This window comes from Diadema setosum, chromosome 6, assembly GCF_964275005.1.
Source record: "Diadema setosum chromosome 6, eeDiaSeto1, whole genome shotgun sequence".
In the NCBI taxonomy this organism is placed as follows: Eukaryota; Metazoa; Echinodermata; class Echinoidea; order Diadematoida; family Diadematidae; genus Diadema; species Diadema setosum.
In genome coordinates, this window is record NC_092690.1 from 1,584,520 (window position 1) to 1,872,877 (window position 288,358).

Genomic DNA, 288,358 nt, shown 5'->3' on the forward strand with positions numbered 1-288,358 from the left:
GCGGTCGGACTGAGTGGCTTCCTCGCCTCGTTTCTATGGCAACCAGATAGTCATTGTCATAATTGCGCGCGCTTCGTTGGCGCTGTGCGACAGCGGGAGGCGAGCGAGTAGGAGCGAAGGGTGTAGTGAAAATACATCGCGCCAGTACACCTTGTGTCGTAGGCGACACAGCGTATCAAGCGATGTGATGAAAAATCTCAACCTCGGGCCTTTAGCAGAAAAAAAAAATGAACACATCGCAGCTACGATGAAGCTGTTCCTCGCTCCAGCCGTATTCGTTTACGCGCGATTTATTCTTTAACTCGCTTTCATGCTACAGCAACCAGCACAGCATTGAGGGCTTGGAGAAAATCGCGTTAATCACATAAAACAAACCCTGCGACAAGACGGTAAATTACTTGCTTTCAATAAGTGAGGAAAATAGGGGGAGAAAAAGAACTGGTGAATTTACGATCGCGACAGTTTCAAAATTTATTGACTATTTGGTGTACCCATCTGCGGCAATCTTAGGAGTCGCAATGGGAAACGGGGCATCTTACAGCAAAGCTCGCACCATCTACCTCGACATAGACGGCAATATCGAGAAGGTAAGAAGGGGGAAGATATATTGACTCTGAGACTATTTATATGATTTGTATTTAGCAGCAGTCACACTGCTCACTCACTTGATTGTAGACAAATAAATTATATGATATTTTCATTAACACGCATCTGACAGGAAAGATCTACACCACGAAAACATTAAAATATTGTATTCTGTGTGAGTACACAATGATTGTAAAGTTTAGCAACACAACATTTAACTTACGTTTTTGACAATTGTGTATGAGAAAGTTCTAATCGCTTATTGATTGCAAGTGATGGTTCATGTCGTTACCGATATAAATGCCTTATAAGCATTAATTACTATAGCATTGATCGGCTCTGTCACGATTTTGCCTCAGAAGTGAATAACTTTTGCGCATTTCTAATGAGATATTGAGCAATGTTGAGTTTGGATAAATTCGATATTTCTACATTCAGTGTGTGGTGGAAGCATTGCAGTAAGATATTTTGAGAATTTGCAAGATTATATTTTCTATGTCCTCTTTCTGTTCCTTAGATGTTAAAAATATGCAAATAATAATGCATAATCTTTCACATGAGATAAAAGGGGATGGTATGTGAGAGAAATAAAGTTAGTTAAAGAAGTGGAGTACAATTTCCACGGCAGGATAAACGTCCTCTACCTCGTTAAGCCCACGTACTTTCATAAGTTCTTTGTCTACAAACGGGTATATGCGGCTTCTTCTACTGCTCCAAACATCAACTAAAAAACATAAAAACACTATTTACTGTACAGAACTAAGGTTCTCTGGACATCGGCAGTATATATGCACAAGACAATGCACCAAAATAAGATGATAATATTATTTCACGCCTTTAGTTATAAACATTTTTCGTTGCATTTTGTTAACTAAAACGTGAACACTGTATGTAACGTTGAAGTGGGATCAACTTTGGGTTACATTACAATGCATGAATCCGTAATTTTAACAGTGAATGTTATTGATTGAAAATGTCAATGTAATGTTATGTAGAATATCATGTAGATTTTTAAGTGAAAATTTGTACTGAAATGTACTTATTCTATATTGTTTTCCCCTCAGGATTTTTTCTAATACTAGATAGTTATGTTAACATTAATATCTATGTTTATGTCACTGTATATTCTGAGCTCTAAGAATGCTGCACTACATAAGGTTTCTGTTTGAAAAAAAAAAATCAAGTGCGGAGTTCTGTTTAGTTACACTTTTTTTTGATACTAAGCGTCTTTGCAGCAGTTAGTCCATTACAATCATCGGATCGCAAATATAAACACCATGATAATCACAATTATTTCTAATGCCCCTCGTACTATCTTTCCAGTTGTCGCTATTGATGGTACTATATAACATCAAACCATCCCATTACAACGCCTTTTTAAAGAAATTTTGTTTGGTATTGTCTGAATATTTTTTTTTTTCAATTTATTCATTATATTATTTTGAGTAATATCGATAGATTCAGTCAAAAATCAGCAAAAGACTCAAAGTGTCTAGAATTGACAAGGCATCGCAATAGGAAGTGAAGAAGATGAAGCCGCTTATTGTTTGATTTGTCCATTATATTCTACAGAATATTATCGACAAAACCCTTACATTCATTTCTTTTCATTTCATTTATTTCCAAATTCAAGAAATAACATAGTTAGAATAATAACATTATACATCTAGAAGCAAAAAAGAAAAACAACACAATAAAGAGAAAGAGGAAGTAAAATTGAAAAAGGAAATTGTAAGACAGGAAATGGAAGAGCCAGCAGAGGCCATTGGTCTTTCTACGGCTTGACTCCCACTTGAGATTTCATTTACATTTATAAGATATGCTTAAAAAGGGAATAAAAAAAGAAAAAAAATGACAAAGATAACCAAGCCATCCAATTAGGAGGTCTTGTATACAAACCTGATCTTGTACTTTTAGGATACTGTTTAATCTAGTTATACATTCATGTGCCACAAGATGTTGATGCTTGCATGCACTCTCTTATAGTGTCCTCTACTTCTTTTTCCTCCTCCTCCTCCTCCTCCTCCTTCTTCTTCTTCTCCTTCTCCTTCTTCTCCTTCTCCTTCTTCTCCTTTTTCTTCTTCTTCTTCTCCATCATTCATTAGACGTTTAGAAGATTCTAAAGTGTTTTAGTTTTTATCTTTGTTGTGTGTTTCTTAAGACCTGCGATGCAGTTTGCCTCAAAGCGATATTTGATCACAAAACATCAAAACTACTGAAAAAAAAAGAAAACCAGCTTCAAATTTCACATCGCCTCAACCTCTGTTATCTTCATGGGCTGCGCGCTGTTTTTTTTTTTTTTTTTTCTAGCTGTTTTAAGCCCCCGTCACACTAGAGCGTATCTAGCCAACGAATGCCCAGCGGATTCGAAAATTTGGAGATACGCTCACATCCGCTGCTCATCGTTCGTGACCCGCTTGGCGTTCGCTGTATCCGCTAGCTGTTCGCAGAGATTCGCAGAGATCGCCGGAGACAAATTTTGATTTTGGACATGTCCAAAATCTTGAGCGGATGACGAACGGAATGACAATACGCTTTGTGGTCGCTTAGCGCCCGCTGATCGAAAGTTGTGGTCGCTCTGCGTTCGCTTCTCATTCGTTCGCCGTTCGTCCAAATTCGCACAGCAAATCTGGACAGCACAGGTAGCATTTATCAGTTCAAGGGTCCATGATCAGTTGGTCATCAGAAATGGAGGACGCTCAGAGATTTCAGATGCAATATCTTCTAGCTGTTCATCAACATGAGTATGACCTAAACCAGCTGGCAATCGCCAAATACATCCAAGACAAGAGAAAACGGAGGAGAGGAAAACATCGAAGAACGATGTGGACCAGGGCCTGGATCCGAAGACGAGGGCAGTTCGGGTTGTATAATCAGCTTCTCATCGAACTTCCGGGATATTAAAGTCCCGGCGTTTGCCTCTGGCTTTTTTTTTTTTTTTTTCGCTGAAGGTCCAGGCTAGGAACAGTTGGAGGCACCAGACGTAATGGAGGATGTTGGACTCCCCACATCATCTTCAACGTGATCATCAGAAGGAACACAGGAATCTTGAGGACTGTCGAGGGTAATGACATCAGCAGCACTTGGTGGTGGCTTCTCCTTCCTTCTTTTGGGGGCCATTCTCACAATCACAACGTTACTCGACACTGTCACTACTCAAAATGATTTGGGAAAATGTGCGTCAGTCGAGATCCGTCACGTGACTGCCGCAGTATCGCTCTGCATATGTTGGCCATTCGCTCCTCATTCGCTTTGTCCGCTCAGCATCCGCTGGACGGACTGTATGCATTCGCTGTCATTCGCTACTTAATCCGCTCGTAACACGGTTAGCATATGCTCATCATTCGTTAGGCGAACGTTCGAAAACGACGTTTTGCTTGCGGATTCGAGCGGATTCGAGCGTATCTGGACTTTGCCAAATTTTGCCCATCCGCTAGGCATTCGCTGATTTATACGCTGTAGTGTGACGGGGGCTTTACAGTTGAACAAGTCTACGTGAGTAGATAAGGTTGCATAGCCACCATGAATTGAGTGGCATGATGTTTACCCCATGGGCATCCTTCGGACTGGTAATCAAGACATATCTGCTCCCACAATCCCTCTTTCTCTGAAAAAAAAAAAGAAATACAAGAACAATAGCAAAACACATACACAAAACACACACACACAACACACACCACATGCACTATTGGAACATGCATGCATTTAAACAAGGGCAACTGTAGCAGAAACTAATTAAGCAACGGTAGAAATGGGAGGAAAATAATGACTGTTTTTTTTCTCCTTCTCGTAACTCATTAACTAAGAGGCAGACAAACAACAAGACGTCAATACGATTTCCCCTTGCCTCTACCTGTGATTGCAGAGCTCGATTCACGATTTTGCTTTAAAAGAAATTAGGACAAAAAAAAAACTGAAAAATATCAGCTGTGTGAAAGAAAAGAAATCATAATCTAAACCAAAATGGATAGCATAATCATTTTATGTCTTTTCTTCTCATAGTTTTTTTTTTTTTTTTTTCATGACAGAGAAAACAGTATAAATATTGCAAAAGGGCATTCGTCAAAAAAGTAGGTTTTTTAAAGGGAGGGGGTTAGTGGTAAATATATACGAACACGAACGAAACCAAACAACACAGCTATGACCACACGAACATCATGTGAAGACACACTGAAGTCTTGATACTCTTTTTCTCTTCCGTTCAAAGCCACCAGAGGATTCCGAATGGCGGATGTCTTTTTATAGCTTCATTGCCTAGGGGAGGGTATCTTCTTATTTTCAAAGGATGGTGCATTCTCAAAGGGACGTTCGTATAAATAGTCAAATATAGAGTGGATATTCAGTACCACAACTGTGCCTTTGTACAGTTCAGCATGGCGTTTTCCAGTGCTTCGTTTCGTTGTCGTTTCCAATATTGCAAATGCAGGTTCTCTGTTTACAAGTCGATAGAGGAGTTTCACATCTTGATAAGATTAAATTGTTTGGTGTGTGAGACTGTTATACATGTTAGCATGACGTTTATTTTACGAGAGGCGTATCGGTGCCCTGTCCTTCAGAATGAATCTATTCTATTAAGATTTTGATGAAAGCAGATGATGATAAACTTGATATCTTATATCGATGTATTTTTGTAGTAACACGAGCGTAAAAGGCGTAGGATGATAAACGGCGAGTAAACATACATCGCCAGAATGCGCGTCAAAGAAAATAACTTTCCGTTTACAGAATAAATGATAAAATAAAATGTATAAATCATGTTTTACTAGCACCTATCTATATGTGTCAAAAATATTAGATAAAGTGCAAAAATGTAAGCATCACATAATGGCATATTACTGGAATGGGGGGGGGGGGGACATTTACTGGACGACAGTATGTCCAGTAAGGTATAGGGGAACAGAGATGTCTGAAATCACCAAATGCCCTTTCCGAAGGAAGAAGGTTAATAATAAGATAAACGTGTTTTACAAAATAATGACAGCACCATACATAACAATAAATTGTCTAGAGTTAAATGGTTGCAATATTTAGTTGTTTTCAACTAGTAGCGTTTCACTACGGTTTATGTGATTGGCAGGCATTCATTTTGTAATTCTTTAATTTCCACAGTCAGTAAAATAACCGGATAATACTGCACTTTCAATAAAAATTGGTCTTTCAAGACACCGAGTTTACCATTTTTTTTTTTTTTGGTCAATATCATCAACGTAAGTTTTTCCACAATCTTGCAAACAAAGGGAAAAAAAAAACCACTGTGTGTGTGTGTGTGTCTGTGTGTGGTTGTCTGTTGGAGGGTTTGTCCGTTTGTGTGTTTGTATGTTTGTAACGTGTACATGATGGTTTTTCAGCAAAGTTTTATGATATCAGAACACGCAATTTCATTTCACAAATTGCTATAAAAATATTAAATTTCGAACCCTTTACTTTTTCATTATTATGATCGTATACTTTGCCTTCCCATATCAGGACTGGGTATAATTCTCAAAATGAATGATTATCATTACCAAGAGCTAAATGATTATTATTTAAATCACTATTTATTATGATAATCTAAATGAAATTCACATACCTCTTCGACCACAAGATGAAATTCAAAACCTACTATCCATGAATAAAACATGCCGATGACAATTCAAGTTGTATAGGAACACACCCTCAACGTGATATCACTGGACTCTATATCTAATATAATTTGGTATGGATAATAAACATATCTCAAACAGGAACACTTCTGTATGGGACATATAACTTCCGCTGCTTTGATTAGAAATTAAAAGCGATGTAGACACTTATTAAGACATTATGAACGTAAAAAAAAAAAACACGCCCTCCAACACTCACACACGCTGAAATGTAAGAAGTTTTGCCGTGTGTCTCTCTGTGTGTGCGTGTTTTTTTTTTTTTTTATGATTAGTAAACATTACGGAAACTGCAATGTGGCTATAATAGCGAGTAATTATAATCTGTAACGATCGGTATTGTTATTGTGCTTTAAGCTTGATTGGTAGCGGTGTGGAATCTGCTTTTTCCCCCCTTATTCTGGTATATAAAGCACAGATATTGCAAACCTCAATGTCTGAAATGCATACATAATCCAATAATGAACTATATGCCTCATATCGCCTGTTTTCCCTGCAATAAAAGAAAAGAAAAAAATCCCGAATTTTTTTTTTTACTGTTCTCTTGTGCTTGGTGTACTTTGTTTTCGCTTTTAATTCTTTTTTCGTTTGATCTTGACAGGAAACAACCTTTCTGAAATGGTGATATCTGGCATTCATCAGCTGCAATATGGTTGTTCTCTTGTGTAATGTACGTTGCTTCTTCAAAACAATTTGGTATATAACAAGTAGGAAGGCGAAAACTGTTTCTGGAAAACGTGAATTGGGCATTTGTTTTGATGTTTTCATTAACTGCATGTACATCGTTCACAGTCAAGCCTTTGGCGCGGTTCCAATACCCTGGGTTGCTCTTATCATTATCAAAAGGTCAATGAAACTTTGAGTAGATAAAATGTGTGTATGTGTGTAAGTGTGTCCGTTATGTATGTTGGTAATTGTGTCCGTGTCCTTGTGTGTAGGCGTGCGTGTTAGGGTTTATAATTGTGTGCGTGTGTGGAGGAATGGACAAAATGGGTATAGTATTCATTGTCATTTTTTTTTCCATACCATAACCGCAATCCAAGTGGGGCAGTTGATGTGAGAGGGCGAATGGCCGTCATTATCATGTTAAAAAGGTGCTGCTGACCATTGTTTGATATAATGGAGAAGGATTAGAAGACTGTGACGACATAATGTGACGCTTCGACGTCATTAATGAAGTTAATAATATTACGCAATTTATCGTGTTTGTGTGTGTGCTGTTGTGCTCTTTTTTCTTTCATAAGGATAGGCGTAACAAGAACGTCATTCAAGAATATTGGTAAACATCTTTGCGTAACTAATTACTGTCTCGACGTGCACAATGCACCATGTGATTCGGCGCAGAGTCGTAAAGACAAAACGGCTGGCTATAAATCTAAGTCATGTGATTCATCTATGATGATAGTGGTGGTAACAATTACAATAACGATGAAAAAATCATTACAATGTACTTCGGGTGATTGTAAGGACATTATGGTCTCCATGCCGAAGCCTCTCGTCATGTACTAATATCAAAGTTCGGGCGTCCCTTTTGCAACCCTGAAAATTCTAATTATTCATTTAATAAGCTGATAAATTGTTAAGGTCGGTACATAGGGCCTTTCATGAGAATGATAAAATCAGAAACATGTCAATGAGGGTAAAACAGTGCATCAGATTTGCAGTGAATGATATATTCAGATCCGGGAAAAAAAAAAAAAAAAAACATGGGGGAAAAATCCACCCGTAACTCTTGGTACAAAAGAGAAGCGTATAATCAAGTGGCATGAGATTAGTTCTGCATTCCCTTTTCAAAATGTCTTTTGGGGTATTACCGTAATATATGACATATGACGGTAGGAGAACCCATGCTTCAATCATGCAAAATTTCGTGACGTTTACAAAAGGGATATATGACCTTTAAAGGCCTATTCTTCCGGATTGCGTGGCCATCATCGCCCATTCCAATAACACGACCAGATCAACTGGGACATGCCCGAGGAAAACAAAATTCTGATGTGCGCTCTCTATAGGAGTAGAGCCTGGGATAAACTCTCAGAATCCAGATCACTGTCCATCTTACCACGGTACTAGCCACTTCGATGTTTCAGTCGCAGTTAAAAAGAAGAATTTTGGCCTCGTTTAGACGGTGATCTGTACGAAAGTAAGATTTGGATCGCGATTTGGATTGCAATCCAAATCTTACTTCTACGGTCGGAACGCGCCGACTTTGTGTACATATTGTACTCTCGACTTCTACTGGATTCTTCATGAACATAACATCCGCAGAATGCCCTTCCTTCAAAAAAGGAAATGAAGAACAAAAATCTACGTTCTTATATCAAACGCCATATTGGTTGTATAATCAACTGTGGACTACTTCTGAGAGAACCTATTTGTTATGTGAAAATATAAATACATCATTTTCTATGAAATTTTAATGATGGCATGAATATTGTACGAAAAAAGAAATTATGTTTTGCTTCAGTTTTTTTTAAGCTTTCTCTGGTTTATCATCACACAAGTTGCTTCCTTCTGCAGTTGCTGTGAACATAATGATATAATTTTGGGCACGCGCGTTTTGCATGTGTGTTTGTTTGTGTTTTTCTCCCTTAGTTCAACCATATTCGTCAATTTAATGATGATTATGACAACGGCTATTTGAAGTCTGATTCCCTGCCGCCACTGCTCATCCGTCCTTCACATTAATCAATCATCGCTCAATCGGATGTTCAAGGTTGATGGGATGCGCCCCTCTCATGCAGGGAAGAACTCGATAAAACAAAGTACCTGGCAACAGTCTTGTGTTTCAACTCTTTTAGCACCGTTAGCAGATGTGTACAATATTAAAAGCTTTCGGAGGTTTTTTACTCGAAAGAATTTGTTAAAGTTAAAGCAATCCAAGATTCCACAAATCGTTGGTTTGCTTTCGGTTTTGCTTATTGTATTTTTTTTTTCTGGAACATTTCTCTTGATTTCTGAGTTGTTTTGTTTCGCTTTGCATTCTTTTTGGTGGTTCTTGTTATAGGCTCGAAATTTGCGACCAGTTTTTATTTGTTTTTCCTTTTAATAGCTTAACTGCATTCTGTGCCCATCTTCTACAAAGAATCATTTCGGATGTAGTAAAGAGACTCGAGGTCATTTGATTTAGAAAACAACAAAAGAAAAAAAAACAAACAAACAAACACGAAACATGAGCTAGGCTAAGAGGAAAATTAGCCGAAACCAGGAGACATCTCTCGAGTCTCTCTACTGATGAAAGTGTGCTAAGAGCCTAGAGGAAGAGCTTTCAAGCATCTGAATAAAGTATATCCAACACAACCAAGTGGGAAATACGAGTCATTGGCAGTGGCCATGCTGATGTCTCTGAAGTATACCAGAGACTACGGATTGTCTTTTTTCTTTGTCCTTTTGGTGTTCCTTTCTCCCATGTCGTACAAGTCCCTCGAATGGTAACACCAGGGGAATTCTCTCCGATGAAATAGCTTACTCGCTCACCTGGCGAAAAAGACGATTTTTGAATTGATAGCATCAAAAGACGTCACGCAGGTAAAAAAGCCTCCGGCTTGCGTGGAATTTCCGGCGTTGCTATACCTTCACATTTTGCTTTGAACACAAGGGGTATTTTATGCGAAGGTAAAGCTCGCCTGGCAGCGCATGGATCACGTATGGACGTGTAAAAGCTTCTCATTTCAACGTCTATTCCAAAGAATAGAAAAAAAAGAGGAAAAAGCGCAGGTAAAAGAGTAACAAGTATGAGCTATAACCACGAACGGAGTTAAATGAGTTGTATTTCCTGCATTTTTCTTTCTAGGTCTGTCGACTGTGAACACGTCTTTATTCAGTTAGATGAAAATTTTCTCTTGTTGTGTGCGGTTGGGTTTTTTTTTATCATCGAAGGTCTACGCAGAATGTGGCGCGTGGCCTTTCATAAAAGTGCAAAATTTGTATAAGCTGACTTTCTTTCGGCGTGTTCTACAACAGCATGTTCTTTCCTTCCCCCCCCCCCTCCCCCTCTCTCTCTCCCTCCCTCTCTTTTTTGAATATGTGCATCAGTATGTTCCAAGCTGCATGTAATTGTTATCCGTCAATTACCGCTAGCGCAAATCCAATTTCCAAATATTGATGGATGATAATCGCTCCGAACCGCATTCTGGCACGCAGAAACGATTGCAACAAAGCACAGAAAGAATAAAAACGACTATTAGCAGAATGACAAAGCAGGTAATAATCATTGGCATTGGAATGATGCGGTGACAAGGTGAAAGGGTTATATGTTACCATGGTAACACAATTATTGGTTTATCTCTTTTTCCCTCACAGCACTGGATGGTTGCAGTCCCCATCCGCCCCCTCTTTCCCTCTCCACCCCCCCCTTTTTTTTCTGGTTTTCTTTTTCTCGACCTCTTGATGAAACACGCGTTTTTCTGATAGCACACTTGTAAATGAGGAAAGCATTACAAAAGACCGTTGCTATGGCAACCGATCCCTTATCTACTTATATCAGCTGCGCTCTTATTTTTTTTTTCATTATTTTTTTTTCCTGAATATCTTGATATTCGAACTGTATATTACATATTAAACATATAGGATGAGTGATCTCCATTAATCTAGCTTTTTGCCAAGGCCCTCTTGCTGTAACGAGCGAACAAAGCACCATACAGTGAGAGGGCCTTGACAAAAGGCTACCATTAATCCTGCACCAAATCCGCAATGTCAGTATAACATAAACGTTATTTCATACGATAAGTCAGAAATGGACTATCGGCGTTTTCCCTGTCATTCCTTCTTCATCAGTACGCTTACAAAGGCTACTTGTTTTCTGATTGTCCGCATTATTAGGTGATCCGAGTATCCTCTCTGTTCACCTTCTGTTTTTGTACGGATTCTTTCTTCTTCTTCTTTAATTGTGAGTTTTATCGTAATTTGAACTGTAACTTCAACTCTAACTTTTCTAGTCTCCTGACGGTTCTTCCTGTGTGTACACGGAAATGATTTCTCATTATCCTTTTTTTCTTGTTTCTTTGCAGATTGTATTCAGTCCACACTGTGGGTCACGTGATATACACGATCTCTTGACGTCAGCAACCGGTAAAAGCAGGTGGGAAATTTGAACTATCAGCATACCTGTTCGCGTTTAATATGCAGTAAGATGTAATCGTTCAGTGATATCCATTTTACTAATGGCCTCGACCGCAGTCTGCTTACTTCATTCATTATTCTTTAATATACTTTCCATTTAGACGATGTATCCACATACAGGTCTCCATTGGATATCTAGCTGAGAGCTCAGTCGTGATCGTGACGTCACGCCTGTCAAAATATGAAAACAAAAAGGACCTTAATTCCACGACTGCTGGATTTCCCTCTATTATTTTGGAGATAATGAATAATGTCCCCACCTGCATACTACCTTAAAAAAAAAAAGGAAATCACCCAGTTTATTCTTACGGGTATGTGGAGTGCAAATACCATTTGTGAAGTGCAGTAAGAGAAACATAATCAATGCTTACATTAAACTTCCTGCTTTGCGTTTTCGAAGAGTATTATCATTATTATTATTATTTTTTTTTTTTTTTTTTTGGGGGGGGGGGCCATACCAAAAAGAAAAAATGCGATATACAGTAGAATGTCATGTAACATACATACAAGGGTATACATGCATAAAATATAACGGAGTTACACATAGACAGGGCTTACAAAAGTAAAATTCTTTACTTTTACCAGGGGGCATATGAGCCCTCATGTGCCACTCCTTATCTAATCACATAATAAAGATCAATATAATATCAAATTTGATTCGTTGTAATTATCAATAAAACAAAAAAAAATAAAGATAAGGCATCGTTTAAGTATATGAATCCTGTTATGATAATTACTATAAACATGATAACTATTAAAAAAAATCAATGAAAACTAAATGAGCAAAAGTTCAAATAAGGTGACAAGAATCTGATCATGTATGGCGAATACGACACGGAGCCCCCGATATATTATAACAGTTGCGACGACTTCAAAAAGACTACGTCTGTCTTGAATAAATTCATATTGAGAGTCAGAAGCAAGGACGAATGGTTCGCTGCGGATGAAAAACACCGTGCCAAAAATTTAATTGGTAATATGTACAATTCTCTCTATCCACTTAATCACGTGTTCTGCTTATGAAATAAACACGTGATCTCTGCTGCTATTGGCAGTTGATGGGATAGCAGAAGAAAATTAGGGATCTGTTTTAGGAAATATCAAAATTCCTACTCATGGTTTGGTCTTAAGGGGTCTTTTCTTTTTGTTCTTGTTCCCATCGATATTGTGCGTGTGACAGCTGTGCAGCTGGTTATTGTCATCTTCTTTTTTTTTTCTTTTCCTCTTTGAAGTTTAGAGTCTTGTTGCGGCTATGAAGCCATGTTGAGCTACATTACCCTTAGGGTATGTGATACGTAGCGAGGTAGTGGTTTCCAAAGTCTCTTCTAAAGAAAACCTCAGCTGATTGGTTACGGATGATGTTTGTTTCCCGCCTTCAAGCCAAAGAAACCTGATACCGTCTACGCCTCTCTTTTACATGTAATCACTTTACCAGTAGACAATATCGGCGCTTACATCATTTCCTTAGATTTTGCAGCAATTGATGTTGGATATTTCGTTGTCGTTCTTCTGGGGAATCAGATTTGTTTTCTTTATCTGCAAGGACACGCTAGATTCAGGGGTGTTATGTTGTGTTTTTTTTTTAAGCATTTTGTTCTTGGACTTCTCAAGTCGCACCTCCTTTTGAACATCACCCAAAGGGCTTTCGAATATAGGTCGCTGGGTGAAAGACAGTCCGTGTCTCTTTTTTACCCCCTAATGTTCAAACAAGAAAGATGAGTGATTGGGCCCCCAGAATTGACTCAAAGGATATCAAAAGGATGTTGTTATGCCTGTTCATCCTATCTTTCCACTCCATCCCTTCTTGTCCTCATCATCATACCTGCCCTCTCTTCCTCTCCTTCACCTAGTATCTCTCCGTGACAAAATACTACCAAGATAAACGGTCTTTGCTAAGACGGGTTATTTGTTTTATACTTCCTTGAAACCTTCCTTGAAATACCTCCTTGAAACAGGAAGCTGAACGTGGCAAAATAATACAATAAATGAATCTTAGACTATCTAAAGCTTCCAATAATGTGAAAGTATAAGCTTTAAAAAATGCTGGAACCATGCAAATTATTTCTTGGCATTATAGACACTACACATTTCTGGAATACAAAGGGATGTGTAATACTTCGTTATGTTCCATTAACAAATTGGCTCTTCAACAGTAAACCGAGCTTGGGCACTCATGCGGAAGTACGTCACCATAAATACAGACATTGTCACATTTAAGCAAAAACCGGAGGGGGGGGGGGGCAACTGAAGGCTATCACATTACGGATTACGTTAACCATAATGTGCCTATCTATTTTTATTACTTCCAGACAGTTTTTTTAAAGCTTCGTTCACCATTATCGGACATACTTTTTTTTTCTTCTTTTGAATATCTCGGAAATAGAGGAAATTCTATTTGTTTGCACACAGTATAACTGATTTAGGTATGTCTTTTAAAATGATTAGACAATAAAAAACTGGTTATCACGCGCTGTGTAAGTTAAAATCAAGTTGTTTAATTGTCATTTGTAAATGTTATCACTAATGTCATTATTATTTTTATTATTTTCACACAAACGCACACACACACACACACACAGACACACACACAGGCATACACACGCAGACACACATACATACACACAAACACTGTTTGATTGATAAGGTACCGGTTAATGTCCCAAATCTGAGACACCAACGTGACAGATGGTGAGAATAAGGTTTTCGCTCGTCCGAGCCATGAAAAGCCACCAAACTGGTTTACTTTGTGTTTATCTGGTTTTCATTGATTGTGGCCGTAATAATATCCTTGGTGATCTTGTATCCTTTTCTCTCTCTTTCCCTCTCTCTCTCTGTATTTTGGCAGATGGTCGACCATAAATCTAAAGGATCAGGAAGGTGCCTTGGTATCGATCGCCCCTACAATGCCGATCAATACAGTCAGGTAAGTACAACACATATCTTTCCTTTCTATTACCCTTAGGAGCGAAAGAACTATCTTATAGATTGCGTTAAAGGCGGTAAACCTCTTTACTACGCCTGTCGGTCTCCATGGAAACCACGCTTTCTTCAACTAGTCACTAATCATTTTCTGGGCTTTGTGAAAGGTGAGCCGCTTTACATTGTAATGTATTATGTGGATGTGTGATGGAACATGGTTAAGTACGTCACAATCTTTACAATGATTCTTTTTTTTTTTAAGCTGATGGCTTTAGGATAAAGTACCATGAAATAAAGCCCACTGAAAGCCCATGATGTGTGTTGGTTGGAATAAGCCTATTTATGTATGTATATGTATATGTATAAAAATCATATATATATATATATATATATATATATATATATATATATATATACAATTATATACACAATCCTTTTTATGGTAACACAATGAGGAGTAGACACCACGACTATGTATGGGAAGTTGATTTTAACAGTGTAAGATGATACAACTATTACAATAATAGATACTGTTCAACAAAAGCATTCATTTATCTTTAGAATGTGTGTGTGTGTGTGTGTGTGTGTGTGTGTGTGAGTGGGGAATAGGAAGAAGGGGGTGAGGGTGGAGGAATCGATATAACACAATGTTATACACTTGAATTTACTCGGACAAGACGTTATACTGGCAGTTTGTCGGGCAAATCAGGGATTTTTTTTTTTTTTTTCATCTCAGCTCCGTGGGAAAATTGAATCTACTTAATATGTTGTAGATATATCTGGAAAGGTTTCCATTTTTTGGAGAGGAAAAGATATCGAACATGAGTGAAACGGCATGCCATTGTCCAGGATATTTTGACGGGTGGGATAAGGCTAAATTTGCCTGAATATGATAAAAAGCAAAAACAAAAACGAAGCAGCATGATCCATGTCGAGTGCTTTGTAAAACGCGGTGCCTGTCACTGTCTTTCAATATTGATTGCGTAAAATGAGACAGCAAGGCTATGCATGACATCGAAGGCCACATTATGTGGATTATATTTACCTCCCTTGGCGATTGTTGCTGGTAATTACAATTCTCTTTCGTGTTACTTTGTTGCACCTCCCTGGTTGTAGCAGCTATACGATGATCGGTGGAGCGTGTTTGAAACAAACAAGTCTGCGCTATGGGTCACTTCACTGACGCACAACGAACGCTTTCACGCAACACTCATTACCTCAATAATCAGCTCCAGTGAAACCCATGGCTTTTCTTCTTTTTCTTTTTTTTTAAATCATGCAGTCTCTTGATGAAATACATGAAACCAAGGAAACAGGACATGTCGCCATATATGCAATAGCTAGAACCCTAAGCCACGAGAGTAATAATGAAACATAATGACAAAATGAAAAGTACGATATAATATATTCTCTTTTGCTGATGAAATTGCATTCTCTCGCCACAGGAGAAGTTCCCATGTCAGTGTGACTTTCTGCTGAAAAAGGTCGGCCTCGGCTCTCAGGAAAAGGAAAAGATACTTAGAAAAATGAAAAAAAAAGCATTACAAAAAAAAAAGAAGACACGTACAGTTGACATGAAACCAGCGAATATTTTACTTTTTATCAGAAATATTTTGTTTTTATTTTGTATTGTTTTTGAGTGGGTGATGAAGAGAACCTCTTGTTTCAGTTTCAGCGAGAAAACGTTAGGGAATCGTTAGCTAGCATAAATAGACAGTAATAGACAGTTTGATTCCTGAAGTGTTCGTATATAAAAGATGATGTTCGTAATGTTGGAGTGAAAGGCGGAAAATGGAAGGCTATATTAAACCCATCAACTGACATATTGTAATTCGTGTTTTATGATGTCGAATTACTGTCTTAGCTAGGGATCAAATTCGACATTTTAGCGAAGCGCTCGGTTCTGGGGCAGTCTTCTCCACGCTATTGACACAAGTAACCTAATACGTACGTATAGGTATTATACACACACCTACGGGCACCAACCATAAATGTAGGAAGAGAGAGAGAGAGAGAAGGAGAGAGAGAGAGAGAGAGAGGGATAGAGAGAGAGAGTCAAACAGAAAAAAATAGAGGTTAAAATCCGTTGAGGACGAGTCCCTAGTAAACTCCGGCAGGTTTCCATTGGAAATCTGTGTTGTAACAAAATCAGTCCGACCTCAGCGAGTTAACCTTAAGGGAGAGAGGAGGAGAAGGAAGAGGTTCTTGATGATGGATAAACAAAGAAAATTTAAGACTCTATGAAAAGCCGACACGTTACTTATGACGATACTCTCTCTTCTTTCTGCATTCTCTACAGAACACCTTATAAGGTCATCGTAGCACAGAGTTCTTCGGGAGACGGTAAGTCAATAATTAGTGGAAGGAAATCGTATTTTCTTCTCTCTTTCTTCTTTTTTTTTCCCCTCCTCTGAGATTGCTTTACCTGTTGCAGTTGTCATAAATTATTCGATATTGCCTTTAAAGCACCTTAATGCTACGGATATTTGTGTGTTGTTGTCTTCAAAAAACAAAAACAAAACAAAACAAGATAACAAAAAAAAAAGGTCGTAGGTTCGAATCCTGCTCGAGTATGTACGCCCATGATTTTTTATCATGGCTACTACCAAAAAACACTGATCAATTCAGTGCTTATTTACGTCGATGTAGGGCAATTTGTCAATCAGTTGCAACAAAAAAAAAAAAAAAAAAACACGTATTTTTATTTTTCGTCTTCTTCTTCAGTGCTCGGATTGTTACATGTGGTCGTGTTTGTTTATTGTTGAATCAGATTGTCTGTTTCGTGTCCATTTTGTTGTTTGCTGAATTCCTGTTCCCTTCAACTGATAACAATTACTGAGGATTAAAACGCGTGTCGTTTAACAGCGAGGTATAGCGAAATGATATTGACAGAAAATGACGGTGGGTGTTGGGGGCCTTTCTTGATGAAACACCTGAACGCTTCGTTTGAATGTTGAATGAAGTCTGTACATCGGTGGCCGGCTATGTGTTTTTATTGTAACTGTATTGTACATTATTTTCATTGTTGTAGTTTTTGTTGTTGGTATTCGTGTTCAGTGTTTCATAACAGATGGTACAAAATTATTATATATTTCATTCCAGATTTACATTTCTTCACGTCATACAGTATATGTGCAGATTTCAATGGACTGTCTCTAGTATTACACTTATAGTGTGATTCAAGGCAGTAAATTTCTTGATGAAAGTTAACTCACGTGCCAAAATTCCTGTCATACAAAACATACACAAAATGAATCATAAATTCATATCGAATTATCGGTGACAAGAATCACGCGAAAAAAAAAAAGAATGACATATTAAAGACGCACTTTGCCTCTTCTAGTCCAGTCTCCTGAGAAACTAATAATCTTTCAAATACATTCCAATCTCTTCGCACCATCCACATTATTATTTTCAGAATTTTTTTACTGCTTAAAAACACGTTCCAATGAATCATCTTTACAATCCGCCTGCCGATTTCTTATCTTAAAACGCTCGATCGTTCAAAGTAGTCTGAATATTTTTTTCTCAACATTTCCTCACGTTCTTTTCCTATAAATTAATATCCATTCACTTCTTCTCTTCACTCTAGGATATAATTTGTTTTCTTACATTCTCTCTAATCTAATTAACAGCAATATTGTTTGTTCGTGTCTTCTTGCTGTTTTTGATTTTTGTGTCGCCATAAAATTTGCGTCAACCAAAATTGACAATCGTGGTAGCAGAACAACAGACCTTTTTTTCAGTCACGGGATGGGCAAAAAAAAAAAAAAAAAAAAAATCCTTACACAAAATCTATATGAGTGTTTTTGATTGTGTTTATTATCATTTCAAGCCTAACAAAGTGGAAGCGAGAGAGAAAAAAAAAATGGTTACCATGGCAAAGAAATGCATTATTTCTTCCGACCATTCACGGTAATCAACTTAGGCGCTGCACGCCTTTCTGTCTATTCTCGATATGGACGAATCAAATCTTTATTCGTCACGCACTGCAGAAAAGTGCTATATCAAATCATCACTTTCGATGGGCATTCTGGATTGTCTAAAAGACTTCTTTTTTTTTTTTTTTTTTTTTGTTCAACTGCGTTGCGGTTGATGGACTGCTATTAAAGGGAAGAGTACAATCAAGTGTGAAAATGTAGTGCGTGGAAGGGCGGGAATATGGTGGCCTTGATAGTCCCGCATTTTCTAGTGATTTCGTGTTTATGTCTCTACCTACTCAACTACACACACGCACAAACAAACACACACACATATATATGGACCATTCTTTTTAAGTTGAGACATTTGGGATTAAAGCTGCTAAAAACAAAGAAAATAATAAGAAGATATAGGATATTTTCATCACAACTTCTGGCATATTCATTCCTATGTTTTCAACGAGGTATTACTGGAGGGGTTTTATTTTGATCTATCTGTTGATGGACTTACTTTGATATGTTTAGAAGGGCACTCAGCTTATTTTGCAATAAAACTCTTCAAATTACGCCAATACGTATCAAATGTTTTATCGCGAAACAGGTTTCGCGCGATTTTAAACATTTCAGGATATTATAAGTCTACCATCCCAGCATTATAAAGACTCTGCAATGATATGTCACTCTTTCTATACTAAACAAAAATGTATCATTAAAAATAATAAAAAGTTTTGGTACCTCAAAAGTTTCCCTGAATTTCCGTGTTTCAGGTTAAAGTACCTTTCATATAACTAACACTGTGAGACTTACTCGCCCCTAAGTGCTCTCATTTCTTAGTAATCATGCAATTAACTGCGACCAGCAGGCCCATACGCATAGCGACCAGCAGCCCCATACGCATAACGTTATGGGGCTTCGCATTGTAACATTCAGGATCGTGACAAATTTAGTATCGCGGGTAAATATCAACTTAAAATCCATAAAAATTCTTCAATTTGAAGACTTACCCATTAAGGTGAAGTCTTGAAAACAGGCTTCGGGCAACGTTTGGTTCTGCCAATAGTTCCTTTCTGTTCGAATTGATGATTGAATGTGACTCTGTCGAGAGGACCTTGGGGGAGCTACATACACCGATTCCTACGGCCACATGCGAACAAATTTCAAATCCATGAACGGATAAAATGTTTGTGTGCGCATGCGCTGGCCGTCATTCAGTGTAGCTCTCCCAAGGTCCTCTCGACCGAGTCACATTCAGTCATCAATTCGAACAAAAAGGGACTATTGGCAAAACCAAACGTTGTCCGAAGCCTGTTTTCAATACTTCAACTTAAGTGGCAAGTCTTCAAATTGAAGAAATTTTTGAATTTTAAGTTGATATTTACCCGCGATATTAAATCTGTCATGATCCTGTAAGCTACAATGCGAAGCCCCATTTAGCTATGCGTATGGGGCTGCTGGTCGCAGTTAGCTACTCAGTATGCGTATGGGGCTGCACGCTGCTGGTCGCAGTTATCATACAATAATGGTTTCGTACAATACGTGTACTACCTCGCCGCCGTACGGCGGCGGCTCTGGTGCGAAACCATTATTGCATGATTACTAAGACATGAGAGCACTTTGGGGCGAGTAAGTCTCACAGTGTTAGTTATATGAAAGGTACTTTAACCTGAAACACAAACTAAGACAAGGAAATTCAGGGAAACTTTTGAGGTAATACCAAAACTTTATACTATCTTTAAAGTTATGATCAGAAATATCCCATATGTCATCATTTCCACAGCCTTTTATTTTTCTTTAATCTCAAATGCATCAAATTGGAACGGGTAGAGTCAACTCAATTGTGTCATATCATAATCATATGCATCATTCACGCATACAGGCAGATAGGGAAACACGATGCAGAACAAACACCTGTCCACAAAATTGTTGATCTTCGATGCGCTAAAAATCCCTGGGGTAGAACAGCAGAACAGCCGCTGACAATAATATGCATAGCGCAAAGTAAACAATAGTATATCCAGCTAGGCCTTTACCTTATATACATCACTACATCTAAACCCATCGAACAAAACATGATGAAGCAAAATACAATTGAATCTGTCATCGTTAGAGTAGAGCAACATGGGTACATGCCTGGGTACAGCCTCATGATCTTCTACAGGGGTGTGGGGCCACATAAAATCCCTATAAAATTCAAGGCATCTGACTGTCCCTGATCATTTTTTTTTCAATGTCATTATTGGTAACAGTATAGATATGTGCCTGGAAGTGGTGAAGTGCATGCTCCCATAATTTCCACGCTCATATATTTTACATTTATTACACCCATCAAAAATATAAGATATGGCTCGACGAAGGTCGGTACACGTCATTCTAACAGTCTCCTTGATATCCACTGAACGCCCGGCGTTGCCCTTGAATAAGAAATTCATCCAACTGCAAAAGTACAGGTTGGGTTTTATTTTCTGATTCTATGAATTCTAAATCAGGTGGTACAGAGGAGACGAGAGCTTGGGTACTTGCCATGGTAATACGAAAAACAGAAAGCGAAACAAACAAACAAACAAACAAACAGACGAACAAAAAACCGTGAGACATAACAAATAGATGACGTAAACATTCTGCAAGTAAATCTAATACCCGAAAAAAAAAAGGAAAGAAACAAAAGTACGCAAACAAACCTGCATGATGAGACAAAGTATAGAAAATATTTTTTTTTTCGTTGATCGATTTTGAAATGTATCAATGACCCCAAAAACCAAACGTTCTCTGACTGACGGAACGGTGCTTCTGCTCCCATAGCCATAACCTAGGCGTGGCAAAGTGCAATAGATTTGCATGTAGTCAAATCCTGGCACTTCTCGGATAATGCAACAGCGTATACAGGTGTACTAAATAGCAACATTCAGTGATAACTGACATGAGGAGGCTTTCATGGTCAGTAATTATCAATGTGCATTGTCATTCTGGTTAAACGACGCCATCATACCGTGTAAACATCTATCTTTCAAATTGATATTGAATGGGACATAGTCACTGTCTCCGCCGTAACAGATGATATGATTTGCAGGAATATACTCAATATTATCAATCAGCTTTACTTCTTATGAAAAACACACACCCATTCCATTTTGATTTTCACTGACCAACTGATGCCCTTGAGTAATATATATATATATATATGAAGAGTTTGTTTGCAAAAACCGATAAGTCTATATTTGTCAAATGGAGATATTTGCGATTAAAGGTCAAGAAAAATAGAGAGAATAATAAGAAAATTTTTGCTTCTTTTGATCATAACTTCAAAAATGTACCTTTATATGTAGTGACCAATATATCATTTAAAAGGTATTATTTTGTACTTTATTATATATATATATATCAGTCACCAAGTTTATTTCGACATTGTTCTTGTTATCTCAATATGTCATCACAAGAAGTTTTCTTTATACAACAATACTCAATTTTCATGTTATATAATATATGACTATTAGTAATCATTACCATCATTCATTATCATGTTAACATTTATCAGTAACATTAATTAATTAATCGATCAAGACTATTGAGCTTTCATTACTAGATTGCAGCTTTGTCAAAAAAGGGTTGTTTTTTTTTTTCCCGCAAAGTCAATGATGAGATATACTGATGATAAGAAATTAAAGTTATATATTTGTGTTATCTTTTTCTTGTTTTTTTTTTTTAATAAAAATCTTGCTATTACGTTGGGGGCATCATGTCCCTGCATATGTGTGTGACACATGTTTTACACTGTTTGATAAGGAATTGTTACTTACATAATAAAGAAAAAAAAAGTTTGATTCTGCCCATAGGGTTTATACACAGTCATTTGTTTAAAAAAAAAGAAAAAAAAAAGGTTTCAGCGAAATATGCGAAATGTACTTGTGGGAAGTAGCACAGAAAAAAAAAAAACAGTTGTGGAATTTTGTTTCGATTAATAGGCGTTTAGGAAAAACCGAGGAAACTTCAAGGATGTAAAGAATAGAAACAACTCTACTTTTCAGCCCTTTTTCCTGACACAAACGCTGAATATATTTATTTTCAAGTATACAAAATGTATATCGAAAGAGTTTCCACAGTGCTAATCACTCATTTTACAAAAATCAAGAAAAATAATAGTACTTAAAATTTCATATACACCTGAATTGAACAGCGCTTCACCACAGTGATGGCGTGCATTAGTTAGGTTACTGGTCAAATTAGTTAATTTTCATTAAATGGATTCTCTTCTTTTTAACATTTCACCACCACCATAGCTCGGGATGAGGTCCTGCATGGAGTTCTCAGTCACGTGTCGGAGCAGGTCACAAAGTGAGTTGAAAATATTGGTGTCTTTTGTCTCTACGGTTTCCATGTATGCGTGTTTATGACCGTGTGTTAAATGTTTTATATAATATAAATGAAGAGTTTTATTGCAAAATGAGCTAAGAGTAATTTTTAAACATTTCAAAGTAAGTGCATCATCAGATAGAGCACAATTATACTTTTTCAGTAATATCTCACTAGTGACATAGCAAGGAATATCATAGAAGTTATGATTAAAAATATCCTGTATTTTCTTATTATCTTCTGTGTGTGTGTGTGTGTGTGTGTTTTTTCTTTTAGCAGCCGTTCAATTACAAATATCTCACTTTAACAGAAATTAAGTTAGTTATTTATATTCATATTAACATTTCCACATGCAAGGTCTTGTCTTTGTGTTTTCATGATTATGTAAATAATGTATGTTTAGTTTATTTTTAGACCAGCCAATTTTCTGACGGCACATAGGAGACGCATAATACCAATCATTCACAATGAATTGCATGAATTTGATAGAAAGTGAACAGACGAGTTTTCATACTTTAATAGCCGGGACTGGAGAGGGGGGGGGGGGGAGGGGGGAGTTGAAATGTTCCTGTCAACCTCAGGCATCTCAGCTATCCCCGCATGATTGCGTCAACTATCGTCTGTTTGGCATGCTGTCTCTCCCCATCTAAGCTGATTATTGGCCAATTAACAGTGCAGTCTTTTTACGAATTTGAGGCTATTAACGCTATGTTAATAGCCTTACTCTTTGTAGTCACATGCCTGTTACTGATAGAGAAAATTCCACGACTTGAAATGCAGTTGCGCAATATCAGCCACAAACTTTTGCTTTTTAGTAGGTTCCATCGTATTTCTCTCTGCATTCTTTACTTTGATTGAAAATGATACATCGACCGCTATGTACTCTGCTTGTATTCCTATTTCTTTTTGTATATATCCAAGCTGGACATTCTGTATTATTATATTTATATTTTGTTATATTTTATGTATTTTCCATCGAGAAATACGAAAAAAAAAATTGAAATTGAAATTGAAATTGAAACTCGGGGAGCGTCCAGGGTAATGTTGCATTAAAAACATGCATTAATCAAACATGTAAGGCTCTATAATCGGGTATCAGTTAGGTATAAACATTGGGTAATCAGAGACTTTATGTTTGGCTTTCTGTTGTGTATGTTTGTTATCAGTTCTGAAATGCAGCAGGGCAGAGATTATCTCGTTTTGACGATTAGGACAAGAATACAACTGTTTTCAAAAATGTCACCATTTCTCCTTAACTGATAAGCAAGAAGTATTTTTTTAACACAATTGCAAATAGATGGTCCATGACTAGAAATCATTTAAGTGAATGATAGGCGTATTCATACACAGAGATAGCCGCAGCCTGGTGCATATGTGTTTCTCTCTCTCTCTCTCTCTCTCTGTATCTCTCTCTCTCTCTCTCCCTCTCTCTCTCTCGGGGGAGAGATGGAGAGAGAGAGGCCCTTCCGGGAGGGAGGGCCCGACCGTCGGCAAATTAAATTGCTCGAGGGCTAATTATTAGTGTGGCTGTAGTGATATGAATAAGTGAAGGTTTTATGTGTTGTATTGCACAGAGTGTATTATTTCTGTAGCATCGATGCTTTCCGTACACAGGCAGTCATTGATGTTGTAAAGCAGAGTGTTAAACGTTAGCTGCATTCATATCAAACAATGAATTCGCAGGGTACCAATGCAACAAATTGAAAAAAAAAAAAAATCGGCTGGAAAGATGCCATTACTTTAAAACAGAAAGGTTTTACTTCGTTCAGATGGCTCGACATGTTATACTCGCGTTTCGAATACGATTGCAACTGTACATAATAGTTGTATTAAGATCCTACAGCAATATCCTATTTCCTGACAAGAACACAACGAATGAACACTCAGCTTATTGCCATGGCAACTGCAGCGATGGGAGACCTCTCGAAACAGCTCCAAAGAGCGCATCATCTTCTGTCCATTATTAGACAGGATGCCGTACTATTAATGGGAATACACGATATTACCTCGGTGGGGCTATATGTTGGCCTTAGTTATAACTTTGTTTTATAATATTGTGCATATTTTTTAATTTATTTTAATTCAATTTCTGTCATTTTTTCGATATCACATAGGTTCTTGCAAATGAATAATTACCATGACACTGTGTAACACAAAATATATCAATAAAGCAAATGCGAACTGAACAATATCACTGTTGGACGACAGAGAAGCGTGTGTATAATTGTGTAGTGGACTACTCAATTACAGGTAAAGTGAAAAGATGTAATGGACCAAGCAGGTACTAATACAAAACATGCACACATTACTATGCAAGCCATAACAATAGGATCTACATTAAAATGATAATTGTGCGATAGTGATGTGACCGAGCTATGCGGCGGCGCATCTGCTATGCGGCCGCGGGGGCGAATTTGATTTCTGCTGATGCCCCCCCCCCCCCCTCTTTGCAAATCTAACAATCCCATCTCCTCGTAACTATGATACGCATCTATAATCATTTTTTTTTTTTTCGCTGTTGTTTTCTTCTTTTTCCCCCTCAGGGCATGTCGGATTAATGAGATGAAGGAAGAAATGCTGAATCGACTGAATGCCATGCAGAAACGAATTGATAGTAAGTGACACGGTACCTGTACCAAACATCGTATTATCCGGCATTACACAACCAGACATAAATGTGCATAGATCTGATTCTGCTCATACATTTGATATCTTATCATACCCTTTCATCCACATGTTTGCCATTTTTTGTTCTTTTTGGTTCCTTCATTGTTTCTGAATTATTCATATTTCAGAGTGGGACGTACTTTTTGGGTTGTCAACAGTTTCTCTATTAATACTCTTGTCTAATATAAAACAAGAAATAGTAACAAAACATAATATATGCCGCGTTGGAATATCAAGTAATTAAACAATGGCAAAAATAACATAATTATTTTTAGACTCGTCGATTTGGTTCCCTCTCCCACTCGCAGTAGTAATCAACGATTGAATGTGACTTTCTTTTACATGTTTGTTCAATAAGGTGCAGAACGTAAGAAGGCTCCCGAACAACGTAAGAGCTATTGTACGCTATTGTCATTTACTCTGGTTTGGCTTACTCTAGACCCCACTTTCCTTTTGCTGTACTCTCTTTCCTTGAGACATGACGTAATGCTACACTTTACTAAATTCCACTTTTCAAGTGTCGAATGTTTTTGTTCTTTTTTTTTTTTTACTTTTAGTAGTTTTCAATGTTAATACATTCCATGAATATACATTGTAACGTATACATTGCTATAGTTTAAAAAAAAAATAAATAGTTCACTTATTTCACAACAGGAAAATAAATAGGACACGCATTTAATCACAATTTTCTTTTTCCCTCGCATTCATGTTTTACAAAAGAATTGTTATTACACATAGCGCCAGAATATGTTCTGACAAGATAATTTTGAATTTCCAGACAGTTTTAAACCAGTCACGGTTACACGAATTGAAATACAGGAAATGATCGCAGGAGAGAAAGTGATTCCATTTTTATTGTGTAATTAGTTAATCATTAAAGGAGGAACATGGAAGGAAGGCGTATTAGATTATCAAGCTTTGGAAAAGAAAGCATTTGGCGAATACAAAAAGGAAGACGAGCTCTTCATTGCTTCATTTACTTACTATTCACCGAGAAAGTGATTACTGAGCACATTTTTCAGTTTGTGTGTGTGTGTGTGTGTGTTTTGATTTCCTGATTTAATTTTACCGTCAAGCTGTTCTCACTACTTGTTGTAGCAACTAGATTAGCATTTCAAAGTATACATACTCCCACAATGGCTGGCCATTAGATATATTGCCACTTAATTGACATGAACTGTACACTAAGGCATTTGTTTTTTGTTTGTTTGTTTGTTTGTTTTTGCTATTGGCCATACGAATGCAACATTAGCATCCGATGCCAAATAAAGATCATGTCTTCGATGAATGTTCTACTTCCTGTGTTAATTTTCTTTTGAATTCTCTCTATACTTGCATTGTGTAGATGCGTTTACCACTCTTACCCCGCTTCTTGTTACATGTATAACGTATTTGTAATTTTTACTACACCCTTTGTAGAACTTAGTTCTTGTAATTAGTTGCATTAATAGAATATAAGATCCACACGAACCTATAATAAAGCTTCAATTCGCCTGATTGTCTTAAGTTGCCTTTGATGAAAAGAGTAAATTCACACATACCAGATGTCACAGTGAAATATTATACTATGAGACAGGTTTACCTTCATATAGATGTGAATTAAGATAACGGATCTATAAGAACACATCAGTAAAAGTTTGAGGAAAATCGGACAATCCGTTCAAAAATCATGCATTTTTGCAGTTTCCATGCCGCCATCTGCATGAGAAACTACTCCAACTTGTGACATCACACGTGTATAGATCAAGATTGATAATTCATCATATTTTCATTTTTCTTACATAATAAAAGAGCACTTGACTTGCCTCTTTCAGAAGGCAGGGGGATAATTTTAATCCTTAACGTCAGTGACAAGTCGAGTGAATGTGTACTTATAAAAATGAAATCTGTGAAATTCTCTTTACATTTTCCTTGAATTGCTCTACGCTTGAGACATCATAAACTGTATAGTAGCTTGAAATCTCATCCAGCAGTGACTGTGCAGAAACGTTAGAAAATTCTTAACTTTTGAACAGATTGTCAGATTAACCTCAAAATTTTTACTGATGTGCTCTACTGATATTTCTCCATTTACTCAATCCACTTGAACATATAAAGGTGAGATTGTCCTTTAATTAGGCTAAAATTAGTATATAACAAAAACGTTTTAAAGCTCACCGTTTCACATCTTGCGATGGCATCATGTTAAGCCCACCGCACACTATACGACTCACGACTATACGTCCTTATTAGTCCATGAGACCAGGGCCCTGTTGCATAAAACCCTTACCGCTGGACTTACCGCTCCTTTCTAGCGGTAAGTCTTCAAATCAGCGGTAAATTTTATAATCCTTGATGCTGATTGGCTGTGATGCCTAATGTTGACGGTAGTTACCATTGAAATTCAATGGTAAGTTTTATGCAACGGGCCCCCGGTCGTACGACCTGGCAACGCACATTATACGATCGGGGGGCTGTTTCATAAAGCTGTTAGGAAGTTAGGAACGACTTAAGAACAACTGGTGATCAGTTCTTGTGCTGAATTATTGAAATTTTGATAAGTATAGAACATCAGAACTGATGTCGTTCTTAAGTCGTTCGTAACAGCTTTATGACCCCCCCCCCCCCTCCCCGCTCAGACCACACATTCAACTAGGCTTACGACCATTCTGGCTTCAGTGCTTTTACAAAATAATGAGTGTAGAAACACGCAGTGTGCATTGCGTGTACACATTACGCTCTGCATAACATCATATCGTGATTGGCTGAAAGCCCACGATCGGTCGTGGAAATTCAGCATGCCAAATTTCTACGACTGGCCCAACCGCACGACTGGAAAATGGCAAGGCTGGTGACGTCACACTTCCGGTCTTTAATAAGGTCGTACGACCGGTCGGATCGTATAGACAAGTGTGCGGCGGGCATTATGCGGCCTTCAGCTGAGAATCTCGATTCAACAGGTGCTTCTTGGGATGCCAAGATCCTTATCCTCGCCCACTATTATGATGATGGTCGCAGTGATTTTTAGCACAATGATAATAGATTAAAGGAGGCTATAGTATGATGCTGTCCCTTCTCTTTTCATCAAAGTCAACTTTAATCAGTTCGTGATTTTATTTCCTTTCAACGCATGCTCTGTTTATTGTTTTCATAATCTCTGTCGAACATAGTGTTTCTAAGCAATTACACTGTTTGGATTTATGTCCCCCCCCCCCCCCCGCCGCTATTAGCATTTAGAATATTACGTCACGTTGTGGCAAACTGCTCTGTGTTTCCCTCTGTCCTATTTGAATGCCAGTGTATTTCCATTCATGTGTGAACCACCGTCGTACTATCCTTCACTAAGGAGGTTTTTTGCCGGCGTTGGTTTGTTTATCAATTTTGTTTATTTGATTTCTTGATCCTTTGCTTCTTTGTCTGCAAAACAACTGCAATAGTTTTGAACGGATTTGGATGACATTTTTTAGGAGAAACGTTAATGATAACACGAATAACACATGATTAAATTTTGGTAGTGATCGAAATCACCGTTACAGAGACATACATTCTTCCCTTCTGGGTGGGACACAATATAAATTTTAGTAAATAATTCATTATGACATTGTTGCCATGTTTTCATTGACTTCACAGAGCCACACATTAATATCAGTATTTTACTGTCGATGCGAGATTTTAAGATTAGTAGTATGTGTTTTTAATGCCCTCGTCGTACTGTTATTGTGCTAATTTAGTTGCATAATACTAGTCACGAATATTAAACGGATGTGCACATATCCTTCGAAGAAAGTATCCCTTGTTGAAAAGAAGTGCACTTTTCCAGCATGATACTTACGTTCGAAAAGTAAAAGAAAAATAATATGAAAACACCATCAAGATTACATCTTGGCTTTATTTTAGAAATGTCCTCATCCCCAATACAATAAAAAGAACAACAAAATCAACCCGAAGTTTGGGCAAAAAACAAACAAACCACAAATTAGATGAAACTTGTAACCAATGTCCGCAAAGTTTTTCTTGTCCTAACATTCTTTTTTATTCTTCTTTCTCGAACTACAATTAATGCAAACAATATTTTTTTAAAGACGCCAGATATGGTGTTATTTTAAGTCCACTTCAATTGCTGATTCAACACGTGAAAGGTGGCAAAAGGGGAAACATGAATAAAGAAAGTGAAAAAAATAAAATTTCCTTTCATAAAGATGGAATGTAGGCGTTAAGCAATGCAATCACCTTTCAGCAGTTTTGTTGTTTTAATTTGTTTTCGTTTACTACTTGATTACAGAACATCAAATTAAATTGTGTAACATTTTCGCGTTTTCAAGAGTCGAGACATGCGTCGAATGAAAGTAGAAATCCCTGTGAAGTATTCATGCATGTTTCTTTTACTGCATACAGTCGAGGGAAACAAGGCCATTGAAATTGAGAAGAACAAGATGGAGATCCGGGCGATCAAGGATGAGCTCCTGGCAGCAAAAACGTACGTTTCAAGCCAAGTGCTTAAATCCTCTGAAATATTATTCAGAGGAATACTTCCTTGGATTAATTCATTGGAAACATGTGTGCAAAGAATCGAATCTCATGGGTAACATTCATTTCTTGCATGACACGATTGGATCTATCGCATTATAACTGCCAGGCTGTTGGTTATTTTCAATTTCTGGCCTGATTTATTATCTCAGCAACGCAAAAACCTGTTAGCCAGTAAATTGGCACTTGAACTTCGGAAGACATTAATACTCTGTTCATCATTTTCTTTTCCACCATTCTTTGTCTCTTTTTTTTTATCACTTCGAGTTTTTTTTTTTTAATTTCCTTTCTATCTTTTTAGCAAGTCTTGTGGCTTTAAAAAAAAAATCTCGCACTGATAAACAAATTGACTCTCAAAGAACGATTGTGGAAGGAGTCTGATTTATCACTGTTCTTAACATTTACATAGCTGTTAACGTTGCTTATTGAGATATTGTCGCTTTACTGAGATATGCACATTCGCGTATAGAAATTTGGTTTCGGAGACAAGAAGTTGCATGTTAAATTATACAGTGAGAAAGAAAAAATGACTAGAAAATAAAATACAAGGGGAGTTTATACCAAAAACTTCATTATTCGGTCGTCGCAGGATAAAATTAATTTATTTTCCGTTGTTGTAATTGTTTATATATTCATTGTAAGAATTATTGTAACAGGTGATGTTATAATATTACTACTACTACTTCTACTACTAATAATAATGGTAATGATAATGGTAATGATAATGATGATAAAATCAATAATAATGATAATAATAATAGTACTATCGATTATTATCATCATTATCATCATCATTATGACGGCTACTATTACAATTAATATCGTCATAATTATTATAATGATTACTTTCAATATTAACATTGTTAAGCATTGTTGATATCATGATCAACAACAATAACAATTAGCATTGTTTCCGTAATATCTCTGGCAGCCGACACGCCAACTTTTGCAAGTGCACTATTCCATCGGCCAACAGCAGTGATACGCGGATAGTTGCAAAGCGAGACGTCCCAAAATACCCGAAGGTTGGTTACTGAATGTTCCCCTATAGCCACCTGTGTATGAGGAAGGGTGGAAAGATCGGGGCCCCATTTCATTAAAGAAAAAGTTGATGTGATAGCAACTCTTGCTGAAATGGCAATTGTCATAGTAACGACAAGAATCCAGCTCCCTAATTGGCTGTTCCCATTGGAAGTTGCCATTCCAGCAAGAGTTGCCATTCTAACATTTTTTTATGAAATGGGGCCCAGGTGTCTATTGTCTGTTTGTTTGTTTACTTTGTATTTGAAAATCACGCTCGCTGTTAAAATCGGCATCCTTTTTGTTGTTTGTGGTGGTGGTTACTTTTTTCTTTCATGTATTAATTTCTTAAATGTGGAAACTTAAAACATGATTTGAATGTGTACGAATCCGACTGCTTAATTCCTCCCTTCGTTTGTCTGTCTACTTCTTATCAACTTTTCCCTTATTATCATTAAAGTTTTAACTTCTGTCAAGCATAATCTATATCTTCACTAGTAATGCTGTTATCAATATTTTTGTACTATCATCGTCATTACTCCAGTCGTGTTATGAGTGATATTATTGTCCCCGCCGAACGAGTTCGAGCAGGGGACTATGAAACGGGCTCCGTACGTGTGTGTGTCTGTGCGTCCGTGCGTCCGTCCGTCCGTCCGTCCGTGCGTCCGTCCGTGTGTGCGTCCGTGTGTGATCAAAATGTTCAATTTGCTACTTCTCTGTCATTTATGAGCCAATTTTGATTCTGTTTGCTTTATATGATAGCACTACATGGGAGCTTTAAAACTTCTACACAGAATTTCAGTTGTGACCTTTGACCTTGACCTTTGACCTATATTGTACATTTTGCTACAAAATGCTACTCCTTCGCCATTTCTAACCCGATTTCGATTCCGTTTGCTTTATGTGATGGCACTAGGTGAGGGCTTCAAAACTTCTACACAGAATTTTGACCTTTGACTTCTTTGACCTTTGACCTTGATTTTTGACCTATATTGTACATTTTGCTACAAAATGCTACTCCTTCGCCATTTCTAACCCGATTTCGATTCCGTTTGCTTTATATGATGGCACTAGTTGAGGGCTTCAAAACTTCTACACAGAATTTTGACCTTTGACTTCTTTGACCTTTGACCTTGATTTTTGACCTATATTGTACATTTTGCTACAAAATGCTACTCCTTCGCCATTTCTAACCCGATTTCGATTCCGTTTGCTTTATGTGATAGCACTAGGTGGGGGCTTCAAAACTTCTACACAGAATTTTGACCTTTGTCTTCTTTGACCTTTGACCTTGATTTTTGACCTATATTGTACATTGGCTACAAAATGCTACTCCTTCGCCATTTCTAACCCAATTTCGATTCCCTTTGCTTTATGTGATGGCACTAGGTGAGGGCTTCAAAACTTCTACACAGAATTTTGACCTTTGACTTCTTTGACCTTTGACCTTGATTTTTTACCTATATTGCACATTTTGTTACAAAATGCTACTTCCGGCGGGGACATATATTACGCACCGCGTAATTTCTACTTTTCCTTGTTATGTTTATTCCAGTACACACTATCACGTGAGACGAAAGAGTACCTGAGAAAGCCGACTTTTGACATCTGGCACTGGGAGTCGAACGAGGTAATGTCAAACTAGTCTTGAAGACCGAATAATGTTGGGAAAACAAACATAAGATAATCACAGTTTCATAGCAGAGTAGTTTAAGCGCCATTTCTGTGCATTCGAAAGTAAGCATATCACTTGTTATGACAAATTGTTTTTCTGTCAAATTGTCTTATTATGTTCATTTTTTCTACCAGTTATGATCTCAATGGAGTTAGCTCATTTACGATAAAACTCATCAATTTGTTCAGCAATGATCTACTTAAGAGGATTGCTTTGTGTGCGACATCAAATCTATATCCGTCGACATCACGCTTTCAGTTACAGGAAATCGCATGGTTCCATGATATTTGATCCTGCTATATCTATTACACTCCCATTTCGTATCTGCACGCCAAGCCAAGTATACATTCTATCCACAAATATTACTTTAGCCTTAATCCTATTCTTACATCAAAGTAAACTGCAAACTCTGGGTCCTGGGAGAAAAATAAAATTGGAGCAATTGTCGCAAGAGCAAATGTGTCATCGCATTGTATAGCTTAAACGTGCTACAAAACGGTCATACGATGACTACTACATAAGTGCATGTTTGTTACTCAAATTAATTAATGTCTCTTCCAATTTATCCATGACGACATCGTTGTGGGTACCTCGGATTATGGCTTAGCTCTTTCTGTGCCAAAGAATCAAAATGTACACAAATTCCATATACGAATCTATGGACAGGAAATTATTGTGGCTTACAAAGGGTTAATGAATGCACAGTTTAGAGAAAGTTGCAAATATAACACTACTTGGATATGACCGCTTGACACCTATTTTGTGATGAAAATATATTTATATTTAAGGCCGGCGGGGAACTTTGTGCATGTTGCAGTGAAGGGGTGGTAATTGTCTATTTAAAAGAACACTGCGTCCTGTGATTTCTGCTTTTGTTTTGCTTTGTTTTGTTTTGTTTTTTTAGTGTGCGTGAGTGCTTATGTTTTTTTTTTTTTTGTTTGTTTTTTTTTTTGTTTTTTTTTTTTTAGATCTTCATGATTTAAAATCTTTACAGTTAATACTGCAGCTGCCCATGCCTTGATTCGAATTACTGCTAGGGAAAATAACCCCACCATAACGTCAATAATGTACCATACTATGGGAGAGGCCGTGCATGCGTCTATTTTCCCTTAATTAGATTGGTGGAGGTGTTGCTCTTGTTGAGTTGTTTTCTGTATTTCTTATTCAATCCTTGCAGATGCTCTGTCTCCTTGAACACATGTACCACGATCTTGGCCTTGTTGAAGAGTTTCACATGAATCCTATTGTATTGCGTCGGTTCCTGGTGAGTTCATGACTGCATGCTTTCTTGAGCACTTCATACGAAGGGCAGCTGGAATTCAGTACCAAACTCTGTCGTATTGTAGACATTGATTGTCCACCCGGGTGAAGGTTCTGAGGTTATTGATATACTATTGTAGCTTCTTTATTTTTTGCAACTTGTATTGCGTGTTTTCTTTTTGTTAATCTTTTCCATCTGAAACTATACATCTAGGTTTTAGTACCGTCATATCTGGATAGGAAGTCTCTAACATTGCGCGATATCACAGATAGACAGAAAAAGATTGCATAAAGCAAATTTACATATCCAGTATTTTCATGTTTCTAGAAATGAAAGAGCATAAACTTATTACGACGTAGTTTTTTTCAGGTCGGGGATTTACTCTCAACATGTGTCTTTGATGTTGGGAGGAGTGTGCACTTTCCCTTAAATTATGTCGTACAATTTGGTAATTGGGGAGAAATGATAAATAGCTACATTGTACATGACCAATTATTTAGATAATCAGATAGTCACATACTCAAATCAGAGCGGTCATTAATATTGCAAAACATCCAAGAAGTATGTTCCCGTGTCTTGCTTCTATTCAGTGCTGTGTCCAGGAGAACTACCGGAACAACCCGTTCCACAACTTCCGGCATTGTTTCTGCGTGACCCAGATGATGTACGGTATGATCTACCTTTGTGACCTCAAGTCAAAGTTCAATCTTACAGACCTGGGTATTCTCCTCACCGCGGCAGTGTGTCACGACTTGGACCATCCAGGCTTCAACAACACGTATGTATTCTCTCTTTCGAAACACCACAAAGCTGTTTCCTCTTATAAAAGGGTTTATTACATGTAAAGGATGCTGCTCGTTGTTTGGGAGGTTTGTTACTCCAAAAATAAAATACTACTACTACTACTACTACTGCTAATAATAATAATAATAATAATAATAATAATAATAATAATAAGTATCATGCATAAAGCGCTAATCACTCAAGTTTCTAAGCGCTAAGCGTCGCGTTATGGAAAAGAATGTTATTACAAAGGAGAAATTCTTAAAGTAAATAGTCAGATGAAACAAATACATAGTACATGTTACACAAGTTGTGCATTTTATTTTAACTTAGGGAACTATAACATGACACATCTATAATAAATCAATACAAATTACAGGTCACAACTGAGCAGATGGGCTTTGGGTAACTTTTTTGAAAAAGTCTACAGTAGGAGCTTCACGGAGTTTGAAAATAAGGATCGTTTTTCCGAAGGTTCGTTTTTTTTTTTTTCCGAAACACACATTATTTCCTATACAGTAACAACATGTTGATTGATCGGAATATATGGAATAGGGTTCGTTAATCCGAACATTCGTGGCAACGCACGGTAATACGAGAATATAATGTGGTGCATTAATCCAAGGCTTCGCGAATCGAAATTGAAATAAAATAAGATTAGTTAATCTGGAAATGACAAGAGGATGAATACAAACAAACCTGACAAACAAACGGAATTACGTACCTTATTTCAGTCTCGGCATATAACTACGAACCTCCGGAATAGCAAGCTGTATCCCTATTCCACCGTCTTCAGGTATGTTAAAACACAGGGTATAAGTTCAGTGACAATCGAATTAATGTTTCAGATTATTATAGTAATGTATTCTCATCTAAAACTCAACCATCACATGAGTTGAAGGAACATATTATTGTGGCTTACAGGAGGACTTTACAACATGATATCTAATTGGTTGAATCGGCAGGACGTGACATAATTATTGCATTGTTTTCGTTATACTGCACGGTCCTTCACTATAAATAACCTTCACTCAAAATAATTTTCCTTGCAGTAAGAGTCTACCGATTTCATGTATGCTTCCACGTAGGTTGTCCTTGCATGATAGCATCAGTTACCATGGCCTTCAGGATGGTGTCTATTGAATTTGATTTGGATAAGATTGCTGTACTGGTTCCCGTATCAGTTTCATACCTAAGCGTGAATCAAAACAAAACTTATCACGACAGGATATTTTGTTTCAGATACGAGAACGCAGGGAATTCAAGTTTCTTGTGAATCCTGACATCATTCAGACAGAAAACTCACGATTACAGCTCCATTGTTGCATTTCCAAAAGTCCTTTATACCGTCTATGATATGCAAGGCAATTAGATCCAAAACAAAATAAAATACTCTTTCGAAACACCACAAAGCTGTTTCCTCTTATAAAAGGGTTTATTACATGTAAAGGATGCTGCTCGTTGTTTCGGAGGTTTGTTACTCCAAAAATAAAATACTACTACTACTACTACTAATTATAATAATAATAATAATAATAATAATAATAATAAGTATCATGCATAAAGCGCTAATTACTCAAGTTTCTAAGCGCTAAGCGTCGCGTTATGGAAAAGAATGTTATTACAAAGGAGAAATTCTTAAAGTAAATAGTCAGATGAAACAAATACATAGTACATGTTACACAAGTTGTGCATCTTATTTTAACTTAGGGAACTATAACATGACACATCTATAACAAATCAATACAAATTACAGGTCACAACTGAGCAGATGGGCTTTGGGTAACTTTTTTGAAAAAGTCTACAGTAGGAGCTTCACGGAGTTTGAAAATAAGGATCGTTTTTCCGAAGGTTCGTGGGTTTTTTTTCCGAAATACACATTATTTCCTATACAGTAACAACATGTTGATTGATCGGAATATATGGAATAGGGTTCGTTAATCCGAACATTCGTGGCAACGCACGGTAATACGAGAATATAATGTGGTGCATTAATCCAAGGCTTCGCGAATCGAAATTGAAATAAGATTAGTTAATCTGAAAATGACAAGAGGATGAATACAAACAAACCTGACAAACAAACGGAATTACGTACCTTATTTCAGTCTCGGCATATAACTACGAACCTCCGGAATAGCAAGCTGTATCCCTATTCCACCGTCTTCAGGTATGTTAAAACACAGGGTATAAGTTCAGTGACAGTCGAATTAATGATTTCAGATTATTATAGTAATGTATTCTCATCTAAAACTCAACCATTACATGAGTTGAAGGAACATAATATTGTGGTTTACAGGAGGACTTTACAACATGATATCTAATTGGTTGAATCGGCAGGACGTGACATAATTATTGCATTGTTTTCGTTATACTGCACGGTTCTTCACTATAAATAACCTTCACTCAAAATAATTTTCCTTGCAGTAAGAGTCTACCGATTTCATGTATGCTTCCACGTTGTCCTTGCATGATAGCATCAGTTACCATGGCCTTCAGGCTGGTGTCTATTGAATTTGATATGGATAAGATTGCTGTACTGGTTCCCGTATCAGTTTCATACCTAAGCGTGAATCAAAACAAAACTTATCACGACAGGATATTTTGTTTCAGATACGAGAACGCAGGGAATTCAAGTTTCTTGTGAATCCTGACATCATTCAGACAGAAAACTCACGATTACAGCTCCATTGTTGCATTTCCAAAAGTCCATTATACCGTCTATGATATGCAAGGCAATTAGATCCAAAACAAAATAAAATGCTTCATACCTTCCAAACGCAAAAACCCCTCTCGGTCACACAAATTGACCGTTAAGGGAGCTATAAATGCAAATGCGTGTTCAATTAACTTACAATGATTCATACAAACATCGCCTATGTGGCCAAATGATAATGTAAGTATTGTTATTAATGTTGTATATGTTATGATAATTTACTATAATATTTCTAACGTTATTTGAATACGCCGCCACACACACACACACACTTAAACATTTTCAAATAAACATTCTGGCTTTCACTTTGTTTTCAAATTATTGCTAGAGAACTTATTTGATTAACTAAATACGTTGCAGTGCACCTTTCCCGAGAATGATCATAATTAGCATGTTTCAATGTTTTATGATTAGTGCACGTTATGCTCGGTCTGAGGAAAAGTGAATTCCGATGGCTTGTCTTGAACACATTGGTAATCTCACAATTATTATTGACAGATGATGCTATTGCCATACGTGAAAGAAAACAGTACTCCACTGTGTATTCACATAGTTATGTTTTGTTTAACACTATAAACTGATGATTCACAATGTGTTCGCACTGTTGGAACGCTTAGATTTAACAGTGCCAAGACATTCCATACTGTGTTTCACATTATATTTCACATTGTGGGACATTGTGGTCCTTCCAGCAGGGTGGCAGAATCTTGGTTTTGACAATTAGGGGACAGACTTTTTAAAATGAAATTTCTACCATTCTGTTGCTTTGATTTAATACTGCTACTATTCCTAATGATATTAGTAACAATGATAATGATAACAATACTAACAATATTATCATTGATAAAAGTAATAATAATGATGATAATAATAATGACAATAATAATAATAATAATAATACTAATAATAATAATGACAATAATAGTAGTAGTAATAATAATAATAATAATAATAATAATAATAATAATAATTGTACGGCGCTTCCAATTACATATCCAATAGATACCAGATCAACGCCCGGACGGACCTGGCCATTCGCTACAATGACATCTCACCCCTTGAGAACCATCACTGTGCCGTGGCCTTTAAGATCCTCAGCAATCCGGAGTGTAATATCTTCAGGAGTCTGCCAGAGGACGAGTTCAAAGCCGTCAGACAGGTAGACGCGGATGACCACTTGTCTAGATTTATGCTGTATGACCCCTTGTCTAGATTTATGATATATGACCCCTTGTCTAGATTTATGCTGTATGACCCCTTGTCTAGATTTATGCTGTATGACCCCTTGTATAGATTTATGCTGTATGACCCCTTGTCTAGATTTATGCTGTACTAGGTGACCCCTTGTCTAGATTTATGTTGTATGACACCTTGTCTAGATTTATGCTGTACTAGGTGACCCCTTGTCTAGATTTATGTTGTATGACACCTTGTCTAGATTTATGCTGTACTAGGTGACCCCTTGTCTAGATTTATGCTGTATGACCCCTTGTCTAGATTTATGATATATGACCCCTTGTCTAGATTTATGCTGTATGACCCCTTGTCTAGATTTATGCTGTATGACCCCTTGTTTAGATTTATGCTGTATGACCCCTTGTCTAGATTTATGCTGTATGACCCCTTGTCTAGATTTATGCTGTATGACCCCTTGTCTAGATTTATGCTGTATGACCCCTTGTCTAGATTTATGCTGTATGACCCCTTGTCTAGATTTATGCTGTATGACCCCTTGTCTAGATTTATGTTGTATGACCCCTTGTCTAGATTTATGTTGTATGACACCTTGTCTAGATTTATGCTGTATGACCCCTTGTCTAGATTTATGATATATGACCCCTTGTCTAGATTTATGCTGTACTAGGTGACCCCTTGTCTAGATTTATGTTGTATGACACCTTGTCTAGATTTATGCTGTATGACACCTTGTCTAGATTTATGCTGTATGACCCCTTGTCTAGATTTATGCTGTACTAGGTGACCCCTTGTCTAGATTTATGTTGTATGACCCCTTGTCTAGATTTATGCTGTATGACCCCTTGTCTAGATTTATGCTAATCTTCCACAAAGATACACTTAATTTAAAGAGTGTCACGTGCTTTTCAGAAGGGCTCAAGATTCATCTTCCACAATGAAATTATGAGGTTTCTTGCATCAGTATTATGGTATAGAAAGAAAATTGCCTGGTTGACGCGACTTGCCGCGACAACGCGTTGCTTTGACTACTCCGAGATCACTTTTTTTTTTTTTGTATCAGACAAGGTTGCAATAAGTGTGTTTTTCTTTCGATGTCAACGGCAAGCTTTATTGATACATTCAAATACATTATACTGAACAATATTAAATCCTTGAAATTCACTGTACATGTTTCAGCCGTTGGTTATCAGGCAATTAGTCTCGTAGACGAATTTACTGTTTGCTATTCGAGTCGATTCAGTTCCATTTAATTCACTACAACGTTGATAACTATATATTATTCATTTCAAATAAGCTAAAAGCGTATAAGGAGTAACAAACCCGCAGAAGAACTCGCACGCACACATACACACACACACACACACGCACACACACACACACACACACAACTAGAAACATCGGAAAGTGGCAGTTGGAAAGAGAAAGAGAAGAAAAGTCCCCGTCTACGTTTGCAGCTCCAAACTATGCACATGATTTGAATACATTACCAAACTGGCCAATCATATCTCTCTCTCCATTTATTTTCTCTCCAAGGGCATCATTATGTTGATCATGGCAACAGACATGGCTCGCCATTCGGACATCTTGGATCAATTCAAGACGCAAGTTGAAGAGGGATTCGACTTCAACAACATGGATCACATCAATTACGTATGTTTGACCCCGACTTTCCCAAGATACATATCTCCCTTTAAGTGCGCCACTGTGTGTGTTTTTGTTGTTGTTCTTGTTGCTGCTAATGCCGTTGTTTCAATAAAACATCCAATATCTGGGATATGTGGTGGAGATGCTTTCCTCTGGATTGGGGCAGGTTGCCATGACGACTGCTCAATGTCTTCCAGATCGGCGAAGATAAGCAGGCTTGTTTATTCCGCCTGATTGACGTAGTGTGCTTTTGCAATCGAGTAAATTTTCTTTGTGAGAGTCTTTAAATACTCTTTGCTGTTGGAAAGCTGTTACCGGTTAGAATATCAGGGACTTAATTGTAGACAGACATGTAAAGAGTCCTTTCGGGTATTTGGCTTCCTTTGTACATAAGTATGTAGGGCCTACTTACTTTTACGTAAGTAATATCCCTGTTCAGGCAAAATGTTTTGAAACAGCATCATGAAGAGCTTCGTAAAATGAAACAGTTTGACACATGTACTTTCATGTATGCATAATACATGCATTAAAACAGAGCAAAATCTCAGTAAAATTTAAAATAGTGATCTTTATTTTTTATAGTGAATTTCCCACTTTCAAGCTTCTGCTGCTTTTATGAATTTTTAAGTTGCCGTTTTGTCTTTATGTTTATTTCAACTTTTCGGTTCAAACTACATGTATAATGTGTGTCCCTGTTTTGAATTAAACGTCCTTAATCACTGGACTTTGGCATGAATTATTTTCATTAGAGTCTTTGTTGATTATTTCCTTGTGATCGTCAAGATACAATATTTGTCATTGTATTTTTTAACCGAGGAATATAGTGTTGGATTTATTTTGTTTCTTTAAGTTTCCGTACAGTTCACAGCATCTATACAACCTAAAGAGCTTTAATAGTTAATGTCTTTTTGATAAAAATTGATTTCAATTGGCCTATCATAGTTCTCTACTTTGTTTCTTTTGTTCTATCGGAAGTATACATTTTATTTCATGGGTATTCAATGTTTTCTTCCAACTTCCAACGTTATGCCTTGGAGCGGCTCAGACGGGATTTACAAGTCAGAAAGTGTCTTGTTGTACCTTCAATTAAAAAAAAAACTGTGCACATGTCAGTAGGCCATCTGGAGATTTTGATTGAAATCGAGTGAACTAAAATCTTGTCAATTTCAGGCCTTTGTGATTAAACCTGCAAAAAAAACAAAGAATTAATAAGTTAATTAAGAATTAATAAGAATTAATAAATTAACAGTGATATATTTGTATGATATTGTTATGCAATTAGTGAGGTATATTTTGAGAAGACTTATTTTGCGGTATCTGATGATGGACTTATTCTAAAGTAAAGATTAAGAATGTTTTCCAATCAAACTCTCTTCTCTGTTTTAGCTCCGCATGGTTCTCATCAAATGTTGTGATATCTCGAACGAGGTGCGGCCATCTGATGTGTCAGAACCATGGGTGGACTGTCTCCTAGAGGAATACTTCATTCAGGTAATAAATAAACGTCATTTGTTAAGAAAAGTGAAAATGCAAACGCTTGAATAACAGGATATAGAAAAATGATTGCACATAAAAAGCCTAAAATGTCATTACTCTTTTTATCACATATATATTACATTATATATAAATTAATATTTATACATATATGAATATATATATATATATATATATATATATATATATATATATACAATCATTACTTACTATCATTTTTCTTCAATCATTTATTATATATATATATATATATATATATCATATGTGTATATATCATATCATATATGATATCATATATGTAAGGTCCAAACATGTTGACATTTCACGTACTGGATCCACGAAGAAAATAATGAAGAAACAAACTGGTAATGCATTTTTTGTCCAGTAAAGCATGAGTTTATTCAACTGAAATTTTCGGCGTCCTACGCCTTCTTCAGGAGTCAAGACTCCTCAAGAAGTTAAACTATCATTTCAACAAAATGATAGCTTTGTCAGTTGTAATTATCTTCAACATTAAGCACAGAATAACGTTAATTTGGTTATTATAGCTATTTCCCATATTCCTCGGAGAATCATGTTAAATATGGATTCGATGTAATAACTGTTGACATTAAGATCACAAATAATTTCAACAATATGCGTCCTTTTATGTGCGTGTGTGTGTGTGTGTGTGTTTGTGTGTTGATATTCATATCTAGCCCCCACCAGCCCTGTTTGTTATGTCCCAAGATCTAGGACTTTTTTTTTTCATTTGTGCTTTATTACTGTGTTATGGCTTATTCTGCTTTTTTTTTTTGTCAAATAAACTCAAGTTTTTTGTGTTTGTCTATAGAGAGACGTCTGAAGTGACGAACAACTAAATAAACAAATAAAAAGATAAATCAGTACAATAGTATAGTAGTAGTAATAATAATAATAATGATGACAATTATATCAAAATGCATATCGAAGAAATTTTGGGTCATTCGTTTTCTACCCATAAGTCAGACCAAATTTTTGACTCCTGCGACGTTTTCATTTGACTTTTATGACTTAACATACTTAATTTTTATTATACCTGATACAATTTATGTTGAGGTTCTTTAGTTATCATCTTGTTATTCTGACTGATACGTCTCCAATTCAATAGGCAGTGTCTTGCTGTACACTATTAATGAAATAGATTGCATAAGTTTACAAAATTACTATTTGTCACTGCTTGTGTTTCGTATGAAACAGAGTGATCGAGAAAAGATGGAAGGTCTGCCCGTGGCAGCCTTCATGGATCGAGACAAGGTGACCAAGCCCACGGCCCAAGTAGGCTTCATCAAGTATGTCCTCATCCCAATGTTCGAGGTGGTCTCCAAGGTGAGAGGAAAGAAAAGATCTCATTAATATACACGATAGTCTTCCCGCGCCTAAGAACACTTTACATATTATAGGTCTTCGCAGATTTAAGAATAGAACAGTGGGGAATATACGCCTCACATGCATCCATACGCAAATGTTATACCATAATTATAAGCATCTATCATAAAGCTCAGTCAGACTAAATTTGAATGTGAATGCGGATGTGAAGGTTTGTTCTGTTTTGTTATGTGTATGTGTTGTTTTTGTTCTTGTTTTTTGGAAGTTCATCCTTTGCTATAAATTGCTACTTTATTAATGACCGGCGGCTCATCCGAGATTTCAGTAAGCTGCATCAGCAGCAATCAATAGAACATAGGAATAAACTATCACAGCCGCGACTACAGATTGTAATAATAAAGATAAAAAGGCAAAATGTTTCACAGCTGCAAGACTTATACGGTAATCGGTGTTTCGTGCTGTGATACCAGTACCAAAATGTCCGTCAAGTGAGAGGCACACCTGTCCAAGTCATGCCTCCGAATCGCGTCATAAGCACTAACATTAGTAAGATTTCAATAATTGCAAAGAGACTTTAAGTTCTGGTTTATTCCCTTCGAACCTCTCTGAAATCCGTCAGATACATCGGACCCGATGTTTGGAACTCTCTTCCTTCTGACATTCGAAGTTTAAAGTCAACGAACTCTTTTAGGAAAGCTGTAATGTTGCAATGTTGCTCTTTAGATATCAGTAATTTCGTTGTCATTGTTAGTGCATAATAAAATATCTCCGCATTTCATCTATTACGTAATCCTGTAACCAACCATGAACTGTAGCTGTTCACCTGGACCTCGATGGAAAAATATTTTGTCATGCCTTACTGATCAGTGATCCAGGTGATCTATCTTTGTATAAACCTTTAGTGAAAGTAGACAGACCTCTCCTTTCCCTTTCTCATTTCTGCTATTATATCTCTACAGAAGTCATCCTTCCCTCCTAGTTTTTATTTTTTGTGTATTATGTACGAGGGCTGCACGCAAATTAAGCCACACTTAATTAAGCTGTAGCCCTATTGTATTACTCATGATTGTATTGCTGATAGGTTTCTGCTGTACACTGTGTAAAGGCAATGAAGAAAAAAAAAACACGTTTTGTTAACTGATATTTATGTAAACATGTATAGCACCAACAGTGTATGTATATGTACATGTTTGTTCATGTACAAGGATAATACAGGAAGTAATAAATCAAATAAAAAAAGAATCACTAATATACGTATACATTATTTTTTGCATCTATTGGGTTACATTTCTTTAATAAATCAAATCAAATCAAACATGAAAATTGGTAATTCTTATTTGTAATTTTCCTGTTTACAAGTATTTTTACTTTGTGTGAAAAAAAAAATATGAACGAGTTGTGTTTTTAATCAAAATGTGTTCATTATGTGCCATAATCATTAGTGAAAATTTAAATAGATATAATGTGAGTGTTGAATGTCAAAATTATGCGGTCATATTGTCATTCCGACAGCTTTTCCCTCAACTGGACGATTCCATGGTTGAACCTCTAAGGAACGCCCTCTATCGCTATGAAGAACAGAAGCTGAAAGAAGACCAAATGAAAGAGAAAATGCGAGAGGTGAGGTCTAAGTCGCTGGAAAACATTTTTGAAATCAATTCTAGTTCAACTTATTTCCGTACTCTTCTACAAAACATGCAACATGATAGCATTGCAGATGATGAATTAACTATATTAGGATGTTTGAGATATCAGATTCTTTTTGTGAGTCATATTTATGTATAAAATAAAGTATAACATGTATATAAATAGTAAAACCTTTAATGGAAATATCAATAAGCCTAAAAATTACTATGAATGAAATTGTTTCTTTGTGCTTTGATTCCCTTCCTCATGATACAGAATCAGTTTTTGTTTTTGTTTTTTTGGTCATAATTTCATTTGCTAACCAATTTTGTTGCTTTATTTGGACCTACAATTTAGAAAAAAAAAATATCCCGTTGAAAAAGATGTTAGTTATTTCGAAGGTTAGTTAATGCAAATCGAATATTTTTTTTTTTTTTTAAGGAAACGAAGCTTTCTGTTTTGTTTTTTTTTTTCGAATTAACAAACCGTTGCGATCATAAGCTTCTTTTCTTTCATTTTTAGATTAATGAACCTTCAAAGTACCAAACCTGGTTTCATATTGGGAATTGGAAACCCTCGGAATAATGAACTTTTGAAATAAACAGTTGAAAATAGGTCCCAAAGAGTACAACATCACTGGCTTTTGTTTGCATGCTTTATTTTGTTTCCAATGCAGAGTGCAAGAATCATGGCAGAGGAAGAAGGCGTGTGAGATACGAGAAGCGGTCATTGTGTTTGTTCTTGGTTTGGTTTTCCCGGCAAGACTTCTTTTGTTGTCCTCACTTTTACATTCTGAGTGATTGTATGGTATATCCATCACCGCAACACTCTGATAAATTAATTATTATACAAGAAAGCAGCAAGAACAAAAAGAATGTCAACTAGAATGACCTCGCAGAAACACTCATGTAAAAAATGATCATGTAAGGAAAGAAAAAATGCTTCTTATTTTTTTTTCAAGGGGATTATATTTTACTGTGGTATCTTAAAATGGTTAATCATGTTCAATTTTCTGATTCCTCATTTAGGGCCTTAGAATTTCATTTTTAAACAGGCATAATATGGTGCCAGGCAATGCTGCTTATCATAATCCTTATCTCACGCAGGCGTGAAGAGATCAAAGAATCACAAGCGACTACTCCAAGATAATTTGTTCCAGTGCCAGTTTTCGATTTTGTTTTACTAAATAGGGTAAGGTAACTTTTTTTTTTCTCAACTATTCTCAATAATTACATTTTTTTTTGAAGAGGAAAGACCTAATACGCCTGTACAATCATCATATACGAAAGACAAGCACATATTTTCTAGAGTGTAAATTCTTAGTAAATCGTAGTGGTTCATACAGACATGCCTCTCAAACGTTGTGCCTAAAATGAACTATGGGATTGCTTATTGCTATTCATCAGAACAAAATATTCAAGAACAAAATATATTGTGCTTTATTCAAAGATGCAGGGTCGCAAGAGCGTATTCTTAATTCGGTATACAATACGATGATTTTTATTGATAGTTTCGGCAGCGAGAAATGCCGCTCTCTGTAGTAATTCACGTTTTGAAGCTGTCGATTCATGTCGATTATTGTCGATGTCTATCGGTTACTGTCGATAATTTATGATGTCTGTCGATTGCGGTCGATTACTTTCGATTATTGTCTATTGCTGTCGATTACTGCTGATTCCTGCCGATTTCTGTTGATTACTGTGGATAGAGGACAGGGACAAAGAAAAACATGTCCTTTTGTACAGACTGCCTCTGCGGGAACTCATCAACCACTTGTGTATGATTTAAAAAGTATAACAGCACTGCCAGAAGGTCAAATTTGCTCCGCGTTGCACTGTTTGAAACGGAAGTGAAAAAGATTATATTGGTTGTAATATATAAAGTAGTATTACGTATCATCATTTCTTCTTTTTTTTTAACTGTGTGTCACATAAATATTTTTTTGTTTCTTAACTGATAAATAACTTACTGCGTGTGTGGCATATCTACGAAACATTATTGTATTATTGTGTAAGCTATGTAGGACACATGAAAGCAATGGTGTGGCCTGATCAAGTCGGCATGGCAAGCGATCGAAAAGCATGAATACGCAGATTTAATTCAGATTTCAGCAGAATGTAAAGCGTGCTACATACAAGGATGTAAATTTATTGAATTTGCTTGAGAGAGAGAAAAAGAGTTTAATTGTATATTTTTGTTACACGATTCCACATTTTGTGGCTTTGGCAGCACGCTTTTTTTTTATCTCGTAATTATATGTCACTGTTTAACGTCAAGCCGTGTACTCATATTCGATAAACATACATTGATGTTGTTTTTGTTTGGATTGTCATCATGTTCAAGTAACCAGTATGTTACAAATTTTTCAAAGTATTCGGGTTTTTTTTCGCTATACATAGCAGGAAGGGACAAAAAGAAGTGTTTTGTATAGCTTGTTACAATGATTCCAATAAAGTTCCTGATAATTCGCGAAATACATTTGATATTGGCTATTTTCCTTTTTTTTTCAATTTATTTCCACTAACGCACTTAACGAACACTGCACGTCAACAGACAGCATCGGCTCTATCATTCTAACAATAAGTTTGTGAAATCAGGTATATGCAGGATGCTAATTACTTGACGGCGAAGGTTGCCAATAGTTAACATCATTTACTTGGTAGAGTCGTTGATATTGTTTATAATATCAATGAATGGTATTTAAAAACTCAGTAGGGCTTTTGATTTATCAAGGTGAAATTTATTCTGTCTTGACATAAATCCTGCGAGGCTTTCCCCTTTATTTTCCTTATGTTCTTTATGTTCTTATTTTCATTTTTCATTTATGATTTTTGTGATTCATCACATTTGCCACAAGGTAAAAAAAAAAAAAAAATCCATTTACACGTCTATCACAGCATTCGCAAAAAAGTGAAAACTGAATCAAACAGAAATGTTTTGATTATCTTGTTAGATAGAATGTTGTCATGCGGTGATTGGCAAGTAACCGGTGTTTCCTACTGGATGTGCGAGTAAATTCTAGTTTCTGTTTTCTGTGCAAAAAATTGTCATGCCTCTTCAATAATAGGTACTGGTCATTTAAAAGAAACGCAATCATACATTTGTTCAACAACTTCCATCAGAGCAAAGCTGACGTTTTCTCCACAAATTTGCTCATTACATGTCCAGTGTAAAATGCATACATATAGGTTTGAATATGCATTAATTTGAAAAACAAAAACAGAATGTTTTCCCAAAGCATGGCTACGTTACTCTGTCAGAATAATGTGTCACACAGGGTGTTTACGCTGCGGCACATAAACTAACAGTGAAAAATACTGGTGAATTGAAAAGAGGAAAAGTATATAAAGATCAAAGAAGGCACAAAAACAAGATCAAAAAGCCCCAAGATAAGGAAACAAAACAAAAGATGTCTGTGACAATGCAGTATTAAAGTTTGAGCTTGGGGAATACCCGCATAAGGTTCTTGGAACTGGTAAATTGGTGTTTGATAACAGAAATTACTACTAGGATTAGTTCGTGAGTTAAACAGCCCTCTGCTGCCTTTAATTCACAATCTATTCTTGAGCGATCTGTCATCATCCCTGTGAACTTAACTTTTATTTTCCAATTTTCTATTCCAAAGGCATGTTCTGCATTGGTTTTCCCTTTATATCTTGACTATCTTTGCATGTTTTTACACGAAATATGTAACGAAGATATATATAAATGTTATATTTAAACTCAATTCTTTTTACAAGTCTTGTTTAACTGAAGAACGTGCTAGTCTTAATGGAATGTTAATCTCTATTCTCAAATCCGAATCATTTGTTGCATAGAATCAAACTAAGTGCTTTGTTTGGTGCTGTTACAAAATTCCTGTAATATGTATACGGGCAGACTGGAGGTTCTAGTAGTTGTGTTTTATTGTATAACATTAAGTGAATTTTGATTATTTGCACGCGTGACTCGAATTACGGAGTAATAAAGTTTGAGTAACAAAATGTCTGTCTTGCTTGTGCATTGTGCATGCGTTGGTTAATATGAATTGGACTTTGATTTGCTATGGCAGACTGATCGTTTTTATTGATCTGTGTTATTTGTATCATGACAATGGACTCGAAACGCTGATCCCAGTCGTCGCAAGTTCGTGGCCCTATCCAATTAACCATATCAGCCCCTCTAATTGTGACGCATTGACTATAAGTAGTACTTTACATCTTGCCCTTGCTGAGCTCGTTATGCACTCTGAAGCACTATTATGAACGACAGTTATCAAGACAGAATATTTTACTTTTTTCTTTAACTTCTACAACTTGTTTTTAAGGATGTTCGCGCAATTGGAAGACGAATGTGTATAACATGGGAATAGGTTTTTAAAGTTTATTTTTATAGTTTTAATGAGACTGTTTTGGTTGTTTTCATTGCAGTTTTTCTTTAGGGGTTATAATTTTACAGCCCTCTTCTGTTAAAAATAAGAACAAGTGTAACATCACAGATGTTTTAAAGGATGATAATCTTAATAAAAGTTAATAATCTTTCCGACTCTCAAGGACGAGCGGTTATCCCCTTACCGCCATCATGTTCATCAGAAGTCTTTTCCTCACACTACACTTCGAATACCACCAGACTTCAGGAAAAATTGATTCCGACAAACCGGTGTCCATTTGTTAGATACCGATAAAGTAAGAGTTCTGAATTAAATTTCAACTATAAACAGTATAATCGGAAAGCAGGATGAAAATAAACATTATAAGGATTTTTATTATTTATTATGGGGAATACAAATGATGGAGTACAACTTATTTCTTTTCACAGTAAATCATTGTTTCCATAAATGCATTTCCCATCCCCCACATAACGATGCGAAAGAGAAAATGAGATTCCCTGTGTGTTTTGTATGTTTGTAGAGTTAGCAAGCAGAAACTTTTGCATGCATGCTGACTTTTACGATATGACCGGAAAAGACGTTCGAGTGCATTTTGTTTGTCTGTTGGCTTTGGTATGTGTGCGTGTGGCAGTGTTTATGTGTGCTAATGGCATATCAGTCCAAGAACGTGGATACAAAAAAGTTAATACTCGTAAATAATTTAAAACAATAGAATATATAACGTGGTTTGTTCGCAAAAACCGATAAGTCCACATTTGCCAAAAGGAGATATTTGCGATCAAAGGTCAAGAAAAGTAAAGAGAATAATAAGAAAATTTTTGCTTCTTTTGACCATAACTTCAAAAGTGAACCTTTATATGTAGTGACCAATATATCATTTAAAAGGTTTTATTTTGTACTTTATGACAGAGACCGTACTTCAAAATCTTCAAAAACTGACTTATCGGTTTTTGCAAACAAACTCTTCATATATACATATATATATATATATATATATATATATAGAGAGAGAGAGAGAGAGAGAGAGAGAGAGAGAGGGCCTATTTAGAATAGTGTTGATGAAAAAGCCGGATTTGTCCGTTGAAGCCAAATTAGCAGATAAGATCAAGTTCTGTATGCAGTGTCATTTTGAAGTCATTTTTTTTTCACAACAATTAGAAGAGGAAAAGAAAAGATGCTTCTTTACATTGCCTAAACTATACAGTTTGTGATAACAGTTTTCAGCAGAATATTGCAAAATCGGACCATATTATACAATGCTTATATAGTCCAAGAGCATTAGGTCAAAATACAAAAAGTAAATATCTATCGAATAAAATATATGTTTTTAAGGATGAAGAACTCAATAATACACATAAGACATGTTGACCCACGCAAGTACAGTAATCCAAGATGGAGTCCAAAATGGCAGCCATTTCCTGAAATTCTGATAACCTTTCAACTAGGCAACCCAATACAAATGTAAGTGTCTATGTTTTGAAACATGAAGAACTCAATAAAATACATATTTAGAAAAGTTGACGCATGCAAGTACCGATCAAACCACACGAACTCTTCATAAAATTCAAAATGGCGTGCAAAATGGCCGGCAGTAACAATTTTATCTCACAATTATGTAAATTAATGTCAGTATAGTTTATAAGAAACTTTTTTTATTATTTTCTTGTGTGTAAAGTATACAAATAAAAACATTTGGATGTTGAAATTAAGGAGTGTGTCCTAGTTGCTAAACAGAGAGCCTACTAGAATATACAATATTTTTTTTTTTTTACCACATGGTCCATTTTCGTCATCTCAAGCACAAGGGATAAAAAATTAGTGCTAGCCTTCTTTATTATCAACACATTTGATGTCTACCATGAGGTGAATTCCATTTGAAACTGTCAGTTATCACTTAGGAAGTAAAAACAATTCTTTTTGGCGTCTGTGCTACATACATGTTCAAACTTAGTGTCTACATGTGCCACTAAATAATGTCTAATTTATCCCATGACAGTGAACTTCTTTGGTGCAGTATATTGCTCCACCTAAAATCACAGTGTCTTAATTATCTTTTAAATTCATTCCATGTAGATTCGGTAAAATTATATAATTATAGTCTCAGTATCCCCAACCCCTCCAACACGAGGGAGTTTTTATGCTTGAATTGAAATGAAAATAATCATACCCTTTACACATATTTCATGGAATATTTGGGAATTGTTAAACAAAGGGGTATTTAATTTAAGTCGGGGAAGTGAGCGGTGGAATGGTTGGGAATGGCAAATCACCCTCCAATATGAGGAAACTAACTTTTGCATTTTGTATGTGAAAGATCTGGTACAAAATTTTTAATGACATATTCGGAAATTTGTCAATCTCAAAAGTGTACAAAGTCTATGGAAAGGGGCAGAGCGAGGGACGTTTAGCATTTTTATGATTGCAATTCAATGACAAAGTTCATACACTTAAGGTTGAATATTTGGAATATAATGATTGTACAGGCCATCCCCCCCCCCCCGTACAACCCAACCTATACCCATGTTTTGCACATTTTAAGGGAAAGATTCCCCTGGACCTTCTTAGTTGTTGAATCTTGAACATTACGTTGAATTTCTTTGTCCCTTGAAACAGGCTAAAAACAGCAATAATAGAATGGCGGCCATTTTGGATAACCACTGGTTTTCGCGAAGAACTCGAGTGTTTTTTGTTGTTGTTTTTTGTACTTACGTGCTTCATGATCTCTGAATAAGTATTTCATTGGATTTCTTATGTCTCAAAATATATAAACTGTATTTGTGACCCTGCACCTCAAAACAAACAAAAAGTCGCCAGACATGATTTTTTTAGTTAAGACCATATTCTGAAAGAGCAGACTTTAAGCTTTAAAATGATGTATAACTCAAATCAAATGGACTCTCCTAACCTATCTAAATATTGGAAAGAAAGCACAAACTCAGGAAAAGTGTGAACTGAGAAAAGAGTCTCTGAAGTAGTGTCTATTCAAGTGCTTACTCTTTACCAAACCGTGCTGGCTGTGCGATGAATGGGACAAAAAACAGGAAGTAAACCACCAAAGTAACAACAATGAAGGGATTATCAGATTAAACTGAAATTAAGCATGCCTCATTAACACTTTCTGTTGATAATTAATGCCAACTTTCAAAGCAATAGCACTATCCTTTCAAAAGTTATTAGAGTTGAAAGTGAAGAGTGTGGACAAGGTTTTTCAGAAATGAAAAAGGGATTCTAAAGACACACCTAATCACACTATTCTACTAAAAATGTTCGAGATAAACTGCGAAAAAAACACACTTTCCTGCCTCTTTTATGATACCAAATTTTAGCATAATGTAAAAGAAGACCCGCTCTTTCAGAAAATATGAAAAAGTCAAGTTCGGCTAGGTTGACCCATTTCACTTATTTGCAGTCCTCACGCAAAATCAGTGTGTGCGACTTTATGTTCGTTTTGAGGTGCACGGTCACATTTAGACTTTTAAGCGCGTATCGCGGTTACGTATTAGCAGGGTTATGAGAAAAACAGGAACTGGCAGCCATTTTGGACACAATTGGGGATTTCTGAAAGTGCCTATAAGTGCTTTATATGTATTTCAAAATCTCTGAATAAGTATTATAATTATTATTTGGTTCCGTGTAACCCAAAGGAATATTTCGACATTCCAAGTGTGTACAGGTGAAATTACATTTTGGACGCCATCTTGGATTATGACACTTGCGTGCATCAACAATTCTGAATATGTATTTCATTGAGTTCTTCATGCTTCAAAAAAATATATTTAGACATTTAAATTTTGTTTTGGGGTTATCTTGTTGAAAAGTTATAAGAATTTCAAAAAAAAATGGCCGCACTGTTCGGTAGACCTACCGTGTGTGAGAGTAACGCGACATGCTCATTAGTAAACATACTTTGCCGTGTGGTATCATGAAGTTGTTTTCAGAAAGTGGCTTCGCTGAAAATCTTCCATGGCTTCCATGACGCAGATGTTTCCATGGCAACTCGCATCTGACGGTGATAAGAGGTCCAGTAAACAACCAGCACCAGTATTTTCCAGCTACACGGCTGAAAACAACTAGCTCTGGAATTTTGAATCAGAGTCAGTTTTTGAGAATAAAACATCGCGCTCATAGAACAAGTTTGCTTTTAAAAGGCATCCAGATCAGTTGCGGAGATAAACCGGAAAGGCTGATCAGGCTGATAAACCGGAAAGGAGTCTCATTTTGCTTTGTTAACTCTCCACGCAAGATGGGAAATGGTGCTCTTAAAAGATCTCGGACCGTCTATCTTGAAGTCGATGGATCAGTCGTAAAGGTAAATAATATGTCTGCAATTCTCTCAGAGCAAAACATTGTACTAAAAAAACTTTTTTTTTAAAGTATTGCATTGTCATATCCTTGCATGTCAGCATTGTCCCCGGTTTCTCAACGCTGCAGTGAGACGAAACACTCTTGAATTTGTGACACTGCACCTCAAAACAAACAAAAAGTCGCCAGACATGAATTTTCAGTTAAGACCATATTCTGAAAGAGCAGACTTTAAGCTTTAAAATGATGTATAATTCAAATCAAATGGACTCTCCTAACCTATCTAAATATTGGAAACAGAGCACAAACTCAGGAAAAGTGTGAACTGAGAAAAGATGCTCTGAAGTACAGTGTCTATTCAAGCGCTTAATCTTTACCAAACCGTGCTGGCTGTGCGATGAATGGGACAAAAAACAGGAAGTAAACCACCAGAGTAACAACAATGAAGGGATTATTAGATTAAACTGAAATTAAGCATGCCTCATCAACACAACCTGTCCATAATCAATGCCAACTTTCAAAGCAGTAGCACTATCCTTTCAAAAGTTATTAGAGTTGAAAATGAAGAGTGTGGCAAGGTTTTTCAGAAATGAAAAAGGGATTCTAAAGACACACCTAATCACACTATTCTACCAAAAATGTTCGAGATAAACTGCTAAAAAAAACCACACTTTCCTGCCCGTTTTATGATACCAAATTTTAGCATAATGTAAAAGAAGACCCGCTCTTTCAGAAAATATGAAAAAGTTAAGTTCGGCTAGGTTGACCCATTTCACTTATTTTCAGTCCTCACACAAAATCAGTGTGTGCGACTTTATGTTCGTTTTGAGGTGCACGGTCACAATTATGTTTCGTAAAGTCTAGTGTGTTGCTGAAAGTTCATTGTAGCTCCATCAATTTTGAGTTTTCCTGTAGTATATTCTAATTTATCTCAATAATATTACTCAAAGGTTAATTCATATTTATTGTCTTTTGGGAGATCATTGAAATACCAAAAGAAAAAAAAAATGCCTGAGAGAAGTTTACATTCTACAAAAACTCGTGAAACGTTTCCACATAAGCTGCGATGATCAAGTTTTAACAGGGGACCTTGAAATTGATTGACGAGTAATTGAGAAATACTTGTGAATTGGAAATGATAGCGCAGATCCGTTAAAGTTACTGAAGTCTTAACATAATACTTGTCATGAGATGTTATACATAAAGTTCACCGTAATAATAAATATCAAATATCAAATGAAATATCAAATAATGTCAGTTCAGAGTTATTCTTTTTTTCGAATTTCCATGTTAAGTACTTTGTCAACGATATAATCATCAGATATGTTTCATGATGTCAATATGTTCAATCCCTCATAATTAGCTTCCTGCTTATTTTCTCTTAAGCAGTATATTTTGTAATGTTCCTGTTGCCTGTGTATAAACTTTGTTCATGGTAACAGAGAAAGGAAACAAACAGCTTGCTTAAGCAAATACAAAGTAATGGAATGCATCAAACACGGGAAAAAATGATAGTAAGGGTTTCGAACAATAAAGGACATTGAAAGGTGTAAGCATGGAGCTACTAACAGTAGCTCCATGGTGTAAGCTTACAAGAGAATATCACGAATGATTTTATACGTGTGTTATAATATCCTGAACGAGATTTATTCCTGTTCTTTTTTTCTCATGAATTTACAGCGAACGTTATTGTAGTTATTGAACTACAATACCATGCTCTACCAACAAACGCTAGAGAGTGATACAAGATGTCGAGTGACACTATGAAACCATAGACTGTCTTTCAAACTGCATAATGGAAAACCTTTGTTTTATTTTTCTCCTTTTCAACTTGAACTTTTTCGCTGCCTTTTCCCCTCCTATGCTATATCACATCTCCTTTGTTCATTCTTTTGATCAGGTGGTGTTCAGTCCACACTGTGGGTCACGTGATATCCATGACCTCTTGACCGCAGCAGTTGGTGTCAGCAGGTAAAATGAATCCCATATTAAATGTTTCAGACATGAATGAGCTAAATAGTATTATGGATACGAAACCTATGACACGCCACTACACGCACTCGTCAATCAACTGTGACTTAATAACTCTCCAGCCGTGCGTACATATGTTTTTTTCTTCTCTTGTTTAATCATTTCGGTAATTGTAGTGAACTATAAGCATGACCTTGGCGACAATATTAGAAGTTATTAGAGTTATATGGATTCTTTTTGTCTCAGATGGTCTGATATCGTCCTCAAGAATCAACAGGGTGCCCTCGTATCCATCGCGCCAACTATGCCAAGCAATACACGAAGGTATGTTTCACGAAATAATTGAGAAATGCAGGACATTATTTATGCACACTTTACTTCATGCATATGAAATTGATGAATTCATGACACTTGACATTTGTATTTACCGACACCGTATTTCCTGCCACAGCCATGAGCGTTGCATTCCATATTCATTAGATGCTTCGTTCCTTATCGTTTTATTCAGTGAAAGTCGATAGAACATGACGATGAAATTCAATCATGGAATGTGCTGCAAATGTAAAATTCAAGATTCAGGCGGAAAAAGTAACAGAGCACCCTCCTTCAATTCTTTACTGAATTCATTTCATTATCTACAAAGCACAGTAGAAACAGAATTTACCCCCCCCCCCAAACAAAAAAAAAAAAAACGATTGAGACACTTTTTTCAAATAATTTGATAACCTACGGAGTCTTGGTTTTCTTTAGCACCTTGATATTGATGTGTGCAACAGGGAAGATCAGATCACAGCATGTTTATAAAGAACTTTTTGGTTTCCTGTACATCATTTCCCATTTCAGGACGCCTTACAAGGTTGTCGTCACTCAAGTTAGATCAGGAGAAGGTAAGACAGATAGAATTATTATCAAATGCATTCCTGGAAAAGTGATTCAATATAGAGAAACATAATTATTGGACATTTTGCAGTTTTGTATTTTGCTCACTAGATAGACAAACTTTTCAAAGAAAGAGTGTACATTTGGTGTAAATACTTTGTTTGAAGTGAGTTCAGTTGTAAATGTCTTACCTCAGATGATAAGCGGTTCTCCAGCCGCTAATAATGTATACTTTTAGAATTATTGGGCAGGTATAAATATTATACTGACTGATTTTGATTGATTCATTAATATCAATATTATGTCCAAATGTTTGTTTGTTTTTTTCAACAAGATGGGCTAAATCAGTTTTTTTTTTTCTTTTTGTATTTCAGAATTGTTAGGTTCGTAATGGTGACGTCCCTGGTACATGCTGTTAATTTTATATCTACGTTTAAGCAGAGTATGAGTAGATTTAGTAAATTTTGGATGGTATTCAGTTACTTATTTCATTTTTCAATGATCCACGTTTTACAAGCCCCGGTTTTCAGTGGACCAAAGTTTACCATATTTACTTTTCTATTATCCTTGCAAACTTTTCATAGATGTTGATATAATCAACGATCCACACATTATTATGTTTGGGGTTGAAAAATTAGTAAAAGTAAAAACCGATTTGTGTAAGGTACGTTATATATTTTGCGTCACTTTTGTGTTAGATGGAAAAAATTGAAAACGAATTGAAATTTACGAAGCATTTTGAGCTTTGAACTCATCTCTCAAATGCAAAATACCTCCTGCTTGCCTTGAAGCGAAGCGAAGTTGATAAAATCATGCTACACTAAATGTGTTTGTTATTTGTATAAAGAATCCGTGATAACATTCAATTACCCTAATCAATGCCCAGTATTCGAAAATCAGTCTGACAAAATGACCAAATTACCACTGTTAGAATTATAGTACTGCGATGTTCCTGTCACGTTTGTAGAAAATGCAATGAACCCCATTTGGTAGCTTGTGTTTTTAAAGAGTTGCTTAGTTTTTGTAATCTCTCGATCTGTGTTTTATACATGTACATAGTGCGAGATGAGGTGCTTCAAGGAGTACTGAGCCATGTGTCCGAAAAAGTTACCAGGTTAGTAAGTCCGAAAACATCCGTCGTAATTCTTTTACTCATGTACAAGCGTGAATCATTCAAAATAAGAACAAAATAATAATATCATAGATTCCTTCTCTTTCTTTCTTTTTTTGAAAACAAGCATATATGTTCCACAAAAAAAAAATGCTTTACCATACGATTTTTTAGTGTCTAAGAAGTTACGTCACAGCATGTAAACAATGATTATGCCATTAGCCACGTAATTTTGGCTGAATAAATGAATTAATGAATTGGCTAGTAAGCGCATATTTACAACAGTGCACAATGGTATTGCACCCTGCGGACTGATTATGTTTTACCTCAGTCCATTTGAAATAACAGCTCGTAGGTTTTCACCGAAAAAAAAAATCACCCCGTGTCATTATAAAATCTATTGCATCTTTTAATATTCACATGGACTGATGTGATTCTGACTTAAGAGGAAATAAGTTTTCTTTTTTTTTTCTCTCTCTCTCTCTTCATTCCCAGGGCCTTCCGCATTTTCGAGATGAAAGACGAAATGCTTAGTCGGTTGACCGCAATGCAGAAGAAAATCGAAAGTAGGAATATAATAATGTGCTTTTTGCTAATGCCAATGTTTGCGTGTATGTATATGTCTTTGTGCTGTGTTGCTGTTTTTATATTCTTTATATGAATTTCATTCAATATCAGGTCGATGTGAACAACGAAATTAATGGAATGATGAAAGAAATGTTTCCTTTAATGAAAGCTATTTGATGTTAATCCTTTCAAAAGTTGTGAAAAAAGAGCCTTCAGACCAGAGTTGTGAAAAAGATAAGCTATACTTCTACAATTAACCCAAGAAAGCATACCATGTTTAATGATATCATCTTTAAGATAATCATAAGATCTGGGAAATTTGTTAATGTATCTTGACAATTTGACAATAAGAAACAAAAAGGTCTTTGTGCATGGTGTGTGATGACAGGAAGAAAGATGGCATGCAGAAAGACTCTTTCTTCTCGATTTACTAAACTACCACAGGACTTGCTTCTTTTGAATAGAATCATGGCAGTTGGAATAAGATACTACAATATTTGCTTGATATCTATCGCTGCGTTATGTGTGCCTCCACAGTTGGAATAGAATACGTTTACTTGATATTTGTTCCTACGTCTCTATCTGCAGGTAGGTAATTATTTGACTGTATGTAAGGCGTTTACTTTGTATTGTATCTAGTGTTAGAATACCGATTTTTGTTCGAATCATAAGATCTAATTTTATCTTATATATTTTCTAACTTCCGTTTTAGTGGACCGGAAGAAGGCGATTGAAATAGAAAAATGCAAGATGGATATCAGAGAAATCAAGGATGAACTCATAGCAGCCAAAAAGTAAGTAATAAGAACATGATTTTGCCATCTTTTTTCAAAGATACCATTGTCAGTACATGATAATCGTGTACCGACATAACGAGACGGATACAATGCGGAGTCTTATTTTCTGTTATTTCAAATACGTGTCAGCCATGTTTAAATGTTTTTAACGTGAATTTTCGATTTTCCTGTCATTTGCCTTGGAACAGTTACTGTTGTGTTGGTATGCGTAACGAAGGGGGAAAAAAAATCTAACTTCAGGTGTAATCGAATTTACTGAACTTCGTATGAAGATGTTGACTTGTTCGGACCAACTCCAGCACTTGTCTTTATGGAATGGCTGTGAATTGTGCAATAATCACGGAGTTAACAGTGTAATAGCCTGAAGAAAGTACAAAGTTCACAAAGCAGTTGAGGATGAAGTACTGCCATATCTTTGCGTCACAAAGTGTCTTTTAATAACATATATTCAAATAATACAACATTATATATTTGTCTTTACATATCTTCGTTTCATCATCTATCATATAGACATCACGCCAACTTCTGCAAATGCACCATTCCACCTGCGATGGGAACCGAGACACGTATTGTTCCGAAGCGGGACTTCCCCAAATATCCCAAGGTAAGACTACATGGAACCATAAAAATAATAATAAGCTGAGGGAAACACAAAATAGACAGTTTACTGAATGGTGATTTCGATTTGAATGCATGCAGTCACGCATAGATTTGAGGAAGACAAACAAAGTAAGAAATAAATTCTCCAGGTTTTCAACAAATATTTACGGATGACACTTACATAAGAAAAAAGAAATAGGAAACGCAAAGACATAGAACGTTCGTATGCTCAAATCGACGAATATAGCTATGTCTATTGTCATAACATCCAGCTATATATTTAGGTATGGAAGAAGAAGAGCTGTTAATGAGCAATACGTACTTTTTGAAGTTATAAGTGAAATCAGAATAGTAGACGAACATCTATATAATAGCTCTAATAATACATATTCATTTACTTTCAGTAACTCACTATTTCTGCGTTGTTACAGTTGTTGCTGTTTGTTTGTTGTTGTTTTTGTGCAGTATATTCTGTCCTACGAGACAAAGGAATACCTAAAGAAACCAACCTTCGACATCTGGCACTGGGAGTCGAATGAGGTATGAATGGTCAATATACTTGGTCTAACAATACACCGAAACGAAATTTGATACTCTCAAAACAATGTTTATGCCATTGTTGCTTTTTTTTTCCTCATCCTCATTTTTTTATTATTGGCTTTCTGTACATACCTTTCAATCCTGTAACCCTCCAGTGCACTATCGTTAATGATTTTCCGAATTTCTTTCTTGGTCAATCGTTATCCTATGTTAGGTGATAGACCCCTCTGCGTATTCTTGATTCTAAGAATACAAAGCTTGGATGTTCGAAGTGAATGTAAATTCACCGTCTGCTTATTTTACAAAATATATAAATCCCTGACATCCCTTATAAGCAATGTTAACCAGATAAGACATGAGTTAAAATCATTGGATACCTATATCACAAAAAAGAAAAAAAATAATAATAAATAAATATCCCTAGTCATCGTAGACTTTGTTAAAGTTGCTGCAGAAAATTAATTCTAATTCGCGCATGGTACACTTCTTTTTTCATGCAATTCAAATCCTGCCATAATTCACTTTCCTTATTTTCTTCTGTACCCAATTTGAACATTTACGACATTCATCTGACAACCACTTTCAAATGTCAATGCATCCACAGAAATGGTGAAAATTGTCATATTCGTGATGAGCCACTTTTTTTCGTTTTTTTTTTTTTCAGCATAGGAGTGCAAATCTATACCGTCTTGGTTGTCTTTATAAAGTGGCGGATACAAAGGGGCGCATCGGGCGCGTGCGCCCTCTCTATCTGTTGTTAAAACAAAAGAAATAACAAAGAAAAAGATGAGATGAAAATTGGAAGGAGCACCAGAAATATTGTTAGCGCCTCCCCTCCGCCTTTTACGGAATTCCTGGATCCGCTCCTGTTATAAGTGTTTTTTCTTTGTTTCTTTTCTTCGTTCTTACTCTTTTTAGGGTAGTCAAAAACACTGCACTAGGGAGTGTCACAGTAATTATACATATGATCTATATCATATGCCCTATGGGCTTATTTCTCTCCCATGCATTGGCTACGCCATGTACGATGTAATACGCATTTCTCACATACTTGTACTTGTACTTGCACTTTTTTTCTATCCAATGATTTATTGTATGTACTTATTTTAATGTTGGTAATGCTACGAACTATTGTTGGCGTTGTTCTTGTTGTGTAGATGTTGTGCCTCCTGGAACACATGTATCATGAGCTGGGTCTCGTCTCAGAATTCAACATGAATCCAATCGTACTCCGCCGCTTTCTGGTTTGTCACGTTTAACTCTGAATGCATGTCACTTTTAAATTTCCGCGACATCACTGCCATGACTACTCTCTTTGCGATATGTAACTGTACGCATAAGTGTGTTCCCTTATATATGTATAGGATGCATATATACATTTGTTTGTTTTTTCTTATATCCCACAACTTCATTGTGGTACGGTAATAGAAGTCACATTATGTAACTGTTTTTACGTACATAGAATATTCTTTTTTTTTTTTCAATTTGCCACTGACGTTGCATAATCATGCATAACGTACTGTATTAAATGTTGTACTGTCGTACCTTTTAATATTTTATTGGAAATGAATTCAATGAAATTATCTGGGCATATAACTCCTGATGCCATTGGTGTGGTTTTAAACCCCAAAGAGATTTTTTTCTTCTATTCAGGATAGCTAAAACGAAGAAAGAACGGATTGCTACAGCAACAGTTAAATCATCTCTGCTATCTAGCTTGTTGATAAAACTTCTTTGATTTTAACTTATCATTTTGTTGACATCGCGATCTCGAATGTTCTGTTTTGACATCAGTGCTGTGTTCAGGAGAACTACCGGAACAACCCGTTCCACAACTTCCGACATTGTTTCTGCGTGACCCAGATGATGTACGGCATGATCTACCTGTGTGACCTCAAGTCAAAGTTCAGCCTGGCTGACCTTGGCATCTTACTCACGGCAGCCGTTTGTCATGACCTAGACCATCCAGGCTTCAACAATGCGTACGTTGATGTGGAATATAATATATATGAATATATGAATATGTGGATATATGTCTCTGTGTGTAAATGTGTGTCTATACGTGTCTGTCTGCCTGCTATTTTTTTTACTGATATGTATCTCTCTCTGTGTATATTACCATTATGTTTACGTGTGTGTGTGTGTGTGTGTGTGTGTGTGTTTGTGTGACCCAAAAATGTGTACGCAAGCTTTTCACATGTATTCTTTTTTGCCAGTGTGTGTATAATTATGCATAATGATCATCTACATTAATTGTCTTCTATATCTTCCAGAAAAGATCATTTCACATATATCTTTGTTTGATATTTGTTTGAAATCAGAGGATTTTTCTTCATTATATGGCACATGCACATGCCAACATAGTTATATGCTACTATATTAATCTTACTCTGTATTTAGTTTGAATTAGAATGATTACATTAAGTTTTACAGCAATCATTCTGCCATGTAACAGAACAGGTTTAATATTGATCAAAAATAAACTCAAGATAAAATTGCAAACAAATCTTGACTGAAAATGAAACTGTGTCAAAAGAGAAGAAAAAAAAAAGAACCAACCACCGTTTGTTCAATGTCAGTAAAGACGCGTGCAAGTCATGAATTCGACACACACGAATCATACAGCCCACGAGTCAAATAGTCCATGATTCATACAGCCCACGTCGAGTAAGACAGCCCATGAGTTCGACACTAAGCAAACATGGCCCACGAGACCGACACATTAAGCCCCGTGTTGTATCTGCTAAACTCGTGGGTTGCTTTTACCTATAGCGTCGAACTCATGGGCCTTATTTTCCTCCTTTTTCTTTCAACGAACCAACTCCACCGAATTTTCCCACTTGGTCTCATTATCCACAGGTATCAAATCAACGCCCGCACGGACTTGGCCATTCGATACAACGACATCCTCCCCCTGGAAAATCACCACTGTGCAGTGGCTTTCAAGATCCTCAGCATCCCGGAGTGTAATATCTTCAGGAATGTGTCGGAAGAGCAATTCAAGTCAATCCGGCAGGTAAAACCTCAGACCATCATAGATAACCAGCCATTGAGGAACCATGCAATGCAGATTTGAATTGTCTGCTCGTCAGTCACTGTAGAGTAGAAGATTAGGTCTTTCGGCACTGGTGTAGAGAGATTAAACAGTGAAAGAAGATGGCCGTAAGATCAAAGAGGTAGACCACTTGAAAACCAGTTTAAAAAACACGTACAATTTTTGAAGTGCAAAATAAGAAATTAATAAAAAAAAAAGAAAAAAAAAAGGATACTCTTATTCCAGCCAAATTTAGTCAAATATTTTGAGATTTCAGCCTGGAGCATAATTTCGACTGAACAATAGATAAATAAATAGATAATGAATAAAGAAAGAAAGAAAGAAAGAAAGAAAGAAAAAAGAAAGAAAAACGAGATATGAAACTCGTCACACTAAGGACGAGTTAGGTGATACGCTTGGGGTCATCAGATGTCGGTCATCCGTGATCGACAAAGAAAAGAATGTGATATAGGCACCTTGAAATTATTCAGCGTGCATGCAAATCCGTTTCTCTAACCACTCGGCCACGGGACATCCACGGAAATGGTTAGGCAAAAAAAAAAATGTATAGATATTACAGGGGGAAAAAGTCAATGCCCACTCAACAAACGGGGCCGCGTGAACATGTATTGCATTGCTAGACGGAAATGCGGCCTTGTAACGACTGATGTCGCTATGCCATTTCTGGCGACTTGGGAAAAATACGTGCCGTAGACATAAAACCTATAATCGGCTGGTTTTGATACCTTGCCTTTAATCACAATTTTCAGTGTGATGACGTCATCAAAGTACGAAACAATAAGCCAGTTCGGGGTTCCACTTTGAGCATGAGCAGAAAAAGGTCATCTGTACCAGCAGAGCATGGTGGTTTTTAAATTCACTGAGATAAGCATCTGTAATGTAATGATTATTCAACTGATCCCTATAAGTGGTGCTTGCCAGCACATCCACATGACAGCAAAAGCGGTGTCTGACAATATCAATAGAAAGAGATTGTTAATACATTCAATGCAAAATAATGAAATGGATGCTTTCCAAAATGTCAATGGAAGGATCATTCTGGTCACCTGGTCTATGCAAGTTCATCCTTTGTTTGAACATGACTGATGAATTCCATAAATTGTTACGTTGGGCAAGCTCATGCCTTCTGTCGCTTGAAACTAGTGGAGTGCCTAATCAACTGAGAAAGAAGAAAGGTCATTTGTACCCATGTGCCCATGAGCTAACCCCGAACTGGCTTATTGACATGGTCTTGAAAGACAATTTTTCAAAGTACAACACCTCCGTCGTCGTCATTACATACTATGATCGGTTTGACAAAGTCAGCCTGCAAAAGTTTGCAGCAGTCGAAGCAATGTGGTCTCCAACACAAAAAAGAGGGATATTGTGTGTGTGTGTGTGTGTGTGTGTGTGTGTGTGTGTGTGTATAGGTGCGTTTATATACGAACTTGACTTCTACATGGACGAATATGTAATACACCATTGAAGGAAAAAAAGTAAAATAGCAAAGTATTTTGTTTCGTGATCTTGTGGGGTTCGAACCCGCACGTATGCAACCTCACTTCTCTGAGACGTCGCCTTTAATCACTCGGCCATACGTCTCGACGAGAAAATATGACGAACGTAAACTTATGTGTGTGAAAGATGAATCAGGAATCGTTTCGTCCACATTCCATTCTCATTTTCAGTTTTAAACTGCAAAATTGTCAACCTGATGAGGAGATTTCAAAGAATAAAATGCATGATTACTGCAGCTTATTGTCTCAGCTACAACATACTTTAGTTTCAGAGGAAACGAAGCAAAATCAGCTGAGATAAAGGTGCTTAAACGTTGTCAAGTCAATGCATGGTTTAAAAGAAAAATCACCTCCCATAGACATAACACGTAAACTTGTCCGATTTTGCGTCTTTACCTCTAATCACAATTTTCAGTGTGATGACGTCATCAAAGTACAAAACAATGACATGGTCTTGAAAGACAATTGTTCAAAGTACAACACCTCCGTAGTCGTCATTACTTATACTATAATCGGTTTGATAAAGTCAGCCTGCAAAATTTTGCAGCAATCGAAGCAATGTGGTCTCCAACACAAGAAAGAGGGATATTGTGTGTGTGTGTGTATAGGTGCGTTTCTATACGAACGTGATTTCTACATGGACGAATATGTAATACACCACTGAAGAAAAAAAAAAGTAAAATGGCTAAGTATTTTGTTTCGTGATCTTGTGGGGTTCGAACCCGCATGTGTCATGGTATACCCTACTGTAAAGTCATGTAATGTCGTTGTGTTTCTACTGTCTTGTTCTCTCCTGTCTTTGTAAAAAAAAAAAAAAAAAAAAAAAGTTTAATGTATTCACAAGAATCCTTTTGAGTGGTTCACAATTTACAAGCATGCTTTTCAGTGAACCTCTCAGTTCTTTCTTTTTTTTTATCCTCCAAACATAACTTTGTATTTTGCCGGTATGCATGTATAATTTCGTATTTGTTAACCATTATCTACCATGTAAAGTCGAATACATGCCTATGTTATATCTTCTGATACATTTCGTGTTATGTTTGACGAAAAAGAAAGAAGGAATGAAATAAATGAAATGAAAATGAAAATGAATGAATGAATGAATGTGTGCAACCTCACGTCTCTGAGACGTCGCCTTTAACCACTCGGCCATACGTCTCGACGAGAAAATATGAGGAACGTAAACTTATGTATGTGAAAGATGAATCAGGAATCGTTTCGTCCACCTTCCATTCTCATTTTCAGTTTTAAGCTGCAAAATTGTCAACCTGATGAGAAGATTTGAAAAAAAATAAAATGTATGATTACTGCAGCTTATTGTCTCAGCTACAACATACTTAAGTTTCAGAGGAAATGAAGCAAAATCAAGTGAGGTAAAAGTGCTTGAGCGTTATCGTCTATGCATGGTTAAAAAAAAAAAAATCCCCCCATAGACATAACACATAATCTTCGCTGATTTTGATATCTTGCCTTTAATCACAACTTCTAGTATGATGACGTCATCAAATTAGAAAACATCGACATGGACTTGATAGACAATTGTTCAAAGTATAACATATTCAACGTATGTCGTCAGTTTGGTATTGACTGGACGATCAAACACAGGAACATGAGGCAGCGATTAGTAATCTTCGCTGATTTTGATATCTTGCCTTTAATCACAACTTCTAGTATGATGACGTCATCAAATTAGAAAACATCGACATGAACTTGATAGACAATTGAAGGGGTCGATGCAATATAGTGCTAACCCACACAATGTTAATTTTGAGATAATCGCTGTTGAATGTTTGGAAAGTCCATACATTGTATATTGATAAAACATGAATGCATGCATTTTTTACCATCTTATTGGTTGAATTCAAATATGATATTTTCACGGAGGTTAGAGTGAAGGATAAGGATTATGAAAATGCTTAATCGTGTCATTAATTCCCAATCAATGACATCCCTACTATAGGCATATCATAATTTCTCATCTAAAATCAATGGTCTATAGGATTCATGCACCATTACTTGTATAGTGCATAAACTTTGCTTTTTAAGCTTTGAGTGAAACGTGTCATAGCATAATTCTGTAATTCCATCAGCAGTGATTGACATAATGAAGAAGAAATATATATCACATTGAACGCTTAGAACCTAACGGGGGGGGAGGGGGTATTATAGCATGATACTCGGTTTTTTACTGCCCAGCTAGTAGTCTAGCGGGCGACGTATTTTTAGCCTAAATCAGTGATTGGCAGTCAATAGAGGGCGCGACGATGTGGAAGTCAAGTTGACTAAAAATACGTCTAGTAAGAAACCTCCGAATAGAGGCGTGGAACCGGGTGTGGCAAGGCAGATGTCAGTCGTCAACTCTCGAAGTTTTATTGGCTGAGCATCGGATGTCAATCAAAACACGTCGCAGAGCCCGAAGAAATGCTAGTCTACTCTCCTAGGTATACCACAGATAATCTTTCAATAAAAATACAGTTTGCCTCTCTCTTTCAGCTTACTACAGTATTTTTTCACTCTTCTCCATTCTTTTTGAGGTGTATTACATCTTACCTTACTTCAAATAGAAAAGAATGATGGCAATCAGTGCAACTGACTTCAGTTGTAAATCTATGAGGGTTTTGCACGTGGAAACTACGCCCAAATTACTGCCGAGTGCAAACCTTCAATTATTGGAGTAAAGTCTACGTGATATTTACTTCAATTGTACGTTTCGGAAATGTATTTGATATCGACACTCCCCTTTGTATTATTAAACCTTGAGTTACCATATATTTTGTATCAAACTTTGTATGATATGTGTTTAGCATGAATAAAGCTACCGTCAAGACGTCAATCTCTATATCGGAGCACCGTAGACTTTAAACAGGCATTTTCTGTGGTGTTCACGTGTGATCACACTGTCACGGAAGAACTCGTCCGCGGTAACATGGGCGTCCAAGGGGAAAACAAAGAGGAGCTGTGACACAAAAAGATTCCTGCACTGAAGCCAAAAGCCCAGGGGATATTATGGTGCATTCTTTGCAATCATGAAATTACGAGATGCCATCTATGTGGTCCTGGCAACAAGTAATGATAAACCGATTCAATCTGATTCACATTTCATTACAAATGCATATATGAGGACATCTTTGTGACCATTCTGTTTGCATGTACAATTTAGTCCATGGGCCAGGCCAGATAATGGTACCACCTGAGGTGGCAATACCTTTTTGGTGTCATTTTGTTTATCAAGCTATGATAGCATTTCCAAATGAGTAGCTTAGTCATAATAAATGAATTTTAAACCAATTTGGTCTCGTTGTTATATCCATACTTCTGAATCGAGACCAACCGCTATACAAAGAAGAGCACTGTCTTCTGTATGTTCACAGGTGTTTTGTTGTAAACGCGGTGCGCTTAGTCTTTATCCAAGGCAGCGAAGGGAATATCCAAGGGTTATGATGTCCACAGCTAATATTCAAGACGGCGAAGGGAATATCCAAAGCTTATAATACAATGCATATCCCTTTATCTAAAAACAACAACAACAGAGCAATTCCTCGTGAATTTTATCGTATTTTCCAATTATTTATCATTTTCCGGTGAAAACGCTACAGCTGGTGAAAACGCTACAGTGAAAACGCTAATACCACGCCAATGTCGCTTTATTTCCATCCAACAATGAAAGATAATGCAAAAACAATGTACCGGTACACTACGATACATTATAATAAATAATGTTGTAAATGAACAGAGTGATTTTTGTTTAAAACTGATGTATTTGTTGAGAGGGTGGTATAAAAACAATATAGATAATCCCTTTTATTAGGAAGTTTAGATATGATAACGGTACATTGGTCTAGATAAAGACTAAGCGCACCGCGTGACAGCTGTGGACATCATAACCATTTGGATATTCCCTTCGCTGCCTTGAATAAAGACTAAGCGCACCGCGTTTACAACAGAACACCTGTGGACATACAGAAGGCAGTGCTCTTCTTTGTATAGCGGTTTAGTTTCGATTCAGAAGTACAGGGATATAAAAACGAGACCAAATTGGTTAAAAATTCATTTATTATGACTAAGCTACTCATTTGGAAATGCTATCATAGCTTGATAAGCACATCTATGTCCGACAAACAAAATGACACCAAAAAGGTCTTGCCACCTCAGGTGGTACCAAAAACCTATCTTTCGGGTCTTGGCCCATGAACTAATATGGCTAAATTGAGTATCATCAACAAGCGAACAACTGTGGTAAAATACACGTACAAACACGCACGCACACACACACACACACCAACACACACACACACACACACACACACACAAGACGTATTACGCAACTGAGGCACAACCACTGATCTCCCCTCTAAGGGGAGATCAGTGGGCACAACACGCAAGAGTTGTGTCCATGTCCAAATCGCTAGAAGTTACACGTGTACTTGGCTCTGCTAAATAGTCTTGTGCCATTTTCGCCTGGAACATCTCATTTAGAGGTTAGGCGTGGTTGTTGAAATAACATTCACTTGATTCGACCTTTCAGAAGAAATGATTATACTCGTATTTTCTGACAAGATTTCAGAAATGATTGATATGTTCCTTCATGTCCTTTCTGGGATTCATCATTCCAAGGATCGTTAATCTGATAATGAAATCAGGTTCGTTATTCCGAAAACGAAATATTCTTCTTTTAGTTACAAAATACGTTGATGTGACAGCAATAATAAAAAGGTTAAATATTATGCAGTAAAAGTTGAATGAAAACACGCACACGTATTCATGCCTACACACGTGCACACACACGCATTGACACACACAAGGACAAGTATAATGACAAACATACACAAACTAAAAACGTCAAAAATAAAGCATTCGTGTATGTGCTGATAATCCCCTTTGAAATACGGCCCAAATCATAGATCAGCCCCTTCCAACTCTCATAACTCAAATGCATCAGACAGGCAGTTGTAAACCATGGATGACAGCATGTTTTACAGTAGGGCCTACTAGTAGTCGTTGAAATAATGGTTTAGTTTTCGGCCTATTTGCACACATATAGAACGCAAGGTTTCACTTCATATCCTATTATTCGATATTATTCGATAAGTTATTACTCTATTGAGGCACTTCCATCATGACTGGCGATGTATGTGTCGCTGGACAGAATCTATAGCTTTATAGAGGATCACATTTCGATGTTTCGCCATTCGAACAAAGTCACTTTCTTTGTCAGCTGAATTGGACATTGTGAAAAGTGTCTTTTTATCAGGCAAACGTCTATCAAAGCAATGAAAATTCTGGCTTTCGTGCGCTAGCCACTAACGCAAGTTATTTATACAGATATTTGGTTGAATAGATGCAGAAAATCATGATGGATAAAGCTTGATAAGAAAAGTATTACAGTGTGCTGATAAAAGAGAACAGGGTCTTTCGCGAAGCGTAAAAGCGGTATCGTGTTTAACATCTTCTATGGAGTGAGAATGGTGAATCTCCACATGCAAGCGAAGCTTCTATCTGAAATCGTTCGTCACTGCATTCAGAGCAACAATTGAAAATTTCAATTCAGATGTCCTCATGCTCACTTGAGGTGCATCCATATTTAAAGAGTATGTTTTACCTATTTACGCCTATGCTTCCTAGTCATATTTGCACTTTCAACAAAAATATAAAAGAAAATACTGCTGGCGCTCGCGCATTTCCAAACATTTACCTAATGTCTATACTTTGTGATGCCACGTTGACCTGCTGTGCACCTGGGCCCTGTTTTATGAAGAGTTGAAATTGATTATATAGTTGATTTCAACTGTAAGTCTATGGCAGTCTGTGTGGTAAGGAAATTTAAAATCGATTCTATCTTTTGATAAAACGGGGCCCTGGAAATATAACTTTAACTTTTCAACCAATGTATAACGTCCCTCGAAGCACTTTCTGAGATATGAAAACCAGGAAAATAATATATAGGAATTACCATGAGCTACCAACTATATAAGCATGTACAAAAATTATTCGTGGATGTTTGATTTGACAACAGTGAAATTGGATAAAAAATGATCATCACTTGTCTTTTCCGGCGCTTTGGCCATGGTCACATATTGTGCGTGTTATGCTTCAGTTTCGTAAGTAGGTCGTGCTTTTTTTTTTCTTCCTTTGCGTGTGTGTGTATGCATAAGCCTCATTGGTTAGCTTAATTTTCTGCATTGGCATGCATTCGGAATGGTGAGAAAGGTGTCCTCATTTGCATTTGTAAAGAAATGTGAATCAGATTGAATCGGTTTATCATTACTTGTTGCCAGGATCACATAGATGGCATCTCGTAATTTCATGATTGCAAAGAATGCACCATATTTCACCGGTGCCTTTGGCTTTGCGGAATCTTTTTGTGTCGCCTCTCCTCTTTGTTTTCCCCTTGGACGCCCATGTTACTGCGGACGGGTTCTTCCGTGACAGTGTGATCACGCGGAACACGACAGAAAATGCCTGTTTAAAGTCTACGGTGCTCCGATATAGAGATTGATGTCTTGACGGCAGCTTGATTGATGTTAAGCAAATATCATGCAAAGTTTAACACAAAATATATAGTAACTCATGGTTAAAAATGATAAAGGGGAGTAATGATATCAAATACATTTCCGAAACGTACAATTAAAGTAAATATCAAATAGACTTTACTCCAATAATTGAACGTTTGCATTCGGCAGTAATTTGGGCGTAGTTTCCAGGTGCAAAACCCTCATAGATTTACAACTGAAGTCAGTTGCACTGATTGCCATCATTCTTTTCTATTTGAAGTAAGGTAAGATGTAATACACCTCAAAAAGAATGGAGAAGAGTGAAAAAATACTGTAGTAAGCTGAAAGAGACAGGCAAACTGTGTATTTATTGAAAGATTATCTGTAGTATACCTAGGAGAGTAGACTAGCATTTCTTCGGGCTCTGCGACATGTTTTGATTGACATCCGATGCTCAGCCAATAAAACTTCGAGAGTTGGCGACTGACAACTGTCTTGCCACACCCGGTTCCACGCCTCTATTCGGAGGTTTCTTACTAGACGTATTTTTAGTCAACTTGACTTCCACATCGTCGCGCCCTCTATTGACTGCCAATCACTGATTTAGGCTAAAAATACGTCGCCCGCTAGACTACCCAGCTAGATGCCAACAACATCCATCACTCACGGCTACGCATAGAGAAACAGCCATGGCGAAAATAAAACTTTGCTTTCTCATAGGCACAATGACACAGAACCCCGTCAAACACACTTTTCTTGGCAGGGATGGACATGAAAAAGTTCATTACTAATACTAAACAGCGTATGCATTCCATTCATGTGAAGCTAGATACCTCTATAGCAACATAAAGCCTGTCTTCAACTCCGTTGATAGAACAATGACAACCTGAAATTTCAAAGAGATGAGCGAGACGCTATATACACCTGGCCTAGAGTTAATTTATTCAGTTCTCATTCCTACTTCAAGTTGGGTTATGTTATTGTAATCATTCCCATCTGCAGTATAACAAAACCAAAGTGAGGGAAAAGGGGAGAGAAAAACGAGAGGTGGCAAAAGGAAAACTGCATGCACAACTGCAATCCATAGCATTGCGTGTGACAAGTGAAACAAATGTTTTAGTTGTTATAGCAGTGTTTTATGAGCATAAACAGACAAATAGACAGACAATGTCAAATTTAAAAACCATCAATTTAATGTCAGAGAAGATGGTAAACAAGATGCATTGAAACCGTAACTAAATCGAACATATTCAGATATAACATTCTTGAATTAAAAACAAGATAAAGAAAAATAATGTCCACGTCAGGATTAAAAAAAAAACCGCCGCACGAACATGCATTATATTCTTGATGCAAAGTTCCAAGGATTGTCTCATTAATTTAAAAGCAATGATTCCCTTACCACCACCAGCACCACACCACAATGACGTCTCTAAAATCAATGGTAGCACATATCATTGTATCTTGCATTGAATTAGCTCCCTTTTCCTAAACTACCAGTGAAACGTGCCATATTATATGGTGTAATTCGATCAGTAGTGATTGACTTTAAAGAAGAAAGATAATGCAACAAATTGAATGCTTACCACATTGCTTATAGGGCTATTCCAGTTTGGTACTGATCTGTTCTATTCTCCCAGATGCCAACAACACATATCACCTATGGCTAAACTATAGTGAAACAGCCATGACGAAAATAAACGACAGAGAACCCTGTCAAAATCACTACACTAATTGGAAAGGTATTGCCCGAAATTCCTCATATAATATGAAGCAATATCAAGTCACTTCCTTCCCTGCCTGTCTTTAACTCCGTTTTTGTCAAACAATAACAACCTGGAATTCTATAAACAGATAAGCGAGACGCCATACACCTGGACTAGAGTTAATTAATTCAGTTCCCATTCCTGTTAGTTATGTAAACGTACACGTTCCTAAATATCCTGCTACAGTATAACAAGAACAAAATCTAAATGAAGAGAAAAGGAAAGAGAAAAAGAATGGTAGCAAGCGTGGCACTGTTTCAAGGGGCAATTTACAACATTACGCGTGACAAAATTAATGAAGCAAACCCAACCTCCAAACTCCAATACAAAACAAGGGAAATAGAGTAGCTGTGTTCATGACATCAGAGTGAAGCTGAACTGCTGAAAAAAAGAAAAGAAAAAAGAAATAAAAGGAAAAAGTCCTGCGGGACTCGATTAACTTCTCTCCTTCCGGTCGGGCATTATAAACACGCAGCGTGCTAAGCGATTCTGCCACACGGAAGATCCGAAGATCCTGTGCGAAACTTAAATCTATCTATGTATGCTATACACAACACAAATTTACATTGATATTCAGTTTTTTGGCGATATACGTCAAGTGACTGATAGCGCTGTTCAACTTCCCACGAGTGGCCGCGTGGATTCGATCAATATACAGTTACAAAGATAAATCGGGAATCGTTTCGACCAGATTCCATTCTCATTTTCAGTGATCGACAACGAAAATAATGTTAAGTAGCGACTTGAAGTATAATATAATATTGAGAAATATTCGTGAAGTCCAATTCTTTATGCAGTCCTACATAATTCAGATGAAATTGTTTCTGTCATGCAACCAATTGAAAATTTCGTGTGGTGTCGGCGTGTCCAAGTAAGTTGATTGGAAAGGATATGTGAATGAATATTTACCAATAGGTCTTTATATTGTAAAAAAAAAAAATCAAACATGGCCATGCGGTCTTCTAAGAGCCATCTTCACTTTAACATTTGTAATTTCAAGTCCAAGTTGCCAGTCAAAGCAATGTGGTCTCCAACACAAAACAAAGGGATATTGTGTGTGTGTGTGTGTGTGTGTGTGTGTGTGTGTACGTTTACATGAAAACGTGATTTCTACATGGACGAAGGTGAATACTCCATAAAAGAAAAAAAGCAAAAGATGTAAGTATTTTGTTTCGTGTTCTTATGGGGTTCGAACCCGTACGTGTGCAACATCACGTATCTTGTGACGTCGCCTTTATCCTCTCGGCCATACGTCTCGACGAGAAAATATGAGGAATGTAAAGTTATGTATGTGAAAGATGAATCAGGAATCGTTTCGTCCACATTCCATTCGCATTTTCAGTTTTTAGCTGCAAAATTATCAACCTGATGAGGAGATTTGAAAAAATAAAATGCATGATTACTGCAGCTTATTGTCTGAGCTACCACATACTTAAGTTTCAGAGGAAATGGAGCAAAATCAGCTGAAATAAAGGTGGTGAAACGTTGTCAAGTCAATGCATGGTTTAAAAAAAAAATCACCTCCCTTAGACATAACACGTCAACTTGTCTGATTTTGAGTCTTTACCTTTAATCACAATTTGAAGTATGATGGTAAGTCTTCTCGAACTAAGAGTGTGGAACGGAAGCTTCTACGTGAAAGATGAATCATGACGATCACCCGTGACCGACACATCTTTAAAGGGATCAGTTATTAGAGGTGGAAGACCTCGTGCCAAGATATTGTTTCAGCAATTCCAAAGCAATGATACCCTTACATTTAGGTATACCATAATTTCCCTCTGAAATCATTGGTATTATTCATGTACAATTGCTTGCCTTGTCCATAAACTTTGCTTTATAAACTTTCAGTGAAAGGTGTTATAACATAATTCTGTAACGCCATTAGCAGTGATTGACTACATAAATAAAGATATATCAAATTGAACGCTTAGCGCGTATAAAAGGGGGATTTTAGCCTGATGTTGTGTTATTCACTGCTCAGATACCAACAACACTCATCACCTACGGTTACGTATAGAGAAATAGCCATGGCGAAAATAAGGTTTTCCTTTTCTTTGGCAGATAGACACACAACCCCTTTGAACACACTATAATTGACATGGAGGGACATGAAAAAGTTCATTACTACTACTAAACAGTGATGCCTTCTACTCATGTGGCACAAGATACCTCTATAGCAGCATAAAACCTGTCTACAATTGCGTTATTTGGTCAAACAATAGCAACCTGGAATTTCAAAGAGACGAGCGAGACGCCATACACCTGTCCTAGAGTTAATTTATTCAGTTGCCATTCCTGCTCCAGTTGAGTTATGTAAATTATTTTCCGACCTGTCTTGTGCAGTGTAACAGGAACAAACGTAGAGAAAAGGAAAGAGAAAACGAAAGGTGGCAAGCGGGGCACTGTATATCAAGGGCAATTTACAACATTACGTACTAGGTGTTTCAAAAAACATTTCCCACTTTTGATCATTAATAGTTCAAAAACTATTCATCCGATAGAACTATCATCGATATGAGTAATAGCTAGATAGTGTACAATTTGGTTGGAGGTAATTTGCACGTGAAAGCATAAATCAGTTTCAATAAATCTAAGATTGATTTTGAAGTAAGGTTTCAGATTTTGGTCAATTTTAACCCTCTGTACAAAAATTGAACTTCGCACAGGAACCAATGATGTGTATGTGAGTGTGTGCTGACAATGGCCCTGAACAATGGACATGCCTGAACCACCTGTTGACTAGACGTCAGTCTCTCGCTCCCAGGCTTATGAATGCTTAATCAATAATTCATGTGGATTGCCCTGGGCACTGCTAGTCTGAATTCATGCACGGTAAAGCTTGCAAACACCACATTTCATTCCAGCTGGCAATCATTTTCAAATTTTGCTTCGCATATCACTGAATTTGGGATATAAATAAGCATATATGATCTAAAGTACCCCATTTTAATACAACTGTCTACTAATTAAATAGTCTGACAAACTTTTCGCTTTTTCGATAAAAAGAGATGATTTTTGGTAAAGAGTTCAACAGCATTTATCATTGGGGCGATTTGTTTCACAGTAGATTTATTTAAGGCTCCATATACACAAGTGTATATATACTCTAATTGATTTTCTTTACTTCCTGTCACCACGTTTACGATAAAACAGAAGGTATTCATTGTAATTTTGTTTTTCAGAAGTAGGGAGAGCACTGTCGCGACTCAACGAGTATTGACAGGCGTTTGACTTTACACATATACTGCCAGAGGCTGAATAAAGACTAGTTGTGATAGTGGAATTTCTCATGAATAAATAATGAAGCATTCAAACCCTGGCCATTGTTCAGGACCATTGTCAGGGTGTTAACCACACACTCCCATACACACCCATTGACCCCTGTGCAAAGTGAAATTTTGTACAGAGGGTTGAAAATAGAGCAAAGTCTGGAACCTAACTGTGAAATTAATCATGGATTTCATGAAACTTATTAATGCTTTCATGTTTAAACCACCTTCAACCAAATTGTACACTATTCAGCTATCACTCATATCAATGACAGTGTTATCTGATATATAGTTTTTGAATTATTAAGAATCAAAAGTGGGAAATGTTTTTTGAAACACCTAGTATGATAAATGAAGCAAATCCAACCTCCAGCCTCCGACAAAAAAAAAAAAGGGAACTTGAGTGACTGTGTGTCGTGGGGTAATGACATCGGAATGAGGCTGAACTGCCAAAAGAAAAACAAAGAAAGAGAGAGAGAGAAAAAAAAAATAATAGCGTCCTGCAGGTCCCGAACATCTCGTCCTAAGGTAGTGCATAATGACCATGCAGCGCGCTAAGCGACTATAAAGCCACACGGCTGTCCCGAAGATTGGATGTGAAATTCATATCTTTATATCATTTACAACATGAAAAAGTTCATTACTACTACTAAACAGTGATGCCTTCCATTCATGTGGCACAAGATACCTCTATAGCAACATAAAACCTGTCTACAACTCCGTTATTGGGTCAAACAATAACAACCTGGAATTTCAAAGAGATGAGCGAGACGCCATACACCTGGACTAGAGTTAATCAATTCAGCTCCCATTCCTGCCAGTTATCTAAACGTACATGTTCCTACCTATCCTGTTACAATATTACAAGAACCAATGAAGAGAAAAGGAAAGAGCAAACGAAAGGTGGCAAGCGGGACACTGTAACAAGGGGCAATTTACAACATTAAGTGTGACAAAATTAATGAAGCAAACCCAATCTCCAAACTCCAATACAAAACGAGGGAAATAGAGCAGCCGTGTTCACGGGTTACGTATACTTGGTAAAATAATACGATAAATGACATCGGAGTAAAGCTGAATTGCCGGAAAAAAAAAAAAAAAGAAAGAGAAAACTTCCGTGGGAGTCGAACTTCTCGCCTTCCGGAATGGCGTTATGAACACCCAGCGCGTTAAGCGATTACGCCATATGGCTGTCCTGGATATTCTATGCGAAACTTAAATGTATGATTATACTGTCGTGACAGTGCTGACTGAGATGGCGCTATTCAACTTCCCACAAGTGGCCGCGTGGATTCGACCAATATACAGTTGCAAAGAACAATCGGGAATCATTCCGTACAGATTGCATTCTCATTTTCAGTTTTTAACTACAAAATTGTCGACCTGATGAGGAGATTTGAAAATATAAAATGCATGATGACTGCAGCTTATTGTCTCAGCTACAACATATTTATGTTTCAGAGGAAATGGAGCAAAATCAGATGAGGTAAAGGTGCTTAAACGTTGTCAAGTCAATGCATGGTTTGAAAAAAAATCACCTCCCATAGACATAACACGTAAACTTGTCTGATTTTGAGTCTTTACCTTTAATCACAATTTCTAGTATGATGACGTCATCATATATCAAAACCATCACATGGACTTGAGAGGCAAATGTTCAAAGTACAACATATCTGAATTTGGGATAATATTGAGCTTAAACAACAGAGATACGAGCAAATGAATGTCAGAAACAGTACCTCAAAAAAATCAATTCCACTTTTTTTATATAAAATGACGATTTGATGACGTCATCGCGTTTCTCTGGCAATATTGATACTTGGAATGTTATTTACAATTCATATGCTTTTGTAATATGCAATAGAAATATTGGGTCAACGGACGATTTAAAGAGCTATGACGAAATAAACAAAGACATGTTTTTTCACTATATTTGCAGAAAGACGCGCGTGCGGAATTTCAACTTTGACGCCTGTGCATTCCTTTGTTATGGGTCGAAATCGATCGGAAATCAATGGATACTGTTACTCAAAGTATCAGGAATCCAAATCAGTCAAAAAAATTGCATTTCCATGTTTCTTAAGCGCTCTGCGCGCGAAATTGCGCGGACGGACGCGCACGCGAGAAAATGTTTGAAACGCTTATAATTGTCTGAAACTTCGAGATTTCCCATTGGGAAGTCGTTTTGAGCCTTTTAAAATTTTGACGCGCGCTTACGCGCGCCTAATGATGACCTGGGTAACTAGCGTTAGAAAGTAAGATAGAGCGTGACCTGAACTTTATGTCCAGCGAAAATGATACAGAAATGACATCTAGTTATGAAGTTATGATTGATCATGTGACAAGGTCCGAAAATCACAAAATGGCGCCTAGATGACGTCATAGATATGTTACTGTCATGAAAACCTTATTGTGGCTAGATATTGTTATGAGACATGTTGACTGAAAATGTCATGTCATTCCGGAATGTCATTGTTGAGATATTGACGACACAAAATGTGGCAGAAAGAAAGAAGAATAAAAAACGAGACATGAAAACTCGTCACATTGAGGACGAGTTAGGTGATACGCTTGTGGTCATCAGATGACAGTCATCTGTGATCGACAAAGAAAAGAATGTGATATAGGCACCTTGAAGTTATATTGAGCGTGCATGCGAAACCGTTTCTGTAACCACTCGGCCACGGGTCATCCACGGAAATGGTAAGACAAAAAAACAACAACAATGTATAGATATAACAGGGGGAAAGTCAATGCCCACTCAACTAACGTGGCCGTGTGAACATCTATTGCATTGCTAGACGGAAAAGCGGCCTTGTAACGACTGAGGTCGCTATGCCATTTCTGGCAACTTGGGAAAAATACGTCCCGCAGACATAAAACCTATAATCGGGTGGTTTTGATACCTTGCCTTTAATCACAATTTTCAATGTAATGACGTCATCAAATTACAAAACAATGACATCGTCTTGAAAGACAATTGTTCAAAGTACAACACCTCAGTTGTCGTCATTACATACTATGATCGCTTTGACAAAGTCAACCTGCAAAATTTGCTGCAGTCGAAGCAATGTGGTCTCCAACACACAAAAAAGAGGGATATGGCGTGTGTGTGTGTCTCTGTGTGTGTATAGGTGCGTTTATATACGAACGTGATTTCTACATGGACGAATATGTAATACAAAATTGAAGAAAAAAAAAACAGTAAAGTATCTAAGTATTTTGTTTCGTGATCTTGTGGGGTTCGAACCCGCAACCTCACGTCTCTGAGAAGTCGCCTTTAACCACTCGGCCACACGTCTCGACGGGAAAATATGGGGAACGTTATGGACTTGAAAGACAGTTGTTCAATGTATAACACATTCATCGTACGTTGTCAGTTTGCTACTGACACGACAATCTACCACATGAAGATGAGGCAGGTATTAGTACCTGTATGAAATTATTATAGGCATGGTTATCAAATTGCCCTAAAATTTCCTTATAATTGCCTTATTTTTACACACAGTTATGCTATCCCTTTAAACTCGTCACAGTTTAATTAGAATCATTAACATCATACATTAGTACCTTATTCAGTTCCATAGCTGATCACGTTTGCTAATCAATTAAGATTAATTGTCTAGAATGTGTTATATGGCCAACCTGTATACACACGTATATACACACACACAATGCTAAATGTATGTATCAAACATCTGTAACACAACTTTGAACTAACTGTAGGAATTATCGCTGCACTTTAATATCATCCATACTTTTTATCACTATCTGAAACTCCACAAAAACCACTAAATGACAAATAATCATCAATACAGAAGACTGAATACCTTTTTAAAAATGTATAGCTTGTTACATGTATAAATCAGCACAAAGTAACCACGACTACATTGTGTTACTGAATTGATATGAACAAATTTCACTTTGTTAAATATACTATATCAGTTTGAAAAGCCCAGCCTGCAAAATTTTGCAGCAGTCGAAGTAATGCAGTCTCCAACGCAAAACAAAGGTATACTGTGTGAGTGTGTGCGTATAGGTGTGTTTACATGCAAACGTGATTTCTACATGGACGAAGGTGTAGTACTCCATTGCAGAAAAAAAGTAAAAAAAAATTATTTTCTTTCGTGCTCTTGTGAGGATCGAACCCGTACGTGTGCAACCTCACGTTTCTAAGACGACGCCTCTAACCACTCGGCCATACGTCTCGACGAGAAAAGTAGAGGAACGTAAACTTATGTACGTGAAAGATGAATCAGGAATCGTTTGGTCCGCATTCCATTCTCATTTTCAGTTTTAAACTGCAAAATTGTCAACCTCATGAGAAGATTTCAAAGAACAACATTTATGATTACTGCAGCTTATTGTCTCAGCTACAACATACTTAAATTTCAGAGGAAATGAAGCAAAATCAGCTGAGATAAAGGTGCTTAAACGTTGTCAAGTCAATGGATGGTTTTAAAAAAAATCACCTCCCATAGACATAACACGTAAACTTGTCCGATTTTGCATCTTTACTTTCAATCACAATTTAAAGTATGATGACGTCATCAAATTTCAAAACCATGACATAGACTTGAAAGGCAAATGTTTAAAGTACAACATATGTGAATTTGGGATAATATTGAGCTTAAACAACAGAGATACGAGCAAATGAATGTCAGAAACAGTACCTCAAAAAAATCAATTCCACTTTTTTTATTTAAAATGACGATATGATGACGTCATCGCGTTTTCCTGGCAATATTGATACTAGCAATGTTATTTACAATTCACATACTTTCGTAATATGCAATAGAAATATAGGGTCAACGGACGATTTAAAGAGCTATGGCTAAATAAACAAAGACATGTTTTTTCACTATATTTGCAGAAAGACGCGCACGTGGAATTTCAACTTTGACGCCAGTGCATTCCTTTGTTATAGGTCGAAATCGATCGAAAATCAATGGATGTTGTTACTCAAAGTATCAGGAATCCAAATCAGTCAAAAAAATTGCATTTTCATGTTGCTTACGCCCTCTGCGCGCGAAATTGCGCGGACGGACGCGCACGCGAGAAAATGTTTGAAACGCTTAAAATTGTCTGAAACTTCGAGATTTCCCATTGGGAAGTCGTTTTGAGCCTTTTAAAATTTTGACGCGCGCGTACGCGCGCGTAATGAAGACCTGGGTAACTAGCGTTAAAAGGTAAGATAGAGCGTGACCTGAACTTCATGTCCACCGAAAATGATACAGAAATGACATCTAGTTATGAAGTTATGATCGATCATGTGACAAGGTCCGAAAATCACAAAATGGCGCCTAGATGACGTCATAGATATGTTACTGTCATGAAAACCTTATTGTGGCTAGATATTGTTATGAGACATGTTGACTGAAAATTTCATGTCATTCCGTAATGTCATTGTTGAGATATTGACGACACAAAATTGTCCAGAAAGAAAGAAGAATAAAAAACGAGACATGAAAACTCGTCACATTGAGGACGAGTTAGGTGATACGCTTGTGGTCATCAGATGACGGTCATCTGTGATCGACAAAGAAAAGAATGTGATATAGGCACCTTGAAGTTATATTGAGCGTGCATGCGAAACCGTTTCTGTAACCACTCGGCCACGGGTCATCCACGGAAATGGTAAGACAAAAAAAAAACAAAACAATGTATAGATATAACAGGGGGAAAGTCAATGCCCACTCAACTAACGTGGCCTGGTGAACATCTATTGCATTGCTAGACGGAGAAGCGGCCCTGTAACGACTGAGGTCACTATGCCATTTCTGGCAACTTGGGAAAAATACGTCCCGAAGACATAAATCTATAATCGGCTGGTTTTGATACCTTGCCTTTAATCACAATTTTCAGTGTAATGACGTCATCAAATTACAAAACAATGACATCGTCTTGAAAGACAATTGTTCAAAGTACAACACCTCAGTCGTCGTCATTACATACTATGATCGGTTTGACAAAGTCAACCTGCAAAATGTTGCTGCAGTCGAAGCAATGTGGTCTCCAACACACAAAAAAGAGGGATATGGCGTGTGTGTGTGTCTCTGTGTGTGTTTAGGTGCGTTTATATACGAACGTGATTTCTACATGGACGAATATGTAATACAAAATTGAAGAAAAAAAAGTAAAAAAAAAAAAAAAAAATGTTTCGTGATCTTGTGGGGTTCGAACCCGCAATCTCACGTCTCTGAGACGGCGCCTTTAACCACTCGGCCATACGTCTCGACGAGAAAATATGGGGAACGTAAACTTATGTATGTGAAAGATACATGGGGAATCATTTTGTCCACATTCCATTTTCATTTTCAGTTTTAAACTGCAAAATTGTCAATCTGATGAGGAAATTTCAAAAAATAAAATGCATGATTACTGCAGCTTATTGTCTCAGCTACAACATATTAAAGTTTCAGAGGAAATGAAGCAAAATCAGCTGAGATAAAGGTGCTTAAACGTTGTTAAGTCAATTGATGCTTTTAAAAAAAATCACCTCCCATAGACAATACACGTAAACTTGTCCGATTTTGCGTCTTTACCTTTAATCACAATTTAAGGTATGATGACGTCATCAAATATCAAAAGCATGACATGGACTTAAAAGGCAAATGTTCAAAGTACAACATATCTGAATTTGGGATAATATTGAGCTTAAACAAGAGAGATACGAGCAAATGAATGTCAGAAACAGTACCTTAAAAAAATTAATTCCACTTTTTTGATTTCAGATGACGATATGATGACGTCATATTGTAATTATGGAAATAATGATACTTGAAACGTTATTTTCAATTCATATGCTTTTGTAATATGCAATAAAAACATAGGGTCACCTGACGTTTTAAAGGGCTATGGCGAAATAAACAAAGACATGTTTTTTCACTATATTTGCACATAGATGCGCACGCGAAATTTCAACTTTGACGCCAGTGCATTGCTTTGTTATTTGTCAAAATCGATCAGAAATCAATGGATATTGTTACTCAAAGTATCAGGAATCCAGATCAGTCAAAAAATGTGCATTTTCATGTTACTGACGCGCTGTGCGCGCGAAAATGCGCGGACGGACGCGCACGCGCAAAATTGTTTGAAACGCTTAAAATTGTCTGAAACTTTGAGATTTCCCATTGGAAAGTTGTTTTGAGCCTTTTAAATGTTTGACGCGCGCTTACGCGTCCTAGATGACGTCCTAGGTAATTAGCATCAGAGAAAGAAAGATAGAGCGTGACCTGAACTTTATGTCCACAAAAACTGATACAGAAAGGACCTTTAGTTATGAAGTTATGATCGATCATGTAACATGGTCCGAAAATCACAAAATGGCGCCTAGATGACGTCATAGATACGTTACTGTCATGAAAACCTTATTGTGGCTAGATATTGTCATGAGACATGTTGACTGAAAATGTCATGTTACTCCGTAATGTCATTCTTGAGATATTGACGACACAAAATAGGCCAGAAAGAAAGAAGAATAAGAAACGAGATATGAAACTCGTCACACTGAGGACGAGTTAGGTGATACGCTTGGGGTCATCAGATGTCGGTCATCCGTGATCGACAAAGAAAAGAATGTGATATAGGCACCTTGAAATTATTCAGCGTGCATGCAAATCCGTTTCTCTAACCACTCGGCCACGGGACATCCACGGAAATGGTTAGGCAAAAAAAAAAATGTATAGATATTACAGGGGGAAAAAGTCAATGCCCACTCAACAAACGGGGCCGCGTGAACATGTATTGCATTGCTAGACGGAAATGCGGCCTTGTAACGACTGATGTCGCTATGCCATTTCTGGCGACTTGGGAAAAATACGTGCCGTAGACATAAAACCTATAATCGGCTGGTTTTGATACCTTGCCTTTAATCACAATTTTCAGTGTGATGACGTCATCAAAGTACGAAACAATAAGCCAGTTCGGGGTTCCACTTTGAGCATGAGCAGAAAAAGGTCATCTGTACCAGCAGAGCATGGTGGTTTTTAAATTCACTGAGATAAGCATCTGTAATGTAATGATTATTCAACTGATCCCTATAAGTGGTGCTTGCCAGCACATCCACATGACAGCAAAAGCGGTGTCTGACAATATCAATAGAAAGAGATTGTTAATACATTCAATGCAAAATAATGAAATGGATGCTTTCCAAAATGTCAATGGAAGGATCATTCTGGTCACCTGGTCTATGCAAGTTCATCCTTTGTTTGAACATGACTGATGAATTCCATAAATTGTTACGTTGGGCAAGCTCATGCCTTCTGTCGCTTGAAACTAGTGGAGTGCCTAATCAACTGAGAAAGAAGAAAGGTCATTTGTACCCATGTGCCCATGAGCTAACCCCGAACTGGCTTATTGACATGGTCTTGAAAGACAATTTTTCAAAGTACAACACCTCCGTCGTCGTCATTACATACTATGATCGGTTTGACAAAGTCAGCCTGCAAAAGTTTGCAGCAGTCGAAGCAATGTGGTCTCCAACACAAAAAAGAGGGATATTGTGTGTGTGTGTGTGTGTGTGTGTGTGTATAGGTGCGTTTATATACGAACTTGACTTCTACATGGACGAATATGTAATACACCATTGAAGAAAAAAAAAAGTAAAATAGCAAAGTATTTTGTTTCGTGATCTTGTGGGGTTCGAACCCGCACGTATGCAACCTCACTTCTCTGAGACGTCGCCTTTAATCACTCGGCCATACGTCTCGACGAGAAAATATGACGAACGTAAACTTATGTGTGTGAAAGATGAATCAGGAATCGTTTCGTCCACATTCCATTCTCATTTTCAGTTTTAAACTGCAAAATTGTCAACCTGATGAGGAGATTTCAAAGAATAAAATGCATGATTACTGCAGCTTATTGTCTCAGCTACAACATACTTTAGTTTCAGAGGAAACGAAGCAAAATCAGCTGAGATAAAGGTGCTTAAACGTTGTCAAGTCAATGCATGGTTTAAAAGAAAAATCACCTCCCATAGACATAACACGTAAACTTGTCCGATTTTGCGTCTTTACCTCTAATCACAATTTTCAGTGTGATGACGTCATCAAAGTACAAAACAATGACATGGTCTTGAAAGACAATTGTTCAAAGTACAACACCTCCGTAGTCGTCATTACTTATACTATAATCGGTTTGATAAAGTCAGCCTGCAAAATTTTGCAGCAATCGAAGCAATGTGGTCTCCAACACAAGAAAGAGGGATATTGTGTGTGTGTGTGTATAGGTGCGTTTCTATACGAACGTGATTTCTACATGGACGAATATGTAATACACCACTGAAGAAAAAAAAAAAAGTAAAATGGCTAAGTATTTTGTTTCGTGATCTTGTGGGGTTCGAACCCGCATGTGTCATGGTATACCCTACTGTAAAGTCATGTAATGTCGTTGTGTTTCTACTGTCTTGTTCTCTCCTGTCTTTGTAAAAAAAAAAAAAAAAAAAAAAGTTTAATGTATTCACAAGAATCCTTTTGAGTGGTTCACAATTTACAAGCATGCTTTTCAGTGAACCTCTCAGTTCTTTCTTTTTTTTTTTATCCTCCAAACATAACTTTGTATTTTGCCGGTATGCATGTATAATTTCGTATTTGTTAACCATTATCTACCATGTAAAGTCGAATACATGCCTATGTTATATCTTCTGATACATTTCGTGTTATGTTTGACGAAAAAGAAAGAAGGAATGAAATAAATGAAATGAAAATGAATGAATGAATGAATGTGTGCAACCTCACGTCTCTGAGACGTCGCCTTTAACCACTCGGCCATACGTCTCGACGAGAAAATATGAGGAACGTAAACTTATGTATGTGAAAGATGAATCAGGAATCGTTTCGTCCACCTTCCATTCTCATTTTCAGTTTTAAGCTGCAAAATTGTCAACCTGATGAGAAGATTTGAAAAAAAAATAAAATGTATGATTACTGCAGCTTATTGTCTCAGCTACAACATACTTAAGTTTCAGAGGAAATGAAGCAAAATCAAGTGAGGTAAAAGTGCTTGAGCGTTATCGTCTATGCATGGTTAAAAAAAAAAAAATCCCCCCATAGACATAACACATAATCTTCGCTGATTTTGATATCTTGCCTTTAATCACAACTTCTAGTATGATGACGTCATCAAATTAGAAAACATCGACATGGACTTGATAGACAATTGTTCAAAGTATAACATATTCAACGTATGTCGTCAGTTTGGTATTGACTGGACGATCAAACACAGGAACATGAGGCAGCGATTAGTAATCTTCGCTGATTTTGATATCTTGCCTTTAATCACAACTTCTAGTATGATGACGTCATCAAATTAGAAAACATCGACATGAACTTGATAGACAATTGAAGGGGTCGATGCAATATAGTGCTAACCCACACAATGTTCATTTTGAGATAATCGCTGTTGAATGTTTGGAAAGTCCATACATTGTATATTGATAAAACATGAATGCATGCATTTTTTACCATCTTATTGGTTGAATTCAAATATGATATTTTCACGGAGGTTAGAGTGAAGGATAAGGATTATCAAAATGCTTAATCGTGTCATTGATTCCCAATCAATGACATCCCTACTATAGGCATATCATAATTTCTCATCTAAAATCAATGGTCTATAGGATTCATGCACCATTACTTGTATAGTGCATAAACTTTGCTTTTTAAGCTTTGAGTGAAACGTGTCATAGCATAATTCTGTAATTCCATCAGCAGTGATTGACATAATGAAGAAGAAATATATATCACATTGAACGCTTAGAACCTAACGGGGGGGGGGTATTATAGCATGATACTCGGTTTTTTACTGCCCAGCTAGATGCCAACAACATCCATCACTCACGGCTACGCATAGAGAAACAGCCATGGCGAAAATAAAACTTTGCTTTCTCATAGGCACAATGACACAGAACCCCGTCAAACACACTTTTCTTGGCAGGGATGGACATGAAAAAGTTCATTACTAATACTAAACAGCGTATGCATTCCATTCATGTGGAGCTAGATACCTCTATAGCAACATAAAGCCTGTCTTCAACTCCGTTGATAGAACAATGACAACCTGAAATTTCAAAGAGATGAGCGAGACGCTATATACACCTGGCCTAGAGTTAATTATTCAGTTCTCATTCCTACTTCAAGTTGGGTTATGTTATTGTAATCATTCCCATCTGCAGTATAACAAAACCAAAGTGAGGGAAAAGGGGAGAGAAAAACGAGAGGTGGCAAAAGGAAAACTGCATGCACAACTGCAATCCATAGCATTGCGTGTGACAAGTGAAACAAATGTTTTAGTTGTTATAGCAGTGTTTTATGAGCATAAACAGACAAATAGACAGACAATGTCAAATTTAAAAACCATCAATTTAATGTCAGAGAAGATGGTAAACAAGATGCATTGAAACCGTAAATAAATCGAACATATTCAGATATAACATTCTTGAATTAAAAACAAGATAAAGAAAAATAATGTCCACGTCAGGATTAAAAAAAAAAACGCCGCACGAACATGCATTATATTCTTGATGCAAAGTTCCAAGGATTGTCTCATTAATTTAAAAGCAATGATTCCCTTACCACCACCAGCACCACACCACAATGACGTCTCTAAAATCAATGGTAGCACATATCATTGTATCTTGCATTGAATTAGCTCCCTTTTCCTAAACTACCAGTGAAACGTGCCATATTATATGGTGTAATTCGATCAGTAGTGATTGACTTTAAAGAAGAAAGATAATGCAACAAATTGAATGCTTACCACATTGCTTATAGGGCTATTCCAGTTTGGTACTGATCTGTTCTATTCTCCCAGATGCCAACAACACATATCACCTATGGCTAAACTAGTGAAACAGCCATAACGAAAATAAACGACAGAGAACCCTGTCAAAATCACTACACTAATTGGAAAGGTATTGCCCGAAATTCCTCATATAATATGAAGCAATATCAAGTCACTTCCTTCCCTGCCTGTCTTTAACTCCGTTTTTGTCAAACAATAACAACCTGGAATTCTAAACAGATAAGCGAGACGCCATACACCTGGACTAGAGTTAATTAATTCAGTTCCCATTCCTGTTAGTTATGTAAACGTACACGTTCCTAAATATCCTGCTACAGTATAACAAGAACAAAATCTAAATGAAGAGAAAAGGAAAGAGAAAAAGAATGGTAGCAAGCGTGGCACTGTTTCAAGGGGCAATTTACAACATTACGCGTGACAAAATTAATGAAGCAAACCCAACCTCCAAACTCCAATACAAAACAAGGGAAATAGAGTAGCTGTGTTCATGACATCAGAGTGAAGCTGAACTGCTGAAAAAAAGAAAAGAAAAAAGAAATAAAAGGAAAAAGTCCTGCGGGACTCGATTAACTTCTCTCCTTCCGGTCGGGCATTATAAACACGCAGCGTGCTAAGCGATTCTGCCACACGGAAGATCCGAAGATCCTGTGCGAAACTTAAATCTATCTATGTATGCTATACACAACACAAATTTACATTGATATTCAGTTTTTTGGCGATATACGTCAAGTGACTGATAGCGCTGTTCAACTTCCCACGAGTGGCCGCGTGGATTCGATCAATATACAGTTACAAAGATAAATCGGGAATCGTTTCGACCAGATTCCATTCTCATTTTCAGTGATCGACAACGAAAATAATGTTAAGTAGCGACTTGAAGTATAATATAATATTGAGAAATATTCGTGAAGTCCAATTCTTTATGCAGTCCTACATAATTCAGATGAAATTGTTTCTGTCATGCAACCAATTGAAAATTTCGTGTGGTGTCGGCGTGTCCAAGTAAGTTGATTGGAAAGGATATGTGAATGAATATTTACCAATAGGTCTTTATATTGTAAAAAAAAAATCAAACATGGCCATGCGGTCTTTTAAGAGCCATCTTCACTTTAACATTTGTAATTTCAAGTCCAAGTTGCCAGTCAAAGCAATGTGGTCTCCAACACAAAACAAAGGGATATTGTGTGTGTGTGTGTGTGTGTGTGTGTGTGTGTGTGTGTGTGTACGTTTACATGAAAACGTGATTTCTACATGGACGAAGGTGAAAACTCCATAAAAGAAAAAAAGCAAAAGATGTAAGTATTTTGTTTCGTGTTCTTATGGGGTTCGAACCCGTACGTGTGCAACCTCACGTATCTTGTGACGTCGCCTTTATCCTCTCGGCCATACGTCTCGACGAGAAAATATGAGGAATGTAAACTTATGTATGTGAAAGATGAATCAGGAATCGTTTCGTCCACATTCCATTCGCATTTTCAGTTTTTAGCTGCAAAATTATCAACCTGATGAGGAGATTTGAAAAAATAAAATGCATGATTACTGCAGCTTATTGTCTGAGCTACCACATACTTAAGTTTCAGAGGAAATGGAGCAAAATCAGCTGAAATAAAGGTGGTGAAACGTTGTCAAGTCAATGCATGGTTTTAAAAAAAAAATCACCTCCCTTAGACATAACACGTCAACTTGTCTGATTTTGAGTCTTTACCTTTAATCACAATTTGAAGTATGATGGTAAGTCTTCTCGAACTAAGAGTGTGGATCGGAAGCTTCTACGTGAAAGATGAATCATGACGATCACCCGTGACCGACACATCTTTAAAGGGGTCAGTTATTAGAGGTGGAAGACCTCGTGCCAAGATATTGTTTCAGCAATTCCAAAGCAATGATACCCTTACATTTAGGTATACCATAATTTCCCTCTGAAATCATTGGTATTATTCATGTACAATTGCTTGCCTTGTCCATAAACTTTGCTTTATAAACTTTCAGTGAAAGGTGTTATAAGATAATTCTGTAACGCCATTAGCAGTGATTGACTACATAAATAAAGATATATCAAATTGAACGCTTAGCGCGTATAAAAGGGGGATTTTAGCCTGATGTTGTGTTATTCACTGCTCAGATACCAACAACACTCATCACCTACGGTTACGTATAGAGAAATAGCCATGGCGAAAATAAGGTTTTCCTTTTCTTTGGCAGATAGACACACAACCCCTTTGAACACACTATAATTGACATGGAGGGACATGAAAAAGTTCATTACTACTACTAAACAGTGATGCCTTCTACTCATGTGGCACAAGATACCTCTATAGCAGCATAAAACCTGTCTACAATTCCGTTATTGGGTCAAACAATAGCAACCTGGAATTTCAAAGAGACGAGCGAGACGCCATACACCTGTCCTAGAGTTAATTTATTCAGTTGCCATTCCTGCTCCAGTTGAGTTATGTAAATTATTTTCCGACCTGTCTTGTGCAGTGTAACAGGAACAAACGTAGAGAAAAGGAAAGAGAAAACGAAAGGTGGCAAGCGGGGCACTGTATATCAAGGGCAATTTACAACATTACGTATGATAAATGAAGCAAATCCAACCTCCAGCCTCCGACAAAAAAAAAAAAAAGGGAACTTGAGTGACTGTGTGTCGTGGGGTAATGACATCGGAATGAGGCTGAACTGCCAAAAGAAAAACAAAGAAAGAGAGAGAGAGAAAAAAAAATAATAGCGTCCTGCGGGTCCCGAACATCTCGTCCTAAGGTAGTGCATAATGACCATGCAGCGCGCTAAGCGACTATAAAGCCACACGGCTGTCCCGAAGATTGGATGTGAAATTCATATCTTTATATCATTTACAACATGAAAAAGTTCATTACTACTACTAAACAGTGATGCCTTCCATTCATGTGGCACAAGATACCTCTATAGCAACATAAAACCTGTCTACAACTCCGTTATTGGGTCAAACAATAACAACCTGGAATTTCAAAGAGATGAGCGAGACGCCATACACCTGGACTAGAGTTAATCAATTTAGCTCCCATTCCTGCCAGTTATCTAAACGTACATGTTCCTACCTATCCTGTTACAATATTACAAGAACCAATGAAGAGAAAAGGAAAGAGCAAACGAAAGGTGGCAAGCGGGACACTGTAACAAGGGGCAATTTACAACATTAAGTGTGACAAAATTAATGAAGCAAACCCAATCTCCAAACTCCAATACAAAACGAGGGAAATAGAGCAGCCGTGTTCACGGGTTACGTATACTTGGTAAAATAATACGATAAATGACATCGGAGTAAAGCTGAATTGCCGGAAAAAAAAAAAAAAAAAAAAGAGAAAACTTCCGCGGGAGTCGAACTTCTCGCCTTCCGGTATGGCGTTATGAACACCCAGCGCGCTAAGCGATTACGCCATATGGATGTCCTGGAGATTCTATGCAAAACTTAAATGTATGATTATACTGTCGTGACAGTGCTGACTGAGATGGCGCTATTCAACTTCCCACAAGTGGCAGCGTGGATTCGACCAATATACAGTTGCAAAGAACAATCGGGAATCATTCCGTACAGATTGCATTCTCATTTTCAGTTTTTAACTACAAAATTGTCGACCTGATGAGGAGATTTGAAAATATAAAATGCATGATGACTGCAGCTTATTGTCTCAGCTACAACATATTTATGTTTCAGAGGAAATGGAGCAAAATCAGATGAGGTAAAGGTGCTTAAACGTTGTCAAGTCAATGCATGGTTTGAAAAAAAATCACCTCCCATAGACATAACACGTAAACTTGTCTGATTTTGAGTCTTTACCTTTAATCACAATTTCTAGTATGATGACGTCATCATATATCAAAACCATCACATGGACTTGAGAGGCAAATGTTCAAAGTACAACATATCTGAATTTGGGATAATATTGAGCTTAAACAACAGAGATACGAGCAAATGAATGTCAGAAACAGTACCTCAAAAAAATCAATTCCACTTTTTTTATATAAAATGACGATTTGATGACGTCATCGCGTTTCTCTGGCAATATTGATACTTGGAATGTTATTTACAATTCATATGCTTTTGTAATATGCAATAGAAATATAGGGTCAACGGACGATTTAAAGAGCTATGACGAAATAAACAAAGACATGTTTTTTCACTATATTTGCAGAAAGACGCGCGTGCGGAATTTCAACTTTGACGCCTGTGCATTCCTTTGTTATGGGTCGAAATCGATCGGAAATCAATGGATACTGTTACTCAAAGTATCAGGAATCCAAATCAGTCAAAAAAATTGCATTTCCATGTTTCTTAAGCGCTCTGCGCGCGAAATTGCGCGGACGGACGCGCACGCGAGAAAATGTTTGAAACGCTTATAATTGTCTGAAACTTCGAGATTTCCCATTGGGAAGTCGTTTTGAGCCTTTTAAAATTTTGACGCGCGCTTACGCGCGCCTAATGATGACCTGGGTAACTAGCGTTAGAAAGTAAGATAGAGCGTGACCTGAACTTTATGTCCAGCGAAAATGATACAGAAATGACATCTAGTTATGAAGTTATGATTGATCATGTGACAAGGTCCGAAAATCACAAAATGGCGCCTAGATGACGTCATAGATATGTTACTGTCATGAAAACCTTATTGTGGCTAGATATTGTTATGAGACATGTTGACTGAAAATGTCATGTCATTCCGTGATGTCATTGTTGAGATATTGACGACACAAAATGTGGCAGAAAGAAAGAAGAATAAAAAACGAGATATGAAACTCGTCACACTAAGGACGAGTTAGGTGATACGCTTGGGGTCATCAGATGTCGGTCATCCGTGATCGACAAAGAAAAGAATGTGATATAGGCACCTTGAAATTATTCAGCGTGCATGCAAATCCGTTTCTCTAACCACTCGGCCACGGGACATCCACGGAAATGGTTAGGCAAAAAAAAAAATGTATAGATATTACAGGGGGAAAAAGTCAATGCCCACTCAACAAACGGGGCCGCGTGAACATGTATTGCATTGCTAGACGGAAATGCGGCCTTGTAACGACTGATGTCGCTATGCCATTTGTGGCGACTTGGGAAAAATACGTGCCGTAGACATAAAACCTATAATCGGCTGGTTTTGATACCTTGCCTTTAATCACAATTTTCAGTGTGATGACGTCATCAAAGTACGAAACAATAAGCCAGTTCGGGGTTCCACTTTGAGCATGAGCAGAAAAAGGTCATCTGTACCAGCAGAGCATGGTGGTTTTTAAATTCACTGAGATAAGCATCTGTAATGTAATGATTATTCAACTGATCCCTATAAGTGGTGCTTGCCAGCACATCCACATGACAGCAAAAGCGGTGTCTGACAATATCAATAGAAAGAGATTGTTAATACATTCAATGCAAAATAATGAAATGGATGCTTTCCAAAATGTCAATGGAAGGATCATTCTGGTCACCTGGTCTATGCAAGTTCATCCTTTGTTTGAACATGACTGATGAATTCCATAAATTGTTACGTTGGGCAAGCTCATGCCTTCTGTCGCTTGAAACTAGTGGAGTGCCTAATCAACTGAGAAAGAAGAAAGGTCATTTGTACCCATGTGCCCATGAGCTAACCCCGAACTGGCTTATTGACATGGTCTTGAAAGACAATTTTTCAAAGTACAACACCTCCGTCGTCGTCATTACATACTATGATCGGTTTGACAAAGTCAGCCTGCAAAAGTTTGCAGCAGTCGAAGCAATGTGGTCTCCAACACAAAAAAGAGGGATATTGTGTGTGTGTGTGTGTGTGTGTGTGTGTGTGTATAGGTGCGTTTATATACGAACTTGACTTCTACATGGACGAATATGTAATACACCATTGAAGAAAAAAAAGTAAAATAGCAAAGTATTTTGTTTCGTGATCTTGTGGGGTTCGAACCCGCACGTATGCAACCTCACTTCTCTGAGACGTCGCCTTTAATCACTCGGCCATACGTCTCGACGAGAAAATATGACGAACGTAAACTTATGTGTGTGAAAGATGAATCAGGAATCGTTTCGTCCACATTCCATTCTCATTTTCAGTTTTAAACTGCAAAATTGTCAACCTGATGAGGAGATTTCAAAGAATAAAATGCATGATTACTGCAGCTTATTGTCTCAGCTACAACATACTTTAGTTTCAGAGGAAACGAAGCAAAATCAGCTGAGATAAAGGTGCTTAAACGTTGTCAAGTCAATGCATGGTTTAAAAGAAAAATCACCTCCCATAGACATAACACGTAAACTTGTCCGATTTTGCGTCTTTACCTCTAATCACAATTTTCAGTGTGATGACGTCATCAAAGTACAAAACAATGACATGGTCTTGAAAGACAATTGTTCAAAGTACAACACCTCCGTAGTCGTCATTACTTATACTATAATCGGTTTGATAAAGTCAGCCTGCAAAATTTTGCAGCAATCGAAGCAATGTGGTCTCCAACACAAGAAAGAGGGATATTGTGTGTGTGTGTGTATAGGTGCGTTTCTATACGAACGTGATTTCTACATGGACGAATATGTAATACACCACTGAAGAAAAAAAAAAAGTAAAATGGCTAAGTATTTTGTTTCGTGATCTTGTGGGGTTCGAACCCGCATGTGTCATGGTATACCCTACTGTAAAGTCATGTAATGTCGTTGTGTTTCTACTGTCTTGTTCTCTCCTGTCTTTGTAAAAAAAAAAAAAAAAAAAAAAAAAAAAAAAGTTTAATGTATTCACAAGAATCCTTTTGAGTGGTTCACAATTTACAAGCATGCTTTTCAGTGAACCTCTCAGTTCTTTCTTTTTTTTTTATCCTCCAAACATAACTTTGTATTTTGCCGGTATGCATGTATAATTTCGTATTTGTTAACCATTATCTACCATGTAAAGTCGAATACATGCCTATGTTATATCTTCTGATACATTTCGTGTTATGTTTGACGAAAAAGAAAGAAGGAATGAAATAAATGAAATGAAAATGAAAATGAATGAATGAATGAATGTGTGCAACCTCACGTCTCTGAGACGTCGCCTTTAACCACTCGGCCATACGTCTCGACGAGAAAATATGAGGAACGTAAACTTATGTATGTGAAAGATGAATCAGGAATCGTTTCGTCCACCTTCCATTCTCATTTTCAGTTTTAAGCTGCAAAATTGTCAACCTGATGAGAAGATTTGAAAAAAAAATAAAATGTATGATTACTGCAGCTTATTGTCTCAGCTACAACATACTTAAGTTTCAGAGGAAATGAAGCAAAATCAAGTGAGGTAAAAGTGCTTGAGCGTTATCGCCTATGCATGGTTAAAAAAAAAAAAAATCCCCCCATAGACATAACACATAATCTTCGCTGATTTTGATATCTTGCCTTTAATCACAACTTCTAGTATGATGACGTCATCAAATTAGAAAACATCGACATGGACTTGATAGACAATTGTTCAAAGTATAACATATTCAACGTATGTCGTCAGTTTGGTATTGACTGGACGATCAAACACAGGAACATGAGGCAGCGATTAGTAATCTTCGCTGATTTTGATATCTTGCCTTTAATCACAACTTCTAGTATGATGACGTCATCAAATTAGAAAACATCGACATGAACTTGATAGACAATTGAAGGGGTCGATGCAATATAGTGCTAACCCACACAATGTTCATTTTGAGATAATCGCTGTTGAATGTTTGGAAAGTCCATACATTGTATATTGATAAAACATGAATGCATGCATTTTTTACCATCTTATTGGTTGAATTCAAATATGATATTTTCACGGAGGTTAGAGTGAAGGATAAGGATTATGAAAATGCTTAATCGTGTCATTAATTCCCAATCAATGACATCCCTACTATAGGCATATCATAATTTCTCATCTAAAATCAATGGTCTATAGGATTCATGCACCATTACTTGTATAGTGCATAAACTTTGCTTTTTAAGCTTTGAGTGAAACGTGTCATAGCATAATTCTGTAATTCCATCAGCAGTGATTGACATAATGAAGAAGAAATATATATCACATTGAACGCTTAGAACCTAACGGGGGGGGGGGGGTATTATAGCATGATACTCGGTTTTTTACTGCCCAGCTAGATGCCAACAACATCCATCACTCACGGCTACGCATAGAGAAACAGCCATGGCGAAAATAAAACTTTGCTTTCTCATAGGCACAATGACACAGAACCCCGTCAAACACACTTTTCTTGGCAGGGATGGACATGAAAAAGTTCATTACTAATACTAAACAGCGTATGCATTCCATTCATGTGAAGCTAGATACCTCTATAGCAACATAAAGCCTGTCTTCAACTCCGTTGATAGAACAATGACAACCTGAAATTTCAAAGAGATGAGCGAGACGCTATATACACCTGGCCTAGAGTTAATTTATTCAGTTCTCATTCCTACTTCAAGTTGGGTTATGTTATTGTAATCATTCCCATCTGCAGTATAACAAAACCAAAGTGAGGGAAAAGGGGAGAGAAAAACGAGAGGTGGCAAAAGGAAAACTGCATGCACAACTGCAATCCATAGCATTGCGTGTGACAAGTGAAACAAATGTTTTAGTTGTTATAGCAGTGTTTTATGAGCATAAACAGACAAATAGACAGACAATGTCAAATTTAAAAACCATCAATTTAATGTCAGAGAAGATGGTAAACAAGATGCATTGAAACCGTAACTAAATCGAACATATTCAGATATAACATTCTTGAATTAAAAACAAGATAAAGAAAAATAATGTCCACGTCAGGATTAAAAAAAAAACCGCCGCACGAACATGCATTATATTCTTGATGCAAAGTTCCAAGGATTGTCTCATTAATTTAAAAGCAATGATTCCCTTACCACCACCAGCACCACACCACAATGACGTCTCTAAAATCAATGGTAGCACATATCATTGTATCTTGCATTGAATTAGCTCCCTTTTCCTAAACTACCAGTGAAACGTGCCATATTATATGGTGTAATTCGATCAGTAGTGATTGACTTTAAAGAAGAAAGATAATGCAACAAATTGAATGCTTACCACATTGCTTATAGGGCTATTCCAGTTTGGTACTGATCTGTTCTATTCTCCCAGATGCCAACAACACATATCACCTATGGCTAAACTAGTGAAACAGCCATGACGAAAATAAACGACAGAGAACCCTGTCAAAATCACTACACTAATTGGAAAGGTATTGCCCGAAATTCCTCATATAATATGAAGCAATATCAAGTCACTTCCTTCCCTGCCTGTCTTTAACTCCGTTTTTGTCAAACAATAACAACCTGGAATTCTAAACAGATAAGCGAGACGCCATACACCTGGACTAGAGTTAATTAATTCAGTTCCCATTCCTGTTAGTTATGTAAACGTACACGTTCCTAAATATCCTGCTACAGTATAACAAGAACAAAATCTAAATGAAGAGAAAAGGAAAGAGAAAAAGAATGGTAGCAAGCGTGGCACTGTTTCAAGGGGCAATTTACAACATTACGCGTGACAAAATTAATGAAGCAAACCCAACCTCCAAACTCCAATACAAAACAAGGGAAATAGAGTAGCTGTGTTCATGACATCAGAGTGAAGCTGAACTGCTGAAAAAAAGAAAAGAAAAAAGAAATAAAAGGAAAAAGTCCTGCGGGACTCGATTAACTTCTCTCCTTCCGGTCGGGCATTATAAACACGCAGCGTGCTAAGCGATTCTGCCACACGGAAGATCCGAAGATCCTGTGCGAAACTTAAATCTATCTATGTATGCTATACACAACACAAATTTACATTGATATTCAGTTTTTTGGCGATATACGTCAAGTGACTGATAGCGCTGTTCAACTTCCCACGAGTGGCCGCGTGGATTCGATCAATATACAGTTACAAAGATAAATCGGGAATCGTTTCGACCAGATTCCATTCTCATTTTCAGTGATCGACAACGAAAATAATGTTAAGTAGCGACTTGAAGTATAATATAATATTGAGAAATATTCGTGAAGTCCAATTCTTTATGCAGTCCTACATAATTCAGATGAAATTGTTTCTGTCATGCAACCAATTGAAAATTTCGTGTGGTGTCGGCGTGTCCAAGTAAGTTGATTGGAAAGGATATGTGAATGAATATTTACCAATAGGTCTTAATATTGTAAAAAAAAAAATCAAACATGGCCATGCGGTCTTTTAAGAGCCATCTTCACTTTAACATTTGTAATTTCAAGTCCAAGTTGCCAGTCAAAGCAATGTGGTCTCCAACACAAAACAAAGGGATATTGTGTGTGTGTGTGTGTGTGTGGGTGTGTGTGTGTGTGTGTGTGTACGTTTACATGAAAACGTGATTTCTACATGGACGAAGGTGAATACTCCATAAAAGAAAAAAAGCAAAAGATGTAAGTATTTTGTTTCGTGTTCTTATGGGGTTCGAACCCGTACGTGTGCAACATCACGTATCTTGTGACGTCGCCTTTATCCTCTCGGCCATACGTCTCGACGAGAAAATATGAGGAATGTAAAGTTATGTATGTGAAAGATGAATCAGGAATCGTTTCGTCCACATTCCATTCGCATTTTCAGTTTTTAGCTGCAAAATTATCAACCTGATGAGGAGATTTGAAAAAATAAAATGCATGATTACTGCAGCTTATTGTCTGAGCTACCACATACTTAAGTTTCAGAGGAAATGGAGCAAAATCAGCTGAAATAAAGGTGGTGAAACGTTGTCAAGTCAATGCATGGTTTAAAAAAAAAATCACCTCCCTTAGACATAACACGTCAACTTGTCTGATTTTGAGTCTTTACCTTTAATCACAATTTGAAGTATGATGGTAAGTCTTCTCGAACTAAGAGTGTGGAACGGAAGCTTCTACGTGAAAGATGAATCATGACGATCACCCGTGACCGACACATCTTTAAAGGGATCAGTTATTAGAGGTGGAAGACCTCGTGCCAAGATATTGTTTCAGCAATTCCAAAGCAATGATACCCTTACATTTAGGTATACCATAATTTCCCTCTGAAATCATTGGTATTATTCATGTACAATTGCTTGCCTTGTCCATAAACTTTGCTTTATAAACTTTCAGTGAAAGGTGTTATAACATAATTCTGTAACGCCATTAGCAGTGATTGACTACATGAATAAAGATATATCAAATTGAACGCTTAGCGCGTATAAAAGGGGGATTTTAGCCTGATGTTGTGTTATTCACTGCTCAGATACCAACAACACTCATCACCTACGGTTACGTATAGAGAAATAGCCATGGCGAAAATAAGGTTTTCCTTTTCTTTGGCAGATAGACACACAACCCCTTTGAACACACTATAATTGACATGGAGGGACATGAAAAAGTTCATTACTACTACTAAACAGTGATGCCTTCTACTCATGTGGCACAAGATACCTCTATAGCAGCATAAAACCTGTCTACAATTGCGTTATTTGGTCAAACAATAGCAACCTGGAATTTCAAAGAGACGAGCGAGACGCCATACACCTGTCCTAGAGTTAATTTATTCAGTTGCCATTCCTGCTCCAGTTGAGTTATGTAAATTATTTTCCGACCTGTCTTGTGCAGTGTAACAGGAACAAACGTAGAGAAAAGGAAAGAGAAAACGAAAGGTGGCAAGCGGGGCACTGTATATCAAGGGCAATTTACAACATTACGTATGATAAATGAAGCAAATCCAACCTCCAGCCTCCGACAAAAAAAAAAAAGGGAACTTGAGTGACTGTGTGTCGTGGGGTAATGACATCGGAATGAGGCTGAACTGCCAAAAGAAAAACAAAGAAAGAGAGAGAGAGAAAAAAAAAATAATAGCGTCCTGCGGGTCCCGAACATCTCGTCCTAAGGTAGTGCATAATGACCATGCAGCGCGCTAAGCGACTATAAAGCCACACGGCTGTCCCGAAGATTGGATGTGAAATTCATATCTTTATATCATTTACAACATGAAAAAGTTCATTACTACTACTAAACAGTGATGCCTTCCATTCATGTGGCACAAGATACCTCTATAGCAACATAAAACCTGTCTACAACTCCGTTATTGGGTCAAACAATAACAACCTGGAATTTCAAAGAGATGAGCGAGACGCCATACACCTGGACTAGAGTTAATCAATTCAGCTCCCATTCCTGCCAGTTATCTAAACGTACATGTTCCTACCTATCCTGTTACAATATTACAAGAACCAATGAAGAGAAAAGGAAAGAGCAAACGAAAGGTGGCAAGCGGGACACTGTAACAAGGGGCAATTTACGACATTAAGTGTGACAAAATTAATGAAGCAAACCCAATCTCCAAACTCCAATACAAAACGAGGGAAATAGAGCAGCCGTGTTCACGGGTTACGTATACTTGGTAAAATAACACGATAAATGACATCGGAGTAAAGCTGAATTGCCGGAAAAAAAAAAAAAAAAAAGAAAGAGAAAACTTCCGCGGGAGTCGAACTTTTCGCCTTCCGGTATGGCGTTATGAACACCCAGCGCGTTAAGCGATTACGCCATATGGCTGTCCTGGAGATTCTATGCGAAACTTAAATGTATGATTATACTGTCGTGACAGTGCTGACTGAGATGGCGCTATTCAACTTCCCACAAGTGGCCGCGGGGATTCGACCAATATACAGTTGCAAAGAACAATCGGGAATCATTCCGTACAGATTGCATTCTCATTTTCAGTTTTTAACTACAAAATTGTCGACCTGATGAGGAGATTTGAAAATATAAAATGCATGATGACTGCAGCTTATTGTCTCAGCTACAACATATTTATGTTTCAGAGGAAATGGAGCAAAATCAGATGAGGTAAAGGTGCTTAAACGTTGTCAAGTCAATGCATGGTTTGAAAAAAAATCACCTCCCATAGACATAACACGTAAACTTGTCTGATTTTGAGTCTTTACCTTTAATCACAATTTCTAGTATGATGACGTCATCATATATCAAAACCATCACATGGACTTGAGAGGCAAATGTTCAAAGTACAACATATCTGAATTTGGGATAATATTGAGCTTAAACAACAGAGATACGAGCAAATGAATGTCAGAAACAGTACCTCAAAAAAATCAATTCCACTTTTTTTATATAAAATGACGATTTGATGACGTCATCGCGTTTCTCTGGCAATATTGATACTTGGAATGTTATTTACAATTCATATGCTTTTGTAATATGCAATAGAAATATAGGGTCAACGGACGATTTAAAGAGCTATGACGAAATAAACAAAGACATGTTTTTTCACTATATTTGCAGAAAGACGCGCGTGCGGAATTTCAACTTTGACGCCTGTGCATTCCTTTGTTATGGGTCGAAATCGATCGGAAATCAATGGACACTGTTACTCAAAGTATCAGGAATCCAAATCAGTCAAAAAAATTGCATTTCCATGTTTCTTAAGCGCTCTGCGCGCGAAATTGCGCGGACGGACGCGCACGCGAGAAAATGTTTGAAACGCTTATAATTGTCTGAAACTTCGAGATTTCCCATTGGGAAGTCGTTTTGAGCCTTTTAAAATTTTGACGCGCGCTTACGCGCGCCTAATGATGACCTGGGTAACTAGCGTTAGAAAGTAAGATAGAGCGTGACCTGAACTTTATGTCCAGCGAAAATGATACAGAAATGACATCTAGTTATGAAGTTATGATTGATCATGTGACAAGGTCCGAAAATCACAAAATGGCGCCTAGATGACGTCATAGATATGTTACTGTCATGAAAACCTTATTGTGGCTAGATATTGTTATGAGACATGTTGACTGAAAATGTCATGTCATTCCGGAATGTCATTGTTGAGATATTGACGACACAAAATGTGGCAGAAAGAAAGAAGAATAAAAAAAAAGAGAAATTTTGACAATTACAATAGGTGATACGCTGATAGCGTATCACCTAAAAAGAGAAATTTTGACAATTACAATAGGTGATACGCTGATAGCGTATCACCTAACGAGACATGAAAACTCGTCACATTGAGGACGAGTTAGGTGATACGCTTGTGGTCATCAGATGACAGTCATCTGTGATCGACAAAGAAAAGAATGTGATATAGGCACCTTGAAGTTGTATTGAGCGTGCATGCGAAACCGTTTCTGTAACCACTCGGCCACGGGTCATCCACGGAAATGGTAAGACAAAAAAACAAACAACAATGTATAGATATAACAGGATGAAAGTCAATGCCCACTCAACTAACGTGGCCGTGTGAACATCTATTGCATTGCTAGACGGAAAAGCGGCCTTGTAACGACTGAGGTCGCTATGCCATTTCTGGCAACTTGGGAAAAATACGTCCCGCAGACATAAAACCTATAATCAGCTGGTTTTGATACCTTGCCTTTAATCACAATTTTCAGTGTAATGACGTCATCAAATTACAAAACAATGACATCGTCTTGAAAGACAATTGTTCAAAGTACAACACCTCAGTCGTCGTCATTACATACTATGATCGGTTTGACAAAGTCAACCTGCAAAATTTGCTGCAGTCGAAGCAATGTGGTCTCGAACACACAAAAAAGAGGGATATGGCGTGTGTGTGTGTCTGTGTGTGTGTGTATAGGTGCGTTTATATACGAACGTGATTTCTACATGGACGAATATGTAATACAAAATTGAAGAAAAAAAAAACAGTAAAGTAGCTAAGTATTTTGTTTCGTGATCTTGTGGGGTTCGAACCCGCAACCTCACGTCACTGAGACGCCGCCTTTAACCACTCGGCCACACGTCTCGACGGGAAAATATGGGGAACGTTATGGACTTGAAAGACAGTTGTTCAATATATAACACATTCATCGTACGTTGTCAGTTTGCTATTGACATGACGATCTATCACACGACTATGAGGCAGGTATTAGTACCTGTATGAAATTATTATAGGCATGGTTATCAAATTGCCCTAAAATTTCCTTATAATTGCCTTATTTTTACACACAGTTATGCTATCCCTTTAAACTTTTAACAGTTTAATTAGAATCATTAACATCATACATTAGTACCATATTCAGTTCCATAGCTGATCACGTTTGCTAATCAGTTAAGATTAATTGTCTAGAATGTGTCATATGGCCAACCTGTATACACACGTATATATACACACACACAATGCTAAATGTATGTATCAAACATCTGTAACACAACTTTGAACTATATAAACTGTAGGAATTATCGCTGCACTTATCATCCATACTTTTTATCACTATCTGAAACTCCACAAAAACCACTAATTGACAAATAATCATCAATACAGAAGACTGAATACCTTTTTACAATGTATAGCTTGTTACATGTATAAATCAGCACAAAGTAACCACGACTACATTGTGTTACTGAATTGATATGAACAAATTTCATTTTGTTACAATATACTATATCAGTTTGAAAAGCCCAGCCTGCAAAATTTTGCAGCAATCGAAGTAATGCAGTCTCCAACGCAAAACAAAGGTATACTGTGTGAGTGTGTGCGTATAGGTGTGTTTACATGCAAACGTGATTTGCACAAAAAAAAGTATAAAAAAAATTATTATTTTCTTTAGTGCTCTTGTGAGGATCGAACCCGTACGTGTGCAACCTCACGTTTCTAAGACGACGCCTCTAACCACTCGGCCATACGTCTCGACGAGAAAATTAGAGGAACGTAAACTTATGTACGTGAAAGATGAATCAGGAATCGTTTGGTCCGCATTCCATTCTCATTTTCAGTTTTAAATTGCAAAATTGTCAACCTCATGAGGAGATTTCAAAGAATAAAATGCATGATTACTGCAGCTTATTGTCACAGCTACAACATACTTAAGTTTCAGAGGAAATGAAGCAAAATCAGCTGAGATAAAGGTGCTTAAACGTTGTCAAGTCAATGCATGGTTTCTAAAAAAATCACCTCCCATAGACATAACACGTAAACTTGTCCGATTTTGCGTCTTTACCTTTAAACACAATTTAAAGCATGATGACGTCATCAAATTTCAAAACTATGACATGGACTTGAAAGGCAAATGTTCAAAGTACAACATATCTGAATTTGGGATAATATTGAGCTTAAACAACAGAGATACGAGCAAATGAATCTCAGAAACAGTACCTTAAAAAAATTAATTCCACTTTTTTGATTTCAGATGATGATATGATGACGTCATAATGTATTCATGGAGATATTGCTACTTGAAACGTTATTTCCAATTCATATGTTTTTGTAATATGCAATAAAAACATAGGGTAACCAGACGTTTTAAAGAGCTATGGCGAAATAAACAAAGACATGTTTTTCGCTATATTTGCACATAGACGCGCACACGAAATTTCAACTTTGACGCCAACGCATTCCTTTGTTATAGGTCAAAATTGATCGGAAATCAATGGATATTGTTACTTAATGTATCAGGAATCCAAATCTGTCAAAAAATGTGCATTTTCATTTTGCTTACGCGCACTACGCGCGAAAATGTGCGAACGGACGCGAACGCGCGAAACGCTTAAAATTGTCTGAAACTTCGAGATTTCCCATTGGTAAGTTGTTTTGAGCCTTTTAAAAGTTTGACGCGCACGTACGCGCACGTAATAATGTCCTAGGTAATTCGCATTAAAATGTAAGATAGAGCGTGACCTGAACTTAATGTCCACCGAAAATGATACAGAAATGACCTTTATTTATGAAGTTATGATCGATCATGTAACATGGTCCGAAAATCACAAAATGGCGCCTACATGACGTCATAGATATGTTACTGTCATGAAAACCTTATTGTGGCTAGATATTGTCATGAGACATGTTCCCTGAAAATGTCATGTTATTCCGTAATGTCATTCTTGAGATATTGATGACACAAAATTGTCCAGAAAGAAAGAAGAATAAAACGAGATATGAAACTCGTCACACTAAGGACGAGTTAGGTGATACGCTTGGGGTCATCAGATGTCGGTCATCCGTGATCGACAAAGAAAAGAATGTGATATAGGCACCTTGAAATTATTCAGCGTGCATGCAAATCCGTTTCTCTAACCACTCGGCCACGGGACATCCACGGAAATGGTTAGGCAAAAAAAAAATGTATAGATATTACAGGGGGAAAAAGTCAATGCCCACTCAACAAACGGGGCCGCGTGAACATGTATTGCATTGCTAGACGGAAATGCGGCCTTGTAACGACTGATGTCGCTATGCCATTTCTGGCGACTTGGGAAAAATACGTGCCGTAGACATAAAACCTATAATCGGCTGGTTTTGATACCTTGCCTTTAATCACAATTTTCAGTGTGATGACGTCATCAAAGTACGAAACAATAAGCCAGTTCGGGGTTCCACTTTGAGCATGAGCAGAAAAAGGTCATCTGTACCAGCAGAGCATGGTGGTTTTTAAATTCACTGAGATAAGCATCTGTAATGTAATGATTATTCAACTGATCCCTATAAGTGGTGCTTGCCAGCACATCCACATGACAGCAAAAGCGGTGTCTGACAATATCAATAGAAAGAGATTGTTAATACATTCAATGCAAAATAATGAAATGGATGCTTTCCAAAATGTCAATGGAAGGATCATTCTGGTCACCTGGTCTATGCAAGTTCATCCTTTGTTTGAACATGACTGATGAATTCCATAAATTGTTACGTTGGGCAAGCTCATGCCTTCTGTCGCTTGAAACTAGTGGAGTGCCTAATCAACTGAGAAAGAAGAAAGGTCATTTGTACCCATGTGCCCATGAGCTAACCCCGAACTGGCTTATTGACATGGTCTTGAAAGACAATTTTTCAAAGTACAACACCTCCGTCGTCGTCATTACATACTATGATCGGTTTGACAAAGTCAGCCTGCAAAAGTTTGCAGCAGTCGAAGCAATGTGGTCTCCAACACAAAAAAGAGGGATATTGTGTGTGTGTGTGTGTGTGTGTGTGTGTGTGTATAGGTGCGTTTATATACGAACTTGACTTCTACATGGACGAATATGTAATACACCATTGAAGAAAAAAAAGTAAAATAGCAAAGTATTTTGTTTCGTGATCTTGTGGGGTTCGAACCCGCACGTATGCAACCTCACTTCTCTGAGACGTCGCCTTTAATCACTCGGCCATACGTCTCGACGAGAAAATATGACGAACGTAAACTTATGTGTGTGAAAGATGAATCAGGAATCGTTTCGTCCACATTCCATTCTCATTTTCAGTTTTAAACTGCAAAATTGTCAACCTGATGAGGAGATTTCAAAGAATAAAATGCATGATTACTGCAGCTTATTGTCTCAGCTACAACATACTTTAGTTTCAGAGGAAACGAAGCAAAATCAGCTGAGATAAAGGTGCTTAAACGTTGTCAAGTCAATGCATGGTTTAAAAGAAAAATCACCTCCCATAGACATAACACGTAAACTTGTCCGATTTTGCGTCTTTACCTCTAATCACAATTTTCAGTGTGATGACGTCATCAAAGTACAAAACAATGACATGGTCTTGAAAGACAATTGTTCAAAGTACAACACCTCCGTAGTCGTCATTACTTATACTATAATCGGTTTGATAAAGTCAGCCTGCAAAATTTTGCAGCAATCGAAGCAATGTGGTCTCCAACACAAGAAAGAGGGATATTGTGTGTGTGTGTGTGTATAGGTGCGTTTCTATACGAACGTGATTTCTACATGGACGAATATGTAATACACCACTGAAGAAAAAAAAAGTAAAATGGCTAAGTATTTTGTTTCGTGATCTTGTGGGGTTCGAACCCGCATGTGTCATGGTATACCCTACTGTAAAGTCATGTAATGTCGTTGTGTTTCTACTGTCTTGTTCTCTCCTGTCTTTGTTAAAAAAAAAAAAAAAAGTTTAATGTATTCACAAGAATCCTTTTGAGTGGTTCACAATTTACAAGCATGCTTTTCAGTGAACCTCTCAGTTCTTTCTTTTTTTTTTATCCTCCAAACATAACTTTGTATTTTGCCGGTATGCATGTATAATTTCGTATTTGTTAACCATTATCTACCATGTAAAGTCGAATACATGCCTATGTTATATCTTCTGATACATTTCGTGTTATGTTTGACGAAAAAGAAAGAAGGAATGAAATAAATGAAATGAAAATGAAAATGAATGAATGAATGAATGTGTGCAACCTCACGTCTCTGAGACGTCGCCTTTAACCACTCGGCCATACGTCTCGACGAGAAAATATGAGGAACGTAAACTTATGTATGTGAAAGATGAATCAGGAATCGTTTCTTCCACCTTCCATTCTCATTTTCAGTTTTAAGCTGCAAAATTGTCAACCTGATGAGAAGATTTGAAAAAAAATAAAATGTATGATTACTGCAGCTTATTGTCTCAGCTACAACATACTTAAGTTTCAGAGGAAATGAAGCAAAATCAAGTGAGGTAAAAGTGCTTGAGCGTTATCGTCTATGCATGGTTAAAAAAAAAAAAATCCCCCCATAGACATAACACATAATCTTCGCTGATTTTGATATCTTGCCTTTAATCACAACTTCTAGTATGATGACGTCATCAAATTAGAAAACATCGACATGGACTTGATAGACAATTGTTCAAAGTATAACATATTCAACGTATGTCGTCAGTTTGGTATTGACTGGACGATCAAACACAGGAACATGAGGCAGCGATTAGTAATCTTCGCTGATTTTGATATCTTGCCTTTAATCACAACTTCTAGTATGATGACGTCATCAAATTAGAAAACATCGACATGAACTTGATAGACAATTGAAGGGGTCGATGCAATATAGTGCTAACCCACACAATGTTCATTTTGAGATAATCGCTGTTGAATGTTTGGAAAGTCCATACATTGTATATTGATAAAACATGAATGCATGCATTTTTTACCATCTTATTGGTTGAATTCAAATATGATATTTTCACGGAGGTTAGAGTGAAGGATAAGGATTATGAAAATGCTTAATCGTGTCATTAATTCCCAATCAATGACATCCCTACTATAGGCATATCATAATTTCTCATCTAAGATCAATGGTCTATAGGATTCATGCACCATTACTTGTATAGTGCATAAACTTTGCTTTTTAAGCTTTGAGTGAAACGTGTCATAGCATAATTCTGTAATTCCATCAGCAGTGATTGACATAATGAAGAAGAAATATAAATCACATTGAACGCTTAGAACCTAACGGGGGGGGGGGGGGTATTATAGCATGATACTCGGTTTTTTACTGCCCAGCTAGATGCCAACAACATCCATCACTCACGGCTACGCATAGAGAAACAGCCATGGCGAAAATAAAACTTTGCTTTCTCATAGGCACAATGACACAGAACCCCGTCAAACACACTTTTCTTGGCAGGGATGGACATGAAAAAGTTCATTACTAATACTAAACAGCGTATGCATTCCATTCATGTGGAGCTAGATACCTCTATAGCAACATAAAGCCTGTCTTCAACTCCGTTGATAGAACAATGACAACCTGAAATTTCAAAGAGATGAGCGAGACGCTATATACACCTGGCCTAGAGTTAATTTATTCAGTTCTCATTCCTACTTCAAGTTGGGTTATGTTATTGTAATCATTCCCATCTGCAGTATAACAAAACCAAAGTGAGGGAAAAGGGGAGAGAAAAACGAGAGGTGGCAAAAGGAAAACTGCATGCACAACTGCAATCCATAGCATTGCATGTGACAAGTGAAACAAATGTTTTAGTTGTTATAGCAGTGTTTTATGAGCATAAACAGACAAATAGACAGACAATGTCAAATTTAAAAACCATCAATTTAATGTCAGAGAAGATGGTAAACAAGATGCATTGAAACCGTAACTAAATCGAACATATTCAGATATAACATTCTTGAATTAAAAACAAGATAAAGAAAAATAATGTCCACGTCAGGATTAAAAAAAAAAAACGCCGCACGAACATGCATTATATTCTTGATGCAAAGTTTCAAGGATTGTCTCATTAATTTAAAAGCAATGATTCCCTTACCACCACCAGCACCACACCACAATGACGTCTCTAAAATCAATGGTAGCACATATCATTGTATCTTGCATTGAATTAGCTCCCTTTTCCTAAACTACCAGTGAAACGTGCCATATTATATGGTGTAATTCGATCAGTAGTGATTGACTTTAAAGAAGAAAGATAATGCAACAAATTGAATGCTTACCACATTGCTATAGGGCTATTCCAGTTTGGTACTGATCTGTTCTATTCTCCCAGATGCCAACAACACATATCACCTATGGCTAAACTAGTGAAACAGCCATGACGAAAATAAACGACAGAGAACCCTGTCAAAATCACTACACTAATTGGAAAGGTATTGCCCGAAATTCCTCATATAATATGAAGCAATATCAAGTCACTTCCTTCCCTGCCTGTCTTTAACTCCGTTTTTGTCAAACAATAACAACCTGGAATTCTAAACAGATAAGCGAGACGCCATACACCTGGACTAGAGTTAATTAATTCAGTTCCCATTCCTGTTAGTTATGTAAACGTACACGTTCCTAAATATCCTGCTACAGTATAACAAGAACAAAATCTAAATGAAGAGAAAAGGAAAGAGAAAAAGAATGGTAGCAAGCGTGGCACTGTTTCAAGGGGCAATTTACAACATTACGCGTGACAAAATTAATGAAGCAAACCCAACCTCCAAACTCCAATACAAAACAAGGGAAATAGAGTAGCTGTGTTCATGACATCAGAGTGAAGCTGAACTGCTGAAAAAAAGAAAAGAAAAAAGAAATAAAAGGAAAAAGTCCTGCGGGACTCGATTAACTTCTCTCCTTCCGGTCGGGCATTATAAACACGCAGCGTGCTAAGCGATTCTGCCACACGGAAGATCCGAAGATCCTGTGCGAAACTTAAATCTATCTATGTATGCTATACACAACACAAATTTACATTGATATTCAGTTTTTTGGCGATATACGTCAAGTGACTGATAGCGCTGTTCAACTTCCCACGAGTGGCCGCGTGGATTCGATCAATATACAGTTACAAAGATAAATCGGGAATCGTTTCGACCAGATTCCATTCTCATTTTCAGTGATCGACAACGAAAATAATGTTAAGTAGCGACTTGAAGTATAATATAATATTGAGAAATATTCGTGAAGTCCAATTCTTTATGCAGTCCTACATAATTCAGATGAAATTGTTTCTGTCATGCAACCAATTGAAAATTTCGTGTGGTGTCGGCGTGTCCAAGTAAGTTGATTGGAAAGGATATGTGAATGAATATTTACCAATAGGTCTTTATATTGTAAAAAAAAAAAAATCAAACATGGCCATGCGGTCTTTTAAGAGCCATTTTCACTTTAACATTTGTAATTTCAAGTCCAAGTTGCCAGTCAAAGCAATGTGGTCTCCAACACAAAACAAAGGGATATTGTGTGTGTGTGTGTGTGTGTGTGTGTGTGTGTGTGTGTGTGTACGTTTACATGAAAACGTGATTTCTACATGGACGAAGGTGAATACTCCATAAAAGAAAAAAAGCAAAAGATGTAAGTATTTTGTTTCGTGTTCTTATGGGGTTCGAACCCGTACGTGTGCAACCTCACGTATCTTGTGACGTCGCCTTTATCCTCTCGGCCATACGTCTCGACGAGAAAATATGAGGAATGTAAACTTATGTATGTGAAAGATGAATCAGGAATCGTTTCGTCCACATTCCATTCGCATTTTCAGTTTTTAGCTGCAAAATTATCAACCTGATGAGGAGATTTGAAAAAATAAAATGCATGATTACTGCAGCTTATTGTCTGAGCTACCACATACTTAAGTTTCAGAGGAAATGGAGCAAAATCAGCTGAAATAAAGGTGGTGAAACGTTGTCAAGTCAATGCATGGTTTAAAAAAAAAATCACCTCCCTTAGACATAACACGTCAACTTGTCTGATTTTGAGTCTTTACCTTTAATCACAATTTGAAGTATGATGGTAAGTCTTCTCGAACTAAGAGTGTGGAACGGAAGCTTCTACGTGAAAGATGAATCATGACGATCACCCGTGACCGACACATCTTTAAAGGGATCAGTTATTAGAGGTGGAAGACCTCGTGCCAAGATATTGTTTCAGCAATTCCAAAGCAATGATACCCTTACATTTAGGTATACCATAATTTCCCTCTGAAATCATTGGTATTATTCATGTACAATTGCTTGCTTGTCCATAAACTTTGCTTTATAAACTTTCAGTGAAAGGTGTTATAACATAATTCTGTAACGCCATTAGCAGTGATTGACTACATAAATAAAGATATATCAAATTGAACGCTTAGCGCGTATAAAAGGGGGATTTTAGCCTGATGTTGTGTTATTCACTGCTCAGATACCAACAACACTCATCACCTACGGTTACGTATAGAGAAATAGCCATGGCGAAAATAAGGTTTTCCTTTTCTTTGGCAGATAGACACACAACCCCTTTGAACACACTATAATTGACATGGAGGGACATGAAAAAGTTCATTACTACTACTAAACAGTGATGCCTTCTACTCATGTGGCACAAGATACCTCTATAGCAGCATAAAACCTGTCTACAATTCCGTTATTGGGTCAAACAATAGCAACCTGGAATTTCAAAGAGACGAGCGAGACGCCATACACCTGTCCTAGAGTTAATTTATTCAGTTGCCATTCCTGCTCCAGTTGAGTTATGTAAATTATTTTCCGACCTGTCTTGTGCAGTGTAACAGGAACAAACGTAGAGAAAAGGAAAGAGAAAACGAAAGGTGGCAAGCGGGGCACTGTATATCAAGGGCAATTTACAACATTACGTATGATAAATGAAGCAAATCCAACCTCCAGCCTCCGACAAAAAAAAAAAAAAAAGGGAACTTGAGTGACTGTGTGTCGTGGGGTAATGACATCGGAATGAGGCTGAACTGCCAAAAGAAAAACAAAGAAAGAGAGAGAGAGAAAAAAAAAATAATAGCGTCCTGCGGGTCCCGAACATCTCGTCCTAAGGTAGTGCATAATGACCATGCAGCGCGCTAAGCGACTATAAAGCCACACGGCTGTCCCGAAGATTGGATGTGAAATTCATATCTTTATATCATTTACAACATGAAAAAGTTCATTACTACTACTAAACAGTGATGCCTTCCATTCATGTGGCACAAGATACCTCTATAGCAACATAAAACCTGTCTACAACTCCGTTATTGGGTCAAACAATAACAACCTGGAATTTCAAAGAGATGAGCGAGACGCCATACACCTGGACTAGAGTTAATCAATTCAGCTCCCATTCCTGCCAGTTATCTAAACGTACATGTTCCTACCTATCCTGTTACAATATTACAAGAACCAATGAAGAGAAAAGGAAAGAGCAAACGAAAGGTGGCAAGCGGGACACTGTAACAAGGGGCAATTTACAACATTAAGTGTGACAAAATTAATGAAGCAAACCCAATCTCCAAACTCCAATACAAAACGAGGGAAATAGAGCAGCCGTGTTCACGGGTTACGTATACTTGGTAAAATAATACGATAAATGACATCGGAGTAAAGTTGAATTGCCGGAAAAAAAAAAAAGAAAGAGAAAACTTCCGCGGGAGTCGAACTTCTCGCCTTCCGGTATGGCGTTATGAACACCCAGCGCGCTAAGCGATTACGCCATATGGCTGTCCTGGAGATTCTATGCGAAACTTAAATGTATGATTATACTGTCGTGACAGTGCTGACTGAGATGGCGCTATTCAACTTCCCACAAGTGGCCGCGTGGATTCGACCAATATACAGTTACAAAGAACAATCGGGAATCATTCCGTACAGATTGCATTCTCATTTTCAGTTTTTAACTACAAAATTGTCGACCTGATGAGGAGATTTGAAAATATAAAATGCATGATGACTGCAGCTTATTGTCTCAGCTACAACATATTTATGTTTCAGAGGAAATGGAGCAAAATCAGATGAGGTAAAGGTGCTTAAACGTTGTCAAGTCAATGTATGGTTTGAAAAAAAATCACCTCCCATAGACATAACACGTAAACTTGTCTGATTTTGAGTCTTTACCTTTAATCACAATTTCTAGTATGATGACGTCATCATATATCAAAACCATCACATGGACTTGAGAGGCAAATGTTCAAAGTACAACATATCTGAATTTGGGATAATATTGAGCTTAAACAACAGAGATACGAGCAAATGAATGTCAGAAACAGTACCTCAAAAAAATCAATTCCACTTTTTTTATATAAAATGACGATTTGATGACGTCATCGCGTTTCTCTGGCAATATTGATACTTGGAATGTTATTTACAATTCATATGCTTTTGTAATATGCAATAGAAATATAGGGTCAACGGACGATTTAAAGAGCTATGACGAAATAAACAAAGACATGTTTTTTCACTATATTTGCAGAAAGACGCGCGTGCGGAATTTCAACTTTGACGCCTGTGCATTCCTTTGTTATGGGTCGAAATCGATCGGAAATCAATGGATACTGTTACTCAAAGTATCAGGAATCCAAATCAGTCAAAAAAATTGCATTTCCATGTTTCTTAAGCGCTCTGCGTGCGAAATTGCGCGGACGGACGCGCACGCGAGAAAATGTTTGAAACGCTTATAATTGTCTGAAACTTCGAGATTTCCCATTGGGAAGTCGTTTTGAGCCTTTTAAAATTTTGACGCGCGCTTACGCGCGCCTAATGATGACCTGGGTAACTAGCGTTAGAAAGTAAGATAGAGCGTGACCTGAACTTTATGTCCAGCGAAAATGATACAGAAATGACATCTAGTTATGAAGTTATGATTGATCATGTGACAAGGTCCGAAAATCACAAAATGGCGCCTAGATGACGTCATAGATATGTTACTGTCATGAAAACCTTATTGTGGCTAGATATTGTTATGAGACATGTTGACTGAAAATGTCATGTCATTCCGTGATGTCATTGTTGAGATATTGACGACACAAAATGTGGCAGAAAGAAAGAAGAATAAAAAACGAGATATGAAACTCGTCACACTAAGGACGAGTTAGGTGATACGCTTGGGGTCATCAGATGTCGGTCATCCGTGATCGACAAAGAAAAGAATGTGATATAGGCACCTTGAAATTATTCAGCGTGCATGCAAATCCGTTTCTCTAACCACTCGGCCACGGGACATCCACGGAAATGGTTAGGCAAAAAAAAAAAAAATGTATAGATATTACAGGGGGAAAAAGTCAATGCCCACTCAACAAACGGGGCCGCGTGAACATGTATTGCATTGCTAGACGGAAATGCGGCCTTGTAACGACTGATGTCGCTATGCCATTTCTGGCGACTTGGGAAAAATACGTGCCGTAGACATAAAACCTATAATCGGCTGGTTTTGATACCTTGCCTTTAATCACAATTTTCAGTGTGATGACGTCATCAAAGTACGAAACAATAAGCCAGTTCGGGGTTCCACTTTGAGCATGAGCAGAAAAAGGTCATCTGTACCAGCAGAGCATGGTGGTTTTTAAATTCACTGAGATAAGCATCTGTAATGTAATGATTATTCAACTGATCCCTGTAAGTGGTGCTTGCCAGCACATCCACATGACAGCAAAAGCGGTGTCTGACAATATCAATGGAAAGAGATTGTTAATACATTCAATGCAAAATAATGAAATGGATGCTTTCCAAAATGTCAATGGAAGGATCATTCTGGTCACCTGGTCTATGCAAGTTCATCCTTTGTTTGAACATGACTGATGAATTCCATAAATTGTTACGTTGGGCAAGCTCATGCCTTCTGTCGCTTGAAACTAGTGGAGTGCCTAATCAACTGAGAAAGAAGAAAGGTCATTTGTACCCATGTGCCCATGAGCTAACCCCGAACTGGCTTATTGACATGGTCTTGAAAGACAATTTTTCAAAGTACAACACCTCCGTCGTCGTCATTACATACTATGATCGGTTTGACAAAGTCAGCCTGCAAAAGTTTGCAGCAGTCGAAGCAATGTGGTCTCCAACACAAAAAAGAGGGATATTGTGTGTGTGTGTGTGTGTGTGTGTGTGTGTATAGGTGCGTTTATATACGAACTTGACTTCTACATGGACGAATATGTAATACACCATTGAAGAAAAAAAAGTAAAATAGCAAAGTATTTTGTTTCGTCATCTTGTGGGGTTCGAACCCGCACGTATGCAACCTCACTTCTCTGAGACGTCGCCTTTAATCACTCGGCCATACGTCTCGACGAGAAAATATGACGAACGTAAACTTATGTGTGTGAAAGATGAATCAGGAATCGTTTCGTCCACATTCCATTCTCATTTTCAGTTTTAAACTGCAAAATTGTCAACCTGATGAGGAGATTTCAAAGAATAAAATGCATGATTACTGCAGCTTATTGTCTCAGCTACAACATACTTTAGTTTCAGAGGAAACGAAGCAAAATCAGCTGAGATAAAGGTGCTTAAACGTTGTCAAGTCAATGCATGGTTTAAAAGAAAAATCACCTCCCATAGACATAACACGTAAACTTGTCCGATTTTGCGTCTTTACCTCTAATCACAATTTTCAGTGTGATGACGTCATCAAAGTACAAAACAATGACATGGTCTTGAAAGACAATTGTTCAAAGTACAACACCTCCGTAGTCGTCATTACTTATACTATAATCGGTTTGATAAAGTCAGCCTGCAAAATTTTGCAGCAATCGAAGCAATGTGGTCTCCAACACAAGAAAGAGGGATATTGTGTGTGTGTGTGTGTGTATAGGTGCGTTTCTATACGAACGTGATTTCTACATGGACGAATATGTAATACACCACTGAAGAAAAAAAAAAAGTAAAATGGCTAAGTATTTTGTTTCGTGATCTTGTGGGGTTCGAACCCGCATGTGTCATGGTATACCCTACTGTAAAGTCATGTAATGTCGTTGTGTTTCTACTGTCTTGTTCTCTCCTGTCTTTGTAAAAAAAAAAAAAAAAAAAAAAAAAAGTTTAATGTATTCACAAGAATCCTTTTGAGTGGTTCACAATTTACAAGCATGCTTTTCAGTGAACCTCTCAGTTCTTTCTTTTTTTTTTATCCTCCAAACATAACTTTGTATTTTGCCGGTATGCATGTATAATTTCGTATTTGTTAACCATTATCTACCATGTAAAGTCGAATACATGCCTATGTTATATCTTCTGATACATTTCGTGTTATGTTTGACGAAAAAGAAAGAAGGAATGAAATAAATGAAATGAAAATGAAAATGAATGAATGAATGAATGTGTGCAACCTCACGTCTCTGAGACGTCGCCTTTAACCACTCGGCCATACGTCTCGACGAGAAAATATGAGGAACGTAAACTTATGTATGTGAAAGATGAATCAGGAATCGTTTCGTCCACCTTCCATTCTCATTTTCAGTTTTAAGCTGCAAAATTGTCAACCTGATGAGAAGATTTGAAAAAAAAATAAAATGTATGATTACTGCAGCTTATTGTCTCAGCTACAACATACTTAAGTTTCAGAGGAAATGAAGCAAAATCAAGTGAGGTAAAAGTGCTTGAGCGTTATCGTCTATGCATGGTTAAAAAAAAAAAATCCCCCCATAGACATAACACATAATCTTCGCTGATTTTGATATCTTGCCTTTAATCACAACTTCTAGTATGATGACGTCATCAAATTAGAAAACATCTACATGGACTTGATAGACAATTGTTCAAAGTATAACATATTCAACGTATGTCGTCAGTTTGGTATTGACTGGACGATCAAACACAGGAACATGAGGCAGCGATTAGTAATCTTCGCTGATTTTGATATCTTCCCTTTAATCACAACTTCTAGTATGATGACGTCATCAAATTAGAAAACATCGACATGAACTTGATAGACAATTGAAGGGGTCGATGCAATATAGTGCTAACCCACACAATGTTCATTTTGAGATAATCGCTGTTGAATGTTTGGAAAGTCCATACATTGTATATTGATAAAACATGAATGCATGCATTTTTTACCATCTTATTGGTTGAATTCAAATATGATATTTTCACGGAGGTTAGAGTGAAGGATAAGGATTATGAAAATGCTTAATCGTGTCATTAATTCCCAATCAATGACATCCCTACTATAGGCATATCATAATTTCTCATCTAAAATCAATGGTCTATAGGATTCATGCACCATTACTTGTATAGTGCATAAACTTTGCTTTTTAAGCTTTGAGTGAAACGTGTCATAGCATAATTCTGTAATTCCATCAGCAGTGATTGACATAATGAAGAAGAAATATATATCACATTGAACGCTTAGAACCTAACGGGGGGGGGGGGTATTATAGCATGATACTCGGGTTTTTTACTGCCCAGCTAGATGCCAACAACATCCATCACTCACGGCTACGCATAGAGAAACAGCCATGGCGAAAATAAAACTTTGCTTTCTCATAGGCACAATGACACAGAACCCCGTCAAACACACTTTTCTTGGCAGGGATGGACATGAAAAAGTTCATTACTAATACTAAACAGCGTATGCATTCCATTCATGTGGAGCTAGATACCTCTATAGCAACATAAAGCCTGTCTTCAACTCCGTTGATAGAACAATGACAACCTGAAATTTCAAAGAGATGAGCGAGACGCTATATACACCTGGCCTAGAGTTAATTTATTCAGTTCTCATTCCTACTTCAAGTTGGGTTATGTTATTGTAATCATTCCCATCTGCAGTATAACAAAACCAAAGTGAGGGAAAAGGGGAGAGAAAAACGAGAGGTGGCAAAAGGAAGACTGCATGCACAACTGCAATCCATAGCATTGCGTGTGACAAGTGAAACAAATGTTTTAGTTGTTATAGCAGTGTTTTATGAGCATAAACAGACAAATAGACAGACAATGTCAAATTTAAAAACCATCAATTTAATGTCAGAGAAGATGGTAAACAAGATGCATTGAAACCGTAACTAAATCGAACATATTCAGATATAACATTCTTGAATTAAAAACAAGATAAAGAAAAATAATGTCCACGTCAGGATTAAAAAAAAAAACGCCGCACGAACATGCATTATATTCTTGATGCAAAGTTCCAAGGATTGTCTCATTAATTTAAAAGCAATGATTCCCTTACCACCACCAGCACCACACCACAATGACGTCTCTAAAATCAATGGTAGCACATATCATTGTATCTTGCATTGAATTAGCTCCCTTTTCCTAAACTACCAGTGAAACGTGCCATATTATATGGTGTAATTCGATCAGTAGTGATTGACTTTAAAGAAGAAAGATAATGCAACAAATTGAATGCTTACCACATTGCTATAGGGCTATTCCAGTTTGGTACTGATCTGTTCTATTCTCCCAGATGCCAACAACACATATCACCTATGGCTAAACTAGTGAAACAGCCATGACGAAAATAAACGACAGAGAACCCTGTCAAAATCACTACACTAATTGGAAAGGTATTGCCCGAAATTCCTCATATAATATGAAGCAATATCAAGTCACTTCCTTCCCTGCCTGTCTTTAACTCCGTTTTTGTCAAACAATAACAACCTGGAATTCTAAACAGATAAGCGAGACGCCATACACCTGGACTAGAGTTAATTAATTCAGTTCCCATTCCTGTTAGTTATGTAAACGTACACGTTCCTAAATATCCTGCTACAGTATAACAAGAACAAAATCTAAATGAAGAGAAAAGGAAAGAGAAAAAGAATGGTAACAAGCGTGGCACTGTTTCAAGGGGCAATTTACAACATTACGCGTGACAAAATTAATGAAGCAAACCCAACCTCCAAACTCCAATACAAAACAAGGGAAATAGAGTAGCTGTGTTCATGACATCAGAGTGAAGCTGAACTGCTGAAAAAAAGAAAAGAAAAAAGAAATAAAAGGAAAAAGTCCTGCGGGACTCGATTAACTTCTCTCCTTCCGGTCGGGCATTATAAACACGCAGCGTGCTAAGCGATTCTGCCACACGGAAGATCCGAAGATCCTGTGCGAAACTTAAATCTATCTATGTATGCTATACACAACACAAATTTACATTGATATTCAGTTTTTTGGCGATATACGTCAAGTGACTGATAGCGCTGTTCAACTTCCCACGAGTGGCCGCGTGGATTCGATCAATATACAGTTACAAAGATAAATCGGGAATCGTTTCGACCAGATTCCATTCTCATTTTCAGTGATCGACAACGAAAATAATGTTAAGTAGCGACTTGAAGTATAATATAATATTGAGAAATATTCGTGAAGTCCAATTCTTTATGCAGTCCTACATAATTCAGATGAAATTGTTTCTGTCATGCAACCAATTGAAAATTTCGTGTGGTGTCGGCGTGTCCAAGTAAGTTGATTGGAAAGGATATGTGAATGAATATTTACCAATAGGTCTTTATATTGTAAAAAAAAAAAATCAAACATGGCCATGCGGTCTTTTAAGAGCCATTTTCACTTTAACATTTGTAATTTCAAGTCCAAGTTGCCAGTCAAAGCAATGTGGTCTCCAACACAAAACAAAGGGATATTGTGTGTGTGTGTGTGTGTGTGTGTGTGTGTACGTTTACATGAAAACGTGATTTCTACATGGACGAAGGTGAATACTCCATAAAAGAAAAAAAGCAAAAGATGTAAGTATTTTGTTTCGTGTTCTTATGGGGTTCGAACCCGTACGTGTGCAACCTCACGTATCTTGTGACGTCGCCTTTATCCTCTCGGCCATACGTCTCGACGAGAAAATATGAGGAATGTAAACTTATGTATGTGAAAGATGAATCAGGAATCGTTTCGTCCACATTCCATTCGCATTTTCAGTTTTTAGCTGCAAAATTATCAACCTGATGAGGAGATTTGAAAAAATAAAATGCATGATTACTGCAGCTTATTGTCTGAGCTACCACATACTTAAGTTTCAGAGGAAATGGAGCAAAATCAGCTGAAATAAAGGTGGTGAAACGTTGTCAAGTCAATGCATGGTTTAAAAAAAAAAAAAATCACCTCCCTTAGACATAACACGTCAACTTGTCTGATTTTGAGTCTTTACCTTTAATCACAATTTGAAGTATGATGGTAAGTCTTCTCGAACTAAGAGTGTGGAACGGAAGCTTCTACGTGAAAGATGAATCATGACGATCACCCGTGACCGACACATCTTTAAAGGGATCAGTTATTAGAGGTGGAAGACCTCGTGCCAAGATATTGTTTCAGCAATTCCAAAGCAATGATACCCTTACATTTAGGTATACCATAATTTCCCTTTGAAATCATTGGTATTATTCATGTACAATTGCTTGCTTGTCCATAAACTTTGCTTTATAAACTTTCAGTGAAAGGTGTTATAACATAATTCTGTAACGCCATTAGCAGTGATTGACTACATAAATAAAGATATATCAAATTGAACGCTTAGCGCGTATAAAAGGGGGATTTTAGCCTGATGTTGTGTTATTCACTGCTCAGATACCAACAACACTCATCACCTACGGTTACGTATAGAGAAATAGCCATGGCGAAAATAAGGTTTTCCTTTTCTTTGGCAGATAGACACACAACCCCTTTGAACACACTATAATTGACATGGAGGGACATGAAAAAGTTCATTACTACTACTAAACAGTGATGCCTTCTACTCATGTGGCACAAGATACCTCTATAGCAGCATAAAACCTGTCTACAATTCCGTTATTGGGTCAAACAATAGCAACCTGGAATTTCAAAGAGACGAGCGAGACGCCATACACCTGTCCTAGAGTTAATTTATTCAGTTGCCATTCCTGCTCCAGTTGAGTTATGTAAATTATTTTCCGACCTGTCTTGTGCAGTGTAACAGGAACAAACGTAGAGAAAAGGAAAGAGAAAACGAAAGGTGGCAAGCGGGGCACTGTATATCAAGGGCAATTTACAACATTACGTATGATAAATGAAGCAAATCCAACCTCCAGCCTCCGACAAAAAAAAAAAAAAAAAAAAAAGGGAACTTGAGTGACTGTGTGTCGTGGGGTAATGACATCGGAATGAGGCTGAACTGCCAAAAGAAAAACAAAGAAAGAGAGAGAGAGAAAAAAAAAATAATAGCGTCCTGCGGGTCCCGAACATCTCGTCCTAAGGTAGTGCATAATGACCATGCAGCGCGCTAAGCGACTATAAAGCCACACGGCTGTCCCGAAGATTGGATGTGAAATTCATATCTTTATATCATTTACAACATGAAAAAGTTCATTACTACTACTAAACAGTGATGCCTTCCATTCATGTGGCACAAGATACCTCTATAGCAACATAAAACCTGTCTACAACTCCGTTATTGGGTCAAACAATAACAACCTGGAATTTCAAAGAGATGAGCGAGACGCCATACACCTGGACTAGAGTTAATCAATTCAGCTCCCATTCCTGCCAGTTATCTAAACGTACATGTTCCTACCTATCCTGTTACAATATTACAAGAACCAATGAAGAGAAAAGGAAAGAGCAAACGAAAGGTGGCAAGCGGGACACTGTAACAAGGGGCAATTTACAACATTAAGTGTGACAAAATTAATGAAGCAAACCCAATCTCCAAACTCCAATACAAAACGAGGGAAATAGAGCAGCCGTGTTCACGGGTTACGTATACTTGGTAAAATAATACGATAAATGACATCGGAGTAAAGCTGAATTGCCGGAAAAAAAAAAAAAAGAAAGAGAAAACTTCCGCGGGAGTCGAACTTCTCGCCTTCCGGTATGGCGTTATGAACACCCAGCGCGCTAAGCGATTACGCCATATGGCTGTCCTGGAGATTCTATGCGAAACTTAAATGTATGATTATACTGTCGTGACAGTGCTGACTGAGATGGCGCTATTCAACTTCCCACAAGTGGCCGCGTGGATTCGACCAATATACAGTTGCAAAGAACAATCGGGAATCATTCCGTACAGATTGCATTCTCATTTTCAGTTTTTAACTACAAAATTGTCGACCTGACGAGGAGATTTGAAAATATAAAATGCATGATGACTGCAGCTTATTGTCTCAGCTACAACATATTTATGTTTCAGAGGAAATGGAGCAAAATCAGATGAGGTAAAGGTGCTTAAACGTTGTCAAGTCAATGCATGGTTTGAAAAAAAAATCACCTCCCATAGACATAACACGTAAACTTGTCTGATTTTGAGTCTTTACCTTTAATCACAATTTCTAGTATGATGACGTCATCATATATCAAAACCATCACATGGACTTGAGAGGCAAATGTTCAAAGTACAACATATCTGAATTTGGGATAATATTGAGCTTAAACAACAGAGATACGAGCAAATGAATGTCAGAAACAGTACCTCAAAAAAATCAATTCCACTTTTTTTATATAAAATGACGATTTGATGACGTCATCGCGTTTCTCTGGCAATATTGATACTTGGAATGTTATTTACAATTCATATGCTTTTGTAATATGCAATAGAAATATAGGGTCAACGGACGATTTAAAGAGCTATGACGAAATAAACAAAGACATGTTTTTTCACTATATTTGCAGAAAGACGCGCGTGCGGAATTTCAACTTTGACGCCTGTGCATTCCTTTGTTATGGGTCGAAATCGATCGGAAATCAATGGATACTGTTACTCAAAGTATCAGGAATCCAAATCAGTCAAAAAAAATGCATTTCCATGTTTCTTAAGCGCTCTGCGCGCGAAATTGCGCGGACGGACGCGCACGCGAGAAAATGTTTGAAACGCTTATAATTGTCTGAAACTTCGAGATTTCCCATTGGGAAGTCGTTTTGAGCCTTTTAAAATTTTGACGCGCGCTTACGCGCGCCTAATGATGACCTGGGTAACTAGCGTTAGAAAGTAAGATAGAGCGTGACCTGAACTTTATGTCCAGCGAAAATGATACAGAAATGACATCTAGTTATGAAGTTATGATTGATCATGTGACAAGGTCCGAAAATCACAAAATGGCGCCTAGATGACGTCATAGATATGTTACTGTCATGAAAACCTTATTGTGGCTAGATATTGTTATGAGACATGTTGACTGAAAATGTCATGTCATTCCGTGATGTCATTGTTGAGATATTGACGACACAAAATGTGGCAGAAAGAAAGAAGAATAAAAAAAAAGAGAAATTTTGACAATTACAATAGGTGATACGCTGATAGCGTATCACCTAAAAAGAGAAATTTTGACAATTACAATAGGTGATACGCTGATAGCGTATCACCTAAAGAAATAAAGAGAGATTTTGACAATCACAATAGGTGATACGCTGATAGCGTATCACCTAAAAAGACAGATTTTGACAATCACAATAGGTGATACGCTAAAAGCGTATCACCTAAAAATAAAGAGAGATTTTGACAATCACAATAGGTGATACGCTGATAGCGTATCACCTAAAAAAAGAAAAGTCAAGAATCTGTACATTAACACTCGGCAAGTAGTGACCCGTTGACTTCTTTAACTCATTCAGACTATTCTTTTGTTCGGTTTGGTTTTTGGTGTAAAAAAAACAGCGACCTTCACAATGTCGTAACTCCCCAATTTTCATATGATTTTTTTATTTAAACCGAATTTTTTCTGCTGTGCTGAGGAAATTTTACTCTTCCCTTTAGACCAACTTTAACTGGCCCGGAATTGTTTTACGGTGGAAAATACCCGAAAGACTCGAACACTGTATATTTCTTTCCACCTTCGTCCCTCTGTTTCCTAGGGAATAATCATGCTGATTATGGCCACTGACATGGCTCGACACTCTGAGATCCTGGATCAGTTCAAGGCACAGGTTGAGGGCGGCTTTGACTTCGGCAACCAAGAGCACCAGAATTACGTAAGCAGTTTAAGCATGTTTTCAACATGTGTAGTTTATTATTTTTATTTATTCATTATTTTCGTTTATAATATTCTTACCATTTATTAAATGAGTATCATAGGTCTCTGCTTTTCGACATATTGTATATGAAAAGCTTGCTTCCAAAAGGCGCTATATAGATCCAATGAAAAATGATGGATTTAGCGCCATTTGGAAGCAAGCTCTTCACATGTGTCACTTTTACCTACAGACAAGTATTCAGAATGTCTATTTCTTTCTTAAAGCATGGTTCGTTTATGAATTTATATTTTTGTTGAAAGAAACATGAATGAATGAATGAATAAATGAATAAATAAATGAATATAATCTGAAGCATTAACCGGCCGTATACAAATGGTTGGTAATGTTGGTAACGGTGTGAAATAAAGCTTTACATAGTGTAATCCAGTCAAGTATTATATGTGACAGTGCACCTCAAAACGAACATAAAGTCGCACACACTGATTTTGCGTGAGGACTGAAAATAAGTGAAATGGGTCAACCTAGCCGAACTTGCCTTTTTCATATTTTCTGAAAGAGCAGGTCTTCTTTTACATTATGCTAAAATTTGGTATCATAAAACGGGCAGGAAAGTGTGTTTTTTAGCAGTTTATCTTGAACATTTTTGATAGAATAGTGTGATTAGGTGTGTCTTCAGAATCCCTTTTTCATTTCTGAAAAACCTTGTCCACACTCTTCACTTTCAACTCTAATAACTTTTGAAAGAATAGTGCTACTGCTTTGAAAGTTGGCATTAATTATGGACAGAATGTGTTAATGAGGCATGCTTAATTTCAGTTTAATCTGATAATCCCTTCATTGTTGTTACTCCAGTGGTTTACTTCCTGTTTTTTGTCCCATTCATCGCACAGCCAGCACGGTTTGGTAAAGATTAAGCGCTTGAATAGACACTGTACTTCAGAGCCTCTTTTCTCAGTTCACACTTTTCCTGAGGTTGTGCTTTCTTTCCAATATTTAGATAGGTTAGGAGAGTCCATTTGATTTGAGTTATACATCATTTTAAAGCTTAAAGTCTGCTCTTTCAGAATATGGTCTTAACTAAAAATTCATGTCTGGCGACTTTTTGTTTGTTTTGAGGTGCACTGTCACATATTGTCTTTAAAATTGTCTTCTTTCCTTTTATGAGTGTTATTTCTCCTTCTAGATCGACATAGTTAATAATTTTCCTACCTTAATTTTACTAGTTAAATTTTATTTGAAATGAACAATGAAGGTTGTTATAAAACGATTCCTTTATTGTTCCATCACCATTAAGACCATGACTTAATAGGTGATTAACCACAAAATCTTCACGTAACTATCATTTGTGTGTGTGTGTGTGTGTGTGTGTGTATGTGTGCTTCGTAAAATATTTCACCCACTCTACATCAATTGTATCAGTAGAAAAAAAAAACAACAACTGCATTGAGGTGATTGATTGCGATCGAATTCACTGTTGTAGCCCAGTAATCCAGAAATCAAGTTTTAGGACCAAGTCAGGGATAAACGTTCATCTTGAACATAGTTGATTGAAGACGTGCCAGAGTGGAACTCGACGTATGAAAACGGTTGAAGTTCCTGACAAGGTTACTTGTCTTCACTATGTAAGTTTTTGAATAGATATTCGAATCAACTTTCCGTGGTAATTTATATCCATGGTATGCAAGTGTGGATGTGCATACTAACATCATACTTGGCAGTTGCCAACCACTGCAGTCTCAGATACCAATTGTCGTAGTCTATCAAAGTGTAAAGTCGCCATGTATACATCTATGGAAACTGGTTTTAAGCAACCTCACCTGTCCCTATAGAGTGTTTATGCGTGCACCTGGTTCCAGTCTAACCTATGACGAAAAGAAAAACACAACAAAACAAAACAAAACAAGCAAAAAAACTACGACATCATTACTTCGATACTCTATGGTCCTCTGATTATTGTATTACATTGGGGTTTTCTTTTTTCTTTTTTTTTTTCTTCTCACGGCTCAGCTTCGCATGGTTTTGATCAAGTGCTGTGACATCTCTAACGAAGTTCGACCTTCCGATGTCTCCGAGCCATGGGTGGACTGTCTGTTGGAAGAGTATTTCATGCAGGTAAACATCCATTCGTGTGTTTGTGTGTGTGTGTGTGGGGGGGGGGTGTTCAAATAAAAAAACATAAAACAAAAAAGTGTGTGTGTGTGTGTGTGTGTGTGTGTTTGTGCGAGTACGAGTGTGTGTTCGCTGAGTTCATAACCATGTTGATACTATAGGAGGCTCCTTCTTTCATGTAGGGATCAGTTCTCTGTGCGAGAGCATCAACAAAACTTCAGTTATGGAATTGGAAAAAAAATGAAAGAAAAAAGCAAACAAAGAAAAAAAAGGCAAAACACACACAAAAATAATAATAGTAAAAACTTGAAAATGCATATATTTCGAAAGGGAATTTGCGTTGTATGACAAAAACAGTTACAGCTCGTTATTCCGAAGGTTCGGTATTCCGAAGGCTCTTCAGTCCGAAGATTCGTTATTCCGAAGGTTGGTTATTCCGAATTTCATTTTCGGATTAACAAATCTTCGGAATAACGAACCTTCGAAATAACGCCACAAATATTCGGATTAACGAACCCTTTTTCATTTTCGGATTAACGAACGTTCGGAATAGCGAACCTTCGGAATAATGAACAGCACCCACAAAAACAAACCTCGGTGGTCTAGTGTAGATGACGCCTGTCCGGAGATCTGGAGGTCGTAGCTTCGAATCCTGCTCGAGTGTACTCCCATGATTTTTTATCATGGCTTTGCACTACTAAAACACTGATCAATTCAGTGCTTATTTACGTCGATGTAGGGTAATTTGTCAATCAGTTGAAACGACAAAAACAAGTTCAATAATTTGGATCATCTTTAAATAAAAATGAACATACTGATTACTGTCAGCTGCAATGAAGGGCCATGTTCGCATAAATTGCGCGCATATTCATAGGAATCGGAATTACATATTGCAACCGTAATACTTATGTTACATAGTGTAGTCGCGTAGGGGAGGTGGATGTAGTGTGCATAGCTATGGGGATGTACTGGTAACAAAGATATTCATTATTCCGAAGGTTCGTTGGTTCGAATCAGCTTTGAATTTTCGGATTAACGAACGAAATAATGAACATCTTATTTTCATTTTCTGATTTACAGACCTTCAGATTAACAAAGCTTACTTCATTTTCAGAATTACGAGCTTTCGGAATAATGAACCTCCGGAATAATGCCACCTACAGAATATGATGTTCAGATTAATGACCCTTTTTTTCATTCTCGGATTAACAAATATATGTAAATGAATTTAGTGTGTTTCGGAATAATGAACCTTCGGAATAACGAACTTTACATCATTTTGGGATTAACTGACATTCAGATTAACGAACATCACCCAACCAGATGTGGCAGAAGTTTATGGTTGGAAGAGTTCTCATTTTAACTGTTCATATTGTTGTGCCTTGTCTGTTATGCATTATCATGTTTTCGAATCATGTTCCGATCTCGTCGAATTATGAAACAAACAGGATGTCACAGATATCGATATCACGTTACGTCACACATATTCACACAGAGTGATCGAGAGAAGCTGGAGGGACTTCCGGTGGCGCCCTTCATGGACCGGGAACAGGTGACCAAACCCACGGCCCAGGTGGTCTTCATCAAGTATGTCCTCATCCCAATGTTTGAGGTGGTCTCCAAGGTAAGATATAAGAAGAATACACGGAAGGACTTATACTGAGTCCTGTCATCAGAAATGATGATTTTAATTTCGTGTATACCTAACATTTATATTACAACATAAGAATTCATCTCAATAAATGCGTAACATATACGTATGTGTTTATATTAGTGGTTCTTTGCGTAATACGATTACCTTTTTTTTTTTTCTTGAAATCAGCACTTGCTCAAAAGAGCCTGCAATACGCCCTTATTAAGATCTTTATAATCAATTCTAATCTAGATGAATTTGGTAAACGAAAGAACCTCCAGAAGTCTCTATAGATCCTATTATGCATGTAACCACTGGGATCTTGCAAGAATATCGTGTGGTATTTATAGATAGCCACCATCTTCGCCGCCGGGGAAGAAAACTAAAATCCTGGCAGTAATCGTTTTATCACACTTTACGCGTCTTACTACAAATTGTGACGTTTGGTTTTCTATGATTTCCCTCCATCTTATCTCCAGCTATATCACCAGCTGGATGACTCGATGGTAGAACCACTGCGAAGAGCCCTCTATCGGTACGAAGAGCAGAAGGTCAAGGAAGACCAGTTCAAAGAGAGAATGAGAGAGGTAGACGCGCCTACTTGATGAATATTTTTATTGATTATTTTGTTTGTTTGATTGCAATGGATTTGATTCGAAGAAATATAATAATGGTTTGTTTATTACATTAATCACATAAACAAAAATTTACATTACCAATAATAACTACCTAAGCAATCATCGAGAAGGATTGCCACTATGCGCGGTTGCTTGCACACTTGACAACCAAATAAGTTTGTCGTACATTAACATCAAAGCAAGGAAATAAGGAATGAGGATCTGATTCAAATAACTTATCTTGGCAGGATTAAAAACAAACAATAATTTTCTAAAAATTCATTTTTAAAGGGGAAGGCTGGTAACTGATCAGTGGGAATCAGTGGAAATGCTGGGAGATGAGTGTTCCAATCCTTATGGGATTCATTCAAGAGTTCATTGTATATCTATTGTTGTGTGAAAATGATTTGCTTCAGAACGGTCTCATTCAAGTAATGTGCAGATAAATGCCCCGTCACTGACCAGGGACGCTAACCTGGAAGCATTAAACTGCACATTACTTGAATATGAGACCATTCTGAAGCAAATCATTTTCACACAACAATAGATATACAATGAACTCTTGAACGAATCCCATAAGGATTGGAACAATCATTTCCCAGCATTTCCACTGATTCCCACTGATCAGTTACTAGCCTTCCCCTTTAAGTGGGAGGCATTTTTGAAAGCCTAAAATGATTCTTAGCACTTCTATTCATCATTATTGAGCAGCATCATGAATTCAAGGATTTGATTCTCTGGATTATGTCAACGTTCCTGATTTGCTACATGTTCAATATCTTCCGAAATGTGGGTAAATAATGATATTGTTCCAACCTTTCGCTTTCGGATTTCTTGGCAGAACGCACGCATCAGGGCAGAGCAAGAAGAGACAGACAACGCCCTGTAAATGCCAATAGTGAGACTGAACATGGACTGATGTACCATTTATGTTGATTTTTTGTGTGTTTTCCTTTAATCTCTCCAACTCCTTTGTCTTCAGGGCGAATTGCACTTGAACCGTAGCCTGTGACTTTGGACTTTCTCTTGCAATCATTCGATTTGATTGTTAAGGACATAAATTTTAATTTTCATTTGTGTGATTTGATTCTGATTTTTTTTTCTTTCTCTCCTGTTCTCTATTAATTATCATTAAGTAACAATCTATTAATTAATAATCTGTTCCCCTAGCGGTCCCTTTAAGTACCCTTAATTATATAAATCAGTACAACTAAGGGTGCATGAGTGCCCCTAAGGGTGCATAAAGTACCCATGATGATACAAATGAGTACCCTTAAAGGTACAATAAGTACCCCATAGGGTGCATGTATGCACCCCAGGTAGGGGTGCACACTGTGTACCCCTGTATGGAGTACAGATGTGTACCTCTATGGTGGCTTGTATAGGGACAAGCATCTGTACCCCTAGGGGTACATATTTGCACTCCTATTTTTTAGTGTGTACAGGATGGTTATCAAAAACACTGAGAAGAGGAATGAAAGTGTATCATGTAAAGCATTCACCTTAGACAAAGTTATATACATTTGTACCTAGTTACACTCATTTCTGATTTATTTAAAGAACTTATTTATAGAACTCTCAGTAATGAAGCTTTCAAACAATTCAAGTTTAATCAAAGTTAATACTTTCGATGTATCAACAACGTTTGGTCAGTTCAGTGTGGTTTCTATCGCTTTGAAAATAATATTTACCAATGTGTACGTCTAATTTTGTTGATTTCTTGATGTATAAAGGCATTTCGAAATGCTTACATATTATTGTCACAATATTGTGTGTCGATTTTTTTTTTCTGAACGTCACAACCATAAAATCAAAAGCTGCTGATCATTCGTAAAGAAAACAATTTTGATTTTTACATATTCAATTTTGTGCCATGCTGGGCAGATTTCATCTGTCAACAAGAGTATTGTCAGTTAGTTTGTTTGTTACGAAAAACAGGGTACACTGGTAAACAGCGACTTAAGTGCATAAGTAAGATTATTAAAAGTATAACAGTGTTACTTGGCCAGTTTGGCCTATCATTTCTTCATCCAAATGTTTTGATTAGTTACACAAGTATTACTGGGTTTGTTTATCTTTTTCATTTCTTCTGGTATGTGTATGCAAGCACTAGATATAGTTCGCGTGCCACAGCACTACCTACAATGTTTGAGACAAGTTCTAATCATTTGACGTTCTGTGACATAGTTATATTTTCTTCTCTGTATATCTATATTTAGGCGCATTTGTCTGTTTAGTGCATATGCGTGTTTATGCAGACAGAATAAACTTTAAAGCACGTCCTTAGTACAAGTTTTCCCGCCAATTTTCATCAGATTTCCATCCGATTTAACGATGTGATCATTCAAGTTCGAGTGAATTTTATGTTCACCAAGAAGTTTTTGACTGTTTATATGTTATGTCTGGTTTAATTGTTTAATCTAATACGAAAAAAAAAGAGAGAAAATGATACTAGAAGTTGTGGTCGTCTTCTTTCAATTCATCTCATTAACCTGTTGAAACAATAAGAACATGGGTACACAAATCAATTCATGTGAGGTCGGGCGTTATAGCACAGAGAGCAATCACAGTCGTGTTCAATGAATAGTATAACATTTGAAAATATCATACATAATCATATTAAAATAAAGTGTAGTCAGTGTGGGGCTAAGTACAATGGATTGCTGTGCAAGTTTTGTTTATAGTATTTTGAATGTTTGTGTGTACATTTACATGTAGTTCTGTGTATACAATATACATCAAGACACATTTGTTTAAGATAGTGGCACTTCCATCCATTCAGAGGACAACCATTCATAGTGTCTTTACGATGAAGCCCTAAAGCGCTTCAGGACTTCTTGTTGCTGAAGCCATACAAAATGTATTGCTCCCATTCTCATTCACTTTGCATAACACAGCTTGACTTGCAGATGAAGAAAATGTAAACTGAAGAAAATCCCTGGAACATTATTGGGAAACATGGTTACCACTATAGAGAGAAAAAAAAAAGAAAAAAAAAGAGAGAAAAAAGAAAACCTGACTGTGTTCAAGGGGTGATTGGCTTATACAGTAGTATAAGTAATAAAACGTGTCTTGAGACCATGATGTACACTCACTACCAAACCACAACAAAAACCCCGCCAGATTTGTTTGTTTATTTGTTTGTTTGTTTGTTTGCTAGTGTATGGCAAATATCTAACGATAAGATTCTAATCTGTATTATTTGGTTATGGTAAATCAGGAATGTGATTTTATAATATCACCAATACAGGAAAGCATTGAAACCTTTACCTCCATCAATATCACTTTAGAGTGAGAAAGAGAGAGAGAGAGAGGATCAGAGTTAAAAAGATGAAAGCGAATGGGCTTTGGAAACACACTAGCTCACTCTAGATCTATTTGTATGAACTTGAAGTCATTAAAAAGTAACAAAAGAGCTAGCAACCACTATAGCAATATCCGAAAATATTTGATACTCATTAAGCACACTATTTTCTTTGTTTTTTTCTTTTAGACTCTTAAAAAATCGAGTGAAAATGTTCACTCTTAAAGGAGTGAATAACAGAAAATAGTGCGTTTAGAGTGAAATTTGAGTGACGAGTGATCGCTGAGGTCACTCTATAATTAGTGAAAATGAATATTTTCACTCAAAATTCACTTCAATTTCACTCTAACCTCACTCTTTTGTTATTCAGTATAATAATTATATGAACATGGTGACGATCTTTGCGGTATTCCCCACTGCTTTTCCTGCATCAGCACCAGTAATCCTGGTTCAATTAAGGGAGGCAAACGCTTTGTCCAAGGGTGTGTATGTGGGCTATGTAATGCTCAACCCCACGATCTCGGAAGACTCAATCTCAGACTCAAAGCAATATTTACTATCTACACCATCATGCTGTCCAGATAAGAACGGAATGCTCAAGAATTTTGTTTCAGTTTATAATTATGACACCTACATTATTTTATGCATCAATTCAGAATTCAAACATCAACAGGAAATACGGCTGATTCAGAGACTCCAACCCCAAGCACCTTCTGATCTGGAGATTCTCCCGCCTGAGACCCCTAGCAAACGGGAGACTCCAAATTGCGCAAATCACGAGCGGAAAGTCCCTTGCGGTCTAGGGTTCTAGATGCTCTCTCGCGCTATTTAAGGCCTATTTTTCAACATACAATGAAATTAAGTAAGAAATCATTTCAAGCGGGAGAGCGGGAGATTCTGCAAAAATGGGTTTTCGGCGGGAGATCTCCCGTCGAAAGCGGTAGAGTTGGAGTCTCTGCTGACTGCATAGACGACGAACTGAGGGATCGAAATAAAAGCGAGATGATAAGGCGAACAAATGAGAGAAACGGCAGGTGGGTGAATTCAGCCTGAGTCAGACTAAACAGCAATCCATACCGCCTTTCTATACAACAAGTAGGGGAATTACGCGCCTCAAGGGTACTTATATTTACCAGAGAATTCAAAAGAATATCGCTCTATCAATGTACCGTTCGGAAACGACCTGATTTCTATCGCACACACACAATGCGAACTCTGTACAGTCAACCACCTGTAGGACCCTGTGCACCCATGTAGGCGATTATACTTTGCACGAAGTGCAGGAACCAGTGGGTGTGCGCGTTGATTACTATCGCAGCTAGAGAAGTCACATTTTTAGGTGAGTTTTGACTGTTTACTGTTTTATTCCAGGCCTTGTTTTTCAATGATACGATAAATTTCTTCTCCTAGACTTACGAAAAAGTGACTTAAAAATGTAAAACAGAGGGGCTGTCTTAGACTAGAAAAGTAGACGGTGTGATTAATTCCGATTGGGGCAGCAATGCTATTACTGCGTTGATACTGATACTGATAATTATAATCATAATTATGCTGATTGATCTACTCATTTTACGCTCTTGGAAGGTTCTGGGTACGGTCACAGTGGTTTACTTTCCAACTCGCAATAAAATGTACTGAGTATTTTTACACAGATGGCATGAACAGTTGCTTGTCACTAGGACGGTAAAGGGAAAGCATTCATTACCACGTAATGATGAAGGACCGTTATAACATTAACGAACAAACGACCATTAACTCCGAGGGAATGAGTAATAGCGGCAAGTTGTGTTTGTTTGTTTGTTTGTTTGTTTGTTGTTATTTTTAATCTGGCATCATGGCTGGATAGCCTAAATTCAGCTGCACTAGCTGGTCGTCCACGGAGTACGTGCAATAAGTTATGAGAATAAATTAGGCCTACAACATGCGGTGTCTATTGTGTCTAATGCATCTATTGTCTCTTTGTGTTTGATCTCTTTTTTTGCATAGCGATTACTTTGAATGCACAGTTAGATGTTTACATGGCGTCGCCTTATCATTTCTCTCGCTCACGCCCACACGAGAAGTGAAAACAGAAAAAAAAAAACTCCTTCCTATCTATCCGCCACTCGCCTACACAACGTATGGACAGCTTTTTACAGGGTGTAATACTCACTCTGAAAAGTAAACAATCCTTTGTGTTCCTGATAATTACGATCAAATTTATTCCATATTCAAAAATGTCTCGTTGATGTTTCCTGATACGAGACAACACATAGATATTGCCCAGAAAAGAGCGACAATACACAAGATTAGTACGGTTCACCATAGTATGAGAGGGTGTGCTACAATTCTTAAACCCATTGAGGGCGAGTACAGAGTATACTCGGGCAGAAGTCTATGTTAAATTCATGTTGTAGCACAATCAGCCTGTCCTCAATGGGATAACTATGATTTGTTCGCCGATTGGCAAGGATGTCACGGAAACTAATCACTAATGAATAGAGATTACTTAATCCCCGTATAATCCCTTTTGTGTCAACATTGCCTTCTTGCTGGACTGACACACAGTACGTGTACACCTGAATGGGTTCGCTAGTCTACTAGGTAATCAGGTCAAAATGTCTACGGAATAAACTGAATGAAATGCTTTGCAAGGTATCAAACTACAACCGTACGCTCCTGGGAACATAAGGATAGATATTGTCAATGAGCTAGCTTTTAGATTATATCTTAGGTATAAAGAGATAATGGTATTATTTAACACAATCATGTATGAAATGTGCACGTTTGCTATCCTCCGTCAACACATACGGTATAGCAGTGAATCACACAAATTCAAACATGCATGCATAATACGCAGCAGAAACACCTACAGTCACCCATATACAGAATGAGTAAGGGAAAGATGACAAGGATCTTTACCTACCGGGTATAAAAGTAATTATCTCCAATAGCGACCAACACGTCTAATGCACTGATGGGCTCTCGTACAGGTTTTCACCAAAATCCAGTTCTTTTTTTTTTTTCTTTTTTTTTTTGGTGTGTGTGTGTGTGTGTGTGTGTGTGTGTGTTTTCATCCATCGTTGTTACCTCTCACAGCAGTTACGCTGTTCTACTGTCATAGATTAAAACTGGAAAAACAAATCATTAAGTTCAGTAATTTTCTACGAAGAGCATAAGTGTACAAACATAGCATGAAAACAAAATATGCAGAGATTCAAACATATATTTTGAAGATTGAAAAAAAAAGTCAAAATACATGGTGGCAATACCCAACCCTCTACACTGCAAAAACCTACATATCATTCTAACCAACTGCCTTTTCGTTTACAGCAAAAGCGGCAGGTAGAATTCTTTTGAAATACCGCTTGAATTCTAGGTACATTGTTCGCAATCGTTTACACATTCAACAAGTTAACGGCCGGGTATGTTTAGGATGGCGTCACTGAGCACTGTGACAAAAAGTCGCCATGATCACGCTCTGAATAGCACCCCGTCGAGACATTGAATACAATGCCACCGGTATGTGCGACGGTATTATCAACGCATCATGCCAAATACTTGACGGATTGAATCATCCGTATCTTCCCATGGCCTTACATTGAAAAAAAAAAAAAATTACCAGGCTCACTGAATGACGTTCTTCCTTTAAAACAGGGCACAGATGAAGCAAAACGCGCCTTATAGAGGGAGTACCACAGGTCCGCTGGACAGGTGTACACCAGTACAAAGTCGAAAGGTCGGGGAGTTGACATTTTTTCCTTTATACTAATAACTCAACATGCACTATTCAAAACTCTATGTACTCCATAGAGGCCACGGACCATCCCCACTCCTTACCACCACCACCATCACCACCAACAACATTACCCCCTACCCCACCACTATCACCACCACCAACATTACCCACTACGTCCACCACACACACTTCTGCTCTTTCGCTCTTGAAAAAGAAAGCAAAACATAACGGGAAAATGCAACAGACACACAAGTTAAAAACCACTGAACTTGACCCCTGCCCCCCCCCCCCTTCCCAACCCCCCCCCCCCCACACACACACACACAAAATATTTCGCAGCCATGCAGCTCCAAGTACAGTGTAAATGAAGAGAAGCTCCGACAGTGATTCAGCTATGGTTGGAGTTTAATTTCATTCACATTGAGTCTGGAGGGTAAATTCCGTCTGTTTTCAGACAGGACTTGGTCACTGTTGTCCACTCCAGAACCAACGCACATTTCAATAACCTCAATAGGTGCCTGGTTGGTTGACCCTTCCGCCATTCAATTCGTAGAGAAAAATAGGCGGACGTCAAGGCTTCTCCTTGGGGGCAAGCTGACACCAGTGTCATTCTCTTTCATTATCCTTAATAACCTATTCCCGCGGAGCTAACTTTGTCCACTCCGGGAACCAAGCACCAAACACAAGAGCATCAAACTTTCTCCTTTATCATAATTGTATGTAGAGAAACTCACGTTTATGTGGATTGCGCTGGGCATTCTATTTACAGCTGCGAGAACCCGATCGGTGTCACAAGCTGCATTACTCCAAAGGCACTTTGTCATTATGTTCACACGGCAGCGATTGGTGGACAGGTGACCCAACTCCTCCAAAGGGCAATATATTGAGGAAGAATAATGATTCGGTCCCAAGTCAAGAAAAGTGCGAGAATTTCCAGTACTGAATCCCCGTACTTATTTACTCTCTAAAAGAATCGAGTGAAAACATTCACTCTTAAAGGAGTGAATACAAAAAAGAGTGAATTTAGAGTGAAATTGGAGTGAATTTTGAGTGAAAATGTTTATTTTCACTCGTTTAAGGGTGCGTTTATCAACTCCTTTTCTCGGCAGAAACAGGCTATCCAAACAGCTTTCAAGGAATTTTTACGAGTTGATAAACGCAAAGCTGTTTTGAAAGCCCTTTAGGAAAGCCTTTACGAAAGGGTGCGTTTATCAACTCTCCTTTCTCGGCAGAAAAGGTTATCCAAACAGCTTTCAAGGAATTTCAACGAGTTGATAAACGCAAAGCTCTTTTGAAAGCCCTTTAGGAAAGCCTTTTCGAAAGCCCCAAATTTGTGGCGATCCAAACAGGTTTCCTAAACAGGTTTTCAGAAACCTGTTTGTAAAAGCCTTTTGGAAGTTGATAAACGCAAAGCTGTTTTGAAACGGCTTTGTAGTCTTGTACTTCAGGCACGCCTTATGACCTCTTCTCCTCTGGTCGAATTGCGCAATGCAGCTGTGCAGTGACAGGCCAGTTAAAAAAATCGTGTTCGCGAAGAGAGTTGATAAACGCAACTATTTTGAAAGCCGTTTCTAAAGGGCTTTGGAAAGGGCTATCGAAAGCCGTTTAAACAGGGGAGAGTTGATAAACGCAGCCAAAGTCGCATGCCGCCACTCAGAAATATTTGAAGTATGTGCTAAACTGGAGCTGCCTCACAGATACGAAGACAATTGATTCATGTGGCATTGCATCATGACTCGTCACTCTCAAAGGAAGATATGTCTTTATCATGGCAATTGCTTTTCGCCGTCCCTTCTTAGAAAACAAGCGGCACATTAATAGTACAGGCAGTCAGGGCTTTGGAAAGGGCTCTCGAAAGGGCTACGGAAAGGGCTTTCGAAAGGGCTATCGAAAGGGCTATCGAAAGCCGTTTAAACAGGGGAAAGTTGATAAACGCAGCCTAAGAGTGACCTCAGGGATCACTCCAAAATCTTCGAGTGATCCCTGAGGTCACTCCAAAATGAGTGAAAATGAACATTTCCACTCAAAATTCACTCCAATTCCACTCTAAATTCACTCTTTTTTGTATTCACTCTTTTAAGAGTGAATATTTTCACTCGATATATATTTTTTTTAGAGAGTAGTGCCCGACGGTTCAGCGACAGAATTGAACTTGATTAATCATTTTGTTGATAACTTGTTGATGAATTGAAAAGCCATGAATGTTATCGTCCTTTTTATTTTCTTCTTTTCATTATTTCAAGTGATCTCATTGTATTTGTTTTGGGACTTTCAAGAAACTCTCGATGTGCTGTCAGCGGCACTAAAGATCGAAATAAAGAGAGGTAATAAACTATGGAAACAAAACGGATGAACAGTTCAAAGGTCAATTCAGACGTCATCCGGTGCCTGGTCTATGGTGTGAAAACGTCACATGACATATTTCACTGGAGAAGTCTATCCCTTAAATCCCAACATAATTGGAGGGCGCCATCAATGCTGTTTTCCTGGCAAGCCACGTCCTGTTGTCTTGGCGGAGAATAACAATGGCTTCTCCGCCCAACAAACAATGTCAGGCATTACGCCTTTCAGTTGTCACACCCGATCTCATTTTCATATCGCCATGCCTGGAATTCTGCCGGTGCAGTTGAAGTATAGGTCCGCCAACATGAGTGTCAGTCGTGCTGTTGTTGGATATTCTAACACGATAAAACACTCCTGCCGGTGGACATGCAGACATACTTACATTGCTATGGAGCCATACAACAGATACCATATTTGCGCGAAAACATAAAACCTTATTACTGAAAAAAAAAACTTAATTTCAAACACAATCCAATAAAAGTTCTATACCATTCTACTCTTGATTTGATATTTGCTTCTATTCATTGTCTCTTTTCTACTTACTTTGAATTTAGAGTGACATGACACTTGAAACGATACACGAAGCTAATGTTTTGAAATCATTCTTTTTTTTTATTGCGTATCTAAGATGGTTTGGGTATGCATGTTGATGATACCTGGTATCGTGAATTTGTTGTCTGACGGTGATTTTTTTTTTTGGGGGGGGGGGGGATGGGGGCGGAGGTTTTGGGTTATCGGATAGAATTTGGGTGCTAAGAATATATTATTAATTAGCAGTGCAGTTATATTTGCTTTTGTGGGGTTTTTTCAGAGATGTACTCTGATAACACTTTTTTGGGGGATATACTGGAGTGACTTTTTTATGGGGGGGGGGGGGTACAATAATTTACCTGGTGTACATGCTCAATTTGAAATTATTTGTATTATTATCTACTATCATTATTTGTTATGTGTGTGTCTTAAAGTACTTCCTGACGTTGAGTTTGATTGCTTTTTTTCCAATCCGGCAACATAGGGAAGCTCACCATCAGGGAAATCCTGACATCTTGTATCCTTAAAGTAATTTGTTTGCTTTGTTTGTTTATCTGTTATCACTTGTATTGCATTGCAAATGTCGAATGAATAATGATAATAATGATAACAATAACAACTTCGTTTTATGTTCAGATGTATTTTTCTTATTATGTGCAAACATCTAAGATTAGATTCACAAATTTATACACAAAACATACATCAAATGAAACCCTCTGTTGGTTGTGATTCATCCCTTTTCTCACCATTAAGTTCTTTAGGTGCCCCTTCTTTTCTTGCTTTTTCATGTGATCATTCAATTTCATGTGATGGTGCATGTCCAGAAGTAACCACCAGGTGGACCATGAGACTACACTCTATTTTGCTTTATGGACTGTCCACCTGACTGGCCATGACAGAAAATTCAATGTAACATACCGTTAATAAGGCACCTTTTATAGAACAATATTAACGGATTCAATCAAAGATACATGTCCAACAATGAATTCGAGACAACTCACAAGCGCGCATACATAATCAAGAAAGACAGTTTTCCTCTTTATTATTTTTTATTTTATTTATTCGTTTTCCACTCATGGGAAGAAATTGCCCTTTCACCTAAGTTAGGGCTGATTTTCAAAGAGAAGCATGAAAAGTAGGGGCAGCTAAAGAAACATGCGGTGAGAAAAGAGATGAATCATAACCAACAGAGCATTTCACTTGGTGTATACATTGTGTAGAATATGATTATAAATTTGTTAGACTAATCTTAGATGTTTGCATAATAAGAAAAAAAAACTTAGAACGAAGTATGTAGCGCAATGGTCTGGTCATAAATAATAAACAAATTCAAAACAGAGTCTCTATAATTATATAGAATTGCTGAAAAGGTTTGGAAATGAGAAGGGCCTACATTGAATAATTTGCCAGTTCCATCCCCACCCCTAAGAAAAGCTATGATTGGTACTATTCTCCCTGTTGTCCTGGTACAGTGACAAAGGAAACGCAACTACTTTCGCACTGTTTTCACCGACATTATGATTGGTGAATTTGTTGAAATTCGAGGATTTCATCTAAAACTATTTTCTTAGTTCATTTCAGTTTCAGTCGGAGAAGAAAGAGGTTTTCAGTAGATGGAAATATCGCATAATTACGGTCGGAAGTCTCTACAAACTTGTCGTTTCGCAGCAGAGCACGTCGCTACAAAGAGCTACACGTCATGAGCCTGCTGGATAGTTTGATGAGGTGCGTAGCATATCGTAGCCAAGGTATAGTCTTCTTCTTCTAGACGCTGAATAATACCGAACCGCTACCACTGATTTATGTGTCAAAATAAAGTGGCCGTTGGGGGCGGTTTTCAATATCCCGTCGCTCGTTGCAAATGGAAAATGGAAAAACGAATATCGAACCGATATCCTATTTTTCATTTCCTATTTTTTGAAATGTTCAGAAAATAGGATTTTGAGTCATTTTTTGACATTTCATTATAATGAAACGCGAAAAACAGAATTTAAGAGCAAATCCATTATCCTGTGTTCCATTTTCAGTTGAAAATAGGATATTGATATTTTATTAATTTTTCCGTTGGAGTAGGCGACTGGCGACAACCACGCAATATTCGATTTTTCGACACCAGTTTTCGACCGGTTACTGAATGGTACTTTAATACCCTGATTCCAACTGTTAAATTCTTCCTTCCTATCCAACCCCATCGGATCCTCCCCACCCCACCCCTATCCCTCACTGCCGTCTAGGCGGGGGGGGGGGGGGGGGGTGAGACGACATCCCTAGTCTCGGGCAGTGTAATCGAACATTCAGCACATGCGAAGTCGAGACATTTCTTTTTCTCTGTAAAATGTATTACACTTCTGTTTTTTTTTTTTCAAGACATGGTCGTGGAGTCACGTGGGAATCTCATCATGTTGTGGTTGATGGAGAAGAAGAGTGAACTTGACTCCATTAATGTCATTATGTGCACCTGTTTCTACCAGTCGGGGCAGATTTATAGCTTCCTCTCATGTCCAGGGTCATAGTCAAGGTTAACAGCGCCCCCCTGTTTTTCTCCTTCTAATGAACTAGAATGACAGACGGACGAAGAAACATATCATAGCTTGGCAGACACAGGAGGGAAAGTCTAGAGAGGGAGGGGGAGATCTGGGCCCCATTTCATAAAAGATGTTAAGATGACAACTCTTGCTGGAATGACAACTTCCAAGAGCAACAGCCAATCAGGAAGCTGGATTCTTGTCGTTGCCATGACAATTGCCATTCCAGCAAGAGTTGTTATCATATCAAGTTTTTATGAAATGGGGCCCTGATCACAACCAATGAATATAATATGAAATAATACTTCCATACAAAACTAATTGTATTATGAGAAAGAAAATGTATTATATAAAATATTGAAAGGTGGAAGATGCATGGTAGAAATAGAATATGATAGGAAAGAAGTTAGAGGAAAAATTAAGAGAGAGCGAGAGACAATGAGGAGATCTCATAAGCAACAACTTGTATGTCATTTTCAATGGAATATAAGGAGAAGGAAAGTTAATATATACGAAATATAAAAGGAGTGAATATAACATATTCACTCCTGTTAAATGACCTTTGATATGGTATATAATACATTGATTTTCATCGAAGTCTTCTATGAAAATTATGTACTTGAAAAGGTGTTTATTTCTTTTTTCTTTTTTTTTTTGCTGAGTGTACATATCATTCCCTTTATATTTCATAACATCTATACATGCTATTCCCTTTATGTTTCACAATGTTTACTCCCTTGTGCTCTTATGATAATATCATAAGATATATATATATATGAAAAAATTGCAAAAAATTACATATTATCTTTCATTTTGCAAATGGCCTTTAACATAGCAATGATAACAAAAAATCGTTTAACGCAATAAGAGACATGAATGAAAGAGCAAAATTAAGTTTTCCTTCTGTTTATCTCTCTATAACCTCAAACAAAATCAAATGGGAAACTTATTCAAAAGGGAAAATGAGAATTTTCTGACATCTCAAGCTTCAAATGACATAGGAAATAAGGGCACAAAGATAATTAAATGAACAGAATATCTTTATTTCATTCATTCAATTTAGTTATTAAAGAATTCATGAGACAAATTCAAGAACCAAATATAATTTACAATTTTCCTAATTTGAGAAATCAATTCAAAATCCCACCATTTTTTATTTCAATATTGCTTCTTCTCGCAATTCATTTGAATTGGAATTTGACAGAAAGTTCTTCATTTTCCTCCATCATTTTTAGCCTTTATTGATGTTTGGGGCTTCAAAGATATTATAGAGATCATAGATAAATTTTTGCAACTGATTTTAATGTGTTAAATTTGTCTTCTGTTCTTATCGTTTCATGGAAAAGCATTTACGCATGAATGACAATTTGTTCATTTTTGCAATTTTTACTCTTGTGTCTTGGAATAGTAAGACAAAGATGTTCACTCAGGCGTAAAGTTTCCCTTTTTATTTACTTACCAAGTTGATAGCTAATTAAATTACCTTTCAAATGGTATATAATACATTAGCATTTAGCCAAAAATTCAATGAGAAATATAAACTTGAAAAGTGTTTACTTTCTTTTCTTGCCGATTGTATATGAAATATAAAGGGAGTGAATTCGAAAAATATAGAGCAAGGTGTATGAGAGAAAAAAGGATATAGGGAAAGGAATTTCAGGAAAACAAAACGAAGTATGGAGAAGCAAGAAAGACAGAGTCTGAGTGATATAAACATTTCTCGTTGTGTCTACATAGATGTGTTAGATAGCACTGGCTGCTACGAGTTTATGATCACGTGACCATACACATTGACACCGAATTCCTCGTTACATTGTGCAGGTGATATTGGAAACGAATTATTGCCATGGAAACGTGGGGAAACTGTTTTGAAGAGAGCCTCACTGAATAGCAAGGGCTAAGCCCTCAACGAGCTGGCCTTTGCGCCCCCCCCCCCATCTCTCTCTCTCTCTCTCTCACTTTCTATCTCTTTCCCTCTCTCTTCATTTCTGTTAAAATCGGATATAACTTATTGCCTCCATTTATTAATTTATTCATTTCATTTCCAACAGACATACAATTGCAAATGCCATAAGATATTTGGATAATATAGAGTTTTATGTAATTATGTTCAATCATGTGGAAAAATGACACACCCAAGTATGGGTAATTAATGTAGTTTGATAAGAATTATTATACATAATATATTCAAATGTCTCGTTGCAGCTGGATATTTCTTTTTTTTTTCGGAAATTAAATTAATGAAATGAATGAGATGAAATCATTGATAAACCCACCGCCATCCTGCCATACGTGCGTAACAACGCTTAACAAAATGTACTTAACGTCATTGTTTGTAATACATTCTCATGACTGCGTTGATACCATGGGAGGGGCTGTTCTCAAGCCTGTACGATATTGTTAGAGGTTATTCCACTCTATGTAAGGACAAAAGCGGACGAAAGTCAAACAAACAGAAAATGGATGATTTTATTGGAATCGGTAAGACATGTAAGAAAGGCAAGACATTTAAAAATATTCCTTGTTTTCTCAAGACTATGGTATTAATTTCAATAACACCAACAAAGCTATTAAAGCAGCAATGGCATCACCTCACTGTCCTTAAACCAGGTGTCTGTAAAAAAAAATAATAATAAGTTTACGAAGTAATAAATCATTTCATTTTACAGTTTAGCACACGCTTATTTCCTTGTAAGTAGTCATCACCACTTTGTATCATTAAAGATATAAATGTTTAATGAATGAAGCATTTGCAATTACATTGCATCATGAAAAGAGGTGTGTAAACATTGTGGTGGATGAAAGGAGGGAAACAATCTGACTGTTGGTCCTGAATAATGCGGCAGCCGTTGCGGTAATTTAATAGATTAATGATATTTATTAAAGGGATGTTGGTCCTTCCAATCTAGTGATATTAACCTGTGCTGTGGCATGAGTAGAGTAATTGGTTCCAGCTAAAGTTTCTCATTGCGCCTGTCTCCTTTCGTTTTCCTACTCGAGCAGAACAGCGGTCGGATTCTTTCAAGACTGCCTCACTCCACAGCATTGGGGCGATCCTCTTCCGTCCTTCTTGTTCCCCCGTTCCGGAGAGGTGTCGCGCCCCGTACATCACTCCTCATCTACGCGCGTGAACACTATTCTACCAGTCAGCCAGCGTGGTATCATAATAGTCGGCTCCACGTCTCGGAGACATCCGCGACCTTTTGCAGCGAAAGTCATCATCTCTCCGAGCTTCTCGTGGGAGTAAACTGTCCCCAGACATATACATGATTCCGCTCTTTTAGCCAAGAGGAAATTGTTTCCTGTGCTGAAATTCGCAAGTTTTCTTCGTGTGCCTAGCTCAAGCAGACGTCGAAGGCTAAGATGGGAGGATGCATGAGCCGAGATGGCGGGATGGGCGGTGAGTAGGGCGATGCCATGCCTCCTTTACTTGTTGTTCCACTGCGTCTGTCGTTCTTGTCAAGTTGACACGTTGTAATATTGCCGGACAGGTAGGAATTAATGTGCACTGCGCCTGTGCCCATCTCGTATACATCAAGATATCCTTCATATTACAAACCATACGATTAGCTCTATTCACCATTCATGACGAGCTTCCAGTATAAGTAAACTTATTAAAAAACGCTAATTATTTTGTCCAGATATGCAGCGACTTCAAATAGTTAGCTGGTCCTATGGCTTCAGCAATCACCGTATCTTGGCAGCGGGTTTTTGGCGAATAAAATATTTTCAGTGTTAATCATCATGCTCATCGTATCGATATGATGAAGAAATGAAAATAATGATATTCGCAGATGGTCGGGTTGGGTAACAAATCTTCGCTATATAATCTAAATGTCAGCGTGATACAAGTGATATTGAAAATTGCAATGCTCTTCATGAACACTTAAAAAAGCCATAAGTTCAATATTAATTCTACTGACATTTTAAACTGACAATATCACATTTATTGGATATAACGGCAGTACCTGTTGTCCCCTATGATATAATCTGTATCTTATCGGTATAATCCCATTACATAACGATTGCATTCATGCTACTCTGTCTCACCTCCATGGTTGTAAATCCGTTTATATTGTTCCTTTTCCTTCTGTTTCACCCTTCGTTATAGAATAATGCGTTATGGGAGATTATGAGAACAAAGTGGAATCATTCCTTGTTGAAGCAATAAGAGTGGAAGAAAAAAGAAAGAAAGAAAGAAAGAAAGAAAACAAATACATTAATCGGATACTTCCAAATGGAGGCACATGCCTAAATGTCTAAGTGGTATTGTTATTGAAGATATACTGTAACTAGCATAGACCCAGAGGCGTTTGGACACAATGGTGAGCTTCTACTTGTGTGCAATGCCTCTCTTGCTGCGGATGTATAGCGGTGTCACAGTTGGTCTACTTCCCCTAAATAGACAGAGAATGTTTGATATCTACTTTGAGGTATTTTGTATACATTCGGAGAGAGGAGTAGAGAAGAACCACATGGTGCACTCGAGTCAATATTTACTCATCAATGGAGCGTATTATGTCTGTGCATATAAAGCATATACAGTGTAGAGCATACCACGTTTATTGGACCATCCACCCCTCCGACACGCCCTTCCACTCCAGCACACCCCCCCCCCATACCCCCTCCCCTATTCACACCCATCCCCTCTCCACACCCCCTCCCCTCCTCACAGCACCCCTCCATCCTTCTCTATTTTAAATACTCTCCTTACTGGCTTCAATACCTCCTCCCTCCCCTCTGCACCCCTTCATTTCTTTGCTCCCCCGCCCCCATCTTTCTATCCCCTCCGTTCACCTCTGTACTGTCCCTCCCTCCCGCTTCCTCCCTCTCTCTCCACACTCTCTGTGATCCCCTCACGTAGGCGACCCACTAATCATGCCAGACAACTTGCGCGATGTTGACGGGTCGTGCATTACTCATTCAGAAAGTATTTACAAGGCATTCGAAGCACAAACATTCGATTGTGTCTGTGCGAGTTATTCCCAGACAGATAAACCTCCAAAAATTAATCAGGACCATTGGGTCAAGAACTTGTGCACCTAGACTTCTATCCAGACGCTTTGGGTTTGTTTTACTCCTGCAAGGACCATAATTGCAGTTTGGCAATGTTTTCTGTTTGGAAACCTTTGAGCTGTAGGGTCCTACACGTACTACGAGCGCTTCTGATAACAGACTACATTGTATAATTATGATAGGATTTGATTTGACCTGATTTGACTCGATGTATTCTCTGTATGGCATTTCTTCACAAGTAGGCCTACATAGGTTTGCATCTCAGCAATCAATTCCACAACATTATATGAATATGACATTACACAGTAAAAAAAAAAATCAACAACTTTCACAACACACACACACACACTCACACACACACACACACACACACACACACATGCACATCAAGATTGTGTAGTAATCTCAAGTTACATCTTAATTTTCACACAGAGTAATTGAAAACAATTTCACAAAGCTTGGCTATTTGACAATCGCTTTTGAAGAAGAAAAAGCGAATCCAACAAGTATTTGGATGCGTTACCCCACGCAAGAATTCCATAGTGAAGATATGGGGAAATCATGGTTGAATATACAATCTGCAAAATATGGTTGGGCAAAAAATGTTTCAGTTTGTTTAGGATTCCTGTGTTTCGTGACAAAATTTTGCTTAAAAAAATAAAATGAGTTTTCCAGGAGAGGTCCATTCTTTTATCTGAACTCGAGAGCAACCCGTCCTCGAATTGGCACAAACAATCTTGTACTAGTGCTTATATAGGCCTTATTATGTTCCTCCCTATCACGTTTCTCATTCCTGTCTTGATCCATTTACCCTTTCTCTCTTTTGCACATCAGCAAGATATCAAGCGGACCTAGCCGGGATGTCTGTCCCGGAATTTAAAAAAAAAAATGATATCGAACCAGTCAAAAAGGTTAATACCGTCGGATCAAACCACTCCTCCTTTAACGTCGTTATTATCGGATGGATCATGTCGCTGCGCGAGTCTTCCCGAGTACATAACCGGGTTTTCTCACGGCAGGCATGTGGTAAATTCAGCCAAGAAGGTGTCCTCCTTGGTTTAGCCATGAAGCGCTACTGAGAGCTCGAGATAGCATCACGTACTGGTAGCGTGCGTGGGATGGACCAGTATAACCGTTCTCAAGCTGAGACCGGAGTAACGGGATCTATGCCTCCCACGTCTATGTCAACCCGGAGGCAGCAACATCAAACAAGCATAACAGACAATCGTCGTAAGGAGCAGTCAAGTCAATTAACTCTTTGGGTGCCACTGACATTTAGTTTGCGTACACTAGCTTGCGAAGGCGTTATTAGATGGAGGTTCGGAAAGGATTAAGCGGCGGAAATTCACGATTCATCTCAGTGAGGTTAGGCATCCTCGTCAGTTATCGATGCCCAGATTTGTTTGTTTACCTCACAGAGAAATCATCGCGCAGAACGATAACACGACACGTTGACATTATAGAGCGGTTTCTAACAATGTGCCCGTTGTGTCATGTACTGACTTATCAAAGCAGAGTTCTAGTTTGATTCCCTAAACGATAATCACGATAATTTACCGAACAGCACTTGAGTTTTCGCCAGATATCGCGTCTCTGCCGTTGCACGGTACACACATGTACAGCGTATCTTCTTCTTTAAACCACAATGGCCATGAATTCTGGTAACGTCAGAACACAAATTCGGTAGCTTCTCATTTTGCCGTCACATAACCTGCAGCGACGAATTTCGACGAAGGAAATGATAATAAGAATGAGGTCTTATTTACCCAGGATAGCCTCTTCTGTGTTGCCACTGCTCTTCCAGAGGCCCCTGCTGTTATCATTACCCTAGCGTTGCCAGGTAACCATTTATACACCTGGGTCGAGAGGGTAATAGTGGGTAAAAACATCTTGTCCAAGGACGTAGGCGCTGGACGGATTTGAACTCGGGTCCTCCGATCGGGAGTCGGGAGTCTCATCCACTATGTCACAGCGCAGAGGCTTTAATAAAGTTTTATTCTTGGTTTGTATTTGATTTGTTGTATAGGTTTCTTTTGTATTGTCGTGAATGTGATGAGGCTTAAAATGGAATACTAATCTAGGAGAATTCCGTATCTTGGAATTTCAATTTTAAAGCACAACACCTTAATTCGCCAATTATCCTGTAAAGCTGTTCAAACGTGGCTTAATTGACGTCATTCCAAGGATTCCTTTCGATCAAACAGACAAATTTGTTCTCCACAAATGACTTACCTCAAGCTCCTTTGTCTGTAGACAAATAATTCATTTATAACTTGGCAACTAGCACAAGCAACATGCACACATAAAGAATAAAGAACACGAAAATTACCAAATCCTAGGGTGATAATCTTGAATAAACAGTAGACTGAACACACCCTGCTCCCCCCCCCCCCCCCCACTCCTCTGACTCATTAACTTTTTTCCTCACTTTGCTTGCCGGGAGATGTCTACCTTTAATGTTTGTCCAGTCAAGTGGACCTAACGAAGGCATCCTTGGAATTTCGCTGAGCCGTCCCTGTCTTCCGAGAAGGCCATATTGCATGCCCTGGGAGGCATACACGCAATCAATTTTCTTTGAAACATGGGTCAGCGAATCAATTCAGATTGTTTCTGTTGTAAAGTAACTTCATTGTTTTTGTACCCTTTTGGCGTACTTCCACCGGATGTGTAAGTTGCCTAATTACTTTAATATTGTGAAAGATATATTGACAATATATGTTATATAGATATGGCGATATGGCACACAGCTGGTGAAATTACCGTTATTATTGTTAACATGAATATTCCCACAACATTGCTATCAATACGATCAGTGTTTTCGTTATAATCACTTTTTCCATATTTGTTGTCATTATTGATATGAACATTATTGTTATTATCGTCACCGTAAATAAAAGGACAATTCAAACTAACTATATAAGCGTGATATCTTAATAGACAACACGATCTAATAATGATGATGATGACTGCACCCGGATCCATATCGTTCTATATGCAAAAGGAGCATATTAATAATAATAATAATAATGATAATAATAATAATAATAATAATAATAATAATAATAATAATAATAATAATAATAATAATAATAATAATAAATAACATTTATATAGCGCTTAATTCTGATGTTTCTAAGCGCATTGATCCGGAAAAAAAAAAAGAAAAGAAGTATGACATTAAAATAAAATATAGCATTATGTAAATATACGTATTATAATATAACATGCAGTAGCAAAACAACAACAACAAATAATAATAGCATAATCGTTAGATGACCTTTTTGTTTTTTCAGGAAAATAATTCATGCGCTGTATGGATAAAACAGGATCCAAATGTGATTCTCGTGTCACATTATTATTAAAAATGAGTGTCCTCTCTTTTAAACAAGGTCATTGTAATTGCCAATGGAAATCGGGGGGGGGGGGGGTCAACGGTAAGTTTTTAAACCGATATTGCATTATGCTCACCTGGTAGCTTCTGATTTTTTTGTTTTTTCTGAGCCAACACACCATCAATAACTATCATCTATCTTTCTTTTGTTTCTATTTTTTTTTTTTTGGGGGGGGGGGGGGGCTCAACAGATTATCAAAAACAAGTCTTTGCAAAGTGAAATTTCTCATTGTATCATCCTTTCGACGATATTCAACGAAGCTGCTATAAACTCTAATCTCAAGTTGTTATTTGCTTCGATCCTTTGTTTTGAAAAGAGAATGACAACAACCATATCACCCAGAGGCCATTATGCCAGTCAAGCAAACTAGCCACTGATCACAGTCCCCTCCACATTAACCTTTAACTATAATGATACCTATTTGTTATCATTTTATCATCATTCCTTTCTCTTAAATACACTGATGTGAACGTGATCATTTATTTGGATTTGGATTTGTACAAGTAGATGAATTATAAAAGAAAAATCTGAAACTGGAAGTTCGGAAAATGCCGTGCAAATGCATGCTCACCATGAGTTGAAGGCGGAGAATAATTTGACAAGTGATAGTGACGGACGTTCAAGTAATGATGCTCTTTAAAAAGACCCAACTTATTAGTCACAGCGGGGCGCAGTAGCCATGTGTTCTATACACCCCCCCCCCCCCTTGGAGTACCAGTATTTCTACGTGCCCCAATTATCCACTCGCGCAGACATCCTCCCAGGCATCACGTGACCAATAGCTTTACCTTTTGATGTCGAGCAAAGATGTGCGTGGTGTCGCCGATGTACGGTCGCTCAAGACCATTATGTATAGGCCTACTATGTCAGAACTTGAATTGCAGGCTACCCCCTCCCCACCTCTCTCTCTCTCTCTCTTTTTCTCTCTTTCTTCCTTTCTCTCATCAATTATACCGATACTTTCATGTATATCAGTATGTTCGATATAAATTATATATCTCTCTGTGTATCTATGTATGTATCTCTCTCTATTTGATAGCTGTATTTTCTTCTCTGTCTTTATTTTTTTCATGAATTCCAAGCATGCCTAAGCCTATTTGATTTTTTACATGTGATTATGTGATATCGATTCGTGTAAAAATCCCCACACTTTCGAAAAATGATGGAGTAAATCATGACCCCCCCTCCCCCCTCCCCCCCCCCCAAAAAAAAAAAGATATTCAGAATTCGGTGAGAAGGGAAAATCAATGTTTATAAGTAAGTCGTTACGCGTAGTGTTTATATACTTTTATACTTTTACAGAGAATAGAATAACCATAACACAAGTCCGTCACAACTGGCAATTCAAACCACTTGCTGATAAATGTGAGAACATAAGAACTCACTTTTTATTTTCTATACTCCACACAACAAAATATCATACCGTTTGTCGGGTTTAACTTCCAACAATCCTCTTGTGTGCTTCTTATGATCCCGCCATTTCAAGCAATATCTAAAAAGTGTACTTTGAATTTCGTAAAGTTGTTATTGTGGCTAGAAATGGAAATATTATAACATGATGAATAACTACATTTCCCCCCTTGTGTTCTTTGCCTTCCACCCTCCCCTCCCCTCCCCAATCTATATATCTATCTATCTATTTCTATCTCTCTCTTGTATTTCTCATCCATAGGTTTCCGATCGAAATTCAGGAGAGATGCTGTGAAGGCACATAACAAATACCGCGCGATGCACGGAGCGCCCGCTCTCAAGCTCGACAACAGACTGAACAAGTACGCGCAGGACTGGGCGGACAAGTGCGCGAAGAAGGCGCAATTGGCGCATCGGACTGATCACAAGTACGGGGAAAACATCCACTACGCATACGACTCCACGGGGATCGAAAATATCACAGGTGTGGTGGATGTAGGGTGTATCAACGTGATTATAATAGCTGCACCTGCCAAGTTAATTTCTTTTTTTCTCGAGTGGGTTTATAATATTGTTGAATGACCTATGGAACAGAGAGAATGGGAATATTGCATAGCACTAGTATCTATTCATACTTTTGCGTTGCCTGGCAATCTCTGATAACGAAGAGTTGCAATTTATGTTGTGCAATTACTGTCAATACTGATTATTGTGTCAATCTTTGAAGTCTACTTGCTCTAAGAGTAGACCTTACACTATGCGGAAAATAGGTTCAACTTTGCACTTTTACCTCATCTTTCAGACCGGAATGGTGCAAAATTGCACCTTTTTAGGTTAACACGGGTCTGAAAGGTGCAAAATTGCACCCATAAAGGTGCTCCCAGTGTGGCACTACGGTAAAGATGCATAGTTGAACGTATTTTCTTAGAGCGCACTATGACTAACCTACGACTATACATTTGAAGAGGATAATGAGATGAGTAAATCTGCATAAGAACCGAGTTTCTTCAGTTAACAAGCGAAGTTTCCTTCGACCTTCGTGCGCTTTCGCCTGCTGTTTTCTGCAAGCTTCGTGTGCTACTCGCAGAAGATGAGTTATTGGCAGTCTTGCAAACCGAAAGAAGTCATGCTATAGAAGATCATGAAACAAACGAGAAACCTACCACAGGACCAAAGCCTGAGTACCAGAGAAAACCAGTTCATCTGGACATCTCTGAAGAAAGAGGAAAAGATATCACAAAAAGTGCAATCACCTATACCACACACAGGCAAATTATACATCCTTTGGTCTTACTGCACACCACTGCTTTCCTCTGAGCCCTTTAGTAAATTACTATTTGATTCTGTAGATACTACAACAATCCAAGATATTTTGGTAGATATTTTGGATCCCTTTGGTTGGTAAGTCAGACCACAATGTCCAGAATTCGGAAGAATTCGCAGAGGAGATCAGGCAGCTGACCACTGAACTTAGACAATCGTTAATGTCCTTTGATGTAGCTGGCCTATTCACTAATACACCAATCGAGCTAGAGACTGTAGTTGAAAGACCAGAACTGACTTCTCCCTAAAATTGGAGGAACATTGGCGCACCTTTAAGAAAATAAAGTAATATCACCAGATAATCCAACTGGAGTGGTGTTATATAGTACCTTGCAAGATATATCACTGATAAGTTCCTGTTATCGAGACAGGCAGAAAATTTGGAGCCAGGAAGTCCGAACATCAACAAGAGGTGGAATCAATCCTGGAAGGATCCATTTCACCAGGACCAAAGAGAACGTGGAGATGACAACTGAGCTGAACAAAGCAATCCAGCCATAGTGATCACGTTGCACATTAAAGGGATGGTATAGTTTTGGTTGAGATAAGAGTTCAGGTTTTTGTTTGTTTGTTTGTTTGTTTGTTTTTTGGTAAGATAATCAGTAACCCCTTATTAAAAAGCTTGGATTCTTAGACGAATGTAAGTTTATTTATATGAAAATCGGTTTCGAAGTGACTGAGATATCCAGCCCCCCCCCCCCAAAAAAAAAATGAATAAATAAATAAATAAATAAAATAGTCCTAATAATTATATAAGAGATGAATCCCCATTTTATTAGGAACGCGGAGTTATTTATTTTTATTATGTCAGCCGAAATCAATTTACCTCAAATGAACTTTGACTTCCTCTTATGTATGTCTTTTTTAATATTTCATAAGCATGATAAGTGGTTTGTAATAACAAAAGAAGAAAAACCTGAATCCCCATATATAAACTGTACTATCCCTTCAAAACCACACTGTTGACAGGAGGGAAAATAAGTCTGATTCTAAGGCAATAGATAAATAACAAGATTTACTACCAGCATTAATTCACATCCAACGGGGGCTTGGACGCTCAGTGGATTGCGACATGGGGCAATCGTTCATCCCCATTATTCTCTCGGACACAAGACAGCCCATACCCCCATCTACGGCGAGTTTACGCCAGTCTGGCACAGCTGAAGCTGCAGGCGAAAGCTCACGGAGATAAAACAAACTTCAGTTGTGAAACTGTTAGGGAAACTCGTTTCTACTGTAACTAGACAGATAAACTAGCACAAATATTATGCATGGACTATTGAATTGGTGTATTTAGCAAGACCGATTTAGCGGAGAAGTACTTGTGTACGTTCTGATTTCGAAAAATGTAATATATTTGTGATTGAGAGCCGAATAAAATATTAATAATGATAGTGGGTTCCTACTAAGCACGTTTGAAGAGATTCTAAATTGTATTTTCAACCCGGCTGTATGTTTGCTTTTGAGACTTGTACCTTTCTATGGTTTCATATGAGCTTTTGTCCTATATTTGCCACCCCCCCCCCCCCATCTTTCGATCCCTTTGAACTGAAAAGGCGAAAAGGCTTCTAAAGCTTTCTACGATGAAATCAGCCGTTACAACTTCTCCGGAGGCGGTGGATTCTCGTCTGGAACTGGTAAGTAGCCTCCGTTAGTCGAGCTCTTATGTGGAAAAAAAAGTCGAATACCAGTTTATGGGTGTCAATTCCATAAACGATTCCTCTAATTGCTTAATGACCCAATAGTTATTTGATTCAGGTGGAGATGATGTTATTTTATTTGTTCCCTACAAGGTGGTAAGACGCAAACCTTGCCTGCAATAACTACAGTTTTCTGTATCACTTACTGCGTGTTTTTTGACCAAATTAACCATAGCTTTACATTACACCCGGAGGGATTCTCTCTTACCCGAATCTCAGGGCCTCCCTAACACCTCCTCCCCCATTTGTCTATCCCTGTCTCCTTTTCTCTCTCTCTCTATCTGTCTCTGTCTCTCTCCCTCTTTCTCTGAATCATTACAATTTGTATTTAGTATAATATTCACGACGTATTTGTTCTCGATTTCATTTTCGGAATGACTATAGACGGCAGAGCTAAATAGGAAATGACAGAATTTCTCTCTCACAATGTTGTGACCTTTTGTTTGTTCATTTTCCATATGCGAGAGATGGCTTGATAGCCCATATTCAGCTAAGTTAAGCTGGTCTTCCAAAAGGTCCAGTTGGATGTGAGGTGGGACGACTTCACGGCCGGGTTAACCACCCTGCTCTTTGCGATGAATGAATGAAGCGGGATCTTTTACGTGCATGAGTTGTTGCTCTCTCATACACGGGACCTCCATTTTATGTCCTATCCGAGGGACAGAGTGTTTTGCCTCTTACTAGTGGGGGCGGTATGCTTACTCCAACACATAACATTGCTCAGTCCAGACTCGGGTTCCAACCCGAGCCGCGTGATCGTGAGACCGACTGAGCCAACTCACCGCCCTATAGGGTTGATTAATTGTGAAGATTTAGTGGACAAAGGAGTTGGGAATCCCCCACATGACAAACTTTCGGAATTCCATGAGAGAATACTGATTTTGAAAGATCCCGAACTGAACTGGAGAAGGTTACCAAAGACTACATCCCATGCAATAGCACTTTACTCAGATTTCTGCATAATCTGTCTGGTTTAAAGAATTGACTAGATGTGACACCTCGCTGTGTTGCCCTTTGAACTCTAATGCAGTAGTCTGGCCTAGCCAATCACGCATGTTGTACTTCCACCCCGCAGGTCACTTCACTCAGCTTGTTTGGAAGAAGAGCCGAAGGGTGGGGATCGGTGTGGCAGTCAACCCCAAGAACAGAAACCAGGTGTTCTCCGTGTTTAACTACGAACCGGCGGGGAACGTTCAGGGTCAGTACAAGGAGAACGTGCTTCCGAAGAAAAAGTAGGGGAACTCCTTCGTCCATTCGGCTGCTCGGCCTTTCGTCCCCGGCTTTTGGCTCGGCTTTCAGCTCGTCTTTTCAGCTCGCTATTATTAGCTAGTTGGAGACGTGAGCGCTTTGCTGCGGACTGCCAGACCACTTTCACAGCTTTATTTCTGTTGTGAAAAGTAGCTTGATATTGTCCAGACGTCTGTTTTAATTTCATCATTTATATTTTGTTCATGGGACGTCAAGGAACTTTCTCTTTTTCTCTTCGTTAAATCCATTGAAGAAAAATCATCTTTACTTCTTCTTTCTGCGGTCAGCTAGAAAGGATAAAGTCATGTTACAGAGGATAAAGTCTCCGTAAGATTAGAACGTTTTCTTCTAAACCTGTCCGGACTCTGTATACTATCATGTCGACATTTTATGCTCGCATTGTATGTTTAATGAAATGATGCCGCATTCAAAGAATGGAGCACTGAGAAATCCATATGAGATGTACCATAGGACCCTATCATGCACTCATTTTGTCATGAACACTAAAACTTAAAACGTGACACTTGCAACACACATTGTTTTGTCTTATTTTCCCTTGTATTTTTTTTTTTTTTGTTTGGTGGCATATGATTCTCTTTCAAAGGAAACACAGCCTAAATACTACACGGTTGTCGTTGTTGTTACTGGTAAACACTGCCTTTTCCATCAAAAAAGAAAAGAGAAAAGGGATATCAGTAAAGACCAACTCCAGTGGACACCAATTTCTCGACATGTAGATCTTTTCACGTTCGCGTTTTAATTCTAATAACACAACGACAACGCATTATATTGAATTATAGCGCGTTTATATAATAATATTTATATCCTGACCTTCGAACCCTTTGTTCTGTTGCGAGTCTTCCGCTTCTTTATCAAAATATCGTGCTATGCAGGTTGAATCTGTACATATTTATGAAGATGTTTATTCGCTCCGCAATAACTGAATTACATGGCAAGATGTGCATTTAAAATCAAACTTTCGTTACCCTTTTCTCAATTGTGCTTCCAAGGGTCGTTCAATGTCTTCCGTTGATAGAATCCTGAATATTGCTTACTTTGAAGCGACCCATATCTGTCAAAATCCTGGATTTTTATGCATTATACCATACGTTTGATATAGATACAACGTTATGATACACGTAGTGATCTCGTACGTTGAGTAAAGTTGGCACCCAAAAACCAAATCACAGTTACTATACTGTCAGTGATTCCTTTGCTTAACGGAAGAAGGCGAAAGTGATATGAAAACACGTCTTCCATCGCCTTAACTTGGCAAGTCGGGCAAGTGATACATTAACCACAAAACGTATGAGGCGATGGTTGACATTGATAATTACCATGTCATGCTAATCTCTTGCTATTATCTAAATCTGATATTTGATGTAATGTGCGATTGTAATCAACGACCAAAAAAGGAAAAAAAAAAGTTCTCCGACATACAACGTATGCAGAGTTTTCAATGTGTATCGAAATTTGCTATAAAGGAGACAATAGGTCATCATATATATTTTGCTTGTTTTGTGCACTACGGCATAATTACTCTTAATGGTCGAAACATGTGCTGTAAAACCTGTCTCTGTACTCTTAAAAGGTGTTGTGACAGGTAATAATAGTAACACCAATGTTTTTTTTTTTTATGATTATCGTAGTTTATTAACGGACGTTGTCATAGCAAGCGCCTAAGTGGTTAGTTAATGTCTACCGTATCGTGTGTATGTATGTACAGTTAAGGAGGGAGTAGCAGACAGTATGCATGAATTCACTTCAACCACTGAAAGTAAAGTAATCAATTAAGAAGACATGAAAGTCACGAGGATTCTCAAAAGTTTTGATAACGTTTCTGCTAAAGACCAAACATAGCAAACGCAAAGAGAACGGCACAAAATGATGAATGCGATTACTTTGTATAGTGAGTAAAAACACCTGTGATTTATACAATGTATATTTTGGTGTCCCCCTCCCCCCCCCCCTCTCTCTTCCTTAAGAACACGATGTTAGCGAATGGGCGGAATTGTAATTCTGTTGTTGTCCTTTGATTGATTGAGTTACGGTTTCGAACTAAAAGATGCGAATGGTGGAAAATGCTGAGATAATTTAAATGTGGAAAGTTCAGAATGAGATGTCATAAAAGTACTGTTTGATTGTGTGATCATAACCGAAAGATTTCAGTGGGAAAATTCGTGAAGAGACATTGACCTAACATCATCTTTTCCTACAGTGGTAGTATGCAATACTATCTTTCTTATAACTCTAAATGCCAGATCATTTTGCATCGTATTTTGATAGGTAAACTATAACAGGTAGACTTTTATTCATCAATCTGCCCTGCTCCTGGCGAGCTCATACAATGTAAATTGTGAAAAATATGGGGGTTTTAATTTTTTGTTATTCTTCCTCTCATTTTCTTTTTTTTTTCTTTATTATCTTTTTAAATAATTGGTATCATTATCACTATGACTATATCAAGAAAGATTATCGTTATTATTATGATGATAATGATATTATAGGCTATCATTTTTTATTGCTATCATTGTTAATATCGTTACTAGACTTATGGAAACAGTGTTTTTAAGAGATTGAATATGTCATCGTCGTTGAACTTTGTTTCATTTACTACAGCAATGGAAATGATTGATTGTTATTAGAAGATCAGTCTTTTTGAAACTACGAACTGTGTTCGTTTCCGTTCATATTTGTATACTCTATACTCGTAAATGCCGCCAACCGGCTAGAGCTACAAAAACGGAAAGTTTAGACTACGTCACGTTATGTGAGGAAAACAAACAAACAAACAAACAAACAAACAAACAGGCAAAGAAACAAACAACGTTGTAAGACATGGTATATCCTGAACAGGCGTGTGTGTGTGTGTGTGTGTGTGTGTGTGTGTGTGTGTGTTCAATTGTGTATGAGAAGTATACGTATAATTGATAAGAGGAACCAGAAATGCATTATTTCTTTCTGTTACACCATTGCAGAGCACAGGGTGTAATCACACACACAAACATAAAGAATATATGAACTTGGCACTCTTGAAGCACTATATATATTATATGATATCGAGTAGTTTGTACAGCACATTCGTCGAGAAAGATTAAACGAAAGGTGATTCAAATGCGAATGCAGTACAATGAAATTTTAAGATAAATTATGATGAATCGGTCTGTTTACAACTGCACGGACGTTTAAAACATTATACAACTAATTCAGCAGAATATTAGGGTGCGACTAGTAAAGTAGTTTCACTCAATACTTTGATATTGAAAAAGACCCATCGATTTTCTCATTCACACGCCATGTCACTTTTAATGTGATGATACTCAAGAATATGTCTGAAGTGGTCCTACTTTTGCTTTCCATTTAAGTTAAAACTGGGCACCCCGGCAGATCAATGACTTCTGTGCTTGGTACAATCCGGGAGGGATAAGATGTTTTTTTTTTTTTTTTTTTTTTTTTTTTTTTTTTTATTAAAACGGCCGTACTATTGAGGCCGCTGGGATATTTGTCTAAAGGAAGGCTTTTGCTTTTTCAGTTTCACATGTAAACATAATACGTATGAAATTAGATATAGCTATGATACCAGTGGAGAGAATGCTAAGAAATCGGTTTAATAATGGCTTTTACGGAAATTGTACGTGAACAAACTTTTGACAGTTTGTGTTTGACGTACGCATTAAATGTTAATTGGCTCTAAATTATCGGTTAATAAAGCGTCGGCATCGCTAGGAAAGGTAAAGGCTATAGATACATTATCAATTTTGATTCAAACATGAACTAGGCCTATACTAATATTTAGGACTCATGGGTATCTACGAGAGGATTGCCCTACTTCTTATTAATTGCATGGAGCCGTGGATCAAACCAGTACTTCTCACGGACATACCCTGTATGGCGCCAATGGTGAAAGTGAAGATAGGATTATAAACTTCACCAAGTACATTGTAGGAGTGGCGTTACCGGATAAAACCAGTTTAAACCATCCCAGGCCAGGGTAGACGGGTTCAAACTTATTATCGTCAAGCGAATAGCCCTAATTTTCTTTTTCCGTGCATGGAGCTACTCGATCTCTGTAGTAGTCCCATTATCTGTCTAGGCGGGTAATGATGATAAATTATGTCAGGGACTTTCACTACTAGTGCGTCACATGAAAATTCTACCAGCAGCTCGAAGGTTAGATAGTCAGTTTTACACCGCGTTTATCACAATTATCTTGTCAGTGCTGTCTATATGAGGAATACTTCTACATCCTTGTATCAGGAAAACCTTCCAAAATACAGTACGCAGATCGTCATTGCATCCCATATTTCAAGGACGCCCGGATCTAGTTTGATTGACAAAGAAGTACGAGGAAAGAATGACGATCATTACTCCACCAGATTGCACGGAAGGCAACAGCTGCGTGCATTGAGCACCATGTCGTTGATTCTACAATTCCTCCTCATCATGGCCTGTATTATAGGCCAGGCAGTAAACTGCGCTCCAAACCCGGTCCAGGACCCCACCTTCCTTGATGTCCGAGTGTCAGCAAAACATTTGCAGAGAATCCTCATTAAAGATAGAGCTTCCGTTGGGTGGTAAGAAGTACATTGCATTACCTGCACTGCTATATTGTTCACCATAACCTGCCAAACTAACGTTTTCCCTTAAGGCTGTGACGTCACGAAAAAGTTGATTTCTCATGAGTGTAATCAAATGCAAACGTTTAAACTCTTTACTCTCCTATGCTTCTTTTATTTTAATGCATGGGTTAGGTGAAACCACACATGTACTTTCAAATACTGTGAAAAAGAAACTCGTTCATAATTGTTGAGAAATTCATACTTGGGATACAACCTGAAATTGAATTGGTTACAATTCGTTCTTCCGAAGGTTCGTTATTCCGAAGGTTTGTTAATCCGAAAATGAAATAAGGTTCGTTATTCCGAAAGTTCGTTAATCCGAAAATGAAATTAATTAAGGTTTGTTATTCGGAAGGTTCGTTAGTCCGAAAATCAAATTAGTTTCGTTAATCCGAAGTTGTAAAAAGGCTCGTAATCCTTAGATTAAACGAGGTTCGTAAATCCGGAAATAAAAGAGGGCTCGTAATTCCGAAAATAAAGTAAAATTCTTGTATTGACGAAATTAGGTGTTCTAATTAATTTAGTTTCGTATGCGTGCGTTGATGCGTGTGTGCATACAGTATGCGAGTGGGTGTTGAGCTCAAGTACATAGAACCCTTGAAATTAAAAGGCCCTTCTTATCCACCCTCATCACTATTATCTGCGCCTGATAGCCTCACTTTTATCAGTATTCTAAAATTCATCATCATAACAATTCAGGAGAGGCATGTTCACTTTGAAAAGGGGATGCCAGCATCCTCATACTCTCTTTGGACACATAAACGAACACACACACACACACACACACGCACACACACACACATACATACACACACACACACATGTAAACAGACACACACAAGCACACGCGATTCCACACAGTTTCAGTTTTCCGTTTCAGTAAGCTTTATTTCTCCACTTGTACGTAACAGAAGATTTAGTATGACAATATCGAACATATTATTCACAAGTCATGAACAGATAAACAAAATGTCGCATTACAAATATATGATCAAGTGAAATTATACATAGATATCATTTCAGATCTTTAAGTGTACAGGTGGAGGGGACCGTTATCAATAAGCAAAACGATTGACTTGGACAACGGCCTCTGAACATAACATGCCTTATAACAATTTTTCATTTAACTAAAGGAAGGAACGGAACAATTATACACACGTAGAGCACATACTTTTATCAGCAAAGTACTGTAGAATTAACGCCGTCGTAATTTGTAATTTCATTTGTATACTATTGATGAAAGCAGAGGTATTTTCGCTCGCATCGGATGGGTTCGCCCTCCCCTCCACCCCCCCCCCCTTACTTTTCCTCTTTATCATTGTCAAAATAATTTCAATTATTTGAAATGCCTACCATATTCGGTAACTCACATATCTCAAGCAGAAAAATTAAACACGCGTGGACTTAAAACTAAAAGCCATATCAAGCAAATAAACAATAATGTAAACAAGTAGATTTTAAACGTAACATCCCTTTTAATAAGCGTCACTATGAAGAGTGTAATGTAATCGAAATTGTCCTACCGATCACACATTAGGTAAGAAATTATTTTTGCATGAACTAATTCAGAAGTAAAATGAAGTTCTCCGCTTTTTTTTTTTTGTGTGTGTGTGTAACATGATAACACATGGAATTCATGTCGTTATGGTAACTAACAAAATGTAAGCAAGTGCTATGTATCACTTCTAGCTCTCGTAACTGCATAATGTTAAGTAAATTGCGTTAGCACTCTATTATAACAGCCTGACATGACACAAGTCGTATTACTTTCGCAGGATTCTGAAAAAAAGTTACCACCATACATAGTCATGTTTGCATTCGGTTCAAGCCCAGGATACTGATTGTCATCTAAATACGCTCTAAAATGTGTTATTACAACCATCAAAAACACTGAATCGTTTGCGAAGAGTGGAATTTAATGGAAATTGTCCTACCGATCACAGATTATGTCAGAAATAATCTTTGCATGAATTCAATGAGAGGTTAATTGAGGTTCTCCTGTTTGAGTGTTTCAAAGGAATGTGTTTCTTTCTTTCATTGAAAAGAATGCTGCATCGCCCCCGGTTAAGATTACGTTTCTTTCTATTCTCCCCTCCCCCTTCCCCTGCCAGTTCTTCCTGGCTCTGCCGTAAGTCGTTTCATTATCGGATTAATATGAAATGCTCATACCGGTAATGACACTCTTCACAATGAATTCAGTAGTAATTATAGTTGCTATGCGTTATCATCATTGTTACCATCGCTAATTATTGCCATTACTACCATTAATGTTACTTTTTAGTCTTCTCCATGCGTATTAATTATTCTCCGTATAAGTGTTATTGTCGTTACAACTGTTGTTTTCATTAAAAACGCGAGGGCGTCTGAAGGTAAGCTATAGAAAAATCACATAGTTCCCTATGCATAAATCCAATCGCTCAGGTAAATGATTGTTCAGATTGAATTAAAATCAACATTGTTGATCTACGCCACTTCTTCACGCCACACAACGTGCTTTACCGGGACATATGCGAATGTATCATCCTCCCCAGTGAAATTATCGATTTTTTACGGGGTAATATCCTAGCATTTTTTTTTTTTTTATCATGACAACGTATCTTATCCTTACAATGAGTTTATTTCATTTTCGAAATTACGAACCTGATTTCATTTTCGGATTAACGAATCTTCGGAATAACGGACCCTATTTCACTTTCGCATTGACGAACCTTCGGAATAACGGACCCTATTTCATTTTCGGATCAACAAACCTTCGGAATAACGAACCCTATTTCATTTTCGGATTAACGACCCTTTAGAATTACAAACCCTATTTCAGTTTCAGATAAACGAGCCTTCGGAATAGCGAATCCTATTTCATTTTCATCCAAAACGATGTAATGGGGGTGGAGATTTAAGGTATTGGCCTCAGTCTGGACTCCACTCTCTTGATAGAGGTACACTCTAAAAAAATCCCGGGTCAGAACTGACCCGGAACTGGGTTCATTGGGGTCACATACCGTTCCGGGTCAGAAATGACAAGGAATGGTGTCAGATATGACCCCATCCAGAGTCATGAATTGGGTCAGGGTGACCCCATTCCGGGTCTTCATGACCAAATTCCAAATCATTTTTGACCCAGAACGGTGTGTGACCCCAATGGACCCAGTTCCGGGTCAGTTCTGACCCCGGATTTTTTAGAGTGTATGTCTTTCCTTCTATTCTTCTTCGAGAGCGACATTCTATTGACCGGCTGTAAGGGTTTGTTTCGAACTCTGCAAGCGAAGAACATATTACAATTGTATATCACATGTGTATAATTAATTTAGTTCTGTACACCAACAGGAACAATAACCAGAAGGGAACCTGGGAAAGGCTTCTCTTACGTCTTCAATGGGGACCATCTGTCTGCATCAAATTGGGAAAGGTAATAAAAGATAACTCTCTGTGACGTCAGCTTTCCGGTTGTTTTTTTTTTTTTTTTTTTTTTCATTTCCACCCACCAATACTCCTTTATAGGGAAGACAAATTAATCACGGTTTGTTTGTCGAATGTTAATGTCTGTGTTCCTGCATGAATTTGGCAAAATCACGTTATTTCCGAGTTGATAGTTTGTTGCTTAGCTGCTTCTATTATTTTTCGACATTATTTTTGAACTCTGCGGGTGAAATGAATTGTTGTTTTTTATGTATTCATGTAATGTTTTATCATGTATGTACTTCTACAACACGAGCATCTATGAACATATGCAGCCCGGTTTCATTTTCTTGCAGAATTGTAATAACACGGCTGTCCGGAACGACTGGACAATACATGGTTTGTGGTGAGAACATACGATTTCTTTTGAACAAATTCCATTAAAGCCATGTTCACATCTATATAGATTTATGAGGTCAAAATGATGAATTGTGTCCGAAAAACTTGATCACTCTGAATCTTTAAATGGACATTCCAGACGACATTCATAACTTTCATATGATGCAGTACATAAAACAAAAGCTACATAAATTATATAGATTTGTGGATTTTATTGTGGTCCTTGAACAGAGAAACCAATACTCTGAAAAAAAAAAACTTACACAAATTACGCTAAACAGTGTTGATGACATAGAAGCCTCTCATATTTCAGAAATGTAGCAGTATTATTCCATATTAACACCGCTAGCTTTACAGGTTCACCTGTGTGAAATCTACGCACGCCTTCTTCTTTTGTTCTGCTTCCTTGAACCCGAACTCATGCATTGTTATAGTGAGGCTGTCATGTCATCATCCTCGTTCATTGCAATTTGTTATACATTTTGAAAACTTTCTTATTCCTCATCCCAATCTCTATAAATTAGAAAATATTGTAGTATTACAACTAATTCATAGTTTGTTTGATTTTTTTTTCAACTGTACAAGTCTGTAAATCATACGGAGGTCTCCTTTAAGAGAAAAGCCACTACCGGTACATTGTGAAAGTGATTTTGAGAGAAAGATATAATATCGGAGAAACATAGTGGGTCGTGATTTCGTGGAAATAGCATTACAATTGAGGATGCTTAAGATCTATTGAAACTTTTAGTTTTTTGCCTATCTGATGTACAGAGTAAGCACCCGCATCTAAAAAGTCAGTATACAACCGTATGAAGGCCTGAAGCAATCAATATGATTTCTGTGTCACCATTATACATGAATGAAAGGACACCATCACCTCACTTGATACGTAGGCCTACGTGTGACTGTGATTACTAGCACTCTTTTTTTTTATATTCAAAACTCCAAAAAATCTGAAACTGTTATGTCTGCTAATCTCCTGATTGCTCTAATTGAAAATTTTACTCTGCCGCTTTTTGCCAGGTAGAAAAAATATGAAGATGAGGGAGACTTTGCACTTTCCTGTCTTCATCTCAGCTTCATAATCATTATCTATTATCAGAAACAAAAAACCAAAACAAAAATTAAAACTGAGTTGATGCCGTGTGTCATTAACCCCCTGACTGTCACAATGATTTCCTGTTCACAGGTACGCGTGTGAGAGCTCACCTCCCTGCATATAAATGCACATTAGTTAAACTGTAAGTCAAACAAATCTAATGATGATGCATTGTGTGTCATTTCCCAGGCCGAATGCAGGTGGCAGTTCTCACGAACCTAGGAATTGTAACCTTTCCTGGCATTTGGACCTCAAAGAGATTGAAGTATGTAACAACTATATGTGACCCGCTACAACAAAAGGATCCTAAAGTCGCTGATGGGTGAGCCGAGAAAATCGAGTTTGAAGTCAGATCACCAAAATCTGTCAAAACGTTCGGATTTCTGTTTTAACATAATTTTGTAGTCTAATGTATCTTCTATCATCTGCCGAAAGAAAGGCCTGAAAATAGCATTTTTCTGGGCCATGCTTGGCTCGCCCGTCAGCGACTTTAGGATCCTTTTGTTGTAGCGGGTCACTAGTAAAAACTGATTTCTGGTAGACTGGATCTACAGCCTGATATTCACATTAGCACATGAGCCCGTAAACAAGTGTGGAGCCTGACCAGTAGTACATTACCACACAGTGTCTGTAGTTCTGTGGTATAGTGTGTGGTAATAGCACGTACCACAAAGAATACCACATGACATCGATATACAGGGTTACAGGGTATAATTATTAGCACAAGGATACCACAGCCAGCTTTTCACATTACCACATGAGCCTGTGGTATACTAACTATGGAGTCCTATGGTATCGGATATGTTTGGTAGCATTTGATACTACAGGATACATTGCATCACCACATAGATACTATATCAGACTTGTTCAGGGAAACAAGGGTCCATGTAAAAACAGAATATTGGAAGCTGAACGTACAGAATTTAGTCCACCGTGTTCATGCGAAATGTAAATGGAACCAATGCCTATCATGGATTGATTTGTTTTCATTTTAGTGTTTAAAGAGTTCAGTAAATCTTAGAGAACTAAGTAATTTGTACCAGTTGCCCATATCATTCTTGTGAAAAGTTCCGCACGTTTGGTCATAATGAGATCAACTGTGGCAGCACCGAGTGGTATTGTACAGATGGTCCTACAGTCTTCAAAGCAAGTTTCTCAATTCCACTCGGGCCCTTTGCTTTTGCCCTTAGGCAAAATATTTTGATATTATGGCGTCCCTCGGTTAATGAGAATTGGGGTTCCATCATCCTTCGTATTTAAAACATGGTATTTGTCCCACCATTGAATGCAGAAGGGGAGCATATAAAAACGGAGGCATCAGGATAATGTTGAGCCGCTTAGGTAGTCTAATGATTTTTTTTTTTTTTTTTTTCGAGAGAGAGAGAAGGCCACGGGTGGAAATGCCCCTTCGTGAGGGGAAAAATGAAATCTCTCCAAAGGGGATTTTTAGCACTTGTTCTTAACTATATAGTTAGTATACAATAAAAACTCACATCCTCACTACTGCACGAAAAACCAGTAGACGTCAGTTCCCCACCAATCTTTGGTTTGTTCTTGTTCGCACATTTTTTTTTTCTGTAACTACCATGTTATTCCAAAGAATAATCAATTAGAAAACTTTTCAGATATGGCCTTGAACAAAAATTGATTTTAAGTTGAGATACAAGGTTACTATCACTTTTATTTGTCGTACAGATTCTAGCCTATGAGATGTTTCGAGTTTTGTTATTGTTGTTTTTTTTCTTTTGTGTGTCTTCTTACGTGTAGGACCTGATCCCCCAGATGGAACTAGAATGGCCTTCGGTTAATGCTAGCTCCTCACAAGAACAATTCTGGTAATTATGTCGTGAATGTGTCATAGTAACGGGAAAAATGGTTACTGAAACGCGCTCGCTTCGCACACAGTGGTACATACAGTAGGATATCAACCCGTTGAGGACGAGTCCCGGGTACACTCGTGCAAGCTTCTGTGGGAAATACGTGTTGTAGCAAAATCAAACCGTCCTCAGTGGGTGAAAGATGAGTTCCATAATAGCTGTAACATGAGTTCCATAATAGCTGTAACATCAATAAGAATATTGGTGTTCTTAGATAGCGCGAGTCGAAGACGGAAAAAGGGTTCTCAAAGCGCTTTATAAACAAGAATAATAATGAAAACGAAAGCAGAGAGGTCACGAGTGTTGTATGAGTTTTCTTCAGTTTGTCTTTCCCAAATGAAATTTGTAGGATCGCAACTGCTGATTTACATTTGTGACAAACATGTCGGAAAAGGAGCAAGCGAGAATCGATCCTGTCATCTGCTGCTTTCTAGGCAACGATTCTACGAGCAGGCTATCCCTGGTTGCCGACTAGACCCTCTGTTCAATAATATCTTGCTTTAATTTGATATGCCTTGTACGGCTTGAAACACTTAAAGGGTGTGTACAGTTCTGGTCGAGGTGAGGATTTAGCTTTTAACGTTTTGCGAGACAGTCAGAAACCACTCTATGAGATGTCAAAGAACATGCAATTCTAAGGGGTATCAACAGTTTCTTTAATGAAAATCGGTTTTGAAATGGCTGAGATATACAAAAACAAGGTGAAACAAAGAGATCCTAGTAAAAGGCGTGGCCTGTAGTCTTTTATTATTATCACTTTTTTTTTTGATATCTCAGCCATTTGAAAACCAAATTTCATCAAACAAACGTGTTGAATCCTTCTTAAAATTACATGCTCTTTCATATTTTATAAGCGGTTTCTCATTATCTCACTTAGGAATGTAAAAAACATGAATCCCCACCTCAACCAGGACTGTACTGCCCCTTTTAACATAACAATGATGGTATTTCGGAGCTTTGGTGTTTCTTCCAAATTCATCGTACGTGGCACTGCCGGCAAACTGAAAACTAATACAATGCAAGTCAAATATAATGATTGGAATACAGAAAGTATATTTACATACAAATAACAAACTAAAATAAAGAATCATTTTTTGTTTGATAGATATTTTATTTTCTGCAAATAATATACATAAGTTCCACAATCATGAACATGTAGGGAACATACAAAGTACATTCAACACAGAGTCGTTTGACTTGCATAAACTATATACATAAGTTACATAATCATGAACATAAAGGAAATATACAAAGTGAATTTAACACAGAATCGTTTGAATTGCATAAACAACGATGTAAAGGGAAATTAATGATAAAATATACAGTATGCATGTCTAAGCAGCAGGGATTACAATAACAATAGTTAAGAAGCGATTATGCATTTAGCCATTATATGCACTTAGCCATTATAAGCATTGCTTGAAAAGATGGCCGGCCCGAGGAAAAGATAGGGACGTACTAGATTCGTAACAATACAAATTCTGCTGCGAAGATAACAGGGGAAAATAAACTCTGATGTGTGATGGTGGTGAATGTGCGTGCAGGTGCTTTTCATACAATTGTATAGATCTAGAACGTATAACAGACATGTGTAATAACTACCTGTTACTACCTAAGCGAAATAAATCAAATTTCATGTTTTTATTGTAACAATTAATGATTTGCTTGAGATCTGAGTGATAAGGGAAGGGGGTTCCAAAGGAGTGAACCATATAAGCAAGATACTAGTACCTTCCACCGGAAACGATTATATTGGTCCTTCACTTCTCTGGAAGCAGAGTCTACTAGGCAGACCATAGAGTTCTGATGGGGCATACGGACTGGCCAATTTATTCGGGTGACATAAAATAGTGGATATAATGCATGGTGGTGGTAGTTCTTGTTTCGAAATCTTCAATTATGACAGTTGACAAATGACCCACACCATTATAGGTATAAAGACCGAAACTTTGCTCGAAGGACGTCGTATAATATGTCGTGAGTAGACTGAATAAACCTCGAGTTTACATATCAGTACCGAAGGCATATTATTAATATTTGATGTGCCATATCCAAAAGCCCGAGATTCAAAACAAGTGATCTTTACAGTGATAATTACCAAACCCTATTCTGTACTCATCATGCAATTTCTCCGCAGGTCACATGAATGGGAAGCTCACGGAACATGCGCGGCTCAGCTTCCCCTACTGGTCAGTCAACACAAGTACTTTTCCCATACCCTGACACTAATGAAGAGCATAAATCTCTACAGGTAACCAAGCTATCCCCTGTGTGTCACATAACGCACGTTATACAAATGACAAAAAGTAGCCTGTTATGTTTCGTATATAATGTAAAGGCTTTTCCAAATGTCTAAATATTTCCATACATAAACAAGCCTACCAGGGAAATTTGCAATGCTACAATACCGTAAAATAAATGCAACTGCGGTTTACTCATGCATAATTTCACTCAGCAAACCCAAACTGATCGCAACTGATTATAAATTTATCATATCAACTTCAGTTTCGTAAGCTCCAACGGACTCACCAGTCGCAAAGGCTAGTTCCTGCGCAGCCTAATTTTCATACCCTTTACAAAACTGAGCAGTGCTCATTCAAGCATGAATTATGTTTAGACTTTTGGGTATTTTAAAGTTGAGTCCATAAGCTATCCATACACTTATACCCCAGAATTATATATTTCTTATTCGGCAGCCATTTCAAAAGTGTGTATGTATATATATATATATATATATATATATATATATATATATAAAGAGTTTGTTTGCAAAAACCGATAAGTCCATATTTGCCAAATGGAGATATATGCGATTAAAGGTCAAGAAAAATAAAGAGAATAATAAGAACATTTTTGCTTCTTTTGACCATAACTTCAAAAATATACCTGTATATGTAGTGACCAATGCATCATTTAAAAGGTATTATTTTGTACATTATGACAGAAATCGTACTTCAAAATCTTCAAAAATAGACTTATCGGTTTTTGCAAACAAACCCTTCATATATATATATATATATATATATATATATATATATTTGACACACAGAATAGTTTCGTCATGTGAAGCTCCTTGATTCGAAACATAACTCTCCTGTAGATTCACATTTATATGACTGTGTGTAACAAGGTTGAGAGAACAAACAAACAGCTACCGCCAGCTGTCATCACGACTTGCACTTCTTTATAAATGCCTTATTTACTCATTCTAAAGTTTGATTTTCTTCACTCGAAGAATCCTAGCCAAGGCCGGCATCAAACCTTCGAGAACCTCGCTTTACCCTTTATCCAGAGTGAGATCAGCTTTGGAAGATGCCCTAGAGAGTTCCGTCGGCCTATTCTGTTATGAAGATCAGAAGGTGATTAGTTGCATATAATCCAGTTCAGCATATTTTGTCGTTAAAGTTTGCAAAACCATTGCATTTTATAGATTTATTTTTCATGCGATGACGAGGTTTAATTCAAATATGGATTCATTTTACATGGTCTTCGAGGTGAGGTGATTATTCAGTGAATTGTTAGGACAAAACAAATTAACAACTTGCCATGCAACTTTCAAGATTGGCGGAGTCTATGAAAATTGAATATAAAAAATCAAATTACATTTCAGGCTAGATTAGGCGGAGGGATGATATTTGATTATTAGCCAAAATAATTTTTTCCGACATTGAATATATTGATATCTTGTTCTTGAAGTATCCTGTCAAGATATCTTAGGTGGGTAAAGAACGCTCTTGAATCAAGTAAAAAAAATATATCATAACGCATTCACAAATGGAAATTCCCCCTTGACTGTTTGTAAGTCACGGCTGTTAAGTTAAAGCTTTGTAAAAAAAAAAAAAAAAAAAAAAAAGTGTATATTCGGTAATAAATCGAAATTACTTGCTAGATAAGCCTAGCTGTGGCTATAATACCCAACAAGACTAGATCGGGGGTTGAATCTTCGTAAAGGTTAGGCTTTTAAATAAACATATAAAAAAGTATAGATCAGCTTTGGTTTCCAAAGCAAGGAGAGTCATTTAAGAGTTATGCTTTTGAGAGGTTTATCACCGTTGTTATTGTGGTTTTCGTTATTGAGTTCTTGGTTGCCAGGACATTTGGAATTATCACCAAGCTCTGTATACAGCTTTATTCCTGCACTTTGTGAAGTTATATCTGTAAAGGTCCTCATATTACTGTGGATGATCATAATCATAGATAACAACAGACAATAACAGATGCCAATGTTGCAAACACATATTATTGTAAATTTTTGTATAATGTTTTCTGGGCAGTCTTTGAATATCTTTCATCCAAATATTTGAGATAAGATTTCTACCGACAGTCCAATCAAAAGCAAACGGAGAAAGTGGGAGAAATGTTATTCCCTGTGGAAATCATCGAGTTATTTAACGTTCCAGTTTCTCTGTCGGTGTTTTTGTTTTGTTTTTTTCGTTGCAAAATGAATATTGTGCAGTATATTGACAAAATTACAACTACTTGCAGTACTTGATTAAAGTAAGTGTACTTTTTAAAAATTGATCTGCATGCAAAACTTTAAATAAAATAATTATATTTCTCTCTCCGTTTCTCTCTCTCTCTTTTAATCTCTCTGTCTATATATGTACGTGCATCACAAACTGAACAAAAAGTCGCACCCCCTGATTTTACATGAGGACTTAAAAAACGTTGAAATGGGTCAACTGAGTCAATCTTGAGTTTTTCATATCTGTAAGAACTATCCTTATTCTACATTATACTTTGGTTTGGGATCATAACATGAATGGGAAAGAGTGTTTTCAGCAGTTTTTCTACTACCCTTTATTTTTCTGGGGGGGGGGGGGACAGAATGATTAGGTGTTTCTTAGAGACCTCTTTTCATTTCCTAAAATCCTGTACACACTCTTCACTTTCAAGTCTAATGACTTTGAAACTTGGCGTTAATTATGGACAGAATGTGTTAATAGAACATGCTCAATTTCACCGTAACCTAATCTCTTCATTGTTGTTGCTTCAATGGATTACATCCTGTGTTTTGTCCCTTTCACTGCACAGCGAGCACGGCTTGATAAAGATTAAGCGTTTGAATAGACCCTGTACTTCAGAGCCTCTTTTCGCAGTTTCCATCTTTCCTGAGTGTGTGGGTTAGGGGAGTCTATTTGAATTGAGCTATGCATCACTTTAAAGCTTAGAGTCTGCTTTTTAAGAATCTGCCCTTAACTAGAAATCCATGTCCGACGACTTTTTGTTGGTTTTGTGATGCAGGGTCACATACATGTACGGTTATATAATACATAATACACTGCAATCATTATGTCTTATGAATTGACAGAATGACCGCAACTACTTGACTGAGGTGGAAATTTGTTTCAACAAGAATCTTGCGGTGATTAACTGCACGAATAATTTACCCGACTGTCAGTGCCATCCTTCCATGAAAGTCAAGATTCCTACCAAGGCACAAGGTGGCGAAATAAGAGCTGGAAGACTGACTTAGCTTTGGAGGATGTTGGTTATAGGCTCAATATCGAAAAAAAAATGGCACCTTTGTTTATATGAAATCGATGTATAATAGAAAAAGGAAATGATGCTTTGAAATCATGCAGAAAAAAACACAAAAAACGACCAAAAAAAAAGATGCAAGTTAATTGTACTGTTGAGTAGGAGAATATTCTGAAAGGGACAGTCCAGAAAATTCATTATTTTACACCATTTTACATTCTAAATAGCGTGTGTCTTGTATGGATTTGTGGAATTTATGAACGTCCATGAGCAGATCTCTGAAAAATCCAAAATATGATCATGATGACACACTGAAGAAGGATGATGTAATGTTTACAACTTCACTTGTGTAGAATTTATGAATGTTCAAGTTGCAATGTTATCATTCTCGTTCATTGTGATTTGTTATGAATTTTGAAGAAAAAAAAATCATGTGGGTAACTATAAATTCTTAGCTAACTTATATGTGTTCAGACGCAAAAAGTATCATCTAAAGGTCTCCTTTGAATGCATAGCCTTCATAGTCGTTTATCTTATTAAAGTTAAGATTGGTCAGAAAAATTAAGAGATATTCATATATTGCTAAATAGATCCGTGTCATTTGATTGATTGTTTGATATTTATCATCTGCCCCATTTTACTGTTAATAAGTGTTATGCCAACATTCATCTACTGTGCAATCTTGGATACATGCGAATTGCTCCATTTTTACGTACGCCGAGAGCCCGGCACACTATAAAATACGTACAGTACGTAAAACGCTTGTGTTTGCAGTGAACATGGGATCAAGATAATGGAATTGACGGACAGCGCGGCAGCGTATAACCCATTATCGACACTCTCTCAATTTTAGATCTCGTGTGAAAGATGAAATTATTGATTCATTTAACTCGGCTGCACCTCGTTGAATGGACCATTTTTTATCTTTCACTTCATGATTATTTTGTCCATTAATAAATATTCCTTATTCATACAATAACACCGTTTGGTGGTGCCAAATAAAGACAATCGGTATAAATCATACTTGATTGTTGTGTCATTATAAAATGGATCATTTCAACTTTCACTTCATGATTATTACAAGTGTATGTTTATTGATAGATATGTGTTATTTTGTATAATAATATATTGTTTGGTGGTGCCCAATAAAGACGATGCGTATAAATCATACTTGATTGTTGTATTATTGTAGTGTTATTTTGTGTGTCACGAAATTACACTGTTATTAAGTATATGGGTATCGGTTTATATTGCAAGCAGGTTTGGTCTGTTCATATAGGTTGAATTGTCCTATTGAAAGAGAGAACAAGCTCAATCTGCACAAGGAAAGAATGAGATTTTTTAAAGTGAACATTCAAAGAAAATCAGTATTTGGCATATATTTATGTGCTGCGTTTATAATAATATAGAACTCATTCCTCTTGAGCCAACTTCAAAACCTTAAGGGGGATGGCGAGTAACTGATCAGTGGGAATCAGTGGGAATGCTGGGGGATGATTGTTTTAATTCTTGTGGGATTCATTGAAGAGTACATTATGTCCATTGTTTCGTGAAAATCATTTGCTTCAGAATGGTCTCATATTCAAGTAATAATTATGCAGTTTAATGGTTCCAGGCTAGCATGCCTGTACAGTGACGGGGCATTAAAGGGTGTGTACGGTTCTGGTCGAGGTGAGGATTTAGCTTCTAATGTTTGGCGAGATATTCAGAAACCACTCTATGAGATGTCAAAGAGCATGCAATTCTAAGGGGTATCAAAAGTTTATTTGATGAAAATCGGTTTTGAAGTGGCCGAGATATCCAAAAACAAGGTGAAACAAAGAGATTTCAATAAAGTTGTGGCGTGTAGTCTTTTATTATTATCACTATTTTGGATATCTTAGCCATTTGAAAACCAATTTTCATAAAATAAACGTTGAATCCTTCTTAAAATTACATGCTCTTTCATATTTCATAAGAGGTATCTCATTACCTCACTTAGGAATGTAAAAGACATGAATCCCCATCTCAACCAGTACTGTACAGCCCCTTTAAACTGCACATTACTTGAATATGAGACCGTTTGGAAGCAAATAATTTTCACACAACAATAGACATATAATGTACTCTTCAAAGATCCCACAAGAGTTGGAACAATCATCCCCCAGCATTCTCAGTGATTCTCACTGATCAATTACTAGCCATCCCCTTTAATGACTTCTTTCCAGATTTCCAGGAAACCACATGTGTTTATCCACAGCAAGGCATATTTAGCAACAGTTCTCATTTACTTTCGAGCATAGGCCTATCATGTACTTCAGGTTATTACAAATATTATACGAAAATAATGATTATATAAGGTGAAAGGGCACACAAACACACAAACACACACGAAAAAAAAAAGGAAGAGGTCATTTAAAAGGCAATTTGATAAAGATCTTTAAAGATTAAAGATCTTTGAAAAGACACAGGCACTCTACGTTTGCTACCCAACGAGCTTATAAAACTTTTAAATGATGTTTTTATGTAATCAGGTCATTCCTATTGGGTGAACAACATGAATGCTTGACACTAAAATGTTAAGGACAGGAGTTGTGCGCCAAATACAATTTTCAAGCCGTAAATAGTGTTATCTTGGCATGAAATAGCTCTACTTTGGTAAAAATTTGTTTCAATAGACACAATCATGTAAGATATGAATAGACACACGGTATGGAAGAGGTCTCCTTGGCTGCCAGAAATGAAAACAATAAAGCAAAATATATACTTCTTGTCAATGCCTGCGTTATAGTTGGCAAAATTTGAACTGCTCGTGGCATGGCCGCCGTTACAGTGATAGGGACCAGTCTATGGGAACAGGGACGTCGATTCATTTCGAGGATAGGAGGGGGGGGGGGGGCATTTCGTGTGGCAGTTTATTGTGTTAAAAAAAAAAAAAATTGGCTGGCAGGCAAAAACAACAACAACAAAACAAACAAACAAAACAAAACAAAACAACAAAAACGGGCTATTTTCTTTTTCTGGCGCCACTTCCGGGGTTAATCGGTTGACAAGAAAAAAAAAAAAACAAAAACAGAATGACTGACAAACTTCCCTTCATGTCACTCCGGGTACCTTTTATAACATCGGCTGCTGACATGCAAAGATAAACAATAAAGCGCCAGTCCCTATTTATATTATATTGAAGTTAATTTCTTTACGAAATGATCCCTTCATGGAGGGTTTATCTTTGCAAAAAAAAACAAAAACAAAAACAAAACAGCAACAACTATATATATATATATATATATATATATATACATATATATATATATATATATATACATATATATATATATATATATATATATGTGTATATACTTATATATATATATATATATATATATATATATATATATACATATATATGTGTGTGTGTGTGTGTGTGTGTGTGACCCTGCGCCACAAAACAAATAAAAAGTCGCCAGACATGAATTTTTAGTTAAGACCATATTCTGAATGAGCAGACTTTAAGCTTTAAAATGATGTATAACTCAAATTAAATGGACTCTCCTAACCTTAACCTATCTATATATTGGAAAGAAAGCACAAACTCAGGAAAAGTGTGAACTGAGAAAAGAGGCTCTGAAGTACAGTGTCTATTCAAGCGCTTAATCTTTACCAAACCGTGCTGGCTGTGCGATGAATGGGACAAAAAACAGGAAGTAAACCACCCGAGTAACAACAATGAAGGGATTATCAGATTAAATTGAAATTGAGCGTATCTCATTAACACTTTTTGTCCATAATTAATGCTAGTTTTCAAAGCAGTAGCACTATGCTTTCGAAAGTTATTAGAGTTGAAAGTGAAGAGTGTGGACAAGGTTTTTCAGAAATGAAAAAGGGATTCTAAAGACACACCTAACCTCACTATTCTACCAAAAATGTTCGAGATAAACTGCTAGAAAACACACTTTCCCGCCCGTTTAATGACGCCAAATTTTAGCATTATGTAAAAGAAGACTTGCTCTTTCAAGATCGGCTAGGTTGACCCATTTCACTTATTTTCAGTCCTTACGCAAAATCAGTGTGTGCGACTTTTTGTTGGTTTTGTGATGCACGGTCATATATGTATATATATATATATATATTAGTTTTGTGTTGTTATTGTTGTTTTTTCTTGCAAAGATAAACCCTCGATGAAGGGATCATTTCGTAACGAAATCAACTTTTCGTCGACGAAAAGATTCTTCGTGGGAACCCATGTAATCTTTAGTCTGTCGCCTTGTGACCACACCTTTAGGGACCAAAGACTATAGATGGTCGAGCAGTTATGTGGGCTTCGTTTTTTAGGATGACCGCTCTTTTTCTCTCCCCCTCCCCCCCCCCTCTCTCTCTCTCCCTCTCTCTTTCTCTCTCTTTTCTTCTTCTTCGTCTTCTTTTTTTTCCCTCTTCTTCTTCTTTTTCTCCCTCTGTCCCTCTGCTAGTAGGAGTGTAAAGAAGTCTAGACATGTATATAGTATTGAGACCATTAAGATTTATATACCCAGCGATTATGGCGAGATATAGGCAGTCCTTATGATAGCAAGTAACATAAACACACACACACACAAACACACACACGCACACACCATATATATATGAAGAGTTTGTTTGCAAAAACCGAGAAGTCCATTTTTGAAGATTTTGAAGTACGGTCTCTGTCATAAAGTACAAAATAATACCTTTTAAATGATATATTGGTCACTACATATAAAGGTACATTTTTGAAGTTATGGTCAAAAGAAGAAAAATTTTTCTTATTATTCTCTTTATTTTTCTTGACCTTTAATCGCAAATATCTCCATTTGACACGTATGGACTTATCGGTTTTTGCAAACAAACTCTTCATATATATATATGTATATATATATATATATATACATATATATACATATATGTGTGACAGAATATTTTGCATTTATAACTTAATTTCCGATTGCTCACATTGGTACGCCGTTGTGACATTCTTTGATCCATCGTGGTCAAACTGTTTTCTGATTCTTGCAGAACCTATTCAACCGTTAGGCGTATCTATTATAACGCTAAGCTTAAGCATGGTTAATTATTATTACTGCTTCTTGAAACGACATTAAGCATCACAGTGACCTTCTTGTAATATTTTCTCTCTCTATTTATTGTAAAAACATACACATAGACAATAATCATTCTCTGTTTTATGCTATATACAGTATTTTGACATCTATCGGTAGTGTAGCATGAACGAAAACATATTTCAATAATAGTATAACGTGGCGCCTTCCACTGGTATCTTAGTCCACACAGTCAATAATAGAAACATAAAATGGAGTAACCATGTGAAGGGTTTGTTTGCAAAAACCGATAAGTCCATTTTGTAAGATTTTGAAGTACGATTTCTGTCATAATGTACAAAATAATACCTTTTAAATGATACATTGGTCACTACATATAAAGGTATATTTTTGAAGTTAGGGTCAAAAGAAGCAAAAATTTTCTTATTATTCTCTTTATATTTCTTGACCTTTAATCGCAAATATCTCCATTTGGCAAATATGGACTTATCGGTTTTTGCAAAGAAACTCTTCATGTACTGTACTATATACTATAGTACTAGGCACTCATTTCTTCTTTACGTCCTCCTCATGTTCCTCGTTCACTGATCGTTTGCCAGAAACCAAACCTCATTTCGTCTATTCATGAAAGTGTAAGGACCGTCATAACCGGCTGTGTAGTAGAAGGACGATTCGTATGCCTTATTCGCGCTGGTCAACTCCCTGGCCAAGCGGCGGGCATTGGAAGCATAGGTCGCCCCGGACGCAAAACCGCTGAAATGCCTGCGAAAGAAAATATTTACAGAATGTTTATTGCCAGCTTTGAAAGAATTGCCTTTTTTTTTTCTAGTTTGAACGACATTTTATTTTATTTTTTTTTTTTTTTAAGCCCGGTGTGAAACAACATCTGAACTCTACAAGCGTGACAATGGTCATGTTTTTATACATAATGCCTATGGTAATTCGGGGAAATCAATTCATTGATATGTAATGGAATCAATTTGGTAAAAGTTTTGCCTTCTGCATATTAACTCAATCCACCAGTTTATAATCAAGTTTTACATAAAGATGATTATATCGACGTGCGTTATGATGTGGTTTGATTAGAATTTGATCTAACGAGAAGATCAGTGTCTTACTAAATCCCTATCGATGTATTTGTGTTATATGCATGTAGTTTTATATCTTTATATTTTCCTAAAGTATCTAGTTAAGTATTTTACATGTATATGTTTATATCTTAATAATTCACATTTATGTATGTATAAAATGAGTAAGATACTCGTATTGCCACTTACTTCACATACACCCTCTGAGCGGGCATCTCAGTGAAGACAACGTCAGGATTGTTTGGCAGGGGCGAGTTGTCGCTGTGCGAGGGCGGAATGTAGAAGGACATGGTGTAGCTGGCTCTTTGGAAGAGGCCGGTGCCCGAGCTACGAAGCCGCATTATGACCGGAGCTGTCATGGCAATGGTTTCGTCTACAGTACAAGGAAGTGATGTAAAGGTCATTTACCTGATGATCCTTGTTACTTTGATTCCAAATACATAATTATTATCCTCATACAAGGCCCCACACTTTACATTACATACCTTTACGTTTTGTTATTTAAAGACAAGGTAGTCTGCGTTTTAATCATCGCATTTTCCCTGCGGTTCCGTTTAAGATGTTTTTATCTTTTCATTTATTTATTCATTTATTCATTACCTCGTTCATTCCAGCAGAAACTCATGAACATTTTACAGAAATTGAATACATACATTACACCAGAATGCATGATATAAGATAAGTTTACAGAAAATTATGTAAATGGACGGAAATGCTGGAAGTGTATATGGAGAAATGCGAAAAGCAATTGCTTGTATAAGGGTGCATTCCCCCATAAGTAATAAAACAAATCGTTTGATTAATATACTGTTATACATAAGAAGCGGAATTACAAAAAAACTAAGATATGAAAACCTAAATCATCCGAAACAAACACCCTGGACAAATCCCTACACTAAGTCCCTGTCGTGCAGTAAAGAGAAGGACGAATTGTAATCTGAAACGCAGAAGAGTTACAGCTTAAAGGGGCATAGTCCCGGTAGTGTAGAGGGCGCTGTTGATGATACTGCCGATCACCGTTAATAAACTGTGTCATGTCTCTTATCACTAAACGGATGCTGCACTGAGATACAGACAGAAGTATATCATGTCAAGAGAAATTCATATATCCATTTGATAGAGTACTCTCTACTTGTCTTGGGAAGAAAAAACAAAAAATAGAAACTCTTTGGTTGTTACATCTATACACAGTTACTGTACAAAAGCCAAATATAACGAAAGTCAAATCAAACGAAACAACACTGATATGGCCATAGAATGAGAGTTAGGTGTTCTTCGTGACCTGCATCAAAGAACCATGTAGGTGCCAGATGTAGATCGATATGTACTTACTTCTCTTGTTATCGCCTTGGATGTATTCGAAGAGCCTCCTAAAGCAAGTGTAGGACGCACTCCCGTAGAACCGGCTTCGTACTGTCGTGGACACCCACAGGGATGGAGCGTAATCTCGGACTTCGTATTCCTACGCAAAGTTGGATTGAGAGGAGGATAATAGTGGTTGTTAATTACCTGAATTACCTGAGTTACCTTTATGACGCCAAGTGAGTCAAAGAGTTGTAAAGAGCCATTAAACAAATTATATCCTGAGCCTAAAACGAGGATTCTATTTTTCTTTTTAATCGCTGGACTTGAAGTTAAATTTTGTCATATCATATGAGTTCGAATAGCTTTAAAAGTATACCTCATCTTAAACTGGATTCAATGCACTCCAGTACAAACGTAGATTCATGAAAATTCATGAAAATACTCATGCATTAAGTAAATAGCATTTTACAAATTGCCACACACCGAATCTTATTAATTCCATCAATTTTAAGATTACTGTTGTGTGACAATATCATAACGATAATGTTACAAACAACAAACGCACACAAACACACACAAGTATCCTACGTAATCAAGTGCATCAATGATGACATTTGTGTGTATTTTTTAATCATGTACATATTCCGCCACCCATTTTCATCTAACGCATCGTTGTTCTGTATTTTAAGTACGCTGAATTGAAAATTAAGAATATATGAGTGTCCCCGTTTTCATGTCTCCGTTTCTTTCCTTTCCCCTTGTCCTTTCCCTTGAATTTCACTCGTTTTCTTGTTCTTCCTATCCATCTCTCCTTCTCTTCCTTCTTTTAAAAGATTGTTTGTCTAAATAGATTTTTTTTTTCTCGAATTTCCAGACATGCATATCATACTCACATCGGTGGAGGAGGCGACGGTGAATTGTGGGCAATCAAGCCCCTTGCAGAAGGCTGGTCCGTCAGTCTGGGCGGAGACAGGGCAGAGGAAGAGGAGGACTGCAGCGGACGCCGCAATAACTGCCAAGGTGGAGTGTTGCATGCTGATAGGGAGGTGACAAGCTTTGGGGTCACAGAGATGATAATAAAGAAACGTTGTGTTATTCAAAAGACACAGACATTTGGATGGGATGGCAGCAAAGTTACTCCCCCCTTACATTTTTGTACTTTTTTAAAAAGAAAAGGCTAGAAAAACATTGCATGATGTAAAGACAGCGTATGTAGCAAAATGTCTTGCGAAAAAAGACCAGCCTGACAGACTTTGCAGCAAAACATGCACAGGAGGAACATTTCGTGAATTGTTCGAAAAAAGATTTGAAATTACCCCTAATTTAAAGAGTATTTCGGGGAAAATACTAAGAGACCCCCTAATTCAAAATGAGTTCTTTTTCGGTATTTTTTTTTTCGAAATAAGACCCTAAAATTTACCCATTTTCCCAAATCGGAAACGCGCATGCGGTAAAGATGCGCACATGACGAGGGCGGGGGTAGCAGTGGGATATTATCTAATTGGAACGTTTTTCAGAGCATGCAAAATGTTCTCAGGATAAAAATTACACAATTCAAAGTTAAAAAAAAAAAGTTGATTTTTGTTTTATATGGTTTATTTTCAGATGATGTGATTTTACTGGTACAGACGTGGGCTACTTGTAAATACTCGCATGCTATAGAAAAGAAAATACATTGTCAGTGAGGGATACACGCCAACTTAAATGCAATAATACATGCATTTATTTTCTTATTTCATTTACTTTGTAACTTCTCAAAACTTTTGTCACAAACTCTGACAGAATCGAATGAAAATATTGATATGAAGTAAAAGAATTGACAAAAACAAAATCAAGAACCGTGTATGTATAGTATGACGATAGGCCATACTATTTTTTCCCCTTCACCATTCACGGTATGATTTTTCTTTGCAGTACTTAATTGCCTTGAGGTGGATGATTCAAGAAACGTGACTGAAAAGTTGCGAAACTAAAAGCAAAAAAACAAAACAAAAAACAAAAAACAAACCAACAAAACAAAAAAACATACATTTATATCAGTTGATGTACACTAACTACTTACTTGGGAGCGAAAAGATTCAGAGAGATGGAAGTCCCTTTGTGCTTCAAAACGGTAGAGCTTTTACTGGAATAGTCGCGAAACCCTTGCCGAATTCTTCTGAAACTCTGCGTACTTTGAGAACTGCTCGATATAAGCCTGCATTTATATGGATCGTTACTATCCCGGTCTTACGCAACTCACTCGACATAACATAAGAAAAAGCCAGCAACAATACCAACAACAACACTGAAAACGAAAAAGCACTCATGACAAGACCACAAGAACAATGGAACACGAAAGAAAAGAAGAAAGAACACGCACACACACACATGCACGCACACACACAAAAAAGTTAGTCCGCTTTTGCTTTGAACAACGCGGAATGTTTAAACTCGACCACAGGTCAGGAATCTTTTAGCGTTGTTGCCTCCTAAAAAACTCTGACATCAGATGAAAAAAATACTCCTAGAACTGTCAATGCTTGTTGCTACGCAGCGGCCCCATCACAATAGTATTGTTATATTTGTTATTCAGTTCAAAGGTCTCCCACTGTTTAGGGTTCTTCTCAGAATGTTTACCAAAGGATCGCCTTGCAAGCTGTTTAATTATGCAAAGCCCTCCTTCAAGAGGTCTTCGGTAACGCGCACGTGGTGTTGCACGCCGGAGGACTAACAATGGAACCTTTTGGGGCTTCGTCACAGAGACTCTTCGATCCACGTGTGCGCGCACACTCGCCAAAACAAGTCAAATACAGAATCTTATATAACCTATTCAGTGAGTGGATAGATATCGGGATAGCTGAGAAATGAGCCCCTCTTGTGCTTTTCATGCCGATTGGCACCGAAAACCCCATAGCATTGTACATCCTGTCCGAAATCGCCGACACGGAAAGGCTTAACGCGTCATAATAATTATGGTGGTGCCCCTCAAAACCTCGTGCCATCATATTTGGGCACTTGTTGGTGAATAACGCTCTGTCCTGCTTTCATCAATGACACCGACATATACTCCTTCCATAGGATTATATTTTATTTCATAAGTTGATTGATTAATTCATTTATCATTATTTATGGGGGTTGGTCATTATCGGTACCTCTCCTCTATAGGAAAATGCGTTTTCTCATTAATTAAAGGACAAGTCCGCCTTCATATACACAAGGATTGAGAGAATACAGCAATATTAGTAAAACACATCAGTGAAAGTTTGAGGAAATTTGGACAATCCGTTCAAAAGTTATGAAATTTTCAAGTATCTCCTCCGTCACTGCAACTGGATGAGAAGACTACTACAGTGTATGATGTCACATGCGTACAACGATATAAGGAAAATAAAAAGAGAATTTCACAAAACTTTACTTTTTGAATAAGGTGGACATTTCTTCGACTTGTTACTGACGTATGTTAAGGGTAATTATTATTCCCTCTGTCTTCTGAAAGAGAGAAGTCGAGTGTTCTTTTGCTGTGCGAGAAAAATGGAAATACAGCTGTATTTTGAATTTTCTTTATTCTTTCTTTATATCGTTGTACACATGTGACATCACAAGCTATAGTAGTGTTTTCATCCAGCCGTGACTGAGCAGAAACTTCAAAAATTCATAACTTTTGAACGGATTGTCCGATTTTCCTCAAACTCTCATTGATGTGTTCTACTAATATTGCTGCATTCACTCAACCCACATGTCTATGAAGGTGAACTTGTCCTTTAAAGTAATTATCAAAGAATGTTCGCATTTAATCTGCTAAATTGAAGAAACGAAAAGAAACTTTCAGACCTTTTCCATGACCCAACAGCATGTTCAGTCACCGCCACTCTCTCTCTCTCTCTCTCCTTCTCTCTCTCTCTCTCTCTCGTCATACGATCTATCATGCATTGAAATCGAATTTGCCTACATTATCTTTTTTTTTATTTGTATGTGCAAATTTGAAGATAGAAAAAAATGCAGCCCTTGTATTCATGATGTTTAAATGGCAGTTTATCAAATCGGTCCGGACGGAAGAGATAAACACTAAGAACAAGACTCATAACCATGATAACCTCATGCGCTCACATACACAATAATGCTCAGTAAATAACACTTCAGCCTGCGATTCTTGTTATATTACTTTCACTAGCAATTGAGGTTTGTTCGTGTTTTGTTTATTGGTCTGTTATTTTTTCGTCCTTTCCTCTTCGTGAAAGGTTGTGCAATATTTCTAACAATGGTCTGGTGTTTGACAATCAAATTCACATTGATTTAAAAAGAAACATGTTTGACAAATTAATGCCACCTACTTTTTTCCTTTTTGTTTTCATTTCGTCGACAAGAACGCACAACATCTAAACAGTCCAGTTTTTATTGGTGACCTACGAAACACTGAGATGTTGACAGCTACATTCAGTTCTCTATGTGTGATTTTATTCTTTATTTTTACGTTGATTCCTTATCCAAAACATTTTATGATAGTTTAGAAAGTCACAATCCACACACAGGGATTTTTCCATGATGAATACATTCTGCTAGCTATATGAAACAAAAGAAAACGAATAAATGAATAAATCACTCAACCAATGCATGAATATTACAGCTCAAATACGTATGCCCAATCTTAATAAAAGTATTTAATAAGTAGCATGCCAGAAATGAGATATTCCAAGCCAAACTCCATTTTGGTTGTGTTTTGTTTAAAAAATAATAACGTTCAGATAAATTTTTAGCAACCATAATCCTACTCGTAAGCTCTTAAGTGAGAGTGTTAAAGCACTTCACTCAACATTATGGCAGTAATCATCAACACTAAGCTCAATTTTCACTGGTATTGCTCCATCACTCCATACCGCTATTTCAAAGAATGAATTTCAGTAAATGCCATGATTTAAATTTGCAGAACGAATTTCTCAAAGTTGAAATTTACGTTAAGGTTTACACTAAATTTAAGAAAAGAGGAAACAAGAATACCTTCTCTCAGACAATTGGAACAGATGTTAGGTCTTGAAACCACCTGACACAGTGTTTAAAGCCGTTTATACCCCTTCATTGCGAAAACTTCCCTGGATATAGGCACTCCTGCATTTGTTTGAATATTTTTTCATTATTTATTGTGTTACCATACATCGAGACTCGTTTGTATATTATACAGAAGTCTATCCCGATAATAATGTTGGCCATTTACCAGAACTGACAAACCATCAAATACCATTAAACTGCAATATTAATGTGTTTGTTTCTCTGTTTGTTTATTTGTTGTTGTTGTTGTTTTTTCAACTTCTAAAATAAGGACGCATCTAAATGAATTCGTTTTGTACCATTATCTCACTTTACTATCATAATTATTCTTATATTCTGGCAACGTTGTGTAAGTGTGATTTTCCTCCAAGACTTGGTAAAGGAATCATAGAATTTACTTAATTCTCCTCCGAGACTAGGAATGATTATGAAATGCGTAAATTCTATATGCTGAGCAAATCATTTAATCTGTCATTTTTTTTTTTTTGTGGTCATATCTGTTTAATAAACACTGTCCCTATTATGACTAACTAATTTTGCACATGAGGAACACTCCAAAACTATGCTTTTAAACATCAACTACTTGTTATGATGATGTATGATTATCGTGCATACTGTACACTGTTAAGGACTTAGTCCAGTGGCATAGTGATAATTAATGAATATCATCGCTCCATATCTTAGCATCTGCTGTATGGACATCCAAATGGCTCACATTGTTTCATAACTACTTCTCTACTTGTCTGTTACAACGACAAACATGCTCACTCTTTTCAACTAGCTAATAACAAAGTAAGCATGCATACAAACAACCAGACGTACTCATGCACAATGTAGGCGGCTTTTGGTTGCCACTGGCAACTGTGCCTTTCAGTCCTATCTTCCATATTTTGATGATTTTCACAAATTTTAAGATCACGAAGGGTCAATACACTGCATGAGACTGTTTTACCTGAGAACAGCTCTAGTATGACATGTAAGAACTTAAAACTCGGGTTAGTATCATTTTGCAATTGAGTATATGAATATAAGAACGACCCAAGTCCAATTTTCGGCTAAATTCAGTTTGACATGGGAAATTGTAGCTTATGCATGGACTCATCTTGTGTGTAAATGATAAATCCTAATTACCCCCGGAAGTGCCTGAAATGAATGAGTTAAATCTTATATTAATGTAAGAATAAAGGACTTGGGTCATTCTTACATTCATATAATAGCGCCCTCTCTCATCCTTCTCACATCTCTATAGCAGAATATCATGTATATGAATCAAAGAACGACCCAAGTCCACCACACAAAATGGCCTCTCCACAATTAATGTAAATGTTAATTGTCATAATAATATACACTCTTAAAAACCCCGGGTCAGAATTCTAACCATTTTTCCCAGTCAAAAATATCTCACCCTTTCCGGGTCAATGTGACCCGGAAAGGAGTCGACTGGACACAAGCTCTGGAGCTCCAGCACTTGAATAAATGCTTGTGACCCCGTTCGTGGTCAACGCTTTGCAGACGTTCAGGAGATGCAATTTGATTGGAGGAATCTTAGTAAAGCGCGAGCCTGATTGGTCCTTTCGTTCATTGGCCTAAATCCCATCAACATTCATCATGGCGACGCTGCACGATAATGCCGTGTGTCAGGAGGCTGCTTGAAACCTGGGGTTTGGAGAGATTTGCCTCAAATTTCGAAGGTACGTAGCTATGATCTGACAATTTGATACTCTATATTCATGTTCTGATTTGACTAATCATGGAACTAGATTGAGCTTTGGTTTTCTGCGGTAAACTTAACATGTTATTCATCATGCGAAGATCAATGCGATTGGGGCAAACAGTGTAGACTATGTGTACAATGCAGTCTGTACACCCGGGATGGATCACCAGCGGCAGTGCACTGGATCAAATCGGGACGAACCGAAAAGTCATGGGTCTTATGGTTATTATCTTTTTGGGATTGGGCTGCCACTCTCACATATTTCACAAAATTCTCACGCTCATAAGAAGATGAAAATAACAGAGATATGCCCCCAAATATGCCTGATGGCTCGACTTCGATTCTAATCTCTCAAGAAAGACACTATCTTATAGAACCTACCCTGCGCCTGGCTGTTGTGTTGTTGCCCAATCCACTGTGTAAACAGCAGTGTACGCACTGTAATGCAGCAGCTACTACTCTACTGTATACTACTAGTTACGTCTCATTTCACGAGCGCCGACTAAACTACGCGCGTGTACGGCAGGAGATCTTCAGCCTGGATAAGTATCGAAAGCATGGTAGATTCTAGGTAGGACCTAGCGTCCTTCGTAGGCCTAGGCCTATTCAAAAGTTGTATTTTCTTACCGTAAATAGTAGGCCAAGAGGGCCTAAAGTGTTAGAGGATAAGGCTAGATCTATTTCTGTTAATTATCGCCTTGGCTTGGGCTTTAATTGGCCTAGGAATACAGTAGGATCTTAGTTAGTACCAAGTAGCCTATAGGCCTAAGTTAACTGTTAGACAATATAACATAATTTAACATAGAATCTATTAGTATTAGCTAGGTCCTACCGGTCGGGTAGCTATAAAGACCTAGTCTCTAGCTATATAGAGCTCTAACTTTAAAATTAGATCTATCTGGTTGGCTTCAGACTATAAGAACAAAGTAGGCCCTACAGTTTTAAATATAAGTCTTTTTTTAAAGCTATAAAAAAGCCGTAAATTTAGAGGTATTGGTAGGAGGGATAGCTAAGGATGAGGATGCAGGCACCCCTAATGTCAGTAGAAACTCTCGTGCAGAGACTTATTGGCTATAGTTTGCTCGATCAAATTTGTTTCGTCAGTAAGGTGCAAATTAATTCCCCCAGCTTAGTCCACTCAACAGTAGAGCCTATCTAACGTGGTTGCTGTCTGTCAAGCGTACGGTAGGCCTATCTATCCATGACTGGCTGCCAGTAGGCCTATCTCTACAAGTCTGTGGTCTAATATAGTACTATACACACTAAAAAATAGGAGAGCAAATATGTACCCCTAGAGGTACAGATGCTTGTCCCTATACAAGGAACCCTAGCGGCACTTATATGTACCCCATACAGGGGTACATATAAGTACCCCTACCTGGGGTACAGATATGTACCCTATGGAGTACTTATTTGTACGTTTAAGGGTACTCATTTGTATCATCATAGGTACTTATATGTTCCCTTAGGTGGTACTTATATGTTCCTCTGTATGGGGTACATATAAGTACCCCTGTATGGGGTACAGATGAGTACTTCTAGGGTTCCTTGTATAGGGACAAGCATATGTACCACTAGGGGTACATATTTGTACTCCTATTTTTGGTATGTGACTGCCTAAGTAAACAATATGACACACACACAAACACGCACACAAACACATGCCTGCAATCTATGAGAGTAAGTTCACAGCATACAACTGTATGTATCAGACATGCTAAGGTGTTTTTCCTTGATATACAATGTACAAATTATATGCTTTATTTACTGGAAACTTATAACAAAGCAAAAGCATCCACGTGTTGAAATTGCACTACAAACACAGAGGGCTATACATACGAATAAGGTTGTTGCATTTAAAAATATACATGTACACGATGTAGTAGTGCATTGTACCAAATAAGTTGCCATTTTTGTGAATTTGTGAATCATTTTTGGTTGGCAAATTTACCAAGCAAAATTCTCACCAAGCGCTACTGGGGTACAATATTTAGTGCATTTAAGATGGTCTCAGTGTCAATTCACGAAAATAAGATCTTATGACAATTCCTGTGACCTTCTCATTCACAAAAATATTTATAAAAGCAAAGACGAACAGCTTATGCAGTACAGGTAGTTGAGACTGCTTATCTTTGGCACAATGTACAACAGTGTAGGTACCTACAGGAATACATAACAATTGCACAACAAAGAAATATGTCATAATATACACTCAAATATTGAGATTACACAGCCATGAAATCCATACATGCTCAAAATTCACATTTCCATAATTTCTCATGAATCATAAGTTGGCTTGAAGAACATCTTTCACTTGTCCAAACATTGAACATCCTACACAATCATATCAAATGAAATATCACTTGATTTAATTTGTTTGTAAATCACTTCAGTTAAAATTACAGAAACAGCTGTTCATAATCTTTAAATCAAAGGTAAAATCTTTGACAGAAAAACACTGTGGCACTTATAGGTAAATATGGAACGAAATTTGGCATCAAAAGGGCAAAATGAAACAAGTATATCAGAATTGCTCTGAATTAAGAAGGGTTTTGTTTTTGAAATGGCCTTTTTAAACCTTTACCTTTGAATTTCAAGAGAAATGGAATACATGTAAAACTAGAAATATTGCTATGGTAAGTGGTATACATCCACCATAATGCACGCTTCTCCCAATAGGTCTATGTTATGTCTTGATGTGTGACGACAGTTTCACATAAGTGGCAAAATAGTAAAATGAAAAATGTTACAAGTGTCACAAATGTGTTGAGTGTTTACTTTCCTTGAACTAATGTTAATTGGATAATAGCTAAGAGAGAGTCTTATAGTCTAAGAAAGCAGGTATTTGGGGATCGAGGAAAGTTCTTTGCTTTCATAATGCACATGAACAGATTTTATGTCCCGTGTGTATATCCACTTCTTCGCAGTAATAGATACTTACTGTCAATACACTGTTAATGTCTGTCTACCTGTGCTTATCAAAATTCCTCTTACTCTGTCACGAAGAAAACTACATTCAACTTGACGCATTATAAGACAATGTACAGTGAGTTTTGATTAAACCAAAGTGATACCCCTTGCTCTTCACACAAGAAACACATTTGTATCTCAGAAAAAAAGTAAACAGATTATGCACATTAAGAAATGGGTAGGCCACAGATATGAATTGGATGGCGGTAGTAGACATACTGCATGTACACGTATTATTATCGCACTGTTTGTCACCATCAATTATATTTTAAAGTACAATATTTCTTCCTATAGAACACAATTTTATATACTTGCGCATTTAGTGAAAGAGATTTGTATCTTCATTATGTAACAGCACACTGGTCATATCATAATGTAGTATCAAATCCATGTAGTGAGTGCTTGTTTTGCACGCTGCGTAAATACAGCTTTATATCCGACTGGAGAGAAGTCATGACCCCCCCCCCCCCCCCCCAAAAAAAAAAAAAAAAAAAAAATGAAGATGTGTGAACCCGCTGAAAAGTCATGAGTATACTGAGGCAAATGTCTATGGGAAATGTGTGTTGTAGCAAAATCAAACCGTCCTCAATGGGTTAACATGGTCTTCTCTATCAGTTCACCACTGAACAGTAACTTTTGGATGAGGATCACATTTCTATAAGTAAGTTTTGACCATCAGGCTAAATCTAATGGCAATCTCCTTACAGTTCTCCCATCTGTTGAGGTAATCTCACTTTGCACAACACTGCCCACTGGCACTGGTAAAACAGTCCAGGACCAGTGAAAATCACCGTTGGACCAGTATCAAACTGTTCAGGAATGGACCATTAAAGATGGACATACTGGGTACCTACTGGTCAAACAGATGGGTATGGCCAGTAAAAAGAAAAAAAAAAAAGATGGGTTAGTGTGCAGCCATGTCATGCAAACCATTCAATTGTCTGCTCATGTCTCGTACACCGCAGGTACTACTGTATGTATATCAATCTGTTCGAACATACTACAACACACTGCTCAAATGTAGTGAATGCTCTCAAGGAAATAAATAACTTAACTGAATATCGCTAGATCTACGCAAGGTCAACTTAAGCAAGGTTGATTGCACTTCATATTCATTCTAAATAAGAAAATATAGATTTAGAAACGGCAGTGGCAATGACAGGAATCTTCATGAAAGTAAAGCTCATGCTCATGTATTTTTTCAGATTACTGGGAAACACGTAAGATCCTATTGTACATAGAATCTATGTTGAAGTTTGTGTTTTGCGTTTGTGTGAGCTTGGAGATTTAACTTCAATATAAGTAAAGAGAGGGCAGGTATATGATTCAAAGTGACCAAATCCTCATCCTGTTACTCGCAATGTAAAAACCTCAAGAGTGATTTAGTTTTCCACTACCATCTGAACCTTTAGAAATTCTTGACTCTCCTTTGGCTGTAAAAATATACACTGCAGTCAACCTATATTTGTATGGTCAGCACTTGGGATTAGTATCATTTTGGTGAACTGCTTCAGTTGCCAATATTCCTGTATCAAGTTAGTAGGCTCCGCCTGCAAAGAATATGTACACTACAAACACATTTTATAACAGATTTTTCAATTGATACTGCATCTGGTGCATGTGTACATAGAGTACCTCAAACGGGGAAGGCAACCTTTACTATGATTTGCAATGAATTCAAGCAACATGAAAAGATTTCCTTGCTCATAACTATGATGGAAATCACACTTTAAACTCAGTGTTAAGAGGCCAGAGACATACAATCATTGTAAGCAGCAAAACAAGAATTGTATTTAAGGATATTCTTTTAAATTCAAGTTTACATACTTGAGACATTAAAGCTCCAAATGAGAATTTGTTGCCTAAATTCAGCGGAGGTAAAAGGTTTCTGTCCTATCAATGGGCCAGAAGAAGTAAAACCACCATGAATTTATTGGGATATAACGTTAATCAACTTTCCTATCTTAAAGAACGAATTGCTGGAAATATTCAAAGCAATTTCCAGAATTGACCTGAATCTACTGGGATATTTAAGTTGATCAATCTCTGTACCTGGAATGGTAATTACTTGTAATATATCCTAATCTTGTGAGACAGGGTTGGATGAAATATTGGTGCGCTCTTCGTGTTGGGATATTCCAGCCCAAATGTGCACTACACAGCCAAAGTTGAAGCAACCCCTGCAGAAATGTTGGTGCAGGTGCAGACGCGAGAACTGTTCCTTCCACCTCCATGAGAAGGCCATCTGGTGCAAAAGGAATCCCACATATTACTAATAGGGACTTTCTGATTGTGTGGACATGGCCATTTTTCTTGTACAAGAGTGGTTCCAGATTGCTACAGTTCGTTTGTCACATCTGGGATGATATTGCCCATTTTGATTTCCAGTGCACGTCGTTCACTACGTACTGCTACGACGTCATGGCTCCCTTACCTCCAACAAGCTGGCGAGTGGTTGAACTAAGTGATGACATCACTCGTGTTCTGAATATAGGTGGCCATGAGATCCTTGGCAGACGCGTTTGCGATTCAGGCGTTGGGATGTACTGGAGAACATGGAGTATGCACAGTTCCTTAAAACGACGTCATTACTTCGACGTCGACATTCAGGAGGGGAAATCGAAAAGTCCCTATCGTTGGATGTGGTCCCGCAGGTTTCTGGACAAATAGTGAGGAATGAATTCACAACAAATTTGTTAATAACAACAAACAAACTTTTATTCACATTTTATTAACTGCAATCAAAAGTGCAACATTCAAAAACATTAAATTATCAGTTGGTTTCAAACCCTGGTTTACATTGAAAATGTTACTACATGTATTATCTATGCTCAAAGTAACCATCACCTTTTATATTATTTGAGGTTGATGTGAAAAAAGAAGAAGCAGCATAATTGCAAAACTTATCACATTTGCTTCAATAATAACTATCAACCCCCTTTTTTTTTGGGGGGGGGGGCAAATAGTTAACTTACAACTCTATAAACATTTACTTTCCACAAAACATTTGGAATGTACAAAGGCTCTTCTTATTTTGTGACAAAATATCCAATCAAATATGGACTCATTCCCTTTCAAATCATATTTCACTTTACACAAACCTGTGGTATTACAGCCAGGGTCTTCCAAGATGGGGGCCCTTTTGATGAGAGTCCTTGCAGCTTCAGAGTATTGTAAGGGTGAAGAGAACCCAAGTGTGAATCTATGGACAGAGAAAAAGAAAACAGGAAAAAAAAAAGGGGACAGTTTACCTCATTTGAGATAAAGGAATTGGTCACTTTATCTGATTGATTATTCATAGGAATTACAATCATGTCATATACGTCCTACATATAATCTAATAGGAAAATCATAATGTACAATACTTGCAAAGTCATTCTTTCTGCAAAGGTATTATAAGAATTTATAGTAATTCAGAGCCTATCATGGACCACACATACGTGTATCTTGCCACTTGTTAACTGATGCTACATCCAGCAGTCATGGGGCCATCATGCCACTGCCACACAATCAGTAGTGCTGATAAGTATAGGCCCTACCCAAAAATGGACATGCATCTTCTGGTGTTACAAGTCACAATTTATCAAATGATAGTAAGACCCAGGGCTGAACTCATGTAACTACGTGTACATCATGTAGTATTGTGCTCTGCATGGTTCTTTCTCGTTTTAACTACAGTACTTATGTGTCATTAAAAGACTTACCATTACCAAGTATGCTTGATAACGTCCTTGAAGAATTCTTGAATAATCTTTGCTCTCCACTGACTTCCAGATGGTTAGAACAGATGTATTCCTCACCTCTGTCACATCCATTCACATGTGACATGAAGTTATCCACAGCTTGGTAGTGGAACAGCTGCATTTAGCTGCTTGTCTAAATAACAACAACAACAACAAAAAGAAGTGTGTAACTGGTAGCGTTATAATGTGAGGTTTAGGTCTTACATCAGTTTCTTGTAAGTGTTTATTGCCTTGTAAATTCAGAAAGGGAAAATGTTCGGGTCACAACTGCTTCCAATAAGAATAAAAGTTTGCGAAGGTAGGAATGCATTGATGAATATTGCAAGTGACATCAACAATAGGTTCATACATTTTACTGGAACTACCCTGTCATGATCCTGAATGTTACAGTCCGCAGCCCCATTACACTATGCGTATGGGGCTGCCGGTCGCAGTTAGCACAACCCTAACCCAACAAGACGCCAGGCAAGGCATGGCGTTGTGTAGACTACAGGCTGTACAGCGACAGGACTGTACTCTACCTCACCGATACATTTACTAGTATTATAGCAGTCCAGCCAAGTCTAGCTGTGTGCAGCTGCTACATAGGATTAGACATGTTTCAAGAAAGATCAAGGATTGATGCTGTGAATTGAGATCAACATAATTAATACTATAGGTTAGTCATGTTTGTTAGTTGTCTTTGTTCTGACATCAGATTCTATACTAATCTAACAAAACAAAACAAAAAACTGTTAGATGTCAACTGGCATAATTTTCAAGCTGTGGTAGTGGTACCATTATCATGTAGTACCGGTAACTCACTAACCTAACTTAGTAACTGCTTTAAATTTGTGGCATGCACAATTGTCTCGATAATGGTGTACTGTCACCATATGGTCACATAGACACGGACACTATACAATACAGTACAGTGCAGTGCACTCCCTCTGACACGACCTGTATAGTTTGGCTGTAGTAGTGTTATTGTTGGGACTTAGTATAAACAACATTTCGACAAACAGGCCTTAGAACTGTTAGTGGTCTGCACACTATATACTAAGAACATTCTAGCTAACAATGTTTTTAGATCCTCAGACAGACTCTAAGTCAGTTGTGATCCGTCAAGGCGTCATGATCATCATACACTCACTCACCGTGACATTACGAGAAGTGGTCAACACGTCTGGTCTAGTGCCGAAGTTGTGCATCAGTTAATGGCCTTCTGTCGACTGCGTGCTTGAATTGAAGATCCTTACAGTTGCACGTTTTTTACCAGCTGAAGCGCGATAATAAATGTTTAATCTTGCTAGTCAGCTTGATACACTTGATGATCGACACATTTTGGATCAATACAAAAGTTGCTCGGTTACATTCGGTTACGTGTAAGCTGTATGCAGCGCGATCATCCTGCGTGAAAATCTACCGCTCGGCGACACGTACGTCGTCGCCGCTCCAGACATTTGAATGAGTGGCCAATTTGGCTAGTTGTACAGATGAGGGAAAAAAAAGAATAACTAAAATAATCATACGTAAATTTTTAAGTGAATAAATCATTATAAATATTTTGTAAACATTTTTATTAATTTTTTATGTGATTTCGTCCATTAATTGGGTATATCATTCAGAAAATTACACTGGTGTTTGATAATCGCAGGAATTGATTTCTTTCTTTTCGCTTATTGGTCAACCAGTTTGGCGGTAGGTATTCTCGTTATCAGAACGTGAATTTAATAATCGTAAAGCCTCCGAAAAAACAGTTCCAAGATTACAGGTGTATTGACACTTTGTCTTAAAACACGTACTTGCAAGTTTTATGTATACCAAGATATGTAAAATGTGTTCTTTGAAATAACCTTTGTATCCACTACCAAGTCTTCCAAGATGTAATGTAACATGTACATGCATAATTGGTCTTTGTTACAAGACTATTCAGGGTAACGACAAGTAGGAAGACCTACGCTCAAGGATGCCTACCCGTTCCCGCACCAACGAGTACTCCTAGATGAACTTACTTGCTCACAAGCCCGATACTGGCACACAGGCAGAAACGCCTACCCCAAATGTACCGCTAGTTTTTAGTGTGTAGTAGTAGTAAAAGTAGTAGTAGTAGTAGTAGCAATGATAATAATAAGAATAATAATAGCAGTAATAATGATAATGATGATGATTATAGCGCACAGGTCCAGCTTAGTTTCAGTGCTCATGGTGCTTCAAGAATTAAAAGATATAGAACTAGATCTTTACATTTGTCTTGATAGATCTATGTTCAAACAAGACAACAAAGAAGACAATGACATACCCAGTACAACAAACAAACATAATAATAAAAGAATACAGCATATACCAAATAAAGAATATTTTTCCGAACATTAATGAGAGCAATTTCGGTCCTCAGTGTGATAGGAACAGTACATTGTAAGATTTGAATGTCTCTGTAGATGACAGTTGCTCTTACTGAATAGGTAACTGGTTCCACAATTTTGGTTCCATATAACGGATCGGATAAAGCACGATCACCCTGCATCAATGATTTATTCCGAGTGTAATTTCCACTTGAAAGATATGAAAAGCTCACGATTCACTTTATCTTTCTGCGTGCGAAATTTTGTACCATCGCACTCGTGTCCATTCACTTCTTGTATAATATTGGAGTAAATGATCATTATGATGACAATGTCGATGACAACAGTTACAATAGTAATATACATTGTACCGAGATGAAATGATTCCTCACATATGCCGCTTTTGTCAGTGTTTTTATGCCATTAAATCATTTTATCTCAGATCTACAATCCATATATAACTGCCTGTCTGTTTTGATGCTATTGTGACTGGCTACGCTCAAATCAGTTACAATAGCGCACTTTTAGACAGACATGTGGATGGTCGTATCTTGTTTGAGGAGAGAATCACGACTAATTCTCATGATCAAACTCATCATATGGACAGGGAGAGAACATGAGATGCACGGCGGATTTGCAGCGTGAGATGAAAAATTGGCAATAATCATTTTCTGTTTGTTTGTATTAAAAAAAACAAAAGAAATAGAGTAACGAGAAATGACCGGCGAAGATGCCCCCGCCCTGCTGACCCACAAGCTGAACTCCTGCAGTTTGCTGAGCAAGAACAGCCTGAAGCCTCTTGGGAGCTGCTGACGATTCCTCGGGCCATCCTTGATCAATAGCACTTAGCCATCTTACTGTTGTCCACTCACCAAAGGGAATGGTCATCAAAGGTATAGACCTATTACTTTGTACGAGATTATATTGGCAGGCTGCGTACTGTTGTCCATTTACTCATAGTTTGTATTTGTTCTTTTATTGTAGGGCACTTAGAATCATTCCCTTACCAAGACAAAAAAAAAAAATGGTCACTAAAACAAAGACTAGGCCCTACACTATTATAATTGTTATTACGTTATTTCACTGTAGTTCTATATCTGATATTTGCATCATAATTTCTGTCAAGCCTATTGTGAGGTTCTCCATTCATGGTCCTGATGCGGTGTAGGCCTATTGAAAGAGTGTTCAAACTTGTTTCAATTTCTCTGAACCGTCAGCTGAAAATGTGTTTTTAAAGAACAAAGAAAAGAGGGGAAGAAAGTTTCTCGTACTACTGGATGAGAAAGCACTGTACTTGTATAGTGTATGTCTGCAGTATTCCTATAATTTTAGCATTTGAGGAAAATGTCTCTCACGTTCTCTGGTGAGGAAATTTGTGAATGACATGCAGGAATATTTGATTATTGAATTATTAGCATTATCTTTGAGTCAGGTGTGACCCAGCGAAGTCAAAGTAGCACCTGTTAAACCTTTGGCAATGTGAGTTTGAACATAATTTTATGGAAACATGACATGCATTAAGTCGGACCAACTATGGGACTATATTTATGTGGGACCAAGCAATGCAATATTTGATACGAATATGCAACAAAAAAAAAACAAAAACAAAAACAAAAAACCACTCAATAAATGACAAAATTCATTTTCTTATTACTGCATTCTTTTTGATCTCTGCTACGCATGAATGTTATTGTAAAGATTTTGCATGATTTTTTGCAATTTGCTCAGAGATCACGAATTGCAGTAAACTTTGTTAGGAACGGCTTTGGGCAGGGTAGGGCGGGGCAGCATAAGGCAGGGCATTGGATTGGGAATTACATGTTACATGTAATGCCAGTTTCTCTTCTCTCCCGCCCCCCCCCCCCCCCCCCTTTCTCTCTCTCTCTCTCTCTCTGTACAGGTATTGCGGTCTTAAAGACATACCAGTCCATTTTACACCAGGTGTGACATCAAACTTAGCACCAGCAAGTTCACTGAGCGGATCCTCACACTCCACTGCACAGAACTCAAAGGAAGATTCATCAATGATTTGACTTCATAATCATATAAATATCCCTATTTTAGGCTTTACGATAAGTATTTTCTTTGTTGTGAATATTAATGTGTGTTTTTCATTTTTTTCGATGTACATGTATACAAGTCATCGTGACAACTACCGGAAAAATTCATATAGTTACTTGAAATATGATCGCAGCAGTGTTGGTATAAGCTTTGAGCTTTTTAGAAATGTACTTTACTAAATAATTTCACAAACATTGACAAAATACTGCAAATAATAGTATATCAACCAAGGGCATGTCAGTTGCCTATTCATCACGTGTAATGGGAAAGTTAGTAAATCCTCACTGTTTATGAATATTGTTTTTTTTTTTATACAAAACAGGCCGCCAGATATGTGTATAACTTAAATTAGATTAGTGAATTGTATTAAATACAATTTTATGATGAAATAATTTCAAATACTTTGCAGTGTCATGTGAAGATGTATCGAGAGTCATGCAGCATAATGTCGCCGGGGCGATTTTGACCCCAACGGATTCGAATTCTGGATCAAACTGACCCGGAAAGGGTACAAACCAGTGACACAGATTTCCGGGTCGCTGTATAGAAACGTAACCCAGAAAGGGGTTAATATATTACCAACTCTTTTCTCCGGGTCACGCTGACCCGGATGGTGTATGACCCCAACAGACCCAGTTTCCGGGTCAATTCCGGGTCAACACAATTCCGGGTCAACAGATTTCCGGGTCATTTCCGGGTCAATTCCGGGTCAATTCCGGGTCAACAGATTTCCGGGTCACTGAATAGAAAGGTGACCCGGAAAGGGGTCAATGTAGTGCCGACTCTTTTCTCCGGGTCAGGCTGACCCGGACGGTGTATGACCCCAACAGACCCAGTTTCCGGGTCAGAATTGACCCGGAAAGGGTCAATTCTGACCCGGGATTTTTAAGAGTGTATGTTCTAATTTGTATATACAATGTTGCCTTCCCATCACACTTAAATACAATATTATTGGACAAATAAAAAAGATATGAAGTTTTTTTTTAAGTTTACTCGAAATGATCTTCCATGGACTTGGGTCGTTCTTATATTCATATACTCAATTATCAAGAGTGATAAAATTCTCAAGTAACAGGTAGCACCAGTTTTCCTACAGCATGACCAATCTAAACACATAGACACAGTACAAATCGTTACAAAAGACATTAACAAAAATCTGACAATCGAAACAAGTACTGGTTCTTTTACCTGAAGAAAGAGAAAACTTCATAGATAAGCATGTAATGCTGTAGAGAGCACGTAATAAACGATGTCACTCTCTCGTATAGTGCCCCACAGTTCATTTTGTAAATGTTGATTCTTCTGAGGTGATGAGTTTCCAGAAAGGAGGAAGCCCATTCCCGTTTGGTAAGTGTCTAAAGTCTCAAACGGCATGGAGGGCTACAAAGGAATTGTGGGGCTGATGTGACAAGTACGGGGCATCACGTTTTTACATTATACTATCATTTTGCTTAAGCTGTCGCTAGTTTGATACTTGACGATCTTCCGGTTATATCAGAAAATGAACTTATTTTCCTATATTCTTTGGTATGAATTACTGAAAAGGATAACAGTCTCGTTCATACATGAGGTAGCAATAGTTTGCATTCATATAGGGCATTATAAAAAGAAAGAACAATTCTTAAATTGATACGTGAATTAGGTTCTTCAACAATTTTATAGAATATCAGAGTTCCATCCTCCTTCAAGATAACAGGCTTAATTACAGACGTATGATGATAAATAAGGGTGAAAATATTGGTGGATTTCTGTATTCATTTGTTTGTTTGTTAGTGTGTGTTTGTTTGCTTGTTTGTTTTACAAGATGGCATATACCCTAAAATATTCAGGAGTAAGTTTATCGACTCTCTTTCCGTTGGAATTGACATTCAATATTCAGACGAGCATACTGTGCTGAGTGAATTGCTGGCCTCTCAAAATTACAATAATGATCTCTTCCATTTTCACTTTTTTGCTCTTAGTCAACTCTCTCGTCCACCAGGATTGTGATTGTCAACAAGCCTTTTACAAGGTAATTGAGGGTTCCATCTTCCACACTGCTGATTGGTATCAGCTTGTAAATGAACGCGCCTCCGTCGAACATGGCCACCTTCTCGATGGCTTCCGATTGATCTTCTTGGTTTTCAACCCTGACCTTCACGCTGCACCTGAGCAGACTGCCGAGGGATTCGCGGACGTCCACCAGGGTCAAAGAGAGATGGCTCCCCAGCCCAGGACCAAGTCCTTTCAGGTGGAGTTCCGCCTGCAGTTTGCTGGCGCACCTCAGGTCGAACTGAGGCGAGAGGATGTCCATGACGTCGAGCCGCTTCAACTCCGAGTACGGAACTACCCACGAGAAAGCAGTTACTGTGGCTTTCTTGGCAGCATCTCCACTGGAATGAAGACCGGAAGCAGTCGTTGAATGGGGGTCATGTCTTCCGGCCAACAAGTCTTGAAGCATGACTTCAACATTTTTTAGTCTGTCGTCTACCCTCTGACACCACTTGTTCATCTTGGTGGCATACTTGCTGTAACCTTTTTTCACACTATCTATTCTCTCCATGTTTTTCTGACTTTTTTCCAAGGCCATGTCTAGTGAAGAGGAGGATGGCCAATTCCATACCCTTGCAGACGCAGCGCTGCAGCAGCTTATATCGGAAAATGTACTAATTGGTAGTGACCCGACACCGGAGCCGCGACGTGATGAGTCAAGTGAAATCGAGATGATTCCTCCATCTTGAGTATCGCATTGATTTTTCCGCCAGCCACCATCGTTAAAGACAGATGAGTCTATTGGAAACAACTCTGCAGTTTTCTCTATTGGCTGACATGATCCTGCAGCTTCTATAATATCGGAGAGTGACTGCTCATCATCAAACAGAAAAAGCTGAGGTTCCTTATCCCTGTCTCCTTCTGTTTCCTTTTTATCTTCCTTCATAATATCTGCCATCGTTGAAATGTCAATCCTGTAAACGTGGACCTAAAAAGGAAGAGAAGAATCATCATAAAGTGGCGCAAAATTAATCCAATATTGTTGTATAAGCAATCATGATAATTATTACACTCTATCAATTCAGCATACCAATTAAAACTACAAGCATAATTTTAAGAGCACTAAAAAAAAAGAAGAAAAACTCGTCTTGCAAGAATGCGGAGAAAATATTCTTTTAAGACTGTAACAGTTTGAGAAAATGTGTATCATATTGTATTATTTGTTTAATGCTCTTCGTATTTATGTCGTTTACCATGTTTTATGTGACGTCACAAATGACGTGAATGTAGTCTTTGTATTAAGTGATAGGCGGCACGAAACCTGTAAACATCATACTATTTTTCAAAGAATTGTCCGATTTTCCTCGAACTTATTCACTGATATTGTGTTCTCCTAATATTGCTGCTTTACTCGATCACAATCCACATGGTTCCATTCCCCTAACTATTGGATAAATTGCGTCTATTCCCTTACAAAAAAAAAAAAAAAATGATGTACTATGGACATCATCATTCATATATAATACTCGTTTAAGCAAATGTTAAGTATATATCCCACTTGAAACATTTCGGTTTCGAATGGGTGTACCATTCACTCAACCATGCATTCATACCTACCACAACTAAACCCTTTATTTACCATTCACCATTCAGAGTTACTATTCAAACTGATTTAGATGCATCTAATTTGCATACCAGTTTCCATTAATTCTACCATTCATTTACCTTTCACCCTTCATTTACCATTCATTTACCATTAAACCCTTCAGTTACCATTAATTTGCCATTCACCATTTAGAACTACCATTCAAAACTAATGTTTATTTATTTATCTATTTTTTGCAGTTCTTTATTCAGAGTAGCCTGATCAGCATAAAAATATATAAACAACATAAAATAGACAAATACATTTCAAAACAATATAAAGTAGTCACACACATCAAGATTTTAAATAAAATAATATCATACAATCATACAGATTTAAAAATGGACTAGCTGCCGGTCTTCCTCAGGGCTCTGTTTTCGTAAAGATCCATGGAAACATGGACAACAACATCAACAACAGTAACAACACCAACAATAAAAGAACAATTTGTTTATATAATTATAATTGGAACTTGTCATTTACACGTACCACTTACCATTCACAAAATATTATTCAGTATACAATTCACTCTATCTTTCATTTACCCCCTATCCTTTATGTATCATTCACCATTTAGAACTACCATTCTAACTAATTTTGAGAATAACTTTGGAACATTTAATTTGCATACCACTGACCACTCATGCACAATACCATTCAGCATACCCATCTCTATTCCATTCACCATTCATTTACCATTCTCCATTCACCATTCAGAACTACCACTCAAGCCTACCCTTCAATACACCACTGAACTTACCATTCAACATTCCACTGATTTATGCTTCAGTACACCACTTAAATTACCTTTGGTCTATCCTTCATTATACCCGCCTGCAGAGCTTTGAAACCAGTTCATGTAGGCCTACCTTTGATGTGCCACTCACCCTTCACCATTCGCATACCGCTGACTTACCATAGACTTACCATTCAGAATCCATGAAGGGTATAAGAATGGTATACCATTGGCTCACCACTCACTATCTATCACATATCGCATTTCTTTTTATACACAGGACAATTATAGTTGTATTAGTTTGTACATGGTTTACTAACGACTATCATTATACTCTTATTATCAATTTTACGTAATATGATACGTAAATACCGCTTAATGAAGTTCATGATGAAACATAATGTAAATACAGTTTCTATCAATGTTAGGGTTCAATTGCAGCATTAATGTGAAAAACTGCAATGTATCTTTTCCTTCAGTTGTCAATATTAAGAGTTTAACTATAAAATATGAATATTCATGATTGATACTAGTATTCGCACACCATTGGTTTACATTACATCTACAAAATTGGTCTCACGTTCATTTATATAAGGCATATCAAATATTATATTTCTAAAGTGTATACATATATTGCATTCTATAATGTATACAATGATACCAAAACAGGTATTCATATCATAATGAAAACAATAGGAAAATAGAAACAACCACAAGAACAAAACAAATCACAAAAATCTATTGGCGTCTAATACTTATCCAATAGATACCCCAAAAACAAAAAACAAACAAACAAACAAACAAATAAAAACAGAACTAACATGATAGCAGCATGCTACCATTTAATCATTAAATTGGCTTGACCCTCCCCCCCCCCCAAAAAAAAAAGAATAATAATAATAAAAGTAATAAACTCACCAAATCATGGCATAGTCGTTTATTTCTCTGAATGACTTTTGATTAGATTATGGCGACGCGTGCATGCGCTATTTACGCCTCTGCTAAAGAAAGAGAGAGATAGAGAGAGAGAGAGAGAGAGAGAAAGAGAGAGAGTAACCGCTGACCACTTGAAACCTACCCGGGCTTGAAATATACCTTTCACAATTGACAGTCACCACTGGATATTTTAAAATCTACCACTAATACCTTTCATCATTGGGAGTTACCATTGACCACTGTAAACATACAATTGTATACCATTAAAATCTACCATTAGCAGCTACCACTGACAACTGATGGAGCCTACCATATTATACCTTTCACAATGACAGTTTACAAGGACCAAACGTTCCACTGAAATGTCTTTTACCACTGACATCTACCACTAACCACTCGAAACCTACCATTCAAATACCATTCATTATAGTTACCACTGACCACAGGAAAGCTCTACAATTCAAATACGTGTACTTTCACCATTGACAGATACCACAGAGCACTGGAAATCTACCACAGGAATATCTTTCACCCCTGGCAGTTATCACTGGAGAGCTTGTTGAAATCCTTTCACCATTGGCAGTTACCTCTAACCACTGGAAAGCTATCATTCAAATATCTTTCACCATTTTTTTTTTTTTTGTGCACATGAAAAAAAAAAAACAACAACAACAACAACAACAATGAAAACGGTAACAACCTTGCACGAATGATCCCTAATGATTACGGTGGTGGATCTCATGGCCGGGGCAACGGGTGGTATTGTTCTCCCTATGTCGTCCTAGTACTATACTACTGTATTATACTAACAACTTTGCAATAAGAGTGCATGTATCTGAAAAGTGCTAGTTGGGCTTTTACAAGGTCTACACCTTTCGGTGAGCAAGGACCCTGTCATAGTCTGTTCCCGAAGTTCACAGTCGCCCAAAGGGAAACAAGCAATCAAGTGTAGATTAAAATTGGTTAGAACAGAAACACGATAGGTTTTCACATACACTACTCTCTTACCTTGCACGGAATCGCTTTTCTAACGTTTACAATCCAAATGTAAATCGTACTGTGACGTTGCGTGCCAACGAACAAAATAAAAACCCAAAACGATGATAATAAAATCTTCAAAATGGCGATTCGCCTGTGTGGTGCTCGGGGAGTCAAGGATCGAAGAAGAGGATATAATTAACTTTGTGGCTGTTATTGGAACGTCATTTTTTTTTTTTTATAATACTTACTTCCTCAGGTGAATTTGCAAGAATCGAGGCCAGATGACGAATGTCTGTCTTACGTGGAAGGCGCTGTACTGAAGCAGTATGTCCAACAAATTATTAGTAAGATAGAGAACCCGTACGGGGTGAGTTTTGCTGTATCATCACTGCATACTGAACATTGGCATTCATATGTCGGAAATCCCCGAACACTACTACTTTTTAGGTACTGTTGGAGCGATTGTTGATGATCATTCAACCCGTGATACCTATTGAAAATTTGGGTCTGCTTACGCCTCGGTTCTTTTCTTTTGTTACAACAGGGGTCACGGAACCAGAAAGCATACATATTTTATTTATTCTACATTGTATTTTTTTTTTTTTTTGTTTTGTTTTTTGTTTTTTGCTAAAAAAAAAGGGGGAGAGGAATCGGAACTGAACGCATTACTCTCTGAGGTTTAACTGGTTTGTACGGCTGGAGATTTTATTTGTCCTGATGAAGGGGAGGGGACCATTGATCCTGATTCCCCCAGCCTGCAGCGTCCCCCCCCCCCCCGCAATCACGAACAGACACATGATTGAAAAGAACATAAACTGAACTGAAGCTGAACCACACAAAGACACACAAAAGCAGATATTAAAAGAAAACACACAAAATAATTAAAAAAGAACACCAGCAACATCAACATCATCAACAACAAAGCTCTCCCTAGCGGTCCCTGCATATAGTAGTCAATGTGTGTTTACAGCAGGCGCGATATAAGCGGTGCCCCGGTGCCCCGGTGCCCCGCTGGCCAGGTGTCCCTGAAATTTTGATGCCCGCAGCCACCGAATTTCTAAAGGCCAACCAAGTCTCAAAGATGGATTGCAAATAATGCTTCATTTTATTTCGGGTTGTTTTTGGGCCGACAGAATTTCAAACATCAATACCTAATAACATAATTGATTCAAACATCAATACCTAATCTGCTTGCCCGAACGGGCAAGCAGAGGAAAAAAAAAAAAATGTCCAGCCTTTATAAGAAACTGGTGTGTGAAGGTTTACAAAATGTATACCTATCAATGTGTTTGTGTGTGTGTGTGCGTGTGATTTTATGATTTTAATTTGTAAAGAGAAAACGAATAGTATTATACCTAAACGGTCCAGGTCAAGATTGAGTGTGGAGATTTTTCACCTGAAAACGATTCTAGAGTTGTCATTGAATTCAAGGAGATTTGAGTCGTATCGATTATAAGTATGCGAGTCGCTGAATAGATAAATAGAGAAATACACACGTTTAAATGAATATATGAATAAGTAACGACTATTCCTATAGATTAATTAAAAAACACAAGATAAATGATAATCATAGGCTTATATCAAAACAATTGACGTCTGTATCAAAACATAAGTGAATGGTAATTAAAAAGATAATAAAGGATAGCGAAGACAATAGGCGTTTTCACATCAGCCCGATGTTTCGAAATAGCGCGCTATTTTCTGACTTGGGAAATTAACCCAATCACGAAGTAGCGCGCTATTTGATAATATGAACACAAATTAGCGCGCTAATTGTATTGCTCTGATCGAGAAAATTTCTCGAGTCCAACTCGGGAAATTTCTGAAATAGCGGGATGGTAGCGCGCTATTTGATAATGTGAAAACGACTCGAGAAATTAGCGCGATGCATCCAATCATGCCTAGCGTGTGAGACCCGATTGATCGAGGCAAACTGCACACAAATCATGAGGAATTTTTGAGAGGGCACACACATTAACTGATGCTGTTTGCACATACTCAGCTGACGAATTAGCTCGAAAAAAAAAAATGCGGGCTAATTCTCTTTGGGCTGATGTGAATAAAAAATGAAATAGCGCTCTAATTCGCAATCGCGAAAAATATCTCGAGCTTGGATTTTTATCGGGCTGATATGAAAACGCCTAGTATATGATTACTGAATGATAAAGGTAAGCGGGAGATATTAAGGAGACTGAATTGCAGAATTTTGAGACTAACAATACACTTGTACATAATTACCAGAAATTAATTTTTTACACAACTATTTGAGAATACCTGTCGAACCATGATAATGACTCTTATAGAAGAAATCCACTCAAAAGTGTTATAACTTCAATAAGAAAGAGAAAAAAGAATCCCGGCCAAACAGCGGAAAATGAACAAAATCGGATAAAAAGTAAGGTTAATACATTATGTTTGATTTTTTTTTATTTTTTATTTCGGAAAACATTTCTTCACCAGTAGTTCTGAATATTCGAACAACTTTGTGCAGTGTCACTGAACATGATAATTATGGCGACATCCTTTAGGGATCAATGATGGATATACAAAAGCACACACAGAATTAGCTCTATGAAATCGCGTCTTCCATGTGGACTTTATGCAACGTGGGATGTATAGTAAATACATTGAATGTAGAACAATTTAAAACTGCAACTAATCAACAAATTGCGCTACATCGGCATTAAAATGAGCACTGATTGATCAGTGTTTTTAGCAGTAGACATAATAAAAGGAGTCATGGGCACATAATACTCGAACAGGATTCAAGTCTATCTCTATGAAATAATAGAAAATGAATTCATGAATTACATCAATCAACCATTGCATAAAAAAGAAAAAAAACTTTTCAAAATACGCCAGTCAATCTTAACATAAATACAGTATTATTTTAATAAGAAACATTTATATTGATAGACATAAAATTTATAGATATAAAATAGGTATATATAATTCACGATATGAGATATAAGGGCTTACAAGCCGAACTCCATTTCGGTTGAGTAAAGAGAGAAAAAAAAAAAACATATTAATGTTAAGATGAAATTCAAGCAATCCTGCAATTACTCGTAAGCTCTGAAGTGATAGTAAAACAGTCCGACAATAATCATTACCACTAAGCTCAATACGTACCACACTAATAGTGGATGGTGTAAGCCGTGCCTTTCTATACAAAATGACGGTAATACACGTGCCACAAGACGAAGCATGCACAATGCTCAGAAATTCAACCAGTAAATTGCTCCATCATTTCATACCTCTATTTCACAGAATAAATTTCACTAAATGCAATGATTAAGATTAGCCGAACGAATTTGTGAAAGTTAAAATTTAAGTTTCAGGTTTACACTGAATTCAAGAACAGAGGAAACTCCTCCAAGACTTGGTCAAGGAATCAAAGAATGTAAGACTGCAAGACTTGGAATGATTATGAAATACTTAGATTCTATATGTTGAGGAAATCATTTAACCCGTTCCGTACGGGAACCTGGTGGCCTGCGTATTAAGCCTGTGGGCATTTCAGATTTCAATATGAAACGGGTTAATAACTACTCCTCTACTTGCCTGTTTATAACGACATGATACATTTTTCACTCTTTTCAACTAGCTAAATAGCAAAGTAAGCATGGATACAAACAACAAGACGTAGTCATGCACAATGTAGGAGGCTTTTGGTTGCCACTGGCAACTCTGCCTTTCAGTCCTATCTTCCATATTTTGATGATTTTCACAAATTTTATGTACATGAAGGGAAGGAACAATACATTGCAGGAGACTGTTTTACCTAAGAACAGCCCTGGTCGTGCTGGCAAGAACTGAGAACTCAAGTTAGTATCATTTTGCAATTGACTTTACCACTGATAAAATTCTCTGGTAAAAAGTAGCCCGAGTTTTCAATGGTAAGAAGTGTCATGCAATAAATTTACTTATTGGCCCTGCTTTGATGTGTTTTTTCTTCCTATACAGCATTACCAATCATTTAAACACAGAGTACAAATCTTTACAAAAGACATTGACAATAATCTGACAATAGACACAAGTACTGGTTCTTTCACCTGAAGGAACAGAGAAAACTACTACCTCATCCAGTTCAGTTGATGTTAGATTGTTGTTTTGCTATAGAGCACACGTAATATGTAAACAATGTTACTTTCTCGTATAGTGTTCCACAGTGCAGTTCATCAATGTTGATTCTTCTGAGGTGATGATTTTCCAGAAAGGATGAAATTATCACCCCGTTTGTTTATCATTCCCGTTGGTTTATTGTTTAGGGTCTAAAGACTCAACTGACATCGGGAGCTACAAAGGAATGGTGGGGCCGATGTCAACAAGTACGGGACATCACGTTCTTATGTCTCCGCCACGAAGTGTCGCCGGAGGCATTATGTTTTTGGGTTGTCCGTCCGTCCTTCCGTCCGTAATCAATTTTGTAGACAGCGTGACTAAAAAAAAACGTTTGAGATATCCTAATGAAACCTGGCCCGTATATGTATGAGTGGGCGAAGTTGTGCCTATCAACTTTAGGGTTTCCATGCTCAAGGTCAAAGGTCAAATGGTCAAGGGCAAATGCTCAAAATTTCACTCTATCCCCCATACCTATGCAATGCCTGAAGGTATTTGCTTGAAACTTAGTGTATACATGTACTACCACATTAAAAAAAAAAATCCCCAGAGAGTTTTAGGTCATGAGGTCAATGTTCAAAGGTCGAAGGTCAAGTGAAAATGTTAAAATTGCACTTTTTTTCCATATCTTTCCAATAGTGCAAGGTATCTTCATGGAACTTGGTACATATGCATGAACTTATCTGCAGTGATTATCTAGGGAATTTGGGGGTCAGGGGTCAATGGTCAGGGGGCAAAGGTCAAGGCCAACTCCTCAAAATTTCACTATCTCCCTCATATTTATGCAATGCCAGCAGGATTCTTCAAAATTTATGTGTACATGTATTACCCAATAGAGATTCCCTGGGAAGTTTCTTGCCAAAAGGTCAAAGGTGGAAAGGTCACAGCTCAAGTGGAAGAGCTGAATTTCACTTCTTCCTTCATATCTCGAAAGTGACTCAAGGTATTATCATGAAACTTAGTACATAAGAAGTGTCAATACAAGTATTAACTGACTGTGATTCTATTGGGATTTTAAGGGTCATAGGGTCAAAGGCTAGGCTGAAATACAAATAATTTACTATTTAGTACTGAAATTACACATTTTCTCAACACCTTGAAAATTTCTCAATACGTAAACTTATAAAAAGGTCAAAAGTCAAGTAAAAATCCTCAAATCCCCAAATACACGTACATGCACGCTCTGACAATATAGCTTACCTAGTTCAAGGAAAGTGAACATTCAACACATTTGTGACAAACCTGTCTTTTCAGTATTTTGCCAATTATATGAAACTGTCATCCCACATTGTCAAGACATAGTACGAGAGACCTATTAGGAGAACCATGTATTATGGCGGAGGCATACCAGTCGCCATAGCGACATTTCTAGTTACATTATACAATCATTCTGTTTGAGCTATCGCTGGCCTATTACTTGGCGATCATCTTCCGATTACATCAGAAAATAAACATATTCACCTGAATTCTTTTGTATCAATTACTGAAAATGATCACAGTCTCGTTCCTGCATGAGGTATCCATAGTTTACATTAATGGAGGGAACTATAAAAAGAAAGAACCAATCTTAAATTGATACGTGTATTGGGTTCTTGAACAATTCTATAGAATAGAGTTTCATCATCCTTCAAAATAACACGCTTGATAACAGACGTATAATGATAATCAAGGGTGAAAACATTGGGGTTTTCTTATATTTGTTTGTTTGTTTGTGCGTGCGTGTGTATGAGGTTTTTTTCTTTTTCTTTTTTTTTTATAAGATGGCATACCCTAAAAGAGTCAGGTGTAAGTTTATCAACTCTTTTTCCGTTGGAATCGACATTCAGTATTCAGATGAGCATATACCTTTTGTGCTGAGTGAATTACTGGTCTCTTAAAATTACAATAATGATCATTTCCATTTCCACGTTTTTTGCTCTTTCAGTTAATACTAGTTAACTCTCTCGTCCACCAGGATTGTGATTGTCAGCAAGCCTTTTACAAGGTAATTTAGGGTTCTATCTTCCACACTGCTGATTGGTATCAGCTTGTAAATGAACGCGCCTCCGTCGAACATGGCTACCTTTTCTATGGCTTCCGATTGATCTTCTTGGTTTTCAACCCTGACCTTCACCCGACACATGAGCGGACTGCCGACGGCGCCGAGGGATTCGCGGACGTCGATCAGGGTTACGGAGAGATGGCTCCCCTCCCCTGGACCAAGTCCTTTTAGGTGGAGTTCCGCTTGCAGCTTGCTGGCGCACCTCAGGTCGAACTGAGACGAGAGGATTTTCATGACTTCGAGCCGCTTCAACTCTGAGTACGGAACTACCCAAGAGAAAGCAGTTACTGTGGTTTTCTCGGCAGCATCTCCGCTTGAATGAAGACCGGAAGCAGTCGTTGAATGGGGGTCATGTCTTCCGGCCAACAAGTCTTGAAGCATGACTTCAACGTTTTTCAGTCTGTCGTCTACTCTCTGACACCACTTGTTCATCTTGGTGGCATACTTGCTGTAACCTTTTTTCACGCTATCGATTCTCTCCCTATTTTTCTGGCTTTTTTCCAAGGCCATGTCCAGTGAAGAGGAGGAAGGCCATTTCATTACCCTTGGAAACCCACCGCTCCAGCTTACCTCGGATGCTGTACTTGGCATTGAACAGGAGCCGCGACGTGATGAGTCAAGTGAAATTGAGAAGACTCCTCTATCTCGGGCATCCCAATGATTGATCTCCCATAAACCATCGTTAAAGTTTGGCGAGTCTTCTGGGAATAACTCTGCAATTTTCTCTGTTGGCTGATGTTGTTCTGCATTTAGAATCTCTAGCTTGGAGAGGGAATGTTTTATTTCCACTATCGCACGTGCATCCCCGAAGAACTCCCTATCAAAGTTTTCTTCTGTTTCCCTCTTGTCTTCGTTTATATCTGCCATCATCGAAATGTCAGTCGTGTGAACGAGGATCTAAAAAGAAATAGATGATACATTATGAAGTGGAGCAAAATTAGCAAACATAATTTCTTATTATACTATATAAATTCAGCATACCAATTAAACTTGCATCAATAATAAAGAACACTTTATAGAAAAAAAAAAACACTTGACTTAGAAGAAGGGGGGGGGGGGTACCATCCCTCATAGCAGACTGACGTTAAAACGACGTCTTAATTTGGTCACAACTGGTCTAACTTCACCACTCACACGTCCGCATGTAATAATATATAATGACCAGAAAATGACGTGATTTTATCATCTCTTTGTAACGTAACCTGAAACGTTTGTTTTACATCAGATTTGCGCCGTATTTATGACGTCATATTAGCGACAAATTAAAGACGTAAAATTTACGTCAGTTTTGCGACATATTCATGTCATATCAAAAACGTATTAATGACGTCAAATTCACGTTTTGCTAAATATCTATCACGTCATTTTTAGCAACATATCAGTGACGTAAAATTTACGTTGCTTTGCGACGTTTTAATCACCTTATATAAGTTACGTAATAACAAAGTAAGATTTACGCCAGTTTTACGACGTATTTATGACGAATTTAAGAACTTTACGTTTAATTTTAGCGACGTATCAATAATTCAGTTTAGTTTTATGACGTATCTATCATGTCGTATTATTGACGTTTTCATGAACTGGTATAGCTTATCATTAAATCAAAAGATGACAATTCCTTATGGCGTAGGCCCTATAGGTCTATTGTATTAATTAAGACGTCCTTAACTGAAAAAAAAAATGCGTTAATTCATTATTTCTGTGACCAAAATATGAGATGAACTTTACATTAAAGGCTTAATCAAAATGATTGTCCATTCTTTTGTCCTCTTTAATGATTGCTTGATAACGTCTTATTTGAGCGTCAAACTCTTTCACCACACATCACATGGACTACCAAATCACGAGGTTAGATTTTAATGGACAACTTTGAATAGCATGAATAATTTCCAGTTGGTTTTATGTCAACATGAAGTGAATTCTATGGAAAAAAAATACGTTTTTTTTTCCCCATATAATTATGTGTCTTACGTTGATATTCCTGTAAGTGTCGAGTGTAAATTGCTCATATCGTTAATCGTCATATAAACTATACTTGCAGAAATTATGGCGAATTTATCTGAACAAATGTTAATTATGGCAATTATGACGTTCATTTTTAATATCATCAACCAGTAGGTTGCGTCCTTTAACCAGAATGAGAGATGTATAGACTTCAGTACTTACGTCACTTTTACTCCATTTTATTATTGACCAGGCTTTCCAATTTCTATGTTACTTCAATATTCGGGTCAAGAAAAAATTTGATACCACTTACTGGTACCAACTGGTCACAGTTCAATCCATTTGATCTTACTAGTAGGCCTATATGTGCCAGTTTGTTTCACTGGTTTCAACTTTAGGCTACTGATTCACATTATGGACGAGTTCATTCTGGTTGAAACCAATGTAATCAACTGCATGGGAAGTTGTGATTTTGTGTGTGGTGGTGGTGGGGGGGGGGGGAATTGAATCATTTCTTCATCAAAGAAAAAAATATTTAACATCAGTACATAACCAGGTGATTATACATACGTCGAAAATTGAAAATCACAATAGGAAGAACATAGATGACATCAATGAAATTAATGTGGCAATGTCAACAATGATATTTAACACTAACGATCATCATAACAATTATATAAATTTTGTAAACCAAAAAATATATCCATACAAACGTGCAAACCTTAGAACATATCGAGGGAGATTAACCAGTATGGATACCCATGTGAAGTTTTCTTTTTCAAGCAGTAATAACTCCGAAAATTTTCCTTGGCAAATGTTTACCTGTTAATTCCAGAGGAAACATGTAAGAGATTGAGTAACTTCCATCTATACAACTGGCAGATTTACCAGTCGAATCTAGTTGAAACAAACTGCATTAACTGGCATGTCTAAAACATACCAGTTGATTCCCTTATTGAAACTAATAGTATGAACTATATCCAGTCTGAATATTCTGGACACACTTGGCAGAAATATTACTTCATTGTACTTGCAATGTAAGAATAATATAAAATGACACACTAACATCAACCAGATGATTTCCATATATAGAAACATACACTGTAAAAACATGGGTGTTAGATTTAACACCACGGGTGTTAAATCTAACACCGATCAAACTTCAATAAAGGACCACACCCACAGGTGTTAAAAATGCACTGTGATGGTGTTGAAAAGTGTTCACCTGACACTTCGTGGTGTTAATTTGACACTGTACCAGGTGTTATTTTGACACTGTACTGGTGTTAATTAAAAAATGACACCACATGGTGTTGATTTGATACTTGTTGGTGTTAATATCAATGGTTTAACACCCGTCCAGCTTCAATAAGGGACCACACCAGCTGGTGTTACTTTGGTGTAAAATTATTTTCACATTTTTTCAAAAATCTAGTATTTTAATGTAAAATTCTTGATCGTCTTGTTTAAATTAAAAATCAACAAGAAGTGCAGTTACTAAGAAACTCTTCAAAAAACAGTTTAAAATTTGGAAATGACACCCGGGGGTGTTAATTTAACACCATAAATGAGCACCGAAAATTTAACACCAGCTCGGTGTTCACTATTTAACACCGGACTTTTTGCAGGGTAGGTGCCCTTTAATACCAAATGGGATTGACTGGACATCAGATAGACTGACTAGTTGATTCGACTGGAAAACAGGGATTATGGACATACACGCTGAAAAGCAAACCAGTTTACTACAGTTAGAACAATGGACCAAACTGGCAAATTCATAATAATTGAACTCTACTGACCGGGACTGGCAGATTTACCAGATGATTCCACTTTATAATTGTGACCCTGCATCACAAAACCAACAAAAAGTCGCCAGACATGGATTTTTAGTTAAGGACATATTCTGAAAGAGCAGATTCTAAGCCTTAAAATGATGTGTAACTCAATGCAAATGGAATCTCCTAACCTATCTAAATATGGGAAAGAAAGCACACACTCTGGAAAAGCGTGAACTGGGGAAAAGAGGCTTTATAGAGTACACAGTCTATTCAAGCGCTTAATCTTTACCGAACCGCGCTAGCTGTGCGATGAATTGGACAAAAAACAAAATTAAAATGTAAACCACTGGGGCAGCAGCAATGAAGGGTTTATCAGGTAAAGTTGAAATTGAGCATGCTCTATCAACATATTCTCTCTATGATTAATCTCAACTTTCAAAGCAATTGCATTATTCTTTCAAAAGTAATGGGTTATTAGTTGAAAGTGAAGAGTGTGCAAAGGATTTTCATGAAATGAAAAGGGGACTCGAAGACATGCCTGACCTCACTACTTTACAAAAAAAATAGGGCTGTTGAAAAACTGATGAAAACAGACTATGTATTCAATTTATAATACCAAACTTGAGAACAATGTAGAAGAAGAATAGCTCTTTCAGAACACATGAAAAACTCAATATTGACTTGGTTGACCAATTTCACCTTTTTTTAGTCCTCACATAAAATTAACAGGTGCGATTTTTTTGTAGTAATAATCAAACGAAACGATAAAGCATATGCTATTGCTTAGGAAACAGAGGGAACAGAAAACAAATTATACGCACACAAACGCACACACAGACAGACACAAAGCAGCTCTCTTACGCATAAAAAGAATAAACAGGAGGTCAAAGGACAGAAAAGGGAAAAAAAGAGGACAAACAAAGGAGCAAAGGAGGAAGAGTTCAAGGGTCGATGCCAATGGACATGAGACTTCAGTCTTACCGAGATATGGACTATAGAAATAGTGTGCTATAACGACTATGCAGTTAATAAAACAAAGTTAAAAAAGGTTCAAGCAATGAAATAAATTTTCGGCTTTCAATAATGCAAGTCTCCAGTGATATAAGAATTAATAAAAGGTCTTTAATTCTAAGGTAAAAGTGTTAAAGCTTAGCGCCTCTTTTATGCCGCTATCAAGGGAATTCAAGAATTTAGGTCCAGCAAATGAGAATATAGATTTTGTAAAAATCGTCCTAGACAATGGTAAATGAAATTCATATATTGTCTAATGAGATATGAATGTACAATTTTATTTCAAATAAACATAGAATCAAACATAAAAGAAAGGGAATGATTTATTATTTTAATTAAGTACATAAACTCTCCTATTATAAACAATACAAGTCCATGATTTTTTTTTAAAATACTACTTCGATGAAAAAAGTCATTAGAACGTGTGACATCTCCAAGATTCTCTACAAATAATGCACAGAGCTTTTTTTCTGCAATAGTATAATCTTCTTTCTTAGTACGAGGAAATTGTTACCACAGGCGAGAAAGCCATAATTGAAATAAGGTAAAAATAAAAAATGAGTATACTTGGGTGACCCGCACCTCGTTATAGTTAATGTTTGTGCATATTTGAATCACATTTCGCCACTGAAATTTTTTGAAATCAAACTCACATACAGGAAAAATGCTGAAAAGTTCAATGGAATCACAAGTTCATTGATCGATGAACGATGAACGCGAACGATGCAGAATAGTTGTGCGCTAAGGAAGGGGCCCGCAACTCGTCACCACGCTCCCATAGACTTTGCTGGTAAAAGACGTGCGCGGGTGACCGTGATGCTCCCATAGACATACACGTAAAAGATGCGTGCGGGTGACAGTGATGATACTTATAACACGTATTCCTATTAAAATTTCAGATTTTCGCGAAAACTGTTCGGTTTTCAACATATATTTGCTTGGTTGTGGTAGCCCTGCTAAGTTTCAAGCGTACTGAACACAGTCCCGGGCATAAGTTTTTGTTTAGTGCGCTTAAAACCATTTTAAGCGGGGTGACGGTATTCAGGCCCCTGACGAGCTGCGGGCACCTCACTATATAACCTTGATAAGATATTTTTGGGGAAAATGAAATGAAACTTAATTGATTACACAGATATTTCTAGACATTGTACGGCAAAATTGAAACAATATGGCCTTTTTTACGATCAGTGGTGTAACTTTTGTACTCGGAGGGTCAAAATTTCAAACAAAATATTTTTTCATTATTCTGTTTGATTCCTGTTTGAAAGTATTCAAATTTTTGAAAAAATAACATTTCAGACCTTAAAGCTGAAGGGTTATTGGTGTAATTTAAGGAAAACCCTGGCACCTGAAGTAAATTTAAGCAAAATTTTGCTTTCATGAATTGCACCATATTGACAAAACTCTGTAGTCAAACTTCACCATGCAAAGTTTATATGGTTAACAACAATATATAGTTTGTGAATCAAAACTATTTGGGGGTTGAATATAAAGTGAATTAAAAAAAATGCATGAGATTTATAAATTTTTGCTAAAAAATACCAATTGACATGTAATTTTCAAGATTTTAACTATTTATTGGAGGGCAGGCCAGGTCAAACTCTTACTATAACAAGTCTTTAAGAAGGGCTACCTTCCTATGTAGGTTAAATGAAATTCCAATCATTTCTTTAAAACTTGGATTTTTCACACATGGATGTTTCGGAGGTGACAGTTAACATATTAGACTGTTTCGGAGGTGACATTAATTTTAACACTCACTTATTTTAAGAATAAGTGACAATAACACAAAAACTTCTTCTTTTTATCAATGTTTTTAATAATCATAACTCGAGAACAAGAAATTAACTCCTGTTTCAAGCAGATAAACCACACAGAACAAGTGTTTTTTTACACTTCATTAATTAGCATGGGTAGCGGTAGTTTGCCTTCCATTTGGATGAAGGATGTAAGCTAAATATTGTAATCTGAAGAAACATGGCATTCCATTTTCAGCCTTAACTTGAGATGAGGGTGTAAGATCATTTTAGTAGTGTTTCTTTGCTCTCTGAACATTTTATTCCACAACACCAGGGAAGAATCACTTCGTTTCGGAGGTGACATTCAATGTTAACATTGTGTTAAAATATTAATTTACAGTATGAATATGATGGACATAAGCTAGATATTGTAACCTGAAGAAACATGGCATTCCATTTTCTACCTTAAATTGAAATGAGGGTGTAAGATCATTTCAGTAATGTTTCTGTACTCTCAGAATTTTTTATTCCACAACACCAGGGAAGAATAACTTTGTTTCGGAGGTGACATTCTCTATTTTGCAGAAAGCCCCAGTCAATTTGGTTAAGTGATCTCAAAGAAATGTGGATTGTTATAAAGGATGTCAGGAGTCTGATTCTTCCAAGTTCAGCACTTGGATGCTCTTGGAACTGCATATTAATGTGTAAACACATGCAGAACTTGGAGGGAAGGGATTCCTCACATGCTCTACAAAAATCCTCAATTCTCTTTGACCTCTGAAGCAAATTGAATGGGGTTTTCTGTAAGGCGTGGGCAATGAGTTATAGTTTCAATCCCTTATATTGTATTTTAGATTGATTCACTATCTTTAAAGTTATTGTTGCGGAGGGTACCACTGTAATTTTTTTGGCGGGGACATACAATATGAATACCAAAAGCAGAAATTCTTATTTGACTTGTGTACGTTTTTGTTTGTACATAGTTTTATAAATAGATAATTCAAGGATGTTCATGAATTCTTCATCATCCTTGATAGCCACCATACAAATGTTATAATACTGGTGAAAGGTGTTTGGTTCATCTGGGATAAATTTTCTATACACCAGATTCATTTAAACTGTTGACATTACTAAAATATATTTTACATATCATTTTTAATTGATTGAAAATTACCTGCAAATCATGCATATTTAACAGTCACTTTTGAGAGTAAAAAGTATATGATAAGAAAAAACATTTTATTGTTTTTGAGGTGACACAACACAGAGACAACCCAACTTCTCAGGTGTTAACTATTTAGTGAACATTCATGTCTTTCCTCATGGCTTTAATTTTCAAATATAAGCTCTTTCTTTCAGTTCTTACTTGTTATTTTGTTTGGTTATTCTCTTTCATGACAATGGATACCAGCTCATATTTTGTTTGAGATTGTAATTCATACTAATCTTTAACAGGTTTTTACAGTTTGGTTAAGACAACAGTTTGTGTTTCCCAGCTGAAGAGAGCAGCATAATGCTTTTCTGTGAACTTGAGGGGAAAATTTGTTTTTGTTCAGTAATTTTCCCCATCAACTTCACAGAAGGTCCCGGACACAAACTGGTCTCAAATAAACCTATAAGGGACTGAAACTGGAAAAGGACAAGTTCACCTCAATAGACATGAGGGTTGAGTAAATATAGTAATATTAGTAAAACACATCAGTGAGAGTTTGAGGAAAGTAAGGCAATCCGTTCCAGAGTTATGGATTTTTAAAGTTTCTGCTCAGTCAAAGCTGAATGAGAAGACTTCTATAGCTTGTGATGTCACATGTGTACAAGGATATAGAGAAAGTATCAAGAAAATTCAACATTCTGTATTTTCACTTTTCTTGCATAACAAAAGAACACATGACTTCTCTCTTTTGGAAGGCAGGATGAATAATATTGCCCTAAAATACATCAGAAGCAAGTTGAAGAAATGTGCACTTTTTTCAAAAAGTAAAGTTTTGTGAAATTCACTTATATTTTCCTTATATCGTTGTATGCATGTGACATCATACACTGTCGTAGTCTTCTCATCCAGCAGTGGTTGCGCAGATACTTAAAAAAACCCATAACTTTTGAATGGATTGTCCAATTTCCCCCAAACTTTCAATGATATGTTTTACTGTTGAACATTTGCATTCACTCAATCCACATGTATATGAAAGTGGACTTGTCCTTTAAGAAACCATTTTCTTTTCCTTGAAATTCCAGTACTTAAAGCCAAATTCTAAGATAAAACATAATAACAAAACAAGGTAAACACCTCATCAAAAGTACTGAAATAGAACTACAATTTTTTTTTTTAAATCTTTCCCTTTCCAGTCCTGGGGACTTGTTCCTCTGTTCACTTTAGTTGTCACATAACTTTAATAATCTTCAAAAATACAATGTCATAAACAGTTGGTTCAACTTGGAAAATGTAATAATTATTGTCATATTAAAAAAAAAATCACATAATTTTGTTGATGATTACCACATTGTACATGGAAAAACAACAACTATGAATTCAAGAACAAGTTGTGCACCAGCTATAGGCATGTGGCCTTTTTGTGGAGTTTGATTATTTGATGATTTTTTTTTTTTTTACATTCTTTTTTTTTTTTTAAGATTGTGGACTAGGGCATGCTTGAACTACCACATGTATTACTTTGGTATCAAGGGAATTCTGGTGACCTATGTATACAAAAGTCACTTCTGTTGTGATGATTTTGTAGATATTAAATGTATTAGAAAATGTTAATAGATAGTGAAAAGGAACTGAAGTCTTGCCTTTCACTACCACATAACAATATGGTGTTAACAAACAATGTCACCTCCGAAACACAAGAAAAAGCAACCTACAAGGAAAGCTGTGATTGGTAAATCTTCACAACTAAATTGCTTGTTGGAAATCAAGCTTCTAAGATGAAAGCATCTATATGTTTACTTAACTAAAGCAGGAGAAATGATTTTGATTACAATATTATATATACAACAGATGGGTGTATTTTGTGCATTCTCATTGTTAAAAAAAAGTGAAAAAATGTAAATTTGCCCTAAAACGTACAGTCTAGTAATAAAAAAAAGAGTGAGAGTGTGGTAGTTGATTTCTCCACTTTGAGACTTATGTTACTAAAATAAATGAAACCATTGGTGTACATGATATGGTTTCTCTTCAACAGAAATGAACAAAAAATCTTGTTAACAGTGTTTTGTCACCTCCGAAACAGTAATTTTTAGTTTTTATTGAATCTTTTATTAATCCCTAGAAAATTCTCCCTTCCTGTTGCCATATTACTATTGTCATCCAAAAGAGATTCCTGTCAATTGGACAGAATCAAACAAAATTGCTTTGTCTTTGAGAAATTATCAAATATAATATGCCTGCTGTTTCGGAGGTGACAATTGTTTCGGAGGTGACAAGTGTTAACGGAAAATTGTAAATTGCTCCGAAATGAAAACAACAGGCTACATTTCTACTACCTTCCTTCAGAGATAATGTGAGGGGATATGTTACATTTCTGCAAATGTAATGTATAACTGATGTCAAGAATAAAAAAATCAAATACATAAATCTGTTGTCTCGGAGGTGACAGAAATGTTAACGGAAAAGTTACATAAATTTATAAACGCTCATCAAAAAATGATAAGTTATTTGAATTAAATAATCTTTGGATCGAAGTTAAGTCAGATTGATTACTATTCTGTTTTGATGGAAATTAGCAAAGTTGAATTTTATAATTGTGAACAAGAGCTAACTCAAAAGAGGGGTTAATTGTTAACGGAAAATGTCACCTCCGAAACATAAAGTTTGGACAATTTCAGTATTTAAAGAAGACAAAGCAGAACCTGGTAAACATAATAGTTCTTAAAGTTGGATACCTGTCTATCACAACAGCAACAAAAATAATGAAAAGGAATAAACAATTTAATATGCTAGCTCTGACAAAAATACTATGTCAGAGTGAGTACACCAAAAGTGTTGGATTTCAAGCATATAAGTGCCTGCCACATCTGAAAGAAAAAGAGAGGAAAGTTCATTAAGGTACCCAAGGTAGACATCGTGGGTGGTAAGTTTATGAGAAAAAATAATGCATATCTGTCAGTGTATAAGAAAGTTATACACCAATTAGTGCCAATACTGCATTTTACACCACTGATTGTAAAAATGGCCATATGCAAATTCCAGGTGAGTTTACTATCAAGAACCAAACCTAACTTATCCAGGAAAATGTTCCGGGGTAATTCTTCCGAAGAATTACTGAAATCATACATTTAATTCGATATTCAAAATATCAATCAATAACTCAGGATCAGAGCTATAAAAAAAAAATGAATAAAAGAATTAAAAAAAATACAAAATAAAAAATTGAATCATCAGCGAATAATAATTAGGAAAGAATACTTGAATTTTCTAGATATCATTGATATAGAGAACAAAATGAAGAATAAGAGAGTTGTGAGTTGACATAGTTCATGGTTTCACGAAATACTGATAGTATGTAAAAGGCCTAGACTCTATACCACGCATTATAGGCCTACGCCAGTTAGGCATGGTGATGTTATCATGACCTCACAGTCTCCCAGTACATTTCGTCAATCTTTTTTTTTTTTCCTTTTTTGCACATGAAAAACAGCGAAAAAGGTGAAAAAAAAATACATCCTTCGAGTTAAGACTAATACTTGATGATCACATTGTTGGATGTTTCGGGGCAAGGGGTTTTGTAGGTTGATCCCTTGATACTAGCTATAATGTTTACTGATAATTGTGTGATTACAGGAAGCCCTCGTTGGGCTTTAATAGGCCTAGGCCCCTATACGAAGTCTAACGTTAGGCCCTACACGTTTTGGTGTGCGTGGACCGTAATGGTACAATCTCTTAACAACCTTACCGAAGTACAGAGTCATTCAAAGGGAACCGAACGACAATCAAGTGTATCACAGATCAAGATTGTTCCACAAAAATAAGATTCCCACATGCACTGCTCTCTTACCTTGCACAAAATGCTTGGAATGTTCCATCAATTGCTGATTCAGATCGTACGGTGCCGTTAAGTGCCAAGGAACATAGAAAAAACAAATCAAAATGGCCGTTCACCTGAGAGTGGTCTTCGGGGCATCAATACCACTGCGTGGTGTAAAATTACTGATATAAGAAGGATGGACTGGATTCAGGAGCTCCTATTTTTACTTATCTTCTTCGGATGAATATGCAAGAATGCTGGCCAGATGACGAATGTCTGCTTAATACTTTTAAAGCGCAGTAGTTGAGCATTATGGCCAACAAATTGAGAGTAAGATATAGAACCCCGTACGGTATGAGAATGATAATCATCATATACATGGTACGTATACAACACTGATGAACTTTGGCCTGTACGCATCGGAATTCCCCGAATAGGCCTACGTCTAGTCTTTTTCTTCAGGCACTGTAGGAATCGTCCATGGTCGTCGTGATAACAACTGAAAATTTTCGGTGACAGCTCACACCTCAGTTGTTTTCTGTTAACTTTAACTTTTGCTATTTCCCACATAAGAATGTTTCACCAATGGGATTTCTTAATTTGGAACATGTAACGCGAGATGTTTTTCTCCCAAAATCCATGCCGTGGGACTATCACATGATATTCTAGTCTTTTTTTCGTGAGCACTTTTCACATACCCGCGATTTCTCTCGCATCTACAAATTTGTATCGGCTACACGGGTAGCTAGTATACAAATATTGACTGCTCACGAGGATGATGGTGGAAAGTATCATTCCCGAGGTGCTTTTCATACCGACCCTTCTATCACCCCGAGGCGTTAGCCGAGGGGTGATGGAAGGGTCGGTATGAAAAGCACCGAGGGAGTGATAATTTCCACCATCATCCGAATACAGAGCAGTTAATATTTGTTTTATATACCTCATCGTTTAAGACTTAACCAAGATCTAGGGCTAGGCAAATAAGAAGTAAATTCTAACTGTTAGGCCTAAACGTTAGCCCTAAAATCAGGCCACAGCCTGCGCTTGCTGGCATGGTTTTCGTGCATTTCGTACGACCCAGTAGGCCTACGCACGGTACATTGTATAGTATTACGGTAAGGTTGAGGGGTCTAGATATCGCGCACGAAAATTTGTGATGCTCTTATAATAGAAATTATTCCACAATCGTACCTGAATTTCTCAATAAATATCACGAAAATGCAGAAAAATCACCTCCCAGAATCTCCTGATGATACGATGACGGAGTAGTGCGCTGTCGCCGTTTGTATGTCGGACTTAATTTTATGCGTTCACTTTCTCGGGGTATGTAAAGGTCGCGCAGCTGCCCTATGTAGTTTCATGCGTGAAATTGTCTGCCCCTCTCTGTGGCTGTAACGTGCTTCGGCTTTCGCAGAATATTATAAACGATCGATCGAACAAATTACGAAGTCTATCGGCTACGATCATACGAACGAGACAAGCGAGACGACACGTCTAGGCTACGACATCCTTAAAAAAAGAATTTAAGCCAAGGTAGGTGAATTACAAGGTAAAAAATGGAAATTTAGTGAAAAATTTGTTCCAAAAAATTGGAAATTTAGTGAAAAATTTGTTTGAAATCACAATTTCTTACCTGCTTCCTTCTCGTGTTTAGCGGTTGTCAGGTATGTTTATTCCATGGGCGTATCGGCAAATTTTGCGCTTAGTCCTTCGCGTAATATTGCTAGCTATACGCAGTTACGCTATGCGCGATCATTAAGTCCCTGCGCGAGACCTAGTACCTTTACTATACTAGGTCTCGTGCAGGGACTTAATGATCGCCCATAGCGTAACTGCGTATAGCAATCAATATTACGCGTAGGACTAAGCGCAAAATTTGCCGATACGCCCATGGAATAAACATACCTGACAACCGCTAAACATGAGAAGGAAGCAGGTAAGAAATTTTGATTTCAAAAAAAAATTTCACTAAATTTCCAATTTTTTACCTTACAATTTACCTACCTTAGCTTAAAATCTTTTTTAAAGATGTTGTAGCCTAGACGTGTCGTCTCGCTTGTCTCGTTCGTATGATCGTAGCCGATAGAATTCGTAATTTGTTCGATCGATCGTGGAATAATTTTTATTGTAAGAGCATCACAAATTTTCGTGCGCGATATCTAGACCCCTCAACCATACTCACTCACAGTCACACGGCCTTCGGCGAGCTCCTGCATAAAATCTTGGCAGAAGATTACAGTATACATCCAGTTTCCCGTCGCTCGTGTTTTTAATTCGATATTTTCAACATGCTGAGATTTGTCTCTGCTTCGGGATCCTAAGAAATTCTGATTGCAAAGTGTACGATCTTTGATCCAGCTCACTTCAAATCACGGAGGAGCGCTCGATCACCATGCCACGTAAACGTATGCCTGCTGTGCGCTAGTGCGATGATTTTGCATGTGTTTATACGATGCGCGTAGTGAACGTCATAGTCATTGGGTGGGTGGAGGCAGTGCCGTATATTAATATACGGCACTGGGTGGAGGGGTTGCGGACACCGCGCGCGAAGTCTAGTGTACTTATTATGTGTACAAAAGTCGCGGAGGGTTTACGAATTCTATCACGAGGGTTTTGCCTTTCTATCACGAGGGGTTTGCCTTTCTATCACGAGGGTTTTGCCTTTCTATCACTTACATGAAAACCCTAAGGCAAGATAGACGGGACTACACCTTGTCACGTGATATACTTTTGACCAATCCAGTGATACGAATCTCACTTATGAGGTATATAACAAGTTCTAGTGGCACGCATCCGTGCACATTGCGTAAAATACATCAGTATCGCCTGTAGGTGTTATCGTCTTTGATAGATCTAACATCACTCTCGTTTATTCGACTGCATGCCGCCGTGCTGCAGACCGTGGTTTTACTGTACCTTTTACAACCACCTGTGTTGTAAACATCTAAAGCGATTATAGAATAAAAATCTGCATGGTTGATGGAATACAATTTTTATCAAAACAATGTAAATTTTGTTAATCGATGTGGGAAATTGTAATCCAGTATGAATGATTGAATCGAAATGAATTTTTTAGAGCAACATAAAGAGAATCTATAATTTGGAAAATACTGGAAATAGAAAATAAGACATCAATATACTTATAAAGTTAAAATTGAGTATGTTATATCAATTTTCATAATCATATTGATATGACATGATTTTTACCAGTCTTGTGACTGGTTGTAGCGACGTCATAACGACGTCATAACGACGTCATACGACTCGCTGCTGTATCGATCATGAATATTCATGAGATTGAAACTAGTGAAAATAAGGAAAAACATTAATGATTACTGTAATTATGTTGGGCTTAAACTTTAAACTGTGTCAGAAATTGTACATTTTTTATTCTTATCTTATTCGAAGTACTCAACCTTGTGTTATGGAGACAAATTTTCATATTCAATGGGCTTCTCACAAAATTGTGGTCTAGTTTAGTAACCATATCATGAAGCATTACAACTTTTTGTCCGTTTATATAGCAACGTGATACAACAGTCTAGTAATTATATAGGAATAGGTGGTAGGCATAGGCATAGGAATAGGATTTAGGACTTTATGAGTAGACGGTTAGATTCGTGGGATTGTACCTGAGGAGACCCACAATTTTCTTAGATCTTGTAATTAACTTAGTAATTAATGTATATTGGCTTAAAGACGACGTCAAACTGACTTTTTTTCTTTGTTTGTTTTCGTCAAAGTGACGTCTTTAAGACGTCTTTTTTCTGTAGCAATACCCGTAAAAAAGGACGTAAATTGACGTGTAAACGAGATGTTTTTGACGTTATTCTAACGTGATATTTTGTCTTTCAAGTAGCAATCTGAACGTCATTAAGGCGTCTTTGTACGACACCTAGACGTCAGACAGACGTCACAAATATGACGTCTTTTTTGACGTCTTCCATTTGAGCAAAGATACGAAATTTTGACGTCAGTTTAAGACGTTTAGACTCCATTATCTTTGTTTATTTACGTCGTTAAGACGACATATTACCGGACACTTTTCTGACGTATAAATATGACGTCCTTTTTACGTCTTCCATTTGAGCAAAATCATGTATTTTTGTCGACAGTTTACAACATCTTTCTGACGACAGCGCTGACGTGAAATAGATGTGATTGTGACGTGTCTCTGCTATCAGGGTAGGGGTACTAGTGAATTACATTAACAGTTTACAGGTCGCAGGACCGTCACGTGTAGCCTTTTTGGCTCCTACAGAACACGTGGCTTTCTGACGTTTAGACCTAATAATAGGTTTTCCCGGCCAATTTCGCACTTTTTTCAGTCCAATTCCTAATTTGTGCATTCAATTTAGCAGACTTTAGCCTAGAAGGCATGTTCGGTATTTCAATTTTATAATCTTTTTATTCAAATTCATTTTGGAGCATTCAAATTACATTTGACATCATTCGAATCAGTACTTTTTCAGTTCAAATTCGTGAGACAAGCACCAATTCGCAAATCGTTCATTCAATTTAGCATGATATAGTCACGTGATCACGTATACGCTGCGCTCGTTCATTCGAATTCATTCTTGGGCATCCAATTTCTCATTTACTGCAGTCAATTTAGCAGACACGTTAAGCATTTATTCCTTTTTTTTTTCCATTTTCATTCGTAGTGTTTGCAAGCATCTTAACATTTCATTTTTCGTATTCATTCTTTATTCTGATATCACCTTTGCAACAGTACTTTCAAAATATGTGTATGCGTTTAAAATGTTGGATAGCATTATTTCATTCACAGATACATTAATCTTGTTTTGTTTTGACATTAATTGGGAGAAGGAGGTTTCTTACATCTTGATTATTTCTTTCATCCGCATGTTTCATTATTTTCATCTGGTGGGTGCTATATTGCGTTAATCATCATTAAGAATAAAGTTCTTGGATCGGCTCTAGCCATCAATTTGTCAAGGTCGTTACCCTCAAATGCTTCTATGACTGTTTCCCTGTCTTCTTGAGAGATACGCCTGTATCTTACTCGTACTGCCATGACTGGACATAAGAAAGTGAAGTGATCTGGTACTGGTGCATGTATAGTTCTGATAACATGTATAAAAGAAGAGGGGCGTTACAGAACAACAAACTTGAATTATTTAGGGTCAAAGATACCTTTGCTATATACTTAACAGTGTGTGGATGAAACAAAAAGTCACCTTTAAATACGTATAAACCACGGTTCTCACCTTTTCAAAATAGAATTAACATTACGCCAATTTGAATGAACATGTTTGGAATTTGACTGCCCATACGCGAAATTGAATGACTGAAATACCATTTTCCGCCAGTGCAGGCGAATTTGAATGACTGAAGAGCACGTGCCAATTTGAATGCCCGTTTTACGAATTCGAAAGGCACATGTGCGAATTTCATTGATCGAAATGCTAAATTGAATGAACAAGTTGCAATTTTGAATGACAGAATGTGCAGTGACGAGGATTTTCGCTAAATTGAATGAACCTTTTATCAAATAGACTGACAAAAGTGCGAAATGTTATTGGCCGGGAAAACCTATATTATAAGATATATGGCTTATGATACCGCTTGAAATTTATCTTCTGTCCTGTCGAAGCGGGAGGGGTAGGGGAACACTGACCCTGATTTCCCAGGGCCTGCAGCCTCCCCCCCCCCCCCCACACATACACACAAACGTACACACACACACACACACACAAATAGATATTGAAAACAAAACAAAGAACTGTATACCGGGGGCCCGTTTCATAAAACTTGTTATCAGTGACAACTGCCACATTTCTATGACAAATTTGCTCTCAGCCAATCAGATGCAAGGATTTCAGTAGCTTGTCACATCTATGACAACTTGTCACTGATGACAAGTTTATGAAACGGGCCCCGGGTGGCTCCTATAAAGTAGTCAATGTACCTTTTATAAATTTGCAAGGCTTTACATTAATAAATGTGGCCCGGTGTGATCCCGGGCAGTAGCGCCCCTTTAATTTTTCTGAAAATATTTTGCAGGTTTTTTTTATTTTTTATTTTGTTTGATTTATTTATTCATTTATTTTTTTTTATTTTATTTTTTTTTTTTTTTACTCAAATTGATGTCGGGCCACCTAATATCCGAAGGTATCTTTTGGTACCCTATAATTGTAATTTTTCAATTTCAATTTCATTTTCGTATTTGTGTTTCTCGATGGAAAACTAGTACATAAAATATAACAAAATATAACGCTCGCAGCACTGAATCTGCTAAAGCTATCAAATTCAAAATCCGGTCATTCAAATTCACCATCGGAGCAATCAACTCCTAATTTGCGTCATTCAAATCTAAAATAGAAGCATGCATTTCAGCAATGAACATCCAAATTCATTTCACCCCGGCGCCGGAGTCTCGTCGGTCATTCAAATTTGCGAGAAAGGCAACCATGTTTCAAATAATTGCATTCAATTTAAAAGAATTAAGCCTTGCATTGAAACTGATCCCAAGGATTTAGAATTTGAATATCCGAATATTTCCGCTTGCGTGCGCTGTGTGAATTTGAATGCACATTCATGAAGTGGAATGACTAACGTATGAAATTGATCGGGAAAATCTGTATTTCGGGCAACCATTTTTTTTTTTTTTTTTTTTTTTTTTTTTTAAAGAGGCCTCAACGGGCCAAAAGAAAAGAAAAAGTTAGTGTCGAGGAATTTATGCATGTGTGTGTGTGCATGTGAGTGTGTGTTTGTGTGCTTTTATCATTCTCATTTATAATGAATGGAGAGCGAATAATGTTCATGACCCACCTAAACGATCCATGTCAAGATTTAGTGACATCATGTGAAGGTTTGTCAAGATTTCACAGGTAAGAGATTTTAGGGCAGTGTCATGGTGTCCCCTTTATATGACGGCAAGAAAACTTGAGTGATCGATTAAATAAGTATGCCAGTTCATGAATCCATCAATACATATTATTTCTAAATGGTATGAGCAACGACTCGTCTAAATTAATTTAAAATACAAAATACAAGGCCCACGACATGGGCGGATCCAGGAATTCCGAAAAAAGGGGCTTCTTTACAAAATGAAAGGGGGGGGGGGGTACACGCAAATATAGAAATAGCAAAGATTATAGAATATCTGAATAAAAGAGTGAGAGAGAAGGGGGGCACGATTATAAATTAGACTAAACTGCAACATTTTGAGAACTGCAATACATAATGATAAGCATGATTTGTAAAGGCAAGGATCACTGTTTAGGATTTCCTTTTGAAACCTAATGGATCTGGAACTAATGCACATTTAAGGACAAGTTCACCTTCATAGACATTATTGTGGATTGAGTGAAGAGAGCAATATTAATAGAACACATCAGCGAGAGTTTGAGGAAAATCGGACGATCCGTTTAAAAGTTATGAATTTTTGAAGTTTCTGCTTAGTCATTGCTGGATGAGAAGACTACTACAGCTAGTGATGTCACATGTGTACAACGATACAAAGAAAATATAAAGAAGATTCAAGATATTTTCACTTTTCTCGCATAATAAAAGAACACTTGACTTCCCTCTTTCAGGAGGCAAGGGGAATAATATTGCCCTTAACATACGTCAGTGACGAGTCGAGGAAATGCGCACTTTTTTCAAAAAGTAAAATTTTGTGAAATTCTCTGTATATTTTCCTTATTATCGTTGTACGCATGTGATATCATTCACCGTGGTAGTCTTCTCATCCAGCAGTAACTGTGCAGATACTTCAAAAAATCATAACTTTTGAACGGATTGTCCGATTTCCCCCAAACTTTCACTGATGTGTTTTATTAATATTGCTGCATTCACTCAATCCGCATGTATATGAAGGTGGACTTGTCCTTTAAATGCACACAAATTATTGAATGCATTTGTGTGATTAGGCCTATTTACCTATAAAATGCTCATGGAAAATCAATATGCTAGCAGGGCCTATGCTTGACGTAACAAGACTGGTGTGCACGTAGGGCCCTACTCACAGTGGAAATTACAATCTATTAACTATGGATTTTTTTTTTATTTATTTTTTTTTTAAATAAAGATTACTCCACTTCCCTTAATTTATAGTCGCGACCAATAAGTTTTCTGGGGACGGCTGGGACTTGCATGTAAGTACTGGCCAGAGGTTGTAGCCTTGTTGTTGTTGTCATTATTAATGCATGTTTATTTTCATTTTATTTCATTTTATTATTATTATTATCATTATTATTATCATTATTATTATTACTATTATTATTATTATTATTATATATATATATATATATATATATATATACACTATATTATATATATATATATATATATATATATATATATCCCCCCCCCCCCCCGAGCTGGTCGGGAGTATTTAACTCGGTTTGTTGGGGAAAAAAGTGCCTTCAGTTATTTTGCCCGGACACAATAGTTTGGGAATATTATATCGCCGATATCCACTTCATAAACTTTTAATTCCTCTTAGAAGTCCATGCTCTTAAATATTTCATGTAACTGGTTTCTAATTATCTCACGAAAAAAGTTAAAATCTGAATCCCCATCTCAACCAACTATTACACCAGTTGCTGCCGTCATTTGTATTTTATCTGTAAAAAAAAAAATAGTTGTTAAAATAGATAAATATAACGTATTTTACGTAATATCATCATACTTCCAAAACCCAAAATAAATTTCATGAAATTCCCGAGATGCATTTATTCCAGTGTTAAAATATTCAATAACCTCCCCGAAAATGGAAGAATAATAAGTAATTTGAAAGCTTTTGAAAGAATGTTAGAGAATGTGTTATAGTGTGGATTTCATAACTATGTTTCAGCTAATTTGTATTAATTTACGTGAACTTGTTTGTGTCACCCTCTTTGTAGCGTTTGTGTTTAGTGGTAACGACTATATTCCTCTTCTTCTTTGTTCTTGGCATTTTGTTTCTGCTATTTCGTAATGCATTTCATTATGTCATGCTTGTTGTTGTTGTTATGTTTTTTTTTGTTTTTATTGTTAATTTGCTTTGACTGGGTCAATATGTTAACTTGTGTTTTTGTTGTTGTTGTAACTCTATTCACGGCCTCTCTGAAAAACAGCCTCTCCTGGCTGATCGAGGGCATTTTATCCCGTGATTAAATAAAACAAAACAAACAAACAAACAAACAAACAAACCAAAACTTGTATAGGCCTATACCAGCCCCTTGAGTCCCTCAAATAATATTTGAGGGACTATTATATTATTTATAATACTATCCGGGGACTGTCCGGACACTTCAACGGCCGGGTATTTAAAAATGCAACTTGATGCAGGTCTCTGCTATCCCCGGGTAATACCGCAGTGACCGTACCCACAAAATAATACTTAGTAGATAGATTTAACACCGTCGGCGCCACACTTTCAAAAGTGGGGGCCCACTTCCGGGTTTCATGAGCTAACAAGCGAAAAAAAAAAAAAAATATGTATATACTAGGGCCTACACTTAGTATGTACACGCCGCTCAGGAACTGCTAGTACAGTTAGCTAGCATAAACGAGTTTTTTATAGTGTTGGTAAACATTCAACAGCTGCTGTAATCGACACGTGTCTTTACTTGCTGATGTAGTGGAGAGGACATTTTCAAATATGGGGAAGACAATCTTCGCTGACACTAGCCTGCAAGATGCTGTTTCAGAGCTCAGCAGTAAAAAAGGTGTAATAATAGGATTACTGATCGGAAAGGTATGCAGTTTCAGAGACATTTTATCGCTGTATTGCAAACAATAACAACAGCTGTTTCGAGTATTTGGGAAGCACCAAAATGTAGCTTTGTATAGTCCCATACAAGTGTTTCTGTGTAGGGTTTCACGAAACATTCATTCGCGCCTAGCGCGACTGAATCTGAGACAAGACAGGGACAGGAAGCGGACCCGGATGAATCATGGGATGGGGCGGTGTAGGAGTTCGGATATTTGTAACCGTGCTTCACAAAACGAATAAAAAGTCACACGCACTGATTTTGTGTGAGAGCTGAAAATAGGCAGTGATAGGTGAAATAGATTCTAGGTCAACCTAGGCCAAACCAGGGATTTCCTAGCCAATCTTGACTTTTTTTCATATTTTCTGAAAGAGCAAGTCTTCTTCGTTCTATGTTAGATTATCAGCACAGTTTGGGATCATAAAACGAAAAGGAAATTGGGTATTCATCAGTTTTTCTGGAACACTTTTTGGTAGAATAGTGTGATTATTAGATAAGCAAGGCATTTCTCAAAGAGTCCTCCTTTCATTTCTGAAAAACCCTGTCCATGCTCATCACTTTCAACTCTAATAAAATGTTATATCTTTAGAAGGGATGACGCCGCCACTGCTTTGAAAGTTGGCGTTGATCATCAACAGAATGTGTTAATAAAGCATGTACTATGTACAAATTCAGCTTAACCTGTTAATCCCTTCATTGTTGCTTTGGTGGTTATCATCCTGTTATTTGTTCCATCCATTCATCGCACAGCAAGCGCGGCTTGGTAAAGATTATGCGCTTGAATAGACCCTGTTGCTGTTCTTCAGAGCCCTTTTTCTCAGTTCACACTCATCAAGAGTGTGTACTTTCTTTCCAATATTTAGATAATAGGTTTGAAGAGTCCATTTGGATTGTCGCATAGTGAGTTATAATATATCATTTTAAAGCTTAGAGTCTGCTCTTTAAGAATCTGACCTTACCATAAAAATCCAAGTCTGGCGTTTTTTTGTTGGTTTTGTGGTGCAGGGTCACATTTAGTCTATGTTATGAGCATGATGAGTGGAACACAGTGTTGCAGTACCTGCTGCCTACTCATGAGCTCACGCAAGGAGCTGGCATGAACTCAGTCCGGGAAACCCGCTCATGTGGACTGCTCCCCCTGTGAGATTTTCAGAGTGAGCTTGCGCACGCACGGAAGGATACTGCATCCCATCATCATGGATAGTGGACATGTGTGTGTATTAAACAAAAAATCACTGTGCAAAGTTGCGACAATTTATACGTCAGATGTGGGATAAATAAGAAGTGAATAGGGGTCCTCTGAGGCCCTCCCCCGGGGGCCTCATGAGGCATATGAGGGGTCCTCATGAGGCGGGGCTGTCCTCGTACAGGGGAGCAGTCCTCGTGAGCGGGTTTCCCGGACTGAACATGAGTCGAAAGTCAACAAGATCGCAAGCCAAGACAGTATGATAAAGACGAATAGTAGTCTTTGACTACATGTAGTTACAAAGTTTTGAACATGATGAAGAATGTGCGATCGAGAGAGTATGGTTGGGTGTCCAATGCATTGTATTGACACCCTAAAGTTTTTCTATCAATAGAAACATACGTAATCTCACAATTTGCCTAAAATTTTACTCACATGGAGAAAATTCTCTGGACTCACAAGCGCTCACTGAAAATACGATCTGGTACTAGAATATATATGAAGTACATTGTAGCGCTCTCGACTACAGCTGTAAGTAAATTAAGCTGGCCTCTATGCGTATATGCTCTAGATAGATGGCTGCTTTGAACGCGTGGGGTGTTATTTTTTATGCACTCAGTTTCCATGTGGGTCAATCCATGTCAAATCATCCAGTGCTTGTCACCCGACCCCCTCCGATTTTCTTAAAAATCGCACCAAATGTTTCCCAAAGTGTCTGACGGAAAATCCCAAAATATTTTGCCCCAAGGTCAATTGGTTGCTAAGATACAGCCTCACATAGCAACCGGTGCGCATTCCAAAATATTAGTTAAAAGAAAATTAGGCATTTTTGATTGACTGTTTTAGCATGGGTATTAATGCAAAAATGTTCATTATCTGGAAATTGAGAGAACTTTATAGTCTTTGCAAGAAAAACTTACTGTGACGCGAAATTGACTTTTCGTTAACGTGCACGAGGTCACCGAAAATGGTGTTAAATGTTAAGTTTGAAAATTTTAATGCATATTTAGAGGCTAATATCTTCCACATTTCATCACCTTAGGTTCTAAAATATTATGCTGCTGAAGGCTTTGACTTGCTCAGTAATTTTGAAAAAAAATCAGCGCATTCATGCGCACCGTTTTTACGGAGAGCGCCCTCAAAGTTGACAAAAATGAAAAATGTGCCAAATTCAAGGTCACGGATCACCCTTCGTCCCACCTAGGAATGGCATCAATTTTTGTGCATTGATAGACATTTACCTATATTATCTTGGGTTACCAAAGAAATTTTGCTACCAAAATGTTCAATGGCAAATTTACCCCACCGAAAATGGTCGTAAACGGCCAAATTTCCATGTAATATCACATATTGGGTTTAGAGGACATTTCAAATGTCCACACTTTCAAGATGAAAAGCACTAGCCCTGTGATATTTGCAGAAGGCATAGTCTGTTATACATATTTCAGTAATATATACCACAAAACACTTTTATTACTTAATAATGACCTTGAAATTTAATCCAAAATTTGATAAAAACAATAAATTGCTCCATTTTCCTTATTGCACTGCATATAAATACGTGTTTTGAAAGACATTTCACAGAGCAATATTTCAAGAATTATGAAAGCTGAAAGCCTACCTTATCAAGGTTCTAAAGTATTTGTGCTCTTCTTTCAGATTTAGTGTCAATTTGATCACGAATGTTTTACCCTTGACCTTGAAGCCCTTCTAAAAATAGCTGTAAATTTGTTAACTACAAATTACACACACGACAGGTGTATTATGGCATGATATACTTGTGATTCTTTCACAAACACAAAAGCTTTTTATGGTGTAAATGTATATACTGGAATTAATCTACACTCAAGCTTGCAAGATATGTTACAATTAATAACTTTGTTCTGACAATGACCCTCAATTTCAATCAAAAAAGGGGACAGTAATATTTTGTGATTTTGTGTGCATTTCCTATGGAAAACAGTGCTTTGTTTGGAAACTCATAAAAACTTGACCATTTTTACTATCACTTTGATTGATTAATTTTATTCTGGTTATAGTAGAAAAGTGGCCCGTGACAATTTCCAATAAAAGAAAACACAGTTATGCTTTAGAAAATGAAAAACAAAGAAATACATAAGAAATTCCAAAAACAAGAAAATACATAAGAATTGAAATGATTTTGGAAGTTTTCATAAGGTACAGAACAAATCCCCCGAAAAAGAAGACTCTCAGTCCTTTTGATGTGCGTTTCACAGGCTAGAATAAGAATCTATATTATGTTGGGCGCAACGTCCAATTATCAACTATTATTCAGTACATAATACAGGTCTTTATGGAAAGGAATAGGCATTTCTCATGATTTTGAAGGTCATAAATTGAGGGTCATTGTCAGAACAAAGTTATTAATTGTAACATATCTTGCAAGCATGAGTGTAGATTAATTCCAGTATATACATTTACACCATAAAAAGCTTTTGTGTTTGTGAAAGAATCACAAGTACTGTATACGCTATAATTTTCGCGTACATAAATTTTCGCGAATTGCCGATGTCACACATTTTCGCGAGTGGTTAAATTCGCGATTGGGAGACCAGAGAAAATATGAATTGGCAAAGAAAGTGTGAATTTTCAACTTACTAGCAACGAATGCTACCACAGCGACTGGGCTGTGTATACTAGAGATTCTAGTAGTTAGACGAGGACATGCTATATGTACGTAAACAAGCTTAGCCAGTAATGCAATGGTCTGTTCGGTAAGCCGTAAAATGATTGTATCGTCAAGGCAAAGGATTCATTTTGGAAGGTAATATTTTCGCGTGTTGTTAATTTCGCGAATAGCTCCCGACTCGCGAAATTCGCGAAAATAAAACCCACGCGAAATATATAGCGTATACAGTATATCATGCCATAATACACCTGTCGTGTGTGTATTTTGTAGTTAACAAATTTACAGCTATTTTTAGAAGGGCTTCAAGGTCAAGGGTACAATATTCACGATCAAATTGACACTAAATCTGAAAGAAGAGCACAAATACTTTAGAACCTTAATAAGGTAGGCTTTCAGCTTTCATAATTCTTGAAATATTGCTCTGTGAAATGTCTTTCAAAACACGTATTATGCAGTGCAATGAGGAAAATGGAGCATTATTTATTGTTTTTATCAAATTTTGGATAAATTTCAAGGTCATTATTAAGTAATAAAAGTGTTTTGTGGTATATATTACTGAAATATGTATAACAGACTATGCCTACTGCAAATATCACAGGGCTAGTGCTTTTCATCTTGAAAGTGTGGACATTTGAAATGTCCTCTAAACCCAATATGTGATATTACATGGAAATTTGGCCGTTTACGACCATTTTCGGTGGGGTAAATTTGCCATTGAACATTTCGGTAGCAAAATTTCTTTGGTAACCCAAGATAATATAGGTAAATGTCTATCAATACACAAAAATTGATGCCATTCCTAGGTGGGACGAAGGGTGATCCGTGACCTTGAATTTGGCACATTTTTCATTTTTGTCAACTTTGAGGGCGCTCTCCGTAAAAACGGTGCGCATGAATGCGCTGATTTTTTTCAAAATTACTGAGCAAGTCAAAGCCTTCAACAGCATAATATTTTAGAACCTAAGGTGATGAAATGTGGAAGATATTAGCCTCTAAATATGCATTAAAATTTTCAAACTTAACATTTAACACCATTTTCGGTGACCTCGTGCACGTTAACGAAAAGTCAATTTCGCGTCACAGTAAGTTTTTCTTGCAAAGACTATAAAGTTCTCTCAATTTCCAGATAATGAACATTTTTGCATTAATATCCATGCTAAAACAGTCAATCAAAAATGCCTAAATTTCTTTTAACTAATATTTTGGAATGCGCACCGGTTGCTATGTAAGGCTGTATCTTAGCAACCAATTGACCTTGGGGCAAAATATTTTGGGATTTTCCGTCAGACACTTTGGGGAACATTTGGTGCGATTTTAAAGAAAATCGGAGGGGGTCGGGTGACAACTTTTCTGAAAATTGGATGATTTGACGTGGATTGACCCATGTACATTGAAATTGACCACCTCACCTTCTATTGACAATGAATTTATGTAGATTTCTATAAAGCGCTCGTAAGTTCCATTTTGCTAAATTTAGGCAATTTAGAGTGAATACTTGCTTTCACCTCATTTTACTCGGTAGCTTAGCCCAGTGAAGAATCCAACAGTCACACCATTGCCACTCGATTACACGTAGTCCCATGCATGCATACATTTTTGTTCTGTACGTGCAATGCTAGATGGTGGTCGGTTTCTATGATGCACAGTGTCGATGTGAGGACACCTACCATGCTGTACATGTAGCACTAGTAGTATTGTATGGCCTATAGCATGCCTAGTTTAAATTAATGCCATGGTGTAAAAAACCTGCATAGAGCAACCTGCCAAGGTTGGACCTCCCATGCCAGAATTTGACCGTTTTCGAAAGCACAAGTTTCAAGTTCTTAATTTGTAGCCTATGGTTGAATTTTGATTGGCGTTGGATCTATGCCTTATGGTCGAATTATGGGTGGCTTGCTTTGCGTCACTCATCAGTGCAGTGTACCTGCTTGCGTACAATAGTGCTTTCTTGACATCATGGGATGGAATCAAAATGGAGCAATGCACTGCTAGTGCTACTCTACTGTCTCTATGCAGTTTGCAGGACAGGATTCGTAGAAAACCAGGCCCCGGCCCAGGTACGATTGTAGCAACAGCATGTAGAAGAAAATATGGAAATAACTTGTCTCTTGACTGCGAAAACTACTTTCTAAAAGTTGATTTGATCTACAGTACTGTATAATACTTTGCATGTGCATTTATGCATTATTGTATCTTTTTATGCAGTGTTCATCACAAAAGGACACAGTGGTGCATCTAGTTCCAACACCCTCTGAACAAAGTGGAGACAGTAGCCATGGTAACCCATCATCAGTGGACAGCTACAGTGAGCAGTGGATAGCTGAGCATGCCAGACAGGTTTGTAGATTGTCCTTGTCTTCATGTTTAATCCTGAAATTTGCCCGGAATTCCACTGGTAGCACTAGAACAAAGGATTAAGACGTTGAAACATGGAGGTACCTCAATGGTGGAAATGAAGCTTGTATCGAGTTGGAAGAAAACGATAGAATGTACATTATTTGTGACTGTGCATCACAAAACGAACAACCAGTCGCACCCCTGCCTTGATTTCACATGAGAACTCAAAAAAGGTGAAATGGGTCAACCGAGTCAATCTTGAATTTTTCATACTTTTTGAAAGAGCTATTCTACATTATTCTTTAAATAGTTTGGGATCATAACATGAATTTCTTAAAATCCTTTGCACACATCAATTTAAAGCTTATAGTCTGCTCTTTATGAATTTGTCCTCAACCTAAAATTCATGTCTGGAGACTTTTTGTTTGTTTTGTGATGCAGGGTCACATTTCTTTTTCACTCTCTCACATTATCTTGTGTATTTTTTGTTTTTCTCTCTTATTTTGAAGGTGGCGTGCACCCTACCCGGTGGCATAGGCATCACAGGTGTATTCTACTCATGCCAACCTGGGGAGTCCTCACAGGGGGCCACGAGGGCCCGCCAGGCACTCTTTGCCACTTTCAAGCTACTGACCAAGAGACACCTGATGATAGTAGACCAAGGAAGGGAAACTCTAGACTGGTGTGCTCTCCATATATGCCAGGCAACAAAGAAGTATCCTTTTGCATTTCTTTGAAAAACTGTGTCAGATATCTAGTCACTTTCCTACATGTAGGTTGAGGAATTTGTAACATTCAAGAAAAATTCATGCTAAAGTATTACAAATTGAGAGGAATCAGAGGAACATTTGCAAAAGCTTTATCCCTCTAAGGACGAGTCCTGAGTGTACTCAGGCAGGTGTCTATTGGAATTATAAAGTGTGTTGTAGCAAAATCAAACCGTCCTCAACGGGTTAAAGTAGCAGGGTGGGGGAGGGGCACTTTTGTCAGTGATCACCTTCATTGCATCCCTCAATACGTGTGCTGGAGGATACATTGTACTTTTGGTTTTAATACGTCAGTGTTGCACTGCCACTGCATCTCATTTTATACATGTACACATACTGGCCTTTAGTAGTAGAATTTCTTCATGTTAGCATGGAGGTGCATCATGTATCTTGTTTTATTTTTGTCATAATTTTTTTATACATTACAGTAAATTCCTAGATTGACAAGAAGCTCGTCTTTGATATGCCGAGTTTAATACTGTATGCTGAAAATGATATTTGTCAATCTAGAACCTGTTGAGGACAGTCTGATTTTGCTATCATTTCCCGTAGACAACAGCCCGAGTATACTCGGATTCATCCTCAACAGGTTAACTATGAATATACCACACTTTTTAACCTTGCACTGTGATGTACTGTACGTTATTATGAAAGCTTTTCCTGAACACAGCTTAATACAGAACAGTGTGTAAAACCTTCAACGTCCTTGACCACAAGGTAATGTAGATATTTCTACCCAGTCACGGTATTAATAATTTCTTGTCATTGATGTGTAGTATGGCTTCATAGGCAGCATTCTCTATTAGGCATTGAATAAAAAGTAATTCTGTATGTTGATTGTTCCACTTGGTGCATGCGCGGAAAAAAAAAAAAAAAAGAAGTCAATTTGCCATAAGAGGCATGTCATGTTTGTGTTTAAATTCCCTGAGATTTGAAGCATTTAAAATGTAATTATTATTCATGTACTTCTTGTGTAGCCATCAATCTACCTGATAGCATCAAAGTGTTAATCAGTGCCTTCAATTTGGCAATAATGGTAGAAAAAAGTGAGTTAAAGGTCCTGTTTACCTTTGGGAACAGTGATTTAAAAAATTTTCAAGATATGACATTTAATGCATATGTGTAGGTCTGTTGTACCACAAAACATCCTATCATATACAATTTTTGCGATGAAGCCTATAATATAAGGAAATATCTGTATTTTTCTCAATAAACCGTAACTGTAGACGGTTTAGTCTGGAAGAATTTTTATTATAACTTTTGTTCAGATTTTGTGTATTTAACAATACTTAACATCGTTTTTACTGATTCAAATTTTTACAGTGGTTGTTTCTATCCCTAACTCACATTTTAGAACTGTTTTAAAGCACTAATGCTGGGTTTTTGTTTCATCTGCAAATGGTAAATTATGCCTTTAGTACATTCAAAGAAAAGCATTGAATGGAAGCTTCCTGGAGCATTAATTGATGGGCCTTTCTGATCACCTTGTCTGCACAAGTTAATAATTCTTTGATTGAACATGAATTCCATACACTTGGTACATTGGCAACCCTGTGCAGTATTAATGTTGCATTGATAATAAGCGGCATGCCTACCCAGCTGAGGAGAAAGAAAGGTCATTTTTCAAAATGTGCTCACAAGCCAATTATGGAATGGCTAATTGTCTGGATGCATACTGCAGTCGTACATGTACCGGTAACTAAAATAGTAGTACCAAGGAGGTTGAAGAGATGGAGTAACAACAGAGTTATTCCCTTTGATCTATGTTCGAAGCCACCGCTCAAAAATATTTGAAGCATGTGCTAAACAGGATCTGCCGTGCCGATACGAAGACAATTGACTCGTGTCTCACTGCATAATCACCAGCCACTTTCAAAGAAAGATATGTCTTTGTGATGATAATTACTTTTCGCTATCCCTTCTTATAAAAGGTAGGTGGTGCAGACACAAGGATGCGCGAACAGAAATTGAGGGAAAAATGCTGAAATGAAGATGAAAATTACTCGATTGGGCATATGTGGGCACTAATCTGATATATCTATCAATAAAGAAATATACTTGAAGATTATTACATATTAGTTTCATTTGGGGAAATTAAGTTGAAAAGTGAAAAAAAAAAAAACAGCTTTCCAGGATGGTACAGTTTTAAACATTTTCACATAATACAGCTCTGATTTACACTTATGCGCAAATTTCTGAACGGAATTGACTTTTGTTTTACATGCTTTATTATTAAGTGAAATTTCATTTCATTTAATAAACAAATAAGCAAAATATGGTCAACATTATGATAACATTCAAAATGAATCTTCAGATTGCTCGACAAGATGGCGGCTTGGAACATCGATCATAAAAGGCACAAGTGCACCTGTGGAATTCTTTTGTACATCAATAGAAATCTGACAACTGTTTGAATAATTACAGCCAGTTGGAACTCCATGTATAAAACCTCCTTGGTAGTACTGACAAGATGTAGCTTACAATGTAGATACTTTGAATATACATGTAAATGTACTGATCTCTAGGTAAAGCTGTGCAAAACTGGGAATACATTAACCTATATAGGGCGAATGCACCTTTGAACACAAACACCCAAGTGGCCCAGCACCGTTGGCGCACACACGCCGACAAACAGACAACTCTCCAAACAATCGCTCTTCATTAGCAAGCAATGAAAAAAACATAGACAAGTTATATATCATTTGAAAGAAGAAAACGATCTCTTTAATATGGTATATAACATGCTGCCATTCAATGCATAGTACAGTCATAGTACTCAGCGGAATTGACTGATGTCATTCATATGTCATTTTATTCACTACGGGATATTCCGTATGTGGCCCCTTCGGCGTTCGGACGAACTACAGAATATCCCATAGATGGCCCGATATGGGTTACGGACATACCGTATTAGTGGCAAATGTGTTGTACTCCCTTCAGTATCACTTTTACGGTTCATAACTTTCTTGTGTGTGTCTGATTTTTATTCACCATATTTTTCACTGATCTACTTCTCTGATCTGTTTTCATAAAAAGCAGAAATGTTAAGGGCAGAACTTGTGCCATTTGGGTTGAATCAATTCTCATGATGTCAAGCAATGAAATAGGTCTGTAAGGAATAATCTTATTTGTTTTTTCTTGTAGTGCACTGCTCGTCCAGCTGATCTGAAGTTCCAGTCCAATGTTCAGCAGTGGGCAGTGGTCCAGAGTAGCCTGAGACTGGACATTGGTGTCCATCTCGGGTCAGCTGTGGCCGACTGCAGCCAGTACAGCAAGCAGCTTCTTGTAAGTACCTTTCAATAGATGAGCAAATGTGACATTATGATAACGATAATGTTGATAAAAGAGATAATGATGTCTGTAGTAATAACAATAATATTGATATGGTTTACTTAATGATATTGTTTAGATGATTCAAAAAGGTGGTAATGTATGATGTCATCTGAGACCTTCTGGTGCTTAAATTGCTTTCCATCTCATAAACTGTGTATGCCGAATATTTCATGAGGCTTTTATTTTCGCAAATTTCAAGTCAGGTGCTGTATGTATTTGTGAAATTAAAGACACACAAAAATATTGACTTTGATCCCGATGTGATTGTGACATACATATACAGCTGTATATATACAATTTCTCTGTTCAGTACAGGACTTCACGATCGTGAATTTAACCATTCGCGAACTTGTCGATAAGTCGCGATTTGCAAAAATTCAGACTCGCTAAATATTTGATGTATGTATTAGTGCAATCCTTGTCATCAGAATCAAGCTTGCACCCACATAGCTTTCCATATTCATCATTCTAGCAAGAACAAACAAAACCAAACAAAAAAGCAACAACACATTACTACTCCTGTAAACTTGCACACTTCATAGTTATTCTGTGCATGTTAGTTCCAGTCTGAATGAGGTATCCTGTTTCTGTATGAGTTGTAGAGCTCTGCTTGTATGCTTTGCGTGAAATCGGATCCAGGGCACTCGCTGTATCCTCCTTCTGTGTCTCCGTCTTTTTGTTACATTAATGCAGGCAAGGCTACATCCGGTCAGCCAGATGATTGAGGATGCCTCGGCCTTGGTGGACAGTCAGCTGAGGAGAGGCTCTGATCCCCTGGAGGGTCAGCTGGCCAAGGTGATTTTGACCAAGGGATGACCATTTACCCATTTAGGATGGGCTGATTTTGCTACAACACACATTTCCCATGGACACCTGCCAAAGTATACTCTGAACTAGTCTTTAATGGGTTAATGGGGATGGCTAGTAAATGATCAGTGGGAATCAGTGGGAATGCTGGGGAATGATTGTTCCAATTCTTGTGGGATTCATTTAAGAGTACATTATATATCTATTGTTGTGTGAAAATTATTTGCTTCAGAACGGTCTTATATTCAAGTAATGTGCAGTTGAATACCCCGTCACTGTACAGGCATGCTAACCTGGAAACATTAAACTGCACATTACTTGAATATGAGACCATTCTGAAGGAAATAATTTTCACACAACAATAGATATATAATGTACTCTTAAATGAATCCCACAAGAATTGGAACAATCATTCCCCAGCATTCCCACTGATTCCCACTGATCAGTTGCTAGCCATCCCCTTTAATGTGACTTTCTGGACTGGAGGGATTAGCTCCTTTATCCTTTGTCACTCATTTCATCTCAAAATCATGAAAGCAACTCATTTTACCAGTATCAGAAACTTGTACACTAGAAATCCTCGGCAATGGGCCATTGAAAAAAACAAAAAAGAAAAGAAAAAGGAAAGGAGGGGGCTCATCGTAGACTAAACTTGTAAAATGAAACACAAAATACAATGCCCAATCAAAGCTCAAATGCAATAGGCATTGAGTTTATGGATTTGCAGTAAAGAGAGATAGAAGAGAAAGCTGACAGTGTGTAAAAGTATCCATATCCATGTAGTTTAATTCAAACAGTTTGATCTCATTGGGATGATGTGCATGCTTATATTAGGGAGTTTAATTTCAACCCATTTTTTGTTTTAATTTCATCGGCGGTTGCAGAAGAAAGGTGGGAAGAAAGGAGGAGGAGGCAGTGGAAGAAGCGATGGAGGCGTTCACACTGTCGAACTTCTGACAGGAAAGGTGATTTATTTGTTCGGATGTAGTCATGCATATTTGCATTAATTTATTGTTTATACATGTTTATCTTTGTGTGTGTGTGTGTGTTTTTGTTTTGTTTTGTTTTATTTTTTGCTACACGCTTTGTTTTCCTCTGAACAGTGTTTTATGCATGCATGTATGCATAGCAACGTACACGTTACAGTCAAACCTTTGCCGTACTGGGCACCCAAGAGAGATGAAAAAAGTGGCCTTTACAGAAAAGTGGCTGCTCTAGACAGGGTCTTTGAATGGCTCTTCATTCGGGGGGGGGGGGGGGGGGGGGGGGAGGGGGGGCGTTGTAATGGCTCTATACGACAGATGGCCGCTAAAGCAGCGGTGACTGCAACTGGATCCTTACCTGCTGTGGTCTTGTGGTTGCACGTCTCATGTGTGAGAAAAATTCAATCATCCATAGCAGACTAATAAAGCTTTGAAAAGTTTTGGTTCAATATTGATCCCGTCATTGCTTGATGAGAAGCCTTCAACAATTTTTTGATGGCACAGGTAGTAGAACGATGTGTAGAAAACTTGAAAGAGGTTGTTTCTTTTGTAATGACAAATACACATTCGTGCACATGACATGGCACTATAAGGTGATTCTAGTGCTATTGCCTTCTGAATATGGATAAGTGCTTTTTTTATCAGCTAGCAAAATGGAAATGTAGAATTCTACAGCACTTTACTGGCATCCACTGAAAATCATGCAAGAAAGGAGATTTATTTATTTTTTTTTCACTTTTTCACTTTTTGAGTTGCAAGATGAAGGGTTATCCCCTCCCCCCAAAAAGGCAACAAACAAACAAACAAACAACTGCAACACTGTGTAATCTTCATTGCCATTATGCTTGGCAATTGTATGGGTGTATTTTTGTCTCATGAAGTGTTTTTTCCAACATGATCAGAATGACATCTCAGTGAAGCCGAGCAGCGTGGAGCGAAGTTCAGTCAAAGCTCATATCCTCATCACCGGAGTGATGTCCTCCAAGGCCTTTGTCGATCCGAAGGCAACTGTGAATGATGCAGTGCAGGTGAGCTGGAGATGGCCTTTAACCCGTTGAGGACGAGTCCCGAGTATACTTGGGCAGGTGTCTGTGGGAAATGCGTGTTGTAGCAAAATCAGTCCGTCCTCAACGGGTTAATTCTTTCACTCCAGTTATCAGCAGGTTGATGTACTGATGTAGTCGATGGGACTTTATTCTGGTGGTCCTGAAAGGGTGAAGCTAAGGAGCACACCTGGGCACTGTTGCATGAATGTTTTCAGACATGGGAAGTTCTCAGTTTCTGACCATTTCAATAAAAATCTTTGTTTTGATTAGCTCTTACATTGTATTGTAAGAGACTGACAAGTTGTCAGGGCTTACAACTTTCATGAAACAGTGCCCTGATGTGCTTCTAAGCTAATTCCATTCTCTGCATGGTCTGGTCATAGTGCTTTGGTAGAGTAAGATATACTATGTACGTAGGAGACAGACCTGCCATTGAATGAAATTGTACTGTACATAATCTTTTAGTACAGCACAATTTGTTTGTGTTGTGAGGTACAGTGGCTATGCTTTAGACTTAGGTTTGCATATCTTTTGCCCCCCCCCCCCCCCCCTTAAAAAAAAAAAAAAAAAAGAAAATGAAAAATGACAATGAAAAAGACCTGTGAGTGGTTGATACATTTCCAAAAAAAAAAAAGATTTCATCACTGAACCTTTATTTCTTTATGCTTTGTTTTTGAGACATGTTTGGTTCTGTAATTACACATACTCCCTGCTTCTTCATTCATCTTTGGTTGTCATACCAATGTATGAAATTCATTACAAAGATGCATCAAAAATGCATTTTTTTTTTTACCCCATCATTGTAGTCACACTAATTCTAACCATTGTGTAGTGCAAGCAGTGTGGATGCACTCAATAAAAGTTATTACGCCCTCTACAGGCCATCAAAGAGGATCTACTACGCAGCGTCCATGCCCGCTTTGATCTCCTGACCGACGACTTGAGGCAGAATGCCAAAGCTGATGAAGATTCTGAGGAAGGGAGAACAGGTGGTTCATTGTGGTTCATTCTTTCACTTCATGACTAAAAACAAGTTGGTGTTATTTCCTTTAAAGGACAAAGAATGTGAGATTTAAATCAAGAAAATCATAATATAAAAGGTGTCAAAGCAGAGGGAAATGTCTCCTGAATTAGACTGAATGTGACTTATTAGAGAATATTTGCGCCACTGAGAAATCGCAAATTGAAACTGATCAATTCACTTCTCAATTTTCGCGTTGGAACAGCTGTCCTTTTCAAGCCCTGAATTATGGCGTCACGCAAGGTTCAAAACCCTTTACGAGTGCAGTGGTACATTGAGGCCATCATTTTTAAAGCGCATACGTGTATTCCCGGGCGAGCGAATGTAATATCTGGCCTGTCCTTCGCATCAGTTTCTCGGCTGAGCCATTAAAACGTCCAATTTTTCCCGTCAGTTGTATGACAAGACTTTGAGTTTGATATTGAGAGTGAATTGAGTGATGACAGTGACAATGACACTGATTTTGACAGTGGCAGAGTTGGAATGGTAGAAGAAGTGAGGGTGACTAAGGCGACGGAGCCCACTGTCTCTGTGTAGTTCATCCGTGTTGATGTGTTTTGCTATGTTCTGCCAAAAGGAACCATGTCTGATTTTGTTACAATATCATTTCCCTGCTAATAAATGCTAATAATTCTGAGCAAGATTTGTTCAATAAGTAAAAGTTTGCAAATATTATAACCAACTTGTACATGATTTTTTTGCAGAATTCACACTTTGAACCATGGTGCTGTGAAGCAACAGCGCATCAGCACAGGGCTGATTCGTTCCTTGCGCGATGTCATAAATTCAGTCCCAAAAATTTTGTCGTCAGATCGGGTTCTAGCAGTCAGAAAAGGGTCTCAAAACACCATCTCTCCATCGTTCTAGAGACATTTTCACGCTCTGAAACTTACAATTATTCATATTCCTAGAGACTTAAGCTTTTCAGAATGTATAATTCATTTTTTGTGAATATCGAGCTATTTTTCGCGTTATGACTGCTTAGATATTTTGATATGAGCCAGTGTATACCGCTGTTAATAAAAAATGAAAATAAAAAAATAAATGCTGATCCCTCGTCCTCATCCCTCCCTCCACACACGCATATACGCATGTACATACAAACGTAATGAACTATTAAATGAAAAGCAAATGATTGTGAAATTTAATCTTTCTTCTTAGATTAACTGTCCAATGTTGTCTTGTAATTATTTTGTTAGTGAGATGTTAATATTTCAGTAAGAGGTATCTGTTTTTCATTGCCATGGTTTTTTTTTTTTCCTTCACTCTAGCACCCCCTGCACTGATTGTGACACCCCGGCGTGTGTATGCTAGACTCCCAAACAGCCCCATCATTGTCTCAGACTATGCCTTTGCTGAGGAGGAAGCTGGGGAAGTGGCAGAGCGACTGTCAGAACTGCTGGACATCAAGGTTAACCCGGAAGATCTGGACTTGGAAGCAGAGTCATTGCCTGGTAATTATTGTCTTGCAGTCCATAAGTGACCCGCCACAACAAAAGGATCCGAAAATCGGGGGAGGTTGATTTTCTGAAAATGACATGATATGTTTTCCTTACTCTTCCACTTAACATGATTCATAAGAGTCCGTGGTCATGGAGATATCACTGATTTCATGAGAGCATGTAGAGTGGTCTATGAAATCAGCATTTCAAGAAAAACGCCTTCAAAGTTTTCCTTCCAATGCAATCATAACCAAGGGGAGGTGCAGACAGTTTCACCTCTTGACAATAGAAGGTATGATCATAGCAACCTCCGCGATGTTCATTCAAGCTTAATGCCAGCGGTCTATGAATGACCAATCAGTATTAAACCAGGATGCCATGCACTGACCAATAAGATCACTCCCTTGTTGCTCGGGGCGGAGTCTATCAGTGGGCCTAAATCCAAATCTTTAGACACGTTTCTATTCCGTATTTTGTTGAGGGCAAGTCCCAAGTATACCTGGATAGGTGTCTATGTGAAATGCGTGTTGTAGCAAGATCAGTCTGTCCTCAATGGGTTAATAATGCAACAGTAAAGTCAAAATATGCTAACGGTGTAGAAGAACAAGATGATCAAAATTCTTGTATCATTCAGGATCACAGAGATGGGCTAGATGAAGCATAATACATACGACTGTTGAATTACCATGGTTCTTTGAAAACTGAAATTGCAGTATGTGCACATCATCTCTCTAGTCAGTTTACTTCATTTTCTCTCTCTCCCTGAATTCTTATCACAAAAAATGATGATAATGAATAGATGAATTAAATAAGAAAAATATGCCCCCCCCCAAAAAAAAAAAAATAAAAAATAAATGAATAAATAAAAGAAAATAACTCAAAGTGCTTATCACATGTTACATGTATCAGGTTTCCTGCGGTCATGGAAAATCTGGAGAAGTCACAGAATTTTGAAAATGTTCTTTCCATTCCCATGAAGGTCTTGGACATTTTTCGGCTTGTATTCTTTTTGCCTTTTAGTGATCTTCTTTTTTGCAATGTGATTTTGTTTTTAAAAGAAAACATTTCATTGAATATTATGGGATTAATTTGTCCGCTAACACTAACCACCTAGGTTGTCCTGAAGTTACTAGCTGAAGAAGGCTTCTGGATTTGTAACATTGTACATGTACATGGAAAAGGTAAGAGAAATGTCATGGAATTAATTTTTGTAAACGTTGCAGGAACCCTGTAGTAAGTTTCTGGTCCAAAGTTTACCGGTGCAAATATTTCACCACGCGATGTTAGCTGTAATAAATGTCAAATAAATGCAAATCTTTGTGACTTTTTTTTACTTTTTTATTCGCAAATTGGATACAGGACTCCCAAGGAATGCAGATCACACATGTGTTGTCTTGAATTTACCGTTTCATTCGGCATATTCCCTTTCTTTTCTTCCTTCCAACAGACCCGAGTCTTCTACAGCCAGTCACCCAGTCTATGCATGACATCAACGATCCCGCAGAGAGCGGGAAGTCTGCCAAATCAGTGCAGTATATGGGTAAGATATCTTAATTCTTCAACAATACCTGAACGATGGGTTTACTGATGTTATACCTAAGTGGGGGCACATAGTAGATAAGACTCCCAACTCCCAATCTGAGGACCTGAGTTTGATTCCTGCCCAGTGCTTGTCCTCGGACAAGATGCTTTCACCCCCCACGTTTCTTTCGACCCAGGTGTATAAGCATTAAAATGAATACTTGGCAAAGATAGGGTATACGTATAATGCCAGGGGCCTCTGGTAGAGCAGTGACAACACTGGAGAGGCTACCCTGGATGAAAAGGAACTTATTTCATTAGTAGTATTACATGTATTCTCATAATGCATGTCGGTTGATAAAAAGCTATATTTGTTCGTTTTTAGCTCACCTGAGCCAAAGGCTCAAGTGAGCTATCGCGATCGCCCTTCGTTCGTTTTTTATCTTAATATAGATTTTGGCTCTTTCCATTTCCTCTTCCACTCACCAGATATTATCCGGGGATTTTGGTTTTTCCATGCATTATTTTTCTTTCTTTCTTGATCTCTGTTAAAGGGGATGGCTAGTAACTGATCAGTTGGTATCAGTGGGAATGCTGGTGGATGATTGTTTCAATCCGTGTGGGATTCATTTAAGAGTACATTCAATTGTTGTGTGAAAATTATTTGCTTCAGAATGGTGTCATATTCAAGTAATGTGCAGTTTAATGTTTCCAGGTTAGCGTGCCTGTTCAGTGACAGAGCATTAAACTGCACATTACTTGAATATGAGACCGTTCTGAAGCAAGTAATTTTCACACAATAGATATATAATGTACTCTTAAATGAATCCCACAAAAACTGGAACAATCATCCCCAAACATTCCCAGTGATTCCCACTGATCAGTTACTGGCCATCCCCTGTAAACCATTGAGGACGAGTCCCGAGTATCCTGGGGCAGGTGTCTATGGTAGATGTGTGTTGTAGCCAAATCAGTCTGTCCTCAACGAGTTAATGTATGTTTGTTGAAGTGTGCGAGTGTGTGTGTCTGTATGGAGACCGAAGTTGCATGCATTTAACTCTCGTGTATGGCGACATTTTTGTGTGTTTTTAAATTAGCAATGCAACTGTGATATAGCGAAATTTGCAAAAATTAAACCCTTGCAAAAATAACCACTTATAAAGTATACACTTTTCTTTACTACTTGATAGGAGTTATTAAAGCCATACTTTACCATATGCAGATGAAACAAAAACCCAACATTACTGCTGTAAAATAGTTCTTAAATGTGAGTTAAGGATAGAAACACCCAATATATTATTTTGAATCTGACAATAAAAAAAATGGGGATGGGTGATGGAATTTTTTTGTGTCCATTGTTGTTGTTTCCCCATCAGTGCAAATGTATGAGGGACTTGCAGTATGTTGACATCCCCTCTTCCTTTTTACATTCACTACTCTCCCCTCAGGTGTGGCTGCAGTAGTTGGAGCAGCTGGGGCAGTTCTGGCCGCAGCGATGTCTTACCTAGCCCTGAGCCATGACTAGTGTCACCCGGATACTGATATGGGATGCCGTCAGCCAGCTTCCTTCGTTTGTCCAAGAAATGAGGGGGATCATGCCCGTGTGCGATGCATTCCCATCGATCTTTGGACGCCCTGTGGTGGAGTTGGATTCCACTCTGTCCCTTTGTGCTATTCCGTGGCAGACATGCAGAACAGAAGGAGCCCAGGTTGGAGTGTTTGGCGAGATAAAGTCTTGTCATCCAACCGAGAGACTCCAAATTGCCGTCATTCTGTGACAGGAAAGTGGGGGAAGGGAATGCTTTGAAAGCCTTGTGATTTGAACTGTGACACTTGCAGAGACAACCTCACAATGTATCTTGCTCCTTTCTTGATGCAGTAATCGTAATGAGCATTATGTCATTTCATTGTCAGAATTTTTTTTTTTTTTTTCCACTGGGATACACGTGAACTTTATGGCTTGTTATTGCAAGCATAAATTCCAAAGATTCAATTATATGATATCATTTTAAATCTTATAGCACTCTAAGCATGTACATCTTTAAAAAAAAAAAAAATCTTTTTCAGAAAACAACTGAAACTTAGCAAGGTATTAACATATATTTTATGAAATTCGTATGAAATATTGAATGTTAACTGAAAACAAACAAACAAACAAACAAGCAAACAAGCAAACAAGCAAACACAATAGCGTTGAACCCTTTCCTCCCACAATTCTCCAAGGGCCTTCATTGCTCGCAAATGAGATTGCCCGTTGACCTAAAACCAGACAGTTTCTAGTTGGTAATCCGCTTGTTCAGAAACAGTCTTTTAAGTTTTAATATTGTTTTCTTTTCCTGCATTCAACTGCATGTGTTATCGAACAATGCAAAATATTGATTGGACAGGAGATGTGAATAGAATGTGTGCTGATGGGCTTGCAAACTATATTGTTACACCCTGCAAGGGCACCTGAATGGGGTCAGTGACAGACAATATCCAATGTGGAAAAATGTTAATCAGACAAATATGGAAATGTGATACAGAAAAAGAATAAGTATTTATAGGAAAAACTCTAATCTTTCGATCAAAGTCATTTTTCTGATCAGCATAACAAATAAGCATGAATTTAGGCCATGAATACAGACACTCTTGTCCACTTTTTTGGCAACTTATCATACCAGGTTTCTGTTTTTCTAAGAATTGATGCAGCAAAGAGCTCTTTTGTGGAAACGCTGTTCAATAGTAAAGAAATCGCGGAGTGACATTATGTCCTTTTACTTCCGTATGAATTTCAAGCCATCTGAAATGGTCGAAAATCTTAACTGTTGCAGTCTTCCATGGTCGACTCTCCCCAATCTGGTCCTTAGACTGTAGTGTAAAGAAAATAAAGGTTTCCTTTGCCAGACCTTCCAGTCAGGTCATCAAGGATGCTGATCTGTACATCAGTGGCATACCAAAACACTACACACAGTGTGATTCGGACAACTTGTTCACATCTTATGGCCGCATCATTTTTTCCCGCCTCTTTCTGGACCATGCGTGTGGATGCCCCCATGGTGTTGGATTTGTTTGTTTTGACAGGCGCTCAGAGGCCGAGAAGGCCATCAAAGGCCTGACTGGAACCGTCCACATGGAGGAAAGGACCTGCTAGTTGTGAAATTGCCAGCAATCCTGGACAGCACTCCTATAGGTGTTTACAGCAGATACCCATTACGTATCTCCCCTACGCTTTCCCCTCGACGGGTTTGAGAAACTTCCAACGGCGGGGACACAAAACTTCATAGGACCAATGAGACACATGGCTTACTGCTTCCGGTGGCAGCAAATGGGTACCAAGGGCTGCGGGGCTTCATTGGCAAACTTTTGCCAAAGAACTTCCATGTTCAACTCACTGACCGGCACAGATTTCATCTCCCACATGAAGCTGCAAGCCATAACAAACAACGGGCAGGAATGGGGCATCTTTGTGTACAATTTTCCAGCTGACTACGAGGATGGTCTGCTGCGGCAGTTATTCGGGCCATATGGCGCTGTCACCAATATTAAAATTGTCTGAGAACAGCCAAACCAGAGGTGCAACAATTTTGGATTTATCAACAAAATACAGTGTATATTCATTATATATTCAGAATAGATTCATTCTTTTCGTATTCATCCATTATGATAACCCTTCCTCTGTCAGAGAAATTGCTTTTCTTTTTCTTGTCCTCCATGGCCATAACTCACAGATGTGTGGCGGATGGAGGGGTCGATCAGTGATGATTCGATATTTTCCTGTGTTCAAAAAAGAAATGACCTTTTAACATGCAAATCTCCATAAACACTTCCTCGCAGTAAGCATGAATCTTAGTATGGACGATTCTTCTTGTGGGCGTATCTAATGTCTGAAAAAAAAAATAAATAAAATTATTAGAATAATATATGTCACATGTTTGTACATAATCATTTAACCATGCACTCCAGGTCTAAAGTGATGTTGAAGGTATCATGGAAAGGTACAAGTGCTACGTAAACCCATCACTTCATCGGAGAAGAATACTTGTGAGAAATAATTAAAAAGAGAATAATACCAAATCAATAAAATCAAAAAATTATGACTGAGCATCTCTATATTTGCCTGTAAATTCACAGTATGAACTTGTTACATTAAAGGACAAGTCCACCTTTGTATACATAAGGATTGAGAGAATGCAGGAATATTAGTAGAACACATCAGTGAAAGTTTGAGGAAAATTGGACAATCCGTTCAAAAGTTACAAATATTTTAAGTATCTGCACAGTCACTGCTGGAAGAGAAGATTACTACAGTGTATGATGTCGCATGCTGTATATAAGGAAAATAAAAAGAGATTTTCACAAAACTCTACTTTTTGAATAAAGTGCACATATCTTCGACTTGCTACTGATGTATGTTAAGGGTAATATTATTCCCCCTGCCTTCTGAAAGAGAGAAGTCGAGTGTTCTTTTGTTATGCGAGAAAAATGGAAATATGTTTAATTTTCTTTATTCTTTCTTTATCGTTGTACTCATGTGACATCAGAAACTATAGTAGTCTTTTCATCCATCCTTGACTGAGCAGAAACTTCACAAATTCATAACTTTTTAACGGATTGTCCGATTTTGCTCAAACTCTCACTGATGTGTTCTACTAATGTTGCTGCATTCACTCAACCCACATGTCTATGAAGGTGAACTTGTCCTTTCAATAAGAGCTTGTCTCGCCTTATGCTCTTCATCACTTCATCTGACACGGACACTTGTGAAAAATGCTTTAAAAAAACCAAGATAAATAATACAGAATTATAGACTGAACATCTCTGTAATTATCATGTCAACTCACAGTATGAACTTGTTACATTGAGAGCTTGTCTCGCCTTACGCTCTTCATGTTGCTTTGCCAGGATTTGCAAATGTTTCATTTAAAAGCGCAAGTTCTCTTGAATCTTGAAATGATAATCCCTGTAGCAGCTCGTCGAAGCTAAACTGGGATGGGCTGTGCGATGACGACGTTGGCCGACGGTGCTTGAAGTGCTATTATACAGATGTAACTATTTACAATAAAATGTCATGTGCGTGCAAATAAAAATCAGGCTGCCAGGCTTACAGCATTTTGGACCCTACGGGAGGCTGCAACCTTCTGATAATTGGTAGGGCAGCCTTCTGGAAGGTGTCAACAGTAGGTGCAGTGACAGCGTTGCTTGGTAGGTGGTTCCAGATCCATACAGTACGTGGATAGAAGGAATATTTGTATGGGTCAATTGAGGCATCTGGTATCATGTATTTGAGCTGGTGGTCATGTCTGCCAATGTAAGGGGCTGGAAAGATGGAGGGCGGAAGTGATATGTTGACAAGGTTGTAGTGGACTTTGTAGAACATGGTGCATTGTGCTGTGAGGCGTCGTATGTGCAGTGTGTCCCATCCCAGTTTGGATACAAGGGATGTAGAGGAAGTACCCCATCTGTAATCATGGTGAACGAAGCGAGCAGCTGCTTTTTGGACTCCTTCAAGGCCTTGTACTGTATTGGTGTGGTATGGATTCCATGCCTCTGATCCATACTCTAGCTGCGGACGAACAAGCATTTGATATGCCCTGTTTTTGACAGCTTTGGAGCATGGGGATAATGTACGACGTAGGAGACCGAGAGTTTTGTTTGCTTTTTGACGAATGGCCTGGCAGTGAGTAGCCCAGCGAAGATCTTTTGAAACCGTGACCCCCAGGTACTTGTATTGTTGGACTCTGGGTATGGTCTCCTGAAGGAGCTTGTATTCACGGAGCGAAGGTTTCCGTTTTCTGGTAATAGTAAGAGTAGCACATTTGGGAATGTTGAAATCCATTAGCCACTGTTTGGACCACTCGGCGAGAGCATGGAGGTCTTGCTGCAGGACTTCGTGATCTTCCAAATGGTGGATTTCGCGGTAGATAGTACTATCATCTGCAAACAACCGCATCTTGGACTGGACATGTACATTGATATCATTTACATAGAGCAGGAAGAGAACTGGTCCGATCACCGAGCCCTGGGGCACTCCTGATGACACGGGTCTCCAGGTTGATTGAGATCCTCTTACTGTGACTGCTTGTTGTCTACCAGAAAGGAGGGAGTTGATCCAGTGTAGAGTATTGCCAGTTATGCCGTAGTATTGGAGTTTCAAGCTTAGTCGTTGGTGAGGAACTCGGTCGAATGCTTTACGAAAATCCAGGAAGATGATATCTGTTTGGCCCCTTGACTGAAGAGTACTGGACCAGTCATGAATGGCTGATATGAGTTGGGTGGTGGTGGAAAGTTTCTGTCTAAACCCATGTTGTATGTCAATGAGGATATTGTGGGAGGCAAGATGTTTGGAGATATGGCTGAGTACGATATGTTCCATAATCTTGGAACAAACACAGGTCAAAGAGATTGGTCGGTAATTTGCAGGATTGCATTTGTCACCAGACTTGTGGATAGGAGTAACTCGGGCATGCTTCCACTGTGTAGGAACAGTCCCTGTGTTGAAACTCTGTTGGAATAAGAAGGCCAAGGGTGGAGCAATCTCGTGGGCTATGAGTTGTAGTAATCGAGGAGGTAGCTCATCTGGGCCGCTTGCTTTTGATGGATTAAGTTCACGGAGCTGTTTCTCAACACCAGGCCGGTGGATGTGGAGATGACCAATGAGATGGTAGGGGGAGGTGCCCTGGTGAAGATCTGGGCAAGTGTCTTCTTTGATGAAGACTGACTGGAAGTAAGCATTCAGGCATTCAGCTTTGTCCTTGTCAGTAGCATAGAGCTTGTCATTCTGGTGTAGAGAAGGGATTCCCAAGTTCTCAGTACGAGAGAGTTTGACATAGGACCAGAAGGTTTTCGGGTTTTCACTGAGGCTTTCACCAATCACGTTGTTAACATAATTATGGTGTGCTTGGTGTACTAATTTGGCGACTTTGTTCCTATGCTGTCTGTAAGATTGCCAGGCAGCTGTCGTAGGGTTTCTTCGAGCTTTCTTGAACAGTCGATCACGCTTTCGCATGTGCCGTTTAAGCTCAGGTGTAATCCATGGCAGGTGGTGTCTACTTTTACTCATCTTGGATGGGATAAAGTCTTTGATGCATTTGTTGAGAAAATTGAGAATCTTGGTCCAATTTTCATCAACAGAATTGAGTTCCGGTGATGAAGCAAGGAAATCAGTTGAGAAGTTGAAGACGGCTTCTGACAGACCCTCGTGATCAGCTTTGTGAAACTGAAGGATCTTCCTAGCTGGCTTGGGTGCTGTCTTCAGATTGCCAGAGAAGGTGAAGGATATAATATCATGATCTGAGATGCCAGGATGTACATTAACGTCTGAAATGAGGGCTGGGTTGGAGGTTACAAGAAGATCTAAGATGTTACAGGATGCAGAAGCAATAGCCCTTTGTTGGTATTTTAGGCATGGACGTTTCCTATCCCATATTACTGTGGTTACAATGACTTCAGGAGGGGATTCCTGTAGTTTTCTCTGTATTTTCCTGCAGGGTATCTCTTGCTTCTCCTGCATGTCCCTCGTATTCTTCTTATCCATGATATGACTTACAGCCGCAGTCTTGATATCTGTGATGCAATGGACATACTCTGTCGGGTATGCCTTTGCATTGTTGTTTACTGGTAAGGTGAAAGGTGGGCTCCTTGGGTTTCTCCTTCTTTTTCTGCCCTTGCATCAGGGCGTCCTGCCGTACCTCCAACTGGGTCCATAAACCTTCCTCCTGATTAACAGCAACCCGGGTGTCCACAGGAACCTTCGCATGGGCTTATGCCTCCGCCTCCTCGTGGGCCTCGGCCAGGGTCGATGTTCGACTTGCTGCATTTCTGACAGGGCTGATTGCTTGGAAAAGAAAGGAAAAACAGTGAGGTGATTACCACTGAAGTTTTAAACATAAATTTAAGCTTAGATTTAGGTGAACAAAAACAAGCAAAATGGAGCATGATATCTAAACTTGTAAGAAAATGATGGAGGATTTTTTTTTTTTTTTCAGCAAAAAGCTATAAATCATGTGCTTTTACATACCTTGGCATGTCCCCTTTCGTCTGCCAGGCCTGCCCCTGCTTGGGCCTGCATCAGCTGATGGGAGTTGAAGACTTCCAGCTGACTGCAAGGATGGTCTGCTTTGGCAGTTATTCGGGTTATACGTGTATGGCACTTTCAGCAATGATAAAGTTGTCTGTGGCCAGCCAAACCAGAGGTGCAAAAGCTATGGATTTGTCAATATGCTTACCTATACGACAAAGCACTGAGTGCCATCCAGGCCCTGAACGGATACAAGCTTAATGGAAAGCATACTCTTCAAGTTAGTTTCAAAAGCAACATGCAAAAGTCATACTATAGATTGTGATCAACGGAAGGAAGATGTTGGTCATGTGAAGGAAAGAGCCTGCAACAACTTGGGCATTGTGAGGGACGTTGAACAAGCTGCAAGGATTTTTTTTTTAATCCTGGAGAGTGAAATCTTCTGAGCTTTTTACAGTACAGTATTTGACGATAGAGTTTTAAAGTCAGTTCTCAGAATACCGATTTACATCTGTTTTAGCAGTGATGTAACTCACAGACTTACAACAGAAGTTACAACAGAAGTTACAATAGAGATAAAACGGTGTTCAGAATACCACCCCAGGAAAGCATGTAACGCGCATAACTATGACAAAACACCAAGTCGAAAACTCTGTCATGCAGCGCCATCTACATTTACGTTTGACATTTTCCCCCCATTTTTTCATCACCATAGTTTACTTTCAAGAAGTAGGTAAGAAAGAAATGAAAAATATTAGTGACATGTCGACTTACCAGTCTTGAGAATATGATTTCTCTCTTCGGAAACATGTCCCTTCATTTCCTTTGACATGTTATTCCATTTTTTTGTTTTCCCACTTTCCTTTGAAGAAATGTTCCTTATTCCTAATCACCATTTAGAACAGCATCATCTGAGTCCTCACATATTTTAGACATACAGTGTATAAGATTACAAGTGCCTGATCAATAAAAGCCCGCATCTGCCACTGGTATGTGGGCAGTCAAGTCTGTTTGCCCTGCAACTACACTGCCTGTTGCTGACAGCCTGTCTTATAGTTACACCAGACTTTGTTCAGGAGTTCCTAAAGGTCATCATTGTCATTCAGAAGGTGTATGGGTTCAAAACAGTCATGGGGGATGAGTACATGTACAAGGTGCTTCCCTTTACCTGACTGGTATGGGATTTTCATGTTCTTTACGATCTTTTGTTCGGCCGGGTTCAGGTCTTCAATGTTTGCATTTATCCATGTACCATTTTCCGCTTCCATCCATTCTTTTCTGCTCAAATAACATGGCTCCCCACCTCTCCTGGCATTGTATAGAGTAAGGCGTGCTATAATCAAGTCCCTCAGCTCTGTGAATCCTTTACCTTCAGCTGCATCATAGCACTTCGTGGTATGATTTCCTCCAGTTTGGTGAGGGGGTGATTTCTTACAAGAGCAATATCATTCTCAAGGGGAAGAAGGTTTGGTTTCCTAAGTTTCTCCTTCTGAATCTTGTTTGTTGCATACACGGCATCGCCAAACACAAAATCATGGTTGACTTCCAGAACTTCTACAAACTTGTCCAGACCAGCTGCTTTGCTATCCCTGTCCTCAAGGAGATACATGTAGGTCCCCTTCATAATTTTGCATGCACTTTTGATCAAGTAATTTGTAGAGGGCAGTTTTTACACCATACTTCAGATCATCTCCTGGAAGGTTTCCCTTTGACTTTTGGCAATAAGTTCTCACAGCAGCTTCCAGATGTTTGAAATTGCCCCTGGAAAACATGTCAACTGCGCATCCTACCGATTCATCAAGTGCACCTACATGTAACTCTTGCTTTGTGTTTTGGAAATGAACATACAAATGTGCTAGCCGCCCCATGGCTGCCATGACACTTTTTTTATCTTCTGTTTTCTTATCAAACTTCCGCTTTTCTTTGTGCCACAATCTCCTCCCAACAGTAAGGATCATACTGTCTGTACGGCAGATGTTGCCGATATCATCATCATTGAATGAATACAAGATGTTATGGAAGAATGATGGATCTTCTGCTTCATCTTCTTGCTTCAGAACATCAGCAGGCACATCGCAGGCTCTGGTAGAGGACTCCATTCTCGCAATGTTTCTTATGCCTACCAAGGTATCGACTACTGTAGAATCCCATACAATTACCACACGTAACGAGTTTACTCTTTGCCCGTGATCTGCGTTCTTGGTGAAAGCTTGGGTCGGTTTCCCCAGCGATCATTTTATTAGCCTTGTAAATTCCTTCCTTTTTGAATCTACTGAACTGTTCTAATCGCTCCTTTCTTGGTGCCTGCAGTGCTTTCTTCACTTCATCCCTATCGCCATGCTTTGTTATGTGACGGGAAAGCTTCGCTGGGTAATTCTTGTTACAAAATGGGCATATTCGCTTCAAGCCGGGCACTCTCTCTCTCTCTCCAGAATGCACACTTTGTTTTGGACCTGTTTCTGTGCCTTTATTCAGATCCAAGCTTGATTGTTTTCCAGGTGTAATAGTTGCTTTGTGGTCTGTACTCCTCTTTCTTTCCGTTTGGTATGGCTGATGATCTATCCCATCATCTGATGGCACAAAGTCAGAATCATCCGAATCGTCTTCAGGAGACGGAAGATTACTAAAATCTGCATCAGAGGAATATTCATCAGATAGGTTTTCTGCCTTACGCTTTTTACTTGCTTTACGTTTTTTACAAACACGCTTCATTTCCACTGCAGTATTTCTACCTGGAACATGGCCAACCACAGTGTCAACTTGTGAAGTGGCAAGAGACACAACAGCGATACCTGTCGCAGATTCAGACGAAGGCAATTCATCTTCACGTAGGTTGCGATCATTATGTTGTTCAGGTATTGGCAATTTTTGGTTTTGTGAAATGACCACATGATTCCTACAGTGCAGCAGCATTTCAGACTGAAATTCATCTTCTGATCCTGCAAGTGAGCTTGGTACAAAGTCATCTTCCAAATGTTCTTGGACTTTGTCATCTTCTTGGTTTGGTTGCTGTCCTGTTGATCCTGCAAGTGAGCATGATACATGTTCATCTTCCAAATGTTCTTGGACTTCGTCATCTTCTTGCAACACGTGTAGGTCTTGCTGCGTGGTTTCATGATTTTTTTTTCTTGTTGCAATGTGCATATTTCGAGACCAAATTTATGACGTTCTTGCGTGCGTTCATGAAGTTAAGTGACTCTAAATACATGCGTGTCAACCTGAAAATAGCTGAATTTTGTGATTTTGTGTAAAAGGCCAATGCAATTTTTCAAGAGTAGCCAGTATCTTCTATGCATTTACATGTATTTACATTTAATCACCATTTATGTAAATGATCTTCTGTAGTATAATATTAAACATAAATTAATTATTATAGGCCTCTGTCATTAATCACAAAGCAATGTGTACCATTGCACTGCATATGATTTACAATGAAAGTAAAGCTTTAGTTGGAAAATGTTCTCACCACTGAGAAAGGCAGTGACCCTCATCCAGTGCCAGGAGGAAGATCTCAGTCCGGTGATCCTTCACCCACTCTCACCAGACACTAGATGTTATCGTCTCGGGGCTAGGGTATATCTATGAGGCAAAAGTGCCCTGTCTCCATTCCCGCTGATTTACAATGAAAGTAAAGCTTTAGTTGGAAAATGTTCTCACCACTGAGAAAGGCAGTGACCCTCATCCAGTGCCAGGAGGAAGATCTCAGTCCGGTGATCCTTCACCCACTCTCACCAGACACTAGATGTTATCGTCTCGGGGCTAGGGTATATCTATGAGGCAAAAATGCCCTGTCTCCATTCCCGCTGATTTACAATGAAAGTAAAGCTTTAGTTGGAAAATGTTCTCACCACTGAGAAAGGCAGTGACCCTCATCCAGTGCCAGGAGGAAGATCTCAGTCCGGTGATCCTTTACCCACTCTCACCAGACACTAGATGTCATCGTCTCGGGGCTAGAGTATATGAGGCAAAAGTGCCCTGTCTCCATTCCTGAAAAATAATATTTGTGATATAAGAGATTGAATTTGTATTGGAGCAAGTTTGTGTCGTTCATTATATATTGAATAATTTAAAGGATATGTTAGTTTATTTTCCTTCTTATCATAGACATCTACAAAACAATATGTAAATGAAAGCTATTTTTTGTGATTGTTTTATGGGGAACTTCAGTGTCCTAGACGGTTGAGTGAGCTTTCACATGGGTATATTAAACATATTTTATTCATAATGTGGCTTGCTACATACACGATAGGGTAGTTAATGCCCAAACAAGAGGGAAAATTTGTACTGCTTACAATTATATATAATGCAATTTCCACATGAACTATTAAAACTGTGAGTTTGAAAACAAGTGATTTATACCTTGTCCAGGTCAGTTTTGCTCATGTCTTTCTTGGACATAAGTTCCACTGCACAGACTCCCAAGGCTCTTCAACGAGACACCTGGTCCAGCATAAGGGACTTGAGGGGGGAAATGACCAGGGTTTTGTGGTGTACATTAGGGCGTAGCTAAAATCATGAGAATAGAGAGGTATGAGTTCAGTTGGTTGGAATCAAAACACATTTGTATATTGAAAGTATTGGGTGATTCACAACTTAACACCTTTTATCCATACCCTGCATGATCTCTTGGAATGAAGAGATTTAATATTGTTTTTCGGTGTACAGCAGATGTCCACTTGAGATATTTTCAATAGAAGATCGTAAATAGGGTGTTGTTTCTAAATGAGCAGCTGTTTAAAATGAGAATAGTAAATTGTGAAAATTGTTCCTTTTGTGGGAAGGAAATGGAAGACTTACATTTTATACATAAATGTAATTTCAGTCTGGAAATATGGTCCAAAACAATGTGGTGGATATTTGGTTGTACATGGGTGTTGTTGTTGTTGTTGTTGTTTTTTTTTCTATGGAGAATAGTTTATTCGGGTTTCAAGAACAAAGAAATGATGCACTTAACTGCATTCTTATCATCATTAAGTATCAGCTATTCTGGCATAAATTGAACGGCAAACTACCAGAGACGGTCAAACAAAATTATTCATTATTACATTGATAAGAAATATAAATTTGATGTGTCTGGTAAACAGGAAAAGTTTGATTAAAAATGGGTAATGCTCCAAGTATTATTTTCTTTAAATTTTATGAGAGAAAAGTGTTAAACTGTATTGTCAAAATGACAGTAAATGACAGTAAAAGTAATTATATTCCGTTGTAAACCATGTTGATTTATAATCAATAAAATAGCCTGTGGAGGGCTAAAAAAGTTTTCAAAAAGGTATTTTCTTTAATTCCTTTAACATAAATCTGAGATACTAAGAAAGATATGTATCAAAAGTACCAAAAACTTCGTTGTCAGCCAAAACAATGCTCAATAAAAATGAAAATAAGTACTCATGGTAATAAAGTTATCAGAAATAAACACCTTTATATGTTAACTTGTGCAGAAATGTAAAATCAACTTGGGCACAGATAGCATTTTTTTTTTTTACAGATTAGCTAGAGATCATGAAATATTCAATATGTAAATTTGCTGTAGTGCAGTCTATAGAACCTTATTCATCTTATTCATAACCATGAAAAATCAGTTTGTGCACAGATATCATTTTGTTTTGATAAAACAATTGCTGAATCCTGACACATTTTTCAAGAAATTTTCTCCCATTTTATTTATCACATTAAGGGTACACATTCTATGGGACACCCTTTTGCCGCAGGTGGCAAGCAAAAAAAAAAAAAAAAATGTATATATATACTTTTAACCTGATTTTTTAGATGTTTTGCAACAGTTTGAAGGAGGAAATCATATTTCTTCTTAAATACATATTTTTTTGCCTTGACTTTCAAGCTTGTTAAGACTAAATTAAATTTGAGGACAGGGTTTGGTTCAGACAATTATAAAAAAAAAAGCAGCAAAGCTCCTGTGTTTGATAAAACACTATCCAAAGTATTTCCAACTTTCATATGCTTTGAACCAAAGTTAGATTTACGATTAATCATAATTAGTTTAATTACCCCTTGTAAAATACAGTTAATAATGTGTATAAAACTATATATTTGTTAAGAAGGCCTCCAAACAATTAAAAATTAATCCAAATAAATTATTTTGAAAATAAATGAAAGGGATTCAAAGCAAACCCATGCCTTCGTAGTCCTGATTAAGTACTAGTATTGCTGTGGAGAATATTTTTGAAAAGTATTTTTTATAAAAGATATTGTACTCTAAATTTTAACCCATCTCATGTCATGTTCGTCATTAGACCTAGACTACCCTTTTTACATTTCCTGTTACCCTATCTAGTCTACTTACTTTGTCCATCATCAAATGGTGCAGGGCAAAGCACAAACTCTTCCCAAACCCAGTTGGGAGAATAGTGAACGTGTGGTTCACTATGGAATCGCTCACGATCTTCTTTTGTTCCGTCTTGAACTTGAACCCCACCTCTTCCACTATTTCACTGTAAATGGCATCCCTGATGCTGTGATTAAAATCACAGTTCTATATAGACTAGTAGTAGGGATGCAATGGGGATCTCAAAATTTTCCATTGCATAATAGTTCAGAGCTTAACAGAGCCTATCAATGCACAAGAGAGCATGATAATCGTATCAGAGCGTTATTTAAAGTGTGATAAGCACATCAAAGCTTATCAAAGAGCCAAAACCATATTAAAGCGTGATTTAAAGCGTAACAAATCCTGATCAATCGGCATCAAAGCGTGAGAAGCCGTAGCGATTCGGGAAATAATTTGTCGCCCAAGGCGGGAACGAACTTCGTATCAGAGCGTATCAGAGCTTATCTGAGCATAACATATCTGAGGAGATCGTGAGATTTTTTGAAAAGTAAACAAAAATGACGCCGAATTGATCACCGATCTAAAGCGTGGCATTCGGCGTTGGTGTGAACATAGCCTTAAATACAATACACCTTGTTCCCATTTTACCCTTTAAAATGTGTGTAAATGAATGGACTAATGACGAAGTTGCCCTTTTGACTGTGGGATGGGCGAACGTAGCGTGTATACCCGCGCGTTCAAAAGGGCAATATGCGCTTTGCCCTTTTTAGACGCTTCTGCTTCGTCCAGAATTGGGCAGTAAAAAGGGCAAAACGAGAAATATTGACTTACTCGGAATATAAGCCAAAAATTGTGAACAAAACAAGAGCATAAGGTGTAAAATTGATTTTTTAACTTCAACACATCAAAAACCCCGATAAAATTGTGAATATTGAAAAGAAATAGGCGAAAAACATTCTTTCGTCTAAAAAACATGTATCGGTTTTGCTATCGATAGCGGCAACTTCGCCCTTTTGATTGCCCAACGACGAATTAATGACACCAAAACTCTAACATCAACCTGTAATTGAATGTTTCGACACCAGTTGGTGTGATTCTTTCTGAACGGACCTAAAATCAACACCAAGAGTGTTAATATTTTTTTCCATTCTGTGCTGGTAATAGATACTTAACACCCTAGTTTTTGCAGTGCATTTTTTTTTAGAGGGGGGGGGGGTTCTGTCAAATGAGGCATTACCATGATAACCACATCTTAAAACATAAACCTTCTGAATCGAATGACTTCAAAAGCTCTCTTGCCGTTCTCATGAAAAAAATGAATAATAAATTAAAAAAGAATAAAACATGTCAGACTGATGTCTTTGCACAAAAAAAAAAAATGCAAGATATTTTTCTTTCACGTACACTACTGCTAACATTCATGTACTAAAATATGCCTGTGCACTAGTGCATAACCACGGAAATAGTATGTTTAAGCGAAGACAGTGGTCAATTGCAATGCTTACATTCAATAGTACATATAAATTTTCTGGGAAGCACTCCACTTAAGACATTGCTTAGATTTTACAAGGTTTCATAATTTGACCCTTATTATGTCAACAGAAGAAATTTTCAAGACAAATGTATTTGTCAAAAGAAGCAGTTAGAATCGCTCTACCAATATATGGCTATAGAGCCGACAATTTCACTTGTATGCTCTAGCGGCATGCCAATGAAAGCCATAATTGTTACTTTTTTGGACTAATTCAAAGTATCTATGAGAGTTTTAATTGAGATTTACAAGAGCACATCAATTATTTCTTCCAAATAAATCATCGAGAAGAATATGTCATGGTACATTTCAAGATCCCTAGTGGTACACCTTAATATACTGTGAAGTGCACTCCAAATTCAGACCAGGCTAAGATTTTGAGCAAGCGGGTTTAAACATATTTTGACCCTTGCACAGTCAACAGAAGACATTTCCGACACAATTGTATTTTATCAAAAGAAGCAGTTAAAATCGCTCTGGTAATATATGGCTATAGAGCCGACAATTTCACTCGTATGCTCTAGCGGAATGCCAATGAAAAGCGATAACTGTTGTTTTTTTCCGACTCATTCTAGAGTAGCAATGAGAGCCTAATTGAGATTTTCAAGAGCAAATCAATTATCTCTTCCAAGTAAATCACAGAGAAGAATATAATATGACAGGATTGTCTTACATTTCAGAGTCCCTAAAATATGTGATAGTAAATGCATAATGTTTGTCATTTATTCATGGTGATTCCCTATTGTTTGAGTTTGTGATCCTTTTTCTATTCATGAATTTAACAATGGCAAAGATACAACCTTTAGTCTCAAGGCATGAATGAAGTGTTCATACACACAGCACTGAACATGACCAAGATGAGTGACAAGATATGGCGTACTTTCACTGTTAGTAAAAGCATGTGAACCATTACTTTTTCTTTGTTGTTTTAATATTCAAGTATTCTTGCCTTCGTAATTTGACATTTTTGCTTCTTGAAAATGAGTGAATAATACTTATTTCTTTATCCGTTTATCTCCAACATAATCACACTTTAACCACTGTAAATGTTGTCAAACAGATCCTGTTCACAAGAAAATAAACAAAAAATTCAAATACTCATATAAACGATTACAATATGGTTAAATGGAAACATGTAAACCATGAAGTGATACATATTGATATTAGTTAAATTGTACTTTCATGTTTTAATTTGCCACTGGTAAAACCATATGATTGGAACTGATGCTGGACTGGAAATAAGAGCATACATCGGCGCTACTACTGAGAGCAGATTGAGGATTGGCCAACACAAATCCAGTTGTTACTTTGTAAACAAGTCGCTTGAGATGCCTGAGATGAGATGGGGCTGGTGCTTTGGTATACCAATCCGTTTCCATCAGCCAGCAAGATATAAGATATGCAAAGGAGACGTAGATGCCTCAGGGAAGAGGTCCTGAATGGCCTACAGCTCTGCATGGCCATCATCCACCATAAACAAAATGGACCCTTCTCCCTTTCCCCTCCCTCCAAAGCAGCCGTCAGGAAGGAAACCACACTAGACTTGAAAAGCAGCCTTTATGATATTCTGGGTTTTTTATGTGGTGATAAGAAAACCCAGTGGAAGTTCCCCAGCAAAGCTACAATGTATGTGTGATGACCACAACGCACTATACGACTTTGTCACAATTTACTGGTCCTAGGACCTTAGACCATAGTGTGGCGTCACCAGCCCTGCAGTTTAGAGTTGTGCGACTGGGTCTTTGTGCCAGTCATAGAGATTTGACTTGTCAGAATTTCACGACCGGTCACGGGCTTTCAACCAGTCATCCCACTGTATGTTGTACTTAGCCTAGCTGTGTAGTCTGGTCATAATAGTACAATGTGGTGTCAAGTTGCATGACTAGTCGTATGACCCGGCTCATACTCTCTAGTCTTGCGACTGGTATAATCATATAGTGTGGGGTAGGCTTGCGGATAGCGAATACACTGCAGCCATAGTGATCCATATCTGATGAAGACTAGCTCACCTGCATGTCACAGGTCAGTATGGACTTTTGTCATTAAAGATCTGCAAATGGCCATAATCAACTTTTCCTCCACCATGTCCATCGCCATGCATGATGACCCTGCTTTTGTGTTGAAGTCTTCTATGAAACCTTGAAGGCTCGTCAGCATTCCTTCCCCTGTGGAATTGTCATTCCAGACATTTTTTTTTTCGATGGCTTGTTTTCCTGATAACATGTTCTCTAGAGCCACTCGTCCAAAACGTTTGATGACTGTCTCTTTTTTTTTTTTTTTTTTTTTTTTTTTTTACTGCGACCATGAAACATGGATTTGCTTCTGTTTCAAGTCCTCTCTGTTTTCGCCTCTTGTACGATTGTTCTGATTGTATAGTGTACGTAGGCTTGAGGATGATGAAGACACTGTAACCATAGCGATCCATATCTGATGAAGACAAGCTCACTTGCATACGGGGATTCAGGAGAGGTTGCTGCAGGAGCAGGGGTGGCTGGTGGTGGTCCTGCAGGCAATGATGATGAGGCTTTCACTGAAAGTTTTGGATCCGATGGCACTGGAGAAAATGTGTAGTCCTTTCCCAAATAATGCTGGCTTCAGGCGATCAGTACTTTCCTTTTCTTGCTTACGGTCAATGTCTATGCCGAAAAAATCGTCAATACGATGAAGGACAGGGAAAGGGCCTCGGAAGGGCGGTTCAGGGGGTTTACTTACTGCGTCCTTTCCTGATGAAAACGTGATTCGATGTGGAAAAATCGGAGTTCGCATAGTTTGAAGTGTACGTTGTCTGCGCGTGGGGGTGGGGCAGATTTTTTTTTTTTGCGTGAAATTCTGGAGTTATGCACAGAGTTGTCTAGATCAGGATGTGTTGCACTTTCTCGTCCAAAGGCCTGATTCTGTGTTCGTCGACCACATGGTTGATGACGATGCCGCGTTCCTGTAAATCGTCCAAACACAAATGGCAGTCCTCTCACGACTTCGTCCGCCAGCCGTTGAAATGATTGTGCAGCATTCCGAAGTCTGGAAGGCGTTCGATCAAATTCGAAAAGTCAAAATGGTGTAATGATTGCAGTCTTCGGTATGTCGTCTGCTCCAACAGGATATGCACGAACAAGATCTATCTTTGAAAAGACTCGTTTGCCGCTGAGATGTGATTTGAAATCTTGCAAGTGAGGTATTTGGTAACAATCTTGGGGGATGTTTCATGAAGCTGTTCTTAAAGTGATTAGTGATTATTTGTGATGTGCTATACTTATCAGAATTTCAATAATTCAGCATAGAACTGATCACCAGTCGCTCATAAGTTGTTCGTAACTTTACGACCAGCTCTATGAAACAGGGCCCGGGACTTTTTATTTATTATGTGTTGTTGGTTTTTTTTTTCAAATTTTCCGCCCTCACGCCATGGCCTCATACAGGCCACAAAACTATCATTTTTATTTAAAAAAAATCTTCTAAAAACTAAAACGATTCTTCCAGGAATTTTCGGAAGTGTTTTGTCGAAACATTTTGAAGGAAAAAAAAAAGAGACTGAAATGAATCAGAAAGAAACAAAGCAGAGACAGAAGGCTACATTTTCTCAATAATTACGTCGCCATCAGCACAGCGTCGATCAATATTTCATCGGGCGAGGAAATGCCCGAATCGAAATTCAACTGATAGATAAAAGAGTAAAAGTTTGCGTATGTTTTGTTAAACTTCTGGTCATCTGGTGTATATCGCTGAATTCCGTCATCAAAATACGCTTTTTGAAACAAATAAGATACTGAACACCACCATGTCTTATTCACTGTTATTCATAGAATAGTTACGACGCAAAATCTTGGAGTCAGAGTGTGGGATGTTCATGATTGATTTCAGCTCTGATTCCTTTGTCTGTTTGTTTGTTTTTGTTTGTTTGTTTTTTGTTGTTTTAACAAGGAGGCATCCATTTTGTTTCTTCATATTTCTTTGTTCCTACGAAACTTTTAACCCCACAAATGCCTTTTAAACGATGTAACAACACATAATCCTTCAAGTATCTCACTTGCCTCAGTGATTCATTTCCCCCATTTTACCCTTTGGGTTGAAGACCCCAATACTATGTACATACGCTATAATGAAACAAATGATTCAAAATACTATATCTGAACAAAACATTGTAATCGCAGTTTCTTTCAGTACACTGTACTGTTATTATACATACCTGGTTGCCTGTGCTTCACTAGTAGTGTCCAGTGAGTGGTGGTGTGAAGTACCAGTGGTCGTATCGTCGTGTGAGTTGCAGCTTTTAAGTTCTCCTGCTTAGTCAGTCGTAATTTAAAGTCTAAATACATGTAGGTGAAATTATCACAATAAGTCTGCTTGATGCGGACGCCTTTCTCCATCGAATTATTACCCCGCTCGGAACCAACTGAATGTTACCATGCTACTCGCGAAACAAAGGCCCTAATTCACGAAGGTGGTACTATCTTTGTCCATGATTTAAACCATAAACTCAGACCGTAGTTTTGTATGGGGCGCCAAGTGTCGCATGACCTATTTCGTTCATTCGGGCCAAAGTGTGATAGTGACAGTGTAGTGGAGTGGCAATGAGGCTGCCTGAAGCATGGAACTTTGACTCTGGCTGCGCGTGTGATGTGACACCACGAGGTGCTTAGTATAGTGGTGACAGTGGTTTGCATATTGCGCGCATGTGCTGATTGTGGACTGTATGAAGCGCAGTGGTGAATGCCATAGAGCCGGGTTCACACGTACAAAATAGCGGGATGACGATCGCGCTCCATATCTCGAGATTTTTTTGCAACCGTTCACACGCTCCAAATTAGCGGGACAGCGATCGCGCTCGGAATCTCGAGTTCTTTGCAAGCGTCCACACGTACAGAATTATCCCGCTGATTGCTGATCGAGATAACAGCAAAGCCTGCAAACTGGGTCACACAGCGCCCTTCTCTATCACTGCCTGGGCGCACTTCCCTTTGTCCATGTTTTTTTTTTTTTTTTTTTCTCGCTGTCGTGATGTGCGCATTGCATGATGGGATATAAAAACTCGAGAATTCTAATCCCGACCGTTCACACGTACCAGCGCGGGGCGAATTATCCCGCTAATTGAGGAATTAGCGCAAGATTTCTTGGGATTAGCATCGCGATGCTTATCGCGCTAATTTTCGGGGTTTTTCTGTCCACACGTGCAAAAAAAAAAAAAAAAAAAATCGAGATACCGATCGCGATGCAAATCTCGAGATTTGTATCCCGCTAATTAGTGTACGTGAGAACCCTCCTACAGTGTATGTGCACACAACATGACTTGTACATAAAAGGTAGACATACACGCTGCTCTCTTTGGCCAAATTCATGCACATTACATTTTTAGAGGGGGCCTGCATCATTATCATCCTATTCACCGCCTTACAAAGTTGGCCAGATGCTCCACTGTAAGGATAATATTCGTTTGGCAATCAGTCATTTTGATCACGGAGGTCATAACTCCTAAAGCCACGTCTTGGCAGCAAACCAAGACAAAGACGGAGAATACGTTCGAGTTACATTAAAATTGAAACAGGATAGTCCCACACACCGCTCTCTTCATTACCTCTTCATCTCTTTCACCTTCCGAGGAGCGGAAGGTGAAAAGGGGTATGAAACAATCCTTTCAGAATCGGGCACGCTTTTGCAATATTTATGTATTTATTTATATAGGTTATCCCGGTCAATTCAATACCTTTGTCATTCAAATTCAAAATCCGAGCGATTAATTTCATTCATGGGAGTTCTATTTCGTTTTCTTCTCACCCAGTCAGCAGTGCATCCAAACAACACGACGACAATCTAATCATGTATCTTGATTATTCCTCATGCTGACAACGCCCCAACGTAACATAACATAATGACAATGCATCAATCTTAAGACAAACTGACACAAAGATCTCACATATTCCCGCAAAAGTAAACCAATAACACAGCAAGAAACAACAAACAAGATGTATATTGTAGTCAGAATCGTTTGTTTGTTTTTGATTTTTTTTTTAACGAAGGTGTAGACCAACCTTCCGAATTATTCTCGTCTGTAGGCCTTTACAGTGCCTAATGTTTGTCTGTTTGTTTGTTTCATTTTTCTATCTAAGAAGACGGCTGGTTAGCTGGTCTTCCATGAGGTCCAGTTGGAAGTTAAGCGGGACCATTTCACCGGGTAACCCCCCCCCCCAAAAAAAACAACAACAACAACAACAACAACAACAACAACAACAACAACCCCCCCCCCAAAAAAAAAAACAACAAAAAAAAAAACAAAACAAACAAAAAAAAAAAAAACACTGCTCTTTGCGATGAATAAGAAGTGGGATCTTTTACGTGCATGAGTTGTGACTCTCTCACACATGGTCATGGGACCTCCATTTTATGTCCTATCCGAGGGACGTGTGCCTGTATAATTATTCCTTTTCGTGAAGCTCAAGTTCAAATTTTTCTTTGAACAGGTGGACCTCCATACTGCAAAATAGATAACCTTCATCATAGAGTCAAATGTATTCATTGTTTAATGTAAAAGACACACATAATAATACACTACCCCATAGTACATGTTGCATATTGACTATATTCAGGACTTTTTTTTAAATTGAATGCACGTATTTGGAACATGGTTGTCTATTGACGACTTTGAATGCTCATTGCTGAAATGCGTGCTCCACTTTTGAATTTGAATGCTCCGATGGTAAATTTGAATGCTCCGACAGTGAATTTCAATGCTCCTATGGTGAATTTGAATGCCCCCGTAGTGAATTCGAATGACCGGATTTTGAATTTGATTCCTGATTCGGTGCTGCGAGCGCGGAATGAGTGAAAATGAGTGCTCGGAATAGGAACTTGAATGACCAAAGTATGAAATTCACCGGGAAAACTTATATTTATATACAGAATGAAACAATTATATATTTGTGATCATATTTATGTGGTTCTCTTTAATACAGATGCAATATCTTACAAAGTAAAGCATAAAAAGTAGATCAGATATCTAAAATGTATGCACAGGCGTAAAAGATATGTCTGTGACACGCAGTGCTTCTTATTATGTAAGTGTATTTTGTTTATATACGTTATATATATATATATATATATATATATATATATAGTATAATTATTTGTTCAAGGGTAGACGTTTGTATATTGAGCGACTCGTGTCCCCGTTACAGGATTGTCTTTCAGTATGAAATGAGAAAAATGAGAAATTGTATAAAAGCGTAACCCACACAGTCAAAATGAAGCAATAATTACAATAGCAAATTGTAGTAACGCAATATCTATCTAAGGGTCTATTTTTATTTCGTTTTAGACTGATGGTCACCTCTTTTTTTTATGAAACGTGACCACAGAAACACGAAGATAGTTTTGTAGATTTTAGCAAAATAAAACGAGGAAATAGAGCACATACAGGTACACACTGTGGTAGTGAGAAAGGCCAAGGGTCCCAGCTCAAGACACCAGTGAGGATTCTCAAATTCGCAAATTATCTGTGTCTTTCAAGAATGTTGTCGTCCATTCAAAAAAAAAAAAAAAATTGACTTTTTTCTTTCAGATTACTTCTGAAGCCTATAAATGCTCTTAAATTTGGAAATAAATCCCACCTGACCATTAACTGAAAACATTCACAATATCGAATTGCAGCACATTTTCAAAAAGTATGCGGTTTTCGGAACGACTCTTTCGAAAGAGATATCGTGTCAAATATACAAAGTCTATGTTTGATGATGTTCGTAAGTTCATCATGCCATTGCTGGTAAACATCAGGAAAGAAGGGCCCCGAAAGTGACGAATGATACACCATGAAACTCCAGCATCCTTAAAAGACATACTCCCTTCCCTTCCGTCAGAATAAATCATGTAAATCCGCACTACACCATTAGCCGCAGTGCATCGGTGGACGCGCGTATCTGAAGAACAAGTAGAAAAAGAGAGCGATGGTTATGTATACAGGCTAGCATTTACCTTGATCTTTCCTTCAATGTACATCACAGATATTTCCAATCGTATAAATTGAGTGGTGGTTTTGTCATAGCTGTTGTATGTTGAATACCTCGAAGCGCGGGAATTCATCCCTGCTGAAAAGAACACAGTGCCCCATCGTGTGAGAACCACAGTGTTAACACATTGTGAGTCGTCAATTCACAGCGTGAAACACAGCATTAGTATATGAACACTCTGTGAAAACCACACCACATTGTGAAATCATCTTCACCCGTTTAAATTCGAACATTTTTTTCTTATAGTCGACTATATGAACACATCATCGAACACACTCTGAACACACTGTGGGACACTGTGTTCTTTCCAGTAGAAATGCTTGGCCCGAATCATTCTCAGTTCCCAACGGCTGCCCATTCGAAAAACCACCACGTATAATAACTTTCCACCAATAATATTAGCATCGTTCAAAGTTTACACATTTTATGCTCATCGGTAATGGTCAACTACAGACTACAGTCGGGATTGTTCGGCTGTGTGTGTATTCCTTACTATAACACAGAGATCAGAGATGAATTTGTACACAATTCATTACGAAGATTCTCGAGCATAACCGATCCGGGCCAGTCTTCAAATCAGTGGTGTTCCCACACAGCCGGGTCTCTAGAAAAAGCTACACTTGTATAACGTCGACACAAAAGATAAGGGCGTGAAGGTTCCCATAACCTATGGCGAAAAGCCCTCGATCCGACCGGTCGCACAACCTTAAGGCCGGAAGTATCATACGACTGGGTCTTACGGCCAGTCGTAGAGATTTGACATGTTGAATTTCCACGACGAGAAATGTAATTAGCATGCACATAAAAAGAAAACTCTCTCTTCTTTTTCTGAGTGTTTGAGCCCCCCCCCCCCCCCCCATAATTACATAATAGGCCTCGGCCTATACGGTCATCTAAGGACAAAAGTTTCCTCAGTACACAGATTTCTTTTGTAAGCGGTCGTTTCTTTCTTGAAATCTTGAAATCGATCGAAATATTGTATTGTATTCTAATCATTTACACTGCAATAAGGAAAGGCTGCAAAGGCCTTAAAGGTATTAGCCCACATTTGTAAACCTGCAGCAATCGGTCTCATAGTTAGCATGGAGTTTGGGTATGATTGCAGTAACACCTGTGCAAAATTTCGTTCCAATTAGTCCATTACTTCCATAAAAATAAATAAAAATACACCGTATGCATGCGTATAACGCTCGCTTGCTCCGGTCCACGTACGTACCATGCATGCGATACATGTGTAAGTTACATGTACGTAGCTAGCCCACGCTCGTAATTCGATTTTGGGTCGGGTTGACCCGGTTTGAAAATTGATTTTAAAGTGGGTCTGCATTGGTAAGAAACATGTCTAGCGCCATCATAAGGCTCATTTTTCTCTGTGGTGCCCAGCATGTCTCCCATAATGCCGAGCGGCGTGCATCAAAATTAACCCGTTCCATACTGAATTCTGATATTCCCATAGACTTAACACACAGATCACCAGGTTCCCGTATCGCGTAGGGGATGGCCTAGCAGCGCAGCGGCTCGCTTCGCTCCCGCATTATCTTGCGCAGTTCAGTGCATACATTCACGTACCATAGATATCTAGATATCGATACCATTATAGGTTTCTCACTTATCACTTCGCGATTCGCGATCTGCATGTATGTTCGGTGCTTTCAAACACTTCGACACTCGTTCGTTTATTCTGATCGTTGTGTCGAACTTCAATCTGCGATTATGTCGCGGATACGACTTGGTAAATGCTGGATCCAGTGGGAGGAGATGCTAGCTGTTTATCGGCAAGAAATGAACAAGATAAACGTCGCCCTTGACGGCCCATCAAGCCATTCAACACAGGATAACTTTGCTGGTCATCTGCTAGCTGCTGGATGTCCACCACTTGGCATCAGCACTGGTGTCGAGCCTGTGATGAAGCTGTGTGCCAGGATTGCGGGATCACAGCCCGTCGTGAAAGTTTCCACTAGCTTGCACTCTCAAACTGAGTCAGAAGCCTCTGATAAGCCAAGGTGGGTGAAACTCAACTTGTATGATATACAATTTACAATTGTACCTACTTTTTATTCAGTTGCAAATGACATTCACTGAACGCTGAATTTATAACCTTTCAAATCCATGTAACGACTGTACGCTTACGTTACTCGAATTACCGCTGCGTTGATCATCATTGAAGTAACATCGCGATAAACGATGACAATTTAACAGTCTTATTCACATTTTTTTAAAAGTGATTATTACAATAAATACTGACGTCCGATTTACGACAACAAGTGTCTATGATGACTCAATGACTAGACCTAGGATCTAGGCCTGATTAAGTCAATTAGTGAACGTGTACAGTGTAGACCCATAATTGGCCATTGATATTATCACTATCAATCAGTATGAACGTTTTCATTTTTAGCTTATTGTTCCTCACTAACCGAGCCTCAACAAATTGTCGAATGAAATTTCTAGGAAGGGAAATCATGATCAATTCAAGATATGTTATCTGTTTTCCAATTGCAATCTCGAGATATTAGCTTGGTGTCATTTCTCACATGTGTGATATTAATGATAATACCGGTAATAATCAGGGCAGGGGGACAGCACATTATAGATCTAGGAACCGTGTGTACATTTGTTATGGTACTACTACCACGTAGTAGTAGTACTAACGTTAGATAGACAACTGCAGTTGCTGACAAACATTGTAGAGCATCGTCTTCTTTGAGGTTGAGGTTGTGCTCCTCTGAAATATGTAGTGCATTGTCAATCACCTACAGAATCCATAATGTCCACTGGACGATTTTGATGGCATGGAAACCTTGCTCTTTGCATGCTCTGCAGGTTGATCAAAATGGTGTTTTACACACAGAGGTCAGCTACAGTGTCTAGCAGAGCCCTAAGCCGATGTCAATGTTTCAAGGCACTCTTGGAATTTTGTGCCAATGGAAATACATTGTGTGGAATAATGGTGAGGCTTAATTAATCTTCAAAGTTAAATGCCTTTGGTTGTATTGTGTAGTACAAGCTGTAATTTCATATGTTTTTCAGAGCAACTACTGCTGAAGATCTACCTGCAGGAAGCTCTGTCCAGCCACGTCTGGAACTCCCAAGGACTCAAGAATTGGGCCAGCCGGTAGATACTTCAAGTAAGATTTCTTGAAGCGTACATTGTAGCCAGTATTTGTATGACCAAACGTAGTCCAACTATGAAGCATGGTTGGGCAATCACTTGATTAGAAATTGGTCATAGGTCAAAAGTGAAGGTCATCTAAAACAGTTTATGCGATAACTCAAGACTGGTTTGAGCAAATTTCAGCAAACTTGGCACAAGGGTAAAGTGTGATAGGGCAATGACTTGATAACATTTTGTGTAAAATTGGCAAGTGTCAAAGGTCAAGGTCAAATCCTAAAAATTCACTGTGTGATAAGTCTAGACTGGATCAAGCAAATTTCACTAAACTTTGCACAAGGGTGAAGCAAGGTGGGATAATCACTTGATTAGACTTTGGGTAAAATTGGGTAAAACTTCATAGGTGGATGTAGCGAATCTCACTAAACTAGAGCAATGTACAATGTACATATACCTCAAACAAACAGAAAGAAAGTTCCAGCTTGACATGAAATGTTTTGATCATATAGTCCACATTTTACAAAAAAAAAAAAAATATGTTGGCATTTTTCGTGATGATTTGTGCAAAAAAGAAGAACTCTTGACACAAATAGAGCATTGTGGCAGAGGCATACAATCAGCATCCTGACATTTCTAGTATTGTTATCACATCTGTTGGGGGGGGGGGGGGGCTGTTCGTTATTCTGAATGTTCAATATTCTGAAGGTTCGTTATTCCGAAGGTTTGTTAACCCGAAACACACATATTCCCTATACCTAGAGGTTCGTTGATCCGAAAATGAAAAAGGGTTCGTTAATCCGAAAATGAAAAAGGGTTCGTTAATCCGAACATTTGTGGCGTTATTCCGAAGGTTCGTTATTCTAAAGATTTGTTAATCCGAAAATTATATTTGGAAAAACAAACCTTCAGAATAATGAATCTGCGGACTGAAGAGCCTTTGGAATAACGAACCTTCGGAATAACGAGCTGTAACCCTATTGGGCACCATGTTGCCTGGTCAAATACTTAGGGTCTGTGACAAGACTACAAATATACTCTTGGCGCTGTTCCCGGGCCGCGTGTTTTTTTTTTTTTTTTAGACGGCACAGATTGGGACCCTAACCCAACGTGTTTCCCATAGGTTTAATACGCGCCATGCCCCAATCTGTGCCGTCTAAAAAAAAAAAAAAAAAAAAAAAAAAAAAAAACAAACGCTCCCAGGCCATGACCGGGTGCCAGCTGTAATACGATTTCACGAAAGAATGCTTGTGCGCGCCGTGTTCCTTTGTCGGTAGCCCTTCCCAGGCCCCAACGCTGTCTAGCACTTCTGTCTCTTTAGTTGGTGTTTTTGTTTTTCTGATGGTAGTGGTCTCTGTCTTGGGTCTGGGTGTGTTTTGCATCTTTCATGTGCGAGGGGAAAAAAGAGACAGGAAAGAACTTCAAGAATTCGAGCATGTGGTCTTGTGGATTTTCTTTCTCGTCATTCACGCTAGGGAAAAAGGGAGGGGGTGTATTTTTTTCTGAATTGTTCATGGCAGGGGAAAGAGGAGACAGGGAGAGAAGCGTTTGTTGCTGTATTTATTTCTCTTCAGTCCAGTTTACATGATACATTTAGTTACACTGAAGCATTGATAAAGATTTGCTGCTGTGAAGTCAATATAACATTAAGATAAGAAGCCTCCCATTTACTTCTGTTCATCAAATCTTCACCTAACTACCTTTAGAGTATGGTAACAGGAAAAGCAGAAATAGTTCTGGTTACCTTGACATGTGTTGGCAGGGAAATTGTGGATGCACTTGAAAAGTACAATGTAGTAGACTTTCCGAAGCTTGAAGTTTGTTATGAAGCCACATACAGGGTACAAGTTTTGTACATGTAGGGCTCATCAGTTGTTCGATTTCGGTATGAATTTAGAAAGGTTGCAACTCAATTTAGTTAGCACAGGTGCTCCCGAAGCTCGGACAAGCATCGCATGAGCTCGAGCAAGCTTTTAAGGTCGCCACATGGGCATCCTTTATTGCAACAACAAATCTTAATACATGATGATGTCATCTATTACCATTGAATGTTATGATGTTTAGTCATCCAACAAGCAAACGAAAACAAACAATCAACAGTCAATGAATTAATGTATGCGCATTTGTGACTCTGCACCTCAAAACAAACAAAAAGTCGCCAGACATGAATTTTTAGTTAAGACCATATTCTGAAAGAGCAGACTTTAAGCTTTAAAATGATGTATAACTCAAATCAAATGGACTCTCCTAACCTATCTAAATATTGGAAAGAAAGCACAAACTCAGGAAAAGTGTGAACTGAGAAAAGAGGCTCTGAAGTACAGTGTCTATTCAAGCGCTTAATCTTTACCAAACCCTGCTGGCTGTGCGATGAATGGGACAAAAACCAGGAAGTACACCACCAGAGTAACAACAATGAAGGGATTATCAGATTAAAGTGATATTAAACATGCCTCATTAACACATTCTGTCAATAATCAATACCAACTTTCAAAGTAGTAGCACTATCCTTTCAAAAGTTATTAGAGTTGAAAGTGAAGAGTATGGACAAGGTTTTTCAGAAATGAAAAAGGGATTCTAAAGACACACCTAATCACACTATTCTACCAAAAATGTTCGAGATAAACTGCTAAAAAAATACACTTTCCTGCCCTTTTTATGATACCAAATTTTAGCATAATGTAAAAGAAGACCCGCTCTTTCAGAAAATATGAAAAAGTCAAGTTCGGCTAGGTTGACCCATTTCACTTATTTTCAGTCCTCACGCAAAATCAGTGTGTGCGACTTTATGTTCGTTTTGAGGTGCACGGTCACATTTTGTGTTACAGTACTTTTGATGTACAGCTGTAGGTACAATTTGTTTCATTATTTTTCTTATTCATTTCTGTCTCTCATGCATAGGCCAAGGTGCAGGCGCTCACCAGGGATCAAGTCAATGAGCTGGCCATCACGAACTTGAAAAGGACAGCTGGAGTATTCGAAGATTTGAGAGCCAGAGCCAGAAGCCGTGCCTCTTTGGTGCAGATGTGGGCGCGGTGCAGGGAAATGGCGCGTGACGTAGAGAAAAAATGCTGCAGAAGAGCTAACATGCAGTGTCACTCGCTCTCTGCACAGTTCCGTCACCTCTGTTTGGACCTGGCTGTACTCGACATCGTTTGCCACAACCTGCAGAACCAGTACGCCCGGGCCGCAGATAGGGGCAACAGATCATACCGTTACGCGTCATATCGCACATGGCCCGTTTCACGGTTAGGCGCCACTTTTTGTCAACCTAGGGGTCAAAATTTCAAGTTCTCTTTAAGAGATGGAATGTCTTGATTTTTTATTCCCAAGAATGTGAATTTAATGGAAAATGTAATGCCAGAGCTTAATTATTATTACAATATCTGATATTATGAATGGTTCTATAGGAGATGAAGGTAATTTTGCTGAAAGATAACACTATGATACCATGGATAGAGCTGACACACTATGTGTCCAACAGGTAATTTGATACTGTAACATGATTAAGTGATATTTAAGCAAACTTCGTGCTAGATTTTGTGTTCTTATTTGGATTTATTGGAAAATTGTACCGCTTTGAAGGAAAAATATGGTGTGAAATAGAGTAAATGACTTCAAAAAGTTTCTCTTGTTTTACACTTCCTCATTCAGGATGTGTAATATCTCATGGAGATAATGCCTATGTTGGGGGACATACACACACCTAATATTAACATTGTGATAGTCCAACTTTTACATTTAAAATTTCAGCTAGAGGATGTGGTGGATGTGACAAAAACATCTGTGAACGGACATTTTACACCTTGAGCAATAAACAAAAGAAATAAGCCAAGTGATTACCCAATGAACAGTCAGCACAAGTCAGTTTACAGTAAGAAACAAATTATGTTTCACAAGAAAGCTTTTTTTTTTTTTTGTCAGCATAAATGATATCAGTAATATCCAACAGGGTGGATGTGACATGTGAACGGAACACCAATTTCCTTATTTTGTTTTCCTGCACACCTTGCATTGCAACCAATGATTACAATGCATGCAGTACCATCAAGAATGCTGTATTCAAAGTACAAGTTACTGCTGACAAGGTTCCATGTCCTGTAAAAGTTATGACTGCCTGAAATTCCTTATAAGTGGTGGATGTGACGGATTGGAGATGTGAACGGACATTTTTACTCTTCTTCAATTTATACTTAATAGTAATAGTTGAAATCATAACTAACATTTCTATTGGCTCACATGCACTGAATGACCAAAGTATTTTTTAGGTCTTTTTGCAGACATACATGTACACTGTTAATTGGATCCAACACAGGGGATGTGATGCCAAAATTGTGAACAGAATTCCGAATTTCAATCTTTCTTTATCATAAACTGGCAACAGTAATCCTACTTGGAAGAACCACATAGAAAAACCACATTTTAGAATGCAAATCACTGCTCACAAGGGTCCACATACAGTTGTATTCTCAAGTTTCAATGTATGAATGCCTGAAACTCCTTGGTGCAGATGTGACAAAATCAAATGTGAACAGACATTTCTTTACCTTCAATTTATGTGAACTGCATATTAATAAAACAATAAATTCATCAACATAGTAACAGAGACTCCAACCCAAAGGACCTTCTGATCTGGAGATTCTCCCGCCTGAAACCCCTAGCAAACGGGAGACTCCAAGTTGATGTGTGCAAAGCGCGGAGTTCCTAAGGTTCTAGACGCTCTCTGGTGCTATCGAAGGCTTATTTTTTTCAACATACAATAGCAATAAGTAAGAAATCCTTTCCAACGGGAGACACAGAGCCAGGGCGGGAGAAATTAAATCTCAAGCGGGAGAACGGGAGATTTTGCAAAAATGTGTTTTCGGCGGGAGATATCCCGTCGAAAACGGTAGAGTTGGAGTCTCTGTAGTAATGACATCCTTACTCTTTAACCAAGGAAGTCATACATGTTTCTGATAGAGCAATTATGCACTCAATTTTTCTCACAGTAAATGATATCCAACATGGTAAATGTGACATTTTTATTGTGATCAAAATCCCCAGTGTGCAGTTAAGTGTTTTCCCAGGGTATCAAAAAGAAAAGGTACAAGACGTCCTACCTATAGTTTCTGCCTATGACAAACTTTAAAAGTAGACCAATCCTGAATAATAATAACAAAAAATGCAGATTATGTGGTCATGACCCTGTGTGCATTATGCATTGTAAATCTACAGCACAGGCGAAAGCTACAATAACTCTCGCATATGTCACCTATCAGGATTCCACCCATAAACTTTATCATGTCAGTTAAAAATCACATTTCTAATTTGCCATCGTTTGTTGATATTGAAGCACCACTGTTAGTATGTTAATGCACAGGGTATACATAGGCCCTAAATATTGACAAAATGAAATCTTTATTTGTATAGTTTGTGTTCTGTAAAAAGAAGCATTTTCTCCTCCCCATCCATATACCACCCTTCCACCTCTCCTACATCATCACCAGGATAAGCCATTCTTTGTCAATTGAAGACCATTCATTTCTTTTTTTTTTTTTTGGTGGAAATAACAAACTTTATTTCCCTTTTTGCTTTATGAGTATCATTATGTATTCAGATTAAAAAATAATAATTTAGGGTTAACAAAACTTGTTACACCTTCAGATGAACAAACCTTCAGAATAACATGCCTTATTTCATATTTGGATTTATGAACCTTTGGAATAATGACCTTTATCTAATTCTTGGATTTACAAAGCCTCAGAAAAATAAACCCTCTCTCATTTTTTCGCTGAACGAACCTGTAAGTTAAGGAAATTTGTGTGTTTCAGAATAACAAACATTGGGAATGATGAACAACCCTAATGAGCTTTTGATAGCTGGCTATAACATGTAATCTTGTGAAGCACATACAGCAAGTGTATTTTTTTTTTAATCATGGCAAATACTGAATAATGCTAATTTTTGTCAACAACGGGCAATTTGTCAGTCAGTTGCAATAAAAACAACTTGATACAAGGGTTTATTTATTTTCATAAAATATTGACTTACCCTCTGCTAAAAAGAATTGGAAGGAGCACTGGTTGGCTATTGGGGTTGAGGCAGTTTAGTGGATATGAATTACAATGCCTGCCTAATAATCAGGAGCTTGTTGGTTCCAGAGTTGTATGCCCATGATTTTTTATTAAGACTACAACTATAAACACTGAATAATTGGTGCTTATTGTACATCGGCAAGGGGCAATTTGTCAATCAGCTCCACTTAAAAACAACTTGATGTAAGAATTCATTTATTTGAATACCAGGTAAATACACAGTATCTACTGCACAGGATCACATACATGTACATTGTAGAACTAGCACGGGCTCTGTAGCGGAAGCTTGGTAGTGTAGTGGATATGACGCCAGTCTGGTAATCAGGAGATGGTCGATTTAAATCCAGCTTGAGTATCATATGGCCATGATTTTTTCATCACACATTTGGTTATACTCCTAAAACACTGAATAACTACGCTGATGCAAGAATTCCTTTCTTTCTAAAAATGCATTGGAAAGTGGGGTTAAACAGACCCCTTCAGTGAGATGGACCCATACCATTATCTCTGTGAATCACTTTCACTGTACCTTCACTGGAAACTAAACATCAGGAGATAGTTGGTTTAAATCTGACCCAAGTTGAATGCCCATTATTTTTTGTCATGGCTACTACTAGAACACTACATGTCCGGTGCTTACTTATGTTGAAGGGCAATTTTCAATCAGTTGCAGTAAAGTGATATATTAATCAATTTAACTTTTTTTTTTCACCCCTCAATCTAAGTTAACCATTCCAATGGTTGTGGATCATTTCACACTGTGTTCAAGTTTTGATGCTGCGTGAAGCATTGGGAACTAATGCTGAAAAATGCTGTGCGTTGGGGAGATATACTGTGTGTCCGTTCACACCCCAAAATGTCACATCCACCACATATTCAATCATTTTTAAACTTATTAAATACAGTATACAGGAGAGGTCTAATCAATGTAATTAAAGAACATTTATATTCTTTTGCCTTTTTGAGATTAATTATCTGGAAAATTGATTAGAATATGTAGAACATCAGTTTTCACAGTCACAGTGACAAAATCATACTACATCCTCACTGTGAACAAGTATTCTAGTGTAAAATTATAGGGAATGTGGTATAAAAGTGGGTGTCTGATATCTAGATATCTTGGGAAAGACATGTTTTTTAAATCTAAACATATTTTGTCCCCCAAAAAATAAGTTGTCCCTAGATTTTACTTGATATTCACGGAAATGTCCGTTCACATCTTAAAATGTCACATCCACCAGGACATTTCACATATTTTTTAAGTTTTTCAAATTTTTAGTTTCATAGTAATCTCAAAATCAGTGGCATTTATAAGGTTACTAAAGAGTCTAAAATGTGTTTGAGATTTAAAGTTAATTGGACCAGTATTTACTGAGATGCACACCAAAATGTGTTTCTGACAAGAAAGGCTGGTGGATGTGACATGTGTGAACGGACACCATGTTTTGTGAAATAAAAAAAGCATTTGAATTTCAAATCCTAAATTGTTTCAGAGGGATAGCCACCCAACTGTGTATCATTGATTTATGCAAAAATTTTAGAAATAATCTAAACCATTAAAAAGTTATAGATTTATAAAATCTTGGTGGATGTGACAAAAATGTGAACGGACATTTAAATTTTGTTTTCAAATTACTGTCATTTCATCAGATGGAACTGAAGCACAAACAAACTTTCTACAGTCACTCATACAAAGCTATACTTTACTTTTACATTATTTTCCTGAGACTTGCCTTTGTTTTCTTACTTACACAACCCATATAAGCAGATGATTAAATGTGAACGGACGATGTCACATCCACCAAGAGAATTTTGGGGTGGAAAAAATATAACAAAAAGGAGTTCAAACTTTTTAACTCTGATATTATTCATTATGGCTACTCATACACTTAACATAGATATGTTCACTTAACTCATAGCTAGATATGATACAGAATGGCAAAGTTTGCAAAAAAGGGATGTTTGCCAGGTTGACACACAGTGGGTCCGATTTGGGCACATCTTGCCTCACTGTGAGCAAATGCTTTGGAGTTGCATTTTCGTTATGCTATGGGAGGTAGACCCCATGGGGGTCTAACATATGCATATCAAAACATTTCATGAATCTACTCATATTCTGTGTAGTAGACTGAAAACTGAAAAAAAATGAAAAGTGGCGCCTAACCGTGAAACGGGCCACATACGTTGTACGTCCATTGGCAGCCAGCAAATTGGGCGCTGGCAATCGAAGAGTGGTTCCCTCCTGTTCTGTCTGGGCCATTAGAACTGAGTACCCATCTGCTAACGGGCACTATGTAGGTTATCAGGAGGCCGAAGGGTACCGAGATGATTAGGGTCGAACTTTAGTTATAACACAACCATTTTCCTTGTATCTTGGATCTTGCAACATACTTTCAGTAGACGACACTGGTTGCTCTTAGTTTGGTTAGGTGCAATTATTCTATGAGATGTGTGCTCATAGTACATGTAATATAGTGAAGTATCCCTTTGTTGTAGGCCTAATATCTATTACGTGTGAGTGATTCTTTATGCATTTATATGCAGGTATCAATTACTGTGTGAGACATTATGTTCATTTCAAGACACTTGTGATATTGTAATATGTTGAATAGGTGAGTAAATCTAACAGAACACGTCAGAGATGACGAACTTCCTTTGTGGCTGATACATGTATAAAACTACATGTGGAAAAAAAAAACAACTATGAAGACATTTTACTGATATGTGTATACAAGTTATGTATAGGATGCAGATATTTCTAAACATTTTCTTTGTATTTTTATTGTCTGCAAAGGCTACTTATTATGCCTCCATCTTGCGGTAACTAGTTATGTAGACTTTGTTTCACCCCATCCCTATGCTAAACCGTTTGTATGCGCATTCTGCCAGCATAACATATATGAATATGATATGCACATCCTCATTGACAGAACAGGGTTTATAGTTTGTGAGGTGGGATGCTTCTCTATATCAACACATGGCAGTCTATCTCCTACCTCCATGATAAACTGTTTGATGTAGACTGAAGTTCGCAACTCGACATCACAGATTGTGTGGAAGGTTGAAATTGGCAAAGCTTCTTATCCCCCCAAATATACAAGACAGAATATGTGCAGGATTTACATGCAAACGGGATGTGCTCACCTTTGCCAAAATCCCTGTGCGATGGATGGTGAAAGAAATATATAATGTAAGTTGGTGTGTTGTCATTATGCCTACACATACATTAATTGTGGTAGTGAGTGTTTGGTGTATTTCCTACAGATCGTTTTGATAATATATTTTTCTCTTTGGTTGGTGTTCACATTAGCAGAAGCTAATCCTATCCCTTTAGCATTTGGACATGATAACCATGGTACTGTACAGTTTCGCAATAAACACAATGAGCAAAGAAGGAAACAATCACTCATTTCTTTTTCTGTCCCAGGTGTCCTGAGATTTATGCAACAAACTCTGGTAAAGAAGGAAACGCGACTTCATTTCCGAGTCCGACATTGATACTCACAAATACGTTCCACTTTGTTCCACTCACCTCCATAGCGTACTAGATCAGTTTTGTAGTGAATTTCAAGTTATATTTTCGTCCCTGCTTAATGGCAGAAACAGCTCAGAGAACCTGTCAAAAGTAGTTGGATTCAGAGTTGTGGCTGAAATTCCTCCTAAATGTTGGATGAAACACCTTATGAGCTGGAACAAGCTCTCGAATTGTTCTAGGAGTCACTGAAAGTATGCATGAAATTTGAACACAAGCCATGTCTTGCTCGACTATTTCAGTTACCATACTACAAAGGTCCGAATTCCTAATGACAAGCAGTCCGCATTTCATGTAGAAACATTGCGAACGACATCCGACTATACAGGTCACAAAAAGATACATTTATTGATGCGATATGACCACTTTATTTTTATTTTGAGGTTACAGTGTATTGAGAATGGAGATCCTTTGTTGCAGAAGTTTGCATACAATATGATAACACGGTATACATTTCGAAATTTATCCTATCACAAGCAGTAGACAATTTTAGTTGTGTACACGTATTAAAATGTATGGACATTTTTTCTTCCCTGAGTGATGACAGTTCAGGGGACTTGTTGCTAAGACGATTAGTGTCTTGAAAATCAACGCAGATTATATTTGCTGAAAAGGGTCGGACATTTCGGACAAAGGAGAGATCCTTTGTTCAAGAATACACAAAACCTATAATATCAGGAAAGCACTGTATGTCATATTCATATTGTATCAGATTGTGTGTATCATGCATCTATCCACATGATGAATATTCCTCGTGATGATATTCCAGCAGAATTACACCTGTTGTTTACTGAATTACCACCGGTACTGCAAACGGGCCTCATGTGGGGTGTACATGCCTTTTGGTTATTTGTTAGTAATGACAAAACCTTAGTGACGGCTCAATAAACATTGCTCGTATTGAGTTCACTTCTGCAATCATGAATTCCCTAGCAACCCTAAAGCTATAGACAGGGCTCACGTAATGTTTGTCCGACCTTCGGGATAAACCAAGTTATAACCCTGCACCTGTGCATGCATTCGGTCTTTTGAATCAAATTTTCTGCAACATTATCTTTGGAGTGTACTAAGTATAGTCAGTGTGCAAAGGGACAAAATTATAAAGTTGAATTCATTACGAATCATTAGTACTCACGGATGAAAAGTTTTGCAAGAATTGGCAATATGCACCTGCCTACTGGCCTAACTAAGTCCTTTGTGGTCTGAACATTCTGGAGATGTGTGTTCGGCAAAAGATAAAGAGAAATACAACTGAATCTCTTATCTTGGTATAAAAATACCTAAAACGTTGTTCCTGATGCTTTCATAAGTTACCGGTATTCAACTGAAAACATTTTCTGTGTAAACCTTCAATCCACTTTCCTGGTCTTACGTATATTGCAGAGTTGCCATTTCTGAATTCTACTTGTCCATTAGATTTGTTATTTTACGATGAGACTGATTAAGAGCATTTTGCAGATTGGATTTCGACGCTTCATGAAGTAATTTATCATTATTATTATTACTGTATCATTATCATTATTATTATTATTGTCACTACTATACTACTAACTGCTTCCTCTAATACTATTACTTGTACTACTAATACTACTACTATTCTTATTCTTATTATTATCACCATTATCATCCTCATTGTTACTATCATCATAAGCATCATTATTATAAGGACATACTATCTTCAACCACCTACTAGTACTATATCGACAATCTTCAGTAACATTCATAGACACGGGTTATAGTCGTCCTTCTCGATCTTTACTGTTTTGGTCCCTGGACTGTTTATTTTTTTATTTATTTCATATTTATGCATGTGATTCATGTTTACAAGCATTTGTACTGTTGTAGCCGTAGGGCCTTGACATTGATTATGATATACATGTAAATAAAAAATAAACAACACAAAATCAACTACAGGTATGCAAAACGTACGGGAAAGTGACGGATAGCGAAACCGTTATCAGGGAGATAGGTCGATCGAGGTGCATAAATTTGCGTGATAAATTTTCGTGGAAATGTGATTGATCGTTGGTACAATACGTATTCATGCTGTGCTACGTTTATTTACGGGCTTTTGATCCGCTGGAATTATTACAGTAATTCACCGCCCAGCGATGTTTTTCTGCTCGCTGCGCTGGTGTAATAGCGAGTAGGGCATTGGGCTGAGTGAGTGGATTGTCGTGGATCTCTCTCGCGACAAGTAACCCGTTCCTTCGCGATTGGCCGAAAGATCGAGGCCGCGCCGGGCGGGCCGGGCTGGGCTCTCGGTACCCCACCATAGTATGCACTGCTTGTGTGTGTTCTCTCGGCTCTACGCACAGCTGCTGTGAGATCGTGCGCTGACTGGCAGCAGGCGGCGATCGATCAGCCACAAACGATGTAACCACAGAACTAGAGTTCTGACTAGAGTTCTGTTGATGTAACCCGGCCACCGGAAGTTTTGATAGATGGCGCTCTTTACAAAAAAGTTCTGACATCAAAATAATGGCCAGTGCAGACCGGCTTTAAAACGATGATTTTCTCTCTTTTATCGAATGGTATAGACAAAGAGCAACAGGTGAGGTATGTTACTGTTATTGTACTTTAAAGTATGGTGAACGAGAAAAACAGGACGATATTCATAAACAAGGTGGTTTGTATATTTCTGGAAAGCTTAAGTCTCTAGGAATATGAATAATTAATTTGCAGAAGGTGAAAACGTCTCTGGAGCGATGGAGAGATGGTGTTTTGAGACCATTTTTAGACCACCTGAACCCGATCTGGCGGCGAAATTTTGGTGACCAAAATTATGACGTCACGAAATGAACGAATCAGCTGTGCGCTGATGCGCTGTCCTACGCGGCGCCATGGTTCAAAGCGTGAATTCCGTATGATGACCTGAGTGCAGCGAGGTGTCTTGCTCACACAATCAGGCACAAGTGAGTTATAATTTCACTTATTGAATCCATCTTCCTTAGAATTACAATTGATGACAATCTTTTCACACTTCTACTTGCGCTGTCACGCCTCAGCCTCGACTCTCAAACGGCTCGTAGTAGGCTTAGGCACTCTAACTTGGAACCAGAACTCTGACCTACGTATTACGTACTCGTAATCACGTAGGCCCAAGTTAGATGATCATGGATCAAACGTCAACGGTTAGACGTGCAAGGTTTTACTTTATTTCCTAATATACGAACTTATATTATGAATTCTTACATCTAGATTAATTGTGTACGTGTGCATGCCACTGACGGTAGCTATTTTGGCTGGAGTGAAATCAAGAAGGGCGGCGACCGCCGCCGGTAAAGAAATTAATGTTGGTTGCCCTTCTACTAGTAGGTATATAGGCCTAATGTTACAGGCAGAGTACGATAAATGCTAAATACATGTACATGTACTATGAATCTAGGCCCTATCCTCTATAGAAATGAAGTAACATTAGAAAGCTAACATATTTAGAAGGAAGGACAATGCCGCAAAAGGCCTAGGCCTCCTTGAAAAGTGGGCCTCCTTGAAAAGTGAGGTTAGCAATTTCGAGTAATTTAATCAAGAATACGAAACTGTGCTCACCAGTTCCCTTGTAATCTTGTATAGGTTGTATTTGCCGGTAAAGACTACTGATGGCATGCTAAATCGTCTTTGGTTTTGTTTTGTTTTCGTTTGTACACAGAAATCCTGAACACAACTTGATCTCTGATGCATTCTAGCGGCAGCTAGCTACTAGTAGAAGTAACCGTTAGACATTTTCTAGAAGCATTAGACCCTAGTAGAACCTCTAACGTTACTAATACAGTACTATCGTTGGTTGAGAATGATAAGGGCGTTAAGTTGTCACTAAACCCATAGTGTTCAAGACCACTTAACGCCCTTCTCATTCTCAACAGACGTACTAGTCTAACGTTAGTAGTAGGATGCTGACGCGTCGCGACGTGTGTCCGCTAGCTAGCTAGCTAGGCCCATCAAGAAAGTCAAACTTAGCATCAGTCCGGCAATACAAGCGCAGCCCTTAAGCCGAACACGATCTGGTTTGTTGCTATCGTGCGCCAAAGTAAATATTGTTCGGTACTATAAAAACAATATGAAAATCAGGAATTCAGTACAAAATCAATGCAAAATGTTACTCTTATGTCAAAATCAAGGGCATCAGGAACATTATATCGTCGGTCGCATTACGAACCGGCGAATGTTCGAATTTGCGCGGAAACACGATTACGAGATAATCGCGTTTAAAGAATCGGGACTTCTTTAAACGTATAAAAACGTGTCTCATAACCGCACATTGATGATAATATTAAGAGAGTGATGAAAGCGGAATTTTCTGCTTTGTTTGATACTAAATATCATTTTGTAGCAGCACCTGGGGCTCTGTGGTAGTGATGCAAAGTGCGTTTGCCGGTTCGTAAAACCCCCCATTTCAGCGTTTTACGTATATCGCGTACTAAAGAGAGGGCATTACGAACCGGCAAATGTATACATTTGCCGGTTCGTAAAGCCCATGCTCAATACGTGTGGACGTAGCGAGTGCGCATTACGAACCGGCAAATGTAACATAAAATGGCGCGTATCATCACACATTCCACACGCTTAGGTGGTACGCGCACAGTGTAATGTATACATTCGCCGCTCTAGGTAGCGGGATTGTAATACATTCATGTTCATTCATGTTCATTCATGTTAGTTGTATAAAAATCATGGATATTAGGAAAGTGTAACAAACACCACAGTTATTTTCTCAAACTATACAACCTACCTGTACATTGGTACTTTTACACATTAATTGTTGATGCGAGTAATGTTATCAAACTGTGCAATGGGTTTTTGATTGGATGAGTACCGTTCTAAAAGTGAGCCTGGTAGTCACTGCAGGGCTGCCAACTCTCACTCATCGAGAGTGAGACTCACTCA

General features: G+C 37.7%; 7 protein-coding genes, 1 long non-coding RNA gene and 2 pseudogenes across 8 annotated transcripts; 5 read left to right on the forward strand and 5 right to left on the reverse strand.

Moving 5' to 3' along the window:
* The first annotated feature begins 518 nt into the window (after window positions 1-518).
* LOC140229886 (high affinity cGMP-specific 3',5'-cyclic phosphodiesterase 9A-like) lies at window positions 519-45,176 on the forward strand. Its single transcript, XM_072310090.1, is given in 17 exon segments — window positions 519-587; window positions 11,234-11,304; window positions 14,191-14,268; window positions 16,564-16,607; window positions 22,459-22,513; window positions 25,075-25,175; window positions 29,573-29,654; window positions 30,636-30,729; window positions 32,280-32,354; window positions 33,577-33,663; window positions 34,251-34,438; window positions 38,159-38,315; window positions 39,887-40,003; window positions 41,384-41,488; window positions 42,710-42,838; window positions 44,351-44,458; window positions 45,141-45,176. Coding segments are annotated over 17 exon segments (1,596 nt in total).
* A 7,900-nt stretch (window positions 45,177-53,076) lies between these two features.
* Window positions 53,077-128,516, forward strand: LOC140229887 (high affinity cGMP-specific 3',5'-cyclic phosphodiesterase 9A-like). The gene is made up of 17 exons (XM_072310091.1): window positions 53,077-53,142; window positions 55,036-55,106; window positions 55,353-55,430; window positions 55,950-55,993; window positions 57,045-57,099; window positions 57,592-57,707; window positions 58,376-58,457; window positions 58,971-59,064; window positions 59,526-59,600; window positions 60,758-60,844; window positions 61,395-61,582; window positions 62,460-62,616; window positions 123,117-123,233; window positions 125,244-125,348; window positions 126,841-126,969; window positions 127,458-127,565; window positions 128,437-128,516. Exons 1-17 carry the CDS (start codon window positions 53,077-53,079, stop codon window positions 128,482-128,484), a joined length of 1,620 nt encoding a protein of 539 aa, XP_072166192.1. The 3' UTR covers window positions 128,485-128,516.
* Window positions 128,517-143,182: 14,666 nt separating this feature from the next.
* Window positions 143,183-154,674, forward strand: LOC140229911 (Golgi-associated plant pathogenesis-related protein 1-like). Its single transcript, XM_072310110.1, has 4 exons — window positions 143,183-143,416; window positions 150,097-150,318; window positions 152,714-152,794; window positions 153,933-154,674. Exons 1-4 carry the CDS (start codon window positions 143,380-143,382, stop codon window positions 154,091-154,093), a joined length of 501 nt encoding a protein of 166 aa, XP_072166211.1. The 5' UTR covers window positions 143,183-143,379; the 3' UTR covers window positions 154,094-154,674.
* Window positions 154,675-176,578: 21,904 nt separating this feature from the next.
* On the reverse strand, window positions 176,579-179,454 carry LOC140230129 (heme-binding protein 2-like). The gene is made up of 4 exons (XM_072310325.1): window positions 179,314-179,454; window positions 178,448-178,577; window positions 177,305-177,488; window positions 176,579-176,789 (listed from the first exon to the last, which is right to left on the reverse strand). The coding sequence occupies exons 1-4, from the start codon at window positions 179,452-179,454 to the stop codon at window positions 176,609-176,611; spliced, it is 636 nt and encodes a 211-aa protein (XP_072166426.1). The 3' UTR covers window positions 176,579-176,608.
* Window positions 179,455-191,094: 11,640 nt separating this feature from the next.
* On the reverse strand, window positions 191,095-193,193 carry LOC140229436 (uncharacterized). The gene is made up of 3 exons (XR_011901302.1): window positions 193,009-193,193; window positions 191,834-192,005; window positions 191,095-191,331 (listed from the first exon to the last, which is right to left on the reverse strand). It is a non-coding gene; the product is annotated as an uncharacterized lncRNA (long non-coding RNA).
* A 5,021-nt stretch (window positions 193,194-198,214) lies between these two features.
* LOC140230130 (uncharacterized) lies at window positions 198,215-199,186 on the reverse strand. The gene has a single exon (XM_072310326.1). It carries the CDS (start codon window positions 199,184-199,186, stop codon window positions 198,215-198,217), a length of 972 nt encoding a protein of 323 aa, XP_072166427.1.
* A 9,143-nt stretch (window positions 199,187-208,329) lies between these two features.
* Window positions 208,330-220,177, reverse strand: LOC140229479 (uncharacterized). The gene is made up of 2 exons (XM_072309732.1): window positions 220,159-220,177; window positions 208,330-209,586 (listed from the first exon to the last, which is right to left on the reverse strand). Exon 2 carries the CDS (start codon window positions 209,557-209,559, stop codon window positions 208,579-208,581), a length of 981 nt encoding a protein of 326 aa, XP_072165833.1. The 5' UTR covers window positions 209,560-209,586; window positions 220,159-220,177; the 3' UTR covers window positions 208,330-208,578.
* Window positions 220,178-229,741: 9,564 nt separating this feature from the next.
* On the forward strand, window positions 229,742-248,770 carry LOC140229888 (protein odr-4 homolog). The gene is made up of 12 exons (XM_072310093.1): window positions 229,742-229,837; window positions 235,895-236,026; window positions 236,536-236,741; window positions 237,474-237,510; window positions 239,938-240,078; window positions 240,820-240,921; window positions 241,818-241,898; window positions 242,819-242,944; window positions 243,843-243,951; window positions 245,255-245,437; window positions 246,873-246,965; window positions 248,395-248,770. The coding sequence occupies exons 1-12, from the start codon at window positions 229,742-229,744 to the stop codon at window positions 248,469-248,471; spliced, it is 1,383 nt and encodes a 460-aa protein (XP_072166194.1). The 3' UTR covers window positions 248,472-248,770.
* On the forward strand, window positions 248,490-250,984 carry LOC140230131 (ELAV-like protein 4; annotated as a pseudogene).
* A 5,043-nt stretch (window positions 250,985-256,027) lies between these two features.
* Window positions 256,028-267,129, reverse strand: LOC140230132 (uncharacterized; annotated as a pseudogene).
* Window positions 267,130-288,358: the final 21,229 nt, after the last annotated feature.

Excerpts from the sequence above, each read along its gene's own strand:
- LOC140229887 (XM_072310091.1), top strand. The coding sequence starts at position 53,077 with ATGGGAAATGGTGCTCTTAAAAGATCTCGGACCGTCTATCTTGAAGTC. Across the intron at positions 55,107-55,352 it reads GCAGCAGTTGGTGTCAGCAG|ATGGTCTGATATCGTCCTCA; the intron begins GTAAAATGAATC and ends TTTTTGTCTCAG. Across the intron at positions 127,566-128,436 it reads TCAAAGAGAGAATGAGAGAG|AACGCACGCATCAGGGCAGA; the intron begins GTAGACGCGCCT and ends ATTTCTTGGCAG.
- LOC140229911 (XM_072310110.1), top strand. The coding sequence starts at position 143,380 with ATGGGAGGATGCATGAGCCGAGATGGCGGGATGGGCG. Across the intron at positions 150,319-152,713 it reads GGGGATCGAAAATATCACAG|GCGAAAAGGCTTCTAAAGCT; the intron begins GTGTGGTGGATG and ends TGAACTGAAAAG. Across the intron at positions 152,795-153,932 it reads TGGATTCTCGTCTGGAACTG|GTCACTTCACTCAGCTTGTT; the intron begins GTAAGTAGCCTC and ends TCCACCCCGCAG.
- LOC140230129 (XM_072310325.1), bottom strand. The coding sequence starts at position 179,454 with ATGCAACACTCCACCTTGGCAGTTATTGCGGCGTCCGCTGCAGTCCTC. Across the intron at positions 177,489-178,447 it reads CCAAGGCGATAACAAGAGAA|ACGAAACCATTGCCATGACA; the intron begins GTAAGTACATAT and ends CTTGTACTGTAG. Across the intron at positions 176,790-177,304 it reads GCTCAGAGGGTGTATGTGAA|GCATTTCAGCGGTTTTGCGT; the intron begins GTAAGTGGCAAT and ends TTTCTTTCGCAG.
- LOC140230130 (XM_072310326.1), bottom strand. The coding sequence starts at position 199,186 with ATGGCAGATATTATGAAGGAAGATAAAAAGGAAACAGAAGGAGACAGG.
- LOC140229479 (XM_072309732.1), bottom strand. The coding sequence starts at position 209,559 with ATGATGGCAGATATAAACGAAGACAAGAGGGAAACAGAAGAAAACTTT.
- LOC140229888 (XM_072310093.1), top strand. The coding sequence starts at position 229,742 with ATGGGGAAGACAATCTTCGCTGACACTAGCCTGCAAGATGCTGTTTCA. Across the intron at positions 240,079-240,819 it reads AGTACAGCAAGCAGCTTCTT|GCAAGGCTACATCCGGTCAG; the intron begins GTAAGTACCTTT and ends ACATTAATGCAG. Across the intron at positions 246,966-248,394 it reads CAAATCAGTGCAGTATATGG|GTGTGGCTGCAGTAGTTGGA; the intron begins GTAAGATATCTT and ends CTCTCCCCTCAG.